The sequence below is a fragment of the Tachypleus tridentatus genome, chromosome 5 (assembly GCF_004210375.1).
Source record: "Tachypleus tridentatus isolate NWPU-2018 chromosome 5, ASM421037v1, whole genome shotgun sequence".
NCBI lineage: Eukaryota > Metazoa > Arthropoda > Merostomata > Xiphosura > Limulidae > Tachypleus > Tachypleus tridentatus.
The window spans coordinates 38,466,667-38,749,805 of NC_134829.1; the positions used below are offsets into that span (position 1 = coordinate 38,466,667).

The 283,139-nt window shown below is 33.5% G+C and overlaps 6 protein-coding genes, 1 long non-coding RNA gene and 1 other non-coding gene across 23 annotated transcripts; 3 read left to right on the top strand and 5 right to left on the bottom strand.

Annotated features, from left to right (window-relative positions):
• Positions 1–418: 418 nt before the first annotated feature.
• LOC143250964 (protein CBFA2T3-like) lies at positions 419–36,148 on the bottom strand. 4 transcript variants are annotated; one of them, XM_076502205.1, is made up of 10 exons: positions 36,009–36,148; positions 26,479–26,592; positions 23,550–23,770; positions 21,234–21,323; positions 19,947–20,134; positions 18,616–18,818; positions 17,325–17,389; positions 13,657–13,867; positions 9,534–9,769; positions 419–2,351 (listed from the first exon to the last, which is right to left on the bottom strand). In XM_076502205.1, the coding sequence occupies exons 2-10, from the start codon at positions 26,570–26,572 to the stop codon at positions 2,067–2,069; spliced, it is 1,593 nt and encodes a 530-aa protein (XP_076358320.1). In that variant the 5' UTR covers positions 26,573–26,592; positions 36,009–36,148; the 3' UTR covers positions 419–2,066. The 4 variants fall into 4 exon arrangements, with proteins under 4 accessions (XP_076358320.1, XP_076358318.1, XP_076358319.1 ...); XM_076502203.1 differs by lacking the exon at positions 36,009–36,148 and adding an exon at positions 32,693–32,910; XM_076502204.1 differs by lacking the exon at positions 36,009–36,148 and adding an exon at positions 30,752–30,974.
• A 34,051-nt stretch (positions 36,149–70,199) lies between these two features.
• Positions 70,200–72,579, bottom strand: LOC143250268 (uncharacterized). Its single transcript, XR_013028118.1, has 2 exons — positions 72,385–72,579; positions 70,200–70,362 (listed from the first exon to the last, which is right to left on the bottom strand). It is a non-coding gene; the product is annotated as an uncharacterized LOC143250268 (long non-coding RNA).
• Positions 72,580–105,626: 33,047 nt separating this feature from the next.
• Positions 105,627–113,982, top strand: LOC143250965 (dual specificity protein phosphatase 3-like). Of its 3 annotated transcripts, none has more exons than XM_076502209.1 (4): positions 105,627–105,765; positions 108,363–108,675; positions 109,211–109,434; positions 111,761–113,982. In XM_076502209.1, the coding sequence occupies exons 2-4, from the start codon at positions 108,458–108,460 to the stop codon at positions 111,952–111,954; spliced, it is 636 nt and encodes a 211-aa protein (XP_076358324.1). In that variant the 5' UTR covers positions 105,627–105,765; positions 108,363–108,457; the 3' UTR covers positions 111,955–113,982. The 3 variants fall into 3 exon arrangements, with proteins under 3 accessions (XP_076358324.1, XP_076358322.1, XP_076358323.1); XM_076502207.1 differs by lacking the exon at positions 105,627–105,765 and adding an exon at positions 105,917–106,097; XM_076502208.1 differs by lacking the exon at positions 105,627–105,765 and adding an exon at positions 106,346–106,708.
• A 1,592-nt stretch (positions 113,983–115,574) lies between these two features.
• LOC143250966 (low-density lipoprotein receptor-related protein 12-like) lies at positions 115,575–149,045 on the bottom strand. Of its 7 annotated transcripts, XM_076502211.1 has the most exons (11): positions 148,830–149,045; positions 143,698–143,776; positions 139,789–139,912; positions 137,436–137,501; positions 134,154–134,304; positions 129,388–129,620; positions 128,934–129,062; positions 127,942–128,131; positions 126,748–126,902; positions 122,070–122,189; positions 115,575–120,237 (listed from the first exon to the last, which is right to left on the bottom strand). In XM_076502211.1, the coding sequence occupies exons 3-11, from the start codon at positions 139,832–139,834 to the stop codon at positions 119,429–119,431; spliced, it is 1,899 nt and encodes a 632-aa protein (XP_076358326.1). In that variant the 5' UTR covers positions 139,835–139,912; positions 143,698–143,776; positions 148,830–149,045; the 3' UTR covers positions 115,575–119,428. The 7 variants fall into 7 exon arrangements, with proteins under 7 accessions (XP_076358326.1, XP_076358328.1, XP_076358333.1 ...); XM_076502213.1 differs by lacking the exon at positions 143,698–143,776 and having other exon boundaries at positions 148,875–149,045; XM_076502218.1 differs by lacking the exon at positions 143,698–143,776 and having other exon boundaries at positions 139,789–139,894.
• A 6,428-nt stretch (positions 149,046–155,473) lies between these two features.
• On the top strand, positions 155,474–184,388 carry LOC143250968 (differentially expressed in FDCP 8 homolog). Of its 3 annotated transcripts, XM_076502220.1 has the most exons (11): positions 155,474–155,544; positions 156,956–157,006; positions 158,188–159,276; positions 162,407–162,551; positions 163,241–163,305; positions 169,684–169,783; positions 173,000–173,127; positions 174,275–174,388; positions 174,888–175,109; positions 180,510–180,619; positions 181,636–184,388. In XM_076502220.1, exons 3-11 carry the CDS (start codon positions 159,073–159,075, stop codon positions 181,715–181,717), a joined length of 1,170 nt encoding a protein of 389 aa, XP_076358335.1. In that variant the 5' UTR covers positions 155,474–155,544; positions 156,956–157,006; positions 158,188–159,072; the 3' UTR covers positions 181,718–184,388. The 3 variants fall into 3 exon arrangements, with proteins under 3 accessions (XP_076358335.1, XP_076358334.1, XP_076358336.1); XM_076502219.1 differs by having other exon boundaries at positions 156,956–159,276; XM_076502221.1 differs by lacking the exon at positions 180,510–180,619 and having other exon boundaries at positions 155,506–159,276.
• A 2,028-nt stretch (positions 184,389–186,416) lies between these two features.
• On the bottom strand, positions 186,417–227,108 carry LOC143250969 (uncharacterized). 3 transcript variants are annotated; one of them, XM_076502222.1, is made up of 7 exons: positions 226,954–227,099; positions 192,684–192,759; positions 192,355–192,390; positions 191,877–191,918; positions 191,028–191,048; positions 188,930–188,992; positions 186,417–187,123 (listed from the first exon to the last, which is right to left on the bottom strand). In XM_076502222.1, exons 1-7 carry the CDS (start codon positions 227,007–227,009, stop codon positions 187,049–187,051), a joined length of 369 nt encoding a protein of 122 aa, XP_076358337.1. In that variant the 5' UTR covers positions 227,010–227,099; the 3' UTR covers positions 186,417–187,048. The 3 variants fall into 3 exon arrangements, with proteins under 3 accessions (XP_076358337.1, XP_076358339.1, XP_076358338.1); XM_076502224.1 differs by lacking the exon at positions 226,954–227,099 and adding an exon at positions 193,566–193,720; XM_076502223.1 differs by lacking the exon at positions 191,028–191,048 and having other exon boundaries at positions 226,954–227,108.
• On the bottom strand, positions 197,762–197,834 carry TRNAR-ACG (transfer RNA arginine (anticodon ACG)). The gene has a single exon. It is a non-coding gene; the product is annotated as a tRNA-Arg (tRNA).
• A 25,720-nt stretch (positions 227,109–252,828) lies between the features above and the next one.
• Positions 252,829–258,114, top strand: LOC143250973 (glucose-dependent insulinotropic receptor-like). The gene is made up of 3 exons (XM_076502230.1): positions 252,829–252,850; positions 254,676–255,072; positions 256,252–258,114. Exons 2-3 carry the CDS (start codon positions 254,697–254,699, stop codon positions 257,118–257,120), a joined length of 1,245 nt encoding a protein of 414 aa, XP_076358345.1. The 5' UTR covers positions 252,829–252,850; positions 254,676–254,696; the 3' UTR covers positions 257,121–258,114.
• The last annotated feature ends 25,025 nt before the right edge of the window (positions 258,115–283,139 follow it).

Genomic DNA, 283,139 nt, shown 5'->3' on the forward strand with positions numbered 1-283,139 from the left:
ATAAAGGATAGTATATCAAAAAAACATCTTCCCAGCGGAAAAGGGACCTAATTATATATAGAGTAAAATGGGTCGTATATTTGTATATATGTAAATATCAACGATTCATGAACTTGTATTAGAATTGCAGAATACATATTTTATGATAATTCTTGACAATTAAACAACGCGTTATATATGGTATGTAATCATTAGGTGCTATACTAGCGCCATCTTTTGACTATAATATACACAACCTTCGATTTGTTTCTTAATTGAAGATTTTTTAAAAATCATTCATGGCAGAACTTTACATAATTTTGCCATATACGTACATCCACACGTTGTTAACAGAGAGAACCTTTCATGTATTATACTGATATACGTTTATTATTTTTTTGAGAACGATATTAACGAAACATAAAAAACTTTAAGACTCTTTATGATAACAGAATGTGTCAGCTTTTAATCATATCAGGTAAGTAATATTCAATACATATCAGGTAAATAATATTCAATACTACAAGCACAGATCGCCGTCAAAGGTTTTAATGGTAATTGTGTAAAAAGCAGGAACAAGAAACATTCAATTTTATTTTGCCAAAATGTTTTGACATTATTATTGTTCTGCACAGAAATACATCAAAACAACTGTCTGTCAAAATATCCTGTAATATAAATAACTATTTCATCTGAAAATGATCTTTCTAATTCGGAACAGTCAGAAGATTATTCAGGTTATCTCAGAAAACAAACTCGAAATGTAAGATTGCTCAGGTGATCTGGTAGAACACAACAGAAGCATAGGATTATCCAGGTAATCTCAATGAATAACATTGAAGCATATGATTACTTATGTGATCTCATGAGACAAAATCAAAATATATAATTATTCCGATGATCTTATAGAACTAAACACAAACATAGAAATACTTAGGTGATCTCATATAATTAAACACAAACATAGAAATGCTTAGGTGATCTCATAGAACTAAACACAAACATAGAAATACTCATGTGATCTCATAGAACTAAACACAAACATAGAAATACTCATGTGATCTCATAGAATTAAACAGAAGCATGTGGATACTCAGGTGATCTCATAAAACTAAGCACAAACATAGAAGTTCTCAGGTGATCTTCTTAAATAGGATCGAAACACAGATTTTTCACGTAAACTCATAAAACAAAATAGAAATATAAAATTAAAACATGGGATTACCCAGATGATTTCACAGAACGAAAACCAAAAATGTGGATTATTCAGATGATCTTATATGATAGAATAAAAATGCAAATATAGACTTAATGAGGTAATAACATAGAATAAAAATTTATGATTACAAAACTACCTTCAAATTTGTAGTACACACAAGAGAGATTTACACATTTTGGTAAAAGGATTAGAAAAAAAAACACGACATTTATACTCCGGATAATTATAATAAAAATTTTTTATCATTATACACCAGAATCAATACATACAACTGTCTGATGTCAGAATCCTGATGACGCCGCGAAAGCAAAACGCTGGTTAAAATAAAAGGTTTTTTTTTATAATTACCTGGAAAATAAAGGTATTTTTCTTATTTTTTTTAAATCAAAACCATTTTCTCTCTTATACTCACCATTCAAAAGACGGTTGTTGAAAATTATATCAGTTATCTTCATCCATTTAACAACTTTCATCTTATAAACATGAAAAGAAAAATACTTTTCAAACATAACTTTTAATCATATCAGCATAAAGCGTTAAACATTTACCTAATGTTTAATCACATGTCAACCATATTATAACCGCGATCTTCAGCACCGACGATGTCTATCCTCGACACCAGGGTTGTTTCCACCGGCTAGGATAAGAAAGACATAGTAGCAATTGAGGCGCTATTTATATTACTAAATTTTTTAAAAGAAATTCCTATCTACTGTGACATATAAATATGTTCTGTATATGCGAGTAACTACGTATCAGACTAGTTCTACTGGTTCTTTGAATCACAAAGCAAGTATCCGCCCTGAACTGAGAGTTGTGTAAACTGTGTTCCATACGAATGAAATTTAACTACTCAATAAATCCGTCTTCAAGAGGTAATAGACTTGTCAGTCCTTTTCGTCGATATATGACTAGTAATTTCTTGATCAAAATTCGTTGATGATACGTGGCAAATTGGTGTCTTTGTCGAGGTCTTGGCAACTCCTAGTGGTGTACAAGAGACAGTGACGCTCGGAGTAGCTCCGCTAACTCCTTTACCACATCTCCTATGATGAGTCTCCCAGTCCTTATGTTGGCAAAAGGTGCCACAGTATCGAGCCACATTGCAGCCACTGCAGGTCTCATTGGCTTTTCTTCCACAGTTCCAGCAGTTCTATAAAATAATAAAAAAACGTTCTGATAAACATAGAGTTTATCTACTTTAATCAAAATGATAGGGAACTTTAATCTTACTTTACCTTATCAGTGCCAAAATTATTAAAGGATTTTGAAAAAAAATACCATTTTAAGTATTCAATAACCAACATATTTTATTTTACTGAAGATATTTGTTCCATCACGTTTAAAATGAAATGTCAGGAAGCTTCAAAAGGAACAGTTTCATTCACCCCAGTCAGCTTGTTAGTTTTGTTTTTTGAATTTCGCACAAAGCCACTCGAGGGCTATATGTGCTAGCCGTCCCTAATGTAACAGTGTAAGACTAGAGGGAAGGCAGCTAGTCATCACCACCCACCGCCAACTCTTGGGCTACTCTTTTACCAACGAATAGTGGGATTGATTGTCACATTATGACGCCCCCACGGCTAAAAGGGCGAGCATGTTTAACGCGACGGGGATGTGAACCCGCGACCCTCAGATTACGAGTCGCACGCCTTAACACGCTTGGCCATGCCAGGCCTTCCCCAGTTAACTTAACATGAATAATTCTATTCTCTAAACTTGGACTTCAACCCACAACCCTCCAGAGGTTTTTATGAAATAATAAGAATATTAAACGCGTTTAAACCTATCATGTCTTACTTAGAAATCGCCTCATGTAATACTATATTTTACAAATTCTGCTCGTCACGTAATATAGGAGGTGACACGTAACTTTTAATAAGACGACACCATAATTAATGCAGTAATTTATGAACTAAATTATTCAATGTTCACACAATAGTTTCTCCAATTCTCTTTTAGCCTGTTTATGGAAGAGATCAAATAACTGTGGTGAAAATATGGCTTAAAATGTTTAATCATAACGATTTACATAAGAAATGTTTTGAAAGCAAAACAAAGCGTATGTAACATGGATTATTTCTTTCCCACCGAAACAAAACTGCTTATCAATAAACCTTGTATTCAGTTTATTCATGTGTACTTGCAATATGGTAATATCACATTTTTTTCTTTCACTAAATTGTATTTGAACTTTTTAGAATAGGTTTTATGTTATAGTCCATGTGGTATGCGATATCGATACATAATCTGATAGTCGCGGGTTCAAATCCCCTTCAAACTAAACATGCTCATCCTTTCAGCTGTGAGGCGTTATAATGTAACAGTCAATCCCACTATTCGTTGGTAAAAGAATAATCCAAGAGTTGGCGGTGAGTGGTGATAACTAGCTGCTTTCCCTCTAGTCTTACACTACTAAATTAGGGACGGCTAGTGCAGATAGCCCTCGTGTAGCTTTGCGCGAGATTCAAAACAATCGTTCAGTGCCCACGAGTTTTATCTTTATCAACGTCAGTGCTATCGAGTGTGATATGACAAACATAGAAGTTAATGTTACACTGTTTATATTAACAAAATTATTGATAACAACTGTTTCTGTCTGAACTGGTTTAAGTTGATGAAATGTCATATTTTATAACTTTTATCTTATTAAAGTCTTACATTGCAATATTAAAGACATAGGGTAAGAACTGCATACGCTTGCAGGTAAATTTCATTGTGTGTATATGTAACAGGGGTGGCCAAACCGGGGCTCTTTGACATATAATGTGAATGTGCGGCTCGCGGAAATATGTAGACTGAGCTCCTTTTTGCATCACAATTAATATGAAAGGTAAATACAAAATTTTCAAGCTTTATAATTATTTACCAGGTATAAACTGAGAGTCCACTTGGATAAAACCTAAGTTTAATATTCATGGTTAGTAAATACATTTAAGAATATAAATCCTAATTTTAATGCTAGATTTGAGTCATAGATTAAAGACATTTCGGATCAGCAAGAATTACAAAGGAATTGTGCTGGAGAATCAGTAATCACACAAGCCGGTCCTGACAATGTTAGTTTTTGTAGGCATGGCTTGAGATTGTGGCGTGTGTGGCTGTGTTGCGGGCAGTTAATTAGCGGAGTGTTACTGGGCGTTGTAGGATTTGGTTGCGTTGTACTTGTTGGAGCTTATTACTTCTTTTCACGTTAGTTTTTTAGAAGTATCTGTGAAAATTTTATGAAGGAAAATGCTAATCACGAAAATCATATTCAAATTTACCCATCACGTACCGTTTCATCGAAATCTTCAGTTTTGCTACAATGGAAAAACGATATCAGGGCAACTGGAATCCGTCAATGCTTGCTGACTACTGTTGAACACTGCAACGTGATGCACCGAACATTGAATACAAACGAAAATCAGGAGCAAAACACTATTAATTATGTTGAACTTAAAAGCGTATTAGAAACATAAACGCAATTAAATACGTTATTGCCGGTAAACAGTTAACTGTCTATTTCTCAGAGTTCATACGTGATGAAGCAAAACTAAAACTATATTTGTTCATACCCACCAGGTACCTGTCACAATCAGCAACAACTTTTCAGAAAGCAAAACTTTTCAGAAAAATTGTTGTGCAGTGTTATCAACCTAAATCAGAAATACGGAAAAACAAGTTAATTGTGTTAAAATCATCACTAAATAGCCAGCAGACATTGTTGACAACGTTCAGTTAGGAAGTTGATACAACGACTGAAGCTAGTTGTATTATATCATGGAATATTGCTCGTGCTAAACGCCCATATTCTGATGGTGAATTTCTTAAGAAGAATATAGCTGAAATTGTTGTAGTGTTAGATCCAAATAACACAAACCTTCAACAACTCATATCACAAACACCAGGAAAAATGATTTAAAGAATTCCCCTGCATTCAGCTTAGCCCATGACGAATCTACAGACAACCCACAACTGGCGGTATTTGTTTGTTATGTTTTCTTTGATGTAACTGTGAAAGAAGAGATGTTGGACTTTGTGGCACTTAAAGAAACAACTCGTGGTGTTGACATTAAAAATGCGCTTGACAGAGCCTTTACAAATGCCGACATTCCTCTGGATAAACTCATAAGTGTTACAACAGATGGAACACCTGCAATGGTGGGAAAAAAATGAAGGATTAATTGCACTTATGAAAAGTGATCCCAGCTTTCCAGAGTTTCTTCCTGTTCATTGCATTATTTATTGTAAACACCTGGCAGCCAGATACTTCAAGTATGAAGATGCTATGAAATGTGTTCTTGAAATTGTCAGTTTCATAAGTTTAAATGGTAAGATCTATCAACAGTTCAAAAATTGTATTGAAGAGCTGGAGCTTGAAAATAACTCCAGTAATGTATTTTTCTACTGCATTGTGAGGTGGCTGTCAACCAGTCATGTTTTAAATAAGTTCGAAGGTCTGTTGGAGCCTATTATTACTTTTCTTGAAGAAAATAAAATATTCTATCCTCAACTGGGAAATGATGAATGGACACAAGATCCAATGTTCCTTACTGATACAATGAATCATCTACAAAGTCTCAACTTGGCACTCCAGTGGAAGGATAAGATTGTTTCTGATCTTACTCAAACAGATCTGTTCAGAACAAAATAAGACTTTTTCAAAGAAATTTCAGTTACTTTTCCAATCTCTAAAGGAGAGTAAATACATTCCCTAACATTGAAATAAAGGATCACAAACTGGAAGAACACAAAGATAAATTACAAGGACTGCTTGATAATTTCCTAGACAGATTTGAGGACTTGCAGAAGCTGAAGTCTTGCTTAGCTTTTCTTGTAAATCCATTCATGGTTGATGTGATCAATTATGGTTGTCCAATTCTCGAACCTCTGGTTGCAGAACCATCTGCTGTAGAAATTAAACTAATAGAACTACAGAAGGACCTGGGTCTAAAGATGATACATGAATCTCATTCTACAACTGAGTTCTGGAAGCATGTTCCAGAAATAAAGCATCCTGAACTGAAGAAACTCAGTGTGTGACTCGTCTCAATTTTCAGCACAACTTACTGCTGTGAATCACTGTACTCTGTAATGAACTTTGTGAAGACAAAGCAACGTGCAATCCTTACGAATAAACACCTGATAAGGCTAATTTGTAGAGCCTTGACAACATATCAGGCGGAATTTCAACGACTAACAATCAAGATGGAAACTCACAGACCTCTTCCAACAGTAACGAGCCTGATTATTGTATCAATGTCTGTTTGTGTCAGTATTATGATAAGACTAAAATTTTGTAAGGTGGTATCTGATTAAAATATCTCTAATTTTATTATTTTATATATTTTCCTCCATGTTTTGACCAGATATTTACTGAGACAAATAAATATCATTAAAATATCTGTTTTACCTCTTGTATTTTTATTTTTGTCAGTTTCATTTAATGTTAATGAAATGCAAATGTCCATATTTTCTTAGATGTTCCCGTAGTTCATTACGGTATTAAATACACTGAATATAGTTAAAAGAATAATCACCCAGGATTGTAAAAAAATTTGGTATATATATATGTGTGTACTTTGTGATTATTGAAGCTAATATGAATAAACAGTTTAAAAACTACATACATAAATAAATATTATTACTAGATGTATTTATTAATACTTATATAAAATTTATGTAACACAATGTAAATGTAACAATAAAAACATGTGTGTAATATTTATTCATGTCATGTGGCTCTCAAACATCTGAAGTTTATCGTATGTGGCTTTCACGTTAAGCAAGTTTGGCCACCCTTGATATATAATACAAAACCTATACACCAGGAGATTTTACATTTGTGTTTAGTAGTTGATTTAAACCTAAATTTACTTACCTGAGTGACTAGCAGTTGATTCAAATATAATTAGGATGACTAGTAGTTGATTGAGACCTAAGTCTATTAATTTGAGTGACTAGCTGTTGATTCAGACCTAAGTCTACTAATTTGAGAGACTAGCAGTTGATCCAGACGTAAGACTACTAATTTGAGTGACTAGCAGTTGATTGAGACCTAAGTCTACTCATTTGAATGAGTAGCAGTTGATTCAGACCTAAGTCTACTAACTTGGGTGACTAGCGGTTGATTGAGACCTAAGTCTACTAATTTGAGTGAGTAGCAGTTGATTCAGACCTAAGTCTACTAACTTGAGTGACTAGCAGTTGATTCAGACCTAAGTCTACTAATTTGAGTGACTAGCTGTTGATTCAGACCTAAGTCTACTAATTTGAGAGACTAGCAGTTGATCCAGACGTAAGACTACTAATTTGAGTGACTAGCAGTTGATTGAGACCTAAGTCTACTCATTTGAATGAGTAGCAGTTGATTCAGACCTAAGTCTACTAACTTGGGTGACTAGCGGTTGATTGAGACCTAAGTCTACTAATTTGAGTGAGTAGCAGTTGATTCAGACCTAAGTCTACTAACTTGAGTGACTAGCAGTTGATTCAGACCTAAGTCTACTAATTTGAGTGAGTAGCAGTTGATTCAGACCTAAGTCTACTAATTTGAGTGACTAGCAGTTCATTCAGACCTAAGTCTACTAATTTGAGTGAGTAGCAGTTGATTCAGACCTAAATCTACTAAATTGAGTAACTAGCAGTTGATTCAGACCTAATTATGACAACTAGTAGTTGATTCAGACCTAATTATGACAACTAGTAGTTGATTCAGACCTAAATCTACTACATAGGGTGACCAGCAGTTGATTCAGATTTAATTCCACTGCTTAGAGTGACTAGCAGTTGATTCAGGCCTTAGACTACTTATCTGTGTAACTAGCAGATTATTCAGACCTAATTAGGATGACTAGCAGTTGATTCAGACCTAAGACTACTAATTTGAGTGACTAGCAGTTCATTCAGACCAAAGTCTAATAATTAGGGTGACTAGCAGTTTATTCAAACTGAATTCTACTTATGAGGGTGAATTTGAATTTATAACTGGGAGCACGGTTAACAGTAATTTTTGCCAGTTATCTTTAAGGTGAAAATTTGGTAGCTGTATGTCTTTTTGTTGATATTTCTTTGTGTATTCGTAAATTTTATATATGTATTTAAATACGTACATCGTGGCGCGATATAACAAATTTTTAAAATGTGAGATATGTTGATACGTGGTAGCGGTGGTTGGGGTAATAGTTACTGAAACTTCTCACTGCAGCATGATAAGTTGGTCAACTTATCCCTCTAGTTTATCACTAGTATTTAGTTTGGTAGGTAGCTTACTTCTGTGGTTAGATTATTGTCAAAGATTTTCAGTCTGGTATGGCCTGATAGTTAGAGTCTCAACACGTAACTTATGAATCGCGAGATCGAATCCCGTCACCGAATACGCTCATCCTTTCAACCACCGACTAACAAGTTGCCTTCCCTTTAGCCTATCACTTACAAAATAAGGTCTGCAAGCGCAGATAGCTAATGACAATCTTAGCACGAAATTTAACAACACAAACAAGTCACAACTTCCCACTTCTATAAAATAGATTGGATAACTAACCTTGTAGTATCTCACTGTTGATTAATAGATTGGATAACTAACCCTTGTAGTATCTCACTGTTGATTAATAGATTGGATAACTAACCCTTGTAGTATCTCACTGTTGATTAATAGATTGGATAATTTACCCCTGTGGTATCTCACTGTTGATTAATAGATTGGATAATTTACCCCCGTGGTATCTCTCTGTTGAATAATAAATTGGATAATTTACCCCTGTGGTATCTCACTGTTGAATAATAAATTGGATAATTTACCCCTGTGGTATCGCACTGTTGGTTAATAAATTGGATAATTTACTCCTGTGGTATCTCACTGTTGATTAATAAATTGGATAATTTACTCCTGTGGTATCTCACTGTTGATTAATAGCTTGGATAATTTACCCCTGTGGTATCTCACTGTTGATTAATAGATTGGATAATTTATCCCTGTGGTATCTCACTGTTGATTAATAAATTGGATAATTTACCCCTGTGGTATCTCACTGCTGAATAATAAATTGGATAATTTACCCCTGTGGTATCTCACTGTTGAATAATAAATTGGATAACTTACTCGTCAGGCTATCACTCTTGATTAAATAAGTTATTTTTATGTATTCTTATTTTGGCCATCGTCCTGCACGTGCTACTCTGGAAAGATCTTTAGAACATTAAAATACTTCGATTACTTACTTATAAACTGTTTGACTGTTATTGGGTTTAGTTTTAAGTATATACATATATATATATAATTTATTTTAATTATATCTATATTTAATTATTTATTCTGGTGATTATTTTAGTTAACATAGTGCACAACACATACTTCAATGGAGTCATCCTGTTGATTGCTACAAGGTAGAAAAGTCATTTCTCTGGAATCTTCTCGTTTGCTGGCGAAAGACAGGGATTCTTGAGATCCTTTTCGTCTCGTCTCTGATAAGAATTGCTCTAATTTTGCTCTTTCCTCAGCGACAAACTCAGAAGCTTTAGTTTCTGCCAGAGAAACAGCTCTTTGTAGCTCAGCAACAGCTTGTTGTTTCACTTCGTTGACTGCTTCTTCTGTTAAAAATATTAGCACGTTATTCAAAATTAATACTGAAATTAATTTATTCAAATTCTTTAACAGCAGTTTTCACAACAGGCGAGTCGTAATTTTAATGATTGCACTGTTTTAATCCATAGTATCGACTGATCATTAGGTTAAAGATATGCTGAAAAAGACAATGTAACCTTTACCTGATGATGACCACCCAGATGGAAAAAGCTGTAATAACCAAAATCAGAACTCGTCTGTTGTAAATGTTATTTTTACCGTATTTTGAAGTAACTGTTCAATGCAGTTAGTTTATTACCACAAAAAATTTATTTATTTCGTATCCTCCCAATTTTGTTTTATGAATATTACTCATTTTAAAACAGGCGAAACAAATATTCGAACTTTACTGATCCGAAGAAATAATGTTTGTAATAAAAGTAATTGCAAGGTTAAAAACGTATTATTATATTATATGATATATTATATATAATAATTAGAATGCATAATTTAACAGAATTGTAAGATAGTCTCAGATGCTCAACTCGGGATTACACTTTTATAATATGTGAAAAATGTAATAGGAACAACTTTGACGAACGCACACGTTAACAACAGGAAACCTTAACCAGTTCATCTTCCTTTCTATATATGAAAGTCCTAAAACTATACAACGTCTTTAACAAGATTACTTATAAATTGTTTTTTTTTTTCCTAAATGTTACGATATCTCTAGCAGGATTAAATGGGTCAGACATAACCTGGTAGGCTAGGCCACGCTACTTGTGTCCTGAGAGTGGAGGGTTCCAATTCCGTCCCCAAAAATGCTCGCCCGTTCAGCCGTGGGGATGTTATAATGTGGTGGGCAATCACATTATTAATTGATAAAGAGTTGGCGGTAAGTGATGTTTACGAACCGCCTTTCCTTCCCTCTAGTCTGTCTCTTGGAAATGAGAGACGGTTCAAAACCAAACAAACAGAATCAAACATAATGTGTTACTTTTACTGCTACTAATTAGTCCTAAAATTGTATGATATCGAAATAACAATATTAAATAATGCTTCTTCTACTTCTGAAATTATTTAAAAAGTAATAACATTAATATCATAACCTTGAATTATTTGATTTCATTTATAAACAGGACATTTCATTGTGGTTATATGCAGTTTTGTTTTACGTAATTCAGGTGTGGAAAAATAGGTCACTACAATAAAAACACTCATTATATACCTAAATTAATGATAGTTTCATTATATTTATGCTTTGGTTTTATAGTTTGTTGTGATTTCTGCGTTATATAAGGGAATGCACATTTTCAGAGACCTGGCATGACCAGGTGGGTTAAGGCACTCGACTCGTAATCTGAGGGTTGCGGGTTCAAATTCCTGTCACACCAAATATGATCACCCTTTTAACTGTGGGGGCGTTATTATGTTACGGTCAATCCCATTATTCGTTATTAAAGAGCAGCCCAAGAGTTGGCGGTGGGTGGTGATGACTAGCTGCCTTCCCTCTACTCTTACACTTTTAAATTAGGAACGGCTAGCGAAGATAGCTCTCGTGTAGCTTTTTGCGTAATTCAAAAAACAAACACGTTTTCAGTCTTAAAGATACTCGTACGGAATTGTGGAATTCCTGCTCACAGTAACCGTTTTTTTAATAATATGTTCAGCTGGTTGTGAAAGAATGCTTAAAGAAATTTTATTCATCCAAACGTTAACACAAGAGCTTATTTAAACCAAACGTTTTGACTATTAAGTTGGATAACGTAAGAAAAAAATGCAATCTTTGATATAGCACAATATTTAAATGGTACAATAAGCTATAAAACCAATGAAACCACCATTATTAACTTAGGTCTCAAACGCGAGTAGATCTGTTTTATGGAGTATTCATTCTATTAACCTGATAAAATTAATAGAAAACTTTATTTCTATGTAAACTAGAATGAGCAGAAGGTCGCACTTTGTTGTTTCAAGTTAAACCAGCTTCAAAATTACAATTATTTAATACTGACGAACCGCTCATTCACAGGACTCGTCAGGGTGCAATATTTTATACGAGTGGCTCCACCTAGTGGTAGCTTTCTTACATTCTTTTATAAGAATAAATAACTCTGTTAAACAAGTGAATACTAAGTAACTACTCAAAGAGGAAAATAACGCATACTCGTAATCGATTAAAATTAAGTTGACTGCAGAGCACAGAAATCACGTTGCACATAAATTCTGTAATTTAGAGTGACTTTACTATAAAATAAAGCATTGATATAAATAATCCAGCAAACGAAAATTTTCACATTTGTGAAAACGAATTATTTGTTCTTCTAGAAAGTAAAGAAACTTCGTTTCTTACACCTGTTATTTAAGGCCTGAACAACATAATTATTTTTATGAAAAGATAAGTAGAGAAACAGAATTAATAACACAAGTTATCATTAAAGTCATTCGTAAATTTAAAAAAAACAACCTACAACCGAGTAGTATTCACCCTGATAACTTATTTGTTCAAAATTGACAAAGATATTTTACTGCGTACCTCAGTGACTCAGCAGTAAGACTGAAGGCAAAATATTGCAATCGATTCCCTGCTCGTGAGACAGAACAGATACTGCTGCGTTGTTCTCCAAATAAAACAACCAAACCAATCCTTCCACCATTCCATCTTCAATTTTGTCATCTTTAACATTCGTTAATTTCTCTAAATTAGTGATTCCTCCTTTAAATTTCGCGCAAAGCTACACGAGGGCTATCTGCGCTAGTCTTCCGCAATTTAGCAGTGTAAGACTAAAGGGAAGGCAGCTAGTCATCACAACCCACCGCCAACTCTTGGGCTACTCTTTTACCAACGAATAGTGGGATTGGCCGTGACATTATAACGCCCCCACGGCTGAAAGGGCGAGCATGTTTGGTGCGACCGGGATTCAAACCCGCGACCCTCGGATTACGAGTCGAACACCTTAACTAGTGTTTCCACACAACGTTTCACTTACATTTCACAAAATATATGTAACAAATCTAATTTTGAAACCAATCCTTCAATAATAAAGCACGCAATCATACAGCAACGTTCAACCTCCAAAACAATATTTACATTCCAAACACTTTATTTGTGGAATTTAGATTCAATGATGTTCAAAAGTTAGCCGAAAGCTACAAATAATGCAGGTTTTAGACACTTAAGCTAAGAACAAAGCAACTCCAGACGCGAAAGGATTAATAGCAGACATATTTATTCATAAAAAAAAAAGATCATGTCTTTTATTGGCTTCTGCTAAGATGTACTACTTGTCATGACTAAAATCGACACGTAGAAGATGTTACACGTTTGGACAGGACGAGTGTGTGTGCCACAGCTATCTGCTGAGTCCACCGAGGGGAATCGACCCCCTGATTTTAGCGTTGTAAATCCGTAGACTTACCGCTGTACTAGCAGTGAACGGGACAGGACGAAGGCAGAAGGAATTCTCTTACAACACTTTCAGACTTAGAAAATAAAAAATAAAGCTAAAACATTTACTATACCGTGATTCACTCTGTTATATTTATAATCGAAAAACAGCATATACGACAGAGAATCTCTTGACTCATAATTTAAATGTACAGGTCGACCGTTGAGATACCATAGACTTCTAATAAGGATGGTAAACAGTTCAGTAAAAGGGCCGAAATTCTGAGTAAAGGATGTTTTACGATCTTCATCATCCATTTATGAGAATTTAGAAAACCTACACGAACGTAATTTGCTGTAGTTGTATTCTTAACTAGCTAAGGAATGGTGAGATTCATAGCTATACCATCTATAACACAGCTTTCCACACAGTCTAGTGTCACACAAATACAAAGATTTTAAAAAGTAGCCTAATCTAGGTAATACTAAGAAAAGAAACTGGTATAAACAGTGTCAACGTGCCTGCTTTTCGACGGACTTCAGAGACCCGATCTTCTGCTGACTTACAATGTGTCATGATGTCGTTGCTTTGCCTTTTTATCTCCATTTCCCAAGAGTCCATTTGTTTTGGACCACAGGGAACACAGTCGGTCCAGTCAACACAACTCCTTTGTTGTAAAATAGTAAGTGCCCGTTTGGTTTTATCTACCATTCCCAGAATGCAATTGAGCATCTGAAATACAATACAGTACTTATACATATACCTCTTGTATAATTAAAGTTCACAAGGTGAAAATATTTCTAAAAGTCCAAGAATGTAATTCAGATTCATATGAACTAAAACACATAATACTATCCAACTTATTACAGCTTCATCACAAAAAAAGAAAAAGAAAAAGTGAGTGTCTCCCATTGGCTCAGTGATAAAAAGGAGGGTTTATAGCACCACAATCGTGGATATGATTTGTCCCGATGGAAACAGTGTAGCTGGCCTATTGTGTTCCATTGCGTTTAAAAGAACAGTAACAACAACCTACATGAAAAATGGCGAAATGATGGCGTAATATCGACTTGGTCATATACATTGGATTCCTTGGAGTCTAGATATCGTATCATCTTGGAAGGTTTGATGTTTTTATTTAACTCGAAATACGTGTGTTTGTTTTGTCGGGTATCACGCACACAAAGTTATACGAGGGTTATTCGTGGTAGCTGTTCCTGATTCTGAAAAGATAAATCAGAAGGAAGGCAGCTAGTCAGCAACTCCCACCGCCAACATTCTCTTTACTCTTGTAAAAATATACTGTGGGATCTGAACGTCACTCTTTTCGTGTGTGTGTCAAAGTGGAATGATGGTGGTGGTTTTACTTTTTTTATTTTTTGGCGGTTACAAAACGTGAACCACGAATCTGATCTCCATCATCCCGTCATAACCTGATGACTAGGTCAGCCACTTGTGATCTGAGAGTCACAGGTTCGAATCCCGTCCCCGAACATGCTCGCTCCTTCAGTCGTGTTTATTTTATTATGTGATAATCAATCCCACTATTCATCAGTAAAAAGTAACCAAAGAGTTGGCGGTGAGTAATCTTGACTAGCTGCCTTCCATCTAGTTTATTTTTTTAAAAATGAGGGATGGTTAACTTTGTTCGAAATTCAAAAACAAGCCAGCAGAATGAAATATAATGCGTTCCTTTTACCGCTAATATAGTCTTAAAATCATCTGACTACATTAACCACAAGGTGAAAATATTCATTTTTCTGTAAAATGTATGTCAGTAATGTACTTACAAGGATTAAATGCGACAATACTGACATTTTTACTTAAATATTTCTATGTTACTCATGTTGTTAGAAACTATAAAATCAAGAAAGTCAGTCTTGGCCCAGAAACAATTCAGTTGGGGCATAAATAACTTCGAAAAATGGATTTCATAAGCCATTAAACCCCACCAGTAATCCAAGGTTTAAGGGAAGTTCAATATTTCCTACATCCATCGAACATACCAACATTTCTCTTTTTTATTTATTAATTTCTTTAAACACAAAGCCACTCAGTAGACTATCTGCACTGAGCCAAACACTGAACCTAGAAATTTAGCTTTATAAGCCCTCAAACTTAAAACTGAACCACCAAGAATAGAAAATAAACAAATTAACAATAACGTACATGAAGTGTTTTAACAGAATACGTTTTAAGTTAGATAATATTAGTTACTTATTAAATATTAAGTTTTAAAGGTGAACCGAGAACAAAATTTTGAGATTAGCTGAGACTTGTTAATAAATCACATATTATATGGACTGAGGTTAACTTGGATATTTTTACATTAATAGGTACTCAATCAGAATAGATTATATTACGTGGACTAAGGTTACCTAGAATATTTTTATATTAACAGGTACTCAATCAGAATAGATCATATTACGTGGACTAAGGTTTACTTGTATATTTTTATATTAACAGGTACTCAATCAGAATAGATCATATTACGTGGACTAAAGTTTACTTGTATATTTTTACATTAACAGGTACTCAATCAGAATAGATCATATTACGTGGACTAAAGTTTACTTGGATATTTTTATATTAACAGGTACTCAATCAGAATAGATCATATTACGTGGACTAAGGTTTACTTGGATATTTTTATGTTAATTCGTACTCAATGTTTGATTTTTAATTTCGCGCAAACCTACACGAGGGCTATCTGCGCTAGCCGTCCCTAATTTAGCAGTGTGAGACTAGAAGGAAGTCAGCTAGTCATCACCACCTACCGCCAACTCTGGGGCTACTCTTTTACCAGCAAATAGTGGGATTGACATACACATTATAACGCTCCATGGCTGAGAGGGCGAGCATGTTTGGTGCGACGGGGATTCGAACCCGCGACCCTCAGATTAGGAGTGGAATGCCTTAACCCACCTGGCCATGCCGGGCCCAATTGGTGCTCAAACGAGAATGAAAAGTTTCTTTTATATACGCTTGAATCGTTTTTTTTTTTATAATTTGTCACAATATTTTAGCATGATGTGTACTTATGTGTAAAAAAAACAACAAAATAATATATCGTAAAAACTATTTTTTGTACTAGCTATTTTATTACGGGACTTGAGATATTTAATAAAATAAAAACAAACTTACATATTTGAATGTATTTCATATTGTTTTGTGGGTACTATATTTATTACAAAGACAACTGAAACCAATTTAATTATTGTTTGTTTCAGAGTAAATACTTAGAAATTAAATTATTTTCTAAATAAAACGAATAAATAATTACTTTTATCCTGCTCCTTGGTGGGTCAGCTAAAATTCTGCCTTCGATACCCACGGTAGAGTATGTGTGCTTTTTTATAGTAAAGCCACATCGGGCTATCTGCTGAGTCCACCGAGGGGAATCGAGCCTCTGATTTTAGCGTTGTAAATCATTAGACTTACCGCTGTACTAGCGGGGGACCCCACGGAAGGCAGAGCACCGATAGCTCATAGCAACAAACAAAATTTTGTTCTACCTTCTATATAGTTAATAATAATACATAGTAAAGATGGAGCAGACTGAGAGATATTAGAGTCCGCATTTACCTTTTTAGTCCACAAACATTCTTTACCTCTTAACATTTCATCATTCGATGAATTTCCAAATATGCTTAGGCATAAAGAAAGCTGCTTTATTGTTAATAATAGCAAAGATTGGTTTCGTTTTGGGATTACTTATTAATTATGTATGTTTTAATACAAGTTACAGCTTTAACAGTAAATTATAATTCTTTTAAAAGTAAATCTTTGTTTCTGTAAAATCTGTAACTTGTAATTAAATAACAAAGAATGTCTGATTGCATGGAATCGCTTACAAGTCTGTAAACAATTACAGGGCTGTAACTATATTCTTACCCCCAAATATGTCACAACGTTGCAAAATGCATCGAATAAAACAGTACTAAGCGTTGAACTGAGTTTGTGGATTCTCATATTACGTCCAGAATTGAATATCGTACAGTAAGTGCACATTTCAACCACGTTAATTAAAATAAAATGGATAAACAAGCACATTATTATTAAAATCAAGCTGTTTTAACTGTTTGGAGTTCCCTGTGTCACCCTCTTTTCAATGCACCAAACTGGACGTGAGGGTTTGTGGAAATATATTTCATTATTAATTAATATTAAAATCAAAATATTTACTTACAGTGTAAATATTTCTCCACTGACCTTCCATTTCTTTCTCTTCTGAGGGTTCTCTTTGAAAGCTTTCTAATTAAATAGGAAAATGTTATTATCGCAAATGTTAGTTTATATAACATTATCAGAATGTTTTAAAGAAACAACAGAAGTGAATTTTGTTTTCTTAGGGTAAAGTGATCGATCCCAGAATTATAGCGTTATAAGCCCTCTATCTTATCGCTTATCCATCAAAAAGCGTACTTATAAGTATTTTACTTTTATCAACATCCTCCAGTGGCATAGCGGTATATCTGCTGGCTTCTAATGCTATAAACCAGATTTCGATATCCGTAATAGGCAGGCATGGATAGCCCATTAGGTAGCTTTGTGCTTAAGTATAAACAAACTTTTATCAATAATTTTGTCTTTGTACCTTAGTATCGTAAGTAAAGACGTCTTACACACGTTTTTATAATCATTATAATTACACTATGCAACAAAATGTTTACTTTTTCTTGTTCGTGGACAGAAAGTGTTATTTCCCAATTACTTGTGACTAAAGTAAATGGAAAAGACCAATTTTTCTCTTCACACTTTGATTTTGTGAGCTGGGAGCGTATAACGAAAACATGATGGGAGACTATATTTGTGGGCTGATACGTGAAAGTGATTTACATTACAGTTGCAAATCTCGAAAAACTAGTCACCTCTAAACATTTTTTTTTTATTTTTGTGATGGCCCGGCATGGCCAAGCGTGTTAAGGCGTGCGACTCGTAAGCTGAGGGTCGCAGGTTCGCATCCCCGTCGCGCCAAACATGCTCGCCCTCCCAGCCGTGGGGGCGTTATAATGTGACGGTTAATCCCACTATTCGTTGGTAAAAGAGTAGCCCAAGAGGTGGCGGTGGGTGGTGATGACTAGCTGCCTTCCTTCTAGTCTTACATTACTAAATTAGGGACGGCTAGCACAGATAGCCCTCGAGTAGCTTTGTGCGAAATTCAAAAACAAACAAACAATCATTTTTGTGTAACTTTAACATAAATACATGTAAATCTTGATTTATATGTTGTTTTATTCACACCTTATGTAAATAAAAATGTGCAACTTTGTCCGTTTTTACATAGAAAATAGGTTAATTTCTAAATTTCATTATCCAGGTCACAAAAACAAAGTTTGAAGGGAATAATTACCATTTTCCGTACTTTTACAGCATATGCAATTAACAAATAACACATACTATCCAGAAACAAAACTTGTGTTACATAGTGTTATTTTAAACTCAATTTTAAAATGAAAAACAACCTAAGTATCACCTACTTTCATAAAGGTCTCGTTCTTTAGCCCTAACATCATTGATAGAATCGTCGAAGCTGAAGCTACACTTCTCGTGATTGGCTGTGATGTTTGGGCTTATTCCGGATCCAAAAGGAGGATTCGATAAATTATGGTGACGTTTAACTGGCGAAGGACCGTTGGACCTTGTTTCACTATAACCGTTCTCTCGTGGCCGCTTGAGGTCGCTGAGTGAATATCAACATTTATTGCATCGGAGACCTTCTTAAAAACACTTTAAGATATTTTCCTTTTAATAATCTAAACAAGATACGTATCGAAATATATGTATATATCTGTATGATTTTTTATCCCTGGGTTTAGAAAGATTTTTATAAGAGAGTGAATTAAAAACTGAATAACAGCAGTATAGAAGATGTTTTAAGTCAACTATCAGTGTTCATTATTAGTATTATCTGTATATAAACCAGAATCTTTTGGTTCAGTAATAAACAAATAATGCTGGTAATGTTAAGTTTTTAAGTCAAATTTTAATGCTAAAAAAACCCATTCGCCAAAGTTAGCATTAAAATTATAACTGTAAAACGTAATTTTAGAAATACGGATTTCTAGATCAGATATTACAAAATAAAATATTACTAATCATAATGCTTAAAAATGTGTAATTTATAAAAATCCAGTTTTCTAAGGGTGTATGATCTAAGCCAGTGCTTAATTTATATTAAAAAAATCTAAGATAACGGATCTCATTCACCTCCATTGCCCGTTACCTGGAATGAACAATGATGGACAAAAGCTTTCGAGTTCTGATATTAAGAAAAGTATTTTTGGCAGCGACATCTGGGAGCCAAAAGATAGATCTAAAATGCTATTTTTATACACCTGTGAATTGGAATCCGAAGTGGAAAAATTAAGATAAGAACAGAAAAAAGAAAATTGTAGTTTGTGTGATTTTTGTCACAAATGTTAGGCCTACTGGTTTATAATGCTTCCACGGCTTACAGTGGGCCAGGTGGTTAAGGAACTCGACTCGTAATCTGAGGGCCGAAGGTTTTCGAATCCCCTCCACACCAAACATGCTCGCCCTTTCAGCTGTGGGAGCGTTATAATGTGACCGTCAATCCCACTATTCGTTGGTAAAAGAGTAACCCAAAAGTTGGTGGAGGGTAGTGATGACTAGCTGCCTTTCCTATAGTCTTACACAAAAAAAGCATATTTTCACCATAAATATTATAAGACGTCAAATTTTTCAAAACTTTTTTTTAAATAAACATCTGCTTTGAAAAGTTTTGAACTCAGATACTAATTCTCCGTTAAATTATTATGTTAGAATATGAAATAAACGTTTCTCCTACTTGGTGGATGGCATGCATCTCTTTCTGGTTTCCTTGGAATTTGATTGAAATATTTCAAACGGTTCGCCACTAGGGTGCGACTCTGAGTCCAAAACAGCCTGTTCATATTGTCTCAGGTATTGTTGCGGTGTCTGTTTGGCAAGGCGAGCATATTGTATGATCTCGTTTTGTAGAATTGGCAAATGAGACTGTAATAACAAAAGCAAGAGAGAAAATGAATATTATAATACTACCTGTATTATAACTATTCTCAATTGTAATAAACATTTATCGAAAATTTTAAGTTGCATATATACCACATACACGCCTCCAAGGGATTTGTAAATTATTTCATCTTAATGAATAAATAATTTAAATAAGTGTACCACGGTGGTCTGACTCTGTAAGAATGATCGTAAAATAGGCCTAATAAGAGTTAAGCCTAACTTACGTGTTGGTATAGTTTCCACAATCAATATAATTCTCAATTGTACTACGTATACCTTTTGGTTTTTGAAATCCTTCCACGATTTTATGTGAAAATATTTGGCATTTTGTTTAAGTCTTTAATTCTACAGGTTATGAAATAATTGGAAAACTTTGAAATAGTGGTATGGGGGCTCAATAAATATAGATAAGGATGTTTGGCGGGCTCAATGTTTGAGTGATCTCATTGACTTTAAAACTGAGTTTTAACACGTAAAAAAAATGTTCGAAATAATAATTTAAATTTATAAATTTTCAAACTGAACTACCCAAAGGTGATCAGAGGAATATGGGAGAATATCGAGACTGTTTCTATAGATTTACCTGAAAATTAGTACAAACACATAAATGGTTGTTCTAACCAAAAATTTGTTTTTGCATCTAAAACAAAATGATAACAACATTGTCACTCATTGTATGGGGGAAGGGGGCTGCATGACCAAGTGGTTAGGGCGCTCAGCTCGCAATATGTAAGTCGCGTGTTGGAATCCCCTTCGTATCAAACAGGTTCACCCTTTCAGCTATGGGAGCATTATAATGTTATGGTCAATCCCACTATTCGTTGGTAAAAGAGTAGCTCAAGAGTTGGCGATAGGTGGTGATGACTAACTGCCCTCCCTCTAGTCTTACACTGCTAAATTAGGGACGGCTAGCGCAGATAGCTCTCGTGTAGTTTCGAGCGAAATTCGAAACAATCAATAAGATATGAGCATTCTCTCGTCTCATATGACTAGTGTTATTTATTAGTGGTGAGGTTATACAGAGATGTGAAATTATTTATTAAATTTCGAAGTTCAGTTATAATCAGACTTTATACCGTACCTTCAGGAAAGGAACAACAAAAGGCCGAAGAGGACAGTTCATGATGTCTTGAACTCTCTGATGAAACTCTTCAATGCTTATTGCCGAATTCTGTAGAAGTGAATTTGTTTTATTCGATTAAATTAAGAAGTTGGTTTAATATTTATACACGAACTGTTTATAAAATAAAATATGTTTAGATAATGTTCAACTATTATTTTACAGCAAAGCCACCCAATGGAACATGTTCATGCTTTTTCTACTGCTAGGAACTAAGCCCCGGATTTAAACGTTTCAAGTTCATAAACTAACACCGACCTATCAAGAGACAAATAATGTTACTTAAGGAATAATTTCTTTGGTATTAAGAAAAATAAATTCGCTTACATTAAAAAAGTCAATTCGAAAAATCTTCACACGAAAAAGTAACACAAATCTGACTGATTCCAGTGTTATTCTGCTAAAAACCGGGTTTCAGTACCCAAGGCGAGCAGAGCACAGATAGCCCTTTGTGTAGCTTTGTGCTTAATAACAAATAAACAAAATTAAAGGACTATTTTTCCCCTTCCCAGTCCACCTGGATAACTCAACAGTGAGCTCAAGGGCTTATAATCCTATAAAAATCAGGTGTCGATGACTGTGATTGACATAGTGCAGGTGATTCATTGTTTGACTTTGGGCCAAAACAAAACCAAACAAACAACCCTATTGTTACATTTTAACGTGGAGAGAGGCGCTGATTTTGTAATCATTCTAATTTTACTCATCCAGTCAAATTACAAAATAAACTTTTTACTGATAAATAAAATAAACAAAAACTTCATTTGTTGACTATAATACCTTGAACACTAATTACAGAACATATAATTAAAAATAGCATGCAAATGATGAGACAAGTCATAAAAATACTCTAAAAATAACTTTACTCAAGATACATCCTGCAAGAAAAAATATCTATTTTTTAAAATAATATGTGATAAGAGGTATATCAAAACACGTTACCACACTTAATAATAAACTGATGTATAAAACAGGTTAATAAAATAAAACAAAAGAGAATAGCTTTGTTCACTGTTCCTTTTTATTAGGGTGTCATCTTAAAGTCAAAAATTAAAAGTTTGTCAGCAAAAACTTTAAACTTTTTTAAACAAATGTTTTTCTTTGTATGATTCTAACAAAACTAAAAGCTACAATTATACGTGAAATGTTATTTTAAAATTGTACTTTATGTCATTTCATTTTATATTTATGATTGCCTATTTCTCTCACACGTGTTTCCCTACAGATATGGCCAATTAAGTACAAAGCACTCGTAAAAACGTAATGAAATCTTAAAGTAACGTAATTAAAAACCTCTTCACGAAGAGAAGTTAGACTTGTTTGTGTGTTTATTGTATTTCTTATAGCAAATTCCATGTCATTTTTGTTTGTCTAACCAAAATGACAGAAATGTGATATTTTTTATTTCAATTTTACAAAATTTAAAGGGACTATTAAGTATTTCATTAAGGCGTTATTCGTAAGAACAAAGAAGATATTTATTGATGAGTAACTAATTCGTCATGTTTTTAATAATTAAAATAATTCTAATGATTGTAAATTTTTTAGCCTAAGCCCAAAATAATGTCAAATACTTGCATCCAGGTTTACATGAACACTATAAAGTTAAATTTCAATCGTTCATCACTAAGCATAAAAAAATACTAACCACTCATTACTAATTACAAAATGATATAAAAAATACTAACCACTCATTACTAATTACAAAATGATATTAAACACTCACCAATAAATACAAAATACTGCTAATCACTCAGTACTAAGAAAAAATGACACTAAACACTCACCATGAAACACAAAATGATTCTGAATACTCACCACTAAACACAACATAGTACTGAATACTCACCCTAAAACACAAAATGATCCTAAATACTCACCACTAAACACAAAATGATACTGAACACTCACCATCAAACACAAAATGATCCTGAATACTCACCATTAAACACACAATTACCTGAATACTCACCACTAAACACAAAATGATCTGAATACTCACCATCAAACACAAAATGATCTGAATACTCACCAATAACCACACAATGATCTGAATGCTCACCACTAAACACAAAATGATCTGAATGCTCACCACTAAACACAAAATGATCTGAATGCTCACCACTAAACACAAAATAATACCAAACACTCACCACTACACACAAAATAATGCCGAACACTCACCACTAAACACAAAATGATACTGAACACTCACCACTAAACACAAAATGATACTGAATACTCACCACTAAACACAAAATGATACTAAACACTCACCACTAAACACAATATAAGACTGTGCACGCGCTCGCCCACGTCGCGTGAGATGTCATTCCCGAATTGCTGCAGGGTGGACAAGAATCGCTTCAACTTACTCATCTGATTAATGTTGCAACCGAAGTGGACCTCCGGCACAGGCTCAATCTCAACTTTAGTGACGGGTAGAGCCAGGCTAGCAGGTGGTGACGTTGTGCATGGATTGTGCGTTCCACTCAGAGCTGCAGAAGACAGGCATTTGTCAGTTGTTTTTCTTGGTTCAAAATCTATTATACTGCTACTAAATCAAAAGTTTAAAATAATTACTCTCTTCGAAAATTTTACCAAGATCCGCCGTTGTTTCATAGTGATTTTCACAATAGTATTTCTTAGGTTGTATCTTTATCTTTATTTGTTCTCTCTCTATTGTCGAAATGCGAGAACACACCATATTATGAAATAATTGAATTTTTCATACTCTCATTTCAAGGAATGAAAAGCCAGTAACATTGTTGCTATCAAACAAACAGCGATATATTTCAGGCCCTCTCGATCCGAGCTCTGTGGTGTTTTGTAGTTCACGGCGTTAAAATAGCCAATCACAAAATAGGCTTAGTTACTAAGCCTATATTCATGATCTTCACCACGCCTAAATCACCAAACATAGTATACAAATATCTAAACAAGTCCTCGTTTTTCTTTACACTTTTATGCATGTTTTGGTTGTTTAACAATATGAAATTCTTTTCTGAATCCATTTCCTCTTTCGTAATTAAAATACAATATTACTATTTTTGTCTTATAATATCCTAACGCGATGCAGTTAAAACAGTATGACATTAGTAGCCATAAGGAATAAGCTTTAAGATATCGAAGTTAAACCGTAGTGAAATCAGCAAAAAATCATCAAATTGTGTGTTCAGGGAGATATCTGCTTTACTTAATATTTTATGGCGACAAACTAATAACTGAAGTTTTTGTTTTTTACGAATCAAATCAACACAGATACGTCCTTGTATTGCGGAAGAGCTTATGTTTCACGGTATTTTCTTGTCCGTTGGCTCAGAAGTAAAACGCGAAGACTTAGTAATGCTAATAACCAATAGTGGACAGAGCAAATAGCCCATTGTTTAACTTTGTGCTATAAAACTAGAAACAAGTGAACTGAACAAGCTATTTTATAGTTAGCAGTGCACATTAATGATCCATTTTTCAATGAGACAGAAGCAGCCATCTATTAGGCTAGGGAACTGTCTTTTTTATTGCTGTAACATTATTATTTTATAGATATGGTGTGAACAGTTACTTCATACTCAGGGTCTACTTACCAATTATTTATTTGTTGCAGACGAACAGGAAATCCCAACGAAACGTGCAACAGAAAGACTAGATATGTTGTACACATATACCAAACTCACAGTACTCTTAACTGTTGGTGTTTACCACTGAACCTCTAAATAAAATAAGATGTAGAAACAGAATTTTTGGGATCGTGTTGAGCGTTACGTTGATAAACATGATGTTTATTGTTCGTACCGTAGGTTTGGTTTGAATTTAGCGCAAAGCTACGCGAGAGCTATCTGCGCTGGCCGTCCATAATTTAGCAGCTAGTCATCACCACCCACCGCCAAACTCTTGGGCTATTCTTTTACCAACGAATAATGCGATTGACCGAAACTTATAATACCCCAAGGCTGAAAGGGCGAGCATGTTTGGTTTGACGGGGATTCGAACTCGCGTACCTCGGATTACAAGTCGGGCCCCGTACCATAGCTAAGAGCTAACTTATTAAAGCATTTACCACCAGAGAAATGTATTGATAACTAATATGTTTCACAGTTTTACTTTACTGACAACACAAAAAGTATGGACGAAATCTACGATGAATTTAATAATAATAATAATACAGTTTTAATAACATTCTTATCGTAAATCTTTGTGTTTCACACTATTTAAAACCTGAAACTGGTTGGACAGTTTGTTTTATATATATCTATAAAAATAAGTATCACAGATTCGATGGTAATTTCAAAATATGCTTGGTCAATAAGATATTTTTCTTGCTACTCACCGAAAAAGTGTATTCTGATTTTTTAAAAACAAATCTTCATTGAGAAATAAACTAAGCTAAGAACAAACCAATACTGTAGAGTTCTTCATCATTGTACCTGACAGACGCCGGACTGCTTTATTTGTGAAATAAGTTTTCGTATAGCAAATTCCCTTCAGGCTAGCTGCTGAGTCCACGGAGGGGAATCGAACCTCTGATTTTAGCGTTGTAAATCCGTAGACTTACCGCTCTGCCAACGGGAAAGTGCATTAATCAATTGACGTTCACACTAAATAATGAAAAAAATTTTTATGAAAATAATTTGTTTGTTTGTAATTTCGCGCAAAGCTACACGAGGTCAATCTGCGCTAGCCGTCCCTAATTTAGCAGTGTAAGAGTAGAGGGAAGGCAGCTGGTCATTACCACCAACCGCCAACTCTTGGGCTATCCTTTTACACACCAATAGTGGGATTGACCGTCATATAATAACGCCCTCAAGGCTGAGAGAGGCGAGCATGTTTGATGTGACAGGGATTGGAACCCGCGACCCTCGGATTAGGAGTCGAACGCCTTAACCACTTGGCCATGCCGGTGCCTTTTAGTGTTATTACTTTTTTAGCAATTTGTTTTTGGCAAGTAACGTGTCTCAAATGCAGATAGTCAGCGAAACAGAATAAATTCTTTTAACTTTTTCTCGTATTGATTGCAATTAATTTTAATGTTCGATATATACAAATGTAATTATTTCTGCGGTACCTTAACGTCTACAACACAATTATAGATCTTTCATTTTCGAAAGGTGGCGTAGCTGGAAAATGAAAACAAAGTTCACTAATTCATCTTATGTATAGCTTTAAAAAAAACAGTTCTCTTCATGTAGTAACAAGCGCTTTCTCTTACCTTGTATTGTTTGCAGTTTGTGATTCAACATTTGTACGCAATGCTTGCCATTAGACCTCACTTGCTTTCCGTTGCGATCTCTGGAGTCGAGCATTTTTTCACAGTTAGATGTATCTGTTAAAAGAAAAACAATCAATATGTGTTTATTAAAATACTTGTATATAATTACTAAATATTATACAAATACATGTGAATAGAAACTATTAAAACATTTATTTTCGTTAAAATCCAAAAGTTAACATTTACACTATTTTTCTAAAAACTAACAAAAGACAAAAACTACATATTGGATGTAAATAAGATTAGTGTCAGGTTTTTATAGGGCCTGATTCTTTGCAGTAAGTGTATGTGAATTGTTAGCTATTAAGTTCAACAATAAGTGGACAACACACAATCCACTTGCTCTAAAATAATATATATTCAAAACAAATCAAATATATGTACAAAAGAAAAAAATCGTTACACTATTGGTTATTACAGTTGTATCTAGAGCTTTAACTAATTGTCATATTTTTGGCAAAGTCCACACAGATGGGTTCAATTGCTTTAGAACGCCCGTTGAAGAAAAACAATTATTCTTCTATATCTATGTTATTACAATACAAATTGTGAAACTCATTTTAGAAATTCCTCATTACTTTCAATATCACTAAACTGCTCATTAATTTCACTTTCACTAAGTTGCTTACTATATATATATACAGGCGAACAAGTTAATGAAGTAAGCCTAAAGCTTTCCACAAACTGCGAGACATTATGATATAGCAAGGTTCGAGTGATGCGAAGTCAACTCACAACAATTGAACTACATAACAAATTATTCGTAAACAAAAATTCCAGATTTGTCACTAATGATTTCTAACTATATGAGTCATAACTCTTGTAATAAATTTAAATAAAACAGTCATACGTACCTACCTAACAGCCAGACAAGTGCTGTATACAGTACAGATTTAGCTGTGTAAATAATTACATTTTAATTAAATTGAATAGTAAAACAATAAGGAAGGACTGCGTTAAAAACAGCAAATCCAAACCTCTGACTAGTTATATAATTTGTTATTTTAACGCAAAAAGTTTGTTTTTGAATTTCGCGCAAAGCTACCTGAGAGCTATCTGCGATAGCCGTCCCTAATTTAGCAGTGTAAGACTAGAGCGAAGGCAGCTAGTCATCACCACTCACCGCCAACTCTTGGGCTACTCTTTTACCAACGAATAGTGTGATTGACCGTCACATTATAACGCCTCCACGGCTGGAAGGGTAAGCATGATTGGTGGGAGCGGGATTCGAACCCGCGACCCTCGGATTACCAGTCGAACGCCTTAAAACGCTTGGCCATGCCGGGCCAACTCAAAAGACGAATAAACAAAAAACAAATTATATATATATATATTAAATGTCTTAATCAAATATTCTCTAATGCTACATGTACCAAAGAGCATAATAATCAAAGAGACACAATCTAACTTTATTTTGTCTACATTAAATTACGCCGAATATTTTGATAATTGATCTCCTTCAGAAACAATGTTTCACTCCAGCAAATAAATAATATAAAATTATATATTCAGATATCTAACACCGTCCTTTTAGCCCCCACGACTGAAAGGGAGAGCGTATTTGATGCGACAGGGATTCAAACCCGCGACCCTCAGATTATGAGTCGAACGCCATAACCACCTAGCCATGCCGGGTCACTTCATTTTCTAAACTTTTTTAATCACTGTTAAATTTAAAATTATAAAGACTATCAACATCAGCCATAAAAATACGTGTAGTATTTGTTTATAACCATTTTCTTTTACTTGTAAAGTGACAGCATTCTGCCAAAATGATCTTTACTAAGAAAATTACATATTTTCCTTTTTGAATATATATGTATTTCAGTATAAGTGCTCTAAAAATAGCCGGAGACTTTATACCACCGTAGTAGCTACATAACTACTGCAGTTGTGACAGCAATAGTACTATGACAATTGCAACAGGAAAAAAACTGCCATAGTTATTACAACAGATGAACTACAACGTCTGTAGCACCAAAAAAGTTACTACAGCTGTAACAGCTAAATATAATGCCCTTTGTTAGATAACACTCAAAGTTGTAACTAATCCTTCCGGGTTCGTGATACCCTTTAAATAGCAGACACAAAACGACACACGTAAAAGTCTCGTGTTATAACATTGACACTCCCTTTGGGTTTTCCAGATAACAAGCAGGATATCCTATTAAATGCACTACTTTTTGTTTGTGATGTGTTTGATTTAACACATTCAAAGAGCTGTACTTAGTATTGGAAATAAGCAGCTAGATTACTTTATATGTAGAAAAGATCAATCAGGCTAGACACAATGGCCGAAAAGCTAACAATCGATTATATTATCCAAGTTGTGCTTTTGCATGTAAATTATGTAGAAACTCAGAAGGAGGCAGCTGCAAGAATCTTCAATTTGGTTTCAAGCTGTCAGACTACCACTACCAACAGACTATTACTATATTACTGCGTGACAAACACAGGAGTGGGCGTCCATAAAGAGCTTCTGGTTCTGATGTTTCAGTACTTACCGTGAAGACAGTGAGTCCAAAAAAGTTTGTTGTATAAAAAAAGAGAAATGATGAATCATTTGTTCATCAGGTATCTAAGCCACATGTTTTGTGCTTTAACTAAATGTATCTTGTCTTAGCCACGAACTTATGTGATTAGTTTCTTTGTCACAAAACGAAATACAGATAATTCATCATCCTTGTCTTGTTGCTATTAAGAATTTATTTCTGATCACATGATTCAACATATAGTTTGTTGAACATGAAACTGTGATTTCAGTGAAAAATGTTCCCTTCCATATTGATAAATTATCTAAGTTATGATTAGTAGTTAACGGTTTCATAAAAGAAAAACACACAGAAAATAAATCATACCAAAAGTATAAACCTAGAAACATGATTCAAACTAGCATATTTCTGATAATGAAAATTATTGTACGTACGTCATTACATTTTGCCTTAGATGTTTGGTAAAAATTGCAAGCAAACTTACAAACATTGTATTAAAGTCATACAGAACTTCCAAGAGTTTAATTTTCTATTTAATCTTTGGAACTTGTGTGGTTGTTTGCTATTAAGTACAAAGTCATACACAATAAGCCATTAGTAAAGTTCCCCCTTTGGGTATCGAATGCCGATATTTAGAGCAAAAGCCCTCATACATATCATTCAGCCACTGAGGGACAATTGGTGGAACACCCTCCAAGATTCTAACGGACTTTCTTTTTTAAATATCCTGTTTGTTTGGTGGTTGTTTTTTTTAATATCGCGCAAAGCTACTCGACGACTATCTGCGCTAGCCGTCCCTAATTTTACAGTGTAAGACTAGAGGGAAGACAGCTAGTCATCACCATCCACCGCCAACTCTTGGGCTACTCTTTTACCAACGAATAATGGGATTGACTGTCACATTATAATGCCCCCGCGGCTGAAAGGGCGAGCATGTTTGGCGCGACGGGGATTCGAACCCGCGACCTTCAGATTACGAGTCGAGTGTCGTAACCACCTGGCCATGCCGGGTCCCCATATAACCTGTTAAACGACTTTCTTTTGGAGTTGATTGTTTGTTTGCTCTGTGGAAAATCTTAATAAGTTTTAAAGCTTCTTTTCAGACAACTTCAAGAGTTACGCATACAACTTAATCTTCAACGATATCCTATAACAGATAATTACCACAAATTATTACAGCAGCATCAGAAATAATTTCAGAATATTAGTGGACTCGTTCCATTTTGCATAACACAAGTCATGTTTTACTGCTTAAGTACATGTACTTTCAGTACATGTCACGTTTTCAACCATCTACTATTACTGCAATTCTTACACTTTATATCTAGCTTGGATTTTTATTTTAAAGTGTTTATGTAAAAGCTTATTAGATAACGTTTATATTGTAATGAAAACAAACTTCCATTAGAAAAGAATACTCCCTAAGATTGGATTATCAGAGGTTGATATGCGTATAAATTAATAATGACTGAGGAGGGTCCTTTTCACACTTGTTCATCACGTAGGAATCGAAGTGGTACAAAACAGTCTATTAGTCCGCTTGAGAAATAAAACAAATAAAACGCACTTTCTTGAAGAATGGTTATATTTATTTAAACTATGGACAGCCTGTGAGATCCTATCCAAAGTTACCATTTCTAATAACAGCTTTAAATAGATAAGTAATCGGACTACCTTAATTCGTAAAAATAAATGCTTTAGTGAGTCTAATTTATACTTACGTGAAACGAAACAAGTTAAACGAAAGTGACGTTTAATGCTGGTTGTAACACAAGTACCAATGTATCGAGCAAACAGTTTGTATAAAAGAAACAAAATACAAATATAAGTATTCAGTCGCCTTCCACGATATTGATACAAGTTAAGACACACCCAAATTAAAACCTGCACGCCTAAAGGCGTTTACACTGGTTTGTTTACTGTCAAGCACAGAACTACATACGAATAGATGTATACTCTGCCTACTGCAGGTATTCAAAACATGATTTGTAGCTTTATAGGCCGTGAAACCTACAACCGAGCCACCAGGTAGCGGTACTAATTTTCAGATCTATATGAAATTATTTACGCTGATAATCCCGGCATGGCCAGGTGGGTTAAGGTGTTCGACTCGTAATCCGAGGGTCGCGGGTTGGAATCCCGGTCGCACAAAATATGTTCGTCCTTTCAGCCGTGGGGGCGTTATAATGTGACGGTCAATCCCACTATTCGTTGATAAAAGAGTAGCCCAAGAGTTGGTGGTGGGTGGTAATGACTAGCTGCCTTCCCTCTAGTCTTACACTGCTAAATTAAGGACGGCTAGCGCAGATAGTCCTCGTATATCTTTGCGCGAAATTCAAAAAATTACAAAATAACAAATAACAAATTTACGCTGATTCATTCACACACGGTTTTCACTCGGGTTCATACAGTGACATAAAGTCTTTACACAGGCTATTTACACAAGTTTTCTGCTGTGCAAATAATAAGGTATTTATACTGGTTCACACCCCACCTATATAAAGTTTTACACTGATTCACCTGCACGTTATGACATCTACACTGTTCACATACCCATAAAATGATTCACATTTATAATATCTTCCCACGTAACACGAAGTTCATGATCTCTCTGCGTGTGATTGCTAGACAAAGCATCTTTCGTTTAAATTATGAGATGACATTTCATTTCGGCCCGGCATGGCCAGGTGGTTAAGGCGCTAGATTCGTAACATGAGGGTGGCGAGTTTGAATCCCCGTCGCAGAATTATTCGATAGCACTCGAGTTTAGGGTGTTTTGGTTTTTTTAAATCCATTGCCTTTGTTTTTGTGTGTGATTCCGCGTGCTACGTCTTTTATCAGAATTTCGCATTGTTGTATTGAACAACAAAATATAATCAAACAAAAAAAACAGGTAAATCACAATGTTAGGAATGAGAGATATTTTGTGCACAGGCATTTCGTGAATAACCAGTTGTTACTGTTTGAACCAACAGCGACCATCTGAAAATACAGATAACGCTATGTAACAAAATTTTTACTTTTTCTTGCTCCTGGTCAGAAAGTGTTATTTCCCAATTGCTTAAGCCTAAAGTAAATTGAAAAAAAAAACTATTTTTCTCTTCAAACTTTGCTTTTGTGACCTGGGAGCGTATAACGAAAACATGATGGGAGACTGTATTTGGGGGCTGATACGTGAAAGTGATTTACATTACAGTCGGAAATCTCGAAAAACTACTTACTTCTAAACATTTTTGTATAACTTTAGTATAAATACATGTAAATCTTGATTCATATGTTGTTTTATTCAGACCTTATGTAAATGAAAATGTGCAAATTTGCCCGTTTTTACATAGAAAATAGGTTAATTTCTAAATTTCATTATCCAGGTCACAAAAACAAAGTTTGAAGGGAATAATGGCCATTTTCTGTACTTTTACAACATAAGGCAATTGAGAAATAACACATACTATCCAGGAACAAAATTTGTGTTACATCGTGTAATTTAAAAGCATTTTACAATCAATCCTATAGAAACCTGAAGCTAATGATCTTTTTGTTGAAATTTCGTGTTCACCCTTTCGTAGCCCACAGTGAATAAAAAAAGAATAAACAACAGTTTGGGATCATTAGTATGTATCTGATGTTTCTTACACTTGGTTAACAAACTTTATCAAACTCACAATAAACGTATTCATCTTGTAGCAACAGTGGCGTGTGTAGGAACATCTTTCATCCAACGTAAAGTGCCCTCCTGTGGACCGAGTGGCTCTCGTTGTACCTTGATGTTGTTCTATACGAACTAGATCGTGTGTGTGAATGTGGAAAGAGTTTAAAGTTGGTGGCAGGAAGTACGGCAGTACCCCGTGACCCTGGTACCCAGGCACGAGGACTCACTACAGTCTGTAGAGATAACATTTTTTCCCGAGGGAAAGCGGGAGTAGACAAAGAATGCTGGATCAGGACTGGATTAGGCCTAACTAATTTCACGTTATGTTTAAAATTGGGAACTCCAAGGCTGATTCCAGCGCGTGCAACAATTGGAGGTATTCTTGGCTCTTAACCACAGTTAGTTCGTTTACGATGTAGCCGTCAAGGTAATGAATCAACGATAAATGGCCTTGACTAATGTTAGACAAATTAACAACCGTGTAAAGTACTGTTTTTCTGGTGTTCCGTCTTCCAAACAGTTTTCAATCTACCGCCATTTCTCTTCATTTCTCGACAAATTGATTTGAAAATATCTAGACTGATGACTTGGTTCAACACACTTACATAAATGTTTTCTTTTTTATTTAGGTAAAAAAAAACGATTTATGGGGTCAAATATCAAACAACTTAAAAATGTATATTGTGGGTCTTGTGCGGTCATGTTTACAGCAATCAAGGTAAACATTTTCACAGCTATACATTTTGAAATGATAACCAAATATGGTGGAATTTTCCTTCTCTTTTTTTTGTAATTATAGACGACAAAAATACCACAAAGTTAATAAATTTATGATTTTTGAAAATTACTCCACCAGTATTTTTGTCAAGTTACGTAGGATTTGGTACAAAGATACATTTTTTACAGGTCCCATAATATACATATAGAAATGTCCATTTTTGGTTATCCGAGAAGGGTAAAAATAAAATCACAATATTGGGGAATTTGTTCAATTACTTCGGCTTATTTCGACATATTTACATGGAATTTGATATAAAAAATATTCTGTGGGTTACACACGCTGACAAAAAAAAAAAAAAGTTGAACTTCTCAGTTTTCCTGTGTTTTTCAAGATATTTCTGGTGTCAAAATTTACCATGTCGGGATTGCGGAGACATGTTGTATTCGGGCGAGAATGTTGGACTCTTTAGCTCCGGGACCGGCATTGCCAAGCGTGTTAAGGCGTGCGATTCGTAATCTGAGGGTCGTGGGTTCGCATCCCCGTCGCGCCAAACATGCTCGCCCTTTCAGCCGTGGGGGCGTTATAATTGAAGGTTAATCCCACTATTCGTTGGTAAAAGAGTAGCCCAAGAGTTGCCGGTGGGTGGTGATGACTAGTTGCTTTCCGTGTAGCCTTACACTGCTACATTAGGGACAGCTAGCGCATATATCCCTAGTGTAGCTTTACGCGAAAATTAAAACAAACCAAAACCCTTAACGAGTTCCTGTCTCAATGTTTCTTTGTTTGCTTTCAGTTGACTAAAGATAGTTAACTTTCGTTGGAACCACTAAAAAAAATCACAATAGTTTTAGTTTAAAACTCGCATCGCTTGAATATATTTCATTGCTTTAAACTAGTTAGTTTTAGCGGTGACTACAACGCCATCTACAATACAATCCGCCAGAGTAAGGATCAGATAGATACCTATAGCAACAGTATTGGTTTCATTTTATGTTGAGTGACTAATCCGATACTACTGTTGTTATTTCCAGAAGATACGTTTTACTTAATAGAAAATAAAAAGAAATTTTTTTTTAAATAAGACTTTTAAGTTGTCCACACTTAACTTATGCTGGATGGAAGGTCTCGAGTCGTAAGAATACTATAATATGATTAAGTTTAGATTCCCTGATAACATTTATATTTACTGACAAGATACAATGAGTAGGTATTACATGAAGCACGTTCCATGACAATATTTATATCCATTGACAAATCGAAATCGGTAAGCCTTTTCTTCAAGTCTGTACTGCTAATCTTATATACCTATTGTCAACAAAGTGGATGGTGTTGTTTTGAATTAAGCACAAAGCTACTCCATGGGCTATCTGTGCTCTGCCCACCACGGGTATCGAAACCCGGTTTTTAGCGTTGTAAGTCCGCAGACATACCGCTGAGCCACTAGAGGGCCTTTCCCCGTGCAGTGTACTCTTCCCGCTCCCACGGCGGGAATAAAGCGGAAAATGTAAAGGATCGTCTGCTGAAACTATGCACTAAAATCTTCTTGGACAAAGGGTTTATATTCGTCTTTAATAAAAATAATTACTTTTTTTTAAATATTTTCAGACTTCAAAACATAACAATAGTTGTTTCGCTGTGTATATCAATGTAACGGGCAGATACAATAAAAACTCCCGATATCGACTCGACCCTTAAAAAAAGCCAAACCTAAACAGAATCAGTGAATTAAAACATTACGGCATTTAAATAACAGTGTATTTCACACAGCCATTTAAAACATAAATATATACATATAGTAAGAGGGGTGGACAAAAAAAAGTGGCCCATCCTTGAAAATGTTAATTAGTTATGTCGTTCATTTTATAACAAAAAGAAATATCTAAAACTATATGTTTTTAGAACGCATTCGACGAAATGTATTCAAATATCATCTCTAACCCTAATTATAACACTGGCTTTTGTAAATGCCTGAACTTTTCATGATCTTAGTTACATTTTGTTATAAAAAGTGTCGTGCACGTGGTGTAGTTTCTTAGATCTTTTTGTTTCAGTTAGCCTACAAGATGATCAAACAAGTTTCTCAGCAATTGTAAAGTCGTTAAAAGATGTCTTAGAAATAAGAGAATTGACGTTACTGAATGGACAGGTCAATCACTTAATGTCAATCCGATTGAAAATTTATGAGCCGAGTTCAACCGATAAGCGAAAGTATGCAAGTCAAACACGGAAAATGAATTTTTGAAGTAATCAAAGAAGGATGGCAGTCAATCACTCAGGAATATCTGCAGAAACTCGTTGAAAGAATGTCACATCGATATGAAAAAGTACTGAAATCCAAGGAAATGCTGACTAAATATTAACTTGTGAAACTGGTTTGTGTTGTTTTGAGTTTCATTTTTACGTATCAGAATTAGAATTTGAGATCGTATTTTAACATATCTCGTCAAGCACGTTCTAAAAACATATAGTTTTATGTTATCTAATAGAATATATAGCAGATTAACAACATTTTCTAGGGGAAAAATCATTATTTTTGTCCAGCTCCTGTATGTAGTAATGAAGATACTACCTACGTTCTATTATTGTATCGGTAACATACTTTACTTACTGCTGCTCTGGTGTGTTGTGACTAACTACCAGATGGTAAACAGGTGCACATTGTGGCAGATGCATAAACAGCCGTTGTTTCAGGTCTACAGTGCACATATTTTATCTCTTTACACGAGTACCAAGCCACGTGAGTTCTGTTGCGAAAACCTGTCAGTGCCTTGCTCTGGGTTGAAACCAGATGACGATTAACATACCTGGTTAAAAAACATCCTAACCGCGTGTGATTTCACCTGCTGCTGCCAATAACTGGAGTTAAAGACATTCGCTAATTCGAGCCAACTTACTGGAGAGTGTTTTAACAGTTGGTGTTTTCTACAGAGGTCGTACCCACCGGCTTTCTTTACTCAAACATACACTGAATAAATACTAAAGCTCGTGGAAGTATTAAAGATAAAAAAAAAGGTACAAATGAATTAATGCTAAAATCTAAAGTTCTATCTTTCATAAAACTGGCAGTAAGATAATCATTTTTTTTTAAATTTATATTATTCATTAGATAATTATTGGTTTTTTTGTAAACTGACTGAAATGCATTTTTCTAATGTTCAATAGAAAAAAAACTATGTTAATTTTTATATAATGAACATTTGAGAGTGTGGCATATCCACAACAGCTTGGTTTTTGTTACTTTATTACACGTGCTGAATCAGCACTGCAATAGACAATACGAATAATAGTGATGTCATCTTTACTTAGGATGACATGAATAACAGTGATGTTACCATAACTTAGGACAACATGAATAACAGTGATGTTACCATAACTTAGGACAACATGAATAATAGTGATGCTATCATTACATTGTATAACATCAATAATAGTGATGCTATCATTACATTGTATAACATCAATAATAGTGGTGCTATCATTACATTGTATAACATCAATAATAGTGATGCTATCATTACATTGTATAGCATCAATAATAGTGATGCTATCATTACATTGTATAACATCAATAATAGTGATGCTATCATTACATTGTATAACATCAATAATAGTGATGCTATCATTACATTGTATAACATCAATAATAGTGATGCTATCATTACATTGTATAACATCAATAATAGTGGTGCTATCATTACATTGTATAACATCAATAATAGTGATGCTATCATTACATTGTATAACATCAATAATAGTGGTGCTATCATTACATTGTATAACATCAATAATAGTGATGCTATCATTACATTGTATAACATCAATAATAGTGATGCTATCATTACATTGTATAACATGAATAATAGTGATGCTATCATTACATTGTATAACATATCATTACATTGTATAACATCAATAATAGTGATGCTATCATTACATTGTATAACATCAATAATAGTGATGCTATCATTACATTGTATAACATCAATAATAGTGATGCTATCATTACATTGTATAACATCAATAATAGTGATGCTATCATTACATTGTATAACATCAATAATAGTGATGCTATCATTACATTGTATAACATCAATAATAGTGATGCTATCATTACATTGTATAACATCAATAATAGTGATGCTATCATTACATTGTATAACATCAATAATAGTGATGCTATCATTACATTGTATAACATCAATAATAGTGATGCTATCATTACATTGTATAACATCAATAATAGTGATGCTATCATTACATTGTATAACATCAATAATAGTGATGCTATAACATTGTATAACATCAATAAGTGATGCTATCATTACATTGTATAACATCAATAATAGTGATGCTATCATTACATTGTATAACATCAATAATAGTGATGCTATCATTACATTGTATAACATCAATAATAGTGATGCTATCATTACATTGTATAACATCAATAATAGTGATGCTATCATTACATTGTATAACATCAATAATAGTGATGCTATCATTACATTGTATAACATCAATAATAGTGATGCTATCATTACATTGTATAACATCAATAATAATAGTGATGCTATCATTACATTGTATAACATCAATAATAGTGATGCTATCATTACATTGTATAACATCAATAATAGTGATGTGCTATCATTTACATTGTACATCAATAATAGTGATGCTATCATTACATTGTATAACATCAATAATAGTGATGCTATCATTACATTGTATAACATCAATAATAGTGATGCTATCATTACATTGTATAACATCAATAATAGTGATGCTATCATTACATTGTATAACATCAATAATAGTGATGCTATCATTACATTGTATAACATCAATAATAGTGATGCTATCATTACATTGTATAACATCAATAATAGTGATGCTATCATTACATTGTATAACATCAATAATAGTGATGCTATCATTACATTGTATAACATCAATAATAGTGATGCTATCATTACATTGTATAACATCAATAATAGTGATGCTATCATTACATTGTATAACATCAATAATAGTGATGCTATCATTACATTGTATAACATCAATAATAGTGATGCTATCATTACATTGTATAACATCAATAATAGTGGTGCTATCATTACATTGTATAACATCAATAATAGTGATGCTATCATTACATTGTATAACATCAATAATAGTGATGCTATCATTACATTGTATAACATCAATAATAGTGATGCTATCATTACATTGTATAACATCAATAATAGTGATGCTATCATTACATTGTATAACATCAATAATAGTGATGCTATCATTACATTGTATAACATCAATAATAGTGATGCTATCATTACATTGTATAACATCAATAATAGTGATGCTATCATTACATTGTATAACATCAATAATAGTGATGCTATCATTACATTGTATAACATCAATAATAGTGATGCTATCATTACATTGTATAACATCAATAATAGTGATGCTATCATTACATTGTATAACATCAATAATAGTGATGCTATCATTACATTGTATAACATCAATAATAGTGATGCTATCATTACATTGTATAACATCAATAATAGTGATGCTATCATTACATTGTATAACATCAATAATAGTGATGCTATCATTACATTGTATAACATCAATAATAGTGATGCTATCATTACATTGTATAACATCAATAATAGTGATGCTATCATTACATTGTATAACATCAATAATAGTGATGCTATCATTACATTGTATAACATCAATAATAGTGATGCTATCATTACATTGTATAACATCAATAATAGTGATGCTATCATTACATTGTATAACATCAATAATAGTGATGCTATCATTACATTGTATAACATCAATAATAGTGATGCTATCATTACATTGTATAACATCAATAATAGTGATGCTATCATTACATTGTATAACATCAATAATAGTGGTGCTATCATTACATTGTATAACATCAATAATAGTGATGCTATCATTACATTGTATAACATCAATAATATCATTACATTGTATAACATCAATAATAGTGATGCTATCATTACATTGTATAACATCAATAATAGTGATGCTATCATTACATTGTATAACATCAATAATAGTGATGCTATCATTACATTGTATAACATCAATAATAGTGATGCTATCATTACATTGTATAACATCAATAATAGTGATGCTATCATTACATTGTATAACATCAATAATAGTGATGCTATCATTACATTGTATAACATCAATAATAGTGATGCTATCATTACATTGTATAACATCAATAATAGTGATGCTATCATTACATTGTATAACATCAATAATAGTGATGCTATCATTACATTGTATAACATCAATAATAGTGATGCTATCATTACATTGTATAACATCAATAATAGTGATGCTATCATTACATTGTATAACATCAATAATAGTGATGCTATCATTACATTGTATAACATCAATAATAGTGATGCTATCATTACATTGTATAACATCAATAATAGTGATGCTATCATTACATTGTATAACATCAATAATAGTGATGCTATCATTACATTGTATAACATCATCATAATTGTAGTGATGCTATCATTACATTGTATAACATCAATAATAGTGATGCTATCATTACATTGTATAACATCAATAATAGTGATGCTATCATTACATTGTATAACATCAATAATAGTGAGTCATGCTATCATGCTACATTGTATAACATCAATAATAGTGATGCTATCATTACATTGTATAACATCAATAATAGTGATGCTATCATTACATTGTATAACATCAATAATAGTGATGCTATCATTACATTGTATAACATAATAACATCAATAATAGTGATGCTATCATTACATTGTATAACATCAATAATAGTGATGCTATCATTACATTGTATAACATCAATAATAGTGATGCTATCATTACATTGTATAACATCAATAATAGTGATGCTATCATTACATTGTATAACATCAATAATAGTGATGCTATCATTACATTGTATAACATCAATAATAGTGATGCTATCATTACATTGTATAACATCAATAATAGTGATGCTATCATTACATTGTATAACATCAATAATAGTGATGCTATCATTACATTGTATAACATCAATAATAGTGATGCTATCATTACATTGTATAACATCAATAATAGTGATGCTATCATTACATTGTATAACATCAATAATAGTGATGCTATCATTACATTGTATAACATCAATAATAGTGATGCTATCATTACATTGTGATGCTAATTACATCAATAATAGTGATGCTATCATTACATTGTATAACATCAATAATAGTGATGCTATCATTACATTGTATAACATCAATAATAGTGATGCTATCATTACATTGTATAACATCAATAATAGTGATGCTATCATTACATTGTATAACATCAATAATAGTGATGCTATCATTACATTGTATAACATCAATAATAGTGATGCTATCATACATTGTATAACATCAATAATAGTGATGCTATCATTACATTGTATAACATCAATAATAGTGTGCTATCATTACATTGTATAACATCAATAATAGTGATGCTATCATTACATTGTATAACATCAATAATAGTGGTGCTATCATTACATTGTATAACATCAATAATAGTGATGCTATCATTACATTGTATAACATCAATAATAGTGATGCTATCATTACATTGTATAACATCAATAATAGTGATGCTATCATTACATTGTATAACATCAATAATAGTGATGCTATCATTACATTGTATAACATCAATAATAGTGATGCTATCATTACATTGTATAACATCAATAATAGTGATGCTATCATTACATTGTATAACATCAATAATAGTGATGCTATCATTACATTGTATAACATCAATAATCAGTGATGCTATCATTACATTGTATAACATCAATAATAGTGATGCTATCATTACATTGTATAACATCAATAATAGTGATGCTATCATTACATTGTATAACATCAATAATAGTGATGCTATCATTACATTGTATAACATCAATAATAGTGATGCTATCATTGTATAACATCAATAATAGTATAATTACATCATAACATCAATAATAGTGATGCTATCATTACATTGTATAACATCAATAATAGTGATGCTATCATTACATTGTATAACATCAATAATAGTGATGCTATCATTACATTGTATAACATCAATAATAGTGATGCTATCATTACATTGTATAACATCAATAATAGTGATGCTATCATTACATTGTATAACATCAATAATAGTGATGCTATCATTACATTGTATAACATCAATAATAGTGATGCTATCATTACATTGTATAACATCAATAATAGTGATGCTATCATTACATTGTATAACATCAATAATAGTGGTGCTATCATTACATTGTATAACATCAATAATAGTGATGCTATCATTACATTGTATAACATCAATAATAGTGATGCTATCATTACATTGTATAACATCAATAATAGTGGTGCTATCATTACATCAACATCAATAATAGTGATGCATTGTATAACATCAATAATAGTGATGCTATCATTACATTGTATAACATCAATAATAGTGATGCTATCATTACATTGTATAACATCAATAATAGTGATGCTATCATTACATTGTATAACATCAATAATAGTGATGCTATCATTACATTGTATAACATCAATAATAGTGATGCTATCATTACATTGTATAACATCAATAATAGTGATGCTATTATTACATTGTATAACATCAATAATAGTGATGCTATCATTACATTGTATAACATCAATAATAGTGATGCTATCATTACATTGTATAACATCAATAATAGTGATGCTATCATTACATTGTATAACATCAATAATAGTGGTGCTATCATTACATTGTATAACATCAATAATAGTGGTGCTATCATTACATTGTATAACATCAATAATAGTGGTGCTATCATTACATTGTATAACATCAATAATAGTGGTGCTATCATTACATTGTATAACATCAATAATAGTGATGCTATCATTACATTGTATAACATCAATAATAGTGATGCTATCATTACATTGTATAACATCAATAATAGTGATGCTATCATTACATTGTATAACATCAATAATAGTGGTGCTATCATTACATTGTATAACATCAATAATAGTGATGCTATCATTACATTGTATAACATCAATAATAGTGATGCTATCATTACATTGTATAACATCAATAATAGTGGTGCTATCATTACATTGTATAACATCAATAATAGTGATGCTATCATTACATTGTATAACATCAATAATAGTGATGCTATCATTACATTGTATAACATCAATAATAGTGATGCTATCATTACATTGTATAACATCAATAATAGTGGTGCTATCATTACATTGTATAACATCAATAATAGTGGTGCTATCATTACATTGTATAACATCAATAATAGTGGTGCTATCATTACATTGTATAACATCAATAATAGTGGTGCTATCATTACATTGTATAACATCAATAATAGTGATGCTATCATTACATTGTATAACATCAATAATAGTGATGCTATCATTACATTGTATAACATCAATAATAGTGGTGCTATCATTATATTGTATAACATCAATAATAGTGATGCTATCATTACATTGTATAACATCAATAATAGTGATGCTATCATTACATTGTATAACATCAATAATAGTGATGCTATCATTACATTGTATAACATCAATAATAGTGATGCTATCATTACATTGTATAACATCAATAATAGTGGTGCTATCATTACATTGTATAACATCAATAATAGTGGTGCTATCATTACATTGTATAACATCAATAATAGTGGTGCTATCATTACATTGTATAACATCAATAATAGTGGTGCTATCATTACATTGTATAACATCAATAATAGTGATGCTATCATTACATTGTATAACATCAATAATAGTGATGCTATCATTACATTGTATAACATCAATAATAGTGGTGCTATCATTATATTGTATAACATCAATAATAGTGATGCTATCATTACATTGTATAACATCAATAATAGTGATGCTATCATTACATTGTATAACATCAATAATAGTGATGCTATCATTACATTGTATAACATCAATAATAGTGGTGCTATCATTACATTGTATAACATCAATAATAGTGATGCTATCATTACATTGTATAACATCAATAATAGTGGTGCTATCATTACATTGTATAACATGTATAATAGTGATATATTCTAAAATGTGAGCGAGTGTTTGTTTTTCTCGTTTTACCAGTTATCTCTTGAAATTGTCTTAGAACCAGTTAAGAATATGAAACGCACATTGTACGTATTCTACTGAAACTGTTTATGGGTCTGTTCATATTCAATACACTTTGTCTGTTTTTTTGTTGTTTTTTTTTAAATTCGCACAAAGCTACTCGAGGGCTATCTGTGCTAGCCGTCCCTAATTTAGCAGTGTAAGACTATAGAGGGAAGGCAGCTAGTCATCACCACTCACCGCCAATTCTTGGGCTACTCTTTTACCAACGAATAGTGGGATTGACCGTCAATTATAACGCCCCCACGGCTGAAAGGGCGAGCAGGTTTGGCACGACTGGGATGCGAACCCGCAACCCTCAGATTACGAGTCGCACGCCTTAACACGCTTGGCCATGCCGGGCCTATACTTTGTCAATTCAGTCATTATATATTCTTACAGATCGTACGCAATCTTTATTCTACAGAACTTCCCATCTCGTAATACAAGAAAGTTATTCTCTAGAATTACGAAAGTAAATCTCATCAAAATGAAAAAAACACAAATTTACTCCAGTAGAACGTCTGTACACGAACTTGGCCACGTACTACTCCAGTAGAACGTCTGTACACGAACTTGGCCACGTACTAAGTGTATGTTCGTCGCTGACAGCCTAATATAGTAATTAGATCTTCATATCTGGTGGCTGGTATTGAATTATTAATACTTACTGCTGATTGGTCTTTCAGAAACACACAAGCTTCAAGTTTGATTTATATCGTTGTTTAAGTCCATTACAGATGCAAAAAAGGTACAATTTCCCATACATGTGTATACGATATGTAATAACATGTTGATATAGACATTTACATTGTTTCTATACTCGGTGAGCAAATTTTTATTCCTCGCAAAATGACGAAACTATTAGTTACCCTCAATTTGTGCTTAGTTCCTCTAACGTCAAATAGTGTCAGTTTGTTGCTTTGTGTTTTATTAAATCGCTATTCGTTAAAATATTCAAGTTTTATGTTACCTTATTTAATATTTTGTAATAAGTAACAGACAAAATATTAGAAGCGCAGAGTTTGTCATTTAAGAATGTTGACTTCGTAAAACTAAAGGTATTAGACACAAAAGGCAGATATGCAGTGAAACAGACAGATGAAAATTATTTATTCTCTTGGATAGAGTTTTGTGGTTCTTGAGATTTCTTATGATTTTTTCTATTACTGTCTATAGAAGTTAATTGAGAATAGAACCTGTTATACATAGGTTCATTATCACTTAAGGACTGTACATGTGTAAATAACATAACACAGTCATTTAAAAACTATTGTTTCGATCGACTTTCTTAACTCCCCACAGCTCAAAATGAAATCCTGTTTGTTTTTTCTTTTTTGTCACTAGATCTATGAAGATTTCTATTTCACTACTATTATTTTGTTGTTGTAGCATATAATGTATCTATTGCGTAAATATTCCTTGTGAGCTTTATTAAATATCATAATTTAGATGTTAACTAGAGGGTGCTGCGGATCGTAAAGATTAAGTTATGATCAAAAGGTTTAAAAAGGTACGCCTATAACACACAGAAAGCTCTAAGGACATGCGTAAAGTATTCTAGCTTATTCGAAGTGAGGTTATAAATGTCACCAATGTAGAGTGCTATTTCAAATATTGAATTTAATCTGTCAATGTATTAGTTATCGCTGTTACTTTTTACAAGCAAGGTTATTTATTTTGCGTTAGTTAAAGTCTTTGCAACGTAGGCCTACAGCAATTTACGGTAGAATGCAAGCGTCTAAGATTGTATGAAGAACAAAATAAAATAATTTATTATCGTTACATAGGCTGGACGTCACGTGATTTTCACACATAATTTAAAAGAACCCGCCAATGTAAAAAAACAAAACAAAAAACATGTTACAACAATATTTTTATTTACTTTAAATCAAATTCAGCGTACTACTTCATTCCAAAGAGATAATAGTCTTGCAAACTAACTTACCTTAGCCAAGCGATAGTTTTTAAAACATCAGTAAAACAAATTAACATATTTGGAACAGAAGAAATAAACATGCGAATCTTTTACAGCTCCTTACCAGAAATTTTTAAAAACTGTAAAACATATACCTTTGAGTATATGTCTCCGTTCAGTAGTTAGAGTCGTGTATAATATCAAAAACATGTGATTTTGAGCAAAACTAAAAGGTTACTGAAACGAAATATATTATATATACCAATACAATAGCACCAGGAAATGCTGTCTCAAAACCTTTACCTTGCTTTACAAGGGTGGGAAACGAGATTTATTGAATAAAAGGAATTGTCTTGAAATCGTGTATCAATTTTTTATCATACCAGCTACGTTATTTTATCTATAAAATTAACAACATTTTCTTTAAAACAAAGCAGTAATGTGATACTGCTTTTATGATACATCACACACTGTGTCGCTAGAATATGTCACAGTGTATGAAATTACAATAAATTCGAATTGATTTCTTTCATTAAACAACATGTGACACTGCCGAATGTCATCCAGGCAACATAGAAACAAACATAAAACTTGGTGTTAATAACTTGATTGGAACGGAACGTATCCGAATAACGTCAATAACGGTCTTCAATAATTTAATAACAATCCGTATAAATGTAATAGTACTGTCTGATGCATGTCCATGTAAGTACTTATCTATATAAATATAATAGTACTGTCTGTTATATGTCCGTGTAGCTACTTATCTTTATAAATATAATATTACTGTCTGTTGTATGTCCATGTAACTACTTATCTATATAAATATAATAGTGCTGTCTGTTGTATGTCCGTGTAGCTACTTATCTATATAAATATAATATTACTGTCTGTTGTATGTCCATGTAACTACTTATCTATATAAATATAATAGTACTGTCTGTTGTATGTCCGTGTAAGTACTTATCTATATAAATATAATATTACTCTCTGTTATATGTCCGTGTAGCTACTTATCTTTATAAATATAATATTACTGTCTGTTGTATGTCCATGTAACTACTTATCTATATAAATATAATAGTGCTGTCTGTTGTATGTCCGTGTAAGTACTTATCTATATAAATATAATATTACTGTCTGTTGTATGTCCATGTAACTACTTATCTATATAAATATAATATTACTGTCTGTTGTATGTCCGTGTAAGTACTTATCTATATAAATATAATATTACTGTCTGTTGTATGTCCGTGTAGCTACTTATCTTTATAAATATAATATTACTCTCTGTTGTATGTCCGTGTAAGTACTTATCTATATAAATATAATATTACTGTCTGTTGTATGTCCGTGTAGCTACTTATCTTTATAAATATAATATTACTCTCTGTTGTATGTCCACGTAACTACTTATCTATATAAATATAATAGTACTGTCTGTTGTATGTCCGTGTAAGTACTTATTTATACAAATATAATATTACTGTCTGTTGTGTGTCCGTGTAAGTACTTATCTATATAAATATAATAGTACTGTCTGTTGTATGTCCGTGAAAGTACTTATTTATACAAATATAATATTACTGTCTGTTGTGTGTCCGTGTAAGTACTTATCTATATAAATATAATATTACTGTCTGTTGTATGTCCATGTAACTACTTATCTATACAAATATAATATTACTGTCTGTTGTATGTCCGTGTAAGTACTTATTTATACAAATATAATATTACTGTCTGTTGTGTGTCCGTGTAAGTACTTATCTATATAAATATAATAGTACTGTCTGTTGTATGTCCGTGAAAGTACTTATTTATACAAATATAATATTACTGTCTGTTGTGTGTCCGTGTAAGTACTTATCTATATAAATATAATATTACTGTCTGTTGTATGTCCATGTAACTACTTATCTATACAAATATAATATTACTGTCTGTTGTATGTCCGTGTAACTTTTTATTTATCCTTGTGTAACTAATCAAAGCATATGCCAATAGATATGTTGCTCCCCAGTGGCACAGCGGCATGTCTCTGGAACCAAACACCTAGAAACTCATCGTGGGCAGAACATAGTTAGCCCACTGTGTAGCTTTGTGCTTAATTCCACATATGAATCTGTCATTTTATTTTCATTGCAAACGAATTTTTTGATAAAGAAAACTGTTTATTTGTTTTTCTAAATTTCGCGCAAAACTATACGAGGGCTATCTGCGCTAGCCATCCCTAATTTAGCAGTGTAAGACTAGAGGGAAAACAGCTAGTCATCACCACCCACCTCCAACTCTTGGGCTACTATTTTACCAACGAATAGTGGGATTGACCGTAACATTATAACGCTTCCACGGCTGAAAGGGCGAGCATGTTTGGTGCGACAGAGATTCGAACCCGCAACCCTCAGATTACGAGTCGAACGCCTTAACCCATCTGGCCATGCCGGGCCGATAAAGAAAACTATAAGGAAGAAGTATTGTTTTCTAAATGTGAACTAAACATTCCAAAACTAGATATTTCATAAGCAAATAAAAACTAATTTGAGTATAAAGTAAAAAATGCGAAGAAAAATGCACTTCATCATCATGAAAAGAAATGTAGTCTTTTAAGCTACACGTATTGATAACATTTTCTATTTTGATCAAACAACAAGATGTCACCAGGATTTTCAAATATGTCAGAAGCGGTCTATATTAAAGTGTCGTGGAACGATAACTAACTCAAGGTGTTTTTTGACAGCTCGCGTTTATTCATTCTGAACCAGATCATTGCTTCACACTCGACTTGAGGTTGATCTTCGATAATCTTACAGTGTAAACATGTGCTTAATCTCCTAAACCCAAACCATTGTGACACGTGCACCTGGGAGAGCAAGATTTTATGTCATACTTTCCAATCAATACCACGTGCTCCATCTGGGAAAAGCCGTATTGATAAAGATCGTTCATTATATGGACCACGTAAAAAAATTAACAAATCTCCTTGTAACGAGATTGTTCATTCTTTCTGTTAGTCTTAAAGAATGTGTATCAGTTAGCTGATTTTTAGTGGAAGAGGCCATTAAAGAGATGAGAAAGGATGTTTGGTCAAAATATTGGTCACTACAGCACTTTTCCCTCGAGTGATTTTAAATTTTACTTTCCTGGTGACCTAGGAAAGTCAAAACGTTGTTCTCTACTTTATTTTAATAAAACTTTTAATTCCCACACCAGCCGTCTTGAGATACATTTTACAACTGTTTTTTACTTATTTTACAAACTTCCTTCTCAGAAAGAATTTCGCGAAACGTTGCGGATGTTTGCTATTAATTAGTCAAACAGCTACTCAAAAGGCTATCTGTGCTCTACCCACCACGGGTATCGAAACCCGGTTTCTAGCAGTTTAAGTCCGCAGACATGCCGCTGTAACACTGGGAGCTGGTTATTTGAAGTTAAGCACAAAGCAACCCAATGGGTTATCTGTGCTCTACCCATCACGGGTATCGAAACCCGATTTCTAGAGCTGTTAGTCCGCAGACCTGTCCGCTCAGAGCGCTTTGCGAATGAGTCACGCACGTAAACATTCATGATCTTACTGCCATCAATAAAAACTTGGGAGCTTAGCGCTTTAAGCTTTATATTTTTGCGTAAAAACTTTCGTATTTTTAGTTTCCAAGGTAAATATTTCACATCTGCAACCCCATCATCGTTGGTGTCATTCTTATAAATCTGTTATTTTTTACACTCCTTTGACAATAACAGATTTATTCTTATCTTACTGTTTCTTTAATGTATTATGTTAGCCTGCCCCAAATTGTGCCCAAAAAAGATTTCAGCAAAGAAGATGTAAACACCAAATAGAACCTTAAACAACGTGTGGGAAAATGTTATTATTATAATTATTATTAGACATTATAAAATTATTCAGAATCTTAATTTTTTGGAACTAAAGCAATCATTTTTTCAAGTTTTATGATAAGTATTAGCATGACCTGAATATACAAAGTGTCTTACATACACATATATTCCATCATAAGCGTAATGCGCACAAACTGTGTAGTATCTACTATATTGTCAAATCCTCTGTTTGCCCGACCTTTATTATTAATTAAATATCGAATAAATCATTGGTGGCGATTCGCTAATAACCACTGCTTTATAACTTAAATAGTAACAATTAGATCGTTTTTAGTTATATTACTGACACACAGATTAACTGAAACTGTACATGACCAATGAACTAAAATGGGACAAAACGAACCTTGCAGGTTTCCTTCACATGGAAAAAACCCAACTAAATATACTTGCTTTAAGTAAAATTTTAAAAGAAAATACTTATTGAGATAAAATTATACGCATGTCTATCTATACATGAAATAATACTTTGTATTTATGACGTAACTACTGAGGTTGTGAGCTCTAATTTTGAGCTACCGTCCAGAAAGAAGAAAGTCAGGTCGCGACACTCTATCATGCACCACCCATGACGGAAGATTGACTCGTATTTTTGTACTGCACTCACAGGTTAAAGCACAGGTAATATTTTGGTTTATCGCCCGGATTCAAACCCGGATCATCAACTCCAAAATCCAAGGATGTGCCACATCGCCAATTTGTGTCCAATAATACCACAAGACACTTCGAACTTCATTTACAAGTAACGCGTCAAAATCTTCGCAACATTCAGTCAGCTGTCACAGTTATCTACAAAGGAGGCACATAGTATATCATACCCTGTCAGAAACAGTCATAAGGTCTCACTGTTTAGGGCTCAATATTGTATTTTTGGGATCCTGGGTGAAATATTATATTAAATATTTCATCCTATTTGTCAGTTTTTAAAAACAAAATAACGTAGACATGGGCGAGAATATAACGTATGTTGACACTACGGGAACTATGTACATAACTTTCCTTTCTTAAATGAAAATACACGACGAAATATCATGATATAATACTTATAATGTCCAAAGTTAAGTGTACTTTAGCCGATCTACTACAAATTCCAAGCCAGAAAAAGCACAATTGGTAGGTACAAGCATGTTGTAAACAAATTCCAACCCAGAAAAAGCACAATTGGTAGGTACAAGCATGCTGTAAACAAATTCCAAGCCAGAAAAAGCACAATTGGTAGGTACAAGCATGCTGTAAACAAATTCCAAGCCATAAAAGGCACAATTGGTAGGTACAAGCATGCTGTAAACAAATTCCAAGCCAGAAAAAGCACAATTGGTAGGTACAAGCATGCTGTAAACAAATTCCAAGTTAGAAAAAGCACAATTGGTAGGTACAAGCATGCTGTAAACAAATTCCAAGTTAGAAAAAGCACAATTGGTAGGTACAAGCATGCTGTAAACAAAGAGGCTTCCATAATTTATCAGCTCTAAATATTGATCATGTTGTTTTTTATTGTATTATGATTATGTGTTAATATTGGAGAAAGAGCTCAAAAAAAGTGAGCAGACATCGTTTTAACTGGTCTTTCATTTTCACTGTTTATGAGCTCTTAAACTTATGAGAATAAGACAGGTGAATAAAAACGAATATTTTGAATCCATAACATTCTATAAAGCGACAACGTTAGTTGCTATAAATAGCTTGTATATAGAATTATACAAAAATGACCACACTACTCCAGAAATCAATTATGTAATATCAAACCAGTTTTTCACCACTATGGCTTCACCAGAGCTCTTACAAGACATCTTGTTGTCTTGTTGTAAGTGTTTTATCAGTGCAAGGCTATACAATGGAGTATATGTACCATATGGAACTTCGGATTTTATAGTCGTAGTACGTTAGTTTACTGTTGGCTAGAGACCAGAACAGGTTGATATGATAAATTAAGTTGGTTCGATTAAATAAATTATCTCTGGAGTATTGTGACGGTTTTGTATATTTCTGTACATAACTTAGCTAAAAAAAAATGTCTCAAACATCACTTTATTATACGTTGCAAAAATAACTTTTTGAAACAGGTTCGATCATTCGCAAGAAGGAAACGTCGTACTTGTTCCAAAATATCCTTCATTTCTGTAAAAGCGGTAACTTGTAATCACTAAGTGCAGTCAAAACTAAATTTATAAAATTAATCCGTAAACGTTGTTGTTGTTTTTAATTAAACACAAAGCTACACAATGGGCTATCTGTGCTCTGCCCACCACAGGTATCGAAATCCGGTTTTTAGCGTTATAAGTCCGCAGACATACCGCTGAGCTACTGGGAGGCAATCCGTAAACACTACAAAATCTATAGAAACAGAGTTGTTTGTTGTCAACCACATAATGTTTCTTTCTGAGATGTTTGTTTTTTTTTTGTTTTGAATTTCGCGCAAAGCTACTCGACGGCTATCTGCGTTAGCTGTCCCTAATTTTGCAGTGTAAGGCAGCTTGTCATCACCACCCACCTCCAACTCTTGGGCTACTCTTTTATCAACGAATAGTGGGAATGACCGTCACATTATAACGCTCCCACGGCTGAAAGGGCGAGCATGTTTGGTACGACGGGGATTCGAACCCGCGACCCTCGGATTACGAGTCGCACGCCTTAACACACTTGGCCACGCCAGACCTTCTTTTTGAGGTACTAACGGTACTGTGCCACACTATGTGGGAAGAGAGCTTCATAAAAAAAAAATTCATATGTTTCTTTATCGGAAACATATGTTATTATCCATAACAATTAATTTACAGCGAACTGTCAATACAAATCATCAGACTCTTTTTTCCCAACACGCACAAAAACGTGTTCTGATGAAAATCGCAAAAAATCATTCAGACAGGAAGCTACGAGAAACAACTATAAGTTCCATCAGTATTTTTGTTCGTGGCCTCAAACACGTTATAGTTAACAGAATCTCAGTTCGAGCTCTGTCTCGTTCACATATTTTATAAAACAGCAGTACTCGCATTAAAAAAAAAAGCTAACACGGTAGACTTGAGTCAACTTAAGCTCCAGTGAAAAAGTCTACGAATTCTACTTGCTAGTAATGGAAAGAAAATTAAATCAATGTGAAAAAAACAACTTTGTTTAACACATTAAAAATAATAATGTGAATTCTACACATAACACAAAGAACGCTCATGAATCTTTTTAAAGTTGATAGAAATTGTTGTTGTTGTTTTGTTTTGTTTTGTAAACGTGATTTTATAAATTTTATGGCAGTAAAATGCAGTAACATTTTACCTGTAGGACCACAACAGTATTTATAAATTTATGACTGTTAAAATACATGAATCGATCAGGATTGATCGAAAGATGAAATATCTTATACAAAGTCAATTATTAACCGAAATAAAAGGAAAGTAACATGAGTATATTTATTGTTTCCCTCATAAGAATTGTCGCCACCTAGTGGCTCAGCGGTATGTCTGCGGACTTACAACGCTAAAAATTGGGTTTCGATACCCGTGGTGGGCAGAGCACAGATAGCCCATTGTGTAGCTTTGTGCTTAATTCAAACAGCAACAACATAAGAAATGTCCCCCTATGATACAGTAGTAAGTTTACGGATTTACAATGCTAAAATCATGGGCTCTATTCCCCTCGGCGGACTTAGCAGATAACCCGATGTGGCCATGCTGTAAGAAAAGAGACACACACAGATCAACCAAATAAATGTTAAACCGTATCTAAAATCCATCATCCAGCGATTAAATAACGTTTATAATCAACCAGTTAGCTGTTAACTAAAGTCCCAAACAACCAACTAACGTTTAAAATAACACCCACAATTAACAAACAATCATTAATGCTCAAAGACAACCATTTAAACATTATTTTTTTTTAAAACAACATTTAGTTCTTTAAAAAAAATCCAAGGTTACTATGTCGCTGTTTAACTCGGGGAACCTAACCCCAAGTTATATTGTCATAAGTGTATATAATCTTACACTGATTTCCCACGGAATCCAAAATGACAAAGTAACTTTTAAATAACACCCGAAATTAAATTGTTAAATAATATCCGAGATAAACCAATTATCTGTTCAATAGCATCCAAAGTCAACCAATTACGTATTAAATAAAATTCAAACAAACAAACAGTAAAATAGAACAGTTTCCCGGTGGGACAGCGGTAAGCCTTCGGATTTACAACGCTAAAATCAGGGGTTCGATTTACCTCAGTGGACATAGCAGGAAGCCTGATGTGGATTTTTCATAAGAAAAAAAACACACACACTAAATATAACAGATAATTATAAACCCGGTATTTTATCATCTAGAATTAGATCAAAATTTGGAATTTGTTATAAAAGAAAATTTAAATCATTATTTGACTTACATCGAAGGCCATTAGTTTTATATAAATCGTAATTTCAAAAATAAAATACCTTATATACATGAGCGATTTGTGTAAGAAGATTAGATAGGCATTTCTTTAGTATGTTAAATTCACCGATAGTTTTTTTAAAAACAGTACCAGCAACAGTGAACAATAATAAAAACTAGGCGATAAAAATTTGTTTGTAGTTAAGTGTAAAGCCATAGCGTGAGCTATCGTCCACCACAGGTATCTAAACTCGGATTCTAGAGTTGTAAATCTTCACAGTTATCGCTGTGCTACTGTGAACAAAATGATAAAATTACAAGTAATCTTACTTCATTAGTCGGGTTTGTATCCGAGTGTATAAGTAACATTTCCTAATAACATATATTTTTTATTGTCAAAGGAAAACTATCTATTTATTTGAAATCAAACTTTCAGGGATTATATGAAATTATAATGAAAACAGACTAATCTAATTTACAGTTTATTAATTAAATATTAAAAATAACCCAGTAGAAAAAAATGTTCGACTTTGTTTTTCAAAAAGTGTCGTGAATTCAAAACACAAATGTTAATGTTTAACGTTTCACGTAAGGAAGAATCGTTCCTACGTCAAAGCACCTATTATATTAAATATCTTATAGCATGCTGAAATCAGATTAAACACCTCAGGTTTCAGATCCGGCAAGTATATTCAATGTTAATATATTACAAACACTCAAATATTAATAATGGTTAAGAGTTTGCTACCGTAGGAAACACGCTGGTGTTTGTATTACCGAGTATACAAGATGACCGAAGAGTCCAGAATCATAGGATTTTTGCAACTTTTCTTAACTTAGGTGCGGTACTGACTGTAGCACAGTCAAACTTAGAGAAAGTCGAGTTGATTCTGTTGTGTAGCAGAGAAGGTTAGTAACTTTGAGAATGTTTAGTTCATTCTGTTGTGTAGCAGAGGAGGTTAGTAACTTTGATAAAGTCTAGTTCATTCTGTTGTGTAACAGAGAAGGTTGGTAACTTTGATAAAGTCTAGTTCATTCTGTTGTGTAGCAGAGAAGGTTGGTAACTTTGATAAAGTCGAGTTCATTCTGTTGTGTAACAGAGGAGGTTGGTAACTTTGATAAAGTCTAGTTCATTCTGTTGTGTAGCAGAGGAGGTTGGTAACTTTGATAAAGTCTAGTTCATTCTGTTGTGTAGCAGAGAAGGTTGGTAACTTTGATAAAGTCTAGTTCATTCTGTTGTGTAACAGAGAAGGTTGGTAACTTTGATAAAGTCTAGTTCATTCTGTTGTGTAGCAGAGAAGGTTGGTAACTTTGATAAAGTCGAGTTCATTCTGTTGTGTAGCAGAGAAGGTTGGTAACTTTGATAATGTCTAGTTCATTCTGTTGTGTAGCAGAGAAGGTTGGTAACTTTGATAAAGTCGAGTTCATTCTGTTGTGTAGCAGAGAAGGTTGGTAACTTTGAGAATGTCTAGTTCATTCTGTTGTATAGCAGAGGAGGTTGGTTACTTTGAGAAAGTCTAGTTCATTCTGTTGTGTAGCAGAGAAGGTTAGTAACTTTGAGAATGTTTAGTTCATTCTGTTGTATAGCAGAGGAGGTTGGTTACTTTGAGAAAGTCTAGTTCATTCTGTTGTGTAGCAGAGGAGGTTGGTAACTTTGATAAAGTCTAGTTCATTCTGTTGTATAGCAGAGGAGGTTGGTAACTTTGATAAAGTCTAGTTCATTCTGTTGTGTAGCAGAGAAGGTTGGTAACTTTGAGAAAGTCTAGTTCATTCTGTTGTGTAGCAGAGGAGGTTGGTAACTTTGATAAAGTCTAGTTCATTCTGTTGTATAGCAGAGGAGGTTGGTAACTTTGATAAAGTCTAGTTCATTCTGTTGTATAGCAGAGGAGGTTGGTTACTTTGAGAAAGTCTAGTTCATTCTGTTGTGTAGCAGAGGAGGTTGGTAACTTTGATAAAGTCTAGTTCATTCTGTTGTATAGCAGAGGAGGTTGGTAACTTTGATAAAGTCTAGTTCATTCTGTTGTGTAGCAGAGAAGGTTAGTAACTTTGAGAATGTTTAGTTCATTCTGTTGTGTAGCAGAGAAGGTTAGTAACTTTGAGAATGTTTACTTCATTCTGTTGTATAGCAGAGGAGGTTGGTTACTTTGATAAAGTCGAGTTCATTCTGTTGTGTAGCAGAGAAGGTTGGTAACTTTGAAAATGTCTAGTTCATTCTGTTGTGTAGTAGAGAAGGTTGGTAACTTTGATAAAGTCTAGTTCATTCTGTTGTGTAGCAGAGAAGGTTAGTAACTTTGAGAATGCTTAGTTCATTCTGTTGTATAGCAGAGGAGGTTGGTTACTTTGATAAAGTCTAGTTCATTCTGTTGTGTAGCAGAGAAGGTTAGTAACTTTGAGAATGTTTAGTTCATTCTGTTGTATAGCAGAGGAGGTTGGTTACTTTGAGAAAGTCTAGTTCATTCTGTTGTGTAGCAGAGAAGGTTAGTAACTTTGAGAATGTTTAGTTCATTCTGTTGTATAGCAGAGGAGGTTGGTTACTTTGAGAAAGTCTAGTTCATTCTGTTGTGTAGCAGAGGAGGTTGGTAACTTTGATAAAGTCTAGTTCATTCTGTTGTGTAGCAGAGAAGGTTGGTAAATTTGATAAAGTCTAGTTCATTCTGTTGTGTAGCAGAGAAGGTTAGTAACTTTGAGAATGTTTAGTTCATTCTGTTGTATAGCAGAGGAGGTTGGTTACTTTGAGAAAGTCTAGTTCATTCTGTTGTGTAGCAGAGGAGGTTGGTAACTTTGATAAAGTCTAGTTCATTCTGTTGTATAGCAGAGGAGGTTGGTAACTTTGATAAAGTCTAGTTCATTCTGTTGTGTAGCAGAGAAGGTTAGTAACTTTGAGAATGTTTAGTTCATTCTGTTGTGTAGCAGAGAAGGTTAGTAACTTTGAGAATGTTTAGTTCATTCTGTTGTATAGCAGAGGAGGTTGGTTACTTTGAGAAAGTCTAGTTCATTCTGTTGTGTAGCAGAGGAGGTTGGTAACTTTGATAAAGTCTAGTTCATTCTGTTGTGTAGCAGAGAAGGTTAGTAACTTTGAGAATGTTTAGTTCATTCTGTTGTGTAGCAGAGAAGGTTAGTAACTTTGAGAATGTTTACTTCATTCTGTTGTATAGCAGAGGAGGTTGGTTACTTTGATAAAGTCGAGTTCATTCTGTTGTGTAGCAGAGAAGGTTGGTAACTTTGAAAATGTCTAGTTCATTCTGTTGTGTAGTAGAGAAGGTTGGTAACTTTGATAAAGTCTAGTTCATTCTGTTGTGTAGCAGAGAAGGTTAGTAACTTTGAGAATGCTTAGTTCATTCTGTTGTATAGCAGAGGAGGTTGGTTACTTTGATAAAGTCTAGTTCATTCTGTTGTGTAGCAGAGAAGGTTAGTAACTTTGAGAATGTTTAGTTCATTCTGTTGTATAGCAGAGGAGGTTGGTTACTTTGAGAAAGTCTAGTTCATTCTGTTGTGTAGCAGAGAAGGTTAGTAACTTTGAGAATGTTTAGTTCATTCTGTTGTATAGCAGAGGAGGTTGGTAACTTTGATAAAGTCTAGTTCATTCTGTTGTATAGCAGAGGAGGTTGGTAACTTTGATAAAGTCTAGTTCATTCTGTTGTGTAGCAGAGAAGGTTAGTAACTTTGATAAAGTCTAGTTCATTCTGTTGTATAGCAGAGGAGGTTGGTTACTTTGAGAAAGTCTAGTTCATTCTGTTGTGTAGCAGAGAAGGTTAGTAACTTTGAGAATGTTTAGTTCATTCTGTTGTATAGCAGAGGAGGTTGGTAACTTTGATAAAGTCTAGTTCATTCTGTTGTATAGCAGAGGAGGTTGGTAACTTTGATAAAGTCTAGTTCATTCTGTTGTGTAGCAGAGAAGGTTGGTAACTTTGATAAAGTCTAGTTCATTCTGTTGTATAGCAGAGGAGGTTGGTAACTTTGATAAAGTCTAGTTCATTCTGTTGTATAGCAGAGGAGGTTGGTAACTTTGATAAAGTCTAGTTCATTCTGTTGTGTAGCAGAAAAGGTTGGTAACTTTGAGAATGTCTAGTTCATTCTGTTGTATAGCAGAGGAGGTTGGTTACTTTGAGAAAGTCTAGTTCATTCTGTTGTGTAGCAGAGAAGGTTAGTAACTTTGAGAATGTTTAGTTCATTCTGTTGTATAGCAGAGGAGGTTGGTAACTTTGATAAAGTCTAGTTCATTCTGTTGTATAGCAGAGGAGGTTGGTAACTTTGATAAAGTCTAGTTCATTCTGTTGTGTAGCAGAGAAGGTTGGTAACTTTGATAAAGTCTAGTTCATTCTGTTGTGTAGCAGAGAAGGTTGGTAACTTTGAGAATGTCTAGTTCATTCTGTTGTGTAGCAGAGAAGGTTGGTAACTTTGATAAAGTCTAGTTCATTCTGTTGTATAGCAGAGGAGGTTGGTAACTTTGATAAAGTCTAGTTCATTCTGTTGTGTAGCAGAGAAGGTTAGTAACTTTGAGAATGTTTAGTTCATTCTGTTGTATAGCAGAGGAGGTTGGTAACTTTGATAAAGTCTAGTTCATTCTGTTGTATAGCAGAGGAGGTTGGTAACTTTGATAAAGTCTAGTTCATTCTGTTGTGTAGCAGAGAAGGTTGGTAACTTTGATAAAGTCTAGTTCATTCTGTTGTATAGCAGAGGAGGTTGGTAACGTTGATAAAGTCTAGTTCATTCTGTTGTGTAGCAGAGAAGGTTGGTAACTTTGATAAAGTCTAGTTCATTCTGTTGTGTAGCAGAGAAGGTTGGTAACTTTGAGAATGTCTAGTTCATTCTGTTGTGTAGCAGAGAAGGTTGGTAACTTTGATAAAGTCTAGTTCATTCTGTTGTATAGCAGAGGAGGTTGGTAACTTTGATAAAGTCTAGTTCATTCTGTTGTGTAGCAGAGAAGGTTAGTAACTTTGAGAATGTTTAGTTCATTCTGTTGTATAGCAGAGGAGGTTGGTTACTTTGAGAAAGTCTAGTTCATTCTGTTGTGTAGCAGAGAAGGTTAGTAACTTTGAGAATGTTTAGTTCATTCTGTTGTATAGCAGAGGAGGTTGGTAACTTTGATAAAGTCTAGTTCATTCTGTTGAAAAGCAGAGGAGGTTGGTAACTTTGATAAAGTCTAGTTCATTCTGTTGTGTAGCAGAGAAGGTTGGTAACTTTGATAAAGTCTAGTTCATTCTGTTGTGTAGCAGAGAAGGTTGGTAACTTTGAGAATGTCTAGTTCATTCTGTTGTGTAGCAGAGAAGGTTGATAACTTCGATAAAGTCGAGTTCATTCTGTTGTGTAGCAGAAAAGGTTGATGCCAAATATATTGCATCCTATCCAAAGAGAGAAACATCACTGTTAGTCAGTTGCTAGAAAAATTTACAATGACGCGAATATGCTTTGCAATGTCCAAAACTGGTTCCAGCCTTTTCGGACTCCATGTACCAATAACATGTTACTCAACCCTAAAATATCCTAAAGATATAAACAAAGGGATCAATCGTCTTAAACATCAACTAGAACGCCCCTCAGTGGCAAAGCGGTATGTCTGCGGATTCATACCGCTAAAAAGAGGGTTTCGATACCAGATGGCCCACTGTGTAGCTTCGTGCCTAATTCTAGACAAGCAATCAATTAGTATGCTGATATGTTATTTCAAACTTTTAAGTAACTCTTAAAGACATAGCCATGCAATTTGGCTTTTCCCATTATGTTACCGTTAATTTGATAACTGAACACTAGACTATACAGAGTTAGTAGCTAGTTTGATTATATGGGTGTTTTAGCGCAAAGCTAGAGATAGACTATCTGTGTTCCGTTCATCCCTGAGAAACAAACCAGAATTTTATCTTTGTAAATCCGTAAACATTACTGCTAAGCCACTAGGTGGCTAGTGAAACAAATGTTTGTGTCTTTGTTCATAGAAATAAACGAAAGTTTAGAGACGACTAGGAGGTTAAACTGTTCTAGATTTCTTTGCTCATGAGTAACAGACATAAAGTTTTTGTAAAACTGTTAGTTTCATTGTTATTTGTTTGCTACCTTTCTTGATAATTTTAAACGAAAAGATTAAAAACGTATATATATATTTTTTTCGAAAACACATTTAAAAAATTAATAAAATTTGTTATTATATCTCATCACTCTTTCAATAATTTGGGTGAAATAAAAACCTAAGACTGAGCAGCAAAAAATATTTTGCTATTAGAAATAACAGTTGTAGGTAACTGTAGTGTATATTCAGTCTTGTTTGTTTGTTTGTTTTGGAATTTCGCACAAAGCTACTCGAGGGCTATCTGTGCTAGCCGTCCCTAATTTAGCAGTGTAAGACTAGAGGGAAGGCAGCTAGTCATCACCACCCACCGCCAACTCTTGGGCTACTCTTTTACCAGCAAAAAGTGGGATTGACCGTCACATTATAACGCCCCCACGGCTGGGAGGGCGAGCATGTTTGGCGCGATTCGGGCGTGAACCCGTGACCCTCAGATTACGAAGCGCACGCCTTAACGCGCTAGGCCAAGCCAGGCCCCGTTTATTCAGTCACGTTTTTACACTTGTATTTTTGAACATATACTTGCGAAAGTGTAGACATATTTTGATTATTTGTGTAATACATAAGCGTGTAATCACAAATGCCTGTTCTATCAAGTAAGAACACAACGTTCAAATATAAAAACAACACGTTTTGTTTGATGATGATTAAAGTAATTTGATTACTTGTTTTTATAATAGATTATACAACACCTGTAACTAAGAAATATACAAATATCAACTCACATTGTACGCCTCCTCTGGAGAGAGCCATGTACAGGTAGTGTTCGGGGTAAGTTAATGAGAAGGGTAGAAGCACAAAGTCCATCTAATTTCAATTTGGGCAAATAATTCTACAGAGAAACAACTGACCACGTGCTGCTTTAGCTGGCACCCACCATCACAGATTACCTAGGTAACTCAGCCGCTTACTGACGGAGTGTTTAAACCTTATAAACCCACTTTAGGTTTAAAAACATTTAGTAGTTTTTTGATTCATGTCACGTGACTTCCGAAGTTCTGTTAGTACAGTACACTATCGCACCTTTTACTTCAAGAGCTTCTAATGAAAAGTCCTTTGATTGTTAACCGTCCATCTTTAAAGCACAGAAGCTGCTCCTCTCGGGCATGTGGTCGTGCACTGATTAGGTATGTACGTCACCTTCGTATAAGTGAGACTTCACACACGCACATATACGTAGTTCTGGCTAACTGTACAAACACCTGCATCACGCGCGCCCCTTGCGGCAGCTGTAAGAGACATGTGCGGTAACAAAAGGAATCCTCTGAAGGTAGGTAGCTCATGCCGTAGTACTAACCAGTTGATGGTGATAGACTAGCGGAAGTAACAGCCAGGTGGCTTCGAACCTCAGACCCTTAAAAAGCCCACCGGGTTGAGAATTTCCTGATGACGTTTATTCTAAATTGATTAATCTGAGAAGAGAGTTATTTAACATCCAAGAAAGAAACAAAGGTATACATAAGTTCAGTTTCATAGATAGACGGTTCATTAAAAGCAGGGATCCTATCTCTCACATATGTTAAGTGAACCATGTCAACTTGCCCACACTGCTGTTTTTCAATATAAATTGTTTCCTGTTCTTTTTTACATGTATTGGACTTCAGTGTATGAACTTTTTTTCATTCAACTTCAATACTAGAACAAGGCAAGGAAGCGTTCATATAAAAGGAAAATATACCCCTGGTATAATTTTTTTTTTCGAACATCAAACACATCCACAGCTAAATGAAAAATGTTTCATGTAATTTAAAGAAATGTGTTGTATTATTTCCAAAATAATTTTCTTTTTCTCAAAAAACAATGTTCATTACGTTTAGCCCTTGCTAGTGGCACAGCGGTATGTCTGCGGACTTATACTGTGAGAAAGCGGGTTTCAATACGCATGGTGGGCAGCGCACAGATAGCCCTTTGTGCATCTTTGTGCTTAAATACAAAACAAACGCTAAATTTAGTGTAACTTCATTTATCATATAAAAGGGAATTTGGAAAAATCACTTTAGTTTCATTAAACTCTACTTTTAATGATTCAAAAACAGACTGGTCCTTCCAAGAATTTAGACCCACGTGGCTCTTTCAATAATTCTCGTTAGAAGTCTATTCAAAATTAGACTTTATCTTTTAGAAAAATGGTATGTAAATTTTACATAGGGTTATACCTACGTATACAACGGTGCATCACTTTTAATTTAGCAAACAAAAATAACATAACATTTTTCATCATTATTAATAAAGAATTATAATGAAAGTTTCTGCTAAGAGTTATTGTAACGAAATATCATTAATTTGAACAGAAAACTGTTTTAAACTTTTTGTACTGTATGAAACCTTAACTGTAAAAAATTCTAACTCGAAATAAGACGAAATAATCATAAAACTTAACTTTTATTACTCTGCAAATTACATTTGATAAATAGTTCAAAATTTATTTATCTATTAAACTTTAGTATAATTTTATAAGTGCACCACTGCCCATCTGCAATCTATAACGTAGCTATTTCACGCCTCATTCAATTGCCAGTCTTGGCTGTCTCTATCTCCTAAATGATTTGTTTGTTTCGAACATTCGCTACAGCTTTACAAGGGCTATCTGTGCGAGACATTCCTGGTTTGTTTTGTCGAATATTCGCGGAATGCTACACAAGGGCTATGTGGGCTGCTGTCCCTACTTCTGAACTGAATGGAAAGAAGGCAGACTCTAAATATTACCTACCACTAAATAGTGGGTTACTCATTTATGTTAGAATAATAGGGTTTGATTACTGCTCTTATAGCATAAAGCTTATAACTCTTATCATAAAACTACATCAAATATTCTATTTTCAAAGCCTTATTCAATTGTGGAATGTCCCTATATGTACCAGCCTAATCTTTTCTTTTCGACTGAAAGAGAATCTTATTCATAAACCATGATGAGCATTCATATCCCCTATACTTTAAATACAAACAATATCTATACTCAATTCAAAATATACAGAAAATTTCGAAACAAATTAAACTGCGAATAACTAATAACTGTTAAAATGGTCTCCAGTTTTTTCATATTCTTATATACTTTAAAGAGTAACATTTGTGCTTCAGTTTGTTTGTTTTTTTAATTATCACAAACCGAAGCCTGAAACAACTGAACTTCGTAACGTTGTTATAAACCAAGTTATAATTTTCGATGTCCCCCTTTGGTACAGGGGTAAGTTTTCGGATTTACAACGCTAAAATCAGGGGTTTGATTCCCCTAAATGGATTCAGCAGATAGCCCAATATGGCTTTGCTATAGAAGCATACAAACACGCATATTATTTTCGAATTGTTATTTAGGGTAGTTCTCTGATACTATACTGAAGTACTATTTATTCGTATTATGAGGACAGGCGTGTCAGTTTCTTTTACACACATTTGCACGAGATGTAAAAATAAGAACCGAGTCCTTGAAAGAATTGTGATCAAAGAATTATTCCCACACGTCTGAGACTCAAACGTGAAAAGAAAGTGCAGATAAACGTAAACAAAGAGGCCCGGCATGGCCAGGTGGTTAGGGCGCTCGACTCGCAAACTGAAGGTTTGCGAATTCGAATTTCCGTTCCACCAAGTATGTTTGCCCTTTTAGTCGTTAGTGCCTTATAATGTGACAGTCAATCCCACTATTTGTTGGTAAAGGAGTAGCCCAAGAGTTAGCGGTGGATGGTGATGGCTATCTGTCTTTCCTCTAGCTTTACCCTGCTAAATTAGGGATGACTAGTGCAGAGAGCCCTCGTGTAGCTTTGGGCGAAATTCCAAACCAAACAAACAAAGTTAACCAAAGATATTCCAATTACTTGTATTCATGAATTAATGTTACTATTATTTAATTAAACGCTTTTTATAAAATCACGTGGTCAGATAGTCATTTTAATTTAAGATGCCTGCATAGATTGTAATATCAATCATAGATGCAAATTCAATTTTATAGGATTATTCTAGTTGTTGTGTCTCTTTCTGTGTACATGCTCAACAGTCAAACAAATTAAAATGAAAAGAAAGGACTGCGTTAAAAACAGCAAAATCAAACCCGTGATAAGTGGTGTCCAAATGAACGTAAGCAAACCCAACCAAAAATCATACCACAGTCGTTGCACAAATTAAGAAAACCTCCATGATACAGGCTATAATGTGGGATATATAAATGTACCCTAGGTTATAGAGGGGACTGAAAAATAGGACCTATATTGCTGTGGGGATACACCGTCTATTATTCTTAACCTCCTTTCAAAGTACACAGTCTCTGACCAGTACATTAGCTTATCTAAAATTTATAAGTAGCTGAAATTTTAAATTTAATTTCGTTTTTGCCTTTATAAAAATTGAGTTGGAAATACTCTCGAAATTATACGAAATAACAACAGAAAATGCGCAATTAACAAAAGCAATCTCTGTTTTACAATTTCTAGTTTAAAGACAAACAGATACACGGACGTACACGCTATTGTCTTTAAAGAATGCATGGATCAAATAATGTTACACCTACTATGTCATCTGTATTACCGTAACCAAAGTAACCATAATTTCAAGATCTGTCTTGCGCAGATGTCGCTGTCAAGGCCTTTGCCATACGAAATATGCAGCTGACTATACAAAGTGTATTTTCTACATATTTAACAAACATTACGACGAGAAAAATATCAATAGTTATTATGTTTTCTACGTAACAAATAAGATTCCATTTCACTGTTTATACAGAAAATGAATCACTATTTATCTAACCACACTTTGTTCTGCGATAACTGTATTTACCATTATGTCATATGATATCATACAAGATCTGTACTACCGACTGAAACTTTGTACGGGTTTCCAAATATTCTTGCTGTTTACTGTTCATTACAATTTCTCCGACTTTACGAAACAAAGTGATGATTTCATCAAATGATGACGTAATATCTTGTACGGTGAATATAATTATTTTGAAAAGAAGAGAACGGTCTTTTCATTGTCATCGCAGGGCCTTTTAAAATAAAAGCGATTGTTAACAACACAAAATATTTCCGCCTGTCGTGTTGTGCAGAGCAGTTGTAGGTGTCAAAAAACCATTCGAAAACAAATGAAAAAGAATTTTTAAAGATCTGCGAAGCTATCTCATTAGGGCCACGGCTTCTGTCTTACTTATATGTGCCGAAACGCCGCAGGACGCAACAAACGTAAAACCTTAGCGTTAAAAGCCAGAGAGCTACCGAAGGGGGAGTGGTGAGGGATAGAAGGCACGATCTGCCTGTTTCTGACAGCAGTCCAGGAGGCTAGCTTTGTGATCGTGCCGTTAATAACATAGGAAGCTAATCTGCAACGTATGATGCAGGTGCCAGTTTCATAGGAATATGTGCTTCGGATGTTTGCAAACGGGTTGTGTTTACTTTGGTGTTTCTGTTGATTCCTGTTGATAACACCCCCTGTCAAGTAAAAGCGGAAGCTATTATCTAATTTTTGTAACAGATGCTTAGGGTTTTAAAGTTTTGTGTGGTTTACAATTTGCAACTGCACCAAAAAGGCTTAAATATGAAAGTTACTTAATGAATCTTAAACATTTGTTATAGCAACTGTTTAAACAACCTATTTGAAAATAAGCAATGCATTCTTAAACAACATAAGAACTCAAGTAGATGACGTTGATTTAATAACTTTTACTGACAGACCCCAGTGGCTCAGCGGGAAGTCTGTAGACCTACTACTCTAAAACTGAGTTTCGATACCCCTGATGGGCAGTACAGATAGCCCATTCTACAGGTTAATGCTTAAAAAATCAAGCTAAATCTTTTAATGAGTACACTTCTGGTGTAAAACCTAATAACAAAAACAAAGAAGAACCTCAAACGATTAAATAATAAGGAAAATAAGGTGTTCAATAAGTTCGATAAATGAAAGAGTATGGTTATCTTAAATAAAATGGTCATAAGTTAAATATATCCTAAATGACAATAATACGTCGGTGAAACTACATAAAGATCGAACTATAAACCAAATAAAGGGAGTACAACGTGTTAAAACAATTCATTAACGACTGGACCCACTGTGAAAAGACTCTACTTGTTTAGGTAGCTTACTATTTTTAATTGTATATATATAACAAGTGCCATTTTAATTTATCTAAAATCGATTTAAATTAGAGAATACATCAGAAACATATTTATAACAAAAATAATAATTTATTGAATTATAAAGAATATTATCAAGTAAAACCAGTTGTTTTTTATTCCCAAACCTAATAAAGATGGCCATCTGATGTTACCTGGCACAGGAATAAACAGTCACATTAATAGAAAGCTTTTATCAGTTTGTCAGAACAACTAATCACAAATGAATAAGCTATCAAAAATAGTTTTGAGTTCTCTCAAGAAATAACGAATTACAATTTTACTAATGGAATGCATTGTGTTAGTTTGATATAGATTCCCTTACACCAATATTCTATAAGATGCCGCCACTAATTTATGAGCTGAACTTTCGTATCAAAATAATAATAATGAAAGGAGATGTCTTAAACGTGTGATTCAGAAATTCGTGAGTTTTGTCGCCAAATAATCCCATTTTGTTTTTGACAATGGTATTTATGATGAAGTTGATGATGCTGCTGTAGGATCTAGACTAGTTTCTTAATTTGTTCCTACGCCACTAAAAAAATGTTCGTTTGAAAAACGTTTTTCTAAGTTTAAACCACTACATTAAAAAACATATATCTGTGGTGCTTTTGTAATTTTCAGAAAAACCTAACCTGCCAAAGACTTTAAAGTACTCAGTAGATATCCTAATATTACAATCACTGTAGACCACAAACATAACCATCAATTGCCATTCCTGGATAGAATTCTTGACTCATAATAAAAATGTTAAACCTGAATGTGAAATTTCCCAGAAGAAGACGTTGTTGTTGTTGTTTTGAATTAAGCACAAAGATACACAAGGGGCTATCTGTGCTCTGCCCACCATGGGCATCGAAACCCGGTTTTTAACGTTGTAAGTCCACAGACATACCGCTGAGCCAACTAGAATCTTTCTATACTTATTCTACCCTGGAACAGAGGTATGTCCACGGATTAACAATGTTAAAATCAGGGGTTCGAGTGGACACAGTGGACACAGTAGATAGCTCGATGAGGCTTTGCTGTAAAAAAAGACACATTTTCTACAGTACCTAACGGAAATTTAGCTAAACATAAAGCCTCTCTAGTCTTGCCAAAGACGAAGGGAAAGACTAAACTGATTATAAATAAATTACACAATATAACAATGTTTTTACTTTTTCTTGTTCATAGACAGAAATTATTATTTCCCAATTGCTTATGTCTAAAGTAAATGGAAAAAAAAACTATTTTTTCTCTTCAAACTTTGATTTTGTGACCTGGAAGCGTATAACAAAAACATCATGAGAGACTATATTTGGGGGCTGATACGTGAAAGTGATTTACACTACAGTCGCAAATCTCGAAAAACTACTCACTTCTAAACATTTTTGTATAAATTTGGTATAAATACATGTAAATCTTGATTCATATGTTGTTTTATTCAGGCCTTATGTAAATGAAAATGTGCAAATTTGTCCGTTTTTACATAGAAAATAGGTTAATTTCTAAATTTCATTATGCAGGTCACAAAAACAATGTTTGGAGGGAATAATGGCCATTTTCTGTACTTTTAGAACATAAACAATTAAGAAATAACGCATACTATCCAAGAACAAAATTTGTGTCGCACAGTTATATGATCGAGCATGTTCTCGAGTGGAGTTCGGATGCGTTTTTAAAACTGTATGCAGTATTTTATTTTCAAGGTACGGGATCGTGGTGTACAAATATAAACATCCTAAATGCCTTTTTAAAAATATATTCATCAATTGGCGATTGTTTAACCTATTATTTAATTTCGAAATATTATCCCTAAGACCAAACTTCTCTTTACCGTTATTATCACTGTTATACTTATTTTTACAGTCATAACAATGTTGCTTTGAAGGTATTATTATTTATACTGTGTCTCGAAAATGGCAAATATATATTAGTGAATACCTACATAACATTGCTTCTTTAAGCTTAACTTAGTATTTTAAATCAAAGTTTTAGTTTCTGTTTGTACACGAACACTTTCAGAATAGAAGTCAAAATGTTTAAAAATTGGATCATTTTTCGTAGTTTTTTTTTTCTTGGTAGTAATTTTAAACAGTTGGTATAAATTCTCATGACGGTTAACTACAGAAGCTTATTTTGTTCTTTTTCCGTGTAACTGTTTATAAATATGTTTATCTAAATGTTTATCTTTTTCGTTTGTAATGACTGTTTGTTTGTTGTATTTTTTTTTTATAGCAAAGCCACAGCGGGCTATCTGCTGAGTCCACCGAGGGGAATCGAACCCCTGAGTTTAGCGTTGTAAATCCATAGACTTACCGCTGTACTATCGGGGGACTGTAATGATTGCTGTTGTTATTTTAACTTTTGAACAAAAACGACAAAATACTGATTACCTTATTTATTTTATAAAAACTTCGTGTGAGGAGCCTTGTATTCGTCCCCTGCTAGTACAGCGGTAAGTCTACGGATCGACAACGCTAAAATTATTGGTTTGATTCCCCGCGGTGAATTCAGCACATAGCCTGACTAGGCTTTGCTGTAAGAAAAACACCCACACGCATTATGTTTATTTGCACGTGATGAACCCTTTGTTGTTTTTTTTAACTTAAATATGCATTTACACTTGAGTGCACACAGTTTTTATAACTAGTTTGTAGTTTTTTATTCTGTTTCACTAAATAACTTGTTTGCCTTCCGGTCAGCGCGCTCAGACAGTAAATCAAAAGTTTCATAGTCTGTTATTACAAAAACTTGCATCAGACTAGCTGTCCCTAATTTTGAAATGACAGATAAGAGTCCTCATCATCACCCACCGCAAACTCTTGAAGTACTGTAATTGAATAATGGAATCTGACGGTTACTCTTATAATTCACCACGGCCCTGAAGTGAGTCACGCGTTTATTTTTGATGAAAGGTGGGACACGGACCATGAATCCCCATTTCACAGCGTAACAACTCACCCGCTAGGATACATCCGATCTTATTAAGTTACTTATAATTTAAGTTTAATCAAATCAGTTCTACTTTAGACAGTCCTCTCTAGTTTACTTTCAGTCAGAAATTCTTAAGAACGTACGTGTACGTGTTTTGAATCAGACGGTAGATTAAGCGAACATGAATTGCGAGTATACGGTCAATTTCTCACCAGGTTTTGGGAAAAAAACAATGTCTCGCTCAAATATTTTTATACAGTCTACCTTTTTTATTTTTTTTTTTCCTTTTTTGGAAGTTTGTTTGTTTGCAATTTAAGGTTTGTTTGTTTGTTTGTTTCAAAGTGAAAATCTAATTAGGTAGGTGATTGGTAGTTGTATCTCGTACTCCAGATGAGAAGTAAAACATTGTTTCAAAAATTCGGTACTTTGTTGCATAAAATTGGCGCCTCGTTAAAGAAAAATGGTTTTATTTCAATAAAACAATTGTCAAACACATTTTTCAGTTGAATGCGGGTGTGTGTTTTTTCTTATAGCAAAGCCAGATCGGGCTATCTGCTAAGCCTACCGAGTGGAATCGAATCCCTGATTTTAGTGTTGTAAATCCGTAGACTTACCACTGTACTAGCGGGGGACAGTCGAATGTAACAGACTAAAATTTCAAAAACGGATTAGAAAATGGAGAAAACATAAAAAACATTTTTGTTTGAACTTAAAACAAAAGTCTGATGATTCAATTAATATAAAAAAACAGAGCAACTGAAAGATTATTCAAAAAGGCCCGGCATGGCTAAGTGTGTTAAGGCGTGCGACTCGTAATCTGAGGGTCGCAGGTTCGTATCCCCGTCGCACCAAACATGCTCGCCCTCTCAGCCCTGGGGGCGTTATAATGTGACGGTCAATCCCACTATTCGTTGGTAAAAACAGTTGGGGGTGGGTGGTGATGACTAGCTGCCTTCCCTCTAGTTTTACACTGATAAATTAGGGACGGCTAGCGCAGATAGCCCTCGTGCAGCTTCAAGACGAAAGGCGTAAGACTCTCAAAACGTCGTCTTCCACACTTGTGTCTTCCCAGCAAGTAGTTACCGTCTGTTCTACAAATTTCATCATTTAAGATAAACCGTCATTGAAAACACAACTTGTTGCTTATATCGCTATATTTTGCTCTCAATCAGAAAAACACTCACGTGCCTTAAGTTGTAACGCGAACTCTTACATTTAACAGAGAAAATTGACACGTAAAAACACTGTAATTTCCTTTATTCTTATTTCTTATAATTATATAAAAAATATTTATTGTTTAGTGGTATTTCAACACTCCTCAGTAGCATAACGACGTGTCTGCGGATTCCCACTCCTAGCAAACGGATTTTGATACCCGTGGTGGGCAGAACACAGATGGCTTTCTGTTTAGTTATAAATAAACAAAAAATAGTATTTTAACCGAACTATATGAGAGTACTTTGAGTAAGTTAAATGTTGCATTCAATAAAGAAAATATAAATATTGGTATGGTTATTTTATATAACATTCAATTGGTGCAGTTATTGTCCAAAAGTTACCCAAACTTGTATGTATTCCATAACTAGCAGTTATATACACTTTTCTTACAAAAGTTACCCAAACTTGTATGTATTCCATAACTAGCAGTTATGTACACTTTTCTTACAAAAGTTACCCAAACTTGTATGTATTCCATAACTAGCAGTTATATACACTTTTCTTACAAACGTTACCCAAACTTGTATGTATTCCATAACTAACAGTTATGTACACTTTTCTTACAAAAGTTACCCAAACTTTTATGTATTCCATAACTAACAGTTATGTACACTTTTCTTACAAAAGTTACCCAAACTTTTATGTATTCCATAACTAACAGTTATACACACTTTTCTTACAAACGTTACCCAAACTTGTATGTATTCCATAACTAACAGTTATATACACTTTTCTTACAAACGTTACCCAAACTTGTATGTATTCCATAACTAACAGTTATGTACACTTTTCTTACAAAGTTACCCAAACTTTTCTGTATTCCATAACTAACAGTTATACACTTTTCTTACAAACGTTACCCAAACTTGTATGTATTCCATAACTAACAGTTATATACACTTTTCTTACAAAGTTACCCAAACTTTATGTATTCCATAACTAACAGTTATGTACACTTTTCTTACAAAGTTACCCAAACTTTTATGTATTCCATAACTAACAGTTATACACACTTTTCTTACAAACGTTACCCAAACTTATGTATTCCATACAACAGTTATATACACTTTACTTACAAACGTTACCCAAACTTGTATGTATTCCATAACTAACAGTTATGTACACTTTTCTTACAAAAGTTACCCAAACTTTTATAACAGTTATATACACTTTTCTTACAAACGTTACCCAAACTTCCATAACTAACAAACTTGTATGTATTCCATAACTAACAGTTATATACACTTTTCTTACAAAAGTTACCCAAACTTGTATGTATTCCATAACTAGCAGTTATATACACTTTTCTTACAAAAGTTACCCAAACTTGTATGTATTCCATAACTAGCAGTTATATACACTTTTCTTACAAAAGTTACCCAAACTTGTATGTATTCCATAACTAACAGTTATATACACTTTTCTTACAAAAGTTACCCAAACTTGTATGTATTCCATAACTAACAGTTATGTACACTTTTCTTACAAAAGTTACCCAAACTTGTATGTATTCCATAACTAACAGTTATATACACTTTTTTTTTTTCCTTCTGAATCTTTGCATCAGTAATTTCGTTTGTTGTTGTTTTAAAGAAATAAACGCTAACAGTTTGGGAACTTTATTTTCGAAAACATTGTCAAGACTTTTGATACAAATTATTTGATGTATTTCCTTACAAAACTGGAATGTTTTATCATATACAAGGTGCTCTGGGTCTTCATTTTATCATCTGTTGCTTTTGTTGAAGGGAAGAGAGAATGTCCCCTCTCTCCTAATTATTGACACTAGGGTCTGTCAAGTCGCGGATCATGCAAAGTGTGGGAACATAAGGTTTACTGTAAAGCCAGTTTACTTTTTCACATAAACTAATTATCTTTACGGTGAAAGAAAACCTCTTTCATGAACCGTAAAGGAACTATCCTAATTGAAAGATATGAGTAAACAAAATGGTTTCTGCAAACCACTGGCTACACTTCAGTCTGCATCAAACCAGTTTTATTAACAGATGTGGATGATTCTAGTTATTCTTACTTCTCGTTTTACTTCAACACATCCTAACATTAATGTAATCTTTGAACGCTCTCAAGATGAACGAGTTGTAAAACAGTATTTTATTCACATATGTGATCAAGGTACCACACTCATAGAACACTCAGAGACAAAGTTACTGTGATTTTTCTAATGAAAAACTTATTGATATACGTACGTTTCTAGAAGCAAGAAAAGTTGATTGGCTGATATCGTCAAACGAAGTCATAAAAATTTTCTGAGAGACATCCATCTTAACACTACCAAAACAAATCCAACATATAAAGGAATGATGTGTCATTTTTCATGCGATTTTAGATTAGCCGCTTCATTTCAAGCATGATAGATTGGAAAACCCACCTACTGATATAACTGGATGATAATAAACTGTCAAGGCTGAAATGCTACGTGTGTACCTCGCGAGACTGACGTATGTAAACCATGTGATAACAGATGAACAGTGATCTTTAGAAAGGAGAAGATTAGAGTAATGTGTGATTAGAAATCTTAATAGTGTCAAGAACAGTTATGTCAGGAGCTGTAATTAGTACAGGAAATACATTTTATCCCTACAAGTAATAATTTCTTTCATAAACTATAATTTATTCAAAGAAGACATCTTAGCCCTACAAATAATAGTTTCCTTCATGTGCTGTACTTAGTACAAGAAAAACGTTTTAACTCTTAAAAATTACAGATTATTTCATGAGTTGTAATTATCACAAGAAAAATCATTTAACTTTATAATTAACATTATATCTCTCATAAGCTATATTTAGTATAAGAAAGAAATTTTAGCCTTTCAACTAACAATATATTTTCATAAGCTGTAGCTGGTAAGGGAAACAAATCTTACATCTACCACCTACAAGGTCTTTTATAAGCTAAAGCTAACACAAAAATAAAATTTCATCAATTTATTTTGTATTATTTCCTGAAACAATATCGTCCAAAGGTTCAGTGTACATTTTAAACTTGCAGTCGTGATCGTGTGGTAATTTTAAATTACACGATTTACAACAAAAACCATTTGATCAACAGGTTCCCATCAAAAGTTGATGATAAGTAACTTTATTAACCTAGAAACAACTGACGTCATCATCAGTTGATGATGACCCCTGCGTGAAAACTGCTACGTAACAAACGTAGAAAGAGGTAAATATCTAATCAGCCTAAATTCGGACGCTACGAAACAAAAATAATAAAAAAAAAATCGCGATCTTTGTACTGTTATGTCACGAGACAAATTATACACCTTACTCATTTTACGTCACAGCAAAGACATGACGATTTCGTGCTAAACTTCACGTGTAAATAATAACCATACTCAATAGAAAATGTTAGGCTAAGTTTACTTACAACACTACGACACAAACAAAAAACAACACAAAGAGATAAAAAATGAGTTACAAAGTATTTTATGTGGTAATAACAAATAATAATTACCTAGTCCAGGAATAATTTGTTTTGAAACACAATGAGCAGTTGTATATTTTTTCGTTTGTGCAAGATATAGGATCAATATTTAACAGTTCTTGTTTTTTACAAAAAATCGAGCTTTGTATATAAAGGTTTCGGGATACAAATATATTGATCATGTAAGGTATATGTACATAAAACTCCCGATTAAAAAAAAAAAAATTACAGATACATAAATAAAGTTGCTATATGAGACGAAAATACTAATTATACATGAATTACGGACTTACAATTCTAGAATTCATGGCTCGATTCGCCACAGTGGACAGAGCGCAGATGATCCATTATGTAGCTTCGCGCTAGAAACAAAAGCGTAAACACATTTAGCAAATATTAGTTATTGTAGTATAGTTTACGGTTTGAAAGGCTAAACGTTAATGTTGAAAATTGATTTATATTGATTTTGTAAGTTTTGATTTTACATTATTATGTGTTTAACCATCACAGGACGAGTTAACTCTTTGTTGATGGTTTTATATTGATATTTGATTTTTTGTGTCTAATTTATTGCTTAATAAATTTATTATTATTATTATTATATCATATAAAGTGTAAATCAGTTGAAAAACTAGAAGCTTATAATGGTTAAATTATATTGAATCGTAAGCAAGCCGAACTACTTCAGCAGTGAACGGCCCGTCATGACCAGGTGAGTTAATGTGTTCCACTCGTAACCCAAGGACCACGGGTTCGAATCCCCGTCGCACCAAACATGGTCGCCCTTTCAGCCGTGGGGGCATTATAATGTGATGGTCAACCCCACTATTCGTTGATAAAAGAGTACCCCAAGAGTTGATGGTGATTGGTGATGACTAACTGCCTTCCATCTAGTCTTACACTGCTAAATTAGGACGGCTAGGGCAGATAGCCGAGTAGCTTTGCGCGAAATTCAAAACAAACAAAAAAAAGAGTAGCCCAAGAGTTGGCGGTGGGTGGCGATGACTAGCTGCTTCCCTTTAGTCTTACACTGCTAAATTAGGGACGGCTAACGCAAATCGCCCACGTGTAGCTTTGCGCGTAATTCAAACAAACAAATAAAATACTTCAGCAGCAGCCCGGCGTGGCCAGGTGGATTAAGGAGTTCGACTCGTAATCTTAGGGTCACGAGTTCGAATCCCCGTCATACCAAACATGCTCGCCCTTTCAGCCGTGGGAGCATTATAATGTGATGGTCAACCCCACTATTCGTTGGTAAAAGAGTAGCCCAAGAGTTGGCGGTGGGTGGTGATGACTAGCTGCTTCCATCTAGTCTTACACTGCTAAATTAGGGACGGCTAGCGCAGATGGCCCTCGAGTAGCTCTGCGCGAAATTCAAAAACAAACAAACAAAATTTCAGCAGCGCCACCACTTTTAGTAGTTTATATGTATGTATATATACAGACAGATAGATACTTTATTACTACCTTATTATTACAAAATTACAAACTGTAAAAATTGCAGATTTACCTAACTTGCTTGAATATAAAACAACGTGTGTTAAATTATATACGTAACTCTAACGAAGCAGGAAGGTGGAGTCCATAAAAATACGGACAGTATCGTTTAACCGTAATGTATGAAGTATTTTATCCAGTTCGGTCTTGTCATACAAAAACGAATAAATATCCAGAAATAAGAGCTTCGTTTCTATAGTTTCGTCTTAGAGATGTTTGTCATCTTACTTTCTCTGTCCTTACCACGTCTAAACATACCTGATATTCGTGTTCTGGGAGAAACTAGAAAAATAAGTTATTTTTTATTAGTTTCTAAAGCATATCTTGACAGGGGGTGATTATTTTAGTCCCAAGGTGCTTCATTTCAGGTGAGAAAATGAACATCTGAACTACCACGCACTAATATATGCTGTCGTACACGCGTGTGTCGCGATAACTATTCGTTAAGTACGATTTTACACATGGCGGCTCAAACAGAACTTTGTAGTCAGGAAAGTCTGAACGTTTGTACACTTGTGTTAAATATTATGTCTTAAATATCGTTAGAGGATTTCAATAAGGCTTTATTCTATCATTCATAAGCAAGGTTATTGTAAACGAAAAAGTTTCTATGTTTGTACAGTTGTATCAAAGTTAATACCTTCTATATGATTCTGGAACTTTAGTATATTTTTGTCCAATAATTATCTACATAAAGATGTATCAGAAGTAATTAGTATAATTAATAAATCAAGATCACATTGAGGTGAAATTAAACTATTACAACGTTATTTTAAAGTTCTGTGATATTAACAAAACTTCGTGAAAGATCCGTCACAGTTTCTTGGTTAAAATGTGTGCTTTAAAGAATGGAGGTTTAAAATAACAAATAATATATAGGCTGTTTAAGAAATAAATGTATAGTTAACTGCACAGGCGACAAAGATATCAAAATTAAAGAAAAAATTAAACAATCGCCAAGGTTTGTGTGTGTGTGTGTGTGTGTGTGTGTATTTTTTAAGAGGCGTGCGATTCGTAATTTTAGGGTCGCGTGTTCGCATCCCCGTCGCGCCAAGCATGCTCGCCCTTTCAGCTGTGGGGGCGTTATAATGTTACGGTCAATCCCACTATTTGTTGGTAAAAGAGTAGCCCAAGAGTTGGCGGTGGGTGGTGATGACTAGCTGCCTTCCCTCTAGTCTTACACTGCTAAATTAGGGACGGCTAGCACAGATAGCCCTCGAGTAGCTTTGTGCAAATTCAAAAACAAACAAACAAAATAAATTTTTAAGAGGATGGCGTTTAGAGGAAGCGCTCTTCGACAGTTCTTATAACTTACAACCGAAAAGTTGGATACAAAATTCAGAAATCAAAAATTTATTGGAATATATTTTGCAAATAGTTGAAATAGTATTCATTAGAAGAAGAAAATAAAATGAAAATCAATAATTCTTAAAATTTGATAAATAATTCCTGCGGACAAAATATAAATAATGTCATAAGAAAAAGGAACAGTTAGATTTTCTCATGATTTATGAATCGCCCAAAAGCACTTGACTGAATTGAGTTTGACCCACGACTTTTATCGTTTTCAGTGTGAGTTAACACTGACATACCATAAAACATTTTATATCAATATATAGGGTGGCCTGTAAGTCCCTACCCATCCATATATCTTATGTATCCAGTGTATCTGTGTACTGTCCCTCATTCTCGCTGCATAATATTATGCGACGCCATGTTCTGTGAGACATTTTCCTCAACATAACAGGGGTTATTGTTCCAAATGCCGCGGTAACAGCTGCCTTCAACTCATCATTAGTATTATAACGTTGTTTAGACACAATGTCCTTTATGTATCCCCAAAGAGAGTTATCACCAGTATTCTTGCGCTCATGTACCCACGTACTTGTCACAATACGCTCTCTAGGCGTAAATGGGCTTACATCGGCCATATTTCTTTGAAAAACAAGAAACAAGTTTATAATACATGTGTAATTGAATATAACATAACAACATATGGATGGGTAGGGAGTTACGGACCACCCTGTACAGTTAGGTTTAGAAATGGAATAAATTTATCGAATAAGAAGAGTATATATATATATATATACATTCACCAAATTACCTTCGAGATGAAGTTAAAGAAGTTATAAATAATTTGTATATCATATAATATTTTAACGGTACCCCGATGTTTCGATACCAGCTAATTCGAATATAGTATTAACATACTTCAGTGTATTAGTACAACTCATTTTCAAACATGGCAATGTCTCCACGATTTAGGTATCATCCGCCCCTGACAATTTGTGTCAAGGTTCTAAAAACAATGGCTAATCTTTTGTAAATGATGTTTTTTTACTGAAAAGCTACACAATGTGCATACCTGCACTCTGTCCATCACGAACTCCGGATTTGTAATTGAATATAATATAATAACATGTGGATGGGTAGGGACTTACGGGCCACCCTGTAAAGCCCGGCATGGCCAGGTGGTTAAGGTGTTAAACTTGTAATCCGAGGGTTGCGGGGTCGAATCCCCATCGCATCAAACATGCTCGCCTTTTCAGCTGTGGGGACGTTATAATGTGGTGGCAAATCCCACTATTCGTTGATAAAAGAGTAGCTCAAGAGTTGGCAGTGGATGGTGCTTTCCCTCTAGTCTTACACTGCTAAATTATGGACGGCTAGCGCAGATAACACTCATGTAGCTTTGCGCGAAATTCAAAACAAACCAAACCTGAGCGGTAAACTGTGTGAATTTGTAGGTGAACTGAGTTAATTACGTAGAGAAAGAGTCTAAGCTTGTAAAATATATAAACATTCATGGTATGGAATACACTTTAAAACAACATTTAAAAAAAGGTTTTAGAACAGAAACCGTGGAGACTGACGGATGTTGTTTTCTAATGTAATCTTAATATATATCTAAACTGTAAAATATTAATGCTTGTTTTTTGTTTTTCGAATTTCGCGCAAAGCTACTCGAGGGCTATCTGCGCTAGCCGTCCCTAATTCAGCAGTTTAAGACTAGAGGGAAGGCAGCTGGTCATTACCACCCACCGCCAACTCTTGAGTTACTCTTTTACCAACGAATAGTAGGATTGACCGTCACATTATAAACCCCCCACGGCTGAAAGGGCGAGCATGTTTGGTGCGACCGGAATTCGAACCCGCGACCCTCGGATTATGAGTCGAACGCCTTAACCTACCTGGCCATGCCGGGCCCGAAATATTAATAAATATAAAAAAAAATCCTTAAAGCTCCAATTAAGATTCATTTCCATTAATTAAAATGGAATAAAGTTTTCAGTTACGTTTCCAAAAAAAGAATTTTTTTTTGTTCGAAAAGCAATAAGCAATTTTCTGTAATTACTTCTAAAAGTCCCCTGGGACAGCGGTTTTAGATTTACAACCCTATAATCAGGGACTTATTTACCCTCGCTGGACACAGAAGATAGCCTGTTGTCGCCATTCCATTAGAAAGAAATACAAATGGCGCTCTATTCACTAGGGGTATCGAAACCCGGTTTCTAGTGTTGTAAGCGAAGAATTTCTCAACTTTAGAAATGATTCAAGTTGTTTTTAATATCATTTTTGTCATCGTTTTAACCTCAAGAGCTTTCAGTTCTGTGTCTATATTTCCAAGATCTTAAGTTTAAAACGTTGTATGATCTATAAAATTCCAGTAGGTTATACATACGTTTACTTGTTCTCTTTATTAGTGAACATTTTATACTACCACCTGGGTTGGATCGAAGCTTGCTTGTTTTCTAAGCCTGAAAAGAAAATGTAGTGAATCGGTTTCTGACATATTTGAAGTCGATTGTTGCAGCCAACTGATGACGTCAGCATCACTGAAATTGAGATTTTGTTTTCACCTTGTATCAGTAATAAGCACAACAGCTATGTAAGCCCCCAAGCTCGATTCACAATGGCCGATCAATGATATAAAGAGAGCAAATCGTAGGATGTGCTGGTTGTGTTCTGACAATTTAAATTTTGAATATTGACAACTCCTGTTACCAGTGGAATCAATAACACAGTGAAATTTTAAGTCGATTATTACATAAAGCACAGAATCGTTGTTCTGTTGTTATATTCTACTGAAATAGCTAGTTGAAGCTTTAAAATTGAAGGGGGGAAAAAAGGGTTTCTTTTTTTTAATTTCGCGCAAAGCTACATGAGAGCTATTTGCGCTAGCCTTCGCTAATTTAACAGTGTAAGACCAGAGGGAAGGCAGCTAGTCATCACCATTCACCGCCAACTCTTGGGCTACTCTTTTGCCAACGAATAGTGGGATTGACCGTCACGTTATAACGCCCCCACGTCTGAAAGGACGAGCATGTTTGGGGGAAGAAAAGGAGTCAATCAACGATATTATTCGGTTGCTTTTGTAAATATTACTGAAAATGTGGCATATTCAGTCATTTCTAATTTAGGCCCGGCACGGCCAAGTGGGTTAAGGCGTGCGACTCGTAATCTGAGGGTCGCGGGTTCGCATCCCCGTCGCGCCAAACATGCTCGCCCTTTCAGCCGTGGGGGCGTTATAATTTACGGTCAATCCCACTATTCGTTGGTAAAAGAATAGCCCAAGAGTTAGTTGTGGGTGGTGATAACTAACTGCATTCCATCTAGTCTTACACTGCTGAATTAGGGACGACTAGGGCAGATAGCCCTCGAGTAGCTTTGCGCGAAATTCAAAACACAGACACATATTTCTGATTTATTTTTTTTCGGATAGTGCGAAAGTTCCCTTAATGTATATATGTGCGTAGTAACTCGTAAAACGTTTCTATGCGACCGGATTCGACACTTTATTGATGCTTTCAAAAAACAAAAACAAATCTAGTCGACCCACCCTCGATACCAAATTATCCACGTTGCGTTGTTAGGTTCTGCAGCTGGAAAAGAAAACAGGGAATCTTCAATAGCCGTGGCACTTGAAATTGTTTGAGACATAATGATTAGAGTAAATTAATCTATGAGACCTTCCCCACCTTTTTCATTTACTATATTTTTGTGATCCCCTAGCGGTAAAGCGGTATGCATGCGAATTTATAAAGCTAAAAACCGAATTTCGATACCAGTAACGAACAGAGCACAGACAACGTATTGTGTAGCTTTGTACCTAATTCTAATAAAAATGAACAAGTATTCTTGTGCGCTAGTAATACGAAACATGGGGCGCGTGTATACCCGATTCGATTTTATTACTCATCAGAACCTCTACCAGCCTAACCTCAAATTAAAATTCGTTTAGGCTCAATTTGAGTAGATTAATATATGAGACCTTGGACGTAGTGAAATACATCAGTCAAAAGGATTTAACCTTCTGAACTACTCTTTGAACCGCTGTGCCATGATCCAAAATGTGGAGTGATTTACAGTGTTCTGCTAGTTTTTTGCTAGAAGGTGTCTCCCCTGGTCGTGTGAAAAAATATTGTAAAATTATTATATATACATGCCTCTTCCACTTGGGCAATAAGAGCTATTCGTTTATTTTATATATCTGGGAATTTGCTTAAATTCGAATAGCTTAAAAGTACAGCACTTACGTTGTGCGGGTCCACGCTAGTACAGCGGTATGTTTCCGGATTTACAATGCTAAAGTCAGGGGTTCGATTCCCCTCGGTGGGCTGAGCATATAGCCCGATGTGGCTTTGCTATAAGAAAAACACATACTTTTTGTGGTTCTTGAATTTGTGTTTTAATTTCGTTGATATAATAAAAAAACTCTTGCAACATTTTGGTACGTGATTTTATTCGTTTAGATTTTTTCTCAGAAAAAACAACATGCTTATGAATTCTATTTATTTTCTACTTTCTTGTAACATTCTTATTGTTATGTGTTATTGTTATTCCTACGATAAGCCCCCTAGTGGCACAGTGGTATGTCTGCGGACTTATACACTAAAAACCGGGTTTGGATACCCGTGGTGGGCAGAGCACAGATAGCTCATTGTGTAGCTTTTTGTTTAATTCTGAACAAATGAAATTGGTACGATAATTTTTTAGTACTCGAAATTTACAAGGTCTCTGTTAATGGCAGTAGTTCTGAATAAGCCAAAATTCTTCCAATCAACTTATCATTTGGAACTTCCGCGAAATTTCTTATTTAGAATGTTGATAATTTTTGGGTTTTTTTAAATATTAGTCTATATTTTCAAGCACTTTCTTGTTATTGTGTGTGTTCTCTTATAGCACAGCCACACCGGGCTATCTGCTGAGTCAACCGAGGGTACTCGAACCCGTGATTTTAGCGCTGTAAATCCGTAGACCTACCGGTGTATCAGCGAAGAGCATATTCGGGTGAAACGAAAAGTTTAGATTAAGTATGGTTTGAATTTCTTGCAAAGCTACACGAGGGCTATCTGCGTTAGCTGTCCCTAATTTTGCAGTGTAAGGCAGCTTGTCATCACCACTCACTGCCGACTCTTGGGCTACTCTTTTACCAACGAATAGTGGGATTGCCCGTAACATTATAACACCCCCACGCTGAAAGGGCGAGTATGTTTGATGTGACGGGGATTGGAACCTGCGACCATCAATGTAGGAGTCGAGTGCTTTATCCACCTGGCCATGCCAAAGCAGCTTAAATTAAACGTTTTCTGAAGTAATTTTTACCTGGACTAAAGAAAATTGTTTTAGGATAACTCCTAACTTATATGGTCTCCAGAAAAAAAAATACTCTAAGAACACTTTCTCTTGGGGCTACCAAATTTCCAGACTAAAAAGAAAACTGGGCATGTTTTCTATTTTCAGAGTGATATTTTAACTCTGTTTGTTTTAGGCCAAAGCCACATTGGGGCAACTTTCTGTGTTCACCATGGATTTTAGCGTTGTAAGTCCGTAAATTTACCACTGGTCAAGCAGAGGACAACATTATAACACCTCTATAATAGTCTAAATGACATTAACACACTTTTTACCATTTGTTAAATAATCCGATTTTTATTGCATCGCATCTTAAAATCATAGACAAACAAAACTGTTAAAAGCTTATCCTATTATGATGAAGAAGTAATTAGTACGTTTGAGTTGACTTAAACCTGCTTAAAAGAAAAATGTTTCTCCTTTTTCTTGTTGTTGTTTTGTTTTATTTCTCGCGACTGGACAGGTTTACAAATCCCTATTCTTGCTGCTGTCTAAATGGCAGGTGAGATTAAGAAAACGTGAAAGAGAGGGATAAACATTGTACCATGTGACCCGAGTTTGACAGGTGATTATACTACTAAACTTTAAAGAAGTAATTACAATCCTTAAATATCAAACTAACACTAAAATACAGTGACACTGTAACATTTTTAATACAGTTCTTGATAGTGAAAAATTAAATTAAGATTAAAATGTGAAACGGTCTCTCTTTTACTAGGACGTCTGCTAACCCAGTATTATCTGTCATTATTAATCTTTACTTAAAGTATTTGACATCCAAATAAAGTAAAACTTTTAGAACTCTTCCTTACAGTATCCCTTTGGTTTGTTTTGAATTTCGCGCAAAACTACATGAGGGCTATCTGCGCTAGCCGTCCTTAGTTTAACAGTGTAAGACTAGAGGGAAGGCAGCTAGTCATCACTACCCACTGCCGACTCTTGGGCTACTCTTTTACCAACAAATAGTGCGATTGACCGTAACTTATAACACACCCACGGCTGAAAGAGCGAGCATGTTTGATATTACAGGGGTTCGAACTCGCGACCCTCAATTTACGACTCGAGTGCTTTAACCACCTGGCCATGCCGGGCCTGGTAGTTGGTATCCAAATAAAACTAAAACTTTTAGAACTCTTCCTCTGTTCCTTACTAATGTATTCGATGTTCAAATAGATATATATGTATAAACTATTAGAACAATTACTCTGTCACTTACTGATGTATTCTGTTTACAAATGTAAAATGTTTTTCAAACCATTTCCTCTGTCAGTTTATAAAGTATTCGTAAACCAAATGAAAACCTGTTCGAACTACTCGGTTTCCTTTTATAAATATTCGGTTTTGTACATTAGCAGATGTCCAGGTTTCCGTAAGTATTAAGATTAACTTGAAGATAAACTTGTCAGGCAACAAACAAGTCACTTGAAAAAAGAGGCAGGTGTGAATTAGTTCGATCTAACCTTTGTTGTCATGGAAATAAGGTCACTAACGTAGGTTACCTTTAAAACACTGAGTGAGTGCTCCTAAAACAGTCACAACAAAATTGCATTGTTCTACTTGTAAGTGCACTCTGTGCATCCCTAGCATTCCTTGTTTAAATGTTCATTTCCGTAAAGAATGAACTTTTGTGCTAGTTAATTATAACATGTAGATCACACAGCTCTAGAGTACGACATCATAACTAGATTCTTACGAGTCAGTCCTTACGTGGCTTAGCAGTGATCTTAAGAGCTCATAACGTTACAATTCGAGCACTTCACATGTAACCAGCTATATCGCCTGGTCAAAATACTAACATAAATGTCAGTAAAATTTCGGACCAAACGTTGAAAATTAGTGAAATATTAGAAACCAGCCTAAAATTTGTGATAAAAATCACATTAACTACTCGTGTTTAATCCTCAAGTTTTATTTAAAGTACCGCAAAAAGTTGTGTGAAACGAAGATCTGGAATAATAATTTTAAAAGCCTTTAATTTTAAATTTTCGAAGGACAGACAGACAAACAGAAAATTGCTGAAAAAACATCTGCAGTAAACCTGATTTTTATCACTACTTTTAATTCTATTGGTTTCGAATGCTTCTTCAGTTTTCGGCATTTAAACCGTAAAAATATAATACTGTATATATATATATATAGATGGCGTTTTACACATTTTTCTTGCACCTGCTCTGAATGGAATTATTTATACTCATTTCCTTCTTGGTCCGATCAGTTCTTTCTGTTTGCAGCCACGAAGCTCCACAAAGTTCTTCTTCACATTGGGTTTTACCAACAATCTTTGAAGTTCTCAGTAATCTTACTGTTCTGAAAACCCATAAAAACTTCTTTAAGTTTAACATACTGCCGTCCGTATTACTCAGAACCAATTTATCTGCTTCTCAGTAATCGTTACCAATCATTTGAATACAAATCGAATTTTTTGTATGATACATTCTTCGATTTTGTAATGGCTTTCGATTCTTCTGGCATTCTGGTTTGATCTTCGAGTTGGTCTTCACGTTTGACTCTCTGTTCAAATTAGTAATTCATTCTTTTTGAAACCTCAGATATACACGCCTAGCGAAGACACAGTCTCTGGACCATTTACCTTTCACGTAGGTGTTCTACATCATACTGACATGGTTACTACTCGATCGACTTTGGTCACCTTCGAGAAGGTACTACAATTGGTTTCATGTACGATGCAGACACTGGCGACTTACATTAAATACACGTAAAAGTAAAGATTTCCTGTTTGTCGAAATCCTGAACTCTTTGATATTGAAATATACCAAGCTACCATACAATTATCCAACATAATTAAATCTTTGGGTTTCATCTTCAAGCATCTGATACAGAAGCTTAACCTTTCAAAGTTCAAGGTCATACAACAACTTGACCTTCTGTTGTGTCTGACTGGAACCACTTGGAGTTTGAATCCACATCTTCTCCTCTTCTCTCATACGGTCTTCATTCATCTTTGCACTAGCCGTGGTCATACGTCATGGATATCTGTTTCTTCGTCTTTGTATGAAATATTTATGATGCAAAAACATTCCCGTCGCTGTCCTTCAGAATTAAGCTACCTAGTCACATTTCAGAAGATTCCACATCATCTGCAGTAGCTCTGCGCTGCTTGCTGACTCACGATGTTGTCCTCTATCTAGTTCATCCTCCACGACGCTGCCTCTAGCTGAGCATCTATTCAACATGTATCATATGTCTCTGGTAAAAGTCTATCCTGAACACGTTACTTCACTGCTATGAAAAACCGACTTCCGTATGTTTATCCAATCTTTTATCAATATTTTCAAACATCTCACGCATCTTCACAACTGCTTAGAAAATACTTGTATATCTGATGAGTAACGTTTCATACCATTCCGTTTTCGTTTTGGAATCCTTTCAGGGTTTTAAAATGTACGCAAACACAATCATTATCCGTACCCATAATGCTCTGAAGTTTTGCCTCATGGCCAAAGAGAGGGCGTAATCCTCTACTCGCATGTCCACCCACGATGGTCTGAAATAAAATGACAGATGGAAAAATAATCTTATCCACTACGTGGATCTTTGCATCTGTCTCTTTTGTTTACAAACTAAGATTTATGGAGCGTCCTGGCTAGCTGATTGATTTCAAGATTCAAATATCAACCAAGTTTAGCCAAGAAACTTAATGACCACGTCTGCTTTTCTTCCACATATTTTGGAATATATCTAAGATATTCGATACACTGACTGCTGTTTTTGGATGTTTAATATCATCTTTGGAAAAAATTCTCTCTCTTCTTATTTGTCACTCAAGAAAACTCTTAAGGTCTTCAAAATATTTATCATCTTCTAAAACCTTTTGTTCCTCAACATCCAACCCAACTGATCAGCTTTGGAATTGAACTTAAGATCTTTTGGACAATGGCCTATAGGAGACAAAAAACAGATCTGAAATGTTATCTTCACATGCCTCTGATTTTGATTCCATAATTAGCAAATTAGGAGAAATGTGAAAAAAACAATAACATTTGCAACTTGCGAGACTTTTGTCAAACGTTTTAGGCCTATAATGAGGGTTTGTTTACATAAATAAAATATCCAAGTCTTAGACCATCATAATTACACCATAATAAACTTTCGCTGATCTGAATGAACTACATAAGGGTATGAGATCCTCGGAGTAAATATTAAGAAATAATAGTATGTTTGTGTGTGTTTTCTTATAGCAAACCCACATTAGGCTATCTGCTGAGCCCACCGAGGGGAATCGAACCCCTGATTTTAGCGTTGTAAATCCGGAGATTTACTGCAGTAATAGCCGGGTCAAGAAATAATAACTCCGAGGAGTCAGTACACGAACGTCCCTTACATGAATGGGTCAAGATCAACTGTGTTTTGATTTGTATTTTAGACTTCATTAGCACCTTTGATGCGACTTTGCCCTCAAATGTTTCTTGTACATTTGTCGCCTAGCGAAGTTGAGTTAACATCACAAAACATCATGTTTATTGTTCTTCTTTCAACGCCTTTGCAATTTTACCCATCGATAGTACCAAGTTAATACTGCGAAACGTCATGTTCGTTGTTTTTTCTTCAACTCTCATATACTTTTGCCGCCTGATGACGTCAAATTATTATTAGCCAATCGTCGTATGCCATATGAACTTTGCTTGCCTCACCTACAATTTTTTAGTTATATTATAGTTTCTACTACGCCTTCATTTGAAACATAATAGGATATGACTTGTAATAGCGAGAAAGAATCCAAACAGGCAACAGACAGAGCAAGCGTAAAAGTGTAATCAGCATATGTTATCTAAAGAAGCCACTTGAAAATAATAATAACTAGTTGTTCTTCTTTTTACCTCTTCATAACAAACCTGTAATAATATTTGCAGTGCATAAGCATTATAAGAAAGACAGAGCAGTAAATGTCCTGCGTTGTTAAGTAATGGTGAGTTACATAATAAATAACACAAACTTCAGGTGTTAATTACGATTCTGTGAGATATTTTTTAAAATACTTACTAGGATATCAAATTACAAGACTGCTTCAAAATTTATGACGGATAGAACAGGCGTATTGAGTATTGATATGAAGTTTTCCAGAAATTCGCCCTTAATACTAAATGGCGGTCGCTTGCCTAATCATCGATTGTCACGATCTAAAAAAATACAGGAAACACAAGACAATGTGAACTGTATTCTTGTGTTAAGTTGCGTTAAAGCTTCGTTTTAATGAACAAAAGAGTGGAGTGTATAGTGTATATTGATGTAAGGCAACCAACAGACCCTACAATCTATAATGACAAGCTATGGAATTTAGTTTTCTTTTTCTTGAGTCTTTATTAACAAGTGGCAGATGTCGCGATCTCACGTGAAGTGCGTTGCAGGTCTCGTGACACATAGAAAGAGTAACATGCACTTGCGTCTTCCCGCTTGTATTGATAGCTTTAAGAAATAAAATATTTTGTTCTTATTTAGCAAAAGTAATAACACTGACTTAGTACGTTAAGAATTTTTTAAAGTCTAGATCCTTTATTTAGATTATCTTTTACTGTAATTATTCGACACGCACATGCGCAATAACTGGAAATGTTTTAACAATTACGGAAGACTAACTCAAAGATAAATCAATTAAATATAAATGATAAACGAGTCCACTTACTAGAGACTTCGCGATTTTCACACGAACGCCAAAGGTCGCTGATTTTAATACCTTATTCACAAAATAGCATTGATTGATTATTTGGAATTAAACACAATGTTACAATATTGGCTATTTCTGCTCTACCCACCACGGGTATCGAAACCTGGTGTTTTGTAGTATAAGTCCGCAGACATACCACTGTGCCAGTGGATGGGTGTTCATTTAGTACTTTGCTCAGAAAACTAACTTTAGATTGGAAAAAATAGAAAAGTATCAAAACTCGTGTGCTTCATTGTCTTCAATGTTTGCATTTTTGTGTTTTTTTATCCTTTAAGAATCTGTGTGATAAAGATTCATAATGCATAAGAATATTAAATAAAAACATAAAAAGCACTGCACTGTAAGTGATAAAGAAAACCCAGTTTAATGGATGTAGAAAAATTTAACACAAGAAGGTTCACATATTTCTACTTACGTAATAAAAATAAACAATGTTTGTTTCGGGTTCAAAACCTTCACGTTCTTTGTCACGGCGAGTTTCAAGTAATCGTAATGATCTTTCTAAATTTTCTTATTTACTGTGAAATTTATTTTTTGGAGGATGCGTTCTACTATTTCGCAAGTAGAAAGATTTATTTTTAATAACCTTTGGTGCCAGTTCATTAGATCTGCGTGTGACGTACTTATGACATCATATCTGCACCCTGAGAATGGAAAAAATTAAATTTCTGTGTCACGGGAAACGGAGACGAAACGGGAAAATCATAACCCTTATTGCAAATCTACATAGGCACAGGATAAAAATATCGTGAAGTTAGGGGCTGCTCATCGTGTAATAACTTATTTTATCAGTATCATATAAGCAAGAGTTCCACTAGCCTAAAAGACACTGGCTGTATAAAACAGTCTAAACAACGAAACCTGAAAATTCTGGTATGATTGCCTGGCGTTAAAGATACCGTCTTGTAACATTTAATAAACAGATGAAAATGTTTATCAAATGTTACAGGAAGTGCGTCTTTTTAGCAGCACTTTCTAAGAACAAACAGTGTGGCGGTTTGTGATGTGTAGAAACTTCTTAAATAATAGTTAATGAAGTGGTATGTGTATGTTCTCTTATTGAAATGTGAAATGATTTGGATTTTTCATCTCAAGAAAACACGCACGTCTTTTTATGCAATAAAAGTGGCGGAAAACTTTTGAGTTACTTCCTTGTACAGACTCATTGTATACAAATAAGTATACATTTGTGAACACCTGCACTTACGTATCGGTCTTTCCTTTCATTATAACTCGAGAAATATCAAAGATGTAACATTTACGACTTTTCATGCCAACTAAAGTTTTCACCTTTTTTACGTTTTAGTTTCAAATCCATTTTGGCCAGACATGGCCAGGTGATTAGGGGCACCTGGCTCAAAATCTGAAGGCTATCTGTTCGAATGTCCGTCTCACCAGACATGATCGTCCTTTCAGCAGTGGAGGTGTTTTTATGTGACGGTCAATCCAACTATTCATTGATAAAAGAGTAGTCCAAAAGTTGGCTTTGGGTGGTGATGACTAGCTGTCTTCCATTTAGTCTTACACCACTAAGGTAGAGACAGTTAGTGCAGATAGTCCTCGTGTAGCTTTGCGCGAAATCCAAAACAAACGAACAATCAAGTCCATTTTGTGGGTTAAAGTATGTTTATTGGATATCGTTTCTCACTAGCAAACCCGAGCTAATACGTTTAAAACAGGTTAGTCAAGAAATTTTGGATAATGAAGATTACATTAGTTTAATATAGTGTAATAGCTGTTTCCGATTTTTCATTGTTTATTTCTGTTCTACAGAGCTGAATGTTACTGGTGACAGATAACATGTCCCAACTTCTTATGAGCAACGTGAACTAAATGGTCAGGAGAAGACCCACAAGGTTCAAGTACATTGTTCCTAACTTTGCAGCACTGATCAGAGGGAAGACAGCCAGCTAGCAACACAGAGGGTGTGTTCAACTCTTTGAAACAAATAAAGGATCGACTGTCACTTTTATAACGTGTTCATTGCAGAAAGTGAAAAATGTGTGACATTTGGACACTCGGAATTTTCGAGAAGTTAACCACTAGATCATTCATATCCCAATACCATTAAAAAATAAATAAATGAAAACAGTAAAAACCAAAAGTCCCGGCGTGGCCAGGTGATTAAGGTACTCATTCGTAATCCGAGGGTCGGGGTTTCAAATCTCCGTCACATCAAACATGCTCGCCCTTTCAGTTGTGAAGGCGTTATAATGTTACGGTCAACCCCACTATTCATTGATGAAAGAGTAACCCAAGAGTTGGCGATAGATAGTGATGATTATCTGCCTTCCCTCTAATCTTACACTGCTAAATTAGGAACGGTTAGCGCAGATAGCCCTCGTGTAGTTTGCGCGAAATTCAAAACCAATAATTAATAAAGGGTTTTGGTATACATTCTATTAGAAGATGTAAGTAAATCAAATTCGGAAAAAGAAATATACACTCATTTGTTTAACAACTTCCCGCCAATATACAAGATAGAAACTTGATAAAGTGTCGTACATTTAACTGCTACGTTTCTATTATTGGCATCATTTTGGTCCATACAAAATATCTGAGCTTCAGTGGACTCAAAGTATAAAAAAATAAATAAATATTATAGAGCCAGAATAGGGATTTTTGGAGTTATTTGTTTTCAAACGGTTCGAAATTCCATACAATGGAATTTTAGGGCAAGAAAGTATTTTTTTCCATACAGGTAGTGAATATTTTAAGATCATGTTCTCTGTTATTATCAGAATTTTCAATTCACAGTCATTGCAAACACTTTGCAATATGTGTTTCATAAGTTTGAGTGTGTGTTATTTGGTCTTTCCTTCTCTTTTTGGCCCGGCATGGCCAAGCGTGTTGAGGCGTTGGACTCGTAATCCAAGGGTCGCGGGTTCGAATCCCGGTCGCACCAAACATGCTCGCCCTTTCAGCAGTGGGGGCGTTATAATGTGACGGTCAATCCCATTATTCGTTGGTGAAAGAGTAGCCCAAGAGTTAGCGGTGGATGCGATGACTAGCTGCCTTCCCTCTAGTCTTACACTGCTAAATTAGGGACTGCTAGCGCAGATAGCTCTTGAGTAGCTTTGCGCTAAATTCTAAAGAAACAAACCTTCTCTTTCGTTTACATACCAAAGGTTCGGACGTGTAGCAGCAGCATGTCAAGCAACTGCGCGCTGTGTAGGCTGTGAAGAAAATCACCACATATCACAATGTACCAAACTAAACCCCAAACCTAAATGCTGTAATTGTGGGAAGAACACTCGGCAAACTATAAAGGATGCCAAAAATACAAATCTATTAAGACACTTATACGAACTTAAAAATTCAAACATTAACAAGCCACAAACAAACAAAATCCAAGAACAATCAAAATCAACTACTACTCAAACACCACAACACACAAACACACAAAAAAGCTCATATGCTGCAGTAGTCAAGAAAACATCATTCATGCAGGGAAAAACATCAACAAGTAATGAAGACCTACCTAAAACAACTGAAGACACACACAAAACCACACCTATGAATACTGAAAACACACTAACCAATGCCATTACTTCAACCTTCTCTGAAATATTGACAGAATACATAAATCCAAATAATGAAAACAGTTTAACAGACATAATCATTAAAATAATTATGAAAAGCATCCAAACATGCCTACCACAAATGTTAACATACATCACGAACTCTGTTAAACATGGATAAATTCACACTATTACACATCAATATCCAGGGTGCTATTGCTTCTAACACCTCTCCCCGTTAAATTTGTACATCTGATGTTTAGATAAAATCAAATTTAAATAATAATAATTAATAAAATAGTGTTAAAAAAATAAAACAGCCACCTACGTACGAGACTTAAAATATGAAAGAAAAATATAAATGGACATTGCCTTGAAAAGGACCAGTCTAAAGTTGATATTACTACATAATAATCAGTCAATTCCAACAATGTAATGGAAGGAAGAAGAGATCTGGTGTACCTGACCCTCCTGGGTATAGAATATATATATATATATATACCCAAACACCAGAGAGAGAGAGTTAATATATAATACTGCTTTTCTCAATGTTATAATGCAATGAAATGTATCTTTGAGTTTATTATAATAGGAGTTGACATTAATTTATAATATTTATCATGAAATAGTCAAACCTACCTAATAGTCAAATCTACCTAATAGTCAAACCTATCTAATAGTCAAATCTACTTTATAATCAAACCTACCTAACAGTCAAATCTACCTAATAGTCAAACCTATCTTATAGTCAAACCTACCTAAATAAAAAATATTTTGTTGATCCAACACTGTTTAAATTTATTTGAATAAATAAATAAAATCTATAATGAGTGGTTTGGTTTTTCAATATCGTGTTTTCTTTTTCTGCAGTTCTTTGCTATTACGTTTCGAACATTGTTCATTGTTTTATTCATAATATATTTGTAAGCAATCATTAACAGAAGCATAAACATTTCAGACCTCAAAAACTGTAATGCATAACGTTATCAGTATGTTCTATATACTGGCATAGATTAGAACTGAAGGATTCATTCAGTAATAAATGTAGCCAATCTAATATACCGATCAATTACTAGGAGAATGTAATGTCATAAAACAAAACTGTATAATAATTAAAATGCATCAGTTGTGTGCTGTCACCGTTCATGATATTTTCTGCATTAATCCCAACTATTAATAATGCCCGATAAGAACAAAGTACCTGAAAATCAGGTCATCCCTTAAGTAATGCCCGATGTTAAGTTAAGAAAAAGAGAGGGGATTTCAAACGCTTTTAATGTTATTTAATCAATAATGTATGTTCCATTATTGATTAATTACTTCCTGCCAAGGATTCACAAGCTTCTGAATGTCACTTCTATAAAATTCTTGAGGTTTAGAGGAAAAGGATGTAGAGAAGGTAGATTTGACATCTTCATGAGTTCCAAGCTCTTTTCCATCAAGATAGTTCTTCATACATTATCCTGATGTAACACAGCACCTTGATGAAAACAGGTCTCTTTTCTTTCAGTGTATCATTCAAGTGCTATAACTGTTGACAATAGAAGTCTGATGTAATTGTTACATCAAGTGGCAGCATCTCAAAGTGGATCACACCAACAATGTCCCGCCAAACGCTTAGCAAGACTTTCTTAGTGTAATGGTCCATTTTGGGCTATGCTTTAGCCAGTTTACCTGATCTGAGCCATTGTCTGCGGCGCTTAACATTTTTATAATATATCCATTTTTGTCCTCCAGTCACTAACCTGTCCAAAAAAAGGTGAGTTACGTTCACGAGAGTGCACAGAAGTGCAAATGTCCACTCTTGCTTTAAGGTTGGCTTATGTCAACTCATAGGGTATCAATTTTCTAGTTTTGACACCTTTCCAAGCTGTTGTAAATGACGGTGAACTGTTGAATGGTTGAATTGAGCTTCTGTGTTAGTTTTTCAACTGTAACAGCACAATATTCATCAAGTGCAATCAGCAGCAAGTCATCATTAAACTCAACAGGACGACTTGAATGTGACTCATCACTTAAGCCGTAGTCACCTGATCTGAACTTTTGAAACCATCTTCAACATTTTCTTTGATTGAGAGACTCCGCACCGTAAACACCTTGAATGTTTCGTGTAGTTTCTCTTGCACTGTTGCCTTTTTTAAACTCATAAAGCATGATATGCCTAATGTGCTCCTCAGACACATCCATCTTTATAAGGGTTTATTTGATTACTGATCTGAAAAAGTGAAATTGGGTTAGTTTCTTTCATTTGTCTAAAATTTTTATACACGTCCTACTACATATTTTAGTCATTAAAGCCTTCTACAAACAGAAATTATGATGCACTTTTAGTATTAATTTTTCGGACATTACTTATGGGATGACCTAATACATCAGAAGATATTAATAATAATAGCCTGGAAATTAATAACATAATTTAACATACCAGTCTAACTAGAAGTATGCAATGTCAAAAACAAAATCTGGAATGATAAGAAAACATCGATTAATCTGTAAGATTTTCTCGCTGTTGGTAATATTTTCGGAATCACTCTTACTTTTATTGGGTAACTTCCAAGTAAGTATTGATTCAGCCAATTTCTCTTCAATCTTTATTGAAAAGAAAACATAAAACGTTCGAAATTAATATATTTGTTTAATTTATGTTGTGCGACAATTCATCTTTAATTAAATATATCTGTACAGTTTTTGAATTTATCTAAGGAAGTGAAAATTTCGTAAAATAAATTATAACTTTTTAACAATCTTAATTCAGACAAAACCTTAAAGTTATATGATTCATACATTCTATATAAGTTCAAAGTTAAGATTTTGATAGAACAATTTTCCTGATACAAGCGCCACTTGTAATTATTTTTATGTTCGTTTTGAGATGTTTTAAAATATGATGTGCAGATTGTTGACACGTTCTCAAAATTTTAACGTTTGTTTGTTTCCCAACTTCGCGCAGAGCTAGTCGAGGCTATCTGCGCTAGCCGTCCGTAATTTAGTAGTGTAAGACTAGAGGGAAGTCATCACCACCCACCGCCAACTCTTGGGATACTCTTTAATAACAAATAGTGGGATTGACCGCCACTTTATAACGTCCTCACGGCTGAAAGGACGAACATGTTTGATGTGACGAAGATTCAAACCTGTGACCCTCAGATTACGAGTCGAGGGCATAATCATCTTGCCCTGAAGTGTCATTCGAGTTAATTATTATTACTTGCATTATTTATCATTATTACTTATGGATGTGTTTTATCGCAGATTAAAGAACTAAGCATCTTTTTTTAATAAAAATCACGATTTCTTAACATGACCCTTTAGCTCACCCCTTTAGAATTTTACCTTTGGGGATCTTTGAAAACAAAAATCCACCATAAGAGACCGGGGGGAAAATATGTTTGTAAACAAACAAGATTTGTAAACAAACAAAAGTCGTGCATCTTAACACGTCGTTTTAATAAACGTTTAAACTTATTTCAATCATTCTTTTAAACGTATTCAAACTTGTAATAAACTACATTCTTTCTTTTGAACATAGTATTATTCAATTTTATATTTTTTTTTAAATCATGTTCAAAACTGAAAATTATCGATTTTTTTTAAATACCATTAAATGACAAAGTCGATGGTGTTATTATGGATTATAAATTTTGCGAAATAAAGAAAAATTTCGGTTAACATATTCCTTGTTTTGTTTTCTCTTAATAATGTCTTCGAAATTATAATATAAATTTGTAAATTATTTTCTTCTGTTACTTTGGTAGAGTTGGTTTATAAATCTATTTTTGCACTGCATAAAATTTCAATCTTAAGATTATACTCTCATGCTTTCTGCAAATAGTTACAGGTAAACAATGATATGTACAACTAATGTTTATTTGTTATGACGAGAGAAACCCACATGAAGTAAAAATGTATTCTCAAGACGGCTGGTATGGTTATTGGAACTTTAATTAAGATGAGATACAGAACAACGTTTTGACCTTCTTAGGTCATCTTCTACCTTAAGATGACTTAACTAAAGTTCTAATAACCATACCAGCTGTCTTAAGAATACACTTTACTAATGCGCAATTTTGATCGGTCCGAACCTTCAACTTGGTTTTAGAAAGGCTATTTTTGAACTACTGTTTTCGTTACTATGACAAAAATTCTTAATATAACAAATTTCTATCTTAGTGTTATTCTGTGTTTAACCCAAACTAGACCAGATAGAAGAGCAAAATGAGAGTTTTTTGTGTTTTTTAATCTGGAAAGCAGCTGCGTTTGTCATTTTATAAAAGCCCCCTAGTGAGAGATGTGAGCTGGTGATGTTATTTCCCTATCTTAATTCCTTTATCTTAAAACTCCCAAGGATGGAAACTTGTCTTAAGTTTATTCTTCATTCTCACACTCCATTTTTCTTAAAAGCGAAAAGTTAATATTAACAGATTAAGAATAATGTTATAAGTTAGACTTAAAGGCCAGATTAAAAGAATTAAAAACATTTTCACATTTAAACGTGATTAAAAAAAGGAAAAATATTTTAAAAATACTGTGTGTGTGTGTAACAAAGCCACATGGAGCTATCTGCAGACCCCACTTAGAGTAATCGAGCCCCTGATTTTAGCGTTGTAAATCCGTAGACTTACAGCTCTACTAGCGGCGACTATGCTATGTTAAAAAAGAAAAATATAGTTAATTAGAGGTTCGAGTATGTTTAAAAAAATGTAATTAGTGTGTGTATTTTCTTATAGCAAAGCCACATCAGGGTATCTTCGGCTAGAAACGAGTGACAGATATTTCATTAACAAATATCTTAATTTTTTGAATTCAAATTAATTAATTTAAATTCATCAAAATTATTTTCCTTAAATTAAGGAATACTATTGGATAAAAAAAACAAAATTTGATAAATATAAAAGTGAGGTAATAATTACGAGTTTTATTTCTGTTATTTAAAAAACGGTTTTTAGTTTTTATCATTAAACACCATTAAATTAAAATTCTAAGTTACAGCAAAAGAGGCCTGGCATGGCCTAGCGCGTTAAGGCGTGCGCTTCGTAAGCTGACGGTCGCAGGTTCGCATCCCCGTCGCGCCAAACATGCTCGCCCTCCCAGCCGTGGGGGCGTTATAATGTGACGGTCAATCCAACTATTCGTTGGTAAAAGAGTAGCCCAAGAGTTGGCGGTGGGTGGTGATGACTAGCTGCCTTCCTTCTAGTCTTACATTGCTAAATTAGGGACGGCTAGCACAGATAGCCCTCGAGTATCTTTGTGCGAAATTCCAAAACAAACAAACAAACAATACAGCAAAAGTGAATCCCAAAGTAAGCATTAGGCGTGAAATTCCAAAACTGTATTTTATATTTCAAAAGGCTCGGCATGACCAGATGGATTAAGGCGTTCGATTCGTCATCTGAGGGTCGCAGGTTCCAATCCCCCTTCACTTCAAACATGCACGCCCTTTCAGCCGTGCGGGCGTTATAATATAACGGTCAAAACCACTATTAATTGGTAAAATAGTAGCTCAAGAGTTGGCGGTGGGTGGGGAGGACAAGTTGCCTTCCTCAAGTATTACACTGCTAAATTAGGGACGGCTAGCGCAAATAGCCCTTGTGTAGCTTTGCGCGAAATTCGAAAAAGAAAAAAACTAAAATTATCTTTTAATATCAAGTTTCATAGATATGTTAAGCACTCTGTGATTTTGCTGTAAACTATACCAGCAGTATCAAAATTTTCTGGTTAAAGTGTAAAAATCGATGCTACAAATAAAGCAGAACTTAAAATTAATTACGTGCAATAACACTGTATCTCAAATGGTTTGATATTTCTTCTTATGGTAGATAGAGCGCCATCTATTAACGATTTCTTGATGCTTTTTTTAAAAACGACAGTCTACTGGTATTTCACGATAAGGACCTAATGAGGTTCCTCCGCCTTATCTTTTCCCTAACACTTGGATTGCTAGCTTAACTACGAGTAAATTCGTCAGTGGGCTAAGTGTGGAGGGAACAGTGTTCCTGTTCTTATCGCTAGTTTACACCAGTTACAAACTTTCGAAATTTCATTAAAAGTTTTGAATTGCTTCCGGTGACGAATAATATGCATTTATATTGTAACGAATTATCTAAAAAACAGTAAACATGAATCGTATGTAAGCATTATCTACTGAAGTGTTCCTCAGAAATATATATCCAACACTGTTTTGACAATCACACCATTCCATTGTTTGAATAATTTAACTATTACAGGGTTAAGAACTGCTTACTGGATGTCACTGTTACTATTTTTATCTGGTTCGCTTCTTTAATTTAAGAGTGTTTATAACTAGAAATCCAAATAACCTCTATCTGAATAATTCCTTTCTGTTTATTCATTGTTGTAACTTGACTGTAATAAAAATGTATATGTATGTATAAACGTGTAAGCCAGTAGTTTCATAACCAAAATGAATGAAACCAAACAAACAAAGTTTGTCCAGCTGTAAAAAATGGTGACTGTATTTTTTTTTCTTGGTGGTATCAAGGCGAAAAAATATTGGGTGTTTTTTTCATTTCGCGCAAAGCAACTCGAGGGCTGTCTGCGCTAGCCGTCCCTAAATTAGCAGTTTAACACTAGAGGAAAGGCAACTAGTCATCACCACTCACCGCCCACCCTTGCTTGGGCTACTCTTTTACCAACGAATAATAGGATAGACCGTCACATTATAATGCCCCCACCGATAAAAGGACGAGCATCTTCGGTGCGACTGGGATTCGAACCAGCAACCCTCAGATTACGAGTAGAACGCCTTAACCCACTAAGCCATGCTGAGCCTGGTGAAAACGACCATTTAATATGCACAAGTTTTCAAAACTGTACAAGTTTACAGCGTTTAGATTTAATTATTATAATCCATCATTTGTAATAAAAATAATAAATGGTTGACTTACCTCGTAAATGTTCTATAAATCTGCGTATTTACAACATAATTAAAGTTTTCGGAATTTTTTTTTTAAATATAAAAGTCGATTGTAATACACTATCGCTATTTATGCATTTATAATATATTAAAAAATAGATGGTTTGACTTACAAAACTATAAATACGTTGTGATACATATTATTTGAATACGATACTTGTTAATTAAACTGTACGTTTGCGAAAGGAAATTGTCAATGATAAAACATTGTTGCTGTTTACGTAGGTTCACTACATAGTTATACAAAACACTGACAGTGTATTTACAATATTTGAGGGGTTAGCGTACAATGGTAGCAAACTGCATTCAATACACAGCAAATGGTCAGACTGTATCAGTCAGCTACGAAAACAAATGGAAGATCGATTCCACTTAAATATGTGAGGTTTTTCTATTATTTTAATTATATTATGTTTAAAAACATTGTTGTTATATATTATATGGAAATTTCAAATCATTAAAAATGTTCAGCTTTGATCTATATAACAGCAACTGTGAGTTTATTTTATGACACTTTTTAAGTAAAAGACAGGACAAACGTTTTGTTTGTGTAAACATTTCCATCAGGATGTACTACAGTTACACGCAGAACATACTAACTGTCTAAAGTATCTGGGGGAACACTAATCACTATGTTAATTATACAAGAAAAAAATATACTGTTTCACCCATATGCCATTTGTGTAGTAATTTATTTTTGCTGCAACTAGAAATAATATATGAATGTATATTCATATATCTTTATTAAATTTACGAAGCATTAAAACTGCCTCATAAACCCGATCACTAACATGTGTCAAAGATGATCCCGTGGTCACTTATGTTATGAGCGAAGGATGATGATATTTTTGTCTTAGCAACACCTTGATTTGTTTTTTGTTTTTGAATTTCGCACAAAGCTACACGAAGGCTATCTGCGCTAACCGTCCCTAATTTAGCAGTGTAAGACTAGAGGGAAGGCAGCTAGTCATCACCACTTACCGCCAACTCTTGGGCTACTCTTTTACCAACAAAGAGTGGGATTGACCGTCACATTATAACGCCCCCACGGCTGAAAGGGAGAGTATGTTTGGTATGACGGGGATTCGAACCCGCAACCTTTAGGTTACGAGTCAAACGCCTTAACCCACCTGGCCATGCCGGGCCCCATTATAAATAGCATAAACAGAAACTGTGCATTAGGTTTCTTAATTTTAGAGAGAAATCACTCAGCATCTAGAAAATATCAACGTTATGGTCAATCCCACTATTTGTTGGTAAAAAAGTACTCAAGAGTTGGTGGGGAGTGGTGATGTGTGTTTTCTTATAGCAAAGCCACGTCGGGCTATTTGCTGAGCCCACTGAGAGGAATCGAACTTCATATTTTAACGTTGTAAGTCCGGAGACATACCGTTGTACTAGCGGGGGGCAGTGAGTGGTGATGACCAGCTGTCTTCCCTCTAGTCTTATACTGCTAAATTAGGGACGGCTAGCGCAGATAGCCCTTGTGTAGCTTTGCGCAAAATTAAAAAAAATAAAATTAAAATATTGAAAATATAGCATAAAATAATGTATTTAAAATGCTGAGATATTTTACTGTAATTATTATATATGAATAAAATTACCTTTGAAAGGATTGAACAAATAACTTTCCTGCCTCTAATTCATACATCCAAAGTGTAAGTGTTACTACCGACTTGATGAAGTGTAACCAAAATGTAATAAATGTATTTGAGAAGAGAAGGGATGAATATATATCTTTACATCTATCTTTGAAAAGGGTCATTTTTAATTGGAATTACAATAAGACATACTTACAATGAAACATTAAATTTCTTCAAATTAATCAAGTAACTATAAACTTTAAGAACAGGATCTCTTACATTTCAAACTAACAGTTAAGTACAAACTAAAGAAATGAAACCTACCTCATTTCACTAACACGCAAACATATTTAAAAAAACAAACGTTTTTTAGAGATGATTCAAAGCCATCTATCATTTCACAAACGTACACAAATATTAAAAACGTTTTTAGAGTAACAGAGAATAAATGAACAATTTAAAACTTTCTCTCTGGTTATGCGCGATTTTACAGATTTTAGTCCGAGAAGTGCAATTCTTTCTTTCCTTCCTACGAAATTTCCCATAAACTTGGTGAGTTTCTGCTATAATTTAGACTTCTCTCGTAAAATTCAAGGTTGTTAAAAGCTTCCATCACCTGCTTATCGTAAACTGTAGACTGTGAAAACATGATAATGTAAAAGCCTTCGCTCTGTAAAGAAAGATAATGATTTTGCAACCGTTCAAGTCAATTCGGATTTGTAAAGTTGTCATCCAATAGAATTGGAACTTAATTTCGCGACTAGGATAGACGATGTTCCGTATATTTGTTGCGTAACCTGCTGGACCATCCTTGTTTGTTAAACTTATCAGAACTTTCCAACTGCTGTAAATTTTTTGCCAAAATTAATTACTAACCTCATAAATACAAATTTCATGATGAAATGTTATAATCTTTGTACAAACCCGAATTTAGTGGCTTGACAGAAAGGGGTAAACATAGAAACAACTACACAGATACATTAAGTTTGTCGTATGCTTCGAATCTGCTTAAACCAATGGTTTTCAAATGAATACTTATGATGTATTGTTGTTTAATCTTAATTTATCTTTTCCCCATAATCACAAATGAAAAGGACGCATTTTAATATAACATCCTCTGAATTTCTCACTGTTTCATGATAAATCCAAAATGTTATGTATCTTACATAAACTGTAAAATACAGTGAGTTTTGATGAAGTACTTAAAATTAGCATAAGTGGAAATATTTTACGGTGCGTCTGCTTTCGTGTTACTTTATTTTTCGATTTAATGCATTATTACTATTGCAATAATTTTATTCACACACAAAAACACACATAAATATATTAAACAATGGTATTAAATTTCTCGTGTCATTTCTTCTTGAAAGTTTGTTTGTTTGTTTATTTAGAATTAAGCGCAAAGCTACACAATGGACTATCTGTGCTCTGCCCACCACGGGTATCGAAACCCGGTTTTTAGTGTGTAAGTCCGCAGACATACCACTGTGCCACTAGGGGGCGCTTCTGAAAACAAATATTCTTAAAAACCGAAGCAGAGCTCAATATCTATGTTGATCCAAATTTAATTATGATCAGCTAAGAGTTTCTCTTGGACCAAGAAAGGAAAACTGTCTGATATCCTGTAAAATAAATGTAATTAGATGAAATACCTGACATGTGAGACATATATATATTTACTAAGCTCTTTTTTGTTGTTGTTTTTTTCATACAACAGTAGGGACCCATCACAGTGATTCTCAAACTATTTTGTTCGCGGTCCACTTGATGTATTTATGTCTATGTGGTCTATAATGCTTCCACTTCTATTTCGTCACTATACATCCTTCCCACAGTCCCACCTGAAAGGAGTACGTGCACCACATATTGGGAATCGCTAGTTTACACTTTTAACCTCCACCTCTATCCTAAAATGCCCGCCATGGCCAGGTGGGTTAAGGCGTTCGACTCATAATCTGAGGGTCGCGGGTTCGAATCCCCGCCGCACCAAACATGCTCGCCTTTTCAGCCGTGGAGGCATTATAATGTGATGGTCAATCCCACTATTCGTTGGTAAAAGAGTAGCCCAAGAGTTGACTAGTTGCTTCCCTCTAGTCTTACATTGCTAAATTAGGGATGACTAGTGCAGATAGCTCTCGTGTAGCTTTGCGCGAAATTCAAAAAACAAACAAACAAACTATCCTAAAACATCCCATGTAAAATTAAATTTTAATTTAAATTGCGTGTGTGTGTTTTCTTATAGCAAAGTCACGTCTAACTACTTGCTGTGTTCATCGAGAGGAATCAGACCCCTGATTTTAGCGTTGTAAATCTGTATCCACTGTCTCAGCGGGGTACTCTTAATTTAAAGTTGCTCTTGTTTGTTTATTTGGGGGAAGGCAACTAGTCATCATCACCCACCACCAACTCTTGGACTACTCTTTTACCAAAGAATAGTGGGACTAACTGCAACATTATAACGCCCCTAAAGCTAAAAGGGCGAGTATGTTTGGTGCGACAGGGATTCGAACTAGTGATCCTCAGATTGCGAGTCGAACGCCCTAACCACCTGGCCATGCCGGGCCCAACATTTGACTTTATGGCTCATTTTCAAAAATGGGCTGCAGCAGAATCCTTCATTTTAAGATTTGCGACAGCTATAACAATAGAGTTTTCTTTACTTGAATAGACACACTAACTTCCCTTATCTCTCCAACATAATATCATCAATGCCACAAGCTGAGGAACTGATGATGAGAAACCCCCTTGAAATAAAAATGTATCTCAGCACGGCTGGTATGGGTACTAACACGTTTATTGATAAGAAGAAACAACGTTTCGACTTTTCTAGTTCATCTTCAGATGAAGATGATGACGTGCTTAGATTTTTCTTTTTCCAAAATTTTATTTGAGAATAGACACTGCACATAAACTGATAAAGTCTCTTCGAAAAACTGCTAAAGTAACAAAAAACCTACATTTCTCCATCTCCATCGAGATACCTCCTACTAAAAATTCTAAATCTGCACCACTTTTGTGTACACAGGTCATCATAATCGAGCAGCAACAAATTAAGTCGACATGGACACATTTGTTACAAATGAACCAACAAACTTCGACTGGTTCTGGAGTTTTAGTTCAGATTTATTTCAATTACTTTTGAATCTCGTGTAACAAACATTTTATACTTATGGAATATTGAATATATGTCGTTGAAGGCATGAATAACCCTATTCATAGACACGATTTTATTTCTAGCACTTGTTAAATCTAAAGATAAAAAATGGCTCTACAATGTATATAAGGAATTTTCCTTCCTGCTTTCTTTGAAAGTCACTTAAGCATTCCATTTATTTTAACTTAGTGGAACCATCGAAAGTTTAATAAATTATTTTCTCGTAATCTAGATTGGTTTTCATCATTGCTCTATCAAGTGAACTCAAAATGGTTTTAGAATTTTACTTCACTGGAGGGCCCGGCATGGCCAAATGTATTAAGGTGTTCGACTCGTAATCCGAGGGTCGCGAATTCGAATCCCGGTCGCACCAAACATGCTCGCCCTTTCAGCCGTGGGGGCGTTATAATGTGACGGTGAATCCCACTATTCGTTGGTAAAAGAGTAGCCCAAGAGTTGGCGGTGGGTGGTGATGACTAGCTGCCTTCCCTCTAGTCTTACACTGCTAAATTAGGAACGGCTAGCGCAGATAGCCCTCTAGTAGTTTTGCGCGAAATTCACAAAAAAAAACTTCACTGCAATCAGTCATATAACGAATCAAAATTAGCAACTTGCTCACATTACTGATATCTGATGATTCGTTAGCAACTATAAAATAATATTAGTTATTCAGTTCCTAGATGTTCCAATCGTTTATAACATTGCATGTTAGCAGATCGCAAGCTATTGTTTTGCTTACATATGTCGAATGCTCGCTCTAATTGTCCACCTATTGCTTCAGAAAGGACACGATAACGAGAAATCAAATGTCCATATTTTGTTGTTTTTTTTGTTTTGCTAAGAAATGGACACTTCTCACAAATGCAACTAGTACTTCCCTGTTGCGAGTAGATTCCTGAGTTGGATGTTGGACTAGTAAAGTATGAACCAATATTTTAAGACCCTCATCACGAAATTTATGTATTACTTTACCATGAAAATATTTCTCGGATTTAGGATACTCCTCAAGCTTACTGGTAGTCCCAGTTGATTTTCTAAAGTTGAGTGTGTTTTTCTTTTAGCAAAGCCACAAAGGCTATCTGCTCAGCTCACCGAGGGGAATCGAACCCCTGATTTTAGCGTTGTAAATCCGGAGACATACCGCTATACTAGCGGGGGGCTTTAAAGTTGATAAACAGAGTTGTTATGAAAACACCACTTTTTATGTAGTAAATCTAAATATTTTTTTCATAAATTCACAGCATTACTTACAAAATACTGCTCTAAGGGATGTGTGACGATCACAGCATTACTTACAAAATGCTGTTCTAAGGGATGTGTGATGAAACAACATCCTCTTCCCACTTTTAATGGTATTTAACCAAAGTCGATGTAAAGAGTGAGAAAGTTGCAGCAGCATTGGTTGACGAACTGGTTCCCATACTTGACTGCTTAACTGCAGTTTGAGGTAGAGACTGAGCATTAGCACCATTACTCACTACTTGTAATCCAGGTTTACTTACAACAAACTGTAAAATTGATTTCTGCAATATACGTCACCACAGAAAGGCTAAAATCACTAAATGTCATCCAACATTAAATAACGTAAAAACAAACAAAATAACGTAAATATAAGTAATTTACACATGGGCTTATAAAGCATTAATTGCTGTTCTAGAAACGTTTAAACGTGTAAAAGAGCCCACACACTTCGAGAACCTTGAAAAATGTGTGGTAATAAGTCTAATTTAGTTCATACACCCTAATTTTGGAATTTCCAATATATTATCGCAATATACACACTGATTAGCTACTAAGGTCCAACAGGCCTTTCTTTGAGAAAACACCAGAATTTTCCGTTATTCCATTTGTATAATCCAAGTGTTGGGTGAAGTAATATAAAATCGTAACTTATGCATCACGACTTTCATTTGTTTGTTAATATCTCTCTGTAAATAACAGTCCCAGTCCCACTAAACATACTTGCCTTTTCAGTCATAAGGGCGTTATAATATGACAGTAAATTCCAATATCATTTGGTAAAAGAGTAGCCCAAGAGTTGGCGGTGGGTGGTGATGAATTTACCTTCGTTCTAGTCTTTCACTGCTAAATTAAGGAACTAGCGCAGATAGCCCTAGTGTAGCTTTGTATGAAATTCAAAACCAAACAAAAACGCTGTAACAAAAAGAAATATTATGTTTGTACAAGAGACAAAATAATTAAAATCTACCAAAACAATTTTCCTGTACCACTGAATCTGCCCAAATTTGGGGACCAGTTGCCTCTACCCCCACCCCTTACCCTTTGCACCTTTGTTCTTAAGTAACAAGTTAGCATGTAAGCGTTTGTGTGTGGATTTCTAGTTTGTTACAGAAACGTGTACAAATTTGCTTGGAATGACTAGAATTGTGCATAGACTAATGGTTAATGAAAATAACCTTGTGGATTGTGAGATACCGCAATGAGGCTTTGGTCCAATTATAAAAGTTGGAGTATCCGTGCAATTATGAATTTTAATTTCATCGAATGAAGATGTTTGGCAAGCTAGTAACTTGTAACTAGTAGCCTAGTAACTAATTTGAATACAAAGAAAGAAAGAAATAGGTAATTTGATAAATTACACTAAATTTTAGTAAAGAAAGATTTTGTGTTTTATTTATTTCTATTTGTTCTTTTCTGTTAGTACTCAGTTTGCTCTCTATGGTATTTCTGGAATTTTCGTCTTGCGAATAAATCAACCTCATTTGTTGTATATCGCAGAGGAATAAATACTTTGTCTGATAGATTTACTTCGTTTTTCAGTTTTTACAAAATTGCGAGTACAAGTTCGACAGATTTTGATTTGAATTTCGCGCAAAGCTGCACGAGGGCTATTTGCGCTAACCGTCCCTAATTTAGCTGTGTAAGATTAGAGGGAAGGCAGTTAGTCATCACCACCCACCACCAACTCTTGGGCTACTTTTTATCTTTGGATGAACGTCACTCATAACACTCCCACGGCTGAAAGGGCGAGCATGTTTGGTGTGACGGGGATTCGAACCCGCGATCCTCCAATTGCAAGTTGAATGCCTTAAGCATCTGGCCATACTGAGCCAGTTCGACAGAAGTCTCACTAAGGATTTGAAAATATACTTTTATCGCAGTTTAAAACAAAAAGTAACTGAGATTACAATTAGATACAGATGAAATGTGAAAGTTTTATATATGCTGAAAGATATTATTTGTTTATGTTTTTCTACGCACTTGTACAAAGTTAAAATTTGGCTTACTTATTGAATTTTCCTGAAGGTCACTGTGGTAGCTTATTATCAGTGCAAGGAACTCCCAATAGGGTAGTTCATCGGCTGCTTACGTTATAATGACGTTATTCCTTCGTCTGTTGTAATATTACTGTATTTGTCACTTATAATAGTACTGCTAGCAAGAAAACTTGCAAAGTATTATTTCTCGTAGTTAATAATTCATGGTACGTTTACAGCTTCAAAATGGTAAGCTTTTGAGAAGGAAATATTCTTATTGCATTTAACTTTTAAGTAACATATTAATCTGTTTTGACACATGTTGGTAGATATTAATTAGATTGGTATGTCAATTATTATGTACCGGTTGGTAATAATAAGAGATCAATATTTTGGCAATGTGATTAGACTTGTCAAGTGTCACTTGAGTCAGGGGAGTACGTTATTGGACAATAACATTAGGCCTTATCATGGACGTATATTATTCGTCCATATTCGAACTGCAGAATACTGGAGGAATTCGTATATCTTACTCAATAGCTCTGCAGTCGATACCAATAATATATATAATGAAACAATAATACTGTTAATACTACGATTCTTCCACCGGTACTGGATAAACCGGATTTTGAACGTGGCATGAGTTTTAATTTCTTTGGATAATTAAAATAAATTGGTGGAACAGAGGATTTTTCGCCAATGTTTTATTTATCATAAATTTTAAAACGAACAAGAAAAGTATGAAATGAACAAGATTAAGTTCCAACATTCTAAAGTGTTTCGTTACCTTCATTAGACTGAGCCTTGAGGTCATGAATTTTCCGTTCCCATTTGAGCTAAGCAGTTTCCAGATAGTTACTGTATGATAGTTTTTATAATAATGTGCTTCACGTTTCACAGTTAAATGTTGTTAAATTAGGCCCCTTCCTTAAAAGAATCTGTTAGTGGAACATTATGATGCTTATTGTGGTGTACAAGTCTGGGCATTTTTATCACTTCAGCTAATCGCCATTATATGGCAGTCACATATTTTTTCTACTGGCAGATATATATTCTTTTAACATTTCCTGTTGACAGGTTAATGAAATTTTTGGAAAAAAATTAGTCAAAGAAATGGTTTTTATTCATGGCACTTCTGTTATACATGTTCTTGCTACTATTCCACCTTTAAAAGTCAAATGTATCCTTGTTCTCTTGCGTTACTTTACAGTGCATGATATATTTATATGACACATCCAAATCTCAGTTAAACTGGTTAAGGCAGACTGAACAAATTTGTTTTTAAAACATCTGAAAAGTGAATTGAATGACAATTATTGGAAATAATAGTGGTATAAACTTGATAAACATAAATCTGTTCTTTTTTACTATCTTCAGATAAATAATTTTGCACAAAAACTTTTAATCGATATAATTTTTAAATCTACAAATAGTAAAATGGTACATTTATGATAATTTGAACTGAGGTTAAACAATATATTTAAATTATTCTGGAGCCAATCTCATCAGTAGAGCTACAGAAATATTTTTTTTTCTATTACTTTTTAAACATGAAATACCTATCAATTAACCTAGCAATTTTAGCTATAAGGAATGCCTCTTTAAATATTTGGAATGACTAAAATAGTAATCAAACTTTTAGAAATGTGAAAAAAAAAGCTTTAATGTTGCTGAATTTATTGTTCACACTGAAGAAATTTAGTTTCAAGTCACATTTTGGAGATATTGCAGTTTATCAGTCATTCTCTGCATTACTTCTTATACTTGTTTAGTTAGATATAAGCAGTGTTAAAAAAACACAATAATTTGTAATGATTATAATGCACTAAGTTGTAAATTGGTTACCCTTGCTTTAGTCACGTTTTTGTCCATGATCTTTATAACATCTAATAATGTTTTTGACCAGCTTGTTTTAAACCTGAATATTAAATAAATAAGATAGCAATACAAAATAATCCTTATAATTAAGAATTTACATAAATAAATAAATACATGTAACATTTCTCCATTAAAGATATTTAATTACTGTGTTACTGGGGAATGTCACAGTATTGAATCTAATTAAAAACCTGTGTATTTTGGAGAAAGCGAGAAATTAGTTTTTAGTGTGACTTTTATGTACTGAATGCTTTTTGTATAATTTCTTCCATTTAATACATAACTGTATGGGAAAACAGCTGTTTTATAAATAAAATATTAGATCTGTGTTTGTGATGGTGACTGACAAATAATTTCAATCTCTTTCTACAGAAATATTTGTTAACACTTACAAGAAATAATGTATATAATTGGTATTTTTGCTTGTTTTTGAGTTAAAACTTCATTTTAGGAAAACACTCAATGGATTATTGCACAAACATTTGTTTTATGTTGTGTGATTACAAATTTGAACTCGCAGCCTTTTATAAACGTACGTAAAAACTTTATTGTATGTGAATACTAATATTTTTGCTCAGAAATCTGTTGACTGTTTGTCTCTCACAGTATTGTTAAATTATATAATTTTTTTTTCAGATTCAAATTTTAATTTGACATCTACTCAACATAAAAAGCCTTTTGTAAATTATCCATAAAGATTTGATGCTGTAACAAGTTTAGTTATTGAACAGATGGCTACATATTTGTGCCCAACTAATCAGAAACAAAATGGTGAAACAACCACAGTCACCCGCCTCCATCATGTAATACTTCACACTCAACCTCGTTCAAAATTATCTGGGTATACTTTGTTCCCTCGTCTTTTGGGTCGACAGATGGTTTCAGAAGATCAGACAAGAATGGCTGCAGATGCTGATGAAGTTTACCCAGGCATCTTCATAGGAGATGAGTAAGTTGAAAAATATTTTGTTGTACAAATCTAATAAAAATAAGAAACTAAATTTAATGATGTGTTTTCTGTAACACATGAATGAGGCAAAATTTTGTATTTATATCACCAGCACATTAAAACAGATACTTAGAATATTCTTGACATGTGAAACATAATGAGCATTGTTAATGACTTCTGATTTTTCTGCAAGTAAACTTACTGTGTTTGCTTGGTCAACTGAAAATAATTAATTGTTGTTCAATATAAGGAGTTAGATTAATCTGGTATAAACAGTCTGGGGGGGGAAACAATGATATTCTCAACTGGTAATATTGAACATAATCCATCCTGTGATATTTATAGAATATAGTTGTAAACTTTTAGTTTGTAATATGTGTAAAAACATTAACAAGTAAAAGATTGTTATTACCAGTAAATGGGTGAAATTCTTTAGCATTAGACCCTTGTTTCAAAGAAGTCGGCAGCTGCAAAATTTAAAAAGTTGTTGAGGTAATTTACATGTAACTTGCATTTCTTTTTGGTTTGCTTCCAGGAGAGCAGCCAGGAATAAAACTTACCTTAAACAGTTTGGGATCACTCATGTTGTTAACACTGCAGAGGGTTCTGGTTTTGGTCAGGTCAACACGGGAAGAAGTTATTACCATGGTACCAACATCCAGTACCTTGGTATGAATGTGCTAGATATTCCACAAGCTTGCATTTCTGATCACTTTGAAGAAGCAGTCAATTTTATAGATTGTGCTTTAAAAAATGGAGGTATGTGTTGTACATATGTTGTCATATAATTCCCCCCTCCCCTCCACCTCTTAGAGTCCATGTTGTGATGATGCTTCTTTAAGTTCAGTATATTTTTTATGGGTGGAAATTAGGATGACAGACAATAAATGGGATAAAATTCAAAATATTTTGATACTAGTGTGTTTTGTTTTTCCCTGTAAATTAACTTTCCATGGAATGCTAGACAGTTCTTCAGTTTATTATGTTAAGACCTAAATACATTTATTCTAAGATTTCTTTCCTTTTTTTCATTTTACAAAAAACAAATACTTTTGCTAAAATGAGCAAATTTTCTACATTTTAAAGAATTGGAAATATAATAATTTTAGTCATGTAGTATTTCAAAAAAGCATAGTTTGGCTGCCTCATCAAAACCTTTTTAGTTTTTATTTTATTCACACATTTGTATAATGGAATTTAAACTAAAAATATTGGAAAACTTTCCTCTATCCATTTTGTGATGTTTTTAAAAGAACTTCACAATATATCATAAATCACAGGAAGTCAGTAATTTTCTATATTATATTTCATAGTTTATCTGGGAATCTGAACATTCATAACAGTTTAATGAATGAACACATTAGGTATAGTCAGAATCTGTGTTTGTACACTGGCTCTGAATCTGTTCACCATTTGTTGTAACGTGTCCATCAAAACATTCAAGAACAGCAAGGAACTTGTTGGTTTATTGAGGCTGTCCTATCTACAAACTAAACTAGGAAAAACTATTGAATAAAAACACTATGGCAGCCCTTATAGTTTAAATATTCATCAAATCATCCCTTAAATAATCTTAAATTGACTGTATCCATTACATCAGGCAACTGCCATACTAGAAAAATAAAAATTTCTTAACCGAAGATGACTTTTCCAAAATTTATATTTGTCCCCCTTGTTCTACCATTCTTACTTTTTAAGTACAAAAATGATGCACCAGTACTGTCAATTTCCCTAACAGCTCAACCAGATTTTCTTAGACCCTTCTTTTTTTTAAAGAACAAGCCATTTTAGCGATCTTAAACTGTCTTTGTATAACAGCTTTTTCATCTTTGGTATCATTTTAATAACTTTTCAAAAATTCAGTATCCTCCTTCAAGTAAGAAGCCAAAGACTGAACACAGTGCTCCAAATGGGGTCTAGCCAGTGAATTATATATTGAAATGATAACCTCTTTTAGACTCTGTATTTTTGCAAGTGTGACCTAAGGTCCTGTTTCCCCTATCATTAGTAAGAGAGTGATTAACACCCAAGATTCCTTTTTCACCTAACAGTGTTAATTATTTCAATCAAAAATGTTGTTTAAATCATGTCAACTCGCATGCATTACCCTAATTTATGTGTTAGCAATAAGCAGTGATTTAGGCAGACTGAAATTTCTTACTTAAGTAATGGAAAATTCTGTAATACACTATACAAATATTTAGAATGACTTACTTTTATATATAAATGAATTAAACATCTGGTACTTTCAACAACTTAGTGAAACACTACTTGTAGTATTGAAAACAAAACTTCTAGTGGAGATTACTGTGTAGATTTATTTTTATATACTTGTGGCATATATGCTGGTTTTAAAATATTTAAACAATGTTCGTATATTGTTTACACTATTTATCAATGTTCCAGACTAGTTATAAAATTTCTAAATCACTTTCAAGCATTTGCAAATATTCTTTTTCACACACACACACACACACACACACACAAGATATGATTTATATCTATTACTAAGTCTCTTATAGGGTTTTATTAAAAATAGTATACACTGTTGCCACTGCAAGTGACAGTATATTTAATTAAGTCTCTTTAAGCAACAAAAGACAATTAGTTACAGTTTAATTTCAAAGTGTGAAAAGGATAATGTGTCTGTTGATAAAATGCTTTCATATATTATTTGGTTTTAATTACTTGATTTATTTTTGGCTCACTCATCCAATGAATTTATACATGTATTATTTCTTTGAGCATAAATGCTGACATTAAAGTTTGTAACTATTATTTGGGATGTTGTGTGACTGAATACAAACAGTTTAAATCATTGTTTCTATGCAAGTTTTCAAGTGATTAAGCTATTAAGTTTATTGAATTACTCATCTGTAAGACCATGAAGACAAGTTCAGTTTCAGTAAGTGCAATTTAATTAATGTGTTTTTCTTTTATTTAAAAATGGTTATGCATACTGTTAAGTTGTGGTTGTCTACACCATTTTATAGAAACAATTGCAAACTGCATGCAAATTTTTTGAAGGGTAAAAACTTGTATTGGTTAAGATTACAATGAAAGTTGTTGTTTTTTTTGCTTTCAGGAAAAGTATTAGTTCATTGTCTTATGGGTGTATCACGATCTTCAACTATAACCATTGCCTACCTCATGATGAGAAAAGGAATGACTGCTGAAGAATCGTTACGTACAGTACGAAATATTAGAGATGTAAGACCCAATGTAGGATTTTTACACCAGTTAGTTGAGTTAGAAACAAAATTAAAATCTGATAAATAAGTAATTTTGTATATGAACAATTATCGATCTTTGATAATATGTGTGAAAAAAAATAAAAGTTAATCTTAAGGAATTATAAGGCGTAAAGTATTGTATTTTGAGCAGTAAGGTTGTTACATTAGAAAAGTTTTACCATGATTCTCAGCCCCGAAAGTAGTGTCTTGTTTATAAATAATTTATAGAAGACACAGATGCTGTATTAGTTTTATTACATAAATTAAACTGTAGGTTTGAGAACCTTAGTTGCATACAAATAAGCAAAGTAAAAAAAAAAAAAAATACTACTATAAAATTAAAAAAAACGTTTTCACATTAATGCAGAACTTTATGAAACATAATTTTTACAGCTGTGCTTTTTATAGAGTATTTCTTTATATCTACTCATTGTTTTTAGAATATTTTTCTCTTCATAAAATGTGTATTAAGAACAGGTGTATGAGAAAACAGAACTTGCTTTGTGTATTAGTGTTGTTATTGTGTAAGACTCAGTTGAATTTATAATGGACAGTTTGTTTTTTTTGCATGCTGGTATTAGAATAGCCAAGTGTTATGAACATTCATTTAACAATAATTCACACACACACACACACACACACACACACACACACGTGTGTGTGTGTGTGTGTGTGTAAAAACAGCTGGTTTGGGTTGAGAAAATTTTTGTGTATAGGAGCGAACAACCTTTTGACCTTTGCACCTCTACGTAAAAATTTTCTCAACCCAAACCATCCATTTTTACATATTTTTCTCTACAAGTGGGTTTTCTTGTCATCACAGATTAATAATTCACATGCATAAAATTATTTCATTTTATCATTTTCAACATTTGTGATATGAATGCTTCAGAACTTTTGCAAGATCTCTTTACCCTTTGGATGTAAGTGACATCTTACAAAAGGTAACATAAAGAAGCAAAATGTAGACATATTTTAAATAAAATTTTAATAATTCATAACATTGTTCCTCATTTTCACAATTAAGTACAAGAGGCAAATAGTGATATAATTATAAAGATTTTGTTATTGTTTTACTATATAATTTATACATTTTTCAGGATGTATAAAGGGAAATAACAGTAGTTACAAACTCTTTATATCAGGGGTAAACCTTATTGATAGTAATTATGATGGTTTCATGTGTAAGTCAGTGTGAATTGGATATATTGTTCAAGTGTTTAAAAATGCACCACACCTAGTCAATTGTACCTATTTTTGTTAAGATATCAAATAATTTTTTGTGGCTAGTTGCTTTTATACGTATTTGTTTTTTAGGCTATTTGCTGCTTACAGTACATAAATATATTGGTTTTTAACAAGTTATAAAAGTGTCAGTTGAAATACATATGAACTTATAGATATGGAAGTTGGTTTATTTTTTACATTTTATTTATGAATATTTGGAAATTCTGTATTATTCAGTTTTAACTCATTTTGTGCAAGTATAACTATTTAACTCCCTAAACTTATTTTAATTTCCTTAGTTAATTATATCATGACAAAGATATTGACTATAAAGTGTAAAACTAAAAAAATAAAACAGATGTCAAAAAATTTAAGTTTGTTCTATATGAATTGATAAACACCCAAAAAAGGAACTTTTAATGTTCAAGTGTAAATTTGCATATCTTCCATAGACAACTTAAGTTACTAGGTAAGATGTTAGAATAAAAAAGAAAATCAATTGAAGTTTTAAAAATGGTTTCATCTATCCGTCCACCGAAGAAAAACATTTGTCACAAAAACATTATTAAGATGTTTACAATAAAAAAAACAATGGAGAATTGTGATTTTAATTAAATTGGGGAAAATATAATTATCAACAGTGTGCATTTGTGTATTCTTGTGTCTGAAATTCAAAAATTGTAAATTTGGATGCAGAAAGCAAGCTAGGTGTACCGACAGTGAATAAAGCTGTGATTTAAAAATTTCATGATTATTAAAAAAATTACAACTGTGATGTTATTTTCTCAGAAATTGTACATTGATGAATGTTTACTCTAAATAAAGTCTTCCTGGCTGTTTGTTGTCACGTTATATCTCCAGTGTTTAAAAGAAAATATTTAACACATTTCTCAATTCTGGGACAAAATACATTTGCAAGATCTATACTGTGAGTATGGGCATAACCTGAAATTACATTGAATATTTTCACTTGCTCTATTAGCTCTAAATTCAGGTCCCATGTTCCTCCAAGGAAAGGGAAGAACCTTGCATTAACTGTGGAGGTTGTTACTATATTAAAAACATTGAAATTTAATTTTCAATTTTGCTAACCAGTTGAGTGTGGAAGGCTGCATGTAATTAATTGGTACAAGAACAAAAAATCTTAAACTGAGGTCAGTTTTAACTAATTTTGTTTTAGCATCCACTCTGCATTTAGACTTGTGAAATCTAAACACATTTCTCAATGTTATTTTACAACTAGTATTTGCATATTTCAGTTGTATTTCTGATTAAGTTAAAGTGGATAAGTATTAATATGTAATTACAAGAAAAATCATTTAAGATTGGTTAATTTCTAAAGCCCAAGCTGAAAAATAAATAACCTGTCTTTAAAAATGTATATAGTGTCTAAATCTGCTAACTTCACCTGTGTGAATAGAACCTAAATTGAGAAATGTGTAGAAGATACAATTAAAGTAAATTTTTCAGAAGTTACAAATACACTGGTCATAGTTCAGATTTTGGCTCTGTCCTGTTTTACTTTTCTGAAATCTATATAAATTCACATTAAATGCATATGTAATTTAGTTTTATTAGAAAATTAATTCTGGATGTAGAGAAATAAACAAGTATGCTGAAAGTTCCTGACAAAGGTGCAACATTAAGCAGATGAGAACCTGCTTAATTTTATTTTGCATGGTACATGTTAATGTATATACCCATTTACATTTCCTGGACTCCTTACCAAAGTCAGAAAACTATCATAACTGTTTCATACTGCTTTAATTTCCTCAAATATTTGATTTCATCTGTATTAGATACAGCATGTATGATTAAAGATGAAACCCAGCATATTTTATTCTATTGGTGCTAGTAATTCTAAAATTATAGTATTGAGAAATTTCACCTTATTGTTTGACTTTTTGTAATCCTTTGCAAACCTTTAAGAAGGATTGATACTATTAAAATCAACTGACCATTTGTATGTTTTTAAGTTCAGGCTGTTCCTGGTAAGGATGAATTTCAACTATCCACCTACGGGATAGATTTAATAGACAACAGTGTTTGTTGAAACCTTGCTAAAAGGACATCTTTAAAACAAAGGCTTCTCCATTTCATAAGAAACTAAACTTCTAATTTGTAAACAGGATCAGTTTCAAGTTTTGCTTTTCCTTCTAGCAGATTTTTATCAATGATCTGAAGATATAAAGTATAAGTCATAATAAAAAAAAACAACAAGTAACAGACCAACTATTGAAGTCAGTATTAAGTACAACCCCATTTTCCTCGTGATATTCTTAACTATATTATAGCTGAATCAATCATGGTGTTATATATGTTTAACACTATTCTACCATTGAAAACCAAGGAGTGTTTCTTTCTAAAGAATGGAGATTCAAAGCTTAAATGAATCTACACTTCATCACTGGAATAACTGTCATTCTGTGCAATCAATGAGAAACAATCATTATATACATTTTTATTCATTGAATAACTCTTATTACATGTTTAATAACTCTCCCTATAGAATATCTTATATACATATAGTAAAAGTTTTACTACCACACTATACCCTTGGCAAGTAATGATTCAAATTAATAAAAACATAACTGCCCAAACAAATATCAGCATTTTAAAACCTTAAAATTGATCAACAGGTATCTTTCCTCAGAGGATATGACATAGTCGGCGATGTACGGATGAAAACAAAATGGCTTTGAGAAAAACGTTTTAGTCTCTAATAATCATTCATTTGATTAATATAAACATACACAACCACACCATCCATGAGAATAAAACTTTCTGTAATCACTTCTAAATAATAAAAATTACATTTCTATAACTTCAACAGCTGCTCTTACTATCATTGATGTTTCTTTTTAAACTTTGTTCCTAGCAAATACAGTTTGTTGTATTATTTATTCATGCAGTAACATTACAATTCTTATATCATACCACTGAACATAAAAGCAGCTGCAAGCTTGACTAGATTTCACATTAATATAAAATCAGTTTTGATATAATAGAAACAAAGTAAATTTATCTTCCTTGCAATAACTTTGGACAAAACTTTTCAGGTTAGCTTAACTTTTTCAACTTTCACAATTATTTTTTCTTACTCTCCCAGTGTACATTAGATTGGTATATATGTAGCTTTCACAGATTTATTTTTTGAAGTATGTATGATCTACAATGCATTAATAGTTTTACAATTACACAAAAGAAAGTATTGTGACTCATGCCATTACAAAATTTTGACCCGCAGTAGGCATAATGGTGTTTATAATTGTCCGTGTCCAAAACTTTCAAAGCCAAATTATACTGAAATTTTGAAAAAAAATAAACTTCAGGACATCCAAAGAAAAAAATAAAAATATTTAATACTGATAACTTCTGATCAGTGTAAGCCCTGTACTTAAGAGCAAAATTAGAAAGTAATTTGACCATAATCGCTAATCAAATGCATTTCTTACATATACACTTAAAAGATAATGCATTATGAACAATACTTTCAGCTGTAACCCTAGTACCATGTTGAAGCCCTGCTAACTTATCAGGTTAATTCTAAACTAACAATATATATCACTCTTGCTAATACAAGTTTAATAAAATAAACTGAAATAAAATCAGTGTAATTACATTCAATGAAATAAGTAGAATACCAATATTATTAATGAAAGGAACAATAAATAAACAGAATGGCATATCTTAATTAAAAAACCATAAACACAAAACTTACTATACACATTAGTTTGCACAAATGTGGCAGTGGTGGTGGGTGGTTCACAAATTTTACAATCCATACTAGTGTTTGACAGAAAATAACCTGCATCAGTTTCAACATCATTCATGTGTAGTCTCTCCAAATGATTGGAAGGATCACTTGTTATACATATAACTCTAAGGCAATCATTAAGTTGCATCCATTAAAGATTTGCTAAAAATAAACCATATGTGAAAAAAAAATTAGAGCCATTTCTGATGCAAAATTGATAGGAATCATTAACATACATGTGCCTTTCAGTACAATTCTCCTATGGTGTGTAAATATTATTGAAGTATTTATTTAACAGTGAACATCATAGGAAGACTAGCAACACATACCTTAAAGCACGTGTCGCACATTTATGACTAATTCCTACCTATTGAACAATTCTGCAAAGAAAAAGAATTTATATTAGTTTCAATGCCCTTTCCAACAAAAATCAATACACTAATGCAAGAACCATGTTAGCTAATTAATGTTCAATCTAATTCTAAACTCGTTAAAAGTAAAAGACAATCACGTTTTGTCAAACTATAAATGTAAAGGTTAATCACTAACCCAGCTTTGGTCTGTTTTGACTTTCAATACAATCAAACTGAAATGTGCATAAATATGGGTATGTTCCAAGAATTAGGCCATTCTGGAAGTTGCTTACTTGTATAAAAATGTATAATTACGGGAAGTAACATACTAAATTTAGTTCAACCTTGTTTACTATTTTGGAAGGATGTCAGAAATACATCCACTCACACTGCCAGAGATAACAGATGATCAGCTGGTAGTAGTGAGCTAAATTTAGACCAAAACCTTACTTTTCTGTCAAACGTTAATAGTATTCTATGTGTCTCATTGGTTTTTATAATTGTACTTCTGTTCTGACTTTCAAGGTGTGCAATTTCAGGTTTGAACAGTTAATACTAAAATATGTATCCTTAAAAGGTGAAGAAAAAAAAACTATATATAGACAAAGAGATGGACTATGACTTTGTGTTCAAGTTTGTTTGTTCACTTTTTTTTTAAACAAGGTTGTTCTATAGCAATTAGAATTAAACTTCAAAACAAAATAATTACCTGTTTATAAAAGTGATAATCTACATACATATCACTACCTATAAAGTAATATACTTAAAAGTTGGTTTATAAAACTATTGCTGTCTCTTAATTTGAAGAGCCCACCATTAGAAAGGAAACCCATTAACACCACTATTGTTTGGGTTACTCTTCAATACAATGTTTCACAACATAAGACCCACACAGCTGAAAGGGTGACCACGTTTGGAGAAGAGTATATTCCTGTAACTCACTTATTGCAAGCTGAGTGCCCTAATTACCAAATATACAAATAGCTTTTGTATTATAATCTTGCACTGACAATACAAAACTCATAAAATTTGTGCAGCCCAAAATCCAATCTACTGCATGAAGGCATACTAAACAGGTAATCTACTGTGACAATTAGTGTAATTTACACTAATGAAATAAGATGAAGTTGCACCATATTATTTCATTTTGCCATTAATAGGGGATTTTCTACCCTTACCTGTCAGCAACAGTATTATATTTCTATTACATAATAAATTAGTATTCTCACTGACCTTGTGGAAATACTTAAACCAAATACATATTTAAACAAGTCACAGGGCATGTTCTTAAAGAAAATGCAAAAATTGAACCTTCCATTCCCTCTACTTGTGAAACCAGTTATGCCCCTGTTTCCACTAAAAAAAAAAAAATCATTATTCAAGCTGAATATATGACGTGCCATATTCTTGTTCAAGCAAAGTTGTCATGCCACAACTGACAAACTTTAAGTTTTGTCCTATAGAAACAATTTAAAACATTTTAAATGTTTACCAGAATAACAGACAAACCCAAAACTACATCACATATAAAGATTTAATATGACAGTGAAAAAAAACATTTTGTGACATTCTAAACATTGTTAACCTTTGACACTGAACATCATTAATGAAAAACACTACATTGATTCATGTGACATACTACAATTCTTATAAAATCACACATATATACTTGAAATTTATCCTACATATTCTTACACACTTAGAAACACATATCACATATCTAGTGTGATCATATTTTAAATTATTTTTATATAAAAATATAAATCCTGGGTGAGACACTGTACTTGATTTTTGGGTAACCACTAAAATGCACCAAGTGGTATATTACACTAACATTTTTTCCATAATGCAAAGACCTATTAATTCAGAAACATACCACAGACAGGAAATCAACAACAACAACAAAAAAAAGGCACAATCTGTATACACTGAGGTTGACCAACCACTTAGAACCAACACAATTATCACCAGTAGATATAAGATTCCCACTGTTTACAACCTCATCTGGTGGGGGAAAAGAAACAACAACAAAAAAAACTTCATATATTGGAACTATAAGACAACTGTTTCTTCTTGTTAAAATTAATATATTAATATTTTCCAAGACTACTTTAAAAATAAATCACAGTAAAACATCAAATGTAATTAAAATGTTCCTGAAATATTTGACCTACTGTTTTTTTTTACTGGACTAAAGGCATTGTGTCAGAAGCGTCACAGTCATTGACTGCTGAGTTCAGACTCTCACAAGAGTGATGAACAGAAAGTTTCCCAAGATCAATTTGGATAGACTCATCACTCGCTTGAGATTTGTTTTTGCAGCTGCTGGTTCCTTCTGTGCAAGCTACCCCAGGAGAATCTATCCCAGCACGCTGTCTGACCTTTATCAAATCTGGAGATGATAAAAGTACAGTTTGCTGAGATGAGGAAGACGATTTGTGGACATTCTCTTTTGGTTCATTTTCAGACATATGAGCACGTTCCCCTTCACAATCAGAACTCTGAACAAATGTACTAGTTGTTGCTGTACTCACATCACTTTCACTTGCACCTTCTGGTGTTTGTGAATGGTAACTAGATCTCGATTGCATGCTGCCAGAAGGACTTAAGGAAGGGGATGATAAGACAGGCCTTTGTAAAGATGAAGATGATTCAGCAAGAGTTGTGTTATCCGTCACGCTGCGTGGAGCTTGTCTACGAGTGCGAGCTAATCTTCTGATTCTCCGAATCCGCTGTGAATGTAAACCACGTAAATTCAAATTTGATAATTCAGGTCTATCCTGACCAACAGCAATGGCATAAGAAGGGGGTGGTTCTCGATACATGATCTCCTGTTCCAACCTGGAGAGTGGAGTTTGTCTTGAATAGTCTGGATGATGTTCCATGTACCGCAGGGCAAACAACTTGCAGGTACAGCTAACAGCAACAACTAGTAATAGCCCACAGATCAATGAACCTATTATTGCTGCTGTGATTACACTATTCTTGATACCTATAAAAAAAAAACTGGTGCTCAACATAAGCTTCAATACTAAAGAATAAACAAATTTATTATAAAATATTCAATGCCTCTAATGACTCATACAATTAGAATTGTTCCCAAAATACTTGTCCTAGTTTTATTTTTATTGGACTGAATGAAGGCTTTGTGTCAGAAAAGTCAAAGTTACTGACTGTTGAAGTCAGAACTTATAATGCTAAAATCTGAGGTTAAATCCCCACAGTGGGCACAGCATAGATAGCCCATTACACAGTTCCACACCAAACAACAAACAAATAAAACTGGGTAATACAAAAATAAACGTTTTTTTGTTTTGTTTTAAGTATAAGTTTTCTATTTAACATTTATCACTATTTTAGTAACTCAAGATTTCTATTTCATAGAAATTAAGAAAACAAATTTTGGAAAAACAAAAGTAATGTAAAAATATTTACTTTAAAAAATACCTTGTTACATTAAATGCTAATCTTCTTAAAACTTATTAAGCTAAATATTTTTATTAGACACAGAAACTTGTATATCACTGTAGATTTACCTACGGCGAATTAGAAGTTAAACTTGCACCAAACAAACGCAGGAAAATAATGTAATATAGCCAAATAAGAGAATATTACTCAACACGAGCAAGTAAAACAATGAACATATACTTTAGTTAAATGTAAAAACGAAAAGATGGATATAGATTTTGGAGCAACAATATGAACACCAAATATTATCAATTACTAATATTAACTTAAAACAGTTCAATAACTGTATTGTCAATAATGGAATTCCTTGTATAGTTTAATTGGTCTAAGGTCATGTTATTGATGCCATAAGAACAGTTTAATTAATAAATATTAGTTCAGTAGTTATCCTTTTTTGTGTTTCATAATACTGACTACGTCACACAATAACTATTGCATACATAACACAAGGATAAGGAAAATATAGATGACACAGGAATATTTCTTTTAACTGAATAATAAAATAATTCAATCTGTTTTACTAACAAAATATTTTATAAGCATCTCATATTTTCATCAGTATTTCCTTTTACTCATTGTAACTGTTGGATATACAAAACTGTTCAGTTTAAGTTACTATTTAGTAATTTAATATTTAATGATTATTTGGTTTTTCCTAAAAAGTGTTAAATGTTAATTATTTTAAAACAATAGTTATGATTACTTTCGTTATGTAACTCTGCACAAGTCATATGTTGAGAATGTAGTTTAACTGTTGAATTAAGCTTTTGTAAAATTATTGACTTCATCTTATATTAAGCTTCTAAGTCTTTCTCCTTATATTTAATGTTGTTGTGACTAGAGGGCCAGATATTTCTATATCTTTTTGTCCCGTGTTATAACTACATGCAGATACAGAGCACAAGAAGTTAATGAGAGAAGTTAGACTGGATAATTGTCAGTTTAGCCATAACAGGTGATATCTAAAGTGAGTTTCACAATCTGTATTGCAGTAACAGTGAATAATTTGATTTATCAAAGGGTGTTCTGAATTAAAAAACCTTCTTATGTGGACTTTGATGAAAAGAAGACAATTATTTAAAGTTCTGGATACAGCTGTGACAGCCAATAGTGCAAAACATTTTTGTACATAAATTTCACTTCAACTTATTATTTTAAAGCAAGTGGACTGTGTGCTGTCTGGTTTTTGCTCAAATTTATCATCAACAAGTCACGGACACCTACTGTAAAAAAAAAAATTTAACCCTATAAAACATGATAGAAACTAACAATTTTCAGGTGGAATGAATTTCAATATTCCCATTTTAATTTAAACAAACACACATCTCTAAAATAAATTTCAAAACTTCTACTCACAAATTTTTTCATCACTACCATCTTCACAATCATCAACACGATCACATTTCCAAGTTTCATGTATACAACGACCATTATCGCAGAGAAAGCCACCTCGTTCTGATCGACATGACGACAAGTCTGGTAAAAATAAGTAACAAAATTTAACAATTAAGAGAAGTGGTTTAAACAGTCAAATTAAGATACAACATAAATACCATCCAAAATTTAAACATTAAGCACAGCATCCTACTTAACTGACAGAAAATGTTTTTATAACTCTGGATTAGGAATGCTTAAGAATCAACTACATAATCCAGATGTATTTCTGGTTTATATTTAAAGATCTTATAAACATACATGTGTAAACAAATATTTCTTGTCTGTTGATTAGAGTTAAGTATTACACAACAATACCAGGGACTGTGCCAACAGACTCTGTTCTCATGTAAAGATTGCATGCCTCAGAGAAATAGAAGAGAGTTACTTTACTAATTTCTCATCTTTTGCTATATCATGTGGTTTTCCAGGAGTCTCTTTCTCTCTGGATAAAAATAGACATTCCTCACAGTTATTACAACTTACAGCTTTTACAGTAAATATTATTAGTTTCTGAAAAACGTACAATGTTTAAATCACTGGTGAAAACTATTATCAAGTACACTTGAAAAACCTATCACTTCTGTTAATAGATGCAGAAGAGAGGTGTCAGGAATAGTATACAAAAAGGCTACGTAATCAGTGAATCCAATCCTGTGGGCAACTGATTGAACAAATCCTACACATGAAAATGAAGGACAATGCTCCTATGTAAAAGAGAGAACTGAAGCAAAAGACAATAGAAGCGTGGCAGAGGAAATCATGGTAGTGCCGGCCAAAAAGGCATCACTCAGCAAAGAGTGTTGTGTATCAAAGTGAGGACAAGAAGGAGAAGAGGAATAGGAGGAAAAAATGTGAAATCAGTATTAGCTGACAACACTGACTGTCAGGGTTAAAAGATGAGTAACAGGAGACTCAAAGAGGGGAAGTTTGACAAAGGTATTCATGAGGTGTGTGTACAACTGAGGGCACATGTAATGAAAAAATCTGAGGGTGGAGACAACTCCATAGTTTCAAACATCATCTGCTCAAGAGGGATGATCTGCTACCAAGTTCAGAGCTTCTTGCATATGACTATATATGAAATGAACTCAATGGAAATAAGCTCAAAAACTTGGCATGAAAGCAAAGTTCACTAAAATGGGTATCCCCTTGACAGTTGTTATAAGCAACAACTGAGGAACTGTTAAGTGGATCATGACCAACTGATCTAGGAGAAAAGAGAGGAAATAAAAAAACATCCAATGAAAAGCAAAAAGTTCAGAAATGTTGACATAGTAAATACTTCCCCAAATGGCCAAAGTCATGTAATTGTTCAGAAATGTCTTCCCCTTGCCAGACAGAGAAGCATTTGTGAAAAATGGAGAACCAATTAGGTGTGGCTAATGACAGCAATGGGGTGCTCACTGTGGTGTTGGCAGAGTTGGTCACCAAAATACATCTTCAAGAACAGGAGAGGAAAGGCAAACAGTTGAGGATAAGAGATCCCAAGAAAGGTTTCACTGGTCTCATAATTTCCATTGGAAGACATATGAGTGCACTATATGAATGAGCCTTTCAAGGGAAACCAGAGTTTCCAAAAACAAAAGAACTTTGTGCATTGAATATAAGAGATGCACAAACCTTGGTTCTGAGACACTACATTGCTAATAAGCAAAGCAGCAAAGGCTAAGCCTAACTAAGTTCAGAGATGAACACACTCAGATGTACCATGTATAAAACAGGTATTAAAAAAAAAAAAAAGACTTGAAAAGCTTGACAAGCTAGCCCAGTCAAACAGCCTCCTGCAGAAGAATGCAAGCATGAGAGAAGTCCTTTAAGAAGTGGTAAGAAACCAACTGTCCAAGAAATAATGGCACCTCAGTCCCAATCTATAAATAAGGTATGTAAATGCCTCCATGAAATGAGAAGCAGATGCAATGTCAAAAGGAAGAACATGGTACTTAAAGATCCAATCCTGAGGAACAAAATCGACAAAACATCAAGAGAATAGGGTGATCAGGTATATAAAAAGGTGTCCAAAACATCAACTTTTGTTATCTACAGTCTAAAAGAAAATAACTATTAGGTTGAGGAATAATTCGCAAGCGTTTTTAAATAATTTCATTCAAGCATTACATGCAAGACTATACAATACTTCAATGCATGAACACATTACACCCAAAACATTTATTATAATACTTTATTTCATGTAATACCTAGGTATATAGTATGCATTGTTTTAAACGAAATTGCAAGAAATTAAATGCGAAAAGCAGATGGTGTCAAAAATGCTCGATTTTGTCCACTTGACATTCCATTTAATGAGCTGTAAATTAAAGCAAAAATTAAAGACATATGAAAATCAAACACACCATCTATTAGAGCAAAAAATTATCTACCAAATGACATGAAATATTTTGTGAAAGCATTTCATTTATGAATATATTTTTTTAACTTGAAAAAATGCTCACGAATTATTCCTCAACCCAATACTAGAGAAAAAAACCTCCATATGGAAGCAAAGGATGATAAAAAACCAGTTTAAAGATAACAGGTCAATAACCAGATGCCAGTTCCAAGTCTTCTTGAGGACCACAAAAGGATGAGGGAAATAACCAAGTGGAAAAGTAAAAATCTTCTTAATGGTGTTCTTGGTCAACAAGACATCTGAAATCATATCTGTAAGACACTGAAAATAAAGGGGAATGGAGGAAGGAGAAAAGGAACTGAAGAGAAGGAGAAAAATAAGCTATGGATGAGAACCTGAATACCACCACCATCCATCAGATGGAATGTAGATCAAAGGCTGGTGAAGAGAATGAGGCAGGTTCCCACAGGGCTACTTAACATGTCAATCACCAACAAGACAAGTGATGATCCTGACATCAAAGACAAGAAGGTCAGGAGGCTAAGGTTGGAAGTGGAGATGTTGATTCAGTAGGCCCAAGAACAAAATGAAAAGGTTGGGACAGATAAAAACCATAAGATGCAATGACAACTGATGCCAAGCTGAGTCTTTAGTGAGTTAGAAACACCTATGAAGACCTATGGTCAAAGAATTGAAGCCCAACAAAGAAAAGCAGGGAGAAGCATACAGTAGCTAGAAAAGCATTCTATACAAGCAAGTCTCAACAGCAGAGAAAGCAAGTACAGATGGACAAAGCAGAAGCAGTTGTATGGATCCATATGATGAAAAGAAGAGAACTTTTCCAGAAACCTTCCCACAGAGTACAATAAAGAACCTCAGGCACAGGAGAATGGTAAAAAAGAGACAAGGACACAAAATTAGGCACTAAAAAGGAAAAGTAATTAAAAGATACTCCAAAGATTGGTAATCAAGGAAATGAAAAACAGATGTAAGCCAGAACAAAAGAGTCCAGTGGATGAAGATGAAGAATGGTAGTGTGCAGCTGTTTAAAAAATGAGTCTGCATGGATACTAATGTCAGATTAAAGACAAAACAGTCTTATGTATGGGTTTTATATAGTAAAGCATAGAAATTGAATCAAAAGTCAAAGGGGAAAAAGAAAGAACATACCTCCAAAATCTTATTTAAGAAGAGACTAGAAAGGTGAGAATTTTCCTTCACATATAAAGTTGTGCCTATAGCAAACCCTGATGGGGGAAATAACCAGTCGAATCATCCTGATTACACTAAAATTCAGGAAAGTCATTCAAACAGACAGAAAAATGAGGCTCCATGTGAACAAAGGAATCCAAAACATGTTGAACAATGACTGACACTTCCTCCACAGATGAGAACCTCATAACCAAATCATCACTATCAGGGGAAGAAGAAAGATTAACATCATTTGAAAATTCATCATGGGTAAGCAGGAAAAAAAAAAGTTCTTTCATAAAAAAAAAAAAAAAAAGTAAAACGTAAAAACAATTTAAGTTTTTAAACTATCACAAATTTTGAGTAATTGATTAATAATTTTAAAAATACACCCATAATAGACAATGCTGAGGAAAATAACCAAGTTCATTTGAATGCAACAGCTCAGGGAGTTGCTGTATGAGGAGATTGTGAAAATCTGTGAAGTTATTGTGAAATGCTGTTGGTGGAACAATCTAAAATATTACACAAATACTAAGTCATATCACATAATTTTTTTTCATGCTCAAACTAAGTTCTGTATAGAAAGAAAAATTACAAAACATTTTGCAGGTAAGAAGAAGAAACTAAACATAGGTAACAACGTCACCTTGCTGGCCCAGAAATGGATAAGATGGGCCTTAAAAATTGTAAGAATTTATAAGAACTTATCTCTTTCCTATGCTATTATTTTCCAATACTATGAAGGAAAAAAAAAGTAATATTTGCTTTGCAATTTGAAAGACCTGCCAAGATGAAATATACATTATAAATGGTTAATCTTTATGGTTTAACCTTTATGTGCCGTCTGTGATTACTATCAACCAGAAAAATTTACCTTTCATAAGGTTTGGAAAACTACTGCTAACATACAAAATGGATGCATTATCTCAATAGGAATCTATGGAGTGCTGAAAATATTTTTAACCACCTACAGCATAAAGCTAAACATAAAAAGCAAATGCTAGTCTTTTAAGAACCTCATACTACTTTGCTTTATGCACAGGAAAGGAAACTTACCACAGTTCCTTTCATCTGAAAAATCACCACAATGAGGATTACCATCACAATGTTGATTCATTGTATAACATCCAATACCAGATGAACAAGTGATACTATTAACACAGTCTTTGCTACACCCTATTTCATCTTCACCTTTAGGGCAGTGAAATTTCCTTAGCAAGAAAAAAAAAACATACTTTTGTTAGTCTTACTATGAAGATATTTCACAATACATATGCAACTGCCTTGCTTCCTTTTATAAACTGATGTCTGTATTTCCTTAAAAAGTTCTGATAGTTTATGGAAAAACAAAAATCAAAATTCTGATTTCATAAACTTTTGATCACTGATATTAAAATTAATATTTTTACTGTTGTTTGATGAACAGTACAAAATAAATTATTGTCAAACAGAAGACAAAACTTCTTGTAACACTAATTTTAAAAACATTAGGATTCAAATTTTGAAACAATGGCTTCAAAATTCATTAGTCTAAACTAGATCTAACCATTACTAGCTACAAGTTTCTCAACTTTAAACTTACCTTCAAATAATTGCATGTTTTAATTATTCAAGTAGAGGAAAATTGCAAGTATTTCATTATTTTGTTGCTGTAATTTAAAGAGTCACTAAATTACGTGTCTAAATATCATCAAAATCTGGTATGTATTTTATATTTGGAATGTGCTACACACAAACAAACAGTCCATATGTTTCTTAGTTTTGATTAATAGTAATGTGTTCTACTTCAACAAAGTTAATAATACCAAAATTCATATTCAACTTGATATTCTGCAAATTCTTGAAGATGTTGCTAATATATTTACCATCAGTAGCATTACTTTAAAACATTATAATATCTACACATAAAAACATAAAATAAAGCAGATTCTAGAAACTACAGGTTAATAACATTTAATACATTAAATGGCAATTTTTAAAAATGAAGAAAGTTTAATTATGTTTCCAAACATTAAGAAATGTAAAAATATTAAAAACAAATGAAATTTCTTGCAAGCTAAGACAAAAAACAAATATTCAATTTTAAATTAATACTGCAAGTGACTTCTCAAATATCTAGTCTAAAATTATAGCTAATTAATATATGCTGGAGTAGTCTCAGAATTTTAAATTAATTAATTCAATAAAAAAACAGAGGGTGTCAATTAAAACTAAATCAGATCTCGGAAAGGTGTAAAAACTCGTGATTACCCGTCACATCTTTCTGTGAGAACGTTGTAACACTGAGTAGACGTGGTGCTACACCTGGTGCGATTAGGACCACAGTTGCAATCAAACTCATCACTAGAGTCAGGACAGTCTTCAACACCATTACAGTAATTTTCTGCAGAAATGCACTTATTACCAGAATGACACCTGAACTCTGTGAAACTGCACGTTTCTGTAAAACAATACAAATCAGAATTTATCTTAGGTTGAAATTATGCACATTACACTATACACCCAAATATGTAGCCAATCCTTTAAAAGAAAACACATAATGACTGTCAATATTCTGTGCATGATAAATTCTGATAGCAAATACCACATTTTCCAAAGTTATGTAAAGACTGCAGTTAAGTACCAGTTGGAAACTAGGGTTATTTTGAGAAGAAATTATTGAAACTATAGAAAATATAGTTTTCATCAATCATATAAAAAAGATATATAAATATTTATATGCTATCAAGATAGTTGGAACAAACATTCTTTCACTACTAATGTTTATGAAAATTATATTTGCTGATTCTGTTCACAAAGTTATAATTTACATGAAACATATTTAAAAAAGTGAGTTTACTTATATTAGCCATTTTACAAACAAATTTGTCACTAAATTAATGCTATCTACAATAATAGTACTTATGTATATCATATAACATATCAGTTTGATTTATATATTTGCATAATTTATGCTTAAGGCCCAAACACTGTAAAATAAAACCTATTCAAAAACTATTTCCATAAATAATGTTAAGCCTACTTTTTCTGTATGCTTTCATTCACTTTGTGACTTGTTTTATTTTACTTAATTTGTTTTCTATAACTTACCCAAGCCAAAATAACAGCAGTTATGTTGTTTTAATTTATAAAATTTTAAATAAAATTCACAAGAAAAATAACTCTTAGAACATATTCTATTAAGTTCTTTCATAAAGATTAAATTTATAATCAGGATAATTCAACACTATTACAATAATCACCTGCACAAGACATCTCATCAGATCCATCTTCACACTCATTAAATCCATTACAATGCCACCTCTCTAAAATACACTTTTTATTATTGCACTGAAATTCATTTTCCTGGCAATAATCTGCATTTTTAGCACCTGATAAAAAAAAAGAAAAAACTAATCTTAAAATACTTTTTGAACAAACTTAAAAAACATTGAAATCTTAATAAAAATGTTTTAAATATTAAAATGCCTCATTTCTTACTTTAAGATGTTAAAAATTTTACTTATCTATTTGAAAACATTTCATTTCTTAGCATCTTAGAAATATTAAAGCTAATTTTAAGAAGAAACCACAGTAAACTTGCTAAATTATTTCTGATACACTTTATTTAAATTTCAAAGAAACGTGAGCACAACTTAAGTGTTTATTGGTTGAACAGATGTGTTGTTCTTAACACAAACTACACTTCATACGTACCTACAATATAGGAAAGTTTAAATCCTCTTCCCCCTTTGAGAACAGATGATGTAAAAAACTTTATCCACAGTGTGTTTGCCTGTATGATCAAAGGGTCAGGCCGAGGCCTATCCTGTCCACAATAGTGTTTGTACTTGATTTGAGGTAATGGTCCTACTTTAAACCAATTATTCTTACAACATGGAGGGTTGAAGCACAGTTCATTGCTTTCTTCTATATCCACATCGTCAAATCTTTTTAAAAGATGAATTATCATAACATAGACATTCATTATGTGTTACAAAAAAAATACAAATATAACCACAAACTGTTCCATTTACAAACATATTCTTAGGTATTTTGGTTTCTAATCACATTTTATATTTACTACTATTATCATCTATCTATATTTTCAAAATCGTAATCACTTAATTAACTGATTACCTATAAGCATTTTGTTACTGATTTAGGTTATTCCAATGATCAGAGTAACCAAAATATTGAAATTAATGTTTCTCATTATTAATTTTTTGATTAATTCACTTTCTCAGTCTCACGATTTGAGTGTCTCAGATTTACTTCCCTTTACCACCAAATGTTTACCATTTCAGCCAGTAACGTTATATTTCTTTTCTTGTTTTTGAGTTATGGTAGAGCTATTAAAACTACCTATCACCAGCCTTATTTTGATTGCTAACCAGAGAGAATACAACTGGTTGTTAGAACCACCAACTCCTGAGCTATTTTTAGCATCAAGCATGTATTGCGTACATGTTATGCCTTTAACAACACACCTCTTACTATAGGTAATTTGTCTTGGTAGTAGTTGTGACAGGCACTGGCATATCCCAAACTCATAATTCTGATCACAAGCACTCGGTAGGCAGTATTATTTATCCTCTCTCATGCCAGCCTTTTAATCATGTGATTCATTATAAACATAAATGTACTGATTGATTTTCAATAAATAAAAACAAAAACAATAAATCAATGTAGTATTAAATTTACAAATAACAAAAATTTGACATTTTCTTCTACGTTGTATTTAATCACATATGGATAATATTTTAAAATATTATATTATATTATTTTAAAATATTAATCTATACAATATAATGTATAAATAGGCTGCTATTGCAACATGGTCTTAAACACAATTGTGTTAACAAAAAAAACTAACTCTAGAGGAAAAAAAATCCCATTTGTAAATTAAAGTTTTTTTCTTTAAACAAATGTTTAGAAGTTAAGCAATCAGTCACATTTTTATCACTGTTATTCATGTAAGCCAGTTCTACAACAAAATTGTCCATAGAATGTAAATTTAATTGGAGGTAGCTTGAAATTATGTCAGTCATAGAGTAAATGACATAAATGTTTTACATTATGAATCGAAAAATTTTTTAACTGAATTTTGTTCAAAGCCACACAAGGGATATCTGTGCTAGCTATCCCTAATTTAGCACTGAAAGACTAGATGGAAGGCAGTTAATCATCACCACTCACCACCAAACTCTTGGACTACACTTTTCTTGACAAACAGTAGTCCATAACCATAAAATTATAACACCCACAATGTTAAAAGAAAGAGATGTTTGGTGTGACAGGAATTCAAACCAATGACCCTCAGATTATGAGCTGAGTGCCTTAATCACCACCTGACCATGCTAAACTGAACTGAAAAATTAAAAAATTTGTAACAGATTCTCAGATCCCCAAGATTTACTCAAGTATAGACCACATTTGTTTTCAGAAAGTAAACTAACTATGCTAAATATTATTTATAATAAATATATTTTAATAATTACACATATACATTTAGATTTGTTAATTTGTTATGCACAAATTACACAAAGTTTGTGATCTGCCCACAGTAGATATCAAAATAGAGACTGGTTAATTTCATCAATTAATGAACATAAAGTGATTATCTATGAGCACTGGTTAATCTTATGTAAACTAATTAATCAAAATCATAATTAACTCAATGTGGCTAAACTAACCAACTAAATACTAAAATTAAAGTTTGATTATTACCACTTTCAATTTTCCAACAATAAACTAACACTGTATGTGTCTTAGTTTTAATTTATACCAAATAAATGTTTTTATATTGATCTTCCTGTGTCATGTGAAACACCCTCCCTATGGTTCTCTTCTTTTATAATTTATCCATTCCTTTCTAAAGCTATTAGAAAGACTAATCAATCAGAAATTCAAACTACAGACAATGGGAAGTTAAAATATTAAACTTACACTTCCCACTTTCTTGAATTAATGAAATATAAATTTATGACACCCATCACTGAAGCCCTTATCTTGTCATAGATTTTAACAACCTATCCACACTATATATTTATTATAAAGCATGTTTGTAACCAACAGAAAGAATCTCCCCTCTCCACCTATGCAAATCTCCTGATGGTTATCTCCTTCTGGCACACAGTTGTAAACAGCATGGTTGAGATTGTTTATGAATTATCATTACTGATAAGCTCTGAGTGGCTAACAAAAGTTTTAACTTAGGTCAGTTATAGTAGCATTAGGACATTCTTTATTTTCTACATGATGATATTGTTTCCAAAGTCGCATACTTGAAATAGACATACAAAATATTTTGGACTACCACTAACATCATCACAAAACCATAGGTCATTGTCAATGGCAAAAGGTCAGAAATAGTAAATTTACTATTTACATCATTTGTTATAAAAGCTTGTTTATTTTTTTAATTAAACATAAAGCTACACAATGGGATATCTGTGCTCTGCCAACCACTGGTATCAAAACCTGGTGTATAGAGCTACAAGTCTCATAAACATACAGCTGTGTCACTGAAAAGCCAGTTCTTGTAAAAAAAAGAAAATAGGCTTACTAGGTTAGAAAACTTAAATCAAAAAGTAAATAAAAAATTGATTTTGATTCTCAATATCACATCAAACATACGAGACATTTGTAATTTGATTCTTTTTTTGCTGGTAACTCAATCATTTGCTCATAAAGCTGTCTGGCCACGACACGTTATTTCACTATAGTCTGAGAAAGTCTCAAAGTGCAGCTGTAAAGCAATAGAGCTAAATTAAACCAGATTTGAAATGACTATTATGCTTTGAATGTAAGAAAAGCATGCAATTATTTGTTACATTACAGAAGGAAAGGAGTAATGTACACTTATGTAATATTTTTCAACTTTTCCCCTTCACTGCTAGAGAAGATAACAGATAAAATGAAACAACTGTCAATATTCATTTAGGTTCTAGAAACAAGGTATGGAAACCATAAAATACTAAATACATTTTTATTCTTAACATGAAACTGGCCTTGCACTAAAGACTAATCAGTTTGAATGAAACTGACTCACTAACTTCAAAGACAAATCTTGAGTTACTTTATTAGAAATTGTGATTTTTGTGGTGAACACATTTTACAATGTTTACTAAAACCCTACAAACATTTGTGAAGATAGGAATGGTGTAAACACCACTGCCATTCACAGCAGACCATTAACTGAAATTTAATTATTACAAAAGTAATTTATTAATCAAAATTATTATTATAATTATTAATCATAATAATTAATTTTTATTATTAATTATTTCAATGACTTCAACAAACCAAACTTACAATAGTAATAGACTCATTCTATGGAAATTAAATTTTAAAGATAAATACCAGGACAACAGAAGCAACAAAGAACATGAAACATGTATGTGCAGTAACAAACATTTAATTCTTGGACATTTTGGATTATACATGTTTTATCTTCAGCAAGCTATAATAAACATGGTAAACTATTAGGTACAAACCACATTACAAAGTTTAAACACTATAAAAGTAATTAAAATAAGTATGAAATAAATTAACAGACAATCAAATAGAATAAAACAAGAATATTATTGTACAGGTATTCTGAATAGACTTAAAAGAAGTGAAGTTGTGTTATAATTTAAATTTGGGAGTTCATTCAAAAATAGATAAGTTTTCTTTAATTAAAGGTTCAATATTTGATCATCGAAGTAAGATGACTGAAATTCATAATAAAGATGGGGTAGTTAATGTATTCACTATGTGTACAAATTGAGAGTCTGGTAGATTCGATCAATTTTAACAGTTCCACTTGATACTCTCATATGTTTGCAGACTCACAGGTGTAACTGGCATACTGTTTTAGCAATCAATCGTAAACTTTTAATCAAGAAGTTAATGATATGGATAGAAGTTTAGAAAGAACACATTAAAGTTATTATGTTAACATTTTACGTGCAGGCTGAAAAAAACCATAGAAACACGCTCACATGCTGTTCAAATAATAAACAGGTTTATTATTTGAAATAATTAACAGTTATCTCCTTTGCTCTAATTTTACAAAAAATAACCAAAATATTAAATAAATATTTAGTGGTAAAATAAACAATTAATATTGCATTATTAATGCTAACCTAATTCTGATTTATAAATGACTCGTGTAAAACATTTGTTAAGCATTATACTTCATTAACATAATCTAGTTCATGCAATATAATAAAACATAGCATCTCCACTACAACTATATCTATTGTATCCCAGCCAGGCTCATGAGTCCTAGTATAGGACAGAGGCATCGTTGGCATTGGATATAATAGTGTGGTTGGCTTATTGTTCTATATTCTTCTTTATTTTCACTCACAAGTTCTTAGAATCCTAAATAAATACGTTATAAATTTTGATTTTCATAACTGTGCACTAAGACTAGATAAATCAGGGCTAATAAGCAATAAACTTGTACACATCTGATCAAAATAAATATATACCTGATTGTGATAACCTTCCCAGGTCCTTTAACACTAATAATGTATTCCATGCAAGTGTGGTTATTGTAGGGTTGTGGATATCCTGGACTTTTGATAATCCCACGGCGATCCGTATATTTTGTAAAAGAACATTCACTCTTATAGTTAGTTTCTGGAATAAAATATATTTATAAATGGTAGGATAGCAATAATCATTACAGTGATAGCATCTAATATGCTCTTCAAACTTTCAAAATACAAAACCAATATAAAGAAACAGTTTCAAAAGATTCAGAAACCTTTAAAGTATATTAAAACCTGTTAAATGTGAATATTTCATCATCAACATAAGTCTTATTTAATATAGAAATATAGTACAGTACAATTTTAACGTAATATTTTATTATATTAAAATTTAACTGAATATTAAACGCTTCTTTCATCTTTGCATGCCGATTTTTTCAAAAAACAATTAAACACTCAAATTCCAGACAATTGAACCCAAAAGTATGGAAATAAATGTGGTTTAAGACACAAAAATAGAGAAATAATCAAAAGCAAAGAGAACTAATGGAATTTACTAATCAAGTATTCATATACAACTAATCTTTCTAATTTCAGCTTCTCTAGAATTTTTTTTGTTTAGACAGTTAAGACTAACTTTTACTTTATATGAAAGAAATCTTCAGGTACAACAATATAAGATAAAGTGTATCATATGCCCAAAATAGTAAGAAACTTGTAACAAGCTGAAAAGATAATTAATAGTATTCCCCAGAATCTTCCTATACATTTTCACAAGACTACTCTTCCAAACTACTATTTCATTAAAAATATTGTCTTTAAATTTTATGATAAAATTAGTAAAGATTATTGTCAGAGTATATGTTAGATACATAATTTAGTGAAAACAGATTCATTGGGGTCTTCAAAAAACAGATAACTCACTGTTTACTACTTTGCAAAAATTCTGATAACACTAGATGATCTCTTTGCAGAGAATAAAATGATTCATAAGGTGAAAATTACAAGTCAATACAAAATATTAAATTTGTGGTAAACAGCAAAAAACAGTTTAAATTACTATGGTTTCAAAATTATATTCTAATCCCATTACCAGTGTGAAAACTTACAAAAATTATTGAAAATATATAACTATATCTAAAAAAAATTATATACAAATATGGATAGAAGTTCCAAAAAGATAAAATTACAATGACTGATATATTTACATTTTATGTACAGGCTGATAAAAACTGTAGAAACTTGTATACTGAAAACAACTTCAAGCTTACTGAACTAAATGTGTAGTGTTAATGAGGTATGTGACATCTGACTTCTGTTTTCAACTTTCAATACTATCTAATTAGATAAAACTAGTCATAATTAAACAGGAGTCCAAGTCATATTAACAGCTTAACAAAGTTACATCTTGTTAAACTGTTATTAGCACAAATCTCATAATTTCTGAATAATACAATTAAATAAGCAAGTTACTCAGCAAACAAGAATTTTTGGAGTAAATAAAGAACACCTGAATGTTTTCTTTCTGTAACTGTTTTCTACTAAAACAATCTTACTCAAATAACCAGTTATATTTGTGACTTGTAATAAGTAAGCAATAAATTAGGTTTAAACTACACTTCATAATTTCTGAATAATACAATTAAATAAGCAAGTTACTCAGCAAACAAGAATTTTTGGAGTAAATAAAGAACACCTGAATGTTTTCTTTCTGTAACTGTTTTCTACTGAAACAATCTTACTCAAATAACCAGTTATATTTGTGACTTGTAATAAGTAAGCAATAAATTAGGTTTAAACTACACTTCATAATTTCTGAATAATACAATTAAATAAGCAAGTTACTCAGCAAACAAGAATTTTTGGAGTAAATAAAGAACACCTGAATGTTTTCTTTCTGTAACTGTTTTCTACTGAAACAATCTTACTCAAATAACCAGTTATATTTGTGACTTGTAATAAGTAAGCAATATATTAGGTTTAAACTGCACTAATGTTTAGGTCAAGAAAGGCAAACACAAAAGTAAGCATTACTGTGGTTAATTATGAAACCATAGCTTCAAATGCACGAGTCATGTACATACTGTTATATGCAGTCAAGCCACTGGAAGTAGTACTTGCTATAATATTGTGGCAGTTTAGATGGAATGCCTCTGATGTTTAATACATTTAAGTAATACCAGAGCTTCAAAGGTATTTTATTTGTTGCTACAGAATAGCCCAAAAGATGACATTGGGTGATGCAAGCTGGTTGCTTACCCTCTGCTGGGCAATTTGAAACTAACTCTCTCATCACAAAGTGACTACATTCAATGAAAGATTAATTGTTGTTAACAGCAGAGATTAACTTTTCTCCATGCCCTGCTATAGTGGAAAGAAACAACCTTCCAAGAACTTGAATCCACCACAAGACTCTTGGAGTACAGATATCTGTGGGCATCAGCAGGAAACAACTATGAACAATCTCTCAGTGAAAGGGTTACGGAACGTGGCACATAGCTTTAGTTGCTTTGATATAGCTTAAAAACAAAGAAATAAATATAATTCTTCCATGGTTGAAAGAATGAGTATAGTTAGTAGCAATAGAACATTAACCTCTCACCCTTAAATCATGACCAACCACCTAATCATTGAACCATTCAAACTCAAAGCTAAAATAACTTGAATCAATTGAAACAATAATAGAGAGAAATGATAACACCAATATTTCAATTGGATAGTAGAATTAATCAGAAACAACACTTCCAAAATTATAAAAGGCAACATATCAATTGCTTGAATCATTAAATGATTGAAAATTATAATAGTCATAAACAATAATTTAAACCAATTAATTCTTTTTACATGTTATGTCACTGAGTAATTAAACCCAAGTTACTCTAATACAATAATGAGAACTCACAGTGGTGATATTTTAATTACTTGGATAGTTGAATAATCAAGTACAGCAATAATCTAAAACGATAATTTTGATTAATTACTTTGATACTAATCAGCTTAATTTCAATTAATTGATAATTATGTAACACTAACCAATGTAATCAATACTCATAGGTCATTTATTATATCAGTTACATTAATCAACAGCTCTACATATGTAAAAACAGCTCATTTGGGTTGAGAAAATATTTTACGTAGAGGAGCGAACAACATAAAATTTTCTCAACCCAAACGAGCTGTTTTGACATATATATTTCTCTACAACTGGGTTTTCTCGACATCACATGAATCAACAGCTCTAACTTAGTATATGCTAAATATCTTACAAATACATCTTACCTTCATGATAAGAATTATTACTTAATCCACTGCTTTCAGAAATCTTCCACTGACTAAATACAAAAACTGTAAAAGATAAAAAAAAATATATCCCTAAACCAAATGGCTTAACATTTAAATTGTAATAACAACCAATTCATGCTTACATATTTGTAAAAATACTTTTTTCTTAACTGAATAGCAAAACATGAAGTAATACAAGTTTTTAAATGTAAAATTCAGCAGCTTTAACCTAAATTGCATATTTAATGAAGCTAACAATTTATCTGCAATTGAATTAAATGTACATCTAAAACTACTTTGCTCATTTAACTTCATTAAAATGTATTTATTTTCACTAAAATATCTAAATATTTTATATTTCTGATTTTTCCAAGCCCGTTCACTTGGCTGTGGTTTCGCTAGATAGTAGATAGGGACAGTGGGAATCTTGTTAATCCTTAAAATTAAAATATATATATATATTTTATCTGTTATTTACACTATTGAATTGAATTTTCTGTATGTGTTTGGTAGATTTTACCAATCTTGTAATTACCATAAAAAAATTAGGAAATAAATATAAATTATGCTTTTTTCTTTCTACAATGACTATACATTATAAACTCAAAAACACAAACATTTAGTCTAAATAGCTTAAATGTCATAACATTATATATTTATTTGTATATTTATTCTTTTTATTGAATTTTCAGCCATTGCTCACTAACATTACGAGTTACAATGATGCAGCACACGTGCACTCATGTTACCATATGTAAGAACATAAAAATGACTTTTACAAAGTGAGCTTTCTTGGGTGTATTTTAGTGGACTAGTATTCTGTAAAACAGTCATATTTCAGTTATAATACATTATGTGTGTATATACATCATTACTATTTGAAAATAAGTTTTTATAAACTTTTCTTAAAACACAGAACAATAAATAACAAAATTAAACAATCATCCCTTCTAGTTATGACCTTTATACTCTGTTGCTATTTGTCATAGGTTGCTACACCTTAGAAACTTTTGCACGTGAAGAACATGAAATAAAATAATTGTTTAGGTTTTATGTACAGGTTGGAATAACCAGAAAATCACAAGTTACTATATGGATACCATAGAAGTCCAGTATAATTTTAACAAAGCTGAATTTTGGTTTAAAACTATGTGAAATTTCAAAAGGTTAAAAGACTTAACTTATTAGCATAAAGGTTTCTTTTGAAAGAAAGAAGAGACAATGCAGTTGTATTTATAAATGGCTGAGGAAATGACTTGGGGGACATTCAAAGCTTTTAACTGGTTATATACACTTCTGAACATGACATGAATAAAGTACAGTTTCCAAAAATGGAAAGAGGTGAGCAGGGCCACTGTGTTTGATTCAGTACATAAGCAATATCTCAGGAAACAGAAAATATAAGAAGTTCTTATTTTATATTCCAGCTTTTCAAAATTGTTGAAACCATAATTCAAACAAAACTATATACTTTGTATTTCAACATCACAAACATCTAATTTGAAGTAGTGTTGCATTCAACATAACATGTAACACACAAAAATCAATGTTTAGGTGCACCTGTCTAATATTTACTTTTATATTAATAAATTAAATAATGTATAATAGGAAAAGTCAAATCATAAACTATAGTTTGATACCAAAGTTAAATGACAAGAATTCATAAAACAGTAGTTCAATAACCTTTTGTGTGTGATAAACATAATGACATGGCCTTTAACCAATACAGAAAGAGTTTAAAACTAATTGAAAAATAATTACCTACAAGTTTTAAATCTACACATCAGATTTTAAAGCAAATGCTTTATAGGAAATTGATTTAAATTCAGTTTTGTAATGACATTATTAGTTAACAACTTGACAGTTGCAAAACATGCAAATTAAGAAGTGGTAACAAGTTGTTTAATTTTAACCTGAAAATGTGACATAGATACATAACCCATTTTTATACTCTGTACTATGAACAACCAAGGTCATCTACCTTTAAAACTAGATCTAACATTCATACTTTTGTTTGCCTTCTAGCAGTTGAAATAAAATGTGAGCCGATGTTTAACATATTTCAATGGCTGAATTATTAAAACTTTTCCAAAGATTACTCCATTTTGTAATCACCTTTCATAAATTGTAACTTGGTTTCTTTAATCTCAAATTTTATATATGCCTACATTTATTTCATTATATTGAACACTTTAGAGCAAACCTATCCAATAAATATTAAACCATTAATTAGCAAGTTATACATTTAAAATGTTGTTGGTTTAAGACATCAGTGATTAAAATAAACATTTTGAGCTAGTAGAACATTTTAAAAGTATTGGATTTACACTTTTTAAAATTAAAAACTCACCTGAAATAAAATTCATCCACGATGAAAATACACATTTTAGTTGCATACTTAATGTGTCCAATGAATTAGATGTTCAAAGAATAGACTTGACCTCTTCCCAGTTGTCCTTCCAAAATCAAAATATCTGAATTATGAAGAAAATATCTTAGATTCTATTCAAAACAGAACTCATTAAATTCTTAGTTATCACCTTTCATTGTAATTAATGCCTAATCTTGTCACAGCAATATGGATATAAACTGTATTTTTAATTAGTCTTAAAGGATCATAGAAGCAAAATTATCTCCTTTCTAATAAATGTAACAAAAAATTCTTCTCCATACACAAAATAAAATTTGAAAATATACAAAAACTCATCCTTAATAACATTCATCAAAAATTACAAAGCTAAGAATTGTTGAAATGCAGTGTAAAACAAACATTTGAGTTTCAATCTTAATAAAACAAAATTTAACAAAAACATCTTTTTTAGATTAGGATATTACAAAACAATTTTAATAAAGAATTCCAATTTGAGAAAAACATACACAAAATTACTTTCAATAGCAGCCTACTGAAGCACCCTAAAATAATATAGTTCAACTATACTTTATTACGGACTAACCACAAGCATCAATCAACTATGGACTCGGGCCATGTTGCAAAAAAAAAAAAAAAAGTTGTGAAATGCTAACAAAAAAAAACTAACATTAAACACAACCTGTCAAGAGCAACTAACATTGTCTGCATATCAGTGATAATGGAGAGGATTTTCACATGAAATGATTCTAACTAGACTGAAATGTAAGTTTTAAACAATTGTGTTCGGGGATGTGAAATGTTATCTGATACCACTTAGTTGGAAGATGTTTATTCAAGACAGACTATAGAAGATGAAAAACTGTATGCACAGTTAACCTTTTACATTAACTGACATCAAGCCCTTTGTTACTGAGCACCAATCACTAATGAAAGATAAGTCCACTCTAAACTTGCTGGACCAATCATCTCAAAGTCTATTCCCATGAGTTTGAATGGATTGTGTAGCCAAACCACATAAAAATTGATGTCTCTGGACCAAAAAGTGTGGTTGTTCCCAACTTCAAGGTTGTTCCTAGCCTCTAGATTGCTCCAGAAAGTTCCAGGCTTTCCAGTTGCTCCAGTTCTTTCAGCTAAGTTCCAAATACATATGGACAGAAAATGGCAGTTTATCTATATGTGCAAGAGTTGCACAACACTAACTACATGTAAGTTTTAATTACTACTCCCTTTTCACTAATGATATTGTCAGGGGAAATATGATATGCAATACAAAAGTTATAGGGTTAGAAACTTTATAGATCTAACACAAGTTACTGAACGTGTAAACTAACACAAGTTACTGAACGTGTAAACTAACACAAGTTACTGAACGTGTAAACTAACACAAGTTACTGAACGTGTAAACTAACACAAGTTACTGAACGTGTAAACTAACACAAGTTACTGAACGTGTAAACTTCTGTGTAACCAATTTTATTGTCTTTTGTTCATTATATGCCTTTGCATCTATATGTTAATAAGTATTAATAAAGTGTTTATTTTTGGACATAGAATTTGACCCAGTATCATTTATTCCTTGTTTTAATTCTAAATTTTCTCAAGTTGGTTGACTCGTATACCCACTTATGATTGCATACCTGGGGTCCACTCTCCAAGAGTGCAGAAGAAAGTTCAAAGACTAGGTATCTATGAAAAGGAAAGGAAGAATTGCTGGAAGTCAGGACAAGAATGTGAGAAGGATAAAGCATATGGGTACAAGTGTGGAGTTGTTAGAAAAGGACTAAGTAAGAACTCTAAATAACAGCCAATGGAGGAAAGAAAATATTCCCAAAAATGGGTTTCATGACACAGAGTGAGAAGGATAAAGCATATGGGTACAAGTGTGGAGTTGTTAGAGAAGGACAAAGTAAGAACTCTAAATAACAATGGAGGAAAGAAAATATTCCCAAAAATGGGTTTCATGACACAGAGTGAGAAGGATAAAGCATATGGGTACAAGTGTGGAGTTGTTAGAAAAGGACTAAGTAAGAACTCTAAATAACAGCCAATGGAGGAAAGAAAATATTCCCAAAAATGGGTTTCATGACACAGAGTGAGAAGGATAAAGCATATGGGTACAAGTGTGGAGTTGTTAGAGAAGGACAAAGTAAGAACTCTAAATAACAGGCAATGGAGGAAAGAAAATATTCCCAAAAATGGGTTTCATGACACAGAGTGAGAAGGATAAAGCATATGGGTACAAGTGTGGAGTTGTTAGAGAAGGACAAAGTAAGAACTCTAAATAACAATGGAGGAAAGAAAATATTCCCAAAAATGGGTTTCATGACACAGAGTGAGAAGGATAAAGCATATGGGTACAAGTGTGGAGTTGTTAGAGAAGGACAAAGTAAGAACTCTAAATAACAATGGAGGAAAGAAAATATTCCCAAAAATGGGTTTCATGACACAGAGTGAGAAGGATAAAGCATATGGGTACAAGTGTGGAGTTGTTAGAGAAGGACAAAGTAAGAACTCTAAATAACAATGGAGGAAAGAAAATATTCCCAAAAATGGGTTTCATGACACAGAGTGAGAAGAACCAAAATACTTAGGATGAAGGGAAAACAAGAAACATACCCAAGAAATCACACCCAGAGAGTAGAAAGTTGAAGATTTTCTACAGTTAATAAGGAGGTATCAAAAGCAAACCCAAATGTAGAGAACAATTGGTTATATTTGTCCTCCTGGTCATTCACAAACTGAGGTAAAAGACCATAAGGAGGTCCAGTATAGACAAGAGAACCAACTGCATGCTGTACAATGGGTTTAATTATTTCAAAAGCCTGAGTTTCCAAAAGCCATAGTAAAATTAACTTCTTTGTTCATAATTCAGTGACTATTACAGAACAAATAAGAGGTCACCATCACTTGAAAGTTCTGTTGATGACTGCAAACATCAGACATTTAAATATACTCAAAAATTCAACAATTTCAAATGCTTAAAGGTTCTTGCTGCACACAGAAATTGTGTTGCCCTCCTACTTGTGGAGAGCCATATTCACAATATGTTATCATGCACTAGTACAGTTCATGCTAAATACATGAATCTTAGATGGGAGTTAACTCGGAGCTAGTGGTGTGCAAATATGGCAAGCAGACACATGAAAGATACAACTTTTCTGTGTAAAGAGATGAGGTACTGTCACAGAAATCCCCGATTATAAACCACATGAATTTAACCTATTGACAACAGCTGGGCAATTAGTGAAATTTGTTAATTGATGAACTCATTAAATCAATTACAATGTAATAATTGATTATTCACGCATGAAATTTGAACAACTGCACTAAGTAATTATAACTGAAAACATTAACCTTGATTAGTTGATAATCATTGTGAGTCATTGCCTTAATCAATTAAGCTGAACAAACTTAAATTAATTGAAAGTAATAATGATAAACCATAAAGATAATAATTCAGTCACTGTGTAAATACAGGGTGGCCCATAAGTCCCTACCCATCCATATGTTATTATGTTAAATTGAATTATGCATGTATTATAAATTTTTCTTTTTTTTGGAGAAATATGGCCGATGTAAGCCTATTTAAACTTGAAGAGCATATTGTGACAAGTATGTGGGTACATGAGCACAGCGAGAATGAGGGACAGCACACAGATACACTGGATACATAATATATATGGATGGGTAGGAACTTATGGGCCACCCTGTAGAATAATTCAAAACATTAATTTTAATTAGTTTATTTTCATGGCAATCAATTTAATTAATTTTAATTAAACAATTATTTTATATGACACTAACATATAACTGATGTTTATAATCAACTACATTTATCAATCAACAGCTCTACTTTTAAGTATTATTTTTAATGTCTTCAGTACTTACAGACTGCAGTTCATCCATTATATAAGAAATCACCTCATTTTCTCTTTTAAATGTCTACCATTATAAAGCAACTTATAACCTGGAATTTCAAAACAGCTCATATTATTAATACTATCCAGGTCTAGCCAAGTTTCAGTAATTCTCATTGTACTAGTCTTTCTTTTAAATCAAAGCCCTAATTTATTCTATTTGTTCCTAATGCTCTCTAATATTAGAACATCAGCAAGTTAGTTAAGCCTTTTTACTAACATTGTTTTTAAACCTAATAAACTTATCTTGATTATTTAACTTGTTATACTGGTATCAACACAACCTGTCTAGGGCTTATGGTAACACATGCTTTTATCTACCACATTAATGCAACCATTTATACAGTCCTTGTCACAGCTGTGCTTATCACTCACTTTTACACAAGATAATCAGCTCTATTTCCAGGAATTTTTGTTCATGTTAAATGACAAGAACATGCTAGATTTACTAGTACACAAAATCAGGTTTGAGTGGTACAAGTTTAAGCATTGCTCACTAAAATATATAGTTGGTTTTTGAATAGTTATAAAACAGTCATATTACTTACTCTTGTTTAAGTTGTGCCAAAAAACTAACTGTGTGCTGATATTGTGAATATAGAACCAATGAATTTTTGGACATAAATATAACCTACAAAATTCTCTATATTGTTCATACTTATTTACAAATAGCGGTAAATATTTTAAAGAAATATTCAATTAACCTACTTTGTTGTGCTATTGATAATGAAATCTTCATGTTATCAACTGTCATTAAAGATTATATATAAAAGAATCCCCAAACACCCATTTGATTAACCTATTTAAGTAGAGCTCATTTTTAGCATATAATTTACCCTTACCCTGAAAACTGTTCCAAATTTCCAACCAGCTAATCTGTAGCTCTAAGCATAACTTTGGTAACCTTTCATTTAAGCCTCAAATCCTCTTAATTTATTCAAATATCTAACCCAACAGAATGCTATAGAAAGAGCCATACATTCACATACATCTTCATCCTTAACCCTTTGGAGTTTTTCATATTTTTTAAGCAGTCCTTCTGTTTACAATTTCCAATATCACTTATTCTAACAAGCACTACAAAAAGAATGTCTCTCAATACCAGTAACAAAACTGTCAATGTGATGTATGATATTTTGTATTCAGTAAATGGCAAGCAGATACAAGTCCTGGTCTTTGCACTTCCCACTACAAATAACTTTACCAACATATCTAATGAGTGGTTCCTCTTCTATGTGAACCATTCTTTCTCTTTCCTCACTGCGTGCACCCAATGGTTCAAACTATTAGACCATTTGAATATTAACTCATCTCCATCATCTCACATTTCGTAGTACTCTGCACTCTTCAAACTCCAGCTTTGCCATCCTCCCCGTACTAATTTTACTCTACTCTATTCAACTCTTGTCTTGCTGCTTTAATCTATGCTCTTCCCAACTATTATTTTCATCTTATAATAACAATCTTCTTCAAAGGTATCTCCCAATTGTCCTCAAATAAGAAAGCACTGTGAGGGTGGTATACTATCTTTCCATGCTTTCTGAAAGTCTACAATTTTTCAGCCCACTTTTATCACATTTTAAAAGTTCCACTTCACTTACCCCTAACAATATCAAAGTTGCCTAGACTTTATTCTCTATTATCAATCTACTCATCCAATAATCATATATTTCATTAATCTATTTCAGAGTCCATAGAATGACACAAAATCTTCTACTAATTAATACTGGTAATATTACTAGTAGACCTTATTTCTAATTACCCTTAATGACTACAAATGTTAACAGTTTACTAATACTTTAAATTCTTACAAACTACAAAATCACAGAAAAAGATATAAAACTTAATACATTTTTCTGAGTTAGCTAACACTTATTGTAACTCTTTCATTTAATCTAATATTTAATATCTTTTGAACTTCTCACAACATAATACTATTACCTCAAAACAAAGTCTACACTGTAATTTTGTTGCTTAAAAATTTCAAATCTTCAAAAGAAAAACCTGAGATGTATACATGTAGTGAAAAGTATAATGAATATTTTTTTAATATATCTATTTACATATTTACCTCTGTACTCTCTCATTTCAAAACAGAAAACAGAAAAATTCAAAATTCCCCTTAGTGTTTTTCTTGTATCACATATCATTAACCTTTAAATAACAAAATATAAAATAAAGTCCAACTGTTCTATTAACAAATTTTAAAAAATAAAACTTCAGGATAAAATAATACTTATGGAATATATTAATTGCTTTCATTTCTAGGTACTCCATTGTTCCATAAGTAATCTTTCCAGAATAACATATGGAAGAAAAATGGTAAACTGCAAGTTTACTCACAGAATAAAAATATTTGAACTTTGCTAAATTCTACACCACAAAAACTTCTAGATGGGTTGCACGAAACCAATGGGAATCTCTTTTATAAGCTACAAAAACATCCAACAAGTGTTAGAAGAGTATGTCAATATCAAATTATTATACATAAAGAATAACTCAAAATTTAGGCTGAAATAAAAAAAATTTTATTTCGCTACAAATTACCCCATACTTTATACTTATGATTACACACTGTAAAGTAGCTACTTATAATGCTTCTAGCAACCTATGTAATATGGCACCTTACAATAATGGTTTACGACATCTTTTACAAATTGTAAACCCTGTATAAACTATGCATTTGGTTGAAGTTACTTTGAAACATTAACATAAAACTAGCATCAACATGCATTTATAGATATAGGTTTAAAAAAACAAACTAACCACAGTCTTTGCTAAATAACCATAAAATATTAAAAGCAAAAAAAAACGTTCATTACACATTTCTTCTGCCACCAACCATGTGTACAGTATCCACATATTTGCAACGTGAATTATTTTATTTTATTGAGGTTTTGATATGTACCAAATTTAAATAAAATACATCAATTACCTCTATTACAGGTGATCAATATTTAAGCTTGCAAAGGTAAATAGTCAGGTTTCAATTGCTTCCGATGCCCAATTGCAAGATATCTGCATTAAATACAATCAAAAACTTTCACACCCGACTTCACGTAAGTGGAATGAACATTTTTACCTCATCTCGCAGCAAAAAGGTCTGTAGAAATGTTAAGAATTGAAGTAACTGACATGATGTAAGTATAGTAGAAGACTTAATGAGTGTCTTGAAAGGACTATTAAACAAATAACAGGATTCTCGAATAAAATGTGTGTGTGTGTGTAAGTATATATGTCATAAATGTTAATAAATATGTTTTACATTATTATTAATTCACTGGTTGTAGTCTTTATTCTTTATACAAATTTCCTTGAGTTGGTGGTTTCTAAGCCTTACCTACAACTGCATAAAAAAATATCCTAAAAATAAATTGATTTGTAACAAGTGGAAGTCAAACTCTTATAGTGCTATAAATGCACAAGTAATCCCATGTCTACTCTGTCATTTACAACAATATTCTTGAGAGAGTCCATCTTCACTTCTGCATTACTGGTAGTACCATTTTCTCTCACTTTGCTTCTCCCCGTAAGATTTAGTGTTGAATAATATTCCAAACTTCCATGATAATTATGAAAGAAAATTAATCCATGAAAAAGGACAGTAGAAATACAGCATCAAAAACAAGCAGTACAAGTATTATCTCATTACTTCTGTTCTTTATAACCAAGTTTACTGTGGGCCTATTGAGACCCACGTTAAAAAAAATCCAACTTCTAACCAATCACTTCATAATTCTTAGACAAATGTATTTGTATTAAGATCTTAATTATGTATTTTTAAAAATTCAAACAGATGTATATTCATATTTTGACTGGCTAAAGGAATACTAATTTGGCAAAATCAGCAGCAGGGGCATAAAATTCTCCAACATTAAACTTCAATTACATACCTTTGACTACCCAACAACGTTTGTTTCTTATACTACGTATCAACTAATCTTTAATCAGTTCAAAAAAAGCCCTTTCAGCTGTTTACAATTTCTCTTCCACTTAGATGAAAACTTGGTGTCATTTTTCACAACAAAAATACAACATATTTTTTTTTATTACGAGTCCAAGCACAAGAAAAACTTGTTCTACAGGTATTTTGATCAATACTTTTGTGGCAGAGAGCAATGCTATATTTTTAATGTTTTCTGCTTTCAGGAAAGCAAGTATTTGATTAATTTTTACAGACTTAATAATGTTCTAACTTTTAAACCAGGACAACCAAAATTTCTTATTACATGGAAGTCCCAGAAAATTATACTTTCCAGCCATAGAAATATGTGAATGCAAAACTACAATTGCAAATACATCTCCCATAAACAAAATACTTATTTCACTCTGAACAAATAAAAAATGTCTACAGTACAATTCCACCCACAGTTTGCACAATTTATTTAATCAAAGCAACAATACTACCAGTAGTTTTAAATCAGATATAATACAACCACTATAATCACTAAACCTTCCTCTGCTATTCTGCAGAGACAAAAGGGTGATTATTACTACAAACACCAGGGTGTTAATGAATTGTTGCTTTATTAATAAGGGTCAGCAATATATCAGATAACAGATTTCTTCATGCTCTACATTAGTCTAGACAGTTTTTGGTATCCAGAAGCATTTTCTGTTTGAAAACAAATAAAACTTTAAAACCATTAATAAATACTTACTATTCACTGAATTTGAAAATCCCAGCCAAATACTAAACTGTGTAGTTTGTTAAATCCCCGAATGTTCTTTAGAATATACTCCGATATAATAATTAAAACTTTGACCTACAACAGTTTCATATTCCCATATATGTAAATTACACCAATTCTTCCAGTAAATTGGACTGTTTTAAAGCTACTGTTTCATTTTGCTGACGTTTTACTAAACTAAATGGGTCTTAGTGCTAATTCAGTAATTCATTAATTGCTAAGGTATAGTAAGGACTGGAACCCTATATAGTATACTGCAATTAAGTGACAGTAGCACGTAATACTTTGATAGTGATGAAGTGATAATTTTACATCAAATTCTAAAGTTGCAGTTACTATTCTCTGCAATACTACTAATAAGTTTAATACTGGTAGTACTAAATAGTACGTGACAACGTTTGCCAAGCCCTACCTTAGAAATAAGAGTTGGTGAATATATTTGAAAATAAAACTTTACCAGGAACTCTCTGTGATTTAAGATAGAATGGTTTGGTAGCTATAAATTGAAAAGGGATAAGGCAGTCATATGTCTAACTAAATCTCAAGTAATTAAAAAATAAAATAAAAACATTTATCTACATCACCAAACCCAATACTCTCTCTATGACTTCCTCGAAAAGACGTCTTACTAAAATCTGATAGTGACGTACTAATAAAAGTACAGGGATTGTTGCAAAATTAACAAATAATATAATATATTTATGCATATAAAATATTATGTAAATTAATGTAGTTTATAACTCCAGATATTAATTCAATACACGATTTATATCAACGTTATTTTTAAAAATAGCATGTTTTAATAAAATTCAAATGATACAAAGATTAAACATATACATATTTTGTGCGATCATATATATGTATGTATGTGGATGTTTATGTATACAGCGTATTTCAAAAATATGAACACTTATGTGGGACTATTGTTTTTAATGGGGAAAGAACGGATGATAAATACTCTGTAACATAATAACAAGCATATATTAATAGTTTCAAAAAGTCAAAGAGTCTTCTCTTGTTCGTCATCATTGTCAACACATGCCTGGAATCTTCTTTAGGTGGTTTCCAGAGGTACATTTATTGTGGTACTGTTGCAATTCTCAAAAGTACTAGCATTTTTTGAACCTCACTGTATATAAAAAGCAATGGATAAAAAAGAAATTATAAGCATATAATTTCAACTTGGATACTTTTATGACAGATACCTGACAAAATGTGCAATTTGATTTTTGAACCACTCCTGGGAACGTGGTACTGTCCTTGTAAATTAGTGTCATCTTAGAAACAAATGTGTTTTATTCATATATATATTTAAGCTGGCTCCAACTACGCAAAATTCTCTGTAATGGTGGCTTTGATTTTTATACCAATGAACATATGAAGTGACCTCTGTATCCAAATTATCGACTGTTCGAAATATGGTTATCATCTTAACATGAGGTTACATACGATCCATTGTAAAACAATACTTAAATATTTGAAGCAAGAAACAGTAGTTATGCTACTCATGTTCCATGTGCGATATAAAAATGTACGAAAAGCTATCTCCATCCCCACGCCTAGTTAATTTTTCGAACTTTTTGTATTTTCTTTCATTTCACTTTGGACACAGAGAGTCGCCCAAATAGCAACTCGTTTTTCTTCCCTGATGCACATGAAATGTAAATTCACTAATTGGCAAGTAGCTCTGTTTTTTTTACATTGCGAGATAGATGGTTGTCTTTTTTTTGTCAGCAAGTCGAATAATGCAGCAAAAGCCGCCATGTCCTTGTGCTCTAATTACAGTTGACCTTGGTATTGTGTAGAAAGTTTTAGTAGTTTGCAAAAAATACTGCTGTTTTTGAGAGTTGTTCATTGTAGTAGAGAAATGGCATACAATCTGGAGAAGACTGAAGCAGGGTGGTCTGCATGACAAGATCTATTGTCCTTGTTGGTGATTCAAAGGTCCCTGGAAGTCAGAACCTTGTAGCTATGAGCTCAGATAGGGAAAAGGTGCCTTCTGATGTACTCAGAAGGACTGATGAAACTCTTTTTTTGAAACTGACCTTCAGACAAAGTGAAGTCCAGATGACTGAGGATCATAAAGGTGGAAATCAGGTTGGGACATTAGAGACCAAGTAGGGTAGTTTCTGTAGGAATCCAAGAAATTTGCCAATCAAAGAGATAGACCCTCTGTTCGATGACACCTACGAGAGAAAGGGAAGAAGTGTCACTGGTAGAGAAGCTCATCCATCATGAGCTGTTTTATCAGAAACTGGCAATCAGTGGCACAGTAAAGATTCTCTCCATGCCAGGAGTTACTATATCAAGCTGAGATCAAGACACAATGTGCCATTGGTGGGTGAGCCCAACTAGCATGTGCTGTATCACAGGTAGATGAGACACTGAGCACTCAACAATAATGGTAACAATCAATGAGTAAGAGGGAGCCTTTCTGTCAAAAAAATCATCCAGCAGCCTTAGAGTCGGAGCAGTGTCGCAAGCACTCAAAGAGGATGATGTAAAGAAGTAAAAACACCAAAAATGAAGTAGGCTCGATGATTGAAGTGTAACAAGTAACAGGGGTGAGAGATGAAAACTACCAAAGATCATGTTTATTCATCACACCTGTCAAATCAAGCTGTCCAGTTGGAATGGAAAACAAACCCACAAGAGATAAATCTGCTTCTAGATCATGCATATATATGATGGATGAAAAGCAAATCATCTCTTAATATTTAAATAAGTTTCCAAATAGAGCTTGGACCATATCTTGAGACATATTGGATGATGGAATTCATGCTTCTGAGTTTAAGGGTATGGTTCTTCATTTTGTTGAGTATTTGATGAAGCTTGGAGACCAGGAATACAATGGTAGCCTATGTATGTCATTGGTTTGACCCAATTGAAAACTAAATCATAACCTGGCTGACTTTAAAGTTCCCAGGTAAATTTGGGTTCCTTACTCTTATTCTCTGCACCATTTGTCGAAAAGTCTGCTCTGCAACGCTATCAGCAAATTGCAAGAATAGCCTAGTTGACAAATTCATTAAGGGACAACTGAGTGAGACATCAATTATGACGCATTAATACCATTACAAAGACAGGTAAGTTAGATGAGAGAATACAATAAAAAAAGATGTTTTTATGGTTAAAAGTATGCTCCACTGCACTGAGGTCAGTAACTACTCTCAAATTTGGCCTCTGTTATGAATGAAATATCAAATGGTCATGTTACAGAAGAGATAGTTTCCAGAGAACGGACAGGGTTATCAATACTCAGAAACCTCTGTTCCTATAACCTGTACCTACATATGATTGAGAGTAGAAGGAACTAATGGTTATTTTATTTTAAAGACGTTTTAGAGTTTGGGCATTAGCTACCACACCTAAGCTGTTCTGACTTTCATGTCATTAGAGTCCGAGAATAATATGCAGAGCTTAACTTTGTGTGAAACATTAGAGCTCTTGAAGTTATTATTTACATAGCCAGATATAGTTGGCTCAAATAAGCAGGATGTCCAATGTATAACCAGTTAACTTCATACCACATTTAGCTTAGTTTGAAAAGAAAAAGAGCAGACCAAACGAAAATTTTTACAACTCAAGTTGGCTAAATTTAAATTAAAGTATAAGAATAATATAATAACAGAGTAGTAGAAAAAAGACTAAACGTTACCTGTTGGGTGATGTTTCATGATGCAAATGAACTTTTATGAGATGAGTGCTTTTCTCTGATGGAGTCATCATATCATTGATCCCGCTAAGACCTACCTGGAACTTTGCCACATAGAAAGATCACCCCCAAAGTCCAGTTACTTCATTTGCTATCCCAGAAATAATGATCCAAGTGTTAGCCACCATCCTGGCAACACCAGCAGAGATGACACCAGTTATGACAGTTATTTCTAAATTGATATAGTTATATTCATTTGCATTGAGTTTCACATTAGGCAGCTGAGCAAATATCGAATACTGAAGAACTGAGATGCTGAAAAGGTTTTATGTTTTGCACGTTTGTTTTGAACAAAAATACGCGATAAGCTACCTATATGTTGTTTATCAGAAGATACTGATCCTGTACTGTAGAATCGCAAATCTGTAAGCTTACTGCTGAACTATCAGAAAAAGATGAGAATTTCTTAAATTTATCAGTCACTTTAATTAGCGTGCGCTTGAGGCTTTAACCTTTTTTACCTCCATAAACTGTGACATTCTAGCCAGTAAAACAATATTGTTGGATTATGTATTATTTTTATGTAGATTTGTAAAAACACCTTTACAATAATATTGAAGGTAAACATCATATAACAATAAAGAAGTTAAAATGAGCTGATATACGTATTTATTCTATTACTAGTTTTGAGATTAATATAATAGCATATTCATAAACAAGCCTTATCCTTTAACCTAATGTATGGTTTATTTTATTTAATTTCAACTAAAGAAACAAACGATTAAAACTTTACACAAAATTTCAACATATAAACTAAACGAATTAATATATTTTCTTTTCCCACGTTTCTACCAGCTTAAACACTTGTACACTGCCATAAATTGTTTTAAGTCTACGTTATAAATGGCGTTCAGTAATGTAAAACAAATCAACTTACAAAAAATAACCTAAAAAGCGCAACAACAAACACAGACCCAGTTATTTTATGAAAACACAATGAATGATTTAACTCTCTCTGTCATGAAAAATAAAACAAAAAACTCTTATCTACCTTAACTATCCTCTTTATGTTTTGCTAACCCTGTATTTATAACCTACCATCGTTATTAATATTTTGCTAAACCTCTCATTTACGAATATTCTAGGACTAACGTGATCGCAGCGTGTTACGATCTCCAGTTAAGCCTGCTTCACATTGTTCTTGTATCGCTTTCATACCACAGTATCACGATTCTAATAAAGTATGCGAAGATTAGCCAAGCTTTTCGTAAACGTTAATAAAAAACATCAGTGCTGTAATTTTCTTCTAGCAACTATCACTAAGCTAAGCTTATATCACTTAAATATCATGCTTAAAATGCTTATACTATACAGCTGACCACAATATTAAATTTTACACATGGCTCAAAAAGTTGAAAACAGTGTCTTTGAATTATTACCATAAGAATTTTTTCACTGGGAGCTATATTTAATTAAATCACTCCATTGTAACCGTGGTTGAGAAACAGTAAGTGGCTGAAATAAATAAAACTACACTTGTATTGAAATTACAAGTTTCGAGTTAGAGCTTTTTTATTAAAATTTTTCTTGACTCTTCTCTTAATAGACCAGGAGACCATTTTATAGTCAGAAAGAAGTCCAGTAAATGTACAGTCACTAACGATTTCCTTTAGAGCGCATTGAAAGAAATCCAATATTGAATTTTGTGTATTTGTTCTTACTTTTATGCGGGTATTTAAACAAATAAAACTTTTTACTGAATAAATTTCAAATATATCTTTTCTTTTTAAATGGAAGAACAACTAGAAGTTTGTTTCTATACATATTTTTTAATTCAGTAGCGCTATTTTGCTTTTGGGATGGGATATTCACTTTCCTAGGCGTGATAAAAATCAAATATTTGTATGCTTGCAACACAAAAATTTTACACGTACTTTACTGACAGTTATATTCAAAAAACAAAAATAGTAATCTATAGATCATCTAACTTAATGACTATTCAAAGTGATATTTATTCGAGATAATCCCAGACTCGTACGAGTTCATATAAATATCTGTGCCACGACCTGAAATGAGTTTATCGCACCTCTTGAAGTGAATAAAGTGTGAAGAAAGAAATTAACCACAATATTCAGTATTAGCACTTTACAACGTATAATACTTTTTACTTTCTTTACATTGTGTTTTGGCCCGGCATGGCCAGGTGGTTAAGGCACTCGACTCGTAATTTAAGGGTCGAAGGTTCGAATCCCCGTCTCACCAAACATACTGGCCATTTCAGCTGTGGGGGCGTTCTAATGTTATGGTAATTCCCATTATTTGTTAATAAAAGATAGGCCAAGAGTTGACGGTGAGTTGTGATGACTACCTGCCTTCCCTTTAGTTTTAAACTGCTAAATTAGGGACGGCTAACGCAGATAGCCCTCGTGTAACTTTGCACGAAATTCAAAACAAACAAAACTAAATTATATGATAAAACTAATGCCAGGCCCACCCCACATAACGATAAGAATTCAATTTATTTCTTCTTTGACGTTTGCTATAGGTTACGTTCATTGCTAGGCCTAATTTCACAAACAAGATTTTCAAGAGAAATACTGCAACTATTGCATGCCTAATTTACGTATAAGCTTATCAAGATACACTTAAGGATTTTTTGTCAGTGGATAACAAACACGTTGATTAACCTACCCACTAGCTCGTTTATTAACTGAATCACAGTTTCATTAACTGTCATTGTCTAATGTTTGTTTTTTAAAGCATAAAGTTACACAATGAGCTATCTGTCTTTTCTCACTACAAATAAAAAAAAGCTATTTTTAGCTTTATAAACCCTCAGACTTATCGCGTAGCCAATGGGTAACATAATATTGTGAAACATAGCTTATTATTAATAGTTTTATTTACTCATTATTACAAATTACAGCTTTTACAGTTCGGAATCATATTTTTTATAACAAGTATGACCTATCGCTTACTGAGACGGATATTCTTGAGTACTTAAGAATGAGTGTAGTAAAATAATCATTTATTACTCTTTTTCTTAGAAATGTTTTAAGATTAATATTTCACCAAAACTTAAACAGATTCAAAAGAAAATATTTAGTTTGTAATACTAATTTATAATAGGACTTTAGCTTACTGATTTTATGAATTAGTTATTTATTAATCTTCATTTCAAGTGTTTAACGAAAAGAGCTGTAAATCTGAAGGTCCTTGCATCACATCTTGATATTGCAAAAACATCACATTCTGCACATTTGGGCCAATGAAGTATTATAAATGTGACGATTAAATTTCACGAACAGACTGGAGTAGCTCAAAAGTTAATGGTAGGAGATATTCATTAATTGCTTTCCTTCCAGTCCTTTCCGTTTGGTATATTTGTTGAAACATAGGGATAGGTAGCGCTGAATGCTCTGCTCGAATTTTCCAAGGAAACACCGTGTTAATTATATTACTTTGCTGAAAAGTATAATTGATAATTATATTTATATTTATTATAATTTTCCACATTTTTATTTTAGCGAGAATTTGTTCGAAGACAAGTTTTAGACCTTTGTAATATTTAAGTTTAGGTTAACAAAACTAGTACAGGATTTAAATAATAATACAGAGTACGAATATTTAATAATATAAGCGTTACCGAGTTAGTTTAGTTTAGTGTAGGTTGTACAAGGTTTTATTATAACATATTTACTTTCTTAAATATTATAATGTTTAGCGATTGAAGATGTGTCATAATAATTTATCATTACTATTACGTAGCCTACTAAACTTCAAGTTATGTGTATGTAATTTGTTGAAGCAGCTTTTGAAACTAATTATATAGGCTTAATAATTTTCAGTTTTGTATTCAGTGATACTATTCACGTACAATTACTTGTAAGTTATAATTAGACTTTTAAAGTGAAAGCTCTGTTAAAAGTCATACTATGTTAAGAATTTCGAGTCGTACTATTACTAATAGCTTTAAGTTACTTCTTAAGTGTTATACTCTTACCAAAGTTTTAAGTTATCACTTAAAATATATTAATTTACATTGAATTTGAATATAACTTGTTACAAGTTAGAAAACGTTTTGTCCCACACAAGTACATTCTAATTTACTTCATTAACTAATCAAAATTAAATTACCCTTTATGCTTTACTTTCTTTATATCTACTCAAGAAAAATTTAAAATAATTTATAGGAGCAACATATACCACATTATTGAAAATAGTTTCACAAATTTATGTATAACAATCAACATTCTGTTAACATCACTATGTATTACCTTACAAAACTTACAGTGGCTAATCATAATATCCAGTTTCTCTCTCTCTAATATTTATTTTTTTCTTTGTGGCATTTGTGTTAAAACACTGTTATTACCCATAGGAAAACTATCTAATCCTCTATCATGAATATAACATCTAATATCTGTTGCATTTACATCCACTATATTTCTATATGTGTGCTCAAAAGTTAATTTAAGGTGTAATTTCTTACACTGTTATACCTCTTGTAAAGTAGTAGTTTCATTTTATGAATCTAGTCATTTAAACTTATTCTCTCAAAGCATCTCCTTGTATTTTACTTTCTTAAACCAAATGTTATTCTATTGGTCCTCCTAAGAATTATTTCTAACACTGATATTTCTTCAGTAAGGGAGCCAAATCCGTACAGAGTGATATGTAAGAAACATCTCTAGTTTGATACAAAACTACAATAAATTATTAAGAGAACCACCAGTTTTTATTTGCTATCCATTTAGCTGAAGGCTTTAGGTGCTATGCAGATACTTGGTGCAAAACTGCAAATGTGATTTTAAGAGAAACTAAATAGATTTTTTTTACTGTATTTGAGTAATATTTTCTTTTTTTTTAAACATTTTTTTCAGGAAGAGCACAACAATAAATATTGCAATTGTGATTAAGTTTCAGAGAGGAAGGTAAAATTTATGAACTAACCTCTTTTATAATTGTTGATATTAAAACTAAAAGACTCAAAGACCTGTTTATGCTATTAATTCATCACAAGGTAAAATGGTATACCCTTTCTGCATATTTGTTTCAGCTTTTACACAATTGACAGAATAGTTATTTTAGTTTTTGACAGTGAAAAAGTATGGAGATTGGAATTAAGGTTTATTGAAGGCTACTTTCACTGGTAGGCCTGACTTCATAAATAGTACTTTCAAGAGAAATACGACAACTATAAATGTATTAAGATACTTACAGACGTTTTTTGTTAATGGATAACAAACATGCTGATTAACTTGCTCGCTAGCTTATTTATTAATTGAAGCACAGTTTCACTAACTCTCATTTTCTAATTTGTTTTTAAACATAAAGCTACACAATGAGCTACCTGTCTTTTCTCACTATAAGTGATAAAAATCTATTTTTAGCTTTATAAACCCTCAGATTTGTTGCATTGCTAGTGGGTAACTATATCAACATTTTTTGGGAAGGGCTTTTTGTATAGAAAGTTATTCTTTATTTCAGCAGAACCTGGATGTATTTTTTATTGTGAACATTTTTTAAAACTTGATTTTTTTGTATTATAAACATTGGCACAGTTTATTCATGTATGTTTAGAAAAGTTTTATTTCTTGTGCCAGTGAAACATCACTATTGTGATGAAAAATGGATTTTATATGTGGTTAATAATATGTCTGAAGACTGATGAATATCACAATATGTTGAAAAGATCTAATGAATTTCTGGGAGCTGTTAATAACTATTTTGATATTTTTGATAATGTTAAAGTTTGTTGAGGTGTCAAAGTAATATGAACATATTAGAAAGGGTTTAGAAATTGGCTAGAAGAGTATTTGTTTTAGAAAGTGGAATTATGAAAAGAGGTTAAAACATTTAAGACTTATTTTGGAGTGTAGGAAAACTAAGAGCTGGTCTGAGTCAGTAGTGAGGCCTCACTTGGAGTATTGCACATGTTGTGGTGTCCTTATCTGTGAAAGGGGTATTGGCTTATTATAAAGGTTTTTAGATATAAATTAACTGTATGATTACAGGAATGGAAGATTTATAAAGTCAGTTTTAAATTTATCTGGTTTTCTTATGAGAATAAATGGGTAAGAGTGATCCTACTGAAGGTTTCAAGATTTTTCAGGAGATTATCCTATGGACAACAAGGAATCATTTGGTTCAAGTCTGCCCTTGCACACCCATCCTTGAGATAAGTGATCTTTAAGGTATCGAGCCTTACCCTTGTATTTGATAGGATAAGGGCCTTTGATTTCTTTATGCTATATTATGGAAGTAGAAGAATGACAGAACATAAATTTAAGTTTTGAAAAATGAGGCTTCAAGCTTCAATTATGACAGTTTTATTTCTCTAACAGGATGATTGAATAATGGAGTCAGTTGTTGTCAGCCATACTGAAGGCCAACATGCTAAAAGTTTGTGAGGAATTGATGATTTCCTGTAAAATAAAGGATGGATTTAACATTGTTTTTGTTCTCTTCATTTTCTTTTTGAGCATTCGGGAACAACCTCAGAAAATTGAAGTTGTCTTTTGTTATTTTTGTGTTATGTTAAAACTCTTAGGGCTTGGAATTTGTTTGGAAAGGTTGAATGACATGGTTAAAAATGGAAACTTGAGTTTTCAGAGTTAATAAGTATAATTAAAAAAATCTTGTTCCATTCTTACATATTTTGTTTTATTTTTGTGTAAGAAGTATACATTTTTTTTTTATTTGGTTTGTCACCTTATATGGGAAGTGTTGTTTTAATTTAATGTTGAGTTAGAAATATGTATATTTAGATTGGGATTTCATCTTGTTAGAGTAGAATGACATTATGGTGAGTGGCTCCACCTTCCTCATTCGTATGTCAATTCATTCATATCTATTAGCAGTTTGAACACTTAGAAAAAATAATCAGTAACTGTTTATGTGCTAGCAATTTTACATATAGTTTATTATCTTTCAAATAGAAAAGAAAGTTTTTTGTTTTGTTAATGGGCTGAAAGAAAATTGAAATGTCAAGTTTTTCATGTCTCAGTCAGACATAATAAAAGTAAGTGAATCTGCATATTATGTTACAAATAAGTTTAATACATGTGTTGAGACCTATTTGCTCATGAAACTACTATTTTTAGAAAAGAAAATAATGACAGACCTTGTATGCTCAGAGAGAAATAAGGAGTTGATTGATGCAGAGTTGGGCCTTAAAGAAGATTATTTTTCTCGTCCAGTGGTGAGCAAGTTTATTAGTTTTGACTACACATATTGTATGTACATTATTTTTTATTTGTGTGGAATAGCTGATATACATTAAGTAATTTTCTATTTTAAAAAAAATAAATGAACACTTGAGTTTTTCAAACAATATACATTAAAAAATATTATGGGAACAATTACTTATAACAATAAAATAGAAAGAGGGATTATTATTCTTTTTTTTATTGTTATAGGTAATTGTTTCCAATGTGTATTGTTTGAAGAACTCATGACTACTATGTAATTAGTACTGACTTGTATATTTTCATATTATAAAGTATTTTTAGGGTATTAGTTGATGATGGATATTTCTAAGTATTTATTATGGGTAACCTAAGTTACAGGAAACCCTTATGGCCATTTAGATTATCTGTCAAAATGTTATCTATAATATAAAATTTAGCAAAAATATGTATTTCAATAATAATAATTCAGAAATATTTGCATACTTTTTTTTACTATAAAAGGCTATATCCCTGTGCCACTACCACGAATTGAAATGAAGCCCCAATCAGTACATATATTGATGAGTAATGCAACAACCTATGACGTAATTATCATTAGACTATATTCTTCCACCAATTGGAGGACAATATATTGTCCATGTGCAGTAATCATTGAGAATCATATGAACAAAGACTTGTCCTTTTGTTGGCACTGATTTGTTTACATGTGGAATTTTTTGCACTTATTATTTTAAATGTTTTTACCATTTCTTGATTATAATAAAGAAAACTGTTAAATTTAGTTAGAACTTTGATTCAAATTATCTTCAGTTTTTCTTTCAATTGAATTTATAAGGTTGAGACACATGTCTCATTGTCTGTGGTAGTGTTTTTTGACATTACTATTTTGTGTTATTTTAACTCAATTTGTGGATTTCATTAAGTGGTATTCAGTTTCATCTTTTAACTAATGGCCTAGAACTATGCAGCATTAACATATTAGGCCAATATTTATTTGTACAAGAAAAAAGTTGATTTTGTGGATTACAAAGTCATGTTTCTATATTTCTGACATTTCATAAGATTTTGACATATCTTAACCCTATTACAATAGGACATGGGTCACAGGCCTTGTTATTACATTTGTTGACTTGCATTCAAAATTTTATTGAACTACTGTTTTATGAATTTATGTCAATAAATCTAATATCAAATTATAGGTTATAATTCATATTTCAGTATTATGTATTAATTAATTTAAAAGTAAATATTAAAAGTACACACTTGAATATAGATTTTTTCAGTCATGTGGCATGTTTAATGGAGCACCGGTTCAAGTCAGATGCTTATGATGTTAAAAGATCAAGTCTACAGTATTGTATGAATTAGGAACTCAAATTATTTCATCTCTAATATATGCTGAGATATTGCTTGTGTACTGAATCAGATACAGTGGCCCTGCTCGCCTCTTTTCATTTTTGGAAATGGTCCTTTTCATATACTGTCTTCTATATATGACGTGAATAACCAGTCATAATATCCCCTTAGTGATTTTCTCAATTATTTTCAGTGTATTTTGGTCAACTAGTGCAAGTATATTTAAGGGTTTACTGCTTTTTCTTTTTAAGCTTTTATAATTGTTGTGGCTTAGTCAATCCCACATAACCTTAGACATTCCTTTTCCTTGCCTCATCTTGACTTGTATCTCTTTGGAGCCCCGAGAGCTCAGTGTTAAATTCAAAGGCTTATAACATTTGTGTGGGTTTTCATCACAAATGGTACATTGTGTAGCTTTATGTTTGATGATAGCCAAACCTACAAACAAAACCTGTCAAAAAGTGACTGATTTATTTGTGGAATCTGATCTCCAGAAGAGTGGTTTCTCTTATATCAGTCATCAAGATGTTGATAAGCAGGCTTGCCACTATTATCTGACTGGTATTCTTATCATGATCCATTCAGACACCTCATCTGTCTTTTGTCCCATCCGCATTTCGTTGTTGGTCTGTTGTGTCTTGGGTACTTTAGCCCTGATTGTTAATTGGTTGTCTTTTCTGGAGAATAAAAACACAACATGCTTAGACAGTAGCATAGGAACACAATGTGTTTAGATCCTCTGCTATCTTAACCAGTGGACAATGTATCACTCTGCCCAGTAAACTAGTTCAACACTACTAATGAAACATGGTAATGTTGCATCACACAAGTGTTAGTAGTACAGTACTGTACAATAATTGGTGAACACTACATTTGTCAAAGTAGCCTGAAATGTTTTAACACTAGTAACAAAACAAGGTGACATTGTTTCAAAAATACTGGAAGTAATTGGTAAACATTGCATCTGGAACTCTAGATGACAACGTTGAAATGTTCTGGTAATGAAACATGAAAACATTATTGAATCCTCTAATAATGAAATGATGCAGAAAGGTGCAACACAATGGAGACCCAGTACACACTCCAACAAAATATCTTAATTTTGTAACTGGGTTGTTTTAGCATTTAACAATTTTTAGATCTGGTAATTATTTATACCTTAGAAATATATTGACATACTTGTTTAGAACCAATAGAACGAGCTTATTTTAATAATCATGCTTCCAATGGTTCTAAACAAGTATATCAAATAAGGTGTCATGGTTTTGAAAACTGCTTTAAAAGATAAGGACAGAAAGGTGGGGCTCCTATCATGAATTGAATAAATGTATTTATATTTCAGTAAAGAGAGAAGTTAGGAAGTTTATACTTTTTGAGTCAGATCTTGTAACTGTTTGCAGATTAAGTTTATAATAAAGTAGACAGTGTATGTATTGGTTGTAGTTATACTAATTGAAAGAAGAATAATAACAAATACAATGTCTTTCATGACAACAGAAGTGAAGACAGAATTTAAGTTTTTTTATTTTAAATTAAGAAATTAATATTTTATATAAGAACTTGAATCATGAACTGTTATAAGTTTATTAACTGTTGAAAGTGACTGTAAGATGTTAGGATTAGACAGATGCATCATTGTGTAGGACCTTATCCAGATGTGATGATTTCCATTTGGTCTTAGTATTTTTCCAATGTCTTCTAGCTACCACACTATCACAACACTATTTTTAAGCTTTGATATTAAAAAAAATGTTTTTTTCTTAGTTTTTAAACATTTTATCCTAGAATCATGTGAAAGCATCAGAACCTGATGTACAGCTCGTAATGGGACACAAGTTTATTCAGAGAAAGATGGAAGGTACACATGAATATTGTGACAAGTGTTGCAATATCATTTTGGGTGTCGTGCATAACTGGTATTACTGTAAAAGTGAGTTCATTTACATTTTTTTTTGTATAGTTTCATGAGATAGCTGGCATAAACTGTCTTTTTTAATCATATAGTCAGTTTTTAGCTTCTAATATTTATCTAATTACAAAGTTTAAGCTAGAAACTGTATAGAACTGAAATCAATAAACTATATCCTGATGTGAATTATACTTTCGTTTTTTGTCTACTTTTATGTAGCTCTTCTAATGGTGAAGGTATATGTTTGTTCTGAAGCATAATGCGACTTGAAATTTAATTTGTGAAGGGGTTGCTGTAAGCTGTAGTAGTTTTTAAAGTGAAAATCCAGTAATATGTATCAAATTGTACCGCAGCTTAACAACATGCAGTAAAGGATGAAACTGTTTTAAGTTGGATTAATAATTGCAAGTTTTAACAAGTGTGTACTTGTTTGAACTCCTAACTTGTATTTTTGGATAATTTTGTGTATATATGTGTGTGTGTTCTCAGTGTTGTGCTGTTTTTTTTACTTAAGCTGTTTTTGTTGAATCTGTGTGTTACTTGTCAAGTAATTTCAAAAGTTATACTCTTATAACTGTAAAGTGGAAATCACTTATAACTCTTTGTGCTGAAATCTTTGTTTTTAGATACAAAATGTCAGTACTTTTTGCCTAAATAGTTTAAAAATGTTATACATTTTTACTAATTTGATCCATTGTTGTTGTTTACAGACTGCAGTTTTAAATGTCACAACAAGTGTATTAACTTCCTAACCAGGATTTGTGCTTATGTAAAGGTAATTTTCTGTAATTTTTTGTTATTGTAACAGAAGTACTTAAGTAAGAATATCAAGTAACCTGCATCCACATAAGTATTTAATTTGTAGAAATATTAATGTTGCTTGCAACTTGTTTTTACTTGTAATGAAATATTTTCTTTTATCATAATAAGTCCAATATATGTTTGTTTTATTTCCTTGATTGTATCTTATTATGACTTAGTTATTAAACTCCTAAGTAAAGCAAGACATGATGAAAACATGTTGTATTTTAACTTAAGCAGTGTAACATGTGATTCTTGTGATTACATGATTTTGTGGCTGTGGATTCACTACTTGGACTGTAAAGAATAAGAAATGGTTCTGTAGCAAGAATCAGTGGAATACAGTTTATTTTAAGTGTGAAACATTTACTAGGATTTGTTATTAAGATTACTGTGATTTAATTTTTACAAATGTGATAGAAAATTCTACAGGCAACAGTTTTTGAAGAAAACTGAACGTTTTTATAAGAATAGAAGTTTTTAAAAACAAATAGCTACTGACACAAATATATATAATAAATGTTTATAAATTAAACTGGCATGTTAAACACAATCAAACTATATCAAAATGTTGGCAAATCGCATACTTTGTTAATGCTTCTTTTGAAGAATTGTCTGTTAAGACTGCAACATCTATATTAGAGTGTTATGTTAATACAGGAGTGCACAGCCTAAGTAGCAACTTTTTTTTGTAATATGTTGTCAAGAAAAGTTTAGTTAGCTAATCATTTGTGTTGGAAAAGTAAAAATAAAGTTTCAAGCAAGTGTTTTCTACTGTGTTAATATAGGAAGTTTGCCAATACGTTTTGTAATTCACAAAACTGAAATAATTTTATCACACTTGTGTTTTTGTAGAATTTCATTAGTTTGATTGTAAAACATTCATGAGAACACTTGAAGAAAAAATATTGTCAATAATGTCTTTTATAAATAAATTCTTCATTTATTGAAGAACTATCAAAGCATAAAGATTTTAATTTACTTTTTATTGTGTTGCTCACTAGTGGCAAAACGGTATGTTTGTGGACTCGCACCGTGAGACACCGGGTTTCAGTACCTGTGGTGAGCAGAGTGCAGATAACCCATTGTGTTGCTTTGTCTTTCATTCCAGTCAGTCATAATTCTGATTGGGTCACTGTTTTATGAAAGTGTTTTTACAAGTTTATAATATCTTTACATATTAAACTAAATATCCATTTATGTAATTTTGAATGTTTTTGTAATTATTCTGTGCCAGTATTTTAAAATTGACATTTTAATTGGTTTGTCATATGATTTTTACCAAAGAAAAATCTAAATAATATTTTTATAAAAAGAAAACATTAGATAAAAATATTTACAATTTTGTTGTTTTTAATCTGTTGCGAGTTCTAACACCTTAAATCTATACATATGTGAGGGTCAAAGTGCATGGGTCATAATTGTTTTACAGAGTTACATTCACATTTAATTAAATAACTTTATTATCACAATATTCAGTAAGCTTGGTATCAAACCTGAGTGTATAATTAAAATTTGTCTGTTAATTAATTTCAATCTTCTCTGTGTCGTGATTCACCTGTGTTATAAATTGCTCATTTTAAATTTCCTTTTTTCCGTTATAATGTACTGATTTAACCTAATTAGAAACACATGCTATTACTTTTAAAAAGAAGAGCTGGGTTGCTTAATCGATCTAAACAATCGCCTTTGAGCAATGATTACAATTTTTAATGTCGCTTGAACTAATTAATCAAAATAACTTGGTGGCTTAATGTATAAAATCATCTGTGAGCAGTGATTATAATGATTAGTGTCATTTAAAGTAATTAATCAAAGTTATTAGATTTGATTAATGTCATGAAAATACAAACTAGTGTTTTTGAGTATTTCAACATTCGATTAATCACATGCTTTTTATTTTCAGAAATTAATAACTGTTATACAATGTTATATGAATAGATATTGATCTAGAGGGAATTTATCCCCCTTATTTTAAAAAAAAAAGCCACACATTTTTACATTAACATATAGTATAAAAAAATGTTAGCTTTGGCAAATGTAGTATGGTTGAAATAATATTAGTATACACTTTTCTAATTCTTAAATCCATAGGTAACTAGATAAAGAATGTAGTGTTAAAAATATAATGGACCTACTTCTGATTTCTCATGACAGTGCCCACTAATGGCTTAGTGGTCAGAAGGCTTATAAGGCCAAAATCTGGATTTTGGGTACAGCACAGATAGCCCTTTGTGTTGCTCTGCAGTTAACAGCAAACAAAAAAAACAAATAAACAACTTGTGACAAGTATAATTATGATAATCTTTCACCAACTTGAAAAATAGTGTTCACATCATGAAAATTGTAATAACATTTAATATGCTAGACAGTATGACCAGTACTGTTAATGAAAGTAACAATATGTAAAACACTTTGGTACCTAAATAACACAACTAGTGGAATCTCGTGTTGGTATTTAGTCGGTATTAACAATTCATTTGCCAAACAGGAAATGTATAGATTATCTTTAAAAATGTTTGTGATAAAATATATTTTTTTAGAAAAAAATATTTTCTATAGAATATGCAATTGCAACCTTCAGAAGAGGTCTGTGAAACCAAGGGTAATTTAGAATTTACTTTAAAAAGTAAAATAAAAACAAGGTGAATGTAAATAGGAAGCTTAATACCACATTGGTTGCTGCAGTTCTTGAAAACGTTTTAAAACTAGTACTGCTTTTTGTAGGGTCTAAAGGGCATTGTAAAGTATTAAAATTAAAAGAGAACTTTGATAAATAACTGTAATTATCAGTTACAGTATACAGTCATTGTAGTAAAAAAATATTTATGTTGTATTTTTCAAGTTTTTGTTCAGTGTTTTTGCTACAGTTAAAGCTAGAGTAGAGAGAACGTGACAAATGTATAGTTTCACTGAAAAAAACTTGATGTTCATTTAGAATGTTTGAGAGGGTTCACAAATAAAATTGAGAACTATAAGATGTAAGTATTTGTGTTCTCGCATGAAAATCACTTTTTACTCAGACTTACTTATTAAAATCTTCATAAATGTGCATACAAATCTTTAATAAAAATAACTTGTTAAAAATTGATTATTTTATGTACAACAGACTTATAATGTTTACTAAAAATTTGTCAAATTTCTTGAAAATACACTTAGTACATTCAGAGTTATTATTAGCTTTATGGTTGCACAGTGATTGAAAGGTCATTGAGAACAATTGAACTGCCATAGAGAGAGGTAATAGCAATTAACATAAGCAGCTCTTTGGTTTTTTTCATTTATGGTTATCCCTTGCCATTCTCAGGGGCTAGTTTCTGAAAAACTAGTAGCTGAAAAAGCACCAAAACATCTTCTTCAAGGGATGTTTAATGAACTGATTGATGTGAGATTCTTGAAGTTTCTCACCTGGAGATCTGCGAACATGCAGACTTCTTTGACCCTGTACGAATAAATGAGTATCGTCACTGAATAACACCTTCCTCTATTGCTTTTGCATCCAGTTCTTGTATTTCAGACCCCATTGATACCGTTTTTTCTTCACTGAGTTGGTAAGAAGTTGTTTTTTGACTGGTCTCCTTGCCCATCGTTCGCAATTTCGAATGACGTAATATTCCTCAAAATTTCATCATGTATCCCAAAAATAGATTGATTGTACTGCAAAACACAGCTAATGATGCCCTCCATGTGAAAAAATGAAAAAAGGAATCAGCGGGTCCAGTGAGCCTACACCAGCTGCCATGCTGAAAATATTGTAAAATGACCATTTGTTTCAATTAATTCACACAAGGGTGTAGAACCATGCTCTGTTAACTGTATTAGTCCACACCCCTCGTACTCTCTTTCCCTAAATGGGTGAAGGGGAAGGAGGTGCAATGCTTGAAAAATTATAAATAATATCTCCTATTCAGAAGATCGGAAATTATTTTCCCTAACTTCATCTTGAACATTTGCTGCTGCTCTCCATTCTACTACCACAGTGAGAGTGCAGACTGATTTCTCCTTCCTCCAGCATAGTCTTTTGCAAAACATTTGAAGAATCTTTTGCCTTTCATGATTAAAAGAGTTGATGAATCTTTGTCTACTTCTATCTCTGTCTCTGCCACTTCTTCCAGTGACTGCCCAGCTCCATTTTCTTTGGCTTTGGGTGCTTCCTTGGGTCCATCCTCCTCTGCAGCCCTGAGAAGTAAAACAACCATTTGTTAATGCCCTCAGTTACTGGAATCTTTGTCCACAGACAGAAACCTGCATAATCGACCCAGAGCAGGATCCATGGAGGTTGATAGATCTTCATCCAGTAAAGAAACAGATATGGTCAAAAACAGAAAGATTCCCCACTATGCTATGTTCCCCTTTACATAAATAAAAATGGCTACTCTGATCCAGTGGAACTGTCGGGGCATTTATTTAAGTATTGATGACATTTAAGGATTTGATTGATTCATCAGTGATGTCGAGAAACCCACTTGTTGAGAAATTTATATGCAAAAACGGCTCGTTTGGGTTGAGAAAATATTTTACATAGAAGAGCGAACAACGTTTCGACCTTCTTCGGTCATCGTCAGGTTCACAAAGAAAGAGGTAACTGACCGGAAGCTGACCACATGTTTGAAAGGGGTTGTGTAACTGTGTGTCGAAATGTAGAGGGCGGTATTAGATGTTTGAATATATAATTTTATTTATATTAATATAGGTATAAAGGCGTTCCTTTATATTGGTTTATTTTGGGTTTAAGTTGTTGTATAAGTAAGGCTTCTTTAATTTTGCGTTTGTTTATGTTTGTTTCTTTATTTAGTATTTGAGTGTTTTCTATGGTTATGTTGTGTTTATTTGACTTGCAGTGTTCGAAAACGTGTGAAGGTGACTTTTTATGTTCTTTGAATCTGGTTTCCATTTTTCTACTTGTTTCTCCAATATAGAAGTCGTGGCAGTTAAAGAACTTTTCAGTGTTTTCATGTTCCTTGTTTTAAATTATACATTTTTGTGTTACTGTCGTTTAATCACATTATTATGAAAAATTATAAAAGCCATCACAGTCATAATCATAAAAGCCAAGTGTCAGTTGGTTGGTCATGCTCAGTTTAGCTGAATTTCACATGTTACACTAGTCCAGTTTCAATTTTTTCCTAAAGAACTTCTTTTTTTGATAGACTATTTTGATTTTAGTTGAATTTAATTGCTAACACAATTGTAAATAGATATAAACCTGGAAATGTTTTCACATTCAATCCGTGTCTGTGAAAAAAAGAGTAAAAAAATATGTGAACATTTATGCTTGGGAATTATTACAAAAATTCTTTGTTAAAATAAACTGAAGATATCAATTATCTGTAGGGAAAAGGACCTCAACATATATCTCTGTTTAAAGGAAACCTGCTGTTCAACATAGAACAGTGGATATCAACTAAAGTTTAATCATGTTGGTTAGTTTCTAATTAACCAGTGAGTTTAGGTTTCTTAGTTGTTGTGAAGGCATTTTGGAGATAACTGTACAAAAAGCTAATAGCAAACATGCAGGCATAACATCTTGCAGCAAAGAAAAAATCATACAACAGATAGAACTTAGATATTTGAGAGGGTAGATCTGTGAACTTAGGCCTAGAACAGAGGATTACTATTGCAGAATTGGAATTTTTCAGTTTATCACTTGCAAGTAAAACTAAGCTTGCTTTCCCTTCTTCTAGAGATAAAAGTAATAAAGAAGGGAAATTGATAAGATAATTTTGTATGACATTTTTATTTACTGATTGCTTACCACCAAAGTACAGCTTGACAAAGTAATTTCAGTTTGAATGTTAAAAAGAAACATATAATCAATATCATTCATTTTGTATCTTATCAGTACCTACACATTTCAACCTGAAGAGATAAATGTTTTTGGTTATTGATGTTTTAACAATGGTACAGCAAAATGACAGATTTTACAGGAAGTTGTTTTGATCATTGGAAGAAATTGGTCCATTCATTATTATGGTAAAGTGTAGGATGATACAAGCTATTGAATGAAATGACATTACACTTTTCTTATATAATAGATGTTTACCTATACTATAAAACAAATAAAATGTTTATAAACATTTTAAGCATCAAATATTTCTAATGTATTTTGTTTACGACTTTACATTACTTATTGTTTTGTTTTATAACAAATACATTCACCACATTAATCATTTTGTTGCCATCTGGAAACGTAGACATTTGACTAAAATAAACTATTTGCAACATTTTTCCATACAATTAGACATCTTCAGAAGAAGCCTTGATTTTGCTCTTTTTCAAGGTATAGCGTGTTTGCAAAAAATCATTTTGATTTTCTGTAACTTTTGTATGCATAATTTATGCTTTTTTACAGGTTATGGAAACCCCTAGCTACATTTTGGACATTTGTCCAGAAACAAGTCTTGCTACCCAATGTTACAAGTGTGCAGAGTGTAAACGCAGAATTCTTAACAGTAAGTGTTGATCATGTTTATGCTGTAAAGTTCTATTTAAAATTAACTGGTTTGCTACAGGTCAGAGGTCATGTCATTGCATTTGTTAATTTGAATTCAAAATTTTATTGACCTACTATTTTATGAACTTATATTTAAAATCAAATTGTAGATTATAACTCAAACTTTATTATATACGAGTTAATTTCTTAATTTAAAAGTAAATATTAAAAGGGCACATCTAAATATAGATTTTAGTGAGTCACGTGGTATGTTGATTGTAGAACTGTTTAAAATTAGGTGTTTGTGATGCCAAAATACTAAGCCTATAATTTTGTACAAATTACTAATATTGACAATCCAGAATATAAAATAATCTTGTATCTTTTTATTTTACTGAGAAATGGCTTATGAACTGAATCAAATATGGTGGATTCATTTAACTCTTTCCATTTTTTGAAATGGTCCCTTATGTACTCTTACCACAGTATGTGACATGCGAATAACTAATGACCAGCTTAGAATGCCCCCAACATGGTTTTCTCAGCCATTTTAATCTGTGAAAATGCTACAGTGTTTTTTCAAGTCAAGATGTCAATGAGGTAGGTTGTGTCTGTAGTCTGCTTAAAGTTTCATATTTTTTTAAAAATCTAAATACATCTTAGTTACTAAGCTTAATATACTATAGTGGAATTCTATGGTATCAGTGTAGTTATTTATGAGTTTTTTTTGGTTATTCAACTGTATGTATATACCTAAAAAAAATTGTTCAATATCCCCCTATGTGTGAAATTTTAAAAGGCTTAGCAAACCGTGTCTAGCAGCAATCCAGTACAAAGGTTGTAGCGAGAAGAGATAATTATTTGCTTTACTTCTTAATTCATTGTTCTATATTTTCAGAAAAAAATAAGTTTAATAATTTATTTCTAAATAGTAATGATTATATACATATATAATGTTTTACTATTAAAATGTGACTATATTACAGAATACTAGTCCACTAAAACACAGCCAAGATAGGGAAGACTAAAAGTCAGTTTTATATTACTGTACACGTAACATGGGTGCATGTACATCACATCAATGCAAGTTATGTAATGTTAGCTAGAGCATTACTGGAAGATCAATATAATAAAATAATAAATATATATGTTCATATATAGCATTATGAGACATCAGATACTTAGGCTAAATTATTTGTATTTTTGTTTTATAACACATAGTCATTCTAACACAAATAAAAAACAATTTTTATTGATTTCCTAATATTTTTATGATAGTTGCAAGGTTGATCAAGTGACAGAATTTAGTGTATAGAAAATAACACGAAATATAAAGTTTTAATGAAAAACTGTATTTAGGAGATTACACAAATAATATTTGAGATTTTTGGGATAAAGAATAGTTTTTTTTTAATTGTAACATGAAATCTCTTTGTACTCGGGACTAGTAACAAAAAACTATTTTCACAAACAAATTTTTACTCAAAATATTTCATTAAAATCTGATTTTTTGTATACAAAATATTTGTAATCTTTACTAAAAATCTACCAGATTTTCTGAATATAAACGTGCTGTATCAACATTATATGTAAATACTTAATGTGTGAAAATGTGTAAATGGACTTGTGTATATTATACACACATACATGTACACTTTAGACTTTGATGTTTAAATGTTTCTCCTGGTGAGATAGCAGTAAGTTTATGAACTTGCAATGCTAAACTCTAGGGTGTGTAGGATATGATTTCCTGTGGTGGAAACATCAGAGAACCAAATGTAGATTTTTCTGATACAAGATGTATGACAAATGATGTGTGTGTGTGTGTAAAATTATAGTAGTAACACACAATATTGAAAGGTTAGGTCAGTTGTGCCTATCTTCTCAGAGGTAAAGGCTGAAGACCTGAAAAAGGTACATCTGCAGACTGAAAAGCTATTAAGTTATATTATATGTAGAGTTATGTGGACATACTGGTATATAGATAACATCTGCGAAAAAACATAAGTGAACAAAATTGGTGAAAACAGACTTTGATTTAATGTCTGACAAAAGGATGCTGGTCAAGAAACTTGAGTTAAGTGTTGATATTGTTTTGGAGGTAGCATTGTTGTGTGGGAGATAATTGTTATTCTTGCATGTCTGGTTTTGAGCCACAATGAACTAATTAAAAAGGAACGTGAAAAGATAAACTTTTATGAGCCAATTGGTTTCTTATAGTTTTCTGGATTTTAGCATTTAAACCATATCTGTAGAAGAAAGGATTTATATGTTGAATTTTATTATTGTTATTTTTTCTGGCATAACTCTGGACATCAAATATATGCTTATTCATTTTGTTGCCAAAGTTTTAAGGCATGGTTTTAGTTGCAAGTGAATACTTTCCTAGTCAAATTATGTTTTACATTTTTACTGATACTGAGCAAGCAAATCAGATCAGTGTTTTTTTATTTTGTGTTCACAAGCTTTAAAAAATGATGTAGTTGTGGAACACTGAAATATAATAATAATAATAAATAACTACAACACAACGTTTTGAAAAATTACTTGGCTATCTGGAGTTGTTTTTATGGGGTATTTATTTGTTACATTTTCCACCATATTCTTGAAATATTTTAATAAGGTTAAGAGAGATAACTCTAATGTAGTGTTATGAATAGAAAAGTATATTTTTTAAGATTGAAAACACGTATAATGATTTTATTCTTTTAGAGCTAGACCAGTATTATGAAGTAAAAGTGAATAAAAGTTTGAAAATTAGTATCCATATCTGGAATGAAAAGTCCACATTGCTTTTAATCTTGCATAATTTGAAAGCATCTAATTATTTTTAAAATTAAAACAATTTGATAAAGTTGTAAAATAACTTCAGAATATTCTTTATCAGTTATATTTTCATTATTCAGTTTTATACTTCTTCTTATGAATCATTTTTCAAAACATTTAAATTTAGTTTTAAAATCTAATAAGCTATCCTACTACTACCCCCCCATGCTAGTACAGCAGTATGTCTTTGGATTTAAAACTCTAAAATCAGGGGTTCGATTCCCCTTGGGGGGCTTAGCAAATAACCTGATGTGGCTTTGCTATAAAAACACACACACACACACACACACACACACACACACACACACACAGCTATCCTAGAAAAGTACAGTTGCTAATTTATCACTCAACAAAGATTCTTAGGACCTAAAAAATAGTTTTTTTAACTTATCATTGTTTTTATTAACAGTGGAAGGATACCATCGTCCAAGAAAATGTGATTACTGTGGTTTTCACTACTGTTCTTATTGCCACTGGAACAGCCAAACATTTATTCCTTCTAGGATTATTCACAATTGGGACTTCGAGCCTCGCATGGTATGACAATTATATCAGTATGATTCATAGAATACTGTTTATCTTGGGATGAGACAAAGTTAGTGTAGTTTCCCATCTAGAACCATTTGGTAAAAAAATGATTGTTGAAGCTTCATGTAAGTTTATGATATATTTACATTTGTTATTAACCTAACAGGTTATTATTATTATTATTATTATTGACATCTTTTTTGCTCTGATTTGGTTTGTTTTTGAAATAACAATAGCTAATCAAATAAAGTGTATTTTGCATTCTCACCAATCTCTTTCCCCAAGCTATTTCTAGAAGTACTGGATATACCAGTATTGTGACAATATTAGTCAATTAAAGATATTTGTTATAGAATTTCAAGTAACTGATTATTTCTAACATTTATATTCAAAATATATTGGGTATAAAACTGTTCGGAATGATTAATAACGACTTATATGAACTGGTGGAATGGTTGGACAGGACAAGCAAGTTGAAATACATGAAAAAATCCAGCTTCATCGACTCTCATTTCAGTTTCATCAATTTATTTTTCATTGACATGAAAAACTTAATTTTTTTATCTAGAAACAAAATTGCGTGTGTGCATATGTATATGTAAATAAAATTCATGTTAAAGCTCTGAGGTTCCTTTTCCTTAGTTTCAATGAAAATCCCTTACATACTATAGGTAGGAAAATTTTGTTGGTAAGATAGATATGACTTTGTTCTATGTTTGAGCCTATAGCTTAAGCTGGCATTTGAAAATCATTTTGCCTTCAATACTGACACAAATGAATTATCCAAATATTTTTGATACACAGTTAACCTTATTAAACAATAAAATAACACCAAATTAAGTAAATGTTATTTTTTATCTTAAAAATGATTCAAAATTACAATAAACACTTGTTAGTTATACCAGCACACCTTTAAAAAAAACAACAAACCTCCAACAAGGTTATCTAAATATGACAACAGACTAAGCTTCAGTTTATAAGTTTTAGAAGTGTTATAAATATGTCAGATCTGAATTACAGTATAGCTAAAGGCTGAAACAAAAAGTGGCCCAGAGTCCATATCAGTGATGAAACAGGTTTAGGGCTTATCTTTGTTTTGGACCAGACAGACAGCTATCTGAATCACTGTTGTTTTTTTGTTTTTAATAACTCTTAGGTCTGTCGAGCATCACTTCAGTTTTTACGTTTGATGATGAAGAAGCCAGTTTTGCATTTGGAGCAGTTAAATCCGATGTTGTTTTCTTTTGTTGAGGAGCTGAATGAAGTTAAGGTTGGTAAAATTCAGAAAACAAGATATTTTTTCTTTTTTTTAAATGATTATTTTTTCTAAATTATACAGATGATTCTGAATACAATCTCTTTTTTTGGTTTTTTTTTAAATGATAATAGTTGTTTATAATAACTAAAGTAGGTAGCACATATATATATATATGTGTGTGTGTGTGTGCGTGAAATGACATTCTTCATTTATGAAAGCTAGATTATGAGTTACCTACTAAGTTTTTGCTGATCCTGAATATTTATGATAATAAGCTATAAAAACTAGAAACTGCAATTTGGAACTCATATGTTACATTTTCTTGTTAACATTGACTGTATAAAGTATTAGTAACAGTTTTAAACTTTACAAAAGCAACAGTTTAATTGATAACTATTACTTGAAACTGAAGAAACTTGGAATTGTTCTTGTACTGAAAGAAATATGCGATGTGTAAAAAAATCTAACTATTATAGCTTACTAAATTTTCACTAATCCTAATGTCTTTTAGAAACTAAGAGAAGAAATTCTCATGATGAAACAATACCTTTTAAGTTGTCACGTGGCACTAGAAGAACAGCTACTTCTGGAATCCAAAGAAAGGGAACACCTTATTGAGAACACTGATATGTATTCTCTTAGAGATCTGATTGACCTCAAGACTGGAGTTTTAAAAAAATTCCTTACGAAAACTTACTCTGTGTTTTTTGTACATATAACAAAAGAATGTGAGGTAAAGACGATTTTTATCTTTTAAATTACTGTTATACTTGTTTTGTCAAAAATGTATTAAATAACTAATGTTGAAAAACTAAATAACAAGGTACTAATGCACTTGTTGTGATGCATTTATCATCCTTACCATTTACATTGAATCTGTCATTCTTGCACTTGTTGTGATGCGTTTATCATCCTTACCATTTACATTGAATCTGTCATTCTCGCACTTGTTGTGATGTGTTTATCATCCTTACCATGTATATTGCACTTGTTGTGATGCGTTTATCATCCTTACCATTTACATTGAATCTGTCATTCTCGCACTTGTTGTGATGCGTTTATCATCCTTACCATGTATATTGCACTTGTTGTGATGCGTTTATCATCCTTACCATGTATATTGCACTTGTTGTGATGCGTTTATCATCCTTACCATGTATATTGCACTTGTTGTGATGCGTTTATCATCCTTACCATGTATATTGCACTTGTTGTGATGCGTTTATCATCCTTACCATGTATATTGCACTTGTTGTGATGCGTTTATCATCCTTACCATGTATATTGCACTTGTTGTGATGCGTTTATCATCCTTACCATGTATATTGCACTTGTTGTGATGCGTTTATCATCCTTACCATGTGTATTGCACTTGTTGTGATGCGTTTATCATCCTTACCATGTGTATTGCACTTGTTGTGATGCGTTTATCATCCTTACCATGTGTATTGCACTTGTTGTGATGCATTTATCATCCTTACCATGTATATTGAATCTGTCATTCTCGTTCCTGATGGTTTCTTTCTTCCTAATTTATGTTTTTTCCTGATACATTGAGTTTTTTAGTTATTCATGTTTTGGGAGACTTTGCTTTTAAACTTTAAGCTTAATGAAAAGTTAGAATAATTTTTTTCTATTTACTTGTAAACTGAACTTGTTAAGTCATGGATGCAGCCATTTTTTTCAAGTATTGTAGATGCTGAGATTAGTTGTAAACACCTAAAGTTATTGTGAAGTTATACTATAAATGAGATGTTCTGGAGTTTTGGCACCACTGTAATTATGAGTAGGTTATACTTTCTATACAAATATTGTTTTTAAAAGTACAATACACCATAATGTGCTAATTTAATGCCAGTTTTCAAGAATTTTCTTGAGGGGGACATGCCCCCTGACCCATATCAGATTTTCATATTATCACTGTCCAGAGAAAAGTTATTTCCACTTATTAATTAACACTGATTAGAAGTACCATCTTTTATTTACTGAACATCTTTCGAACAATCATTCCGTTCCAATTTATATGGATGGTTCCAAATCAGGTAATTTTGTGGGCTCTACCATGGTTTGTTGCAGTTTGGTGGTTGCGCGTAGAATTCCCTCTACTGCTTCTGTGTTCACTGCTGAACTGTATGCCATATCTCTTGCCCTGGATCATATTGAAACTGAGCAGTACTCCAACTGCACTATTTATACTGACTCACTTAGTTCTCTATTGGCCGTGGAATCTCTTCACGTTGGCTCACACCCTGTTCTCGCTAATATTCAAAACCGACTGGCCCATTTCTCATTAACATTTACTTCTATCCAGTTTTTATGGATACCAGGCCACGTTGGTATTCGCGGGAACGAGCTTGCAGACACGGCAGTTAAATCTATCTGCTCAAGCACTATCACCACTGTGCCTATTCCGTACATGGACTATTGTTCTGTATTCAAGGCTCGGCTCCGTGCTAGCTGGCAGTTCACTTGAAGTGAGCAATGCGACAACAAGCTTTTTCAAATAAAACCCTATATTGGGCTTTGGCAGTCTAGCTTCCTTAAGGTTTGGAAAGAGGAAGTTGTTCTAACTGGACTATGCATTGGTCACAGTTTTTTAACTCATTGTTTTTTTTAATCTGGAACTGTTGCACCAGTGTGTAGTTTGTGTAACACTCAAATCACTGTAAGCCACATTTTACTTTCTTGCCATCGTTACGACTCTCAACGATGGCACTATTTTAAACATGTTTTGTCCCAGGGTTTATCTGTAACATTGGACAGTGTTATTGGTGATGGTGACACTGTCCACCTTAATAAAGATTTTAGTTTTTTAATGGCCATTAATCCTTTTAATCTCATTTAAGTGTTGGATATTTCTTCATTGCACCTTTTTAATTGTGGTTTCCTTTTTAAAGTCTTAATCTCTTTAGTTCAATTTGAAGTTGGAAAATGGCCAGAACATTAAATAACTCGACACCAGGACTGGAAAGGCCAATTTCAGGTGACTAACGCTGCTGTTAGTTCTGCTGAACTACCTGTTAGTCGTCCTGGCGAGTTGTTATTACAATTTTGCTGCATGTCTTTAACCCTTTTATTACTTTACTTTTTGGTACTGGCCATAATGACACATAATCCAGAACCAGGACTGGAAAGATCAACTTCAGGTGACTGACGGTGGTTCTTATACTTACCTGTTAGTCTTCCTGATGGGTTATGATCATTACCATTTTGCTACAGGAAGTCCTTTACACCTTTGCAAACTGGATGTCAACATTGGTTTTATGCCATTTTCTGTTTTTAATTGCTGTTTTGTTTTTACCTTCGTTTTCTTTTACGAATTTTACTACATTTACTTTACTTTTACCTTTTAACTGGACATTTGGCTAATCATTATTACGATTTTGCTATATGTCTTTTAAAACTTTTATTATTTTACCTTTTGATAATGGCTGTTATGACACATAACCTGGAACCAGGACTGGAAAGGCCAACTTCAGGTGACTGACGGTGGTTCTTGTTCTTACCTGTTAGTCTTCCTGGTGGGTTATGATCATTACCATTATGCTAGAGTAAATATTTTACAACTTCTCTTACTCTGCTTTCTTTTCTCTTCACATTGTAGACTAGGTGTCAACATTGGTTTTATGCTTTTCCTGTTTTTCAATGATGTTTTGTTGTACCTTCACTTCCTTTTCTGTATTTTACTACATTTAATCTATTTTAACCTTTTAACCGGACGTTTGGCACAGATAGCCTAGCTGCTTTGTGCCATAAAACACTAAATCAATCAATCAATCAATATAAAACAAAAAAACACAAATATTTAGACCAAGTACTTCAAATCTCATAACATTATAAATTTTATATACATTTGTTTTTATTATATTTTCAGCTGTGCCTGGCTCACAGTAGAGAAGTTAAAATGATGTGGTGCATGTGCACTCATGTTACCATGTTCAATAACATGAAACAGGTCTTTAGTTTTTAGAAAATGACGTCTTTTGACTGTGTTTTAGTGGACTAGTATTTGGTAAAATACAGTCAAACTTCAATTATAAATTGTATATTTATGGATTATTACTATTTATAAACAATTTCATGAAGTTAGTTTTCTTGAAACATAGAGCAGTAAATAAAGAAATAGAGCAAACAATTAGTTTTTCAAAGGTAAAGAACAGAAAACTGAACACAATATTCCAAAAGTGGTCTAACCAATGACCTGTACAATGAAATTAAACTTGTATTCAATATTTCTTTAGATACAACCTAAAATTCTGTTTGCCATACCACTATCAACAGCACAATGCTTGGATGACTTTATAAAAGTCTGATCAACTATTACACCAAGATCCATTTCTTTCATGACATTGTCGAGGTTATTCCCATCCAAATGATACTTATGATTCAAGTTATGATAACCCACATGCTTTGTCTTGCATTATTATAACTAAAACTCACCTGCCATTTATTTGCCCAACTGCCAACACCCAAGACCATAATATAATCTACATATTTAGGTAATGTATTGACTGTTCTTTCATTTATGTCACTGATGTAAATAAATCCTTAGTGTTAAATTCACATTTTTAGCCAGGCTTTTCTCATACATCCTTTTTGATGTCCTATTTTCCTGTTTCATCAACTTTATCATTTTTAACCTTCTAAATCACCTGACGTACCAGTCAATTTAAATATCTTATGTTTATGATGCTTTTCTTTAATGTTCTCTTTATATTATTTGTGTGCCAATCTGGTATTTGTTTACTTGTAACTACTCTTTTCTTTCTGTAATGAATGTTTACCTTAAACATTTAAAAAATCTATCTTTTAAAATTTTCCAAATCTGATCAGTTTCCAAATAATTGGTCTGTCCAGTTCATAGCATATTCTTGTTGTATCTCTTCAAAATTTACCTTTTTTGAAATTTGTAACAGAACATCATTTTTCCTTATATCAATCTGCAGCAAAACAGCAAACCTAATAGAGAAATAATCACCTGCACCTAGATTTGTCTCAGTTTCTACCATTTTGATAATTTTTGTATTTGAAATGAACATTAAAATAACAAAACTTCCAGCTACTTGTATTCACATCCATTCGTGTTGTAGTTGTTCAAGGTACAGTGATTCTCAGCATAATCTGTATAATGTCATGCAGTTGTAACATTTAATAATAATTATAACACGTTCTTTGAAGTTTCTTACATATGGATTACCAAGCGTAGGTCGGTTAACATGCCTAAGATTTTGCCTATCACAACATCAGTGCTGAATTAATAAAAGCCTGGAACTGACCTTGAAAATAGTTGAAAATTCACTTCCACTGAGAGGCCTATAAAAAATTCCTTGTTTCCTGTACCCTCAGTAGACTTAATCCAGTGTCTATAACATTTTTATAACAAATAGAAATAGCAAATCTTAAATTACATGAAGCAGACAGTTGTTTTACTGATAGAAGCTGATATTATACCATGAGAACTCAGTGTATTTTAGACTAAAAATGTTGTTGAAAAAAATGATAAATTTCTTAAAAACTATCTATGTGGTGTTTAGAAAACTGGGTGAATTAAAGTGTTTTGGGACATTATATTCTGGTGTCTAATATATGTTTTTGTGTTCTGAAATGCATATTTGGGAGTTACGTGAATTACTTTTGGAAAACCTATATAGTTAGAACAAAATAGGCCTAAAACCTATGCACACAAATAAAAAAAGGTTAAAGTAGGTGCCAAGTTTCTTGGTTTTTATGTATATTTTTAATTTTTTTAATTATATTTTTGACAAGAGTAATTCAAATGAATAAAATAGTAATTAATATGTCAGATACTGGTGTCACGTTATGTAACTATGTTTTGTTTACCCTTACTTCTTGATGGATAACTTGTTGCTTTGTTACATTAGTTAGACACGGTTTAAGATCAGTGAAATTGAATGAAAGTGAGTGTAAAACCTGGCATTATTTTATGATAAATAATTGTGGTTATCTTTTACAATCTGTAGTAATTCTAAAAAAAAAAAATATTTGTTTACAGAAAGTGAAGGTGAGTCAAAGTGTGTTGTAACGTTACCCTTGACACTTTTTATGCAGAGTGCATTCATAATTTATGTTAATCACTCACTCAATTAAAGTTCAGTATTCTACAAACTCGCAGGGCTGCAGAGGGAAAGGATTTATATGTGAATTATGTAAAAATCTTGAGGCGATTTTTCCTTTTGAAGACCAAACAATATCATGTTTTCAGTGTTCTTCTGTCTTCCATAAGTAAGTACCTTAGGTATCTAATAATAAGAAATAAATCAATAACATTATTAACCCTTACCTTTTTATGTAACTTAACTGAAAACTTCAATAGATACAACTCGCATACTTAATTTAGTTGATGCTATAACAATCGTTTGTGAAAGCTGATGACAAATATCTCTTAGACCTCCACTGTATCTATCATATCTTAGCTGGCCTAATGAGCCCTGATGCTGGGTGAAAACTTGACACTGAATATGACAGAATTAGTGTGGTTGGCATGTTATAACATAGTTTCCTTCACTTGTAACATATCAGAATTCTATACAAAATATCTATTCATGATATATTCACATTTTTTCCATAAATGTATTTTTTCACAAATTAGGTACTTGTTTTTAAGTTATGAAGCCATGTGGCTTCTTTACAGAGTGTATACATAAATAGATCCGTCTTCATATATTGTATTGTTTAACTGGCTACTTTATTTTTCATTGTTTTTATGCTCTCTTGTGTACAATTTTTTTGATGACGAGAAACTTGCTTGAAATAAAAATGTATCTCGGAATGGCTGGTATGGGTATTAATACTTGTTCATAAGGTTAACCTGAAGATGACCTAGGAAGGTTCAAACATTGTGTATAATTGTTTTATTTTTCCCAGACAAATAGTTTTTGAGTATTTGCACTTTCCATTAAGCATCTGTAGGTTTTGTTTTCAGCTGTATACTGTTATTTGCCTTTAGCAATGGTGTATATTTCAGTTTCTTTACAACTCCGTATATGATGTGTCTTCTCTTCTGTACCTAAATGTAATTATCTGTTTATCCCACATGTGAACCATTAGGCTTTGAAAACAGTGTTTTTTGTTTCTCCATGCAAATGAAGAATTATTTTGTTTCCGTTACTTATGTTGTCTGTTTTCTGCAAAAATATATAATTCTCTGTAATGTTTGTGTTTTCCAACTGAGGCCGTGCATGTTTGATGAGTTACTCCTTTTTTAATCACAATTCATAAAATAGCTTTTGTTTTTCCAGGGACTGTTACATGAAGAGGAAAAACTTCTGCCCAAAGTGCAAGAGACGAGAAAGACAGAATATTCTTGAACAAAATGTATAGTTTCTTCAATTTAAAACTTTGTTATTAAGTGCTCTTATATTGAGACAGTGGAAACAATCCTGTTTGTGACATGTAAATGGTGATTTATGTAAAGAATTCTGTAATTCACTCTTCACAGAACAGTATTATTAAGTTTTCTAATGAGACTCCAAGTGAGTTGTGGCCAAATCTGGCAACTTTAGTTTTTGTTTTTTTCTTTGAGAATCTATACAAACTCATTCATAATAAACTTCACATGAGATGTGAGTCGTTCTACTTTTTAAAGTTGAACCTGTCATATGAATTAATTTCAGATTTAGCATATGTCTTCTTAGTGTGGTAGTAGGAGGCTGGTGGAAATGGTGAATATTTTATTATTAGCATATAAACTGAAGGTATCCACACTTCGTCAGAATTTCTGTTAAAAACTTGATATTGGAATGTACTTTTATTTGTAATACACACACACATTATTAATATCTAGGGACATGAGCTGGCTCTATGGTAGAGCCATCATTATCAGAGCTGGATTTAAATGTGTTTAATACACCAGAATATTCCCCACAATCGAAGCAGTGGGTGCATTATAAGACTGGAATTCAATCCATTATTGAGGATGGTAAGATGTTGCTGCTTGGCTGCCTTTTCTCTGATCAGTAGTTGGAAACTGGGGATGGCAGCAATTAGCCTCAGTAGCTTTATCATAGGTACAAATAGAGATTAATCGTCAAGAAGAATATCATTGGAGTTATGCATATTTTATGTGAATTTATTGTTGTTGTTTGTATATGTTGAATAGAACTGGATAGATTGATCAAATATATACATAATTATCCATGAAAGTGTTAGCCAAAGTTTCATGGTAAATAGTTCATGAAGAACAAGTTTTCAATTTCGTTCTAATTTGAGAATTTTTTTCCAAATTAATTGAGTATTCATTCTAGACCATTTTTGTACAAAAACCTCAAAACCATTGAAGCAAAATTAACAGTAATTTGTTGAGTAAGTAGTGTTTTAATTAATTTTATGGTTTATTTATGATTTTTAATATATATGTGTACTCTGAAAGATCTGGGTGGAAACTTGAAGTTGCTTTCCAAAATATAATATGCTGAGAAAGGTGCTTATAAGCAGTTGATTTTTTTATTATTATTTAACGTTTAAACAAAACTGCATTAAAATCGAATCATAGTTTTCAAAGCAGATTTTGTTTAAATTTTGTCCAAGCTATGAATGAACTTAGTTTCTGGCAAAATTATTAAGGACGAGATACTGGTTTTGATACAATGTGTCTTATAGAAAATACTGTCGTCGTCTTGTATTTTGAAAATGTATATATTGGACCCTTTTTGTTGCATACCTGTGCAATTAAGTTGCATCTGATGGTATGTATACAAAAATTTATCTCAAAATTGTACTCTGTGTAATACAGTTTATTCTGATATTCTAACTTTTATTATAGATTTCTTGACAAGCTTTGCTCTCTACAACTCATTACGTATTTATAGAAATCTTTTTTAATGCAATTTTTTTCAAATGTGTATGTAGTAAGTTATTAAGATGATTTCTAAATCTCTATGGTTTTATCTGAACATAGCTAAGCTTAATGAAAATATGACAACTCGGGGGAGTATTGTTTACTTCCATACACAAGGTTGTAACTGGTTGAAATGTATTATAATAATTTACACCTACTTTCTTATGTACATTCTTATATATTAACATATTTTCCATTTAAGTATGTTGAATCGATTTTATTTATAGATTCATTACAGAAAGTATTATTGTATTATTACTTTGTCAGAGAAGGCATAACATGAGACAAGCTTATTCTATGTTTAATGTGTTAGCTTATCATTGTGGACCTTTACTCGGAAATTTGTTTCTAATTTTTTTTATGGTTAAGGTTTAGACAGTCCTGGATACTAAATATTTCTTTATGTGAAGCATTTCTGATTGTAAATATTTCCCCAACATACATTAAGGTTAATAAACAAACATATTTGTGCTGACATCAAGAATGTGCAACTCGAATCTCCATTAATCAATACCCAAGAACACATTTTACTCTTTATCAGTATAATAAAGATTTCTTAAAATGATATTTATAAGTTTATTTTGTAGGGTTAATTTGAATAGTTGAATTAAATGATGTTAACCGATAAATTACAGCATAAGTTTGAAAAAAGAAACGGACATCTTAATGGTTTAATTGAGAAATTGTGCCAGAACAAGGCATACTCAAAAGAACATATATATGCAAAAACGGCTCGTTTGGGTTGAGAAAATATTTTACATAGAAGAGCAAACAACGTTTTCGGTCATCGTCAGGTTCACAAAGAAATGTAAAATATTTTCTCAACCCAAACGAGCCGTTTTTGCATATAAATTTCTCAACAAGTGGGTTTCTCGACATCACTCAAAAGAACAGTTTTCATTGGGAATTCCAAGGTATGACTAGTAATTTGCACAAGTGCTAACCTGTTTTTACATGTATTGATCAATTAATTTTCAGTGTACATAGGATATTTTATTTTAGTAATTTTATGGATATTGTATGATCATAATTTCTATAACTTTAAAAATTATATAATCCAGTAGTTTGAACAAATTCTGACACTATTTATTCCATTGTTATACAGTACTTTTCGACATTTGAACTGTGGTTATATTAAAATATTATTAAACTTGCTATTTTGTCTCTCTTGTTTTTATTTGCAAACAAACGTATAATTGCTATATAAAAAAAAAAAAAAAATTAAAGGATTTTGCTTTTGTCCTTGGCGTTTGACCAGAATGCTTGCAAACATAATTCTTAAAGACTGAAGACAAGTTATTGTTTGTGCTTGTAGGACCTTCAACTATTTTGCATTTTAATTTATTTGTACTTTAGATAGGGTGTGCTATATGAACAAGAATTTTTAATATAAAGCTGTGATGGATCATTTTGTATGTCGTGTAATGCCATCAAAAACAGATTTTTTTTAAAGGTTATGTAACGACCCTTTCTGATGCACAATACTCTTACAATCTGATCATTGGAGCATTAGGAACCCTGGTGGGAAAGTGGTAGGTTAATGGACTTACAGTGTTAAAACTCGAGGTTTGATTCTGTGTGGTAGATAGCTCAATTTGGCTGTGATCTAAAGGAAACACAAAGAAGCATCGGAAGAACCCAGAAAGACCTGAAACAAGTCGTATACCAACTACTGTAACCAGAGGTAACAGGTGAGAATCCATTAATACAAAGAATGGTGACAAAAAGCTGTTCATGGAAGATAATAATTAAATATTAATTATTATAAACGAGGTCAGTGAAATGTGGGTTCAGGATAGGGTTTTTGGTCAGCCCATCCGTTGAACTGTTGCATACCTCAAACAACTGGAGAAAGAAACTAGTATTCGTGCTATCTCATACAATAAAATTCTAATATAGTTACTGGATGCAGCACGTGAAAGTTGTGTGTGTGTGTGTGTGTGTGTGTGTGTGATTAGACGCTACTCGAAAAGTTTTTCTTCGCGTATGCTAGTTGGGTTATAGAAAACTGTAGGAAAAGAGTGGTGTACCTTGGTTATGACCACCATATGGTGGAGCCTGTAGCTGTGAAAACAACTGTTAGAATATATCCTGTAAATCTGTATGGTCTAACGTGTCCTAAATTAACATGTCAAGAACTATTTTTGTTTCAGGTGGGTGTGCGACGTCACACCAAACATGCCTTTTCAGCCATGGGGGCGTTATTATGTTACGGTCAATCTCACTGTTCGTAGGTAAAAGAGTTGGCGGTGGTGGTGATGACTAGCTTACTCTAGTCTTACACTGCTAAATTAGGGACGACTAGCCCTCGAGTAGCTTTGTGCGAAATTCAAGAACAAACATTTTTTTGTTTTTATTTGCATAGTCCTCCCCTGTTTTGAATTTGGTATGCGCAGTTTCACTTAACAGTTCAGTATTTGGAATGAAGTGTATTTCCCTGCATTTTTTTCAAGTTTTATGATGATGAAGTATCGTTTATTTATACATTTTATATTATTTCTAGTAACTCAGTAAAAACTAGTTTCGATGCCCACAGCAAAATAATCAATTCTCTAACATTGTACTTAATAAAAAACGCTAGAAAAACAGTATTTTGTGGTGTTTAAGCAAAATATCTTCATGATATCCTTGAGTATTTAAATAAGGGCATGTTGTTTAAATTATATAACCATTTTATGTGTGGGTTGTATCCAGACCTACAACATAAACTTATCCTTACATACAAAGAATTTGGTTTATTTGTACAATTATCTGGTTCTAGTGCAAATTGTCTGCACGTTTTGAGAGTTTTTGAAAATTTTAATGTACTCGTTACAACTGTCGTAGTGGGTTTTATCCAAACATTGAAAAGAAGAACTTTGTTGTTAAATATGTAATGATTTAAGTTTTTCTGATAGTAATAATTGATATGTATTTTTTTTGATATAATTTATGTTTTCATGAAAATGAGAGAATTTCTAAACAAGGTACTGAAAATCTTCTCACAACAACAAAAACTTTTCAAACTAACGAAGCAACTCTAATCTTACCGCAGATAAATAATCTAATCTGAGTTGTTTATAAAATCTTTCTCTTTTCTTATTGGATTTAAACTTTAGTATTATTACAAACCAGAAGTCATAATAGGTGATGATAATTTTTGTTTCATCCTTCAGGTTTAGGAACAAGTCCAGTGAAAACGAATAACGGTTATACGTATGGAGAAATTTATTTCGGCATTTAAACTGAATAACATTAAAATATGAAATGTTACCAAAATAGAAGTATCGTTTTGTGGTGGATTTTGAAATTGGTACAACATTCAACTCATGTTTTAACACTTCTTTTTGTTTCTTTTTTTGTATGTGAGAAATTGCTCTAATTCTAAGAAAATTAATCAGTCTAGTTTCTTCCACTTGATCCTGGAAAAATAATATCGATGCGTGGTTTTGGTCCTGAATAAATTAATCAACGTCCATCTGTCCACTTGATCCTGGGTAAAGTAATTAACGTCCATCTGTTCACTTGATCCGAGGTAAAGTAATCAACGTCCATCTGTTCACTTGATCCGAGGTAAAGTAATCAACGTCCATCTGTTCACTTGATCCTGGGTAAATTAATTAACATTCGTCTGTCCAATTGAACTTGGGTAAAGTAATAAACGTCTATCTGCCCCTTTAATCCATGAAAAATCAATGTTGATGCGTCTCTGTGATCCTGGATAAATTAGTATATTCATATATTTATTCCTGGTAAAATAAATGAATTCTTTCGATCTTTATGATGAGAGGTTCGTTATTATAGATGACGTTCTATTTCTTCTCTGGATCTCCAAGTCAGAAAGCATTAAGCACATTGGTTGTAATAGGAATTGTAGTCAGCACGATTGCTCTTGACGCATGTGTTATTTGCTGTTGGAGTAAAATCAAGTATATAAAAATATAAATATATAACTATTTAACTTTGAGAAATGATTGTGGAATCTGCCTGAACTCGATTTACTTAACCACGCATTATTCATTTGTAAAGAGATTCTAATTCAATCCAAATAGAATAAAATATGATATAAATTTAATATTATTTACTTGTGTGGAAAGTTTAAGCACTTTTGATAAGCTAATCTTCAAATTAAAGAGAAAATTATTTATCTAAGCACTCCACGTATACTTCCATTATGAATACCATCAACTGTCTCACACAACTGAATCTGAAATTGGCTTCTAGTGTTTGGAAAGTGTTTATATTCCCTCCCCGCCCTGGGGTTTGTGTTAACTAGTCGAAAAACTAATGCCATTTAGTGTTAGCACACTGACTAACATGTTTACATTGTTAACTAATAAATACATTATACTTGTATCTCTCATGCTATTTTCATAAACACACATACCACATGCGATAACATATTTAGTACAAAATGTTAATTTAATTAAATAAAGTTTATTGTTAAATTAGTGTATTTGCATTAGAAGTGTAGTGGGCAATCCTAATTTATAGTAGTTTGTATATTGTTTGAATCTTAGGCAAACTAGTGCCCTCTCTTGGTAGACGAAAACAGACATCGTATTTAATATTTTCTCAGGACGCATCACCATTAGAAATTTGAATTAGTTACAATGTAATATTTTATAAGATGTCTATTACAGAACAACGTAGGAATACTTTCTAATAATGCATTTCCTACAGGCAGTACCAGGAAAACAAGACAACGACGCACAGAACCTGATACCGTATTCTCTATCCGTAATAGCGCCCCTATACGATGTTATTAGGAAACAATTAGTTATTAAATTTTAAGCACCTACAAAAGTTTTTGTTTGTTTGTTTTGGAATTTCGCACGACGCTACTCGAGGGCTATCTGTGCTAGCCGTCCCTAATTTAGCAGTGTAAGACTAGACGGAAGGCAGCTAGTCATCACCACCCACCGCCAACTCTTGGGCTACTCTTTTACCAACGAAAAGTGGGATTGACCGTTACATTATAACGCCCCCACGGCAGGTAGGGCGAGCATGTTTGGCGCGACGCGGGCACCTACAAAAGTCTATAATGATATTTAAAATGTTTTCAGAGAATTATAGGTAATAAATATTTAAAAAATCTAAATATCAACCAGTAATGTACTTTATAGTACATTACTTTCATAGACTTTCCCACGTGTTAATAGCTTAATAGCTTTATTACATTTTAATAATTTGTTATTGAATTAACAGTTATTTATTTGCAAGAATGATTATGGAGGTTTAATAACAAATTCCTTTCACTAAAATAATAAAGGTGTTTTTTATTTTGGTATTTTGTTTATTTAAAAATAAGGTAAAATTACTTGTACATTCACACTAAGTAGTGAACTACAACACTTTGCTATTACCTTTGACTACCAGTCTGAACATTGCTTGGTCTTTTCTGTAGTACATACCTAGTAAAAACACTTTTTAACAAGCACGATGGGAAACACCTAGAGTTGCGTTGAATAGATCCTTGTTCGTAATTTTGTTCATTTATTTTTACATATTACCTCACTGTTTTATAGGAGTCGTGTAATTGGATCTTAATTAATAACGAGCTGTTATGAATGAAATCTTGACTATCTTATTCTTCACGATTTATTTCATTTATTAGTGAATATTATAATAAAATATAGTTGCGATGTTTAGTATTTTTTCCCCTAATGTATGTGTGTTAAATTGCAAGGGATAAACTGAAGATGAAAGGTACTTACAGCTTTGCAGGTATTGATGAAACATGTTGTCTGATCAGGAAGCAGAGGCGGTGCCAGTCCAAACTGAGTCGTAAAAAAAACGTATTTTATTAATCGTTTGTACGAGAAAGTCACGTAAACAATTGCGAAGTTAAGTTACGTTTACCAGAAAGTTGTCTTACAAAAAGTCATAATAGTCATAATAGAAATTATTTTGAGAATAGAATATAAAACTTATTTATGAAATGCTTTCAAACTGTTTCTAGAGCAGTGGCGTAGCTATGGGGGGGGGGCAAGGGGATACATCTGCCCCGGGCACAGCATCAGGGGTGGAGGCGCCAAATTGATGTTACATAATTAGGAATTATGGCTCACATTTTGTCACGAGGGGCGCGAAAACTGACTTTGTCCCCGGGCGCTGAAAACCCTAGCTACGCCTCTGTTCTAGAGATAGTCAACAGATTATTCGTCACATATAACAATGCATCATACAATGTGAACAAATAAAAAAATGTTGATTTGAAAATAATTACAACTTTGGTCACTATATATATATATATATATATATATTTCTTTTGAAATATAGTTGTTTGTAATTGACCACAAACCTATCTCAAGAGCTATCTGTGTTCTGCCCACCAGGGGTATCGAAAACCAATTTCTAACACTGCAAGTCCGCATACATTCCGCTGTGCCACTGGAGGGATTTTTCACATCCAGATTATATTGTTAGTGTAAAAACTCGTATGTGCTGTGCCTATCCAAGATTACAACGACTCGAATATTTCTTCTAGTAATTTGAACAATTTTCTGAGATAAAACTATACTGTTTGAGGTAATTTTAAACCATCTCTCTCTCTTCATTGCGGTTCCCAACCTTTTCACCACCAAGGACCCCTTTTATAACACTATGTAACACACATTTTGTTCCCGGATAGTATGTGTTATGTCTTAATTGCTTATATTGTAAAAGTACAAAAAATGGCCATTATTCCCTTCAAACTTTGCTTTTGTGACCTGGATAATGAAATTTAGAAATTAACCTATTTTCTTTGTAAAAACGGACAAAACTACACATTTTTATTTACATAAGGTCTGAATATAACAACATATGAATCAAGATTTACATGTACTTATATTAAAGTTACACAAAAATGAACAAAATGTTTGGAAGTGAGTAGTTTTTCGAGATTTGGGACTGTAATGTAAATCACTTTTACGTATCAGCCCCCAAATATAATCTTCCATCATGTTTTCGTTATACGCTCCCAGGTCACAAAGTTTTAAGAAAAAAATAGGTCTTTTCCATTTACTTTAGGCATAAGTAATTGGGAAATAACACTTTCTGCCCAGGAACAAGAAAAAGTAAAAAATTTGTTACATAGTGTTATTATTTTTCTACCATGGACTCGTGTTTTTCAAACATTCCCTCTACCCAACAAACTGTTTTTATTAACTAATAATTACGTCGATTTCCCATGTTTCACTGTTAAATAAAAGACATACAACTGCAGCTAAGATGGTTGATGTTACTAATAGCTCACAAGCCCTACTATTACTACATTCGCTGACCCCAAGGTGGAAACAACTGCGGTATCAATTGTTTTGAGTATTAAAGAAGTTTCAATGATACACGGGCTACGCTCGAAACCGACCATTGCCGAGATATTAATTTATTTCCAGAGACATAAGTACCTTTTAGAGCATTTCCATGAAGAAAAAACAACGTGTTTAATCTTTGGGCTATAACATAAATGTCCTGAAATGAAATAATAATAAGCAAAACCTTATTTGTAATTAACCACAAAGCTACACAATGGGCCCTCTATGCTCTGCCCACCACTGGTATCGAAACTCGGTTTCTAACATTGTAAGTCTGCTGTATTACTGGAGGGCAAAAAGAAAGGAAAATACAAAATAAGATTTTAATCCCAAGAACGCATTACTTTAAATTATAACTTTTCCTAGAACTTAGTGCTGTACATTTTATGGTGAAGCGGTGATGAAAACGTATGATAAAAGGTGTCACCAATGTTCAAGTAAACAAATTGAATGAAGTATTTATCAATATTTAATAAACTAAACATTTCTGTCAAAATGCTAAAGTTTATAATCTCACCTGTCTTGTACATGCCAGGACCTAGAAAAGATGTAAAAAAATATCTTCATTACGAGTAAATACGAAAATATTTGTACTGAGTTTAGCTACATTTTTTATGAACCTTACCAGCAGTATTTTTTGACTTACTAGCAACTATCATTTACACGCATTTAAGAAAGTTTTTACCTTGATCAGTAAACTTTTAATATACAACTATTTAAATCAAGAAGCTTATTTAGAAAGGAAATTACGATTTTAATTATGGTTTGGTTTATTTTGAATTTCACGCAAAGCTACTCGAGAACTATCTGCGCTACTCATTCCTCATTTAGCAGACTAGAAGGAAGGCAGCTAGTCATCACCACCCACCGCCAATTCTTGGGCTACTCTTTTACTAACGAATAGTGAGATTGACCGTTACATTATAACGCCCCTACGACTGAAAGGGCAAGCATGTTTGGTGTGACGGGGATTCGAACCCGCGACCCTCAGATTACGAGTCGAGTACTTTAACCACATGGTCATGGCGGGCCTTTAATTATGAAATGCCGATTTTTTTTGTAGTGATAAGAAATGTATATAAACGACAATAAAAAAATAATTGCTTTTCCTCTCGTGCTAAAATATTTGAATAAAAAATGTACGACCTAAAAGTTAATGGAGTTTGAAATCGTTAAACTGTTGTAAAAAGATTACATAAGCACATGCCACAATGATGTTGATAATTTATTATACAATGTTATGTTTTATTAATGCATTATTAAAATATTTTATATTTTATCAATGCGGTTATTTGAATTCAAACCACTATCTGCTTTTTCATACATTCACACGTACAAAGAATAAATGCGGAAACGGAAAGCTTACCGTATCACCAAAGGTTTTGGCATTGCACAGAACGCACTGACCCTGTAGTTATCAAAAGGAAAAACGGCATATCTTTATCTTATTCATTGCCATTATAACATTAGTGACTAACATGAATTAAATAATCAAACTACCTTGATAATAATTATGATGTTAAGACATTTTAAAATAAGTCTAAGTCAAAAACAACAACAAAAACGCAGTTGATGGGTGATGTGGGTTACCTTAGAAACTCTACCCTTGATTTTCAAACGCAACAGTTTACAGTAAAAAAAAAAGTTTAAAACATAGGTCTGGTTTAATTAAATTTAAATTCAAATATTAGCATAACATAAGCGAAAAAGTAACATTTATATTACTGACATACAGCAATACTTTCAAACATAAGTTTCTTAAACCTTTAGGCAAAATTAACTTCTTAAGAATCCAATATAAGTAGTTTTTTTATTTTTCTTTTATAAAGGTTCTGTTCTCTTACCTGATTTTGCGAAGGAATGAAACAAAGTTGTACCGCCTGTATAAATAAAAATATGTTGATAAATGCTCTGTTATTTAAACACAGAGATGTTTGTTTAGAGTTGTGGTCAAATTATTAATTACGTGTTAAACTATTTATCAATTTAGGTACAGTAACAAGATTATAAGCATCCCAAGTAGTTTGTTAATTTCTTTACTATCCATATACTACAGTAAAATTAATGTCTGATTAAATTATATTTTGTCTGTATGGTAGTTTCTACTTATATCGATATATGATTTTTTTGTTTCATAATTACTTCTTAAATATTAATGATAACATAAACTTACGTATTTTGGGAAAAGAAAAGACTGCCCGATACAGATGCACAGACCTAAGGCTAGGAAAAATACGTATCGCTTCATCCTAATTATAAAACATAGAAAAAAAATTAAAAATTCAAGCTATGCATTGTATTTTTGACATTTAAACTTGTAAAATAATGAAGGAATTTCTTTGTAAAAATATGAAGCGGCAAGTTTATCACATATATGTATAATTAAACTGGTAGATGGCACAAGTGACAGAAAAAGAAATCATTTTATTACACCCGTAAGAAAATGTTCTTAATGTTGAACATTTCCAAACGTTTAAAACATTAATTATAACTTTTTTGTGCTTTCTCTTATCGTTTTGAAGTAAATGATTAGCCAGTACACTAAACACGAAACTGAGTTTTTCTTTATTTTATTTTAAATTATCAGAATAATCTACAGTTTCAACTTCTACGTGGACGGTCTCCTTAGTGGCTCAACGGCAAGTATGAAGTCTCATAATGTTAAAATTCGTTGATGTAGAACATTTTGTAGTTTTGTACTTAATAACAAACGATCAACACAAAGATAACTTTAACATAAGCGGTTCTTTGACGTTGGAAAATCAAATGACGAAACTATGATTTCATCATGACAAATCATGTTTTTACAGCGTCTGCTTTTAAAATAATTAAAATACGTTAAAACGTCTTAAAAGTTTGAACATTGAGATTAGGCTACCTTTTGTTACATTACGAAGGTTAAAATGGTCTTATTTATGAGTGCAATTGCTTGTTAGATTAATAGAACGTAATTCAAATCCTAACTTTTTAAATATATTTTCTTACTTTTATCTTTAGAAGAAATGTTATTTTAATAATTTGATTGCTTAAAATATTTAGTCAAATGAAGACTTACATGGCTATTGAAACTTATTTGTTGGACAGGTATTCCGTATAAATACGACACTTGATACACTCCTGTAGTCAATAAGTGCTATTAGGGATTTGAAATCACCCTTATATTTATATATGAAACTCCAATGAATTTTCCTAAAATCACATCATGTGTCCTAGTAACAGTATCTTGATAGATTATAAAGTTGATTTATTGTTATTAATGAAGGATATGACTAACAAAAAAAATAATATATATATTCGTCCGTGTGTTTGTGTTTGTAATCAACCTACACGTATTATCAAAAATAATATTTCGTAACAGTATAATCGCAAAGTGCTGTTTTATAACAGCTTGTTACCTTACAGTACTGCACACGAATTCTTCTGTTATTTCCGATGATGAAATTAAGCTGAACAGGAAGGTAACTTTTGTAAGGTTTTGTAAATAATCATGTTGAAATTTAAAGGAAATGAAAGATAAAATAACTAAGAGAGTTAGGAATGTTGAGATTTGGGTCATTTCCGTTAGTAATTAGTCCAAGTGAAGGAAATAAAATTACACGTTATTTTAATACTTTAATAAAAAAATTAAGAAAAATATTGACTGGTTTTCCTTATTAACACAAATGTGTGTGTTTCTATATATATATACAGATTAAATGTAAATGTTTAGGTGGTATAGTGAAAACCTGTTACGAGACTAACTGCTGTGTTCAGTGGGGGAAATTGAACATCAAATCTTAGCGTTGACCTATTGGGGATTAAGTGTAAGCGTACAAATTACGAAAATACAAAGAATTCAGGGTAAAATGTTGGCGTCCAAGAATGTTGTTAGCAGTATGTCTTTGTAATAATTGTGTCTTCCTTTTTTTCTTTTTTTAATGTACAGTACACTTACAATAAACTGAAGAAATATCCTTCCAAATCCTGGATATGAATCTGGAAATTTTTTTTATTTTATTTTTGTAACGAAAACAATTAAACACTTAAATACTTAAACTGGCATTGAATTAATTTTTAATTGAAAATGTTTGTTTGTTTTTTTCAATGGAAAGTGCAAGAAAGCAAAATAATAAAAAAAATACACAAGTCTGTTAATTTGCCGCTGTTTCATTTGTGGGCGCACTCTATTAACAAACAGTTAATGGAATGAAGCATTTTACGAGAAAGTTGAAGGTATACATTGATTTATTCTAAAGAAATGTTATTGTATCATAGCTTTATCTTCAGATGTTTAACACGAAAAGCTTAGTTTTTGAAACAAATTAGAGAATGACTCTGAAAGGTTAATATAAAGTTTAATCAAAGCAATCAGTAAACAAAAAAAATAGAATAAATCAATTATTTCGTTTCACAGGAATTTAAAACATGGTGTTTACTCGTTTGCTTTGACTAACAAAGTTGGTATAAAATATGTATATGGATTATTTGTAACGGATTTAGCGTTACACGTTTATATGAATACCTACGTTTGTTTCTGTTTGATGCTCGTGATGCATATTATTGGATGCGTATTGCGCAAGTCTTGCCTGTTCTCTAAATTTGTATAAGATTCTTGAGAGCAAGAATCAACAATATCTGTTTTACTAAAACGCTAGCGTGTTTTCGAACATTGTTGAATATTCGAGAATCTCGCCTTAAGCTATATAAATCAACGCACCAAGAGACAGAAAATATTGTTGATTAGCTACAGTCAGTATACTATAAGCCTCGGAAGCTATAATTGTGATTAAAGTTTATTAATCGGAAAACTACAGAATTTCATCAGAAACGTTTATAGATTTCGAACATTACAAACTGTTCAGCTTCAGTGAATTGCTTCGAACTTTATTATTTCTTCGAGGATATTAATTTCATTGTTCCTCGTTTATTAAAATATATTTGTGTTGAGAAATAAAATCGCGTATATCAATCTTGTTGGCAAATATCATACACTTGATACATACTAACATTTAATTAACTTCTAAATTCAAATTTCCGGTTATTTGAAATCATAATACGTAACTTAAGTAACATAATAAATTGGAGATTCGTCCGGGATTAATTATAAGAGGTGATATATTCATGTGATCACTTAAAGTCAAGGTTCTATTAGCAAATTACCACTTTAGTACTTCATAAAGAATTTTCCAAGAATTAGTTTATTCAACTTATAGTACATGACGCATGAGCTGTAAATGTAAAAGTTAAAGTTATTAATTAAAAAAATTAATGAAATAGTTTGCTAAAAAGTCAAAGAATTTTTTACTTATCAGAATAAATTTGTTCCCCGCTGGTACAGCGGTAAATCTACAGATTTACAACACTAAAATCAGGGGTTCGATTATCTTCGGTCATCTTAGCAGATAGCGGATTTATAACATTATAAACTGGTTTTCAATACCCGTGGTGGTTTGAGTAGCCTACAATGTAACTTATGCTTAACTCCAAACGAACAAAACTTCTAAAGGAGGGTAGTTTAGGTGTCAGAGGGAGTTTGATTATGTGTTGTTTGTTTTTCTAAATTATAATGTTTTATTTTTGGAAATGGATGAAATCATAAAATATTCCTTTTTAGTTGTATTATAATGAGTATCAAGTATCTTAATTTACAAATCACTGACTTGTTTCCGATTTACGTGAATAAACAGAGACATTACATTCCATTATTTTAATTATCCTCATGTGATCACAACACACGTTTCTATTGATAATTAAGCAATTCGTAACTCGACGTTTAGTGGAAATGTTGCTTCCACACAGTGCTTTAAAATGAGTTGAAAACTGGCATTTATATATTAAAAAAGTATTTCATCTGTAGTTACATAACGAGTGAAAAGGTAATACTTCTACTTTAAAATATATTTCGCGTATATGAATATATATAACAGGAAAAAGGGACTGTTTAGGTAAAAATACTGGTACAAACATATAAACATATTTTTGGGTTATTTTGCCCCATTGTTATTACTACGATCATACAACGGGTTATTAAGAAATGGGTTCTTTTCCTTTTTTTTTGTAGCTACGATTGTTTTATTACAAAGCAACAAAAAGCACTGTTAATATTATACTATAGTCAAAGAAACTAAAAACAGCTTAGTTGTATGTATTACTAACTGTTTTTCATTTTAGGAATCTATTGTCTTCAGCATACTTAAGCACTGAAAATGAGTAAATTTGGTCCGGTGAGCAGTTGGTTAAGGCACTCTGCTCATAATCCCACGGTTGCGGGTTCGAATGCGTGCCCTTTCAGCCGTGGGGGCGTTATAATGTGACGGTCAATCCCACTATTCGTTGGTAAAAGAGTAGTCTGAGAGTTGGCGGTGGATAGTGATGACCAGTTGCCTCCCCTCTAGTCTTACACTGCTAAATTACGAACGGATAGCGCAGATAGCCCTCGTGTAGCTTTGCGCGAAATTCAAAAGAAACCAAAATCAGTAAAATATTGTACTGATCTCGTTTGCATTCGTCTTTGTGAAGTCAAAGCAACGGTTAGAAACGTTAATCTAATTTTGTAGATTTCTGCTTTTTAAAATTATTCTTGCCTTGTTATTAAAATCGAATAATACAGATTTATTTTATATGTAGACGTATGTTACACATGTAACAGTTTTAATCATTGGCGTATTTTCATATACATCTGAAACCGTTTTCTGAGTGGACTGTCTTGTTAATATACCCCAGAGGCATGTAGTGACATATCTGCGAACTTACAACGATAGAAACCGACTTTCGTTATCCAGGTGGGCAGAACACAGATAGCCCATTGTGAATTTTGGGCGTTCACTACAAACAAACATATCGAAATTAAAGCATTCGTTGAAAACTGCGTCGCATACAATTCCAGAATTACCTACACACTTACAGATTCTCTAGTAAGAAAAACAACTGTTATGGAATATGAGCTGCACATACATAATGTATAACGAAAATATAAAGCTCTCACTTTGCTGGATGTTATGTGCCAAAAATACAACACGTTTTCAGAAATATTTATTTCACTTTTATTTTTAATACAAGCAACAGTTCATCTCTTTAATTTTTAACTTTAAACATAAACTATGTTTTTTTTCTCCAAATTAATACAAATTTCAAAACACAAAGTGAGATTGTTACGCATCCAATACAGTCAGCACTTATAAATAAAAAATATTTAGTATCTAAATAACGAAAGAATTGAAGTTAGTTCAAGTAGTTCTTTTTATTTCAAATTAAAAATAAGTAAATTTTACTCGAGCCAGCCAGGATTCGAACCTGGAATCTTCTGATCCGTAGTCAGACGCGTTATCCGTTGCGCCACTGGCCCGTTTCTGAGGACGTTGTAAAAGAATAAAAAGTAATTTGCTTCTTTTAATTAGTTTATATTGTAGAAACTCTTAATATCGACTGTATTAATAAAGTTCGTAAGCTGAAACAGTTACTAATATATCAACGAATCTTTTGGAATACTATATATATTTTCACAGAACTAAAACGTTAGGCAATCGACGACAGCTTTATTAGTAAAGTCGGCTGTTAAAAGACGCTATATTTATTTATCGCTATTAGCTAGTGGTCGCGTAATAACCTTTTTAACTAAAGGTTATCTTTTGAAATATGTGAGTATAGAATATGAAAGAGATTTTGCTTGATCTTTAAGCATTACAAAGTATTCAAAATCTTCAGGCTTTCCCGGATAGGTAGCCAGTTAATTGTTTAAATCCAAGATTTCGAGTGAAAATGGTTATTACGCGAGAATTAGTCATAAACGTGAAAAACAAAACAAAAAACTTTTGTTTCTCATATCAACATTTTTTTTTTTTACCAGTAAGTTGTACATCAAATGTCTTAAAGCGATTATTTATACTATCGAAATAGCAGGTATGGATCTTAAAGATTTTCTCTTCAGTTTATCAAAAATATGAGATATCGTTATAATGCAACGTCCTATCAATAAACTTATCACCGTGTATTGTCTGTAAACCAACCAATAACAGACCACTACATCATTTCTTGCACATACTTGGTACTCGAATCTGTATTACTGCGAAGACCTGAAAGCTTATGAACTAAGTTTATCCCAAGTTAAATGTTTCGTCTGTTTCAGTGATGTCGAGAAACCCACTTGTTGAATTTTGCATTAGAAAATATTTTACATAGAAGAGCGAACAACGTTTCAGGTTTTGTGAACCTGACGATGACCGAAGAAGGTCGAAACGTGTTCGCTCTTCTAACGATCTGTTTGTTGCTTTTAATTTTGCATTACTTAAATGTTTGTAACGATGTCTTATCCGTTGTTAAGAGTAATCTTTGGAAGCTGAAACGTTTTCGTGGAAGATTTATACTTAAACATAGATGACATAGAGGCAACAGATAAAAAAGTGTTTATTGTACGCTGCCATTTATAACACATAGCAAGCCAATTTTTGCATGATTAATCTCTATCAGCAAAAGCAATGGCATCGAGTGGTGTGTGCATTTTCGATAGATTATCAATAATATATCACAATTTATATGTGCTGCCTTTGTGACTGAAAATAAAAAGTTTTTTTAAAACGTTTTGTATAGAGAGTTCATGTTGTAAATTGTGATACGTCTCATTTATCCATTATTTTATTTTTCCAGAATGTTTTTATGTCTTAATTTAACACCAGATGTCCTGCTTCAACAGTATGAACCAACAAAATTCAGTTGTTATCGTAAGTGAAATATTAAACCTGATTTTATACACACGCAAATTAATTGCACTAAATGTTTTGTTCTTATCAATGACGTCACTGGTTTATCGTACAGAAAAACTACGAAAGAGGTTTGCTTTTTTTCTCCCAAGAAATTTGAATATGCAGTGTTACAAAAATAGCAATGTCTTCCACTGAATATCAGAACCAAGATAATTTGTTTGTTGTTAAGCGAAAACGTACATTATTATCTATGGTGAAACAACCAGAAATATAGAAACTATTTTTTTACAGTGTGACCAGCAGACTTACCGCCGAGTCACCTGGGGCAATACACAAAATCTTTATACGATATTGATATCTGGTTAAATATATAATAATGGTTATAAAATGTTTAGGCTCTAGTAACACTCTTTGTTTAAAGTTTTTGCTTTTGAAGAACAACCCACAAAGTACACGAGAAATCTAGTAGCAAACATAAGTATTTTCAAAACTTACCCATTAGCCCTCTGGCCATGGACAGGTCAAAGAATGCATATCACGACATTTTAGATGAGCTGTTGATATGAGACTGTTTAGTGTTACTAATAATCCAACAAATTAGATCGTTCATTCCTATGATTCTCAATGGGCTATTCGTGCTCTGTCCTTCACAGGTATTGAAACCCATTTTAAATCGTATAAGCCTTTAGATTTACCGCTGAGTTATTTGAGGTTGCACCTATAGAAACTAAACATGAAACAGGCCACTCCCGTGGTTCTAAAAAATATCCATTCCATATTTAATGATAATCAGTTCAGTAATTCATTAGCTATAAGTGGACACACACATACATCTACAGACTTTTGTTAAACTAATTAATACATTACATCATATTACTGTGGCCCGGCATGTCCAGGTTGGTTAAGGCGTTCGACTCGTAATTTGAGGGTCACGGGTTCGAATCTCCGTCACACCAAACATGCTCGTACTTCCAACAGTGGGGACGTTATAATGTGACGATCAATCCCACTATTAGTTGGTAAAAGAGTAGTCCAAGAGTTGGCGGTGGGTGGTGATGACTAGCTGCCTTCCCTCTAGTCTTACACTGTTAAATCAGGGACGGCTAACGTAGAGAGCCCTCGAGTAGCTTTACGCGAAATTTAAAAACAAACAAACAAACAAACATTATGTTAGTGAGATGGTATTAAAACACAGAATCTGATTTCATTTTTGTTCTTTGTTATTTCCCACTAATCTAAAATCTGTAGTTAACAGATATGACATGGGTTGATAATATATCTCAATACTTATTGTTCGAACGTTTATACATTTCTCTATGTCTTCTTTTATCCAACCGTTTGGTTTTAATAAGTTTTCAAGATACTTTACGACACGACAGATAATTATGATTGGAATAACTGATCAGTACATTTCTGTCGAACGATAGTTGGGTTGTGTATAAAACAAAAAATTTGAGTATATGTGTAAAAACATCGATGTTGCTAGTTTCAAAACAGTTTGCTGTGTTTATAATATCTTTACGTAGTCTGGTCTTTTAACACGAGTTGCAAATCCCATGCTTTGTGATGAGCATTTTTCTCTTTAGTAGATAACCTGTAGTTTTTATGAAGATAATATTGACAACGTAATAAAAACACAATACTTTAAGAGAAAGTTGGAGTTCAAGAAAAAAACCTCCATAATACATTTTTTAATGTGTTCAACTACCGTCACCAATAGAGCATTATAACAGCTGTCCAACATTATTTAAGGTACATAATAATTATACTTAAGTTGAAATTGATTGTACTCTTGCTTTAAGCGCCAAAATTTCTTGTATATTAAATTTCGATTTAAGAATAACATTAGACAGTATAATTCGTATATTCAACGGCGTTTATTTTTCGAGTTTGTTGAGCAGAAAACACAGTTTTCATGTTTTATGAATATGAAGTTTAATCACTAACTATCTAAAAACAGTTCACAAAGAACACTTTTTGGTGTTAATTATAGTAACTGTGTTATACTAGTCGTGGAAAACCACAGAACCGGGTCAAAACTGCTCAGATTCGTTTATGTGCGTAAGTGATGTCGCGCGTAATTTCGTCATTTTTCAATGCTGAACTGCCTTTCTCTCCACTATGTGGCGCCAGATGTTTCTTTTATAATTATCAACATCCGATAAGTGTTTTTCGACCAAAAAACAAAACAGAAGTGATAATTTAGCGATTTTCTACATTCAATGTCTCGTACCGTGATAACCAAAAGTATTACATATTTTCTGCAGATGTGATCCACTGGTCTCTTACTTCATATACCAGATTTCAAGTCAATCAATTAAGAAATACACGAGAACTCGCCCGACATAGCCAGGTGGATTAAGGCGTTTGACTCCTACTCTGAGAGTCGCGGGTTCGCATCCCCGTCGCGCCAAACGTGCTCGCCCTTTCAGCCGTGGGGGCGTTATAATGTGACGGTTAAGCTCACTATTCGTTTGTAAAAGAGTTGGCGGTGGGTGGTGATGACTAGCTGTCTTTTTTTGTAGTCTTGCACTGCTAAATTAGGGACGACTAGCGCAGATAGCCCTCGAATATCTTTGCGCGAAATTCAATAAACAAATCTAAGAAATATCTTAAATTTATATTGAATTTTTTGTTTCTTTTTATTTTGTCCCCCTAGTGGCTAAGCGGTATGTCTGCGGACTTACAACGCAAAAAACCGGGTTTCGATACTCGTGGTAGGCAGAGCACAGATAGCCCATTGTGTAGCTTTGTGCTTAATTCAAAACAACAACAACAACGTTTTATTTTATTCTCTCCCAAAATAAGGAAACTTAACACTTATGGATTTTTTTTCGAATTTTCGTGGACTGATAGATCTTTACAACCTACAAATAGGAGTCTCATTTGGTGTAATTATAAGCCACGTGTGCAAAGTTATTCAATAAAAACCGCTCAAATTTAACGAAAGTACACAAAATCGCAAAATGAGCTATCAGTCTAACGTTTTGACTACCGCTTCACATAAAAGTGAACCGTTTTGGTTTTCTTTTTATCACTGGGATTAAGAACGGCTAATTTAGAACAGCAAAACTATAAGGTGATAGGACGTGCAGATACATAAGTATTGGTTGGGTGAAGCAAAGTAGATTAGCAGTTTCTTCTAGCTCAAGTTTGCAAAAGAATGAATCATACACGTGGACTGTTATGATTGATTATGTATTGCTAACTTTTCAGCACAAATTTACTAAACTTCATGAAGTTATTCCCATCTAAAACGTTTCGCGTCTCGTGATATTAGCTTAATTAACATAAATAATGATGATTGATACGACTGTACCGATTGCATGGGGGTGATGACAGAAAACTGTTCATCTAAATTTCATGGCGTTAACATAAAGGAAGCTATTAACACTGTTTTAAGAGAAAAAACTACCACCATATGTTTTAAAGAACCCGGTTGGTTGTGTAAAGTATAGTTTTCAGTGATGACGAGAAAACCCACCTGTAGAGATAAAATATATGTGTAAAAACGGCAGGTTTGGGTTGTGAACCTGACGATGACCTAAGAAGGTCGAAACGTTGTTCGCTTCTCTACATAAAAAATGTTCTCAACACTAACCAGCCATTTTTACATATATAATGTATAGACTTGTTCAGAATAATAGGGCTGTGACCCAAAATTTAAATTGGGTTACTATCGAGTGCATTACCTACTTATAAGTATCCTTACTTATTGTGGTTTGTTGGTATGGATTAAAAAAAAAGATATGATATCTAATTAAAAATACCTTTGTGTTATAAAGCGGTTCGGCCAGAAAAGGGATTAAGTGTGCAACTTAAAGGAACGAATAATGAACGCATAATTCGCGACCAAATTAGTAGTTACACTTATAACACTTATAATGATTTTACAGTAAATATTCATTCATTAGTTAGTCAGGCCATGCATTCTGTTTTACCAACCATCGTGTCCCAAGGTGAACAAAAAAAGAACGTGAGTTGGCTAAGTACTGAATGAATATTTTCTGTTTGCTTTGTTTTTTTTAAATTTCGCACAAAGCTTCTCCAGGACTATCTGTGCTAGCCGTCCCTAATTTAAGTGTAAGACTAGATGGAAGGCAGCTAGTCATTACCACCCACCGCCAACTCTTGAGCTACTCTTTTACTAACGAATAGTGGGATTGACTATCACATTATACGCCCCCATGGCTGAAAGGGATGTTTGGTGTGCCGAGATTCGAGCCCGCGACCCTCGGATTACGAGTCCAACACCTTAACGCACTTGTTTGTTTGTTTTGAATTTCGCGCAAAGCTACTCGAGGACTATCTGCGCTAGCCATCCCTAATTTAAGTGTAAGACTAGAGGGAAGGCTGCTACTCATCACCACCCACCGCCAACTCTTGGGCTACTCTTTTACAAGCGAATAGTGGGATTGACCGTCACATTATAACGCCCCACGGCTGAAAGGGCAAGCATGTTTGGCACGATGGGGATGCGAACCCGTGACCCTCAGGTTACGAGTCGCACGCCTTAACACGCTTGGTCATGCCGGGCCTAAATATGTTTTGTAAACATTCTTATTAATGTATCTACCAGTTTGGCAGCCATTTTTTATTTCTTTCATTTAAGTCGGATATTGAATCTTTTCTGACCACACTTTATTTTTTCACACCTAAAGTGTTTTTAATTAGATACAAAGAAAACAACATGGTAAGCATACTCTGCAGTGTCTTTACCAACACTTACCTACACGAAACTTCGACAATTTTAAAAAACATACATAGGGAGTAATAAATAATATTACATCTTCTGTTACAAGCAAAGAAAGAAAACGAAATAAAACAAAATTATCCTTTAAAAATTAGGAAGCTCAATAAAACTAATAATAACTCGAAAACAAAGATACAACTGTCACTTATACAGCAACTAAAGTAATTATCAATAGCTAATGTGACTAAATTAATGACGTATTGTCGTACGATAGAGGGAGCTGTGTAAATATACAAAAAAAATTTTAAAGGGGTCTTGATGCTCTGTATAACATGTAAACCAATAATCAACGGTGAAAATATGGTCGAATTTCTTAATTGAATGTATTTTGTGTTTAAAAGCCATAGTTAGAAATACCATTTGTATAAAATGGTACAGGGTAAATTTATGAATTCAGTCTACACAAGTCTTGTAATGTTGAACGTATCCAATTGCATTGAATAAACTGTGGACAGACGATTTTGTAACATGGCTTATTTAGAACATAATTTGGAAACAGAAACTTTTGACTCTAAAGTTGAAATTGTTCGTTTTGAACTCTTTAAAAATTAATATCAAATCAACGACACTGATATCTAAAAACCACATACTGTGTTTTTTTTTTTTGTGAAAGAGCCTTCTCGGACGATCTCGGTGCATTTGAGTATCTTTTCACTTTTTTTTTTTTTGGTGAATTTTGCTTATAGTGTTGTCTAGAAATGTCGATAGATGGCAGTAAATGGTTGTCGCCATATAACAAGATAAAATCTTTCAAGAGGAGGCTAAGGTTAGTTGCGGTATTGGTTAAAGCGCTGAATTATCAATGAGGTGTGCGTTGCTAGGCCTATTCTCTGGTAGGGCATTAATCTTATCGAATACCATCAGTTGATTTTTACTGCTTTTGTTTGTTCAATATTACACAAATCTGCTTGTGAGCCATCTCCGCTAATCACAATTGGACAGTAGTTGTCACTGCAAGCTCTTGGGTTACTTTAATCGAATAGTGGAGTTTATTTGACTTTTACACTTATAACGTACACAAGAACTAGTCAGCATCACCCACCATAAACTCTTGGGCTACTCTTTTTATCAATAAACAGTGAGGTAGACGCTTAAATTATAACGACCTTATGGCTGAAATGTTGTGAATGAAGGAAAAGACAGCTAGTCAACACTACCTACTGCCAACTCTTGGGCTACTCTTTTACAAAGGAATAATGCGATTGATTGTCACGTTAGAACGCCCCCACGTCTGAAAGGGTAAGCTTGTTCGGTGAAAGGAATTAAAACCAGTGGCACTCGGATTGCGAGTCGAGCGCTATAACCACTTCCCAAAATAAAACTTGGTGTTGGAGTTAATTCCAATCACATGGATGTGCTTTATTGTCCAACAAAGATTGTACTTGGAACTAGAAAAGTGGGATAAGAGGTTGATCTCGTTTAAAATGTCAGAGAGAAGAAAAAACAACTCAAATCTATTTTAAACCCATAACAAAGTCTTACAATATATATATATATATATAAATATGTATATTACCCGAATGATATACTACTACTCGCATTACAAAAATTATAAAATTTTATTTGTTTGTTGGGTTTCGCGCAGAGCTCCGTTTCCCAAGTTTATAGATATGTCTTGTCCAAAGCCCAGCATGACAAGGTGGTTGGGGCCCTCGACTCGTAATATGAGGGTCACGGATTCGTATCCCCGTCGTTCCAAACATCACTGCCCTTTCAGCCGAGGGGGCGCTATAATGTTACGGTCAATTCTACTATTCGTTGGTTAAAGTGTAGCTCGAGAGTTGGCAGCGGTTGGTGATGACTATGTTTAGTCTTACACTGCTAAACTAAGGACAACGAGCACAGACAGCCCTCGTGTATCTTTGCCCAAAATTAAAAAACAAACCTAGTTAAATTAACAAATAGTCGTAACATAAAGACAGATCGATAAATAAAATTACAAATAAATTGATGAATTATTTAATTATCAGTCAGAAAGACCAGTTAATTTTCACATTCGTAAAATATATCAAGCAACTGTATTCTGTGATGCTTGATTTTTATTTCTTCGTGTGGACGACTCTAGCCTTTAAACAACAAAAGATGTCACTTCACAAAATGGAGAAGATGCATTGTAATGGCTCATGACGTTCATGTGACGCTAGTTCAAAGTTGACGAAGTGCAAAGACAACGTTCAAATCATCTTTCTACACTCCACCAAATACGGTCCTGTAATTTAGCTGTAATGGCGAAGTTACACCATTCTCTATTGTTAATTAAATCTAGTGAACAACTAAGATCATGTGCTGTATAACATAGCCTGCCCAACGTCTTCAAACTACTCGATATTAAAGGTAATATGGTACATTAACACGGATATTTGTAGTTGGCAGAAATAACAATAAGAGTGGAAGAAACATCCCATGCTTTCAGTAAAATAACAAACATATGTGTTTGTATACATAATTATAATGAAAAAAATAAAAAGCGAAAAATAGCGATCGTTGAATGTATAAGATATATCTGATAAATAGGACCCACACAGAGCTGGGGATACACCGTTCAGCATTTTGTAATCTTTAGAGGTGAAATTAAAAATTAGGAATAATTGTGTCCGAGTTCTGCATAACCAAGTGTGTAAAGGCGTTTGACTCGCAATCCGAGGGTCCCGGGTTCGAATCCTCGTCACCCCAAACATGCTCGTCCTCCCAGCCGTGACGACCAATCCAATTATTCGTTGGTAAAATAGTAGCCCAAGGGTTTGCGGTGGGTGGTGACGACTAGCTGCCTTCCCTCTAACTAAACTAAACTAACGTGGTAGGGGTTCAGTTTAGAGAGAGAGAAATCAGAAGAGTTCTCTCTCCAACTGGGGTGTTCAGGAGCTTTGTAGTTCCTCTTCGTCCCCTTTCGTGGATTGTTACTAAGATTAAGTGGTGGTTTTTTTTTATTATTATTATTTTAATAAATTAATTATCGTTATTATTCTTGACTTTTTGGGTGGAGAATGTCTCACTAAATGTTCTTTTGGGTGGAGGCAAAGGCAGCAGAGGACCTGTCCCGAAATGAAAAAGTTGGGCAGATGTGAACATGAATGTAATTCATTCAAATTCAGATCAAATCAAACGGCCCGATTCTGGGTCTGGCAAAAAGGTTGCCTAGGCTGGGATCTAGAAATCCAATGCCTGAAGAATTTGATGTGGGGGGAAACGGGAGTGCCCCGAGAAAACCCACTTTCACACGACAGGCGCCGAAGCCTTCCCTCTAGTCTTACACTGCTAAATTAGGAACGGCTAGCGCAGATAGCCCTCGTGTAACTTTGCGTGAAATTCAAAAACAAATAAATGTGTTCGCAACGTATCAGTCTTTAACCTTTGTAGGTTAAAGGGAAAGCAGGCATTTAAAATCATTCTCTACCAACTCGTGGGTTATTAATATCAGAACAAATAGCAGAATTTGACTATAACGGACCTACAGCTCCTGGGTGTGATTATCTTTTTTTTTTTTTTGCCGATAATGAGTTAGGAGTCATGGAACATCAACTCTAACGATTGGCGAACTTAACCACTGGGTCATCCTCTATCTCCGAATAAAACGACAACGCAATAGAATAAAAACACTTTACTAAGCACAGACCATTGCATTCCAGCCCTAAAAGTCAAATGACTGTGTTAACAACCTAACGATGCCTCAGGTAACTGGAGCTGAATAAATACACAAACACACACATATATATATATATGTATATTAATCAAACTAAAAAAAAACAACAACTGGCACATGTCTTGTTACCACCACATTGACTAGCATATATTTAAATAAGCGTTACCCTCGATCATACATCTTAAGTGACAGAATTGTTTTAAATGCAGTGAAGGCCAGTTTTAATATTTTTATGTCCACGTGTTGTTTATTAATGAATCATTTTGGAAAAAAAATGTTTTTTTGTTTTTGAATTTCGCGCAAAGTTACACGAGGGCTATCTGCACTAGCCGCCCCTAATTTAGCAGTGTAAGACTAGAAGGAAGGCATCTAGTCGTCACCACCCACCGCCAACTCTTGGGCTACTCTTTTACCAGCGAATAGTGGGATTGACCGTCACATTATAAAGCCCCCCACAGCTGAAAGGGCGAGCATGTTTGGTGTGACAGGGATTCGAACCAGCGATCATCAGATGACGAGTCGAGCGCCCTAACCACTTTGCCATGCCGGACTCCTTCCAATGGGGCAGTGGTAAGTCTTCGGACTTACAGAGCTAAAATCAGGGAGTCGATTCCCCTGGGAGGTCAGAGAAGATAGCCTAATGTGACTTTGTTATGAGAAAAACACACACAAGACAGAGGTAACAAACACGTTTTTCAAACATTTTCTAAAATTGTATGAGCGAACACGCCCACAAGGTTTTGAATTTGTATGTAGTCATTTTCTAAGACTTAAATATTTTATTCATTCTTTATTGGAGATTCGTTTTGTTTTTGAATCATAACTAAATAACATCACCGACTAAGAGAGAGAGAGAAAACACTTACATCGAACAGTTTGTTGATCTTCATTGTGATCCCGTGTTTCAATACTGTTCAATATTACTACACGTGATTTGTTTGTTTTTCATATTTAGAAAACCTTGTTATTGAGTTGAAGATCTGGATTCAGTCAATATTGACCTTGAGGTGAAAAAGATGTTAATTGTAAACGAGAGACATAGCAGTTTTCAAATGTTATCGATACGCTATTAAAGACAGACGAAAGTGTTTTGTTTTACATCTACTGTGAATATTTAAAAACAAACTTCGTAGTATATGCTTAAGGATAACAAAGCATAAACCGAACAATGTATTTTATCTCTGAGATTATGTACTTCGAGATCGAGAAATATTACTAAAGATATCGACCTTCAGACCCCGCTAGTACAGCGGTAAGTTACAAATTCACAACATTAAAATCAGGGGTTCGATTCCCCTCGGCTGGCTCAGCAGATAGCCCGATGTGGCTTTGCTAGAAGGAAAAACACACACAAAAAAAAAACACCCGACTTTCAGATTACGAGTCGAACGTCTTAACCTACCTGGCCATGCCGGACCTTTTGAAAAATATCAAAAGAGGACACGGTCATTTCATTAGTTTATGGTATTTTGATGCCGTAATGCTAGTTACAGAAGTAATCATAAGAATAATTATTTTGTCTGTGCTGAGTTTAATGAATTATCTGTAAGTGCAGATGTATTTTGAATATCTTCTATTTCGGTAGTTTAAGTCTAAATAAACTTTTTTATTTCATTTCGGTAAATTTAAAACAGTTTTTGCGCGATTCCCAACACATTTTAAAATATATAAAACAATAAAACGTCAAGACATTTTAATACTATTGAGTTACCGTACTGTGAAGTATCGCCAAGTTATTAGAGATCTTCATATTCAGCCTGAAACACACCAGGGCTTTTCATGCATTTTCACTAAAATCGTATTGTAGCTATTAGTAAAAACATAAATTGACATGAGAAACTCACGTAACTTTCTTCGACAAATATGCTTTCAATTAGATACTTGAAAGTATCCACTTTGTGATAGACTCATCTTGTGCGTCTGAATGAAGCTACAGACTTCGTTTTTCTTTCATATCTCAGCTGTCAAAGGCCACAAAGAAACAGGCGAAGCCATTGAAATAATTGCATTCTTGAAGATCCATTAGCTGTATTAGTCTAAGAGTTAAGACGAAATGAGATTATTTTCTTATCACCACGTTAGACTAGAACCGTCCGCGTGCAAGTGTTCTTTGGTTAAGATGTCTAAGTGATACAATTGAGTTATTGTTAATAAGCAAAAATATCATTTTCAGAATGTGGTCTAGAATAACCAACTAATTACGTAAAGTAAACGTTACCGAATAGTATTGTCGTTAAATTTTAAGTATACGAAAGAAAAAAAAAGACGAAACAAATATGGTTTGGACATTGCAGCGTATGAAAATAGTTTATTAAAAAAAAAACAACCCAAAGCAATTCAAGGAATTAACCTATGAAAATTACGAACACAAGAAAAAATATAAAATAATTTTTCAGTTTAGTAGCGACACTACCCAGAGCACATCTTGAAGTTCTTTTTTTTTTGTTGAATAACTAAAAGTATGTTATTGTCATACATGTGTCTGTTTTGAATTTCGTGCAAAAATAGTCGAGGGCTATCTGTTCCAACCTTCCCTAACTGTGAAGTAATAGAAGGATCTTTATCAAAACGACCTACTACCAGCTCTTATTTACCAATGAATAGTGGAATTGACTCTAACATTATAACGCCCTCACGGATGAAAGAGCAGACAACTTCGAGGACAAAAGTCGAATCCACTACCCACACATTCCAAGTGAAGAGCTTTAACCACCAGGCCTTGTCAGGTTCCATATTTGTGTTAGAATGACTTGAAGATAAGTTTCCAGTTGTCATAACGACTAAGTTTGTCGCATTTTATAAATACTTTACTTTTTAACTTGTTTGCTGTTAAGCACATGGCTATGCTGTAGACTGTCTGCGCTTTGCTCAAGGTAGGTAATCAGTGTCAGTACTTTTCATTAAAATATCATTTTCACTCAAAACAACAAGGATTATATTCGAGTTAAAAGAAACACAAGGTAAGATATTGAATATTTCTAATATTATTTCCAGAAACGTTTCAGAAACGTCAAAGAAAGCAGTTGTAGTTCTTCAGATAATATCTTACTTTAATTTTCTGGTTGTGAAAACTGCACATTTAAGTGCAAACATACCGAGTTAGGTACTGTTGAATTGATTTGAGCATTTACTACAACAAGAGGGCACCCTCAATAGCCGCGACACTTAAAATTCTTTTAAGCAGGATTAGAGTAAATTAATCTCTGAGACCTTTTCATTAAATATATCTTTGCGTGTCAGCAATGCCAAGCGCAAGGCGCGCATGTACCCAATTCGATTTTATTAGCCATCAGAATCTCTAAGTCCACCCTTGAACTGAATTTTTGTAAAGCAGGGTTAGCGAAAGCTAAGTTATGAGACTTTGGGAGTGGTCAAGTAAACCAGTCGAAAGGGTTGGTCGTCCCAAGTCCAAAACGTTAATTATATCTGAAATAGGCTAGTAGATGACGGAGCTATGAGCTAAAAGTTTGTATTTTGAAAACAACCACAACTGAGAGCCATTCCATGACCCATGACGTCGCGGTTATCAATGTAGTTAGAAACATTAAAGTTTCTCACTAGTTGTTCTAACAACCAAGCGAAAGAAAAAAAGGTAAATAAAAACACATTGTTATTGCTGTTCTTGTTTGATAAAACAACACACGCATTTATAAGAAGTGTAATCGGGAGGTAAATATAAGGGATCGGTCCCCCTGGAAATTTTAGAATTGTTTTGCCTACGTATTTGTTTCATGTGTAGTCCTTGTTATAACTGGCGTAGAGAAATTATTCGTACTGTTTTCATGGAAGGAGTGGGGGTGCTCAACATTTGTAAGAGATTTCATAAGAACTGTATGATCTTAATGTTCATTTTTTCTTAGAGAGGTTTTATGTTTATGTGTATTTTAGTGATTTATGCATTTAGTTACAAGCATAACGGTCATGTATGTATGTGTGTTTTCTTATGGCAAAGCCACATCGGGCTATCTGCTTAGTCCACCGAGGGGAACCAAATCCCTGATTTTAACGTTGTAAATTCATAGACTTACTGCTGTATTAGTGGGAAACATAACGGATATAGAACCGCACATTCTCAAAGAGAGAGATAAAAACCGTATACCAAAACTAATTTTATTTTCTGTTATGAATGGTAATAACATAACTTATGAATGTGGTAATAATTATCACTCACCCTTCTCCCTCACAGAACAAAAATATTCTCTTCCAAAACTAGGATGTGACAAGTACGTCCTGCGTTAATAAGTGATAAGCTGACCACAGTTATGTTTGACTTCTAGTCACTATGACGTGAGAGGAAGACCAAATACGTGTTCTATTTAGACCTAAAGATTTCCAGGTTAGACAGATGCGATGGTTTGGAAAAAAAAAAAAAGGCTTTTTTCACCCTTCTCACTTCCAAATGTTTTAGTTGTTATGAGACATCAGAGGAAGTATACAGTTTTTATTTAACTTTATACACACACATATATATACGTATGTACACAGTGTTTGGTTTCCACGAGAGACCATCATCAATCTCAACTAAAACCGTCGCTTTGTTAGTAAAAGTAAAACGTAGTATATTATATATGAAAGGTCAAGTAGCGAATAATATTTAATATGTTAAAAACAACAAATACATGTATATGTAATTACAGAGCGAATCATATTTAATATATTAAAAACAATATATGTGTGTAATCAGAGAGCGAATCATATCTAATACATTAAAAAGAACAAATATATACATGTATGTGTAATTATAAACGAATCATATTTAACATATTAAAACAATATATATATCTAAGTGTAATTAGAGAGCGAATTATATTTAATATATCAAAAACAATATATATATATATATGTAATTAAAGAGCGAGTGATACTTAATATATTAAAAGTAATATTTGTTTGTGTAATTAGAGAGATAGCTCGGCATGGCCAAGTGTGTTAAGGCGTGCGACTCGTAATCTGAGGGTCGCGGGTTCGCATCCCCGTCGAGCCAAACCTGCTCGCTCTTTCAGCCGTGGGGGCGTTATAATGTGACGGTCAATCCCACTCTTCGCTTGTAAACGAGTAGCCCAAGAGTTGGTGGTGATGACTAGCTGCCTTCCCTCTAGTCTTACACTGCGAAATTAGGGACGGCTAGCACAGATAGCCCTCGAGTAGCTTGGTGCGAAATTCAAAAACAAACAAACAATTAGAGAGTAAATCATATTTAATACATTAAAAACAATATATATATATACATATAGTCAAGGAGCGAATCATATTTAATATATTAAAAACTATATATGTGTAAAGTCAAGGCTACTAAGAAATCTGGTATTTGTTTTAAATTTTCGATTTTAAAAATAACTAAAATATCCTGGAAGTGTGAACAAGTACATAAGCACCGATTAAGCTTCTCTTAAGGATATTTCATTTATACATTTGTATGGTCATCAGTGTAAGTGTAATTGTTTATAATACATCACTTTTGTGAAAAGAGAATACAAGGCATTAAAAAGGTTTATTATTTTACGTTCGACTCTTTCATTATTTTTCTTTAGGATAAACAATCAAAAAAAGTAATCGGTAAGTCGTAAGCCTAATTAAAACATCTTAGGTGTGAAATAAAGGAGCGACCAACAGAAGACTGAGAGTTGAATGTGTAACTTAAAGGAATGAAATCAAACTGACAGCTACACTTATAGCACTGATAAAAAATTTACAGAAATTATTAAGTCATAACCTAGCTTCACCGTGTATTTTTTATCCGTCAACGTGACCCAAGTTGGCCGCTAATTTCACTGCACAACAATTTTTTTCCAAAGTTTTGCTTCCTGAAAAGTTTTTGCTGATTGTGACAGGTACCTGGTGGGTATGAACAAATATAGTTTTGGTTTTGCTTCATCACGTAAGAACTCTGAGAAATAGACAGTTAACTGTTTGCCGGCAATAACGTATTTAATTGCATTTATGTTTCTAATACGCTATTAAGTTCAACATAATTAAAAGTGTTTGCTCCTGATTTTCGTTTGTATTCAATGTCCGGTGCATCACGTTGCAGTGTCCAACAGTAGTCAGTAAGCATTGACGGATTCCAGTTGCCCTGATATCGTTTTTCCAATGTAGCAAAACTGAATATTTTGATGAACGGTACGTGATGGACAAATTTGGATGTGATTTTCGTGATCAGCAGCCAAAAATCTACACCCAACAGTGTTCAAGTAGCAAAAACTTTGTTGTGCAGTGTAATTATTTTATTCTTTTAAGTCATACATTGAATTCTTTTTTTCTGGTCGCACTTTCACACGAAAGATGTTTGTGATTAGATTTCATTACTTGTTATCAATACACATCAACAATTCACAGCAAGTAAGAAACTGGCACATGACCTGAACCTATATTAGCTTTAGGATCGCAATCATAAATCTTGTATTTGGAACATACTATTACTTTATAGAACCAACCACATTCTTTAAAATATATGGTGGTAGTTTTCCTCTTAAGACAGTGTTAAGAGCTACCTTTATATCAATGCCATGGAATTTAGATTAACAGTTTTCTGTCATCACCCCCATGTAATCGGTACATTGTATCAAACCATCATTATTTATGTTTATTAAAGTAATATCACGATACGCTTAACGCTTTTAATTGGAATAATTTCATGAAACTTAGTAAATTTGTGCTGAAAGTTAGAAATACATAATCAATCATAACGGTCTACACGTATGATTGATTCCTTTGAATACTTGAGCTGGGAACTGCTAATCCAGTTTGCTTGACCCAGCCAATACTTATATATCTGCACGTCCTTTCACCTAATAGTTTTGCTGTTCTAAGTCATCCGTTATTAATTCAAATGATAAAAAACTAAAAACGGTTCACTTTTACTCTTATGTGAAGCGGTAGTCAATATGTGAAACTGATAGTTCATTTGTCGATTTTTTGAATAGGCGAGCGAAAAAAAATGTTCGTTGTGTATGAACAGCTTTTATTAAATAACTTTGCACATGTGGCTTATAATTACACCAAATGTGACTCCTAATTGAACGTAGTAAAGATCTATCATTCTACAAAATTTGGAAAAGATCCATAAGAGTTAAGTATGTTTTTCCGTCAAATAAAGTTTCCGTACTTTGGGGAAGAAGGAAACAAAAATAAACAAAAAACTCAATATAAATTGAAGGTGATATTTCTCAGATATTTCTTAATGGATTGCCTTCAAATCTGGTGTTCGAAGTAAGAGACCAGTCTAACACATCTGCAGAAAATATGTGATAGTTTAGGTTACCACAACCCAAGATACTGAACGTGGGAAATCTCTAAACTGTCACTCGTGTTTAATAACACATCAAGTTGTTTTGGCTGCGCGACACCACACTGTTGTCTTGAAAGTTAAACACATGTTGTTGGCTTTCTTAATAATTCTAAAGAAACTTATATTAGAGTACTTATGGAAATGAGTCTATTTGCATGCCATATTTTTCAATTAATATAGTAATTAATTGTTCATTAGGAGGCCCGAAGATGGCACTATTTAATTTATGTGTGAGGTGTATTCTATCTTCAAGAATATTTTTTTTTGATAAGTCGCAAGCTGTAAACGATGTTTCCATAGAACAAATAATCTGAGAAACTTGCGAAGGTTGTTTTTAAACGCATGGAAGTTTCTCTTCGCTATTGTAAATGGTTCCAAGACTAGCCTTTACTTCATATTATCACCTGTTAGTACTGCAAATGGTACAGCGGTAATTTCACGGATTTAGAACGCAAAATGCTAGGGTTCCATTCTCCGTGGTGAACATAGCTAATCGACCAATGTGACCTTGACCTCCCTAAAATGAAACAAACTAACTGACACAACTAATGAGCCCCGGCATGGCCAAGTGGGTTGAGGCGCTCGACTCGTAATCTGAGGGTCACGGGTTCGAATCCCGTCTGCACCAAACATGCTCACCCTTTCAGCCGTGTGGGCGTTATAATGTTACGGTCAATCCCACTATTCGTTGGTAAAAGAGTAGCCCCAGAGGTGGCGGTGGGTGATGATGACTAGCCGCTTTCCCTCTAGTCTTACACTGCAAAATTAGAGACGGCTAACGCAGATAGCCCTCGAGTAGCTTTGCGCGAAATTCAAAAAACAAACACAACTGAGGTGGTTAATTTTGATAGGTTTGGCGGTCTTGTTGGTTTTCGCTTGATTAAGCTAATATCAACAACTATGCAAACTTCAACAGTCTCTCTGAATGAAGACATATTTTATATTTCATTTACAACTTTTGAATCTCGGACTTCTGAAGAAGTTGTTGTTTTTGAGTTAAGCACAAAACTACACAATGGGCTATTTGTGTTCTGTCCACCACGGGTATCGAAACCCAGGTTTTAGCATTGTAAGTCCGCAGACATACCGCTAAGTCACTGGAGGGCGTTTTGAAGAAACGAAAATAAACTTTCAAGGAAATGGTTCGAACTCACGTTACTTGTTGACAAGATAAATGAAATGTTTAAGAGACCTAGCTTATCTTTAACTTGCATTTCGTGAGTGTGAAATGTGGGCTTTCGGAAATGTTTTCAAATTATTCTAGTGATCTCTATTCTTACAACCAGAGAACGCCTTCGGTCTTGTTAACAGTTACACAGTAACTCAATAATACCTTAGGTTCTATAAATAGTTAGATTGTAACCTAAAGCCGTCTTAAGCTTTGTATAAAAATATATCAGAGTTATTCTGATATTCTGCAGTCGTCAATAACAGATTATTTGAAACCCATGCACTTCCTGCAGTATTCTGTGCACCAATAAAATATTATAAAATAAATTGCTTATTATTTCAGCACGAGTGCAAACTATTGTCAAGAAAGACAATGATTTCATTTCACAGTTCGTTGCAATTTATGAAACTTATTCTGCTTCGGCTTTCTTTTTTTTTATCTGAAGTGGAAGTTTTGTGATTTCACTAAATATTGACTAACTTCAGCAAATCGTCTTCTGTAGAAAGTCTTTTCGTCAACAACACATTTGGAAAACGTTCTCTTGTGGAAGACCGACTTTACAAAAATCAGTAGAGTAACAATATCTCTCGGAATGCTTTACTACGGCTGTTGTTTTCTTATGGGCTATTCTGGGTCTAAGGGCCAACATGTTTTTTAGTTTGCTATATATTACACAACTTCTGGGTGTAGGATGTAGTTGACTTATTGCCTCTAAGCCCTAGCACAAAAGAATAGCTTTCCAGCTAGATGGTCACAAAAATAAATGACCTTCCATTTCTAGCTCTCAAAGCGGTGTGTCTTAGTTCACTCTCTACTCGGGTCAGTCACTCAAGTCATTAATATGACACTGTGAAAAACGTGGTGGTCCTTTACGTGCATGTCTGGCTAAATTTTAACCACTTCTTATTATTAACTTCACAGATAAATAATATATAAAATGTCAGCCATATCGACTTGCTAATCCCAATGTGACTACTTCATTAATTTTTCCTCTCAATTATAGTTTCCAATTTCCTTGTATTACAGCAATTTCTTTATTAGTAAGTACAAACAATGGCATAATTAACTATTTTTATTCATGGCACGTTGGTGTGGTGGCTTAGTAAGTTTAAAGATTTTTAACGTTAAACTTCTGAGTTAGATTCCTGCAGTGGGTGGCTTTATGCTTGAGTAAGTAGAGTTTGTTAGCTTTCACGTATTCTTCTAGCCTTAGCTAATATTAGTTTGTGTTTATAATAAACTTTAATAAATAAATTTGCCTTCAAGTCCACTAAATGAACAACGTGACTTATTTGCTGAAAAAACAAACCAAATCAATATCAATGTATGATTTTATCACTTAAAACCCAGCTGAAAATATAACTCAACAAGTCACTCGATAAACACAACCCGTATAAGGCTACCGTGGAACAGAATGCATTAAAACTACATTTTGACATTTTTTGGAGTTTTAGCATACAATGTAAAGCCACCTAAAATTATCGCTTTTTAGAAAAGTATGTAAGAACTCTTTATTATGCAAAATTTTCAAGAACTTAATTAATAAAGATCTGCTCAGATCAGATATTTAAAATTTTTAAGACGAGGATATCCCTTGTACTTAATGGCTTTGAAAAACTACGGAATATGGATTATCTTGGGAAACTAGGACCACCCAGAAAGAGATTGACAATAAGTCGCATCCCTGCTGGTAAGAAAAGTGCTGCGTCTTGTAACAGTAAAGAATGCCTAATGTTGTTATACTTTCTTTAGAACTTACCACGTGTTTCACTGAATAGTAAAGTATGCTTGATCAACCTACTTACCTACCCATTTATCTGTTTAGAGCCCCGAAGATCTGTATTTACGTTAAGTTTTAATATAACGTTTTTTATAACAATAGACATGATAAGGACTTCGAAATATTTAACTTTGATTTGGCCCGGCATGACCAGATGGTTAAAGCACTCGACTCGTAATTTGAGGGTTGTGGGTTCGAATCCCCATCATACCAAACACGCTTGCCCTTTCAGCTGTGGGGGCGTTATAATGTTACGATCAATCCCACTATTCGTTGATAAAAGAGTTGCCCAAGAGTTGGTGGTGGTTGGTGATGACTAGCTGCCTTCTCTCTCGTCTTACACTGCTGAATTAGGGACGTCTAACGCAGATAGCCCTCGAGTAGCTTTGCGCGAAATTCAAATCAAACCAAACCAAGCTTTGATTTACATTAATTTTTAACGACAAACAGGTATAGTTTTTCACTATTTTCAATGTATTATGCATTTAATATATATATTTTTAAAAAATACAAATGTAACTAGCCTTTCGTCTTTAGACATCAACAAGCCAAACATTTGTTTTAAAGAATTAGCAGTACAAGATTTGATTGTTGATCTATGTAATTAAACGAACAACGTATGCTAATGTGTAGGGAGATTTTAAAAGTTGATTAAACTGTGCAAAAATAATACTAGGAATAGGAAAGTACGGGTGACGTCACAGCACAAGAAAAGGAGGGGTGGGTATAGGTAGTACCATAAATTGATATTTGGGGAATGAAATTGTCATTTCTCAGACTCCCATTTCACTGTATATGTGTGAAAGTTTACTGTGTGAATTTCTTCACGTGTTTATGGGTAGTATGAGTTCAGATACATTCATCCTGTTGGGTTTTAATACCTTCCCTCGATACTCGGGTTATAAAAGCGTCATTAGATTTGGTGTCTCTTACTAAATGCGTCACCCAGTTTGTTACTTTTGATTACATCATTCGACTTAAGGTGTGTTTTGTACTATGGTTGGTATCACATGTTGTGGAATAGGCTTAACCTAGTAGCCATTGAGGCGCCCTCTAGGGTCATCAGACTCGTTCAGAAGTCTAAATATCTAAACTCATACGCAGGTAATCTAGGCAGATCGCTTAATTGATTTAATTACTTTAAATATATGACACATTCTATAAACTTTCAATTACAAAATTCAACAAAAAATGTTTTATATGCGAAACATGAAATTTCCCTTCTAGTATTAATTATTAATCTTATGTTTAAAAGATGTATTCATTTGACGAAATTTTTATAAGCATTTTAGAAATATCTTTTAAAAATTTGGTCTATTCCCAACTTTGATTATACGTTTTTGAAATAAAGCAAAACTTTAGAGAAGATGTGTATAATATAATATAATATAATATAATATAATATAATATAATATAATATAATATAATATAATATAATATAATATAATATAATATAATATAATATAATATAATATAAATACTTGAAATGTTGATCACAGAAGAAGAATGTTTGAGGTTTGAATTTCTAGCAATATATTCGTGAAGTAAGCATAGAGCACAGATGTCGAAACCTGGTTTCTAGAATGATAAATTTTAAGACATAGTGCTGTGCCATTGGAGAGCTATAGCAATAGAGGAAACGGAATTCAAATATGGACGATTTTGAAGAAAAAAAAAGGCATTCGAAAAATAACTGGAGAAACCGACAACACCCACGTGTTTAGCCTTATTTACTGCTGTAGACATATGAGCGCAAACAGTCCGGGCTCAGAAACAATGCATGTTCATTCTGGTTTCAGCTATGCAGTTCACTGAATACAACTGTTAAACACAAATAAAACAATCTCAGTTATTGTGAAGTTGTTGAAATAGAAAGGAATAGGAAGAGATGTTGGTTTCCATTAGAGCAACAGAAAGAGTACGTGGCTTGGATTGCATTGGCCACTTTATAAACTTATCACGAGCAGATCAACAAATCAAATCCTATTCAAGGGACAGCTTTGAAACTGATGACTCACGATCGAATAAATGGCACGTGGCTCGTGAGCCAGCTCGGATTAAATAATATAAAAGAAACAATAGAAAACAAGTAATAATAGCTTTTCTTGCATTCATTGCAAAATTTCGATAAAGGCGTTTCATTGAACTTTTATTAGGTTTGTTTTTAATTATTATAATAGTTAAATTAATGTGATCTGGACGTACTAAGTACTGACGTACGCAGTGACGTGTCAACAAAAGATACTTCCTACGCGTAAAAATCATTGGGTTCCTACACTTAATCTCTTTCTTTGTAATTCTTTTCGCGCCCGCGTCGCGCTAAAGATGCTCGCCCTCCCAGCCGTGGGAGTGAAAAATGTGACGGTCAATCCCACTATTGGTTGGTAAAAGAGTAGCCCAAGAGTTGGCGGTGGGTGGTGATGACTAGCTGCCTTCCCTCTAGTCTTACACTACTAAATTAGGGACGGCTAGCACAGATAGCCCTCGAGTAGCTTTGTGCGAAATTCCAAAACAAACTGTAATTCTTACCAGTTCCTTGGCCACTGTATTTGGTTTAATACTAATGTTTTCGTACAGTTGAATAGAATGAAAATCGTTTTGTTGCTTTTCTGTTACGCATTTAATTAAGTTTTGGTTGTCATTCGTTTTCTCAATTCTCGTGTATAAAACAAATTACATCGTGTAGCTATGATGTTAAAAAATAGAATAAGGGTTTTAACTAAAAAAATTGTTAATGAGATATATTAAAAAACTGGCAACTTCTACTTAAATAACCACACTGATGAAACACGTGTTTTTTTTTTCTTTATTAGTGGTTATAAAAAGCGAACTTTACTCACTAGAACCAGCATTGCAGAGCTTTTTAGTTGTCATGTTCAACTGAGAAAAGTGACCTCTCTCTCTTTGTATTTTGAATAGGAAATCGAATGTCCAGCAATTGCTAGTGATAGCAATGTGGAATAAAGAGTAAACGAAAGTCATGAGTGACCTGGTGGTTAACGTGCTAGTGACCTGGTGGTTAACTATGAATCTGTTTGTCCAGCTCTTGCGTTCTGCTACCGCCAAAAGTAATAAACGGGTATTGTAATTTGAGGATGAGAACGCGTTATAGTGGCGACAGTCAAATTCCGCTATTATCTATAACAAGAGCAGCCCAAGAATTGGCGGTGGGTACTATTGACTAACTGCCTTCCCTCTGGTCTATGAGCTTAAAATTAAAGACGGCTAGCACAGGTGGCCCTTTTGTAGCTTTGCGCCAATATCTGAAACAAGCAAACGCAACAACAGTCAACGTATAAACTTCTATTTCGTTCATTCATTTGATGTACAGCATATATTGTTTATTTAAACAAGTTACATGGTCTCTGCTTTCACGAAATAAGCCTATTTCGTACAGCACGTTTAAGCTGTAGACAGAAAATCTTTTGTTTTCAATATAATAATAGAAATAAAAAAAACTTTAAAATTACCATAAGTCTCAGCATTTTCATTTCTTCCAAAGTAGTTTGTTTTGTTATGTATTTCAGCCAAAGCTATATTAAATCTAACTGCGCTTGTTTGTTTGTTTTGAATTTTGCACAAAGCTACTCGAGGGATATCTGTGCTAGCCGTCCCTAATTTAGCAGTGTAAGACTAGAGGGAAGGCAGCTAGTCATCACCACCCACCGCCAATTCTTGGGCTACTCTTTTAACAACGAATAGTGGGATTGACCGTTACATTATAACGCCCCCACGACTGAAAGGGCGAGCATGTTTGGTATGACAGGGATGCGAACACGCAGCCCTCGGATTACGAGTTGTATTGTGATTTGTTCATTTTTCTATATTCGTTACGATAAGTGGTTATAATAAAATGTTTCAATACATATATATACACTGTTTTCTGAAGGTAGATTTTTTGCCTCTTTGGTATTTCAGTAGACTTGTGTAATAAAATAAAACTCTATATTCAAATGTTCGTAGAACTAATTACGGAAAAACAACACCTAAATATCTGCAATGTTTTGAAATATAAAATCTTCAGACGAAACCTAATTAAAAAATAGCATATAAAAACAACAACGTAATATTTTAAGTATTTGAAAAGCTAAAGTGTAACTGCTTATGTCAGGTGACTTTAATAGCTTAGGCTAAATCGTTGTACATTCTCTGGCCTCGTTTTATTATTGGATACAAAAGGGTAATCTCTGTTATTGGAAATTTCATTTGGGGAATCGTGCCTTAACCATATGTTTAAGAAAGAATGCCACAATAACTGTAGCGTTCACATTTGTTATTTCTTTCAATAAAACAGCAAGAAGTATTTTATTATGAGTTGGACATTTTTAACGGCGTCAAATTACTCTATTGGTTTTCATTTATCGCTGTGCCTTAATGGCACTTAAGTTAAAACTATTACTCCTATGGTCTGTGATAGGAAATAGGGGCCTTACAGTTTCAACTAAACGGTTGTAATTACGTGAAGTTATTGGAAAGTAGGAGAATTGTAGCTGTAGTGTTGGCCTTTAGTTTCTAAACGAAAGGAGAATAAATGAAGATGAGATTTTGTTTGGAATTGTTAGTCTTTCCGGAACTGTTAATTATCTTGTTTACCTTAAAATACCGCATTGAATGTTAGACTGGGTGTGTTTTCTGGCATTTATTTTATTAGAACGCCATCTTATATAATACACGAGCTAAATCAGCGATTCTAAAAATATGGTTCTCGAGATGGTCTACAATGTAAGTCAGTGATTTTTTTTGCTGTGGCAGGCGAAAGAGGGTGATATAGAATAGGTAGGTGGTCTGTGGACAAAAGGTTTGAAGTTTGAATTTCATGCAAAGCTATACGAGGGTTATCTGCTCTAGCTATACCTAATTTAGCAGTATAAGACTAGAGGGAAGGCAGCTAGTCATCACCATTCACCGCCAACTCTTGAGCTACTCTTTTACCAACGAATAGTGGGATCGACCGTAACTTATAACGCCCCCACGGCTGAAAGGGAGAGCTTGTATGGTGCGACCGGGAATTCGAACCCGCGACCACGTGGCTATGCCGGGGCTGAAAAGTTTGAAAGTCACTAGGCTAAAGGACAATATAAAGAGATCCTTGATATTCAGATATAGTTATCCATAATTCAGAATTATTGACCACAGGGGAGGGCAACCAGTCAGGATCAGCCCTTTCGGATATAACCACTTTCAATGGTTTGTCAGTTATAAGGTCACTATAACCCGAATCTTGAAAAAACAATAACTCTCTGAAAACAGAAACTGTGATTCAAAGATTTTTAAACAAACTGTTTACGTTGACACGGTGTTAACTTTAAGCTGTGTACCTTAGCACCGACAAAACTTGGCAGCTGATATGTGAAATGAAACATCTGTGTCCCTAAAACCTTCATATCGAACTGTAGTACATAAAGATCTTCTTGTTGTTACTGATGGAATAGAACAATATAAAATCAGCTTCGGTGAAGTTCTTTGAAAATTGGCGCGTACATTCTTGGTGAATAGATATAATATGTTACCTTTAGCGCAAAGATACATAAGTGACTGTTTGCGCTCTGTCCATCACGTGGAATCCAACACTAGATTTTATGGTTCAAGTCTTTAATCCTACCTCTGACTCTCTGGGAAATTGAACCAGAAGTAGCCAGTTACTTTGATCACTGATACAGATTACTGTAATTTATTTTCAGTACCGATGACAAAATTCAGACAGTTGGTTATTTTAAGTAAAACTAACCATAATACCATATGTATGGTCTGTTCTCTTATATGGCTGTGAGAGCTGGACACTGAACAAACATACAGAGAAGAGATTAGAAGCTGCTGAAATGTGGTTCCTTAGAAGGATGCTAAAAATATCATGGACTGAAAGAAAAACAAATGTGGAAGTCATGGAACTGGCAGGATACAAAAGGTCCCTCATGAAAACTATAAGGAAGAGACAAATGGAATTTCTAGGACACACCTGTAGGAAGAATGGGATAGAGAAACAGATGCTATGTGGAAAAATAGAAGGGAGGAAAAGCAGAGGGTGTCAAAGAACTAAATATATCGACAGCCTCAATAACTATGTCACCAAGAACTCAATGAGCAACATCGAGTTGATAAGGAGCACTAACAACAGAGAAGTCTGGCATGCCATGATCGTCGATGTCTGCCGCAGATTTGACACATGAAGAAGAGAAGAACCATATTACAGCCAATTGAACAATTACTTTGACTATGAATGTCAAATATGATGAATAATTATTTTGATTACAAATGATCAAATAAAGGTGAATGAGCAATTATTTTAACTGGGATGACCAAAATACAAGAAACTTAATTTTTGTAACTAATAATGACCAACTATAGGTAATTTTAATGCTTTTTTGATCAATAATGATCAAATACAGGTAATCTAAGAAATACTTTGACTATACGAATTAGCAATATAGTAGTTTGAACAGTGTCTTTGATTAACAACAGCCAAACCCAAGCACTCCAACAATTATTTTGACTAACAACGACTAATTACAGCAAAACCCAAGCAATACAACGATTATTTTAACAATGACTAATGACAAACCCAAGCAATCCAACGATTATTTTGACAAACACCCAAGCAACGATTAACGATTATTTTAACAATGACTAATGACAGCCAAACACAAGCAATCCAACGAATATTTTGACAAACAATTGCTAATTACAGCGAAATCCAAGCAATCCAACGATTATTTTGACAAACAATGACCAAATACCAATTATGATTGATTTTATTATTCACGATTAAGTAATCCAAAATGGTTGGTCAAAACTTTCTAAAATGATCAAAATAAACACATATACATAATTATAATCAACAGAATGATTTCATAGCTGCTTAAATCAGTCAACTAAAATTATGAAGACTGAGATTAGAGCTTGAGATCAAGACAATGATATTATTTATTTGAAAAATATATTAAATCGCTAATCAGTTATGTGAACATCTACTTTACTTTAGGAAATGCAAAGAACGACAAATACTGAGGAAAGCATAAAGCCTGTCACAATTTATTTTAATAAACAAAAAATGAAAACAACGTACAAAATAAACTAAACCATCAACCCAGGATAAGTCGAGCTATGCTGACAATAATTGTTTGTTTATTTTTGTTTAGACGTTTCGCGTAATTCCATCCCATAATTCATCACTCATAACTATCCCTAATTTTGAACTGCTTGTTCGTTTAGAATTAAGCACAAAGCTACACAATGGGTTATCTGTGCTCTGCCCACCACGGATATCGAAACCCGGTTTTTAGTGTGTAACTCCGCAGACATACCGCTGAGCCACTGGGGGCCAATTTTGAACAGACAAACAGGATGGCAGGGATCGAATTGACAGCAATCATCACCAACTTCTTGGCGACTCTTAACTGATCGAATGTTAGAACTTTATAGCACACCGACAGCCCCATTTTAAAACGCGGTTTTGTGGCAAGGAATAGCCGATCATGCTATTCAAGGGCACGCTAGGCTTCTTACCTTTCACAAACAAGCATTTTTTTTTACTAACAATGCCTTCTAACTTCCTACTTAAAATCAGGGACTCGATTCCCTTCAATGGACGTAGCAGATAGTCCGATGTGGCTTTATCTATAAGAAAACACACACGCCACCTACTTTCTAGTCCATTAGTTAAAAATTAGGGACGGTGTGCGAAGAATGCTACTTTAGCAGCTTTGTGTGAAATTTCTGTGAGAAACGTAGAATGAAAGAGTTGGGGACAATGTTTCCTTCTCTGTGTTTATTGATCATATAAAAGGAATAGAAGAAAAGTGACCGTTGTTAGATAAATTTTGTAATTCAAGAAATGCGTAATATGCGAATCCGTAAGCTCAACAGTAGAATTATTCAAATACATACGTACAGTTTAATAGACAAAGACGTAACTTTCTAATCGTAGCCAGTGCTTAAATATATATAAGAAAAAAAAAAACAGATAAAAAACAACAAGTAAAATTGAATTACAATTAGATCAGAAATAGAATGACACAATTCATATGGATTAACATCAATAGTCCACCATACGACGAGACATTTTGAATTTGCTTTAAAGATAGAAGAAAGCATTTTAAATACAACAGAATAATAAGTTTATAGTAAAACTGATATGAAGAACATTAGTGACTAGAAATCACAACTACTGTTATGTACCATACACGATTGTTCTGTAAGCTCTATATTTCACAACTACTGGTATATCACATACATGATAGTGACTTAAGCTCCATACGTTACAACCACTGGTATATTCCATATATGTTGTTGATTTAAGTTCCATACGTTAAAATTACTGATATATCACATAAATGATAGTGACTTAAACTCCATACGTTACAGCTACTGGTATATGATATATATGTTGGCGACTTAAGTTTTATTTGTTACAACTACTGGTATATTGCATACGTGTTGTTTGATTTTAAGTTCCATACGTTACAGCTACTTGTATATAATATATATATGTTGGTGACTTAAGCTCCATATTTTACAACTACTGGTATATCACATACGTGATAGTGACTTAAGCTCCATATGTTACAACTACTGGTATATCACATACGTGATAGTGACTTAAGCTCCATATGTTACAACTACTGGTATATCACATACGTGATAGTGACTTAAGCTCCATATGTTACAACTACTGGTATATCACATACGTGATAGTGACTTAAGCTTCATACGTTACAACCACTGGTATGTAATATATATGTTGGTAACTTAAGCTTTATACGTTACAACTACTGATATATCCTATACATGATAGTGATTTTAACTTCATATCTTACATTTTACAATCACTGACTGTTAAGGGACACGTGAATAATTTAATCCTTTTACAACATAACTAATAATTTTGTATAGATAGTTGGTGACTTCAGTTTTAATCACTGCTACAGCTGTAGTATATTCAGAAAAGTTTCCCAACTTTGATTGCAGGGTATTCGTTTAGTTGTGAGATGTTCTATGACTCATAGCATACTTTAAGTAACTCCTTATTAAAATAACAAGGAAACGAAATTTAGAAAAAATGTGTATGGCTTGTGGTGGACAGACAGCAGTAAGATACATGTAAAGCTGTTTAGTGAAAATATATATTCATGCTTACCAAAACTGACGTCTAGAAATGTCAAATATTTGTAGTTCAAACTGATTTAAAACCATTAATACAATTTCCGCTTTTTCTTCTAACACAAAGTGGGTAGTGTTTAAACTTTAACACACATAAACACAGCAACACATATGCATTCATGTATAACGGCGTACGAAATGCTATAAACAATAGATTTATCACGTGGCCACTTCCTTAATGTCGCGAGACATAACAAACCGTATTTCCTTTAACCTTCTCATGAGCAATATTTTATTTAGTTACGACACAAAGAGCAGAAACGTCCCACGTTACTGATAATTGTTGATTATAAAAGACTACAGTTTTTTTTTTTATAGCGACCATCAATAATTGAAGCAATCCAGTGGTTGGTGAAATGATCTTTTGGTTCATTCTACTGTATTATTTCGTGTCTCTATGATCAGAGCTTTGGTTGCTCTCCTGATGCTCAGCTTTTTAATGCGGTAACGTTTGTGACGAACGACCGCTGATAAAGATGCCCATAATCAGAGCTAAAGAGAGGTTATGTTTCAAGTTAGTGCGTACTATAAATTACATCATGTCATACTTTAAATGTACTCGTGTAAGATAGTAGGTAGACACGTACGCTCGTGCGTTATCCCAAACCAGGTCGTCGAAAACGACGTGAAGTATACTTCCACCATAAAATTCACTATGTCACGCAAAGACCTTCAGACACTGGTTTAATGAAGAGACTGAAGAAATAACTTTTGTTGATTTGTTTTCTTCATGGACGAGTTACTTATTGGTCGTCTAAAGCTTGTCCGTTGTAGTAAGTAAAACCATTTGTCGGCCACTACTGAATCACATGGGAGTTTCTTTTCTATGCGTTATTTCTCACGAGTCTAATTTAAAAGGAGTTAATAGTTTCTTGAATGATATTATGTGAAGATAAATCTGGATATATGCCGGTCATAAATATTATAGATGTGAAAATAGAAATGAATTTGAGTTACAAATAACTCAAATCTCAGAAACTTTAAACTACAAGCAATCATTACACGAGTTTTTATTTCATATTTAAAGTGGCTTCCATAAAAAAATAATTGAACAATATTTTAGTCTATTTAAAATTATGAAAAAGTTTATACATTACCATGTTAAATACAATATGAGGTTCGCGGATTCGAATCCGTCCCGCTAAATATGCTCGCCCTTTCAATCGTGGTAATGTTATGGTTAATCTCACTATTCGCTGGTAAAGAGTAGTCCAAGAGTTGTCGGTAATGGCTGGTTGTCTTCCCTCTAATCTTTCAATGCTAAATTAGGGATGACTAGCGCAGGTAGCCCTCGTGTAGTTTTACACGAAATTCAAAACAAACAATGTCACACAAACCATTATCACTGTTGTTTTGAAACATTGTGGGTTTGAATGTGTTTTTTTTTGTAACATAGCCACTTCGTGCTACCTACTGTATTCATTGAGAGGAATCGAACCCCTGATTTTAGCGCTGTAAATCCGACAGATTACTATGCTGTTCTATTGGAGAACGAAACTATTTGTAAACAGGTATAAGTAATTTACATAATTTGCTTAGTATGCCATTTGGAAGGAAAACTCAATTCGTTTCCTGTTTATACGGTGCGTTAAGAAATGTGTAAAATGGCTAAGTACAAAATGACTCAAAGTTTTTTAGGGGCTAAAAATTACCCCATTAGAATGTTTTATCACCTTAAAAATTGTAACAGATCCAACCCCAACGTTTATGTTTATTATGCAGTCAGTCTAAAAACCTAATACATTTAATCATAACGTTTTTATTATTCATACATTATAAGAATTTGAAAGGCTCGAGCAATTTTTTTTTTACCAGATGGACATTCTACGGATCTAATAGATTTCAGCATAAGTTTTTATCAGTCAGTCTTTGTAGAAAACTAAGACATCTGACCATAACGTGTCTGCTAATCATTCTTTATAGGGTCCTCATAAATCTCATTACAACGTTTTTTAGCCAGACATTGGAGGGATCTAATAAAACTCGTTATAACTTTTTTGTTAGTCAGGCATTGTAGGATGTAATAAGTCTTTTCACAAAATCTATTAAATTGAATCGCAACTGTTTATTACTTGGCATTATAGTGATTAAAAATATATCACCACAACGTTTTTATTAGCCAGCCATTTCAGGGACTTAATAGCTTTCGTTATAATTTATTAGTAAGCCATTGTATAGAACTAACAAAACTTATTAGAGCACTTTTATCAGTCAGCCATTGTAGGAACTTAAGAGGTTTTATTGGAATTGTTTATTGGTTAGTTATCTATGTGCATGATAGATCTCACCACAAATTTTATTAAATGGTGTTCGTGAATAAGCACAAGGCTACCCAGAGGATTATCTGTGCTCTGCCTACCACGGGTATCGAAACCGATCTGAACCCGCAGATATAAAACTTGCCATTGGGGTTTTTGTTATTGGTTAATTGTTGTAGGGACTTAATAAATTTTATCATAACGTGTTTTGTTAGACAGAGATTTTATGGTACTAACACATCTCATTAGAATTTTTTATTGATTAATCATTGTAAGGACCTAATAAAAATCATCACAATTGTTTTGTTAGTCAGACATTGTAAGGACCTAATAAAAGTCATCACAATGGTTTTGTTGGTCAGACATTGTAAGGACCTAATAAAAGTCACCACAGTGGTTTTGTTAGTCAGACGTTATGGGTACCTAATAAAAGTTATCACAATGGTTTTGTTGGTCAGACATTGTAGGTACCTAATAAAACTCATCACAATGATTTTGTTAGTCAGACGTTATAGGGACGTAATAAATCTCAGCATAGTATTATATTGATTAGTCACTGTGAGATCGTAATGAAAGTCATCACATCAGTTTTACTAGTCAAACATTATATGGATTTGATAGATTTCAGCATAAATTGTTATTAGCTAGATACTATAATGATATTTTTATTAGTCAGCTCCAATAGATCTCATCACAATGTCTTATCAGTTAGATACCGTCCTTAATTTAATATAGACATTAGCGAAACACAGGAAAACTCACACTAACATTGTTGTTGTTTAAGAGAAAGTTTAATCAGAAAAGGGTGTCATGACCCAGAGGCTTCAGTGGATTACATCTATCTTGATACTTTTGGTAACTTTTCAATCTGCTAAAGTAAATCTTTATCACGTCTTGTTTATGTTTGCAATTTAAACATTTTTAACTTGTAAATAAAAGACGAACAAATTTTTAATTTGACAGCAGAAAAATAAAAAGTACATTAAAAACAAGACTATAACTAGATTTTTTTCGCTGAATACCAAACCTTATTACAAGCATGTTGTTATAAAAAGTATTGATCAGGGAATAGTTAAACAGAGGAATATTTAGCATTAGCTGTTTTTTCTCGTGTATCATAATGAATACAAAGTGAAGAGTTCATTCGAAAAATAAGAACGATTATTACTCTAGAAAAAGCTTTATTATAGAAACATTTCAAATTTAAGTTTGTTCTGGGCAAAACGATTTACTCTAATACAACTAATATTTGTAAGCCTTAGTTGGTTTGTTTGTTTGTTTTGAATTTCGCGCAAAGCTACACGAGGGCTATCTGCGCTAGACGTCCCTAATTTAGCAGTGTAAGACTAGAGGGAAGGCAGCTAGTCATCACCACCCACCGCCAACTCTTGGACTACTCTTTTACCAACGAATAATGGGATTGACCGTAATTTTATAACGTCCCCACGGCTGAAAGGGCGAGCATGTTTGGTGCGACCCTCGGATTACGAGTTGAGTGTCTTAACTACGAGTAGGTAGGGAAAAACAATAACAACTAAAACATAGTTGAAAACAACATTACAACATTTATACCATAAACACGTGGATTTTATTATTATTGTTAAACACAGAATATGAGGAAAAAATTTGTTTGTTTGCGATTATGTTCAATATTACACAATGAGTTATTTGTGCCTTGGGCACCACAGGTATTGAAATCAAGTTTCTAGCTTTGTGAATCCGAAGACATACTGCTGTGCCACTGGGGGCGCTAGATAAATATACAGCTAATTAGATGGGCAACCAGTTTTAAAACCCGTATATGAGATAGTAGACAATGAGGCGAGATATATACATATATATAAGTTAGTAAACATAAGGTAATATACAAATAAGCGGACAGAGTCTGACGAATAGCTTGGTAATAGAAATAGATAGATAGAAAGTTAAGAGAAGACAGGTAACTAGCTGAATGACTCACAGTATTCTATTACAACAATAATTGAATATGTTGTATAAATATACACATTACTGGACAAACATTCGAATTTAGTAAAGTGAAGAAGTTTAATTCGAGATTTCACATAAAGTTTGGTTCCCTGTCAATTCATATTACAATTTAATTTCGATAGACATTGTTTGTGTTTAAAATGAAGGCGTTTGCAACGTCTATCACACACGTCACAGTAGTTGACACAGACAACAGGGAAGGATTGTAAATGACAAAGACCTGGAACATTTTATTGGATTATCGTCATTCTAACAACGAAATGTAATATGTAAGCAAATATTGTCATTCGTATTATGAAGTGCTATTTTCACCCTGAATAAATAATTATATCTTGTTTCGAGATGACTGAAGAGCACCGTGTTGAAGAGAATTATTATTCGACATCGAGAAAGTGGAAAACGAATATTCGTGACAATATAAACTTTATCTTTTCATCTCTAATGCTATAATTCAATCACGTTTTCATAAGCAAATTAAACAAAGAAATTTTGAAAAAAAGAATGGTATTTGAGGCATCTTTTTAGATAAAAAGAACAAATTATTAGCTATCCAAACTTACAGAATGAATTAGCAAAATGGTTTGTTTGCTAGAAGGGAGCCATGCTAAGCTATCTGCTGTACCCGCTGCGGGAAGTCCAACTTCCCGTATTCTAACGTTCTAAATGCGTAAGTTTACCGCTACCTCACTGAGAAACATTAACGAAAGGATGGACAGAAATATGTGCGACATGCAGCTAAGTATCACAAAATTGTGACAAGTCATTTGTATGATATAAAAAAACAATATTGGGATATTATGGATATAATTTCCGTTTTTTTGTTTTAGAAAAGCCAGATTGTGTCTTCAGATGTATAATCTAATAGTTTTACTAACCTTTTTTTTTTTAAACCAACTACTCGAGAATAATGACAAATTTAAGAAAATTGTTGAAGCCTGATGCTGATTTGGATAAGTATAACGTGCTTAGGATTTGAAAGAGAAACTTTGTATATAGAGTTTCAGTCGTTATCACTTGTTAGTTAAGGTTCACAGGCTGATTTCCGTATATGTTTTTTTTTAACTAACATTTGTCAAAAACACTGACAACGCATGAAGACACTCTTTCGATTAATCTGTATTAGACAAACCTTGATGTATTTTACACGATAAGAAATGAAATATTTTAAAACTTATTAAGTAAACGTGGACTTCGTGTGTTCTTTTCTCACACACAGAGGGAAGTTCCATAATTATTTACAATGTTGTTAATGGCATATGCCACGTAAGATACAGTTTTGTTACAACCACACCAATTTTTTTTAAATTTTAATTTTAATTTTAATTCTTAGTTTTTCCCTCATCATGAAATGAGTTGTTTGCAAAGCAAAGCTGAAATCCTTCAGCTCATTAGCCAATTCCAAGTATAGTCACAAACTTCAAGTGTTTCTCACCATGAGAAAACTGGGATCTTTGTTAACAACAAAACGAATTTTCTGTAGTACATGACCATTTATGTAACTGTAACTGAATATCCTGGAAAATTCTGCAGCCTTATTAAAAACATGCTAAAGTTGGCATGATTCTAAGTTTTGTATTTGAACAGTTCTGATTTGATTTCGACTTTAATAGAAGACTTCAGTCATCCTTCCACAGATCTAACTGTTTATATATGCATATATACAAGCTACCCAACAAACTCTTATGACTAAATAAGATGTATTTGTACTTGCTCAGCCAGTCTAATGAAAAGAATGTTTTAAAATGCCCACCACTGTCATCATTATGTATGTGACAAGCTTGCAAGTCCAGAGTTAGAACCAGAAGTGCCGAATTTATTCATAGGCAAAGGATATAGAAAGTGAGTGGTTTTGATTTATACATATGATCACGTAAATATTCACATATGTAAAAATCGCAAGAAATACAAGAGAATAACTCTCATTAATATTTTTTACTGGAAGCTTCGCTACGAATCGCTGTGTAGAGCTGTACACATAATTTATGTATAAACATAAAATTGCGTGTTTTTTGTTATTTTTTACGGCAACAGGCCGCTAACCACCACAAGCCCTGGGATTCACATTTCGTGTACACTGATGCTGTGTCACGACCAGCCTCAAGATATCGTTTCACTAAATTTGTTGTAAGATTGATAATTTGGCCTTGCTAAAACACGAATCTCTGCCTGACGAGTCGTCGTACTGAGAAAATGGCGTGATGGATCAGAGTCTGTTCGTACTAGTCAGAGCAGATCACCGAACTAGCATCGATCTTCCATCATGATGCCATTCTGCTCTCTGCCGTTAAAGAAACTGTCGTTGATTGTTGCTGAGTAATTCGAACTGGGATTCATCTGATTACAGCTTACTCATCACACTGTTTGTGGTCTATTTATCATTTAAACCTTCTGGGTTGGCTACCTTTTATCAACAGTGGTTTTAAACTGTTTCTTTTTATTCATTGAGACCACTTCCTGCCAATATATATCTTGCTTTTATCGAGATAACATTCATAACTGTATTTACAACAGAGTCGTTAGTAAGATTAGTCTATCTCGTAAAGTACATACCTTGAGGTATATAACATCATCGTTGAAGGGTGTTGTTTGCCCACTTGTATTATTAAAAATGCCAGTTTTATGCGATCTACTTAGAATCTAAAACACAGCTCTTAATTAAACATACAGTAAGACCATAGGTTTTCTTATGAAGTATCACTGACTAGCTAAATTCTAGTTTCTGTACGTCTCTTGTACAGCATTTCGGTTCTGGATGCTAAAAACTAAGTCACATTGGCACTGCTACTACTGGTCATGAAATGACTGCTTTCACTTTTATATGTTTTACACTGGGGTGATAACTTTCTGATTAGTTAAATGACAACAGTCACACTGTAAGCTATCTACATGTCACTGTACACAAGCACAGTTTGTTTTTCCACAATAATAGAAGGGAATTCTTGCAGAACTTGCATTGTATACTTTTTCCGCAAGTTTTCATAGCTATTTACTAGATTGAATCCACTCGTACAACATTGGCATGCAGAGAAAGAGAAATGTTTAGATGAGAACATCCTATTGCATATCGCCAATCAAATCAATAAGCACTGACAGTTAACTACATATGCTATTCAAACTCAGGTCTTTACGTTTTTTACGTTTTAGGATGTTTAAGATGAAATGTTAGCTACTGAAGTCTTACAAAAATAACCACCTTTTCGAAAGAGATCTACCAAGAAAAATAAACCTCCCGAAATTCTCCTGGTGGCTTTTCTTTCATAATCAATATTTCCGTTCTTACCAGGAACATAACAAAACTTCAAGATCCTCAGATAGGTATAGCTACAGGTTGTTGTTAACCACAGTGTGATTTATGAGGATCCCTTGAGCTATCCAATCAGAGTTTACCTGAACTGTTTGTAAATTATCATGTTAATTGTGAGTTCATGACCTTGTTAGTTACGAACAGAGAAACTAAATTATTGTTTGTTATTAAGCACAATTATACATAATGAAATATCTGTGTTTTGCCCATAGCGGGTATCGAAACCATATCTTTAGTGTTATAAGTTATGAGACTTGCGTTGAGCTACTGGAGGTGAAATACTATATTATGCAATTAATCATATTAATTACTATCGGGGCCCGGCATGGCCAAGCGTGTTAAGGCGTGCGACTCGCAATCTGAGGGTCGCGGGTTCGTATCCCCGTCGCGCCAAACCTGCTCGCTCTTTCAGCCGTGGGGGCATTATAATGTGACGGTCAATCCCACTATTCGTTGGTAAAAGAGTAGCCCAAAAGTGGCGGAGGGTGGTGATGACTAGCTGCCTTCCCTCTAGTCTTACACTACTAAATTAGGGACGACTAGCATAGATAGCTCTCGAGTAGCTTTGTGCGAAATTCAAAACAAAACAAATTACTATCAGCGCCATCTATGTATTTTACGTAAAAAAGAAGAGAATTCACCCAGTTCTTAAAATTAAATGTCGTGATAGACAAATAACTGAATCCTCAAAATGATACAATGTTTGATGGTTTTCGTGTATGTTGTTAAGCGTAAAACTACACAAGAGTAGTTCACACTGTTCACACTAAGAGTATTGAAAACCAGTTTAAAGCGTTAGATAGAAATCTTAAGAATTTTTGCTGAGCCACAGAAAGCTGGTATAGTGTATACATTCCACCGCTGACGAATACCTTAAGAAAATTAGATGATTTGAGAGCTGACAAAAACTTAGTTAAAAGTACTAGAAAAGAGAGTTTAAACACTGACCTAAATTCAGCATGCAGTATTAAATAATCGCTATGAAACACATGTTAATCATTTAAATTTTAGTACCAGTTATAGGCTTATCATAATATGCTTTAAGCAATTTCAATGAAATCTGATACGTATCTGATAAAGGATGTAAGCATTTTTTTCATTGTTTATTAAATTAACTGCACAAATCATTTGTAACAAAGCAATAGTTGCGAAGCAGTAACGCGAATAACAGAAATATTTTGGTTAACTGTTATTTTGAAAGAATATAGTATCTAATCTTATTTTACGTAAATTTGTTGTTACTGGTTTTATAGAATTTTATTTGGACAGTTTAAAGGTTGTTTAATACAAGAGGGCATGGCCATGTGGGTTAAGGCGCTCGACTCGTAACCTAAGGGTTACGGGTTCGAATCCCCGTCGCACCAAACATGCTCGCCCTTTCAGCCGTGGGAGCGTTGTAAAGTTACGATCAATCCCACTATTCGTTGGTAAGAGAGTAGCCCAGGCGTTGGCGGTGGGTGGTTATGACTAAGTGCCTTTCCTCTAGTCTTACAGTGCTAAATTAGGGACAGCTAACGCAAATAGCCCTTGTATGGATTTGCGCGAAATTCAAGTAAACAAACAAACAAATAAACCAAGAGAGCGTAGAAAGCATGTAGGCTTAGCCTTTTTTATTTAATTTTTCGGATTAATATCCGCGTAGCTTTAAAACTTTTTAATTCATCAAATATCATTTATTGAAAAACTAGTTGTGTGTGTGTGTGTCTTTAATTTATTCTATTTAAACGTTTTTGACAATTAAAATATTATAGAATTTACATATTCGAAAGGACTATGTTTTTGCTAGTTTCGAGTAGGTAAGTTTTAACTCTATCCAATTGGAAAGGAAGTGCTATCAGTAGATCCGAGACTCATTTCCTAAACCTAAACTAATGGTGGCTGAAACTGATAATAGTATGCTCTACATTTGTTTTTGGGTTTGTTTGAAATTAAGCACAAACTACACAATGGGCAAGCTGTGCTCTACCCACCACGCGTATCGAATGCTGGTTTTTAGCGGTGTGAGTCCGCTGTGCCACTAGGGAAGCAACGTATTCTGGGTAAAGATACAGTACGCCCCACTGAGTAAACATTCCCCGATCTTCTAAATGGATTTACCGAGTTTGTTGCGTAGCAATAAGGACTGTCTCATTCATCTCCTTTTTTATTACGGTTACCAGAGAAACGACATCAGAGACACCCTGATAACGTCAATGCAGCATTGCGCAAATATTCAAAACAAACACACCTAGCGGCTGTCTGAAAAACTGAGTGGTTATTTAAATTTTTAAACTGCTGTATCAACTTTCTCGTTAGAAACATGCATATGATACTGTTTTCGTTACCTGAACTACATTTCTTGGTTGTATACTACAGTGTTAAAACGTGTGTTATTTATTCACCCAAAACAATAAGAAAAGACTCGGAAAAGAAACGAACACGTTTAAAACGTTTCAACAATTCATTAATGTAAGACAAGAGGGAAGGCAGCTAGTCATCACCACCCACCGCCAACTCTTGGGCTACTATTTTACTAACGAATAGTGGGATTGACTGTCACATTATAACGCTTCCACGGCTGAAAGAGCAATCACGTTTGGTGTGACGGGGTAAGGCAATAATAGTCTATTATTAATAGGTACTCGTCTGAGAACCGCGGGTTCGAAACCCCGTTACACTAAACATGATCTCCTTTTCCGTTCAATCCCACTATTTGTTAGTAAAAGAGTAGCCCAAGAGTTGGCGGTGAGTAATGATGTGTATCTGCCATCCCTCTATTCTTACACTGCTAAATTAGGGACGGTTAGCACAGATAGCCATCGTTTAGCTTTACGTGAAATTCAAGAAATAACAAATTTTGGCCTTAAAATTTTCGTTTCAGTAAAATATTTTATTAGTCTAAAATTTATTAGAAGGTAGCATGAATGTTCACTGTTTGCTGAAGGGGGCGCTGCGAAATAAAAACGGGGGGAAACACTGCTCTCGTGGATGTCTTGGTAGATAAGCGAGTCTTTCACTTCTCCTTTATATGAGTTCTGTTTTCATCTTTTTTTCGTCTGGTAGTTTATTTACGTATCTGGTCAGAAGTTACTGCTATCTGCTAATAACGATGCACCTTCCTAATGAACGTACACACATAACTTCTCTCACCACATCAGAGTTTTCACTTGTTCGAACTTTTAATTTATTTTTCTGTCTTTATCTTTGGTTACTCATGCGTTTTATACGGAAAATCTCGTTGTTTACTGCGTCCTGGTAGAACCTATACATACGGGCTTCTTTGGGCGTGTTCATTCCCCACCGAACATTTAGAGGCTATTTATGTCGTAGATCTCTTTCTTACATTTGTTTTTAAAGTTTTAATATATTCCCCTCCCGTCAGTTTGTTTTGGTGCAACATTGCACCTCGCCTGAATGAATTTACAGTTATTCATTGATTGTTGAATTAAGCACAAAGCTCTACAATGGGTTATTTATGCTCTGCCCGTCACGGGTATCGAAAGCCGGTTTCTAGAGGTGTGAGTCTGCAGACATGTCGCTGTGCCACTAGGAAACATTTTTTCATTATTCGTACAAATACGTTTGTGTTTAAATTGCTTACATTAGTTACAATATCCTTATTAATCCACAAGTGAGCGCTAACAAATATTTTTAACTTATTTCTCCAATATGGTTGGAAAAGCTACATCTTTATTGTATATTTTGAACTTGTACGCGTATCGAAACAATATCAAAAAATGACATGAATTTTAGAACTGTTCTCTATTATGTGTTTTCAGTGTAATACCTTGTATTTTATGACTAAACGTTTTACGTAACGTAGATGTGGTTTTTTCCATTGTATTTTTAGACTTAACGCAACACAGCGGCTCGGAGAATGACTCCATATTTTTTGAAGTAAAAATATTTAACGCTCCACAGTGGTACCGCAGTACGTTTGCAGACTTACAACGCTATAAACCAGGTTTCGATACCCGTGGTGTGCAGAGCACAGATAACCCATTGTGTAGCTTTGTGATTATCTTCAAACAAACAAAGGTTGACCTCATAATTTGAGCTCATGGCCAGGTGGTTAAGGCACTCGACTTTTAATCTGAGTGTCACGGGTTCGAATCCCCGTCGCACCAAACATTCCCACCCTTGGGAGCGTTATTATTATGTATGTAAATCCCACTATTCTTTGGTAAAAGATTCACACTAGTGGATGGTTTATGACTAGCTGCCTTCCATGTAGTCTAACACCGCTAAATTAGGGACAGCTAGCGCAGATAGCTCTCGTGTAACTTTGCGCGAAATTCAAAAAAGAGCGAAAGAAATAAAACTCCATCTCTCGACCGATTTGAGATATATTTATAGCTACGGCTGTTGAGGATTCCTTTTTGTTTCATATCCAACCGTGTGCTAAGCATAGAAAAGGCAGTCTACTAGAAGTATTTCGTCATTGTCTATTTGTAATTTATCTTCAGATTTGATTCAATGTTTGTTGGTCTTCTGTAAATTAAGATTTTGTTTGGTGTTTGCAGGAAATGCTTTGCAAGTTTTTCCTCTAATTTGTAAGGATTCTCAACTTTACTCTGAGTACTTTCACTGTCTAAATACGCACACTGGTGGATTAAGATAAAGTTTAGGAGGTTGTTAATTCTCTCTTCCCAAAGAATGAAACGTCCTCGTACTAAAAAGAAATAATCAAGTATAACTTAATGGTGTCTTTGACTCTTTTTAGGCTTAAGTTAAAAACATCCTTATCATATAGTAGCAGAAAGTCTTTCTTTAAACCTGGAATTTAATAACTGTACTTTTCTTTAGTGTTAAAATATTTGTCTAAAGTAAACTCATAACCATAAAATTTGAAACAACGTTTTCTTCTGAGCACAAAAACTGTACAGTGGACGATCCGAATTCGAGCGTTATAGGATCACCAGTTACGTAATGGGTGACGATTATAGTGTTACGATGAGTCACCTGGTGACAAAGAAATCAAAAAAAGAAAGAAAAACTTTATTTTATAATTGCTATTCTGCGATGTTTTTTTCCAGTGCAACGATAAACCAACTTACGTCAGTTATCTTTGTGCAAGAACTAAATATCAACCCGATTAGCACTTTATTTACCTCAATAAGTCTTAAAACGTCTATAACAGCTCTGACAGGGTCTAAGTTTTGTTTCATTTCGCCGAACATCGTCGTTTTCGTCCCCTAGTGGCAGACGCTAGAATCCGGGTTTCGATACCCGTAGTTGGTAGAGCTCAGATAACCCATTGCGTAGCTTTGTGCTTAACTTCAAACAAACAAAATCATCGTCTTCCTTACCTTACTTAATTATCCTGCTAGGAAAACATAGAAGTTTTTACATAACAACTGCTGTTTGTCATGATTACTATACACATAATAAAATCTATATAAAAAACTCGTATGCCTCGTGTTTACACTATTTAATCAATACTTTATCAAACTGTTTTTACTGATAAGTGACGTAAATAACTCGGCTAAGCCTTTCAGATCCTGTATCACTTGTACACAGGTTTCTCCTCTGTTTCTAGCAAAACGTAAAAGGTTTAGCATTGATTTTAATACGCAAAGAAAAATTCATTCACGTTAAAAAGAAAAACATTCCCCTGTAAATTTATGGACTTAAAATATTAAAGTCCGAACTTGATTCGCTATGGCGAATAGACGGCAGATAGTTCTTTGTGTAGCGTTGCGCTAAAAAAACCTAACAAATGTCTAATATATATGCAATGTACACAATCACTTCAGTCCTTGGATAGTGGCGTCGCTATCCACCCTAGAATATTTGAGTTTTGGGCTCTAAGAAGTATTTATTACTGACATAATCAAAACATGGTAACAATGTAAAAAGTAATACTTTACGTAATATTTTAAAAACGACTTGGGGTACTGTTAAATACATCTAGGGCACTCTTCAGCGCTTAGCAACATTCCTGTTTATGGGGCCACATCATATAGGATGTGCTGTTTCATGTTAAAATAGGAGTAGGTTTAAGTTTAACTCATATTACTAGTTTTGATTTCTTCCAATCGTATGGAGCGGAGATAAACTTTAAGATTTGGTGCTTAATTTAATTATATATTGCATTACTAGTTCTCTACACTTGTGTTTCTAGAACAGGCTTTTGCCATCCATTCAACTTTGTTTCGCTATGAATACTGTGCCTAAACAATTCACCAAAGGACATATTACTGATATTTCTTTTGCCACGTTGTATAAAATAAAGATTAAAGCTTCATGTTTATTTTATTTACTATTTAGACTTTTAAATCAATTATAGAAATGCTACCTAATTATAAAGAACAACTTGGAGGTACGTGTGTTGCTTTTTTATAAACTGTAATGCCTACACTATCTTTTTGGTATTACATATGAATGCCTAACAGGATCTGATGAAAGAGGAGAAGGGATTACAAGCTACTTGAACTGGTGATTCAGCGCAACGTTTAAGATGCAACAAATAATATTTCGTATCGTTTAATCTTAATTTTCACTCTTTCATACGTTTGTTTTAAGAGGCCTGGCATGACCAGGTTGGTTAAGGCGTTTGACTCGTAATCTGCGGGGTTACGGGTTTGAATCCCCGTCGCACTAAACATGCTCGCCCTTTGAGCCATGGGGGCATTATAATGTTACGGTTAATCCCACTATTCGTTAGTAAACGAGTAGCCCAAGAGTTGACGGTGGATGGTGATGACTAGCTGCCTTCCCTCTAGTCTTACACTGCTAAATTAGGGACGGCTAGCGCAGATAACCCTCATGTAGCTTTGCGCGAAATTCAAAACAACATCAAAAAATGCTGTAAACAGCTGTTTTCAGTTACCCAGTGTCACAGTTGGATGTCTGGGGACGTAAACGCCGTGGTGGGCAAAATACAGATAGCCTGTTGTGCTTTACTTTAAACAATGAAACAGTTGTTTTGCACAAAGCATAATTTGATATTATGACATTTTTGATGGTTAAGTATTATTATTGTTTGTACCAAATAACAAAATCCATAATTTACAAAGTTGTTGGGGAAAAACAGCTAGTAAATAAAGCACAAAAACTTAAACCCTGCATGATACACCCTGAAAACGGATAACCAAGATCATGATGTGAACGTCTTTGTAAATCGTATCACCGTTCCACTGTTATACTGATTCCGGGTTTTTACTTCCGTTTCCGGTAAGCCATCATGAGCTCGAGATAAGAAAAGCTCGTGTCTTGTTTTTCAGTCAACTTTATCAGAGCTAGGGTAACGTATATCATAAAGTATGTGTTTGGCTAGTAGACAGCTAATAATTTGTTTTTTTAAAGATTACCCAATAATTATGCAGAGGTCGCAGTAAGTGACGTAATCATCAGTTAAAACGGAACGTGTACGTGGAACACGCTGGTTTTGTAGAAGTTCCTTATATTTTATTTAGCACAGTATTTTCTTGCTGGAGAATTACGTTTTAATATATATATATTAGTTTGTTTACAGCAAAATAAGAAAGAAGGTGCAGATCTTTCTTTCTTGAGCAAACAGGAGGTGGTTACTAACGTAGAAATCTGCATAACTTAAGTCTAAACAGTAAAACTTCAAATGTGGGCGGTTGAGTTTCAAGGTCAATTCTATATCTGAGGCACTCGAAATTATAGCTTGGCGTTGCGTATACAACAAATTCAAGTGATAAACTTCTCGTTTCTGAGGTAAGAAGAATAAATATAATATTAACAATTTGAACAGAATTGTATGCAAGAGTTATGTTACAGTTTATGGGACGTCAATATAATACATTTTAATTTAAAGTTAAATTACGTTAATGTTTTATATTTGCGATCGATAAAGTGTGACTTAATTAAGACTGTTGATCCGTTGTCTTTGAGGTTTAACATTACTGTTTTGTTAAAAACAAATTACAAATCAATATAATGCATACAGAGGTTAAACTGTAAGAAAACACGTTCATATAGTTTATTTAACAATGGTAGAGAGTAGTACGAATAAGACGTCTAGATGTTTCAAAATTTAAAATATTAACAGAAACACATAGGGAAGGAAATAAATGGGGCGAACAGTTTTTGTTTGAAATTTAATTTTTATATCTAAGTTCAAATATCAAAATAGATAAACATGAAGTAAAATGTCGGATATATACTGGGAAAAAATGCCATAGAAGTTATGTAGGTTGCATCTAGTCACTCCAAATAAAGAAGTCATTGTGTGAGGTCTGAGGGAAATCGCTTTAGTTGTTTATCAAAGGGGTTGGACGACATTTTATTTCTAACAGAAATCCGTTTTCTGGTCCATAATATAGTACTGTCAACTCGCAGTTTGGTCTTGATTTGTTCAATGTTAACGGCGTTGAACTGACGGCGAACTACATTCATTCAATCAATGATCCTACGTATATTTCTAGTACTGTAGTTCGTATCATAAATGTGTCGACAGGTATGTACAGTTGATTGTCAAGTGGAATGAACTTTTAATAAAGCTAGTCACTGTGTAAGAGAAAATGACTTGCCTCAATTTATATAATACATACTATCAATGTGGAAGTTGTTTTTTTTAAATCTTCTTGATAGCATTGTTATAGGATCGTACGTTGGTTTTATTTATTGATAACTAAAATGTAATTAGTCATTGTTTGTTTGTAGTTAAACACAAAGTTGTTTCACACAATATATAATACCTGTACTATACCTACCACGGATATCGAAACCCAGTTTCTAGCGTTGTAAATCTGCAAACATTCCACTGTGCCACTGGGGTGTAGAGCCAAGGACTAAGGGGCATCTAACGTATGCGTCACCTTGTTTCTCAGTGAAAGAAAGCCCCAACCCCCCTATTGGCACCATGAGATGTCTGCGGACTTGTGCTGCTACAAACCGGTTTCGATACCTGCAGTGGGCAGAGCTTGGTGTCCAGTAACAAACACCAGTGAATGAAACAATGTCATGATTTTCTTTATCGTCAGTAAGTACTGTTGCCTTTATTGGTACAAATATCAAAAATGCTAAATATTGTTATTATGTAGCTGGTATTAATATTATTCATAGAACACAAGTGCTCTTTCTGTTAAGTCCAAGTACATAGATAATTTTAATGTAGCGTTTTTATTGATTTGGTGGAGTCTATGGAATTTTTAAAATTGATATATTGACTATTTTATTTCTCGTATTAACTTGGGATCACTCCATAGATAAATAAATGCATTCAGTGCTAAACATATCTCATTCAATAAGCTTCGAAATGGTAGACGACTGGCAGGTATTTATTTCCTATCCTTACTGTAACGTGCGTTCGAGATTAGTGTATTGCCTGCTGTATACCTAGACTTGTTTTTTTACTGTTTTGCTGAAGCAATGCTACGCTTAGTGAACATTTGGATAAAATTTCATACTTGAACCTTAATGAGAATTAGTTTTAATCCTTAAATGATTAACCTCTTTTTATATCGTTTACTAACAATATGTAAATATTGCATCATATTAAGTGTTACTGTTTACGTCTTTGTTAAAAACTGATAAAATGTAGATATAGTCGTTCATATTCCGTGTAAAACACCAAGTGGATCCTAGAAGTGATGGGACTAATTGCAACACTGATGCTATTTTTGAACGAATAACGTGATAAATAGGAATCCTACAACGAAACAATGTCTTCGACCTCCAAACAATTTGGTGTATAAATAGTTTAGTAAAATGTGTTTAAAGAGGCAGAGGGAAACTATCGATAATTCTGTGGATAGCCCTCAAGTGCACATTCTGTTTAGGGTTAATAACGCTGGGCTTTCCTTATTGTTGACCAGATAAACGAAACGCCTGCCAAACATTTAAGAAAAGGTTGTATTTAACTTGAGGGGATGTCACCCCTCTCGATGTTTGAAAGTACTCTTGTTCCAAATATTTTGAAATATTACATTGAAAATGAGAATAAATTGGCATACTAAATCTTTGGGTATGTTTATTTCGTGACTTTCGATTTGATAGCTTTGTAAACTCAGAACGTCTGTTTTGGTTTGTTTCATGCTGTAAAATGTTGTTTGTGACAAGAAGCCCCGAGTTAAAGGTGAGTAAACGTTTAATTGAGCCATCTAAGTGATAAAACTCAATAGACTGGGACTGATTAAGTGGAACAAAGGTCATATTCTAGCAGTTTCACAGCATATCATTATAAGAGCCTTCTGAGGTAAGTAATAAGTTCGGAAAGATCACAGTCAAAGTACTCTGCCTCGAACTGATTGGGAAGGGGAGGATGAATACGTCATAATTCCAAAAGTTGTTACCATGGGATACGTGGTCAGGGACTCGTTGGTAGACAGCCATTATGGATGATTATGTAATTCTACAACTATGTGTAGTTCAAAACATCTCTCAAGAATTATTAAAAAAATCTTCCTAAAAATTACAATTTCTTAATTAAAACTAACGGTGATCAAAGATTTTAGTAATATTATTATAACAAAAAAATTTGAACACAATAAAAATTTTTTTTTGTTTCACTATAAAGATTTTGCAATCCGATCCATATGAAAAGGTACATCTAGTGAGGATCTATTTACATGAAAACGTTTATCAACAATATTTTGAAAACCAAAAATCATTACTATCTTTAGAAGATCGAAATTTAGATAGGAGTTTTCATTTTTGGCATATAATGATATTGTACGTAATCTGTACAATATTGCCCGAACGCAGAGGAATATGACTCTTGCTGTACTTTTTTTTATTGTATGTCCACATTCGACAGTTCTTTTTGATGTATTTTCTTACACTGAGACTATATAGACTGTAGAGGTAGTCCTAATAGATCAGAATATTATCATTTTTCATTTCGACCAAAATAAATCCACAACTTACCATGTTTATGACCAGGTTCCAGTTTGATTGCTTTTCTCAATGATCACTGGCAAATTCTCCTCCGCGCATGACCAGGTGGGTGAAGACTCGTAATCTGAGGGTCGCGGGTTCGAATCCCCGGTCGCACCAAACGTGCTTGCCCTTTCAGCCGTGGGGGCGTTATAATGTGACGATCAATCCCACTATTCGTTCGTAAAAGAGTGGCCCAAGAGTTGGCGGTGGGTGGTGATGACTAGCTGCCTTCCCTCTAGTCTTACACTGCTAAATTAGGTACGTCTAGCGCAGATAGCCCTCGTGTAGCTTTGGGCGAAATTCCAAACAAACAAACTCCGTACTTTTTTCTTGCACAGAAATTCTATAAGAGTATTTCATAATTTTTTAACGTATTCACGTATTCTTAGGTATTGGTTATGGTGTTCCTAGACTGGTTGACTTCTAAAACTGACTAATTTGCACTGCTGGAACATTTCTAGTGTTTGGTAAAGCACTACCAAAACGTATTTCAGTAAAGTGAAATAAAAGTAGATAAAGTAAAGTGAGAAACTTCATCTGGTGTAAGATCAAAGAGTGTATTTCCTCCCGAGTATTTGTCATCAGTTACTTTAAATTCTTGTTCAGTTCCTTTAAATAATATTTCACAGCTTCGTGCATAGAGCTCAGCTTTAAACTTTGGCTGTAAAAGTCGAGTGAGTATGTTTTATATCCATGTTGAGTGCCATGAAATTAATATTGTAATGTTTGAAATTGTATGGATTTTTCTTCCACGATCCATTAAATGCATCGTTACAAACGTAACTTTATAACAAGACTTGTAGGTGTTTGGTCTGAAAAGGTATTAGCAATAGATGCTTGTAAGTTTCCCTGGGAAATTGAAAACGATTCACACGTTACATATTTCGAACGATGCTTAGCTGTTCCTCTCGGAAATAATTTAGCATGTGACAGAACGACTAATGGGCTGAACTTGACTTTTTAGCTTGGATAGAAACATTTTGCAGTTGAATCTTGAATTCCGATCCATCATTTGATATAATACAAAACGAATATTTACTTTATATGAGACGAAGTTTTAAACGTACACCATTAGGCAAGAACTTTTCTGTAAAAATATTTATGAATGTAAACGACCGATCATGTGAACTATTTGACTACAGTGTGTATCTACATGCCGGTATTTGGTTTTCATCAGTTTCACTATCATCAACTCCGAGATCGTAAAAATTGCTTTCTGCATCTTTTATCCACATGGATGATGTCAGGTGACTTCTCAGCTTCTTCATCATTAGAACTCAGTAAAGTTTCTATGTAGGCCTCACATGCATAAAGGTTTTGAGGCGAATAAATGTGTTTATCATTAAGTTATACATCTACTTGAGAAAACATAAAATGGAGTGACAAGTTTACAGGTGCAGAAGTGCCTTCATCCTTTTCGATATCAGCACCATCAAGTTTGACAGTCTTTACATGAAGATAAGATTGGGGATGGATCTAAATATTCATCTTCTGATCTCAATATAGAAAATTCGATAGGTCCTCTGTCAGTCACTCAAGAGAGAGAATATTATTCAGTCTACTGACTTTTATCAATCACTGTTTGTGTATGAGAGAAATAAAATAAGTCTAGTTTAGACTTTGTACACTGACAGGACTTTTCATGTGGTAGTAAGAGTCATGATTACTTGTCAGTGTTCTTCATCTCTTAGTTCTGGACATGAGACTTCTTTCTTCTTTTCATTATGTAGAATTTTTCTAACCATATTCTGAGCTTCTTCTATCGGTTGTCATTTTCCGGTATTGACAAAGGTTTTCCTTATATGACATCAGATGCTAAATTAATACCTGATTTAACTGTCTGTTTTCCTAAGACGAATGATCCTTTTCTGAGAAATGGAATAATAGAACGAAATAGTTTACTTACAAAGTTTCTCAGTCCGTGTCTCCGTTACCACTGACTACCAGTATATTACGGTAAACCGTTTTCCACTTGATAATTGTAATATGCTTCATAGACGTCTGGTTCTTGGTTGTAAAGACCTCTCATAATCACTCTTCCTTCTTCACATGAGATAGGTTGACCTATATCGTCATTTATATCAATCTCTATAGCTTGAAACTTTTGTTTGAGAGACTTGTCTGTATTGACAATTTGTAAATTATTTCGTGATCATGTCTTCATCCTGGCCTTTAACTTGAATGATTTATATCAGTGGTACGTATGCATCACGAACAGTACTATGTTCCACAATATCTAAGTAAACATAGAGTTAATAAAATCCACCATGCGTATTATAAGCATATAATACTATAGTCGGCACCGTTATCGTGTGATTATACTAAACCCAAGTATAACTGATAGTACAGGATCAAATGTCACAGATGTTTCATCATTTATGTTCACACTTACTCTTCGGATGAATGAATCATAAGTAAATATACGTTCATTGAGGATTCAGGAAGTGTATCTTCTATTTGGTTTAAGATTCTAACTAGATCTTTAGGTTCTTTGTAATGACCTGGTCTGATATAATTTACTATAGTAGCAGAGTGAGAGCCTGAAAGGTATGATATTCGTCCTATACCATCAGGCACGTTATGCCAATTATGCGAATACCGTAATTCAACCAAGGCCACTTCCCACGAACCTGCAAGGCTAATCGATCTTTGAAAATGTGTGATACAGGTTGGCAGAGTATTATTAGCAAAATAATTCATAGAATTGTTAATAGGTGACATCATATGATCCATGTTGAAAAACGAGAAATAGAGTTATGCATAACGTTTTATGAAGACATCGATTCTTACCTATTTGAGGAATCCAGCTATTGACTTTATAAAGGATATTCTTTCCATTTTACACAAAATGTTGTTAGGCTTGGCATGACCAGGAGGTTATGACACTTGACTCTTAATCTGAGGGTCGAGGGTTCGGATCCCTGTCGCACAAAACATGCTTGCCATTCCAGCCGTGGGGACGTTATAACGTCGGTCAATCCCACTATTCATTAATAAAAGAGTAGCCCAAGAGGTGGCGATGGGTGGTGATGACTAGCTGTCTTCCCTCTAGTCTTACACTGCTAAATTAAGGGCGGCTAACGTAGTTATCTCTCGTGTGGATTTGTGCGAATTTCAAAACAAACAAACAAATTATTGTTTGTTTTCGGCCTTTCCTTTTCCACGAACTATTTCTTCAACAGCACAGACGTCATCAGGAGACTTTATAGCTCTTTGTAGTTCAGGTTTGTTAAAAAATGTTCCATTCAATTTTTCTCCTAGATAGCCTTGCAGTCTCTATACTGGTGGATTTTTCTCTGTTTTCTGGTAAAACGTAAATATTTCATCTGTCCATCCAGGCGCTTAACCTTTCTTAAAGTGATGCTTCACTTTAAAACTGTTTACCGGCAATAACGTATTTAACTGCGTTTATGTTTCTAATACGTTATCAAGTTTAACATAATTAAAAGTGTTTTGCTCCTGATTTTCGTTTGTATTCAATGTCTGGTGCATCACGTTTCAGTGTCCAACAGTAGTCAGAAAGTATTGACGGATTCCAGTTGCCCTGATATCGTTTTCCAATGTAGCAAAACTGAAGATTTCGATGAAACGGTACGTGATGGGCAAATTTGGATGTGATTTTTAGTGATCAGCAGCCAAAAATATACAAGGAACATCCAACAATGTTCAAGAAGCAAACACTGTTGTGCAGTGTTATAGATATTAACCAGACGTTTCAATACAGTGATACAAGTTCCATGATGAGTACAGTAGCGCCACATTCTAGTTTTAAAGGGTGCGATCAAACCTTTTTACTGTTTGAGTTTGTTTCGTTATTTGTAGTAAAGAAGTAAGTATTTTGTTTTTTTGAGATATCGTTGAAAGAGGCCAATAGTACACTGTACCAACACCAGTTTGAAGAAAACGAAGTTTTAGATTCTGTTGTAAAATTGGTTTGAAAGATTTTGTGTTGTACCTTCCTTATCCTCGAACGAACAACCCATGGGTATTTATAAAACACGTCGATACACCTAAGCACTTAAATTCATTGTTATATTGACTCAGATTAGAGATATCCATCAAATTAGTTCATCGATTCCTGAAACGATAACTCGGTGTCTGGAAAATTTATATTTTACTGGTTTGTGTAATGTGTATATATCGTATTCAGTTAACCAGATTTTAATCTGATTTAAACTTTTGTTTGTTTTTGAATTTTGCGCAAAACTACACGAGGGCTATCTGCGCTAGCCGTCTCTAATTTAGCAGTGTTAGACTAGAAGGAAGGTAGCTAGTCATCACCATCCACCGCCAACTCTTGGGCTACTCTTTTACCAACGAATAGTGGGATTGACCGTCACAATTGTGAAAGGGAGAACATGTGTAGTGTGACGGGGATTCGAACCCGCGACCCTCAGATTACGAGTCAAACGCCTTAACCACCTGGCCATGTCGGGTCTTGACACATGACAAACGCATCCTATATAAAGTCATGGTACAATGACATTTATCGGACATAGGTTTTGACATTCTTTTGTGCTTTGGCATACTGCCATAAAAAATTACCTCTTTTGACAAGATTATGTAACAACCCTCTCCAATGCATGATATTCATATATAAAGATGCGTTCAGCTAAATTGAGTAGTGTGTCGTGTGGATAAAACAACCTGCAGGGTACACTATGTGTTATTAAAACGACTGATAGTTTATCGATTTTCTACTTTCTGTGGCTTAGGTTGCGGTAATCCAAACTATCACATGTGTTCTACTGGACCCTTACTTCTCACACTAAATTTTTGTTCAGCTTTGGGCGTAATGGTGGGTAAAACAAAATACGCATCATAGAAAACTCATAACTGTATATTTGTCGTAAAATTCGTATCAATGCTGTAACATAGGCCGCCAAGTTTTATTTCATTATTTTAAGTAGCACCATTACTAATTTTTACTGGCGGTCCGGCATGGCCAAGCGCGTTAAGGCGTGCGACTCGTAATCTGAGGGTCGTGGATTCGCATCCCCATCGCACCAAACATCCTCGCCTTTACAGCCGTGGGGTCGTTATAATCCACCGCCAACTTTTGGGCTAGTCTTTTACCAACGAATAGTGGGATTGACCGTTAAATTGTAACGCCTCCATGGCTGAAAAGGCGAGCATGTTTGGTGCGACCGGGATTCAAATCCGCGACCCTCGGATTGCGAGTTGAGCGCTCTAACTACCTGGCCATGCCGCGCCTCTTTGAAAAATTAATGCCGGGATCGTTTTGTATTGTTTTTGTATACAACGGTTGAAAAGCACCGTAAATCCATTTCAATGTTTTCAGTAATAGGATAGAATACTTCACGAGGACAATTTATGACTTTAATTACAAACTTTCTTATCCATCAAGACTTTGGAATAACGATCACCCCTTTGCTTTAAGGCTGATCGTCTCTCTTACTATAATCACTCTTTTATAATGGTGGAATTCAAGCTTGCCCTTCATTGGTCTGGCAATACATTAATCGGACCTGATATTTACTATGAGATACTGTGCCATCTCTCTCCTGCTAATCTTTTGGTTGTTTTTACCTGGATCAGGCAGGAGAATACTTTTTATTGATGTTTGACTGTTGTTTTCCTTTTCTTCAAGTCCTGGAAGGATCTCAAGATATATTACTTCAAACCACTGTCCAATTGCTTTGATTAACTGTCTCTGTAAGATCATAGAGAGGATGGTTATTGCTTTTCTTGTTTGGTTTCTCAAATCAAACAATCTCCTCTCGCCCACCTAGTGTGGGTTCCGACGACAGTACTCCACCATGGACCACCTGATTCGAATTTAAATATCAATTATGGAAGCCTTTATGTTTTTTCACCTTGAGAAAGCTTATTATCCTTAGGTGGAGGTATGGAATTTTGCAAGACCTCCACTCGTGAGTTGCGTGGACATTACCCATTTTTATCAAAAAATGTTAATTGACTGACGATTTCATGTTCCTGAGGGATCAACACTTTCCTGTTCTTTAGAGTCTCTCAGGAATATTTTTGAGTGTTACATTTTATATTGTAAAGATTAAGGTTATTATTGGACAACTCCTCCCCTACAGTTGCAAACGCATTCCTTGTTGACGACTTCCACATCTCGTGTCATTCGTCGAGCATGAGATTTATTGAGTGGTAGTTACAGATTACTTTCATTCGTTTACTGAAGTGGACCACAGCAAATGGTTTTTTCTTTTCTCTCTAAAACTTTCTGCATGCACTTCTGTCACCAATGGGGTAGTCATCCCGACCCTGAGCTCCTGTTTGATTAAACTGTGCTTCCCGTGGTCCCCAAGACAAAGTTCTTGAGGTTTATGTTTGACTGTAAGCTGACTTTTGTTCCACGTATCAAGCAACTACACGTCAAGTGTACAAGGGTACTGAACATCTTCCGTGTTTTCTTTTCCACCTTTTGGGGAGTGGATCGATGTTCCATGCTAAAGATCTCTCGAGCCATTATTTGATCGAAACTGGACTATGGGTCTCTGGTCTATGGCTCTGCCAGAACCTCGACCTTGAAGATATTGGGCCTCATTCACTATCTGGGGCTTCAGTTCTGCACAGGGGTTTTCCGCACTTCTTCAGTCCAGTGTTTGTACACTGAATCTCATGAATTTCCTCTACAACTCTGCTGTTTACAACTGTCTTTAGTGTATGCATCAAAACTTCAATTCTTACCACAGCATCCCACCCGGGGTTGTGTCTTCTTTCCTCAGTGGGTCATGCTTTTTTAGAATAGACGGTCAGACATTGTTCCTTTTGGCCTTCATATATATACTCAGTTGGCTGAATTGGGTCTGTCCTTGGCTGACGTTGCTTCTCTACAGGCCATCCCATCCTATCATAGCTAATTACTATCCCCAAATGTGACCTTTCTCTGAGTCATATGAAGAAGGCAGATACTCCAAATTGGAAGTACCTCCTTGTGTTTGCCAAACATCTTTCGAACCATCCTTGCATTTTCATTTGTATGGATGGTTCAAAATCAGGTGACTCTGTTGGCTCTGCCATGGTTTGTTGGGATTCGGTGGTTGCGCATACGATCCCTTCTACAGTTTGTGTTCACTACCGATTTGTATGCCATTTCTACTGCCCTAGATCATGTAGAAGCTATGCAGTACACGAACAGTACTACTATTTATACTGACTCGCTTAGCTTTCTATTGGTCCTGGAATTGCTTCACGTTTTTTTTTTTTCATCCTGTTCTCGTCGACACTCAAAATCAGCCCATTTCTCTTTGCCATCTACTTTTATCCAGTTTCCTGGATATCAGTCCACATCGGTATTTGCAGGAACGAGTTTGCTGACACCGCAGCTCTGGTACTATCAGTGTCGTGCCTGTTCCATATGTGGGATATGGCTCTGTATTCAAGACTCGTCTCTGCGCCATTTGGCAGTCGACTTGGAGTGAGCAACATGATAACAAGCTTTCCAGATCAAACCTTTTTTTGGACTTTGGCCATCTTGTTTCCGTAAGGATCAAAATAAGGTATTTGCCCTAACTAGGCTACACATTAATCATAGTTTTTAATTCATCATTTTCTTTTATCTAGGACTGATGCACTAATATGTGGTCTGTGTAACACTTGAGTCACAATAACTCGCATTCTACTGCCATCGTTACAACCATGAGCGACTGCACCATTTCAGAAATGTTTCTACCATGGGTTTACCCCTGATGTTAGACACTTTCATTGGCAATGGTGACACTGTTCATCTTACAAATGTTTTTAATTCTTAAGGGCCATTGGCCTTTTAAATTCTATTTAAGTTTTTATTTAATGCTGGGCCGCTGTTTTTGTGTGAACTTAATTTCCCTTTACACTTTATAATACTTTTACTATCATTTTAATTTTTTACCAGTTGTTTGGTGCAGATAGCCTAATTACTTTGCGCAATAAAACGCCAAACAACAACAATCAAGAAATATCTCTGCAGTGTTATGTATCTCCTCTCGTAAAAAAGGAATTATGTTGCCTACCGTTGTTCTTAATTTGACGTTTACGTCATCATTATCAGGGCAGCTTATCTGAACTGTAAGGTACAGCCATATGTTTCCGGTGTTAGCAGTTTGGCCATTGGAAGGCATCTTGTTGTTCTGTGATATGTGCTTGTTGTGGTGGTAAAGACTACAATGCCCACAAGTGAGAACTTGTAATTATTGTATCATCCTTTTTAAGGTGAATCAATTATCGTATTAATTAACTAATAATTTAGTACTAAACATCTTTAAACAAGTTTTTAATTACAGTATCATTTTTTAAAGATGCATTAATTAGTATTAAGTGCTTATTTTATGATACTTTGACATTAGTAATTTAATTAATTAGTGTTAAACGTTCTTTTTAGGACGATATAATTAATTATTGACAAGGTTAGACGTATGAGTCACGGCCGCTCTCTAGTTTGTGACGTAATTATTCATCACAGCAATTTCTAAGTATTGCCCTCTGCTGGCAACTTTTGTAACTATGATATCTTCATCTTGATGACATCTCCCCCCTCACCTTCCTCGCCAGACATGTAGAACCTTCTTGCGGTGCGTATCAAATGTTACCCTTACTGCTTAGGTATTATAGGGTTTAGGTCGAAAATATCTTTAACGGCGAGGGTGCCCATTGCATTCTATTCTTTGTAAATAAGAACGAAACAAGAGTATATTTAATTTATATTTACTAATGGCTTACATTTTAGTTTTTATCTAAACGGGTATGTTGCTGTGATTGGAAGTGAACATACATCTGGATTAGCTTGAAAATAAGTAATATACCAAACTATCTGAGATATAAACATTAAAGGATTGAATGCCTTTCAATATTACATTTCAAACCATTTCTTTATTTACATTTTCAAAACATTCTCGGACGGACTGAGAATCATTAAAATATCAGTTTATCCTAACTGAAGAATGTTTAACAAAATAACTCCAGCGCAGTCAGTACCCTGTTTTGTCGAACAGTCACTGTTTTTTAAATCTTGTTTAAAGTAGTTGAGTATGCAGTGATAACAGTTACAAAACCTTCTGAATTCTAGGAAAATCTAAAAAAAAATTATTGTCAGTCCGAGACATTTCAACAATAAATTGTTATTGATGAACAACTAACTTCTGTTTGATACTTATTGTTACTAATTTATTTAGATTATAATCGTAGTTAAGATAGTAAAATGCCATATGTGTGAATATAAACTGTAATGTAGCTTTTTCAGTATAAATTTCTTAAAATACAAGAAAAACAGAGTAAAAAGTGGACGCATTTTAACATGTTCGTATTTTAAATTTCAGCATTAATTATTATTTTTTATTTGTATGAAAGTTTTTGAAGAGCATTTCGAACATGAAGACTTTACTTGGTGGAATGAACCGAACGGAATACAATAATTCACTAAGTGACACTTGGTGGAACTCGAGTCTGTCACATCTCTCAGAATCGAACTCTGTGCTGAACACAACCGAATTTTCGACTGGAGATAAGAATCAACTCTTGGTTTATGATTTTCTTATTCCTGTTCTTGGAGTGGTCATAATCGTGATAAATTCTGTTGTGGTCATTTCATCTGGCCTTGCACTGAAGAAAGGGATGAACCCCAAAGCTACTTATATGTTTCTGGGGAACCTGGCTCTGTCTGATGTCTTGATCGGTATCACTGTGTTAGTGGGGCAGTTTTATCCTGACTCACTCCGATCTCATACCTCATGCCTCTTGCTACTCGGTGGGTAACTAGTTAATAGCAACAAGAAATTTAAAGTTCACGAAAGTAATTTTAATATACTCAGGGCTTTATAATCGAATAGAAGAGTCATAATAATACCATAACTGAATAAAATCATGATGTTTTACTTGTAGATTTAAATCAGACGTTATTTGAAAATATGAAGTATTTGTATATATATACATTATCAAATTCAATCAATTTGAATTTGATAATAATTCAAATATTATCTGGTTTATTATATATACATACATATATATAATTGTTGTTAAGCTGTGTGCAATAATTTTGCGTATTAGTTTTATTAGTTTATATAAATTATAAATACAGTTTACAATGAAAATTTATAGAAAATTGCAAGAATCATTATTTTGATTATTGGGCTTCGGCTCTATAAGGCTCATTTATACAAGTTACAAGTCGTATAGTTTCTGCATAATACGATTTAGTTAGTAGATAATTATTGGACATTTTAAACAAAACGTGAACTGTCCTCTTACGTACTGCTTTCGGAAAATGAGTGATTGTTATGTAGAACCAGTAGGTTTTCTGAGCATTATAATTAACATGCTCTAAATGCTCTTCTATAAGCGTTTTCTCTCTTAATTGACTACGATTGTCATTTTATTGGTCGATAGAAGTTTGTAAAATCAGTTTACAAACTTGCTATAACACTGTTTAAAGAATCGCTCCAAAATAGAAGTCACAGTAATTACTGGTATTGAGGTTCTTAATAATTCATAGAGATGTTGGTAGTTTTTCCATAGACTTCTCGTGGCTTTTGTTTTAGTTTCTTTCCCAGTTTTTCTTGGCATAAATTTATTCGATAAAAGTTATATATACTGAACAGATATAAACATGAACTTACGTGCTTGTGTTATCCAATTAAGCAGAGCATTAGTGAAAAATAAATGTGTTATGTTTGTGATGATCCATAATATTTCTTATTCTTTCTAGAAAGAATTAAATCTCAACAAATATTGTTTGTAAGACTAGTTGTATAATGAAGAACATATATTAATTCTAATTCTTTTGGTCTGATTGATTGAAACTTGCGATGACAAGATTAGTACCAGTTTAAAACGTATAAAGTAAACAGGATATATTTAATAGAATATATGTTCGTGTTTAATTTATATTAAAATGTCTGTTGATATAAAACTGATTTTTATTTTCCAGGTATCATTATTACTGTAACCTTAGCTTCCAGTTGGAGCATTGCACTGATTGGAATTGATCGTTTTGTTTTCATAGTTTATGGCCTTTACTACAATATTTGGATGACGACAAAACGGGCCAAGATTATGATTGGAGTATTGTGGATTAAGTGTTTTTTGGTTGGATTTTCTCCGGCTATGGGTTGGTCTTATCCAGGTGACGGGTCAAAATGTTGGTATATTTTAGTGGTAAAACCAGCAAATCTTATTTTTACCGTTATCATTGGTATATTTTTGCCTCTTGGATTCGTTGCTGTATTGTATATTTTCATACTATTTAAAGCTCTCCACCAGGCGGATGTACGAAAAAGCGTAACGGTGGAAACTCCGCGAGAGAACATTGAGATCCCTGAGATTCGCGACCAGCAAAATGTAAGTTCTGTTACATCTGAAGATAATATTCGAAGGCAGAAGTTGGCTGTTGGTAAGCAGGATTCTACCAGGAAGACACAGAAGAAGTGGAAGGCTCTGAAAGTGGTACTGTTCACTCTTAGTGCCTTCATTGTGTCGTGGTTTCCTTACTTCATCGCGTCTTTCATATATGCATTCAACCCCAGTGTCAAGTTAGCAGTGACCATAGCCAGCGTCCTTGCAGTCCTTGGTTTTCTTAATTCTTTTCTGAATCCTCTTATCTATGCCTGGTGGCATCGAGGACTTCGGAATTTCATAAAGGAAGACTGTTTTCGTCAGAAGAGAAAGAGAAATTTCCAACGTTCAGGAACTCTTGGAAGCAAAGCTAGTTCGACCAGCACTTCCACATCTAAAGTCAGCAATAACAGCGTAAAATCCACCGAAAATGAGCCTCGTAATCCAGAATCTTCCGAGTTATAAAACGGCCCCAACGTGAAATCACCAGGATGATTTTAAGACATAGAAACAATACTCTGAAATAATATTTTCATTATTTTTGCAGTACTAGTGCTACCATGCAATGGGTTCATAAGTATTTTTAAAATAAATGCACTTGTTTTTATTTCATTAGTCTTACGAATATAACATTACGTTCGCAAACTTGAAACATATACGAATAACTTTCGACTAATATTACAGGATCAAGGCATAATTATAGGAAAACACGGTGTTTATACGAGGGAAAAATCACGTTCGTGTTCAATGAGTTTCACACGTTCATCTTCTTGATATTTTTCATCATCCTAAAATATTTCGTGTTTTATTGATGATTTAAATTCTAAATACTCGCGAGCTATTCTTTTGAAATACCTAACACGTCATCTAAGCTCAGCGTTATCTATTTTGAATTATGTTAATAAACGTAATTCGTGTCACATCCGTTCTAACTAGTCGTGAAAGTCTGTCAGAAGTGAGCCATGGTTACGAGTTAACTTATTTTTCCCTGTAATGTTTACTGTTTATTTAATATAAAGTGCTGTTGGCAAAATATTTATACAAGATTCACTCTGCATCACTAAACGTAGTTTGTGTGTGAAATATAAATTAAAACAAAGCCTATACTTATACTAAAAGTGATAAATTACACGTCGCAAAGTGAAAAGCAACGACAGTAACTGAGCCATTTTCACCAACGGTTTTGAAAAGGATTCTGAAAATTGGTAGAACATCAAAGAGTACTAAATTGCGAAAGGAAACTGAAAAGTACTTAGTATATGTAGACGAACTATGTGTTGCAAGAGAATCTCTTTGCTTTGGAACTTGTTTGTTCTTGTTTTTAAAGTCGCAGTGTATTTTTTGCAACGTAATTGCATAATAAAGATATATCTGGTTAACGTTATACCAGTAAAAATAATTCTAACAATAATTATGTCGAAGTTATTTTATTGAATAAATATTGATGTTTATTACAAGATATCTCGTTTCGTTTATTTCTCAATCAGAATGCGTTCAATGCACGAACATCAAGCAAAATGTCACGAGTTACGTAGCTTTTCACACACAATAACATATGTGAAATCTCGTAGTAGAGGCTATCCTCATATTAATGATATCGATACACAAATTCGGAAACAAACTCAATGCCCATACGCAACAAGCGTAATACAACTGACCAGATAAACAGAGGCTGAGTATATTATACTAAACCAGCCTGGGAGCAACGTCTGGGTGTTTTCTATGTCTTAGCTGTGCATTGTAATTTTCATTATTAAAGGTTCCGTTGGAAAGCCATGCGTTCAAAAGCATATAACTACTTGCATGCTGTCCATAATCCTTTTAGTGTCCTATGGCTTTCAAGCGTTCCTTTTCAACAGTCAGTTCGGACAGAATTCCATGAGCGACTTGACGGATATGTCTTAGTATGAAATATCGTAAATATCCGTTTCATTCATCAGCTGTTTGACGCATGCGACATTTAAACAGATATGTCGTGGAAGTAATGTGTTTCCACATTACTTGTATCAATGTTCCAGAAAGGGACCATTTTCGGTTTTTGCGTAGTTACCTGGGTCACGTGAGCGGTTGTTTGAACTAACGTCCACGTTTACGGATGCTCACTTTTTACTAGATGTCACTCTTTGCTCTCAACAATTGGGGTAAGACTCTATAGGTTTCTTGCTGGATGGTTTTAGTGTCTAGATTAATTATATCTAACAAAAAAAAAAACACCACAGGTGTGAAAAAGAGTGCAGCCATAAAAAAAGTTTTGCTTGTTTTTGAATTTCGCACAAAACTACTCGAGGGCTACTTGCGCAAGCCGTCCCTAATAAAGCAGTGTAAGACTAGAAGTCATCACCATCCACCGCCTACTCTTTTACCAACGAATACATTATAACGACCCCACGGTTGTAAAGGCGAGGATGTTTGGTGCGACGGGGATGCGAACCCACGACCCTCAGATTACGAGTCGCACGCCTTAACGCGCTTGGCCATGCCGGACCGCCAGTAAAAATTAATAATGGTGCTACTTAAAATAATGAAATAAAACTTGGCGGCCTAAGTTACAGCACTGATACGAATTTTACGACAAACATACAGTTATGAGTTTTCTATGATGCATATTTTGTTTTACCCACCATTACGCCCAAAGTTGAACAAAAATTTAGTGTGAGAAGTAAGGGTCCAGTAGAACACATGTGATAGTTTGGATTACCGCAACCTAAGCTACAGAAAGTAGAAAAGCGATAAACTATCAGTCGTTTTAATAACACATAGTGTACCCTGCAGGTTGTTTTATCCACACGATACACTACTCAATTTAGAAGTGTCACATTTCTTGTTTGAACGCATCTTTATATATGAATGTCATGCATTGGAGAGGGTTGTTACATAATCTTGTCAAAAGAGGTAATTTTTTTATGGCAGTATGCCAAAGCACAAAAGAATGTCAAAACCTATGTCCGATAAATGTCATTGTACCATGACTTTATATAGGATGCGTTTGTCATGTGTCAAGACCCGGCATGGCCAGATGTTTAAGGCGTTTGACTCGTAATCTGAGAGTCGCGGGTTCGAATCCACGTCACACCACACATGTTCTCCCTTTCGCAATTGTGACGGTCAATAAAAGGTGTCTTTTATTCGTTGGTAAAAAGAGTAGTCCAAGAGTTGGCGGTGGGTGGTGATGACTAGCTGCCTCCCCTCTAGTCTTACACTGCTAAATTAGGGACGGCTAACGTAGATAGCCTTCGTGTAGCTTTGCGCGAAATTAAAAAACAAATCATGTGTTATGCTGCCTGTTTTATTCAAAATCGTGTTATTGTAAGAAACTTAAGCCTCAAGAAAACTAGTATAAGAGCTGTGGAAAAAAGCGAAGCACAATGTGATTACGTAATTTCTAATGAATTACGCGATTGACTAAAAACACATTATAGAAGAGAATAACCATCATGATGCCTCATTGTTTACTCTGATGTTACGACTAGATGCCACATATCATTAATCTGTGATCATATTGATATTGGTAGCGTTGGGTAACATCACTACGTTATTCTAACCTGAAAATGTTGGTGAACAGTTCTGAGTAACATAACTTACAAGTTTTCACAATGATTTGTTTTAGTTCCCCTTTTATTTTCTAAAGTTTGTTTTTAGATTACATGTCTTAGAAAACCGACTTCGTACATGTGACTGTTCTTAAGTCTGGAATCGCTAACGTTTAAAAAAAATAAAAAATTTAAAATATAGGAAAATAATTTAATTATACAGAATCAGGAAGTACTGCGGTGGGTCAGCGGTAACTTTACGAAATTTCAATGCTAAAATCCGGAGTTCGATCCATCTAGCTACAGTATAGATAATCTATTGTGTAGAGCTATATTAGGAAAACATCGATAATATTATTATGAACAAACTTTACAACATTAGCAATCGTTGTAATCTTTCAAAAATACTTTATACGTATAATACAAACGTATTAAAAGATACGTATAATACAAACAAATACTTTATTAAACAGATAAAGATATAAATAGATAACAAAGTGTGAACCATGTGGAGTAATATTCTGAAACAGAAGTGGCTAAAAGTTAATAAATTTATATATATATTTTTTATTAACAATGAAAAGAACTACGTTAGAGAGGAGGTGTTTACGTAGCATATCTGGTAACGTCGACATCTAATCTCATTTGTCAAGCTAGGCAGGTGTGACGTGATAAAGCATTGAATGTGTGTTACAGTAGCAAGTGGTTGCTGTTCAATTTCCTGGCCGTTCTCTATCTTTTACACATCCGGACACTGGAAGTGGTCCGAACCATTAACGATACTCTCGCGTATCAGTTAAGCCCCGAGAAACCTTCGTTAATGATACGGTTTCTAGCGTCGCACGTAATGAATTCTTTTGTCTTCTTCCATGAGAATTAATTTTAAGCTGGTGACATCTGGGCACGAACATCAAAACGAGAAATAAAAGAACTACAAATTTACCATCGATCTCTGATAATTAATTTTAATGAACTAACTTTCTTTTTTGTCGAATGGACGTGACGAGTGATTTTTGTTCGTCTTTGGAGCACGCTAGAAAGAAAAAATCTGTTTAATGACGTTAAGCATGTTTGTTTTTGAATTTCGCGCAAAGCTTCCCGAGGGCTATCTACGTTAGCCGTCCCTAATTTAGCAGTGTAAGACAAGAGGGAAGGCAGCTAGTCATCATCACCCACCGCCAACTGTTGGGCTACTCTTGTACCAACGAATAAGTGGGATTGACCGTCACATTATAACGCCCCCACGGCTGAAAGGGCGAACATGTTTGGTACGACAGGGATTTGAACCCGCGACCCTCGGATTACGAGTCGAACGCCTTAACCCACCTTTTGACTTCCTGAAGCGAAAACTGTAATTAGATCTCAAATCTGTCAAGAGATAATAAAGTTATGAGATAAGTTTGTACTTGCAGAAAACAATACAAAATATCAGGGCTGTTCTATGAGCCGCTATGCCGCAGCTGGAAATGTTCGTTTAACTTATAGGTTAATGTATTCTATAACATTGAGAAAGAATACGTGTATTTGGTGATGGACAATATTTAATCTATACATTGGCTGTTTATATTTATATAAATTTATATTATATTTATCGACTTCGTTTTAGTTAAATGGTGTTGCTTTAATATATCAATTGATTTCAAACTTGAGACTTTATCTCAGTCGATCGATGTGTCTAATTTTTTTCTTGGCTTCAGAACGAGCTTGTTCGGTCTTGAAACATTCGCTTTCTCTTTGTACTTCGATACGGGCTTCCTCTTTCTAGGCTTTGATGTGGGATTGCTCTTTCTCTTTTTCATCTTCAATACGGGCTTGTTCTTTCAGGAGTTTGATACGCGCTTGTTCAAGCTCCATTTCTTTGAATTTTAACTGGATTTCTAACTTATATTTATCACTCGGCTCTGACTGGCTAGTGGAGATGCTATGGTATTCCCCTAATGCTTCCTCAGACAATAAATTATCACCAACTAATATTTCAACTGTAGACTTTTTAATTCATTTTTTATCATTGATTTTTTAACCTCTAAAATTTTGGCAGTTTCAAGCAATTTACTTTTGTTATAGATTTTTAGTTGTTCAAGGGACGGTGATTCAACAAAACCTTTATAATCAGACATTATCAAATCTTGTTGGCAGTGATAAATAAAAATTGTAATAAGACTTAAATTTGAATTTATTTCGAATAAAAATTGTAATAAGACTTGAATTTGAATTTATTTCGAATTTTGTCTCTAATTCAGATCTCGAACACGAGCCCCCAATTACACTTTATTATACTTTATTTTGGATAACTCTCCGATTTCTTATGTTATGTATGTTACGTGTTAAGGTTTTAAATAACCGGAAATTTTAATTTTAATTTATAAGTTAATTAAATGTTAATATGTACCAAATTTTTGATATTTGCCGATAAGATTGATACACATAATTTTCTCTTTTTAACACAAACGTATTTTAATATACAAAGAAAAAATATAATTTATAATAACGGTTATTACTAATAGTTATTACTAATGATGGTTTATATACAAGAGTTTTACAAATTTACAAACAATACTGATTCTTATATCCGGTCTAGAACTGAATATTTTATCAAAGATCCAAGCCCACAACAGCAAATTAATTCTGAGTTGATTTTGTTTTACTTCGCCTAAATTAACGATTTCTTTTTTCGCTAGCCTCATACCAGTAAGAAGCTCACTTCTTGCCGAAGAAAATATTTTATGTTTTCTTAGAAACAATAACATTCCAAGCAATTCACTGAAGTTGAACAGTTTGTAATGTTCAAAATCTATAAACGTTCCTCGTCTAATTTTGTAGTTTTACGATTAATAGGTGTTAATCATAATTATAGCTTTCTAGGCCTATAGCACACTGACTATTTCTGACCAGTAATAATACTCTTATTTGTCTCACGGCGCGTCGGTTTTTATACACCACTCACGCGAGACTCTCTAGAGCAGGGGTGTGCAACAGGCGGCCCCCGGGCCACAACCCGGCCCGCCAAGCCATTTAGTGTGGCCCTAGTTGTTGTAATCTAACCATGTGGCCTGATCTGTAATCCAACGCAAATGGAATATTTTTAAAAGCATCGATCCTACGGGATTCCCAGGCTTCGACTCGACAAACTTCTAAAATTATCTTTGCTAGAGAGGAGCAGGCCGAATTCGATTGGTCGGCCTCCTTAGGGCATGAATAGGTGACGTGCACTAGCACTATTGTCTACGACTCAACGTCATGTCCTGAACCTCGCCTTCGCCCGCTGGCGACAATTTTCCCTAACCTCTGCTGTCCGTCATTCATTATTGGTGAAAATTTTATTACCTTTTACAGTTACTACAAGAGATTGAAGGTAAATTGATTATTATTTAGCATATTGTTGTGACTTTACTGAATTTATTAAAATTTTTGCTTTCAGATGCATCTGATTCTATGTACAGTGTGACCTCGTTATTCGCGGGGGTTACGTTCTTTACCCTCCCGCGAATAGCGAAAAACCGCGAATATTGGATGTAGTTTTAAAACGTATATGTATGCGATTATATACTATATGAAATGCTTCCCAAACACTAATGATACTTATACTCATTGATGCAGTAATAATGTAGCAATATTGCATACTGTTATGTATTTCACTAAATTGTACCGTGCGTTACCGGGCTGTGCTTTGCCGTTTGCGTTGTTGGGGAAGCTGAGGCAGTCAGCCAATAGCAGTCCAATCTTGTTTGGTGAAGACGACAATTGATAAAACGGCTTGATTGAGTAAATACAACAGAAATCTCCTCGAAAAGCCCTTTCAGTCTCTGTGACCTACAAAACGCAGTTCGCGAATAACCCGCGAATATGCGGGGCCGCGAATGGCGAACCGCGAATAGGCGAGGTCACACTGTATTTTGCTATTCTCAATTAATTTAAGTACCGGAAGGCTATGATCGGGATGCCAATTTAGAAACATGTGTTTCTGTCCATAAGAGGTTCCATGTGTAAATAAATTCTATGTTTTTTCTACTTTGCTATTTTCGTGAGAATAATTTTGTTTTGATTTCAGGGCTAGTAAAATGTCAGCAGTTAAGAAACGAAAATTGATGATGAGGGAAGGTTATTCAACAGTGAATGGTGCACAAAATATCTTGTTGTCCCACATAATCAAGGTGTTGTCTGCCTCGTCTGTCAAACTACAATTGCAGTCATGAAAGAGTACAATATTAAGCGACATTACGCAACTAAGCACTCCTCCCAGTTTGATGAAATTATTGGTCAGGCACGAAAGGACAAAATTGAACATTTAAAAACATCCATTGAAAAGCAACAAGGTGTTTTTACCACTTTCAAGAAAAATTCAGAACTGGTGACAAAACTGAGTTTTAAGCTTTGTGAATGTATGGCAGAAAAGGGAAAGCCTTTCAGTGATGGAGAATTTATTAAACATTGTTTAACAATATTCACAGAATATGCATGTCCAGAGAAAAAATATTTGGTGGAGCAAACTAGCCTTTCCCGCTTTACTGTCTCACGCAGGACAAAAGATCTTTCAGAGGACATCAAAGAAACTTTGAAAGAGAGATTGAATTCGTGTGAAGCTTTCAGTCTGGCTTTGGATGAAAGCACTGATATCAATGACACATCCCAACTTGTCATTTTCATCAGAGCTGTTACTGCAGGCTTTGATGTTTTCGAAGAGGTTTTAGATATGGCAAGCCTTTCCTCCACAACCACAGGACAGGATATTTGTGAACAAGTGCTTAAGGTTGTAGAAAAGTTTGAACTGAATCCTTATAAATTATGTGGTGTTACAACAGATGGTGCTCCTTCCATGACAGGTAGGACAAATGGATTCACCAAGAAATTTCTAACTGCAATTGGAGCACAAGACGTAGTTGTAAGCCATTGCATTATTCACCAAGAGAGCTTGTGCACCAAAGTTCTGGATTTTGCAGAAGTCATGAAAATGTCGTCCAATGCGTAAATTATATTCGAACACGAGGATTAAATCATCGACAATTTAAAACTTTTAGATGAGCTGGACAGTGAGTATTCAGATGTTTTGTACTTCTCTGCTGTACGTTGGCTTAGTAGAGCTGCTACTTTGAAGAGATTCTGGAATCTGCGAGAGAAGATTAAGTTCTTCATGGAGAGCAAACGTCAGAATGTGGACTTCTTGAGCAATGAGAACTGGCTGAATGACTTAGCATTCCTCACAGACATTACACAGCATCTGTCTGATTTAAACTTAAAACTACAAGGGAAAAGTCAACTTGTGAATAAGATGTTTGAGCATATTTGTGATTTTGAGAAGAAATTGGAACTTTTCCAGGTTCAGTTGAGAAGAGCCATATTGACCCATTTTACATGTCTTGCAACCAGGAAACTGGAATTTCCTAATCTGGATTGCACCAAATATGGAACCAGTGTACAAAAGCTGCGTGATGAGTTTGCAAACAGATTTCCAGATTTCAGACAAACTGAAATTAGATTGAAATTGTTCGCTCAACCTTTTTGATTTGGCAGTGGAAGACAGTCCTGATGATTGCCAAATGGAACTCATTGAACTGCAGGCTGACATGGACACTAAAAGGAAATTCTCTGAAAACAGTTTGCTAGACTTTTACAAACTCTGTGTACGTGAAAAGTTTCCCAATTTGTCCCGTCATGCACAAAGAATTGCCTCCCTTTTTGGTAGCACCTACTGCTGTGAGCAATTTTTCTCCAAAATGAAGCTCATCAAAACCAAATGTAGAAGTCAGCTGACTGATGAACATTTGACCAGTCAGTTAAGAGTGGCAACCACTTCTGTCAAAGCTGATATTTCAAGTGTCGCACTAAAATGATCACTCATGCAAAAATATAAAATATTATTGCTTGCATTTTGAGAATTTTTTTTAATTTATTGTGCATGTACACGAATAAGCTTGTTTTTTAAGTGGCCCCGCTTGATTGATGAAGTTGGTTATATGGCCCACCGACGAAAAATGTTGCACACCCCTGCTCTAGAGCATTCACCAATACTGTCAATCATTAGTGTTACATACACACGTAGTACATTCTTTATTCTAACTCACGAAACTTCTACAAATTTCTAGAACAGGTGGGACTTGCGCAAAACATAGTTTTGTTTTGTTTGTTTTAAATTTCGCGCAAAGCTACTCTAGAGCTATCTGCGCTAGCCGTCCCTAATTTAATAGTGTAAGACTAGAGGAAAGGCAGCTAGTCATCGCCACCCAACGCCAACTCTTAGGCTACTCCTTTACCAACGAATAGTGGGATTGACCGTCACATTATAAAACCACTCACGGCTGAAGGGGCGAGCATATTTGGTGCGACCAGGATTTGAACCCGCAACCCTCGAATTACGAGTCAAACGCCTTAACACACTTGGCCATGCCGGGCCGAAAACATAATTACATTCAGAAAAGAAAACTATAAAAAAAAGACAAGCTTAGGCGCTAAATTAAATGTATAACGGTAAATCCGTTACAAGTCAAAGGACTTGATGTAGAACAATCATTATAAAAGTACATATAATAAATATGATACCCAAGAAACATAAAGTATGTTAAATGTTCTTGGTTTGATCAAATGATAATAACCCCTCTCCCGCAGTGGCACAACGGTATGTTTTTGAACTTACAATATTAGAAACCGGATTTCGATACCCATGGTTGGCAGAGAAGGAATAGCCCATTGTGTAGCTTTGTGCTTAATTACAAACAAGCAAAAAAAATTGATATAGTATTCTTTTTATAAATTAATAAATACGAGAAAGATCTTGTATAAAAAAATAAAGGGGCCCGGCATGGCCAGGTGGGTTAAGGCGTGCGACTCGTAATCTGAGGGTCGCGGGTTCGCATCCCCGTCGCGCCAAACATGCTCGTCCTTTCAGCCGTGGGCGCGTTATAATATTACGGTCAATCCCACTATTCGTTGGTAAAAGAGTAGCTCAAGAGTTGGCGGTGTGTGGTGATGACTAGCTTCCTTCCTTCTAGTCTTACACTGCTAAATTAGGGACGGCTAGCGCAGATAGCCCTTGTGTAGCTTTGCGTGAAATTCATAAACAAACAAACCTTGTTAAGCTTCATAAAAACAAGACTTTTACAACATTGAAAATTTAAGAAACTTGAATTCTCTGGGCGTTTTACAAATCTATTCTGCACACAATGTTGATTAACCTAATCTGTTCAAGATAATCAAAAGAATATTGATTCCCCAAACTAGATGATTGTATTCATTTGCGCTATTCAGGGGAACTCGAAATATGCCCCCAGCAAAATTCTAAATTATTAGGTTGAGGAATAATTCGTGAGCGTTTTTAAATAATTTCATTCAAGCATTACATGCAAGACTACAATACTTCAATGCATGAACACATTACACCCAAAACATTTATTATGATACTTTATTTCATGTAATACCTAGGTATATAGTATGCATTGTTTTAAACGAAATTGCAAGAAATTAAATGCGAAAAGCAGATGGTGTCGAAAATGCTCGATTTTGTCCACTTGACATTCCATTTAATGAGCTGAAAATGAAAGCAAAAATTAAAGACATATGAAAATCAAACACACCATCTATTAGAACAAAAAATTATCTACCAAATGACATGAAATATTTTGCGAAAGCGTTTCATTTATGAATATATTTTTTTAACTTGAAAAAACGCTCACGAATTATTCCTCAACCCAATATTATACATCTAATACACACACACACGTGCGTATTATTTTTCAGTTAATTACAAGAACCAGGTTCAAATAACTGTGCTTTTTCTCGGCATAAGTTTCAAATTGCTCTGTCCCCTCCTTCCGTAAAATTTTTCGCGCCATTACTTTAGTTCCAGGACCGCAAAGTTTTATGTTACATAAACAATAATTGTGCTGTTACGGATCTCGAGCATTTTTAAAGCACTCGCTGTGCTGTTTAATAGTCACATACTGTGAAGCAGATAGAAATTCACATTATTCTACAGGGAAATATATAATGTTTTAAAACACCGTCTTTTAATTTTGTAATCAAGGCTAACGTTGTTTTAAAACTCGTGTAATTAAACTTTTTTGTACGCCATTGGTACGATTTAAATACAAAATAAAGAGAGACGCACATTTGCAGCAGTTTCGTATATCTGCTCACATCGCGTGATAAGGAAAGAACAGGGATAAAAATTAACAGCGAAGTCAGTATTCGTCGTTTTTTACAAAATGTGTACATTCAGAAACTTCGGTTTGTTTTTAACATTTATATTGTTAAGGCTCGTAATGTATAAGTAATTTACTAATTTTCTCTCCCAAAACATTTTCGAACAACTTCGTCTGTGTGCTGACACAACTTCAGGTTTGAAATGTCTGCTTCGTAATTTGAAGCCACTATAAGACCGACAGTCAAACCCTAGTGGCCCTCCGCTAGTGTAGCGGCAAGTCTACGGATTTACAGCGCTAAAATCAGAGGTTCGATTCCCCTCGGTGGGCTCGGCAGATAGCCCGATGTGGCTTTGCTATAAGAAAACACACAAACCCTCGTGTTGAATCAGGCAAGGGTAGTTCAAGAGTTAGCAATAAGTGTTATTAAGTAGCTGCCAATCTTCATGTCTGTTTTCTTGAATTTCGCGCAAGATTAAACGAGGGCTATTTGCATTAGCTGTTCGTAATATAACACCGTTTCATTCATTGGTGAACTGTTATCATCAATTGAGGTAGTAAAAAACATGTAGTTTTTGTTTTCTTTTTAATTTTGCGCAAAGCTACACGAGGGGTATTTGCACTAGCCATCCATATTTTAGCAGTGTTAGACTAGAGGGAAGGCAGCTAGTCATCACTGCTCACCGCCAACTCTTGGAGTACTCATTTACCAACGAATAGTGGGATTTACCGTCACTTTATAACGCCTCTACGGCTGAGAAAGCGAGCATGTTTGGTGTGACGTGAATTCGAGCCCGCGACCCTCAGATTACGACTTGAGTGCTTTTACCACCTGTTCTTGCAGGGCCAAAAACATGTCAACTGGCTTTGCTGGAAGTGTGAAATGTATTCAGAGCGTATTGTGGTCTATACTGTAGGCTAGTGGTTTTTAAGCTTTTTCATCGTTTTACCCCCTGAGACTCTTCAAGGGTATTACCGTGACCCCTATAATAATATTTTTAATGGTGAACTTTGCGTAAAGGTAGAATAAAACAAAATTGTATAAAGATTCTAATTTATTGAAAATGTGACAAATAAATGACCTTGAGAAATGCAACAAGTGCTGAACAAATGCAAAATCCATGGAATTACTGAACATCATACTAACTTATTCACCCAGTGTGAGGGTTGATATAATATATATATAATGCGAAAATATACTAAATACGATGGAAACTTTGATATTTAAGTTTTAAGTTCCATGTATTAATATTATATAGTTAAAAAATTCAAGCAATTCAAAACGTTGTAATATATGAAAATTTTTACTTAAAATTAGACAGGTGGTTGTGCAACAAGCATCTCGACACAGTTCAACTGCCGCATTTCATTGGTGGGCAGTTACAGGCATTTACCACAAAAACTGCATACTGCTCCGCGATTTCCCCAATAATTCCCAAACCTTCCGTGACCCCCGAGAAACTTCAAACGACCCTCAGGTTAAGAACCACTGTTCTAGACCTTTCCATACGCAGTTCAGCACCCACTAGATATGCTTGGTGAAATATAGTATAAACGTAATATTTTACAGTTAGAACAATATTAATAGTGTGAGAAGAGTGAGAGTCATTATCTACCTAAAATTCCACTTTTGTTTTCTTATTCTTCTTTGCTGTTTAAAATGTTAGATTTTTTATACTATTTATCTTAATAAAAGACTTACATTAGTCATTTTTATGTGTTGTAAAATGAAATAACTGTTCAAATAAATAACAAAAGTGTTCACGTGCTGTATAGTTCAATAAATATAGCGAGCTTGCAGTTTCTGACACCACAGAGAAAAAAATACAACAGTTTGTACCTGAGAGAATAAAATTCCAGAAATTATTTTAAGAAAAGTTTCTTGTGTGAAAAAACGAATATTTGAAGTAAAAAGAAGGTTAGATAATCCAGCATTTTCACCACAGCGTTGTTTGTATGCTTGACAATCAAATACGATTTTTAGTTTGAGCAAAACGAACTTGTCCCATAAGCTGCCATGCAGTATACACGATTAGGAAATAACTTTGTGTTTTACAACCGATAATATAATAGTTAACTGATGACGTCATACTCTCAAATTACGAAATGTTTTACAGCCGATAAGGCCCGGCATGGCCAAGTGTGTTAAGGCGTTCGACTCGTAATCCGAGGGTCGCGGGTTCAAATCCCGGTTGCACCAAACATGCTCGCCCTTTCAGCCGTGAGGGGCGTTATAATGTGACGGTCAATCCCACTATTCGTTGGTAAAAGAGTAGCCCAAGAGTTGGCGGTGGGTGGTGATGACTAGCTGCTTTTCCTCTAGTTTTACACTGCTAAATTATGGACGACTAGCGCAGATAGCCCTCGAGTAGCTTTGCGCGAAATTCAAAAACAAACAATACAACCGTTAATATAATAATTAGCTGATGACGTCATACTATCAAATTACGAAATGAAATTTTACTAATAACGTAAATAAAATTTAAATGTCAGAGATCCAGTCTCATTATGGTTTAATATTCGAAAACTTATTTTTGGCGCGGCATGCTTTTGTGGTTAAAGCACTGAACTCGCAATTTACGGTTCGCGGCTTCGAATCCCGTCACCGAACGTGTTCATCCTCTCAGTTGAAAAACGAAACAAACATCGATCAAACCAGAAAAACCCATCTAATCCCAAACCTAATTCTAATGTACATTAACTTAAATGTTAATCTAGTTCGCACACAATCAGTTGTCCAAGAAGTTGATGATATAAATAGTGTCTAGAGTAATATCTGTAACATTCCAGCTATGAGCCCTGATATTTGTCGAAAGACCTCTTCATTATTGGATGTAACGGATATAGTATGGTTGATATATATTTTTCTGTGTACAGTTTGATAATATATCAGAATTGCAACAAAGATTACATTTTACGCAATGAAAGTTCTATTTTTTTTCTACTTATCGTTCCTAAAAGCAAATGTTTGACAGTCAAATAATTTGAAAATATCTGGAAAACGTTTCTCTTTAAGTACTATGTTAAAGATAACACTATGTAACAAAATTTTTACTTTTTCTTGTTCCTGGGCAGAAAATGTTATTTCCCAATTGTTTATGCCTAAAGTAAATGGAAAAGACCTATTTTTCTCTTCAAACTTTGCTTTTGTGACCTGGGTAATGAAGTTTTCAAATTTACCCATTTTCCAGAACGTTCCAAGTAGATTCAGTGCTGAGCAGCTGATACAGAATTTTCTCGAACTTACAAGAATTTTCAAGAATGTTGTAGAGCTTTGCCCCTGGCTCATTCGGTGCACCTCAAAGAGGAATACAACAGCGTCATGACCTTGCTAGAAGGTTTGAAATATGATGAATATGGCTGGGAGGTCATCAGAGACTCCAAAATGATGGCATTCCTGATGGGTCTCCAAGGAAGCTTTACCTAGCTTCCCTGCTATCTTTGTCTGTGGGACAGTAGGGACACCCGCAGCGCACTACAACAGGAAGCACTGGCCACAACGGACCGAGTTCTTTGCGGGGAGGCACAATGTCAAGTGCGAGCCACTAGTGGACCTCCAGAAGGTGTTATTTCCACCACTGCACGTAAAATTGGGTCTTATGAAACAGTTTGTCACAGCTCTTGATGAGGAGTCTGCAGCCTTCAAGTTCCTTCGAGACTTCTTCCCTAAGCTGTCTGAGGCAAAGGTCAAAACTGGTGTATTCTTTAGACCACAAATAAAAAAGACCCTGGAGTGCACAAAATTTCCCAAGACGCTCAGTAGCTAGCTTCGGGCAGCAGTAGTTCAATGTTATTAAGAACTGTTTCGTAAAAACGGTTTTGGATATTTAAGAGCAACTTTTTTTTTATTAAATTACATCTACAATGACACGTTATTCAAAATTAAAGTGAAGTAATTTGTAATATTTACTTTTATCGTTATTACTTTGAATTGTCTTGATTGTTTATATCTTTTTAAAGAATATTTTAGTTTTTATTTTGTTTGTATAGATTATGAAGTCTGCTGATATTTCCTCTTCTCTTTCAGACTTTACATACAAAATATTTTAAAAATGTCTCTATGTAACTATCCCATTCAAAGTTACGACTCAAACGCCATATGCTGGCGAAGCTTTATCAACTACAGAGATCTAAAATTTGTAATAAAAATATAAACTATAGTTTTTTTTCTCTCCACATTCCTCATAATTTTTGATCCAAAATCATAGAAGTGTAAAATTAGGATTTCAGATTTTTTGTTATCCTCAAGTTACTGTATAAAAACTCTTTCACTTAATAATACCAGAACTGAAAACCTTGACTGAACTATTAGATATAAAATAGTCTTTAAAACGCTATTCATATATAGAGTATGATGCTTAAAGAGTTACTGTTTAAACTCCGAAAATTGACGAAGCATTATAAACCAATAGGTATCACGTAAACGCAAATGTTTTTGATAACCTATAAACCAAATTAATTAATTATGAACAGACAGATTACAGTGAAGGCGGCTAGTCAACAGTACTTCATTCCAACTTTTGGATGATTGAATAGTAATATTTAACATTCGCTCTTACAGCGCATCTATGGCTTCAAAGTTTGAACTCCGAATTCTTGGACTTAGAGTCTGGGTATGTTTACCGCTAGGCTACGTTTAGTTATATCGCTTAACACCATGTTCGATATCCGTGTGGTGCAGAAGACAGATAACCCTTTGTGCAGCTTTGTGTTTACTACAAATAACAACAATCTTTCAAACAACTACACGGTTTCTTCTTCTGCATTTTTTTAAAACAACAACAACAAGACATTACGTCTTGTATAAAGCGATTTTAACAACACAGAATTGTCGGAAATTATCGCACTTTTAAACGGAAACAGAGAGAGAAATTTGATGAATTATTAATTTTTTTTTTTTTTTGCTTGCAGCCAGAATGTAACAGTGCTACTACTACAGTTACAGGCGTGTAAGATGAAAAGTACGTTAACACTTTTGTGAAAGGTCTATTCAGAACAGAATCTGATACGAACAACAATGTCATAAGATATTAAAAGTTAACCAGCAGAAACTCAGTTTCACTGGCAATGCTTGTATTAGTAATTCTTAATCGTAGTATTCGTATCTCATTAAAATCAAAGTTAAAAAGTGCACAGTTTTTAAAGGATTTGTATTCTGGGAAGTAATGTATGGGAAAGTATTCGGACTTGCGTTCTTTGGTCAAACGCAACTCATCACATAAAATTTATTCAATGCACAGAGCTCATAATTTTCATACATTTTAATGATATAAATTGCAATTTTTTAATATATTAAAAGTGGTACTATGTATTGAAAAGATATTAGTTTTTAAGAACACCAATTTAAAAATTATAATCACACCCTCACGTACAGTTCTAGTAAAAACTGTGTTGTTTTTCTTATTCTCTGAATCTTGAAGAAATAAACTGAGATTTTTTTTTGGATTTTCGTCTGTAGTGCCATTCAGTAGATGGCGCAGGAGTCTTGGTTATGTATATGAATACTGCTATATGCCACGCTTATTGTGGTAAGAAAATTAGTTTCTTAAAGTAACTGTATATAGTTTTAAAGCTAAGGAGGAACGTAATGAATCTAATATCCCACCCTGTGACCTAGTTTCATTTAAGCTTAAAAAATAATGATTTCTAAAGTTTGTAAGACACAACCGATAAATTTTTCTTATTACTTGTTTTGTACGTTCTTAATATCAAGCACGTTGATCCAGATTGTAACTGGTATTTAATAATGTTCTGAAGAAAAACGCAAGTCAGTATAAATACGATTAGTCCAGAAAACTTATTCATAAGATGTAACTCTGTTATCATTATTAAATAAGTATCTTGTAACTAATAACAAAGCATCGAAACCTACTCACAGTTAAGTAACTTATTATTTTAGGTTTTATTTCTAATTAGTTCATACGGTTGTAATTAAAATTTTGCAGTTTTTTTTTTCTTTTTCTTCTTCTCTTTTGTGGATGCTATCAGAATCTTAAGCAGTCAAGCGTCGTGGTGATTTTGTTATTCGCTGCTTTATACTCTGTAGTGTGAACAGTGCTGACGCTGTTATCAGTAAAGCATTTCGAGTGCTAGGAATTTGATGTATCTCATTAGTTTAGAACCTCTCATCTTTACTACTGGATCTCTTTTGTCTATTGTGTAGTAATATTTACAAGCCTTACAGATTTTAAGTTGACCAAAAATATGCGATGGGTCTGAGCAACATTTAATTAATTGTTTCTTAAAGATAAACGTTACGAACTATTGTTACGCTACTGAATGAAGCCAACGACGACATGCTAACCGTTAAAGTCCCAAAGAAACAAGCCCTCCTTTTTATCATAATTTTCATTTTCAACACTTTCTAAGCACTTCCCTTTCTAACTACTTTATCTATAATATTTTAGTTTCATATCCTACTGCGCACCTGCTGTAATCCTTTGAAAGCTGACCAAAATAATTACGGGTTGTCACGGTGATCTACCATGACGTCACTCCACCTTTTCTCAAACTTCACTTTACTTAGCCATACTCAATTTGATCCTGATGAATAACAGAAATTCTTTCGAAAGTGCTGGGGTTATAGGGTTTCATATTTGTGTATTTTGGGTTTAGCGTTATAAATTGTTTGACGTTTTATGTATTTGTGATACAATACAGTCGCCATCTGTGTATGTATATATACTGTATATGTATATATATGTGTGTGTGTGTGTGTGTATTCATACATTAATGGATCCAGCTGTTTTTCAGTTAGGGAGGTAAACTTTTTTTTATAATTACAGTACTATTTAAATAATTTAAACTTAAAATGTATTTGACCTCATATCTTTATATATCCTTTCAAGAAGACTTTATGAAAACTGTTTATTTATTATCATATTTGGTTGTGATTTATATAAATTATTTATACCCCTATTGTCATTTTACTGTATTATAATATCAATAAACATAAATTATGAGAACAAGAGTTATTTCGGGTTTTTGAGTTTTGTTACACAAAGAAGAGAGCAAATTTCAAAGGCTAATATACGTATTGTGGAGTTGTTTTATAGCAATAATATACGTATTGTGGAGTTGTTTTATAGATTCTATCGCAAATTCTACGTTTGTTATGCTTCTCACGTGGCACTTTGAAAGTTTCGATGCTTACAAAACATGTCAAGAGACTTTTCAACGTACTTTCTATTCTTCTTTTATTTCTGCCTTATTAATATTAACTTTTAATCAAAGCAAACTGCCTACATATATTAGAACTGATGTCCACCAAGGATTGTACGTAGGCAGTTAAACATACAATCCTGACGTTCGTGTTTATAATGTCTAGAATGCACATTTCATCTTATGCCTCGCTGTTAGTGATGTTTTAAACCATAATCCCAGTAATATCCCAAAAGATTCAACCAGCTTAAGAGATGCAATTAATCCTAAGTCCTACAACTAAGCCTCAAGTGTAAGGTGGTATTCATAATAAATATACTTAATAAAAATAAAAATAAAATAAAAATAGATGCATTGAACATTCTAATCATACAGGAAATTAAGGTAACTTTAAAGAAATAACACGTTCCTTGAGGAATGCTACACCATTTTACACACAGTTTATTAACAATTTCCCTAACAACATCTTGTAACCAGTGAACCTTCATTAAACGACTACGACTATGTACATTTAGATCAGCTTGACATATCAGATATATTGCTAATAGACGAGTTATATACAGCCAGCTATAGTAGGACGTACTGATAGTACAGCAAAACACGTATATTTATGAATATTAAAAAATAACAAATAACATAATGGTACAGTAAATAGTAAAAATAAAAATACTCTAATTGAAATGTTAAATCTAATAAACAGAATGAATAGTATGCTACACCATGGTGTGTTTAACACCACCAAACCAACATTAACTAACCTCTGCCAGTTTACAACACACGTGGGACGCTAAGCAGGAAGTAATAAATAAAGTTAATTACTCGGTAGCAGCTGTAATGCATGCCTGGTAAGATTTTGGGAAGCTCACCATAATAAGACGAACAAAGGAAGGAACGAAACTGGTAAATATGACAATTAGCGTGATGTGATATTGTACACGCAACTGTTACACAGTTTTCATTAACTTTGGTGAAAGTTTAAAGGTAATAGTGGTCGCCACTAAACTAACAGAGGGTAAAACTAATTGTGGTTGCCACTAAATTAACAGAGGGTAAAACTAATAGTGGTCGCCACTAAACTAACAGAGGGTAAAACTAATAGTAGTTGCCACTAAACTAACAGAGGGTAAAACTAATGGTGGTCACCACTAAACTAACAGAGGGCAAAACTAATAGTAGTTGCCACTAAACTAACAGAGGGTAAAACTAATAGTAGTCGCCAGTAAACTAATATGGTGTAAAACTACTAGTGGTAACTACTAAGCTGTCAAGGGGTTAAAATTAATAGTGTTCGCTATTACATTAACGGAGGGTAAAATTATTAATGATCGTCATAATTCACTGTTTTATTATTACCTTAAATAAGGAATTAAAATGTAGACATGAAAATTTTGAAAAGGTTAATATATTCCGCAAAACGTTTAAACCCATAATTATCAGCAAGAATACTGCTGAATTTTCTGTAAAATCACATGAATTATTGCTTATGAAATACGAGTGTGAGTTTACAGTCTCTGTCTAAGAAGTCTTGTGTCCAATAAGATATGAAATACGAGTGTGGGTTTACAAGCTCTGTCTAAGAAGTCTTGTGTCCAATAAGATATGAAATACGAGTGTGGGTTTACAAGCTCTGTCTAAGAAGTCTTGTGTTCAATAAGATATGAAATACGAGTGTGGGTTTACAAGCTCTGTCTCAAAATATTGTGTCCAATAAGATATGAAATACGAGTGTGGGTTTCCAAGCTCTGTCTAAGAAGTCTTGTGTTCAATAAGATATGAAATACAAGTGTGGGTTTACAAGCTCTGTCTCAGAAATATTGTGTCCAATGAGATATGAAATACGAGTGTGGGTTTGCAAGCTCTGTCTATGAAGCCTTGTTTCTAATTAGATGAGAACAGCAAACACTGTAACGTAACCCACTTAGAATATATGCATTCGATAATAGAAAATTTATTATATCAAAATTAAAACTTGTCTTCCTTATAGTAAACCGTAAACACTTATGTTTGATTAACGATGTTGGTATCTTACACCTGGTGGAGAGGGCTTTATTTTGAGGTATCTTACACCTGGTGGAGAAAGCTTTGTTTTCAGGTATTTTATACCTGGTGGAGAGAACTGTTTTCAGATATCTTACACCTGGTGGAGAGAGCTTTGTTTTCAGATATCTTACACCTGGTGGAGAGAGCTTTGTTTTCAGATATCTTACACCTGGTGGAGAGAGCTTTGTTTTCAGGTATCTTACACCTGGTGGAGAGAGCTTTGTTTTCAGAGAAAGAACTTCATTATTTTATTGCAATTTTTACTATGAGTTTTGCTGAATAATGTATTCAGTTGTATCAAGAATAATATATCTACAAGCGGGATTGATGTGTAAAACTTTATTATAATATACTTCTTCACTAACATTTAATATATGTAGAATATCAAGTCTGAAAAGACATAAGTCTGTAATTTGTCAGAAATTCCTTAAGCTTATCCAGAGAACTGGTGCTTGAAGTGTTGTAAGTTAAAAACTACATACCGTGTTAAAGTTTGGTCATTGTCAAAGAATGATAATATTTATGAAAAATATTATTAAGTGACACCACTATCAGAATTGGAAAAATGAAAATTTTGTTATTTTCGTCTTAAAGACATACTAATGATAAAAACGGATTAATAATCTGTTCATTTGGGTTAATATTACAGTAACTTTTTAAATGCACTTTAACATAATTCAGGCTAATACGCACTAGAATTGAGAGATACTAAATTGTCGTCCTTTCAACGTCAACGGTTCGGCATGGCCATGTTGTTAAGGCACTCTTAAGGGTCGCGGGTTCGAATCTACGCCACACCAAACATGCTCGTTTTTCTAACCGTGGGGGCGTTATAATGTGACGGTCAATCTCACTATTCGTTGGTAAAAGAGTAGCCCAAGAGTTGGCGGTGGGTGGTGATGACTAGCTGCCTTCCATCTAGTCTTACACTGCTAAATTAGGGACGGCTAGCACAGATAGCCCTCGAGTAGCTTTGCGCGAAATTCAAAAACAAACTAACAGTGATAAAATTAATAGTGAGCGCCACTAGACTAACAAGGAGTAAAACTATAGCGATCACCATTGAACTAACAGGGAGTAAAACTTACGGTTTTCGTTATTACACGACCACGACTAAAACTAATAACCATTTAACTGAGGTGTCTAGTGCTTTTAATAAAACTCTCGTTTTTGACATAAACCTGCAATGCAACTTATATTTAAAAATAGAAAAAAAAATTAATAGAAGTGACACGTTCAATAAGCAGAGAATCTAAGTATTCAGTAATCTGTTTCATTATGTTATGTGTTTATGAATTGTGTTTTCGACTCTACTTACCTGTTTTTTTTTTAAATACGATATAAAATTTCTTTGAAGTATTATTTACCATCTCTCTCTCGTTCCTGTGGGAAGAGTGATAATTTGAATTGCAAAAGTTAACTTTGAAAGTAGTAACAAGGATTGTGAAAAATTTATCTAAGACTGCTCTAGCTAACTGAAGAGATTGTTGAGGTAAATTAAATATTGAAAATTTTACCTCATTTTCATAAATTTTAAGATAAGTTACACAACAAAACAACTTATTATAAAATCTATACGAGGTAGCTTACATAAACAGATAAAAAGCTTAGCCTTTTTGCTTGTTTCTGAAATACAGTAAAGACACTAGGAAGAAATTACTTTTTCATGCCTTATAAAATATAAACTGTGAACGAAATATTAACATTTCTTATAAATATTAATATTTTTTGTAATAGTTTAAAGTATTCGTCGCATGTGTTCTTGGGGTTAACTAGCTAGACTGTAAATCCTCGAGCCTTGAATTCATGCCTTTTGACTGCGAAAATAAATAACACGTCGCACCTTGGAGTTGTAGGAGTGTTATAGGAATAACGTTCATATCCTTAGTTAGTATTGAGAGGATAGGTTAATTCATAACGTGGTTGGAATGTTGGTAATAACAGGAGAAGTTGACCGATAACGTGGTTGGAATATTGGTAATAGAATAAGTTGACCAATAACGTAGTTGGATGTTGGTAATAACAGAAGTTGACCAATAACGTGGTTGAGATGTTGGTAATAATAGGAGAAGTTGACCAATAACGTGGTTGAGATGTTGGTAATAATAGAAGAAGTTGACCAATAACGTGTTTGAACTATTGGTAATAGAATAAGTTGACCAATAACGTGTTTGAAATATTAGTAATAGAATAAGTTGTTGGGATGTTGGTAATAATAAGTGTTGACCAATAACGTGATAGAGATGTTGGTAATAACAGAAGAAGTTGACCAATAATGTGGTTAGCATGTTGGTAATAACAGGAGAAGTTAACCAATAACGTATAAGCCGTTTTGGTTAATATTCAGTCATAAAGCTTCTTTTTATGAGTGTGTTCGCGATTACGTTATAATAATATAATAATAAAAACAATAATTTTTATGGAAATAAACTATCGAGAAGAGAGATGATTGGCCAATAATCGACCAATGAAAAAAAGGGTATTTTATTCTTTTACTCATTAATGTGAATGACATCAACCAAGGTACTTCTCTATTTCGAGTTCAGGTTATCTAGTGATTAACGGGTTAAACTGTAAATGCCAAGTCTCAACAGTCGTATTTTACGAAAAACTATGTCTCGTTTCTTGGGGTAGTAAGTCCATTATAATAGCGACAGTCAAAGTTCAATATACGGTTTAAAATAGACCAAAAGTCCAGGTGAGGGCTGTTGACAAACTGTCTTTTCTCTAGTTAATAATTTCAAAATTAGGGACGGCTATCACATATAGCAGTTGAGTAACTTTGCAAAAATATCCTAAAATCACTTTTGTTTAATGTATAACACCTTCTTTAGGTGAAATCGCATTATTAAAAACTTGTTACTGAAGTTCTGGAACAGGTTAATAAATTTCACTTTTGCGGAAGTTCTGTTTGTTTTAAATTTGGCGCAAAGCTACACGAGAGCTATCTGCGCTAACCGTCCGTACTCTTGAAACGATTAACTGGAGAAAAGACAGTTTGTCAACAGCCATCACCTGAACCTTTTGTCTACTTTAAACCATATATTGAACTTCGACGGTCAGTCTTATGATGGACTCACTAGAGTAGTGAGAAGGCAGTTAGTCATCACCACCCACCACCATCTATTGGGCTACAATTTTACTAACGAATAGTGGGATTGACCTTATATTATAATGTCCCCACGGCTGAAAGGGTGAGCATGTTTGATGCGATAGGGATTCGGACCCGAGACCATCGGATTACGAGTCGAGTGCCTTAACCATGCCGGGGCCTTGCCGATTGGAATGAAAATACTAAACCTTCTTTATTTATACGGTTTCGAAACTTCCCCCAAATTATTTGCATCACACACGTGAGTATCCTTTAAGGTGGCCATTTTTTGTTATAGTGAATGGTAGGTTAATCCATTTGTCTGCATCCTGCTAAACTGAACGTGATGATCTCTAGATGGGATTAAGGCAAGAAATCTTGAAGCAAATAACATCTTAGGAAAACGATCGGTAAACGTCAGTTCTTGTTTATTTTCTATAAGTGACAGACTCAATAAACATGTCGTAAGTTTATGCTCATATTATTAAAGCTCACTTTACGATCAGTGTCAGTGGTGCGTTTAGGGTTAGAGCAAAATAACCAGAAACATAACGAAGTGAAGCAGTGTTAGTTCTTAATAGACAAAGATGGGACAGTAAGACGTTGGGCGATCGAATTTTGTGTCTGAGAAACGTGTTGTCGTTGCACAATGCTACATAATCTGTGCTCTGCTCATTGCACATATGGAAAGGAGATTTTTATGCTATAAGCCCACCTCTTAACCATCGGGGAGTTGTCGATGGAAATACCTGTCCAGTCGTTAATATTACCACAAAATATGTTATCCACTCAAACTGCACCAACGTATTTTTTGCCAACTTTACTCGAAAGTAGATTCTTGATCTTTTTTTTTTTTTTTCTGACAGATTAGTGGTTACTTAAATGACTTACAACGCTAAAATCTGGAATTTGATACCCGGCGGCGGACATAGCGCAGAAAGCTCCTGTGTAGCTTCGTGCTAAAATACACAAACAAAACAAAGTTATTCACTTTGTTTCACCACGAGTACGAGGAACACATTTTGTCAATGTTTATATTTAAGAATTTGTTTTTTGAATTTCGCGCAAAGCTAATTGAAGGCTATCTGCGTTAGCCGTCCCTAATTTAGCGGTGTAAGACTAGAGGGAAGGCAGTTATTCACTACTACTCTCGGACTACTCTTTTACCAACGAGTAATGGGATTGATCGTCACATTATAACACCCCCATGGCTGAAAGGGGGAGCATGTTTGGCGCGACGGGAATGCGAACCCGAGACTCTCAGATAACGAGTCGCACGCCTTTACCCACCTGGCCCATGCCGGGCCGATAGATTTAAGAATCAGTTAGTTTATTTGGTGTTAAGCGCAGAGTGTCACAATGGATTATCTGCGCTGTGCAGCCCACTCCTGTTATAGAAATCAGAATTTTAGCGTTATCACAGATTTACCATGAACACCGTTGGGCTTTACGATAATAGGTACGATAATAAAGTATATTTGTGTTAATAATACATCAGTAGTTTTTGCTTTCTTTTATTGGTTACAATAAAATATTCCGTTTTACTTTTCAACGATAATTTTTTTTAATCATAAGTTAACCTAAAATCGAAATTTAACTTTAGTAGCGCCATTTACTTAGCTTTCCCATGAGTGGATCCTTGCTCTGGATACTTTCTTGCTACATGAACAAATATATACTTTCTTCTTATGTCTAAGTTTAATGTTATTATCATTTTTTTCTTATATTTTTTTCCAAATTTAAACAACAAATACAGCTTCTTCACTTTCTAATAATTTCATTAAACGTAGTTAAAAAAATCTTCTCACAAAAAAAACTCTGATAAAAATTATACATTTCTAGCTACTCGAGAGCTATCTGCGATAGCCGTCCCTAATTTAGCAGTGTAAGACTAGAGAGAAGGCAGCTAGTCATCATCCCCCACCGCCAACTCATGGGCTACTCTTTTACCAACGAATAGTGGGATTGACCGTTCCATTATAACGCCCCTACGGCTGAAAGGGCGAGCATGTTTGGTGTGACGGAGATTCAAACCCAAGACGACCCTCAGATTACGAGTCGAGTGCTAACCACATGGCCATTCCGGGCCATTACGTAATAGTAAGAAGAGTACAAAGTGCTTTATGCGTAAAAAATGTAGGTTTTTCTGTTTCAGAGAGTGTTAAAGTTTCAAGACTCGTAAAACTGTTCTTGTGCACGTGAACAATACGGTTATAAAACATGAATATAAATAGTTTAATTCAGGAAATAGTTCTGTGCGGATTAAAAGTTATTCATCAGGTGAAATACTTGACTTAAATTAATTCGAAATAGATTCAGAACAATTCCTTCAGAGGGCGTATAGTAAAGTTATACTCGGAGAACTTTACGATAAAAGTTTCATTTCGTGTTTTCCATACATAAAAGTCAAGTTGATGTTTATCTAGTTAGTTTTAAATATTTTAGTACCTCGAAACTTTAATCTACGTATTTTGAAATGCCAGACGTGAATTCTATACATTTGGTCTTTATTTTCTCTAAAAGTTTCAGT

Excerpts from the sequence above, each read along its gene's own strand:
- LOC143250964 (XM_076502203.1), bottom strand. The coding sequence starts at position 32,738 with ATGTTCCTACACACGCCACTGTTGCTACAAGATGAATACGTTTATT. Across the intron at positions 18,819-19,946 it reads AGATGCATGCCATCCACCAA|CGACCTCAAGCGGCCACGAG; the intron begins GTAGGAGAAACG and ends ATATTCACTCAG. Across the intron at positions 9,770-13,656 it reads TGAAGTCCGTCGAAAAGCAG|AAGAAGCAGTCAACGAAGTG; the intron begins GCACGTTGACAC and ends TATTTTTAACAG.
- LOC143250966 (XM_076502213.1), bottom strand. The coding sequence starts at position 139,834 with ATGCAACTAAAATGTGTATTTTCATCGTGGATGAATTTTATTTCAG. Across the intron at positions 137,502-139,788 it reads GTGGATGAATTTTATTTCAG|TTTTTGTATTTAGTCAGTGG; the intron begins GTGAGTTTTTAA and ends TATCTTTTACAG. Across the intron at positions 120,238-122,069 it reads TGGTAGTGATGAAAAAATTT|GTATCAAGAATAGTGTAATC; the intron begins GTGAGTAGAAGT and ends TTTTTTTTATAG.
- LOC143250968 (XM_076502219.1), top strand. The coding sequence starts at position 159,073 with ATGTCTCAGTCAGACATAATAAAAGTAAGTGAATCTGCATATTATGTT. Across the intron at positions 174,389-174,887 it reads AGGAGCTGAATGAAGTTAAG|AAACTAAGAGAAGAAATTCT; the intron begins GTTGGTAAAATT and ends AATGTCTTTTAG. Across the intron at positions 180,620-181,635 it reads TGTTCTTCTGTCTTCCATAA|GGACTGTTACATGAAGAGGA; the intron begins GTAAGTACCTTA and ends TTGTTTTTCCAG.
- LOC143250969 (XM_076502222.1), bottom strand. The coding sequence starts at position 227,009 with ATGGTTTTAAATCAGTTTGAACTACAAATATTTGACATTTCTAGACGT. Across the intron at positions 191,919-192,354 it reads TCATTCCTTCGCAAAATCAG|GGTCAGTGCGTTCTGTGCAA; the intron begins GTAAGAGAACAG and ends TGATAACTACAG. Across the intron at positions 191,049-191,876 it reads CCAAAACCTTTGGTGATACG|GTCCTGGCATGTACAAGACA; the intron begins GTAAGCTTTCCG and ends CATCTTTTCTAG.
- LOC143250965 (XM_076502209.1), top strand. The coding sequence starts at position 108,458 with ATGGCTACATATTTGTGCCCAACTAATCAGAAACAAAATGGTGAAACA. Across the intron at positions 108,676-109,210 it reads GGCATCTTCATAGGAGATGA|GAGAGCAGCCAGGAATAAAA; the intron begins GTAAGTTGAAAA and ends GTTTGCTTCCAG. Across the intron at positions 109,435-111,760 it reads TTGTGCTTTAAAAAATGGAG|GAAAAGTATTAGTTCATTGT; the intron begins GTATGTGTTGTA and ends TTTTGCTTTCAG.
- LOC143250973 (XM_076502230.1), top strand. The coding sequence starts at position 254,697 with ATGAAGACTTTACTTGGTGGAATGAACCGAACGGAATACAATAATTCA. Across the intron at positions 255,073-256,251 it reads CTCATGCCTCTTGCTACTCG|GTATCATTATTACTGTAACC; the intron begins GTGGGTAACTAG and ends TTTATTTTCCAG.